At 37.9% G+C, this 244,134-nt stretch overlaps 1 protein-coding gene and 1 pseudogene across 11 annotated transcripts; one reads left to right on the plus strand and one right to left on the minus strand.

Moving 5' to 3' along the window:
- Nucleotides 1–16,751: 16,751 nt before the first annotated feature.
- LOC129739973 (RNA-binding protein Pasilla) lies at nucleotides 16,752–208,365 on the minus strand. Of its 11 annotated transcripts, none has more exons than XR_008736050.1 (8): nucleotides 206,629–208,365; nucleotides 145,052–146,323; nucleotides 136,014–136,061; nucleotides 37,446–37,652; nucleotides 35,997–36,637; nucleotides 35,046–35,559; nucleotides 32,143–33,309; nucleotides 26,943–27,084 (listed from the first exon to the last, which is right to left on the minus strand). XR_008736050.1 is itself a non-coding variant. In XM_055731543.1 (7 exons), exons 2-7 carry the CDS (start codon nucleotides 145,677–145,679, stop codon nucleotides 26,822–26,824), a joined length of 2,301 nt encoding a protein of 766 aa, XP_055587518.1. In that variant the 5' UTR covers nucleotides 145,680–146,323; nucleotides 206,629–208,362; the 3' UTR covers nucleotides 16,752–26,821. The 11 variants fall into 11 exon arrangements, 8 of the variants coding, with proteins under 8 accessions (XP_055587518.1, XP_055587519.1, XP_055587520.1 ...); XR_008736048.1 differs by having other exon boundaries at nucleotides 26,947–27,084; nucleotides 32,118–33,309; XR_008736049.1 differs by having other exon boundaries at nucleotides 26,947–27,084; nucleotides 32,114–33,309.
- Nucleotides 68,964–69,836, plus strand: LOC129739981 (signal peptidase complex subunit 3-like; annotated as a pseudogene).
- Nucleotides 208,366–244,134: the final 35,769 nt, after the last annotated feature.

The raw sequence follows: 244,134 nt of genomic DNA on the forward strand, positions 1-244,134 counted from the left end.
TTAACTTGTTGGAAAACCTTCCGGATGCCGCAAAATTTCGCCTGTTAAATTTATTTAATCAATTCTTGGAGCGCAACATTGTTCCCCAAGAGTGGAGACAAGTGAGAGTCATTGCTATCCAAAAGCCCGGAAAACCAGCGTCTGATTTCAATTCATACCGTCCAATAGCGATGTTGTCTTGTATACGCATATTAATGGAGAAAATGATCTTGTTTTGTTTGGATAAATGGGTTGAAAAAAATGGCCTCCTTTCAGATACTCAGTTTGGGTTCCGAAGGGGCAAAGGGACAAACGATTGTCTTGCTTTTCTGTCTTCAGAGATACAAATGGCGTACGCAAAACGTTAGCAAATGGCATCAGTGTTTCTAGACATAAAGAGAGCTTTAGATGCAGTCTCAATAGAGGTGTTGTCAGACAAGTTGCATTCCAGAGGTCTGCCTCCTCTATTGAACAACATCTTATACAGCTTGCTTTGTGAGAAACATTTGAACTTTGCTCACGGAGATATTGCAGCTAGAAGAATCTCTTACATGGGCCTTACGCAGGGTTCATGTTTGAGTCCACTTTTGTACAACTTTTACGTAAGTGACATCGACAGTTGTCTCTCTGAAGGCTGCACTCTAAGACAACTTGCAGATGACGGCGTGGTGTCTGTCACAGGATCTACTGAGTCTCATCTGCACAGACCTTTACAAGATATTTTAGACTATCCCTGGGCTTTGATGCTTGGGATTGAGTTTTCCCCTCAGAAAACAGAGATGGTTGTTTTCTCTAAGAAACATAGACCTGCTCAACCTAAGCTTCAACTCCTGGGCAGAACGATCACTCAATTGAGGTGTTTTAAGTATCTTGGGGTTTGGTTTGATTCCAAGTGCACCTAGCGAGCTCACATTGAGTATCTGAAAGGAAAATATCAGCAAAGAATTAATTTCCTCCGATCAATTACCGGCACCTGGTGGGGGACCCATCCAGAAGATCTTTTAAAATTGTATCGAACTACGATTCTCTCAGTGATGGAATATGGTAGCTTCTGTTTCCAGTCAGCTGCCAAAACTCACCTCATCAAACTCGAGCGTATCCAATACCGTTGTCTCCGCATCGCTTTGGGCTGTATGCCCTCAACGCATAACATGAATACTCCACTCCCACTAAAAGATCGATTCAATTTATTATCACTCCGGTTCCTCATCAGGTGTGAGGTCATGAACCCATTGGTGATTGTAAATTTTGAAAGGCTCCTTGAGCAAAATTTTAAACCAGATTTACGTCTATCTACCATGTCCTCATGTCAATGCAGGTAAACCCTTCTTCGTATTCTCCAGCTCGTGTTTGTAGCCCAGACTACGATAATTCTTCTGTCCAGTTTGATTTGTCTATGCAGCAGGAAATTCGTGGAATCCCGGATCCGCATCGTCCACTTCTGATTCCAAGAATTTTCGCAGCTAAATATAGACTCGTCGATGCTGATAAAATGTACTTTACTGATGGATCACTTATAGAGGAATCAACAGGATTTGGAGTGTTCAACGAAATATCTAGCGCCTCTTACAGTTGATCCTGAAAAGTTATTGGCAATTTTCTAAAACTTTATTAGACTGATTGAAATTTTTCCATGTTTCTTAAGTTTTTTTTCAATTCCGCTTCACTAAAAAGCGAATATCTTTCGTAATTTGAATCGTTTTTGGGTCTTCAACCAATTTTTTCGTGCTTAAAATGTGCTTAGTCGAACAAGGCAAAGAGCGTAATATTGACTTTAAAATAGTCATTTTTGATAACCTTCTTGGATTCAACAATAAAAATAAACGATATTTTTTATTTAAAATTAAAAATCAACACAGATGACCACTGTTATAGTCCACTACAGCAGGGGTGAGCAACGCGCGGCCCGCGGGCCGCATGTGGACCGCGAGACCCTTTTGTGCGGCCCGCGAAGCTTTTTTCAAATTTATATGCCTTAACTATTTCTACAATGGAATGTTTGGAAAATGTATATGACTCGATCAAATATACGCCACATCTACATTTCATTCGTTCAGATTGTTAACTTTTTCTGGAATTTTAAGCATTTATTATGTTCTGTTCAAGGCATATATGCAATAGTTTATTGGTATAACGTAATATTAGAGTTTTTTTATTCAGAGTACATTTTTCCTAATTATTTAACTCCTACCAATTTGAAAAGCAAAATCTTTTAAAGTGAGTCGGAATAATAGCAAAAAATCGGAATATACACATAATAAAAGGACTTCAAGTGTGAAGTCATTATTTTCGTTTCAAGCAAAAATAAAGTTGTATTATAAAAATATGGTAAGCAGATAATTTTTTAAAAATTATTCTATTCAATTTGGCAAAAATGCTTGTTTTGTTTGCATCCAAGTACTTGCAAAAAAATTTAAACCCAAAACCTTGTGAAATATTTTTTATTTCTGAATATTGATGAAAATTACGAAAGTTTATTAATAAAGCCTGGGAACGATTTTATATTTTTTTTTATCAACATGAACCAGCAGGCTTCAAAGTTGCCGAACATAAAAATTAGTTCTTGATAAAAACAATAGATATCAGAAATTTTGTGGTTCGACCCAAAAGGTCTTTGGCGATGTCTGTGATGCTTGTTTGAGAAATTTGATAGAAAATTATAACAAACATCGATAAGTTGAGCTATTTCGCTTATAATTCGAATTCCACGTTACCAAAGTCCAGTGTTCGGCATCGCTAACTGAAAAGTTAGCGGCGCTAATTAGATCGCTATCTCGGTCAAAGTTAGCGTTCGCTAATTAAAACCGCTAAATGTTGCGTTAAAGTTATCGATCTATAATAAAGCGCCAATCGCTAATCTGTAGTAAAAAGTTTTGAAAAAGATAAGCAAAACACAAATTTTGCAGTCATCTTTAATTATAATATTGACTAGAAAAGTTGTTAAATGATATAAATAGGGGCAGTTTTCGAACTTATTTTGTAATATTTCTGAGATGGACAGATGCGTCAGTCCACTTCTAGTTTTAGTTAGCGTATTTGGTGGAAAGAAAAAGGAAAAAAAAATTAATCAAATTTTTCAAAATACTCACCCATTTATTAATTTTTTTTTTCATCAGTTAATGCAAAGATTCTTTTTAGGTAGATGTTATGTTTTGTCCGATATATTTGTTCATCTTTTTTGACATTAATGCTCAAAAGATTGATGGATTTATTGACTTATTTTGTTCTGGAAATTTCTATTTTTCACAACTTTTTCATCTCTTTTATATTCAAAGAAGGCTTATGCTTAAACATAAATTCAAGTGAAGACAATTCAAAAAGACGCTTATTCCTATGATTCCAGTCAAAATCGAGATCGAATAGCTTCTGAAATCAATGTTTAACGAAAATTTAAATACCTGATCGGATTCAAAATTTTAAATCTGAATGATGCCGAATTTATAATCTATAAGTCTATGGCCAAATCAACACTTCAAAGAGGTAGCGTTCTTCAGTTAGCGGAACTAAAAATTAGCGGAACTTTCTTATCCGCTAGCTGAAGAAAAATATAGCGAGAAAATTAATTCGCTAACCGAAAGTTAGCGGACTAATTAGCGATTAGCGGATTAGCGTTTTTGTGCCGGACACTGCCAAAGTCATAACATAGCTTAAGAAATCCTATCCCAATGATATCTAAAGAAGATTTAAAATTATAAAAATCTGGAAAAAAATCTTGAAACAAGAATGTAATTTTGAAGATAATTGCTTTAAAATATGTGAAATTGAACATTTTTCTATGGTTTCGACAACCTTGCTCAATATCTCAATGCAATGATCTAATACAGAACTTCAATTGAAAAAAGGGGTTTTATCTTTTGTAGAAAAAAAATCTTGGCTTTGAGGACAAGTTTTGATTGTGGAAAAAACTACAGAATGTCAATTAGAAATTCAACGTCCAACGCTTAGAAGACGGTGATTTCTTTAAATACATATATTTTTTACACTCTTAGTTATCACTGTGGTAAGTAAGCTCCAAAAGATTTTCAAATGGAAGTGATGACGAACAGACGGTTTTAACAAGAAAAATGTAAAAATGAATGTTCGCCAAAAAAGTGCTATTATAAATTGAGAGAATTTAAAATTGACAAAGATTTAGTGATGAACCTTTTTAATATCGGGTATTTGCAAAGTCGTCGAGTATCTGTTTTTAAACATTTGAATTCGTTTTATCTTTCCGTTTTCAGATTTATTTTCTCCAATAATTTGGGGTTATTAAAAAATGACGGAAGCACTGCTGATTTCAAATTTAGTTTGGCCCGTTAGTTCAAAAGGTTGCTCACTCCTGCACTACAGCATTTAAGAGATGATCATAGTACAACTTCGATGTATCGGGGGTTCGATATCGTTTCCACGTTTCTGTAAAATCATGATGAACACTCTCCGAGGCTTGCTCTCCGAATACACCCAGCGATTTTCCGGTGTATTCGCAAAAATCTTTTACATGGAATCGTAGAATGTGGAATTTGGAAGAGTTTGGCAGTATAAGATTCTCCCACACTGTAGAAAACTCATCAATGAGTGATGTGTACTCTGAATCTAAGTTTTCCTTAAAGCATGCCTTGTAAATCTCCTGGAACAGCTAAATCTCCTGCAACATATCCATCGATGTCTTGCAACTGTATCGCGTTCCAAATTCTAGTAATATTCTCATATTTTTCTTCCAGTTTTGGGGCAAGAGCAAGAATCAAAAGCCTAATAGTTGAATAAATAATTTGACGTTATTATACTATAAGCCTAATGTTCATAACTATTTCTAAAACACCTTCGAACACCGCCATCCTTGAAACGTTCAGCTTTGAACTGCTGTCCCAGTGAAATCACCGACAAAGTAATTTTAAAAGAACCACCTCCACCGTCCATTCCAAATTTAAAAATTAGTTCTTCATCAGTCATATTTCGCGAGTCTCGAATCTTTTGAATAATTTCTTTTACATCGACGCAGTATACTACAGGTGCTTCTTTGATGCTTTCGTTTCCTCCCATATCACCCAACTTCGGTTATATGTACCTAACTTTTCTTTAAGATTAGGCTCAAAATTTATACCCATTTTACGGAAGTTTCGTGTAATACTAAGGGTTTTCCTCACGCTTAAATTTTTGTCAACTTTTATTTCGATCACATTCTGGGCAGATACAGGAGTAGTTGGTTTCAAAGAGCTGTGAGCTCGTATGATGACTATTACCCATAGTTTACTTTTACATACACATTTGTGCTGAAAATTCTATCCCAAACAACTTTATCGAAGACCCAAAAACGATTCAAACTACGTCTGGAAAGATATTCGCTTTTTAGTGAAGCGAAATTGAAAAAAAACTTAAGAAACATGGAAAAATTTCAATCAGTCTAATAAAGTTTTAGGAAATTGCCAATAACTTTTCAGGATCAACTCAAATCTTTTTCCAGTCTTGCACAAAGTTGTCGGGCACGAAATTTTCTATAAAGTCATTGAACTGGGTGATTGTCATAAAATATGTGTAGTCAGAAAAACCCATGGTCATAGAACATAAGGTCGAAAAAACCCATTGGAAATCTAATGCAAATTGACTTAAAATTTAAAATCGCTCTAATTTCAAAAAAGCCCGATGAAACATTTCCAAATTTTCAGGATAGATGCCTGAATACTATATCTTTCGAATGTCGAGTGCCGTTTTGGTGGTCATTTTTTATTTTTAATAACGTATTTTGGCACACCGTGACATCCAAGCCTTAAATCATGGTTTAATAGATTGAACCAGGACCAGGTAAGCCTTAAATCATGGTTTAATAGATTGGACCTGAGTCGAGATTTTATTCGTATATTTTCCCGTCTCATGTCCAATCATTATTCCTTAGACGCGGTACTCTATCGTTTTGATATTGCTGGCAGCAATTTGTGTAGTTGCGGCCAAGGTTACCACGACATCGAGCATATTGTTTGGTCGTGCGAGGTCCATCTTGCCGCTAGAACGAATTTGATAGACTCCCTTCGGGCCCGAGGAAAACCACCCTATGTTCCAGTGAGAGATGTACTGGCTGTGATAGACTTGGACTACATGTTCGAAATATACCTTTTTCTATAAGCTATTGATCTTCGTCTATAATTCTTTTAATTTTCATATTTCCCTATCTATCTTCTCTTTTCTTTAAAAGTGAACTAGTTTTAAGCACACAATTGTAATCAACCAAAACGTGTTTGGCTCCTTAAAGCCTAAAGGTATGAGCCGTTTCAAAAAAAGAATTTACAAAAAAAAAGAGGTGTCAATACACCCAACTGAAAAAATAAATTTATTGATTTGTTTGAATGGATCGATTTTCACAGGTTTCTGTCCATAAATTTAATTTGAAGTTGAATTGGATTGAATGGTTAAATTATTTATAAGTGTACATGAGATTTATATGATTGCTTGAACACTCCATTGGTCAAGCCGCTTAAGGAGTGCCTAAATCCTATATATCTATATCTAAACTTATTTTACTATATTCAAACAAAATTTCAATTTCGAACAAAACAAAAATTCTATATTACGTTACTTTAATTTGTCGGCCTTAGCGGTTAAAAGTGATGTCCTTTTTAGTAGGGACTGGCTGTGTGGTGGCGGCTTATAGAATACTACCACTGGGATACTGGTCCACGTCGTAAAAGGCGACTTATCCAGTACTTCCCATATGCGTTAGTCATTCTTCAAATGCGACTATCACATTGGGAGGGGGGAACCTTGGCTTGGTTCCAAGCCAAGTTTCTTCAGGGAGGATTCACCAATTGTGCTTATTGCTATTAATGCGCATGCACGAGTCGTATTCTCCTAAATTTTGTAAACACCCGCTTCAAGGTGGTTCTGTGCCTGCGGGCCCCAAAGTGGGGGTAGGAGGGTGTATAATAATCCTATCTTAAGCAGAACGTTGTTAAGGTCTGCACTATAGCCAGGCACTGGTGCAAAGGGCCGTATTTTTCCTGGCAACTCGTGGGATTCAGATTATACACACGATTTTAAAATTTTCATCCTGTATGGGATACCCCGCTTCATGCGTCGATATGAAGGTGCAGAGGTTCTTGTGTGTGATGGAAATATGTGTGGAATTCTTTGATAGAAATGCTTTCTATTAAGGTTGCACAGATAAATCTGCAGCACAAAAGAACCGCTACACTTAACTTATGTCGTTTAATCCTTAATGGAACTGCATCAATCGCCTTGGTCCAAGAACCCTATTTCCGAAATGGAACTTTTTACTTAGGGAATTTGCTCAAACCAAACTTTACTGTGTTCAGTGTAATTGGAATGACTAATGCCCGAATAATGCCTCGTGCATGTATATTGATAAACAATTCTTTAAATGCAACACTTATACCCAATCTAACAACAAGAGATATTTGCGTCGTTCAGGTTTCGCTGCCTGATAGAAAATACGTCTACTGTTCAGCATACTCACCATATGAACAATCATCCCCTACGGATGATTTAAAAAATGTCATTTCATTCTGTGAATCACAAAATATACCTCTTGTAATTGGCTGTGATGCCAATGCCCATCATTTTGTATGGGGTAGCTCAGATATCAATCTGAGAGGCTTAAATTTAATGGAATATTTAAGCAGCACTGATTTAGAAATTCTAAATGTAGGAAATAAACCAACTTTTGTTAGGTGTGACAGAGAAGAGGTGATTGACATCACACTTTGTTCTAGAACAATTTCTCAGGAAATTTCAAATTGGCATGTGCCTAACGAAGAATCGATTTCTGACCACAGGTTTATCTATTTTGAACACTCAGGTGAGTTTTTAGAAACAATTACATTCAGAAACCCAAGAACAACTAATTGGGACCTATATTTGGAGCATCTTGCTACTAAATTTCATGGATATACACCTGAAATTACTACTCCTTCTGAGTTGGATGAAGTGGTTGCAAAAACCACCGAAATTATTTTAAATTCTTATGAAGAAGCGTGTCCCTTACGAACGTTGAAATTCAACAAAAACAGTACACCATGGTGGAACTCAAATCTCAGTAAATTACGAAAAAACTGCAGACGCTCTTGGAACCGAAGGCGCACGGAAGGTTTTGATGCTTTCAAGTTGGCTCGCAGAGCTTACCGGAAAGCAACAAGAGCTGCCGAACGCTCAAGTTGGCAGAGCTACTGCACAAACATTTCAAGCTTGCACGAAGCAAGTAGGTTAAATAAAGTCTTAGCCAAATCAAAAGATTATCAGGTTTCATACCTTAAAACCCCTAGTGGTGATTATACATCAAACGACGAAGAAACATTAAGTTGTCTATTCAATACTCACTTTCCAGGATGTGTTGATCAAGATTCATCGATAGAGCCTGAGTTCTTTTCTGGAAGTCTAGATTCCTTGCATTTTGCTCGGAAAATAGTTACTACAGAATCGATCAAATGGGCAATCGATGGTTTTGCTCAATACAAATCTCCTGGAAGTGACGGTTTATTTCCAGTTTTGCTACAAAAAGGTTTCGATCATTTCAAACACATATTAAGAAAAATAATGATAAGCAGTTTTGCTCATGGATATATTCCTAAACTTTGGCGGCAGATAGCCGTGAAATTCATCCCTAAAGGGGGACGATCATCATACGACGAAGCCAAAAGCTTTCGTCCTATTAGTCTAAGTTCATTTCTATTAAAAGCACTTGAACGTTTAATTGATCATCATATCAGGCAAGAATGCCTTGTCCAACATCCGCTTAATGCGACACAACATGCATACCAAACAGGAAAATCAACATTAACTCTTCTGCACAACGTAGTACATAATATTGAAAATAGTTTTTCACAGAAAGAATCATGTCTAGGAGCATTTCTAGACATAGAAGGAGCATTTGATAATGTCTCATTTACATCAATAATGGATGCGGCACAACTTCATGGAGTGCCTTGTGTTATAACTAACTGGATTAGCGCAATGCTAAGTAACAGGAATCTTCATTCGTCTTTAAGACAGGCTTCAATAACAAAAGTTAGCACACGTGGTTGCCCACAGGGAGGTGTACTATCACCTCTTTTGTGGAACCTAGTTGCAGACGGCTTGTTGAGAAAACTCAATGACCGTGGAATACCAACCTATGGATTCGCAGATGATTATCTTCTGCTGGTAAGAGGTTTGTGCATAAGCACATTATTTGATATAATGCAACAAGCTCTGCGCTCTGTTGAACGATGGTGTTCTCATGTAGAACTTTCAGTTAATCCTCTAAAAACTAATATTGTTTTATTTACTAAAAAACGTATTACCCGCGGGGCGCGCCCTCTGCTGTTTTATGGTTCCGAAATCACCGTGTCTAATCAAGTTAAATATTTGGGTGTCATTCTTGACTCCAAATTAAACTGGTCTGATCACATCGAATTCAGAATCAAAAAAGCATGCATGGCCATCGGACAATGCCGACGTGCAATCGGGAAAAACTGGGGACTCAAACCCAAACATATTCAATGGATTTACTCCACAATAGTAAGACCAATTCTGGCCTATGGGTGTCTAGTGTGGTGGCAGAAAGGAGAAGTTGCAACAGTTCGGACTAAACTAAATCACCTTCAAAGAATGTGTCTTTTGGGGATGTCCGGATCGTTCACTACAACTCCTACTGCAGCACTAGAGGCTCTGTTTTCTATCAAACCTCTACACTTGTTCCTAAAACAGGAAGCCTTCTCATGTGCTTTTCGTCTACAGGCAGTTGGTCTCTGGCTGTCAGGAAATATCGAAAGATCATCGAGTCATACAAATGTGTGGCCTGAATTAGTTAGATTAAACAAGTTCAATCTAGCGCCAAACGATTTAACACTCTCGAGTAGTTTTCCCTACATGGGGTTTAAAGTCAAATTTCCTTCTCCTCAAGAATGGTTATCAGGTTTCGTAGAGGACCAAATGTCCTCTCATATTGTATTCTATACTGACGGTTCATTATCAAACGGCCGTGCAGGTGCAGGAATTTACTGTCACGAGTTGAACATAGAATATGCTCAACCTCTAGGAAAATATTGTACAGTCTTTCAGGCTGAGCTATATGCTATTATGTATGGAGTGCAAATTGCACTTCAAAGGAAGATTATGTTCAGAACAATTTATTTCTGTTCAGATAGCCAAGCAGCTATCAAATCACTCAGTGCTTCCAGTTCTAGATCAAAACTGGTAATCGCATGCCGGAAAGCAATCGAAGAACTTGCTGAAGGCAATGGATTAAACCTTCTATGGGTACCCGGACATAAGGGAATTTTTGGAAACGAATGCGCCGACGAACTCGCTAGAGCTGGGTCGGAAAAGGAATTTTACGGACCAGAGCCGGCTGTCCCAATATCACCATGTTGGTTCAGAAACCAAATTCAAACTTGGTCCTCTAACCAGCATGAACGATACTGGGAAGAGTTGGACACTTGTCGTCAAACTAAATTATTTTTAGAAAAACCATCTCCAATCATATCGAGTTACTTATTAACTTTAAATAAATCTCATTGCAGCATCTTGATCAGAGCACTCTCCGGTCATTGTAAACTCAACTATCACATGCACAACATTCAGCGTGCTGAATCTCCAGTATGTGGTAGTTGTGAATCAGATGTGGAAGATCCCTTCCATCTTATATGTAACTGTCCCTCATTTGCCAGACTACGTTTTCGTACTCTGGGATCTTACGCTTTAAGCGAATCTGAGTTTAAGAAATTAAACTTAAAAAACATTCTATCATTCCTTACCGAATGTAGAAAAGAGCTTTAATGTTAATAATCCCTAGTGGAAAGGCTTTATGCCATCTTAAATAGATTGAATTTATTTCTTCCTTTTATAGGTTTTTCAGGTTTCTCAGGTAAATGATGAAATCTTGGATAAAAAAAAAAGGCTAGGCACAATTTTCCCGTATGTTTGGATAACGTGCCGCTATTAAGCCTACCCCCATTCTGATACCTGATAAAAGTGATGTCCTTTTTAGTAGGGACATCTAAAGATTATGAAATTCCTAAGCTTTCAAATGAACCCTTTGGATCTGCAATACGATGTTAGGTGAGAAAGATATGAATGAGATAAATTTGCATGTTTTTAAAAGAATGATCTCAAACTTTTGGCCGATACACCATACTAAGGGGTGATCCCGAACTTTTGGACGATAACTCAAGTGTCTATTTTATTTATTAAAAGTACATTCTTAAATTTTTGCACAATTTTTTCTATTGTGTTTTGAGAAGTAATGAATAAGGATTCTAATGCAATTCAAATTTCGAAATTTGATCCACCCTATTTTGATATGATCGGCTTTTAATATTGAGTGCGATTTTTTGAAAATGTTGTGACTTTAGGTAAAGTTTAAGGCACAAAACCAAAACATTTTTTTCTGGGAAATATACCTCCGAAGTAGCTATTGCTTATTATCATTCAAATGAGATCAGAAGATTTGCAATATGTCCTAAGACGGCTGAGATATGAACGATCAAAATTTACATGTTTTTTAGCGAGTGATCCCAAACTTTTGGCCGGCAGTGTAGATGGATAGAAGGTTAGATGATATGAAAGATGGTGAAAAATGAGCGGGTAGAATTTATTTAGAAGCATTATCATTACATATCAAACTTTTGTTTCTCACGGGCCTACTACTATGGAGTGGTAGATACAGATAGAGTTGCATCTACCACCACACATTAGTAGGCCAAGCGTGGTCCGCCCCACAAGGGAAAACTTGCTGTGCGGACGAATTTTTGACATTTTTGAACGAGCAATGATGCAAAAGTATTTGTTTGTCACGTAAGTAACAAATGCTAATATCTGGCCTCGTTGCTTGAGCCAAATACGCCAGGCAACCAACAGTTGTACGGAACCTCCTTCACCTCCAGAATTTCGTCCCTCATGGTCGGGCACATCGTCTTGTCCAGCTTCGTACTTGGATCCATCGGAACCGAAACTGGGTGGCAGTTTCCCATGTTGAACCGCTGCAAGATGCTCTCCACGTACTGAGCCTGATTGATCCACAGTTTACCATCAGCTTGGTCACGGGGAATTCGCAATCCGAGACAAAGTTGAGCCTCTCCAAGATCCTTTATCTTAAACCGCTGGCATAGAAATTCCGGATCATGTTCCTCTGGTGTGATGTTATCCAAAGCTCTTGATGGACACCGGTTCATGATGTAGGCTGCTGTCAAAATCGCTGCAGCCCAAAACTGCTTCGTCAGTTTAGAATCGTTCAGCATCGCATGGGACTTTTCCAGAAGAGTGCGATTCATCCTCTCCGCCAACCCATTTTGTTGCGGAGTGTATGGGCAGATTTTCATGTGCTATACTCCGTCCTTCTCGAAACTTTTCCGCATTTCTTCGTTGACGTACTCGGTTCCGTTGTCAGTTCTCAACACCTTCAGTTTTCGTACAGTTTGCCGCTCGACCCTGGAACACCTACCTACTGGCGTCGTCTATGAAAGTAATGATATAACGACTTCCACCAAGCGACGGGACTTCGATCGGGCTACACAAGTCTGAGTGCACCAGATCCAGAAAACCCTCCGCCTTGGAACCACTTGAAGGAAACGGATTTCGAGCATGCTTCCCTTCGATGCATGCCACACATTCGGGTATCGTTCCGGACCATCTCAAACTGTCGACCATCGATTGCAGTTTCGTCATGTTCTGCTGACCGAGATGACCTAAGCGTTTGTGCCACATTTCTGCGTCAGCAAAGAACCATCCATCTTGCGATTGAGCCCTTCTTGATGAGTTCCAGAAGCTGTAATGTTGCCACTATTCTTGCGAAACTTACAGCCTTCTGCGTCGAACAAAACCGACAATCCTTTCTGGCATATTTTGCTCACCGACAGTAGATTTGCTGCCAGTTCAGGAATCTGCAAAACCTCTTGAATCTCGATAGGACCTTCGTTGACTTCCAGCTCAACGAAACCTTTGGACACAGACATCATTGAATCGTTGTTCGCTGTTCCGACCGGGTGAGAAAGAACTTTTTGCTTCACGAAACCGTCAGTTGAACGCGCCATGTGTGCTGTCGCTCCAGAGTCAAAGTACCACTCGGACTCAACAACGTTGCCAATCGAAAACACGCTGCACATTGGCTTGTTGTTCGTCGTCTTCTGGAGACATTTCACCGCATAGTGACCAGGTTTTCCGCAGATAAAACAACCGTCCTCCTTCTTGCCTTTATTCTTGCTGCCGCTTTGATTTTTGTGCACTGTAAAGCGCGCCATTAGCCCCACTCGACTTCGATACTGTTTGAATTTTAACTTCTTGCAGTATTTAGTCTTTACCGCATCCGCTTTTAGTGCTGCTCCCGAAGCCTCCAATCCCATGATCATCGGCTGGTAATTCGCAATTCCGGCGAGCTTATGGACAGTGGACATCAAACTATCGACATATGATTCCACGATCCGCTCCAGCCGTATCGATGTCAGTTTCCGCAGCAGACCGATTTTCCTCGTCAGACCGTCGTCCTGAAAAGCTCTTCGTAGCTTCTCCCAAGCTTCCTGTGCCGTTCGTGCGTCCTGAACTAGGCTGTAGTTCACCGACTCCAAACTCAGGCAAATTGTAGCGAGGGCCCTCAAGCTCACCTCCTCGTCGACATGTTGACCTTCTCCGGAACAAGCAGCGTACCAGGTGCCTTCTCGAATTAATATCATTTTTATGCCGAACGCCCACGTTGAGTAGTTCTCGCGACCTTTAAGTTTCTCCAGTGCCGGGAGACTGACTTGTCCGAGAACTCGAACGTTTCCGCCTGCATGCGCTTGTGAACCATTCGAACCATTGCCAAATCCGCTGTTGATTTGCCAAGCACGCCACGATTCGGTAACTATAAGTAATTTGATTAGATCCTCTTTAGACGTTAACTTATAAAGATTTAAAACAAGAATAACCTAGTCTTTCAAATCTATCCGGCATCTTATAATTCAGAAGTGGGATTCAAGTACAAAGCGTAAGCCCTGGAAGTTAATTTTTCTGAAATTTCGAATATTAAAAAAAACACCATGTGATCGCGCAAAATTTTGTCGGTGGCCAATCACGAGGCGCTCGGAAACTCGAGAGAAAAAGCCTGCAAATTTGCGAGCAAGTGAGAAAAAAATTACACTTATGGCAGGTGGGGTGATGCGAGAAACATTTCTGGCGGATGTCCGCTGTTGGATTTGTTGGTGCTGCTGTTGCCGCTGGTGGTGGTGATGGTGATACGATCAGTGACGGCTTTGCTTGTAGTCGCAATAGTGGCTTAAGAACTGGACAAATGATGTGATGATATTTCTTTCCACCATACATTGCTGCTACTGTTGGTGATGTGGTGGTGGTTGTTGTGGCTATACCTGCTGACATGCCTATGGGAAAACCTCTAAAGACCTTTCATTCGATAAGGCATGGTGGAACTTACCTCCATAGCTGCGTTTTCGCCTTTGGATTCCGATCATCAGCCGGTTTCCGCTTTAGCGCTGTTGCATTTTCGATCAGCAATGGCCTCCTCCTCGCACTGGCCTTTGATAATAAACGACCCCACCCAGGTTTCACTTTCACTGGATGTTCGAGAATCGTGTCCGGAGCAATCACACGAAAACGTACGGAATTCAAACACGGGATCCACCACCCTATGTTCATGTGGTGTGGTCGGAATCGTGACTGCGGAACTGTTTCAGCCCAGTTTTCACATCGTTTGTCACTGGAACTCTTCCGGTGATTGTCCGGTCGGTTAAGAGAGTTTTTGTTTCGCATCTACTGCGTACTTTCTCGAGCTGTACGAATGTTAAGAAAATTAAATTACTGCTAAACAAAACAGATTTTTTACTTTGTTGCGTGGCAACAAATGCTCCCGAAGCTTATTGGCAATATCGTTAGTAATTGAACCGTTTGAAGATCTAGATTTACTCAGTGAAAGCGACGCTTCTTGACCTAAGATCGAGAGTGCGTCCTTAAAGCGCAATAGCTAACTAAGGGATGGTCGACTACGGCCACCAAAAATGCTTAAACTACTCGTCTTTTTTGCATTGTCTGGGCCTGGTTTTGAGGAAAAACCTCAGAAGAAGGGTGGTGGAAAAAGTTTTCTGAAAACTGGCAAGACATAAGCCAGCTCTCTATTCCTGGAACCTTTTTATGAGACGGAGTTGGAAAACGTAGTCGTGGTTTGAAAATAGCTGTCGAAGTATCGGATGTATGATAAGCTTCGTGGTTGTATCGTATCGTCCGGCGAACTCCCCGACCACTCCGTACTCGAAATTAACCCTAAAAAAATCCCACACAAAAATTGGAACCTCTTTCCTTGGTAAGCCAATGTGAAGATCTGCTGTAAAACCACCAACCCAAACCAAAATTGGGACGTGTCCATAGTTCGAGGACATGCCGTAGAACAACTGACCATACTGACTGGACACTCGATTTCGTTTTCTGGATGATTTTTCCAACAGTACGCAATGTCGATTACAGAGTGCGCATCGATCGATTTGAAGAAATGCTATCCCAGTTAGGAAATGCCACCCAACTTTCAAAATAAAACACGCAATTTCTACGATAAAATCGGGCTAAACAGGACCATTTTTCCTACAGGGCATTTTTTGTTAAATTTTTCAGGTTCGCCACCTGCAGTCGGTATTGCGAACCTGCAAAATCTGACAACAAAAAATTAGACAGAAAATGGTTAAATTTCGTTCCAAGTGTCATGTCAGTGTGGTCAGTGGTAGAACTGTCGTCTTGTGGCCTTTAATACGTTTGCATAGGTTCGTGATATTTCTGGAAACCAAAATCAGCAGTCCTGTTTTTTCACGAACCGCTAAACGGCGATGAATTCATCGGAAGAAAACACGATATTGTCCAAATTCTTCATGCGCGGACCGCGTAAGCCGCGCCTTCGCCCTTTCTTGCTTCTGTTCAAACGTGAGGTCTTGAAATCTGAGGATCTTGTATAAGGCTCGGCCTAAAGATCGTCTTCCAAGATCCGACGGCGATTTTGATCCGGTTTATTAAAATCTATCGTCAATTTAGTGTTACTACGCCACGAAATTCTCTCAGGGTGCATCTTGATGATCTTCACCATGGTAGGTGTCGCCACTGTAGCTCGATGATCCCCACCATACTATACTTAGGTACTTCTGAACTCCAGGTATCTTCCAAGTGCGAGCCAAAATAAAAAAAAATACATACCCTCATTGGACAACTCACGAAATATGTCTTTCTACCGTTTCACAGCCTGGAACTATGCAATCAAAGTACTACGTTAAGGTTCGAGGACTATTTTTACAAAAAAACACTTGATTACAAAATCAACAAAAATATCCTCTGACATCTTAGACATAATGTTAACAAGGTGACAAGGTGTCATCTAACTCGGTTTTGTATACTTCGTAATAATCACTCCTAAAGTTTTGTAGTAGTTCAATTGCCGGACCCTGTAGTAGTTGAAAGTTTTGGTAACGTCGTAGTTCAAGTCAAGTCAGGTGTGCTGAGATTGATTATTTTATATATTAATAATTCTGGGTTCAGAGATAAGGATGGATAGTACATTTTAGGATTATGATTTTTGCTCTGAGGGGAGGATGTGGCACCCCTAAGTGCATAGATTCCAATGTGGGTTGAGCTCCTAAGATTTAGAGTGTATAAGGAGAGACAAAATGTGAAGGTGTGTTATGGCAAGTAAATAATAATTCGATGATTCATAATACTGTGTAATGCCGAATATCACAGTATGAGCATTCAGTCCGCCTCTCCCCTACTTACCATTTTCGTTTTCCTCTTCTCTCCTCTCTCATTGTTTTCCTAAAACAGAAAAATAATTATCTAAACAACTATTTCGAATGTTTTTATTTTTCAATACAATTTTTATTTTGATATTTAAATATTAAACATTATTTAACAAATGTTCACCATTCTTTCGCTCTCGTTTACCTATTGTTTATCTAGCCTCACGTCATAGCCTCTAGATCGTCTTTTCGCTTCAGACGACACGTTGCATTGCGCTTGACCGTTATTTGTTTGAAACTTATCGTTTCCCCTTCTCTAGCTGCGAAGCGCAGTTTGCTTGCTTGCTTTCGCACACCTTGACCGTTTGTTGTACGTTTTGTTACTTGTCTTCGACTCATCTGTTTCTGCTAGCTGTGAGTCTTTGCTCCTGCTTCAAATTAGTTAGTAATTGAACTATACATTTTAGAACTGCACTCGCTTTTTCTCGCTCTGGTTGACTGTTTTTCTTTCACTATCTTTTTTTCGTCTTTTATAGCTTCTGTTCTCGCGTATGGTTTATTTTAGTTGTTGTTTCGTTTAAACCGACACCACCGTTTGGCGACGCGACGAGGATGGAATGAAGAGCGGGCCCTGCTCTATTGTTTTATTTTTTGAATTTATGGAAACACTTCGGCTTCGTTTGCCCTACAGTTTGTTTAAAGATTGAAATGTCGATCGCTGCCTGCTTTGGTTTAATTTAATCTAGTATTCTCTGACTTTCGCAAGTCTCCCTGGCTAAGAACGCCTTTGCTTTGTTTTTTTGCCTTCTCTTTTTCTTTTGTTATTGAATATGTCAATGTAAGTTGTACAAATATGAATTTTTGTTGTATTAAACTTTTGACGGATAGAATTTCTGTTTTTACTCCCTTGTCTGCTTTGCTTTGTTTTTTTTTGTTTTAGACATAAATTTGTTTGTGTGCCTGCGATAAATTTCTGCGGGGCGTGTTTTCGGTTGTGTTTTGATGTTGAAAAAAGGTGTTGAGATTTGTAGCTGATTCTATCTTTCGAATGGGCTTGGGTATTGTGTTTTGAAACATCAGAATTATCTGTATAGGAATAACGGAAACTGCAAATAGTATGTTTGCAAATTGGTTGAGATGAGGGTATTCGATACGTGCCGGGCTGATGGATGTGGTGTTGCGATGATGTATCTGTTGGGGACAGGTTTCAATAGTGATGGTTTCGCTAGAGGGCTGGAACTTCATTTTTAATCGAATGATGCCGAGATGCTGAAAATGAAATAGGGTAAAATGATGCAAACACCAAGTTTTCTTGTCGACAGAAATTTTGGGCACAGATAGCATTTAAAAATGATCCACACATTCAGTTCTGTAGGTAGACTTTTTCGATTTCGGTTCTATATTGTGTCATTGTACTTTTTTTGTAACTTTAAGGCTTCAGAAAGCTTAAGATTGGACAAAGAAAAGCATTAATTATTTGCTGCAAGTTAATGGAAATCAAATGTTACTTTTGCTTTTCATCAAATCAAAGTAAGTAATCCAAAAAAGTGACCCTCGAATCAACTTGCCGTTGGAAGCGCTGCCGAGTCGGTTTTGCATGAGTGCGAGTGAGATGCAGCTAAAATAAAATCTAACTTTTGACAAATTTTGTGGGTTTTCTAAGGAGAGAAACTTGAATCGCCTATAATGTGTGCCCATTTCTAAGAAAAGTTGACGTATTAAAAAAAGAAAAAGTAATGAATTCTACAATTTAACAGCAATTTTCCAAAATCTGTGCCCGGTTGAATGTAACGGCTGGTGATGGGATGAGCTGAACGGATGAACGTGTCTATGGACGGCGCTAGGGGAGATGTGATGTGAAAAATGAAGCAAAACAAATGGTTTGGTGATTTTATTCTTATGTTACTGTTGTATTTGATAGTTTTTTTTTGTTTTCTTGTTGTTTTGTTTTGAACGGTAACTGTTTAAGGGGTTTGTTTTGTATGATTAAGGTTTATATATTTTGTTTACTCTTTTCTCCACTTAATACTACATTTCATGTTCTCTTTTTCCTCGAATGAATCAATTTCTTCTTCGGTTTTTGTCTATGATGTTGTCGTATGTTTAATATTTCATTTCATTTTTCATTCCATTGGTGTGTGTATGTTTTACTTTCAATTTTAAAAACTTTGTTTAGACTCTGATTTCTTTTACGTGTTCTCTCTTTCTGCTTGATTTCATTCAATAGAGATAAACGATAGTTCACTTTTCTTTCCTAAAAACATTTTCACTCTATCTATGTCGTTTTTTTTTTTAATTGTTTTGTTTTGTCCTGCTATTTTATAGTTAATGAGAGTAGTAAAACATCATGAAAGGGATGCAAGGAAGAGTCGCTATGTTTCTGCTTGTATGTAAACATTTGTTTGTTTGGTTTTGCAAATTCGATGCAGCATGCTTTATTTTTATTAGTTTGTAAGTTTACGTAGATGTGAAACAGTGTTTTGCTTAAACAGTTTGCTTTCAGATAGTGGAACTTTTTTGATACTTTCATAATTGTTCTTTTTTATTTCGTTTGCCTAAAAATCAGCAATGAGGACTATTTTGCATTGATGTTTTTACTTTTCCATAACGTGGTTTTCCTGATGCCGAAGCTCTACAAGTAGGTAGTAGGGAGAGAAATGTGGAGCGCAAAAACAGGAAGTAGTAATTACGTTTACGTTGTTGTAGTGGTTTGCGGGAGTGATTTGAAGGAGTATTGAAAAGCAGGTGAAATTGAAATGTGTGTGGAAAAAAGAACTTTGAATTTTTCGGCTATTGACGATCAATAATCAGATCGGACCAGATTTCGCTACTTAAAAGTTACATTTCTAAATGAACTAGTTTTTTGCATCTAAGTATTGTCTATTATTTTCTTTACAAACACTGCGAATATTAACAGATTGTGTGCCTATGCATGTATTAGAGAGGGGTTTCGGAACACATGGAAAATGATAAAACGTCACAATAGAGCTATAACATAACGAAGGTGTTGATGTTTGTTTTTTCCCCTTTTTTGTTCCGTTTAATTTGATTAGTATTGAAGTTTAATTTGTTGCTGCTGATGCATTACTTTAAAATAATTTTTAAATATTCGTAGTGGTTTTATTTTATTACGGCTTATAAATATAAATAGTTATAAGACTTTTCTTTTTTAAACTTTTTTTTTCTCATTTCGTAAAGAGGACTACAAAGATTCTGGAAAGTTGTATTTGAAATGATTTTTCATGTACGATTTTTTCTTATAGTTTGGTTTACTCTATAAAAATATTTTTTCCACATCCATTTGTGTCAATTTAGTTTGATTTTGCCCATTTGTCCGAACGCTTCCAGAGGTTGATATTTGTCTATGGATTTAGTTGTTTTTGTATTACACTGTGTATGGAAACATTCGGCCAATACCATGGTTGACGATAGAGTTGGGCTCTAGAATAACGTCTGTTTTTCGTCAATTGGATGGTAGAAGTATATCATGCTAGAAAAAAACATGAATGATGTAACTTTTTCTTTCACTATTAAATAATTATCTCTCTGATGATCAGAAGGGACATTTTTTTTTCTTTTCTCATTATTATGCTATTTTAGGTATTTTGATCGATTATGGGATAAAATTTAAAAATGACCTAATATGTTTCATGGTATAATCAGTAAATTTTTATGCATTATATTAATCCTAATTTTTTTCAATGAATGAATGTTTTTTGTTATGCTCTCTACACATATAGGTACTTATTTTCCATCAATTTTTTGCCCCCATCTTTTGCCTTAACACAAGTAACTATGTGATAATTTTTTCAGATGCCGAACGAAATGGAACTTTATCCAATTATTTATTTTAATATATAAGTATATACAAATGGAGAAAAATTAACGTCAATGTTAACGAACGCGGAGGAACTAACAGCTCTAAGGAAAGTACTCAACTGAACTATATGTGTATTTTACGATTTGAAACAGGTTAGTCGATGTTTATAAATTGAAAAACAAACAAGTCAACATTTTTTTACCTCTACAAGAATAAAGTTTAAACTCACTTAGATGAAACTTTTGTTTAAAAAAAAGATCTCTGCTATACTGCGTTCATTTTATATCCTTTACTTTCTCTTTCGTACTGTTTTTTAAGTTCTAGTGTAGTGTGTATTCTTACTCCAACAAATAACAGCAATAGAATTGTCTACCATCACAACTTTTTTTTCATTTGAATATAAACATGTTCTGTTGAGAGTTCTAGTATGATTTTTAAATTTTCTTTATTGAATGTGGGTGTGTACAATGTGAGAAATAGTCGGCTGTGCAATTTTTGTTCTAGTGTTTTAGTCGTTCTCTTTCAATATAGAATTTTTTTCAAACCCGATTATTTCTCCTTCGATGTGCCCAGATGGACATTGCAACTTACCCATGTGAGTGAAGGGTTTTGAAAATCTAGGTTTTAATAGGCTTCTTTTATTTTGTTTTTTTCTTTTCTATCGATTACAAGGTCGACATTTTCGGCTAGGTTGCGTTTGTGTTAGTACAAGAAATTTCTCTTGAAGCATAAAGAGATGAGAATTGATGCGATTGTATGCTCTACAGATGAACGTAAGTAAAAAATAATTAGTGATGAAACGTGTAAGTGATGGAAACTCGAGCGGACTCAATCCTGGGTGCAGCAATCTGTTGTTGTTGACAAGTTTTTTTTTATTAACATGTAATGTATGTAAATGTGTTGATTATATTGTACTATCTCTGTTGCGTCTATTGTAGGCTTCCGTCACGCGATTGCACGATCCACATTTTGGCAATATAATCTAATCCCATGTTTTCTGGCGGGGTCATTCCTCTAGGCAGAACTGAGTCGTTTAGCCGAGGGAATCCTCTACCCTTAAAATATCTATCATCTCTTCTCGCGTGTATTTGTTTTATAAATTCATTTGTGTGTGTGTGTGTTTGACTGTGTTTCTGACTATGTATACAACATGGCTAACGGGCTGTAACGATTCTTATTTCTGCACCCGCCGATCATTAGCGATAGAATTTGAAAACAAATTGGTGCAACAAAAACATATTATTTATGTTGTGTAGATGTAGGGGAGAATGAGGATACTTGATCCCTGGGGATACTTGATTCCTTAGCTATATCTCAAAACTGGAATGTCTTACAAAGATCAAATGTTCTAGAAAAATGTGACAAAATGAGCAAAGTAACAATGCTTGTAGTTTAAAATTTTTTAACAAAATAATTGTTTGAGTAATTGAACTTTGTTTGAAAAATTTCAAAAAATGTAACTTGAAGATCTTTTTTCATCACTTCCAAATGTTCCTTACATGGGAAAATTATGAAAAAAATATTTGTTCCAATGTATCAACCGTTCGAGCGTAAAATGAACTTCATAATGCCATATTTTCAAAGCAATGGAAAACTTTCAACTTTTTTCAGAAAAAGTTTTCTAAAATGTTGATTATGGGTACAATTGATCCCCAAGAGTTGGGTACAATTGATCCTCCTTCCAAACGGCATATTCTTCTTCTGAATTGATCGATATGATTGCTGATTACGAAATTACTAATATTTATCCAAAAACTAATATTTATCAAACCATTGTCTGAAGAAAAGAGCAAAAATAATTAATTTTCTCTTAATTATAACAAATAGCGCCTTTAAGTATGCAATGTTATTAGCGTTGAGACAAAGTTATAGAATTTTCTTCTTATGTCTGCTATAAATTGTGAAATGAGAAAAAACATGACCAAAATAGTCAATTAACATTCTATCTTGGGGTTTTGTTTGATTTTTATGCAAGGATTAGGGCTTCCTGAATAAAAGATCAAGTCTCCTTCAATAGGGGAACAAGTCTCCCCTAACTTCAAAAAAAATCGCAATTTTTTTACTCCCACGAAAATGCTTCTAGTTAATCAACGGGTTCAAGTATCGTTCTAATTTTTGGAGCATAGAAACTTGAAGTTACAAGCTGTCAGAAAATGTCAAAGACGGCGAGTTGCTAAATTTTTCCAAAAAGATATGGTGAAAATAAGAAAAGGGGATCAAGTATCCCCACTCTCCCCTATTTATAAATTCAATCTGTGGTAGTGGAGTGTACGAGAATAAGAAATTCATAATAAAACATGAATTAATGAATCTTAACTTTATCATTTACTAAACAAAATTGAGTTTCAGTTTGGATCGTATACTACTCAAATTCAGTTTAATTGTTTGAGCGTGTATGAACAGTCAACTGATTGGTGTTGGTATTGATGTTTGTGGACGGCTACCCGGCTACATCGCAGAGAAAATGAGAAATCTTCCCTCAGTCTATTAACGAATTTTACCGAGAACTGTCGCGCTGAAATTCGGACCGAAAAAAGAAAAGAGAGTCACCACAAAATCTAACAACATTATTCCACGAGATTAAATCGTTCTTTGTAGTCTCCGATCTTCCATGATGGCACATTCCATGTGGAATATCTTCCATGAGGCATTGCAGAACGATGACTTAAAAATCTTCAAAACATTTCAAACACAGATGAACTTCGAATGTAGATTGCACCATACTTACTTTAAATTGATCCTTAACAAAAGGTATGGGAAGCCAAATACTAGCTTCGTTCAACGGTTGGTAAAAATCGGTTTCAACTGGTTTCTATCAACTGGTAGATGTTCAACGAGCCAATGTTTTGGTCGAAACTAGTCAGGTCGTTGTTCAATGGAGCAAGTAGAAACTAGTCGAAACCAATCCAGCTCGGCAGCAGGATTTGTTTCGACCTGGTAGAAATCGGTCGAAGTCATTTGGAAAGAGACAGGTGATCAACTGTCAATCCATTTCTACTTGTTTCGACCCGTTTCGACTATACTTCATTGAACAGCCATACTGTCGAAAATAGTCTAAGGGTCACCTGAGTTGATGTTGACGACCTGATGAATTACCTTCAAAGCAACCTGGCATATCATTAGCTGACATCACTGTTCCTGTACAAAGGAAGGCAATCGAAAACGTAGAAACTAGGCGACGAAAAACTCATAGAAATCAGTCAAATGAAGACTGTGGCCGGTGACGCTTAGAGACGATATTAAAATGAAGAATGAAATGGTCGATTGGATGAATGCATGAAGATGTCCGAATGAAGAACTACAGACTAAAATAAGGCGCAGGCGCAGGTTTTGTTCGTTTTTTTCAACTCGCTTTATCCCGTATATTCTCCATTTTTGTTTCTAATAAAATATATTTAATATTAATATTTATATTAATAAAAGATTTTAATATTTTTAATTCTGAATTCATTGATCGCAGAATATCAAGTAAAATGTAAAACAAAATCATAATGAACTATTCGCATGCTAGAGCGTGTGTATGTATGCATTTGTTTGTGTGTGATTCGTGCCAGATAACAACTCTACACTAGAAGGTTTAACCTTCCGACTCGAAACTTGTGTGTGTTTTAGTTTTTCGTTTCCTTCAATTTTCCTCGTCCGTGTATGTTTAATACAGGGAAATGCAACGTTATACGATTACTCTATAAAACGTGTGACCAACATCTTTTTGCTGAGTGTTAGTGAATCTCTGTTCAAAGCTTTTTTGATCAGATTGAAACTTCTGAAAAGCTTAAATCTAATCTAAAAAACTTAAACGTGACCCCTAACGTGGCTTAAAAAGGCCTAAAATCCGAGAGATGTTGGTACACGGCTTGTATAACCTTGCATGCCCCTAGTTACATATCATTTTATTTTGTTATGTGTGTGTGTGTGTTTACTTTTAGTTCTTCCTTCGCTCAATAAACAACGGCTTCTTCCTATTAGCTACATACTTTTAAAGTTTATGGTTTAAAAGGGGAAAAATTGGCTATAAATAGTTTTTTTTTTTCGTTTCTTCTGCTTGTGTGGGGATGTGTGGTTTTGTTTTAAGAGGAGAGAAAAACTTTGAATCGAAAATGAACTGCTCTTCTTCTTCCTTCCTTCTGTTCGAAGTTGTCATCTGACAACCTCTGTTTGTGGCTCAGTGGCGAAGACTATATGGAAAAAATGACTTCTCGGACTGTTGTTACTTTGAACAGTTTCGATGGTCAGTATACTAATAGGCATAACTGTGTTACATGTTCTGTTTGGATGTTTTCAGCATTGTAATGGATGGTTTATTACGCAAATGTTTGTAACAGTGATGTGGTTGTTGTTCATAAATAACTGGTTCAATGGAAAACAGAAGTGGCGGGGAGAGTCGAATAAAACAAGAGCGCAGTGAAACAATAGTGTGTTGTGATGACTTTTCGTGATTGCGTTTGCTTTGCTTAAGTTAAAAATAAGACGCTCTGTTGTGTACCGTATGTTTTGTGAATGAATGTACTATTCCTCTGCTTGACTATCGCTATGGTATCCTTGTGAATGTATCTAGAACCTAATGTTTATTAGAATAATAAAGAAGAAAACGTCTTTTTGGTTTAACATTAACAGATTGCATTTCAACGAAAAATATATTTAGGGCTTTAACTTTGCACAAATTGCTAGCATTTTGTTCTCTCTCTTTTTTCTAGTAGTGGATTATTTGTTTATTGATAAAAATGTATATTTTGACTTGTTGACATAACATATAACTATTTCAATTAATCTTTGTTACAGCTGAAGGGATAAAAAATCAATGAAGAATTTTTAATTCTTTCGCTTAAGGGTAAATAAAATATGTTTTAATTTCAAATTTCTTCTTCTTACTACATAGACTGTATCGAAGCTAATCTAAACTTTAACCGACAACTAGTAAAAATTGTTGAATCTGTAACGCTCGAAACCGGTAACCTAGACGACAACATTTTTGTTTCGCTATGACTGTGGCTCAACTTCCGCATGGGTTTTGGCAGAATTGAAATCCCTATCCCTCACTATCTCTCTTCTCTCGTCTAAACATTAGAAAACCGGTCCGTCCAACTGAAACCTGAACCAGAATGTGTGCATCCCGAATGGCAAATTAGAGGCAATCGTAAATAAATCAATTTATTTATTAAAATCTTTTCACAATACAGCGTTTAGCAAAATGTCCCTCGTTTTTTATGGTATCATTTATAATAATTATAGTAATAACAACTGCGCATACAATTGGTACAGGTGCAATTTGTTTAGATTTTGCTACAACTGTGCAAGAGAAAGAGAGAAAGATTTGCGGTGCCGCGCCAGAAAATCATTCCTACCCGCAATATCCTTGGGACCTCCCTTGCTTGCTATCTTAAGAAAGAGACAAAAATCTTTAGGCCTGGCCTGTGTGTGGTACTGTTCCTCCGAATGGATGGAAACAAAAAAAAATGAATATGAATATAATATATGAATCTGTTTATGCCTATACGTGTAAAAACCTAAAACAAAAACAATGATTAAAATTAGACAAACAACGGAACCAAGATATACGTATTTAAAAAAAAAAGAAAACTTTCGCCACAATTTAAATGGAGATATGAAATTATTTAAAAAACAACAGCACGACGGCTGTGTTTCCCCTAAAGTTATGCGATATGAAAGTAAGACTTAATTAGCGAATCGAAACTAACTGATATTAGTACGCGCTCTGTAGCGATATGGTAAAATGGGTTTTCGTCTCAATACACCTGGCTGTGTGTGTCTGTGGTGTGTTTGTGTATGTCTGTGGTGTGTTTGCGTATAGTTGTTTGTTTCTTCCGGAGTTTTTTAATCGACCAATAACAAGTCTTCCCCTATAATTTGGAGCTAACTGCGTACCTTCCTCTTCTGTAATCTATCATATTTTTTTATTTGTGTATGTGTGTTTATTCTTGTTAATGTTTCTATGCGTGTAAGTGAAATCGATTCAATTATAATTTTACGCTGCTCCTGTTACACTATTTTTTGCCGTTTACAGATTCAGCACTAGTTTAAACTGAAGTTAAAATTTTCACATATTTTATATCTTTTTTCAACCTTTTGTTTTCGATTATCTACTAAAATAACAATTACTTTAATATGTATATTAATATTATTACATACGTTCGCTCTAGTGTTGTTTTTTTTTTGTTTTAGTGTTTGGCTCTACAAAACTCTTTCTCGCATCTCGCATATTTAGCTTGCTTGCCATTGTTTCTTTCTCTTGCTTTCCGTTCTCTTAATTGCACGTGTTTAGTGTTTGCGAAACATAATTTTCTCTCTCTCTGTTTATATGTGGTTGTTCTGTCTCGTGTTGCTGCCGCAATGATGTTATCTACTGAGTGACTGCAGCCACAGCTGCTGCGGTCGTTTTGGCTGCCGACGCTGCTGCTGCCGTTGTCGTCTGGCAGGCTCGCTTCTGCTCCTCCTCCTGGATTCTCTGTTCGATCAGGTAGTGGGCCACGTTGATGGCATTTAAGCTACCGGTGATGGTGACGATCCGGTTACGGGTGCCCGGTGCGAAGATTCCCTTCTTTGAGATCTGGATGCTGGCGCCCGACAGGTGCTGAATTTCGACCAAACTGCGACCGGCAGGTCCTTTAGAGGGTGGTTGTAATTTTGCGGGAGAAGAAAGAGAAAAAAATTGGCGTTAGACGAGTGATGACAAACGACGGAATTCTTATACATTATCCACCTGAACCAGTTAAGCCTAAGATTTTGATATTGGCATACCATAACCTGTTAGTAAAGCAGTTTGGAAAGGAACGATAGTTTCGATAGCATAACAATTTGTTACAGCTTTTTGTCGGTAATTTACCATTTTGTAGCATTCTCTCACACTTAAGTGAATTTGTAAACTGAAATAATCCAGTAAACAGATCCGTAAAAGTTTAATAATTTGGAACTCCCGAATGATGAGGCCAATTAACAAGACGAATACAGAAGGCTGCTTCTTGAAGAAAACTTAAAAAGAGCATTGAACCGCAACGCCAAAAGAACAGGATGACGATACGACTGTACTTGCACCGGAAGGCAGAAACATGGTTATTACTTTACCTTTTTGAAAAAGTAAACTAGTGGTCATATAAAATCGTGTTCACAACTCCTATCTCTACCTCCCCGTGGTGCCGGCTGGGATGCGAAAATCTGAGCGGTGATCGGATACCCAACCCCGGTGGATGCGTGATCGCATGCAGACTGTTCTCCATGTCAGGGGCGGCTCAAACAGCGTCTGTCTCGCAGCGAGCGGCTGAATTTATAAAATGCGGCTCGCGCCAGCTATAGGCTAACAACCTACTGTTGCCGATTTATTAAATTGTTACGGAATCTGAAAGAAATAACCGACCTGGAACTTTGGAGACGACTTTTAGCATGAAAACACGGACACGAATTGGAACTTGGAACATTTTAACCGTTGCCCAACAAGGCAAGCTGATTCAGCCTGCTAGACCTAATCGCCTTAAGCTTGAAGTTTTGGGAACTGAGCGAAGTCCGTGGCTTAACACTGGAGAACAGAAGACATAGTCCGAGCAAGTTCTGCTTTACTCTGCCATACGAGAAGAACACGCTATCCGGGAACGAGGAGTTGGTTTCCTGTTAAGCCCGCAGGCCCATGCGGCCCTCATTACATGGGAACCGATAAACGAAAGAATAATCGTAGCCAGATTTAGAACACGGGCTGGAAACTTTACAATGGTCAATAGTTATACGCCAACTAACGTCGCCGATTTGCAGGAGGAAGAGCAGTTTTACAGTCAATTGAACAGCGTGGTTGAGAAAATTCTGAAGGGTGACATTCAAATCCATTTGGGTGACTTCAACGCAAAGATAGGCTCCGGCAATCAGGACCCTGAGCGCTACATGGGCGCCATGGTCTAGGTCAGATGAGCGAAAACGAAGAGCGGTTAGTAGAATTTTGTGATAACAACAACATGGCGATCCACCTCTTCCCTATCGACCAGCACATAAGGTCACTTGGGTATCCCGAGGTGGCCGAACAGAAAATCAAATTGACCATATCTGCATCAGCCGAAAATGGAGAAGCAACCTTCTTGATGTCCGCAACAAACGAAGCGCAGACATTACATCTGACCATGACCTCGTCCTTGGCCAGATACGATTGAGAGATGCGCGTGTCCAACGGCGCGAGGAGAAAGTCGGGTGTCGATTCGACGTCCGCCCGTTGGATAATCCAAAGGTGAAAAGGGCATACATTGAACAGCTAGAATCCCGAGCCTCAGAATTTTCGACAGACGGAACAGTCGAAGAACAGTGGAGTAGAATCAAGAATGCCTTCATCACGACGAGCCATAGTACTCTCCGTAAAGTTTGTGGAAGAAGAAGTGAATGGCTGTCGGATTAAACTTGGAAGATGGTCGATAATCGGAGAAAGTCGAGAGTCGGAATTGAGCAGGCATGTCAGCCAAAGCAGCTGCCCGCTTACGCTAAGCGGAGCTAGAAAAGGCGATTAATGAGCTTGTAGACGAGACAAGAGAGCCTAGACATACTCCCTAGCCGAAGAGGGAGAAAAAGCCGCCGCCAATGGAGACATTCGATTTTTCTCGCCGCCTTAGTAGTGCAAGGACTAATGCAAGAATGCCGCTGAAAGACCGAGCAGGTCAGTTATTTACCGATCGAACAGATCAGCTCAAACGATGGACTGAGCACTTCGAACAACTCTTCCGAGTCACGAATAGCGATGGCCAACTGAACCCGTACCTCGAAGCGCCAACAGTAAGTCGCATTAATGGTGTCAACTCGGAAGCGCCCGCGCTGGCTGAAATAGAAGCGGCAATCAAAAACATGAAATCCAACAAAGCGCCTGAGATCGATTACATCCCTGCTGAAATGCTGAAAGCCCACCTTGCCTTTTCAGCACAAATGTTGCACCGTCTTTTCGCTGACATTTGGGATACTGCAACATTCCTGGCTAACTGGATGCAGGGTATCCTCGTAAAGGTCCCGAAGAAAGGAGACCTGACCAAGTGCGGTAACTGGCGAGGCATAACGTTGATCTGTACAACCCAAAAGGACTCTGTAAAATGATTCTGAACAGGATCCGGGAGAGAATCGACGCGTTACTCCGACGGCAGCAAACTTGTTTCCAATCCGAACGATCATGTGTGGACCACCTCACAGCGCTACGAATAATACTGGAACAAATCAACAAATTCCAGGACTCTCTTCTGCTGGTGAGCATTCGACTTACTGAACCATGAAAATATCTGGGCGGCTCTAAGGCGACGAGGAGTCCCAGAGAAACTAGTACATCTCATCGAAGCACAGTACAAGGCATTTTCGTGCAAGGTCCTGCACGACGGTGTCTTGTCTGACCCAATCTCGGTAACTACTGAAGTGAGACAAGGATGTATCTTATCACCGCTACTCTTTCTCATCGTAATGGATGGGATCTTGCCTGTAGACCAAACCGAGAATTGCCGTGGAATCCTTCGACAATGGAGCAGCTGAACGACCTTGACCTGGCAAACGATATTGTTTTGCTCGCCCAAAGACAACAAGGCATGCAGAGCAAATTCGACGACCTCACCGAAAGCTCCTAGGCAGCAGATCTCAAAGTCTATGTCAGTAAGACCAAGTCGATAGAAATCAACACAGAAAATTCTTCAAATTTCGTGGTAGCTAGGGTAAAAGTTGAGAAAGTGGAGTGCTTTCAGTATATTGGTAGCCACATAACACCTGATGGTGGTACCAAGACGTCGGAACACGGATCAGAAAAGCCAGATTTGCGTTTGCGAGTCTCCGAAACATCTGGCGATCACGCCAGATCTCTCCACGAAGGAAACACCGAATCTTCAACTCAAAGGTCAAATCCGTTTGTTGTACGGGTGTTAAACTTGGTGCACATATGCGGTGACGACGTGAAAACTGCAAGTATTTGCGAATCGCTGCCTGCGGAGTATCATTCGCGCTTGGTGGCCTGACAACTGAATCTTAAATGAGGAACTACATCGCCGGTGTCATCAAAGGGCGCTAGAAATCGAGATTCGGGAACGTAAGTGGAGATGGATTGGGCAAACGCTGCGAAAAGATGAGAACGAGATTTGCAGAAAGGCGCTTGAATGGAATCCAGAAGGACATCGAAGAACAGGCAGACCCAGAAACTCGTGGCGGCGAAGCCTAGCCGCAGACATCCGAACTGTCGCCGAGAATCTTGATTGGGAACAAGTGAAGACGCTAGTTCCGGATCGTCAACAGTGGAGGTCTTTTACCACGGCCCTATGCGCCGGAGAATCGACGCGGTTCCATTGAGTAAGTGTATAAGTAAGTAAGGCAGCTATAAAAACTTAAAAGTTGTATTTAAAAAATCACCTCATTTTGGAAAACCAAATCTCGGTCTACGAAATCTAACGCGGGTTACGATTTAATAACCAAGCAGCAAGGGAACCACAGGCTAGCATATTATTCCAATTAGTGGAATTCTTTGAATTCAATAACTAGGTAAATTGGAAGTAATGCAGATTTTCAATTTTTAACCGGCCATGGGTGCTTTGGGCAGTATCTGCACCGGTTCAAGCTTTTCGGTAGCTCAGCAGATACTGATGTCTTCGTGGTTTTTGAAAGAACAAATGCTCAACGGTAAGAGCACCTGTATCCGTGGTCTATTCTTGGGTCTAATTTATACAAAAATAGGCCCAATAAAATTGGATTCAATCCAGTGAAAAAACTGGCAACCCCACTCGTGTTTCATTAACAAGTTCGTCGCCATGGGACCCATATTCGGGTGACGGATGTATTTCATGGGAGGCCCTATCACATCAAAAACGTGTGACGCTCTCTTACTCTAGTAAGCTGTACTCATTTTAGCCACTTGTTGCAAATCTTGAAGTTCTCCCTCCTAACTTTTTTAGTTCGAGAATTTCTTTGGGCTAGCGCTAGGCTAGCGTGACGACGTACGTCAAACGACTTAGAACTGTTTCAAATTGGGTCCAAATTTCATCAGTTTAGGCATAGACTGCTGGCAAGGTAAAGAAGTCAATAGTTGGCGGAGGCTGTGAGTGTAGAGATTGATATTGAAACAAAGAGTTTCAAAAGTAGGTCTATTATACTTCACAAAACTTATCTATACTGTACTTTTAGTAGCTGTACTATAGATACTATTCAAAGCGTGTTTATTGTTTTTCAACTTTTGTTCAACTGCATAAGTAGCTTGGAAGTATATTATCACCGTATTGTAAACTTGCCCCTTGATCGATGTAATCCTTTTCTTTGAGATAAATAAAGTGTGTTGTTTTATGAACGACATGCAAAAATGTAGTCCGGCAGAACATGTAAGAAGAGGTAACCCCATTCCAAGCGCTTTTGTTAGTAGTAGCCTTGCCAACGCCAACGTACTATTGTTTACACCAAACACACACACCCACACACCCACACATACATACACACACATACATACACATACACACACCCACACACACACACACCCACACACAAACATACACACATGCACACACACACACACACACGCGCACAAATTATACACAGACAATGTTTGTATCGGGTATATCAAAAAGGAGGGAGAACATAACTCGCTGTTAGTAACACACACGTTAATGCATATATTAAGAGTTAATGTTATATTATCATATTGAAGCACAGAATTATTAACCTACATCAACAGCAAATGGGGATATATACTTGAGTCGATAACAAAAAGCAGCCGGAGTTCGGTCCTTCTCGATCTTTCGGTCTTTCTCTTGTTTCATCGTTTTGTTTTTTATTTGTATTTTTTCACTAATCTCTCGCTTCGCTTTCTCGCACTCTCGGCCTTCGCTCTTTCTCTTTCTTTCTCGAGAAAAAAATGTAGTAGTAGTAGTAGTTTTTGTAGTACTAGTTGGTTGCTGTAGTTGTAGTGGTTCATCTTCGTGTCTTTTCGATGGATTGTGTTGTGCGTGGGAGTGCGATTTTTATTATTTTTTTCGTTTAATTTGGTTACAAGGTAAAATATTTGGCTTTTGGTTTTGCGCAAAATGACGGAATATTTTTGTTTGGTTTCTGGAGTTCTTGCATCCAATTATATCGATCATATCTTTGTCCTGTCAGCATGATCGTTATTGCTTCACAACTGGCCATACATTTTCGTAACGTTGGCGTACCAAGCTCTTTTTCGTTTGTTTTTTTTGGTACCTGCCTCGCCCTTCCCATGATCGCATTTCATCATCACACTTGATAGGCTTCTTAAACTAACTATATGATGATGACAAGAATTTCTAGTTATGAAAATAAAACAATACAACATAAATGGCGTCCGCTCTTTGTACTATCTTGTTTTCGATGGCTATTCCGTTACACATTTCTTTGTCTTTCTAGCTATACTTGTTTTGTTTAGTGGAGTTATTTTCAAATAATTGTCTTTTTGAATTTGATTTCAACCATCAGAACTCACTTGATTTCCATTAGTGGAGTGATTAAAGTGTCTTTTTTTTTTTATTTTTAAGGGAGGAATTATGTTCGATTCTAATGGAAAACCTTTTCACCTAAAAATTTGGAATTGCCTATGCCAGTAAGTAAAATGTTTAACTATCAAAAAAAAAATGTTTCCTATTCCAAAATATGCATATATGTATGTATATGTTTATAAAAAAACTCTAGTTCTAATGCTATCACGACTGGCAAATTATCAATCACTAGAATCGTTGCGTGGGGTAACTAGCCAAATATAGTTGGAGAAGGTATCGGTAATTGCTTTCTATCAATAGTGATGATGAAGGTCGAGATGGTTTTCTACACCTGCATTTAGCGGAAATGCACACTGTAGAAAGGGCGCATATGCGGCGGCAGTGGCGGAGTGTAGGTAGGGATTACCTGTAAGTACAGCATATAGAACACGGATAGAAAAACAAGAGAGAGGGAGGGGGTGGGCGGGGCTTTTGTTTGTGTGTTTTTTAATGAGTGGTCTCGATGATTAACTACAAAACGATTCGGATGATCATCAGACTTCATCGGTTCGGTTAGCCTTGACTGTGAAGTGGCGCAGTATGGTTTCATGAACAATGGTTTAGGGTTACGAGGAACGAACGAGTTACGGCGCTTTAGATTATTGCCACAAAAGAAAACATATGAGAAAGGATGACAATATGGTATATACAAGAATGAAACTTTCAATTGTCACTAGTATTAAAAATCTATTCTTTTCACAAAATTACGTCTACTGAAATAAGTTTGCTCTTGATTTTTTTTAAAATCATGATCCAACCTAAATTTCCAACATAATATCTGCAACAGTCGTATACTGACGAAGAAGATATGCTGAGAAATCGTTTTATTGTATCCTTGACGCGCTGGAAAAAAACCGTATCATTTTTTGAACCGATCGACATGCGCATATATTTATGTTTGCTGCGTCCGACCATAATCTCGCGAAGAGAATTGATGCGAAGTTTATTTAGGATGCTGTACTTTTAAAAGCATTCGTTTGAACAAATTAAATCGGAGGTCGCCAACGCAAATGGGCAAACGATTCATAAACCCTAAGTCTGTAGAGAAAAAGAAGCTTATCTGCATATTAACACGGACGAAATGTTATCGAGAAACTATTATAAAAAAGGGCACGTTCTGATTATGGAGAGGATCCCAAACATTAGAAACTTTACATTGGTGTTAATATCTACACTTAGTGAAAAAAAAATAAAATAAATAAATGTAATCAAAAGTCCTCAGGTGATCTATATCGACATATGAAATTTTTCACCGTTCAAAAAGTTTTTTGAAATGCTCAGAAGAGTTTGTTCTGATAGTAAATACTAGTTATCTTCAAAGAAAATTGAAGCATAACCGTTTCTATCAACTTAATTAGTTGAGTTTTAGTTTTAAGAATATTTCCATACTTGACTCATTTTAAAGCCATTTCGATAGCGGATGGATCCAGGTTCAGGTGAGTTTAAATATTTATTTGCTTTGTGTGTTACCTGCCTTTTTTTCTTTCTCAGAAAGTTCTACCAACGATTAAATATATTTCTATATTATAAAATATCTATTTTTATCTATGTTTTATTTAATTTGAATCCCTTAAACATTTGAAAGGTGATGGTACTGCATAGTGGTGATTCTCGTATTTGGAACAAGATGATGAAAGAGAATTTAAGTAGAGTTGAGATGAGCGAGAGCGAAATACACGATTTATACGACGAAAGCGAGAGATTAATTTGAACGACGATGGGCGATCGTTTGCATGGTAGTAACCGGAAGTCGGAAGGAATCTTCGAAGACCCATCCGCCCATCCGCCAGTACCAGTCTTCGGTTAATGGGTGCTTGTTGTTGTTGTTTGGTTTTTGTTAATGGTTGATTGTTAGAAACTGTTGTGGGTGGGTTGGTGTGATTTGGTAGGAAAAACTAATCGAATTTCAGCTCGGTGTTAGTAAGAGTAGTAATTCAAGTGGATCTTGTCTAGTGTGACTGCCAAAACAACACGATCGGCTGAAGTTTAATGGGTTTTTATGTGGGGTGCTGAACTGAACGATTCGATCGAATGGAAGAATCTCTATTCAAGGGTACGTCGATCTTTACGCGAAGTCGATAGCTACCCAACTAATGGACTTACCCAGAATAGCACCGACGATCACTTCGGGGATCTCAACGTTCTTCTCCTTGCTGTTGGTGGCCTCCGCCGGAGTGGGGCTCTTGCTGAGCGATCCGATCGTCTGGGCTGCGGCAGCAGCATTCAACGCACTGGCACTGGTCAGTCCAAAGGCGTTGTTGTTTATCGAGATCGGTGTGGCGGCTTGTGTGCCGGGATGGCGGAACGGGTCGTAGCTAGGGTCGTACCGCTCGATTGAAGTCCGTGGTGTGGCTGTTCCGGCGGCTGCCTGATGCAGGTACGAGTCGAGGTTCAGCTGACCAACGGGACCATACCCGACGGTTGCGGCAGTGGCTGCGGCTGCTGCTGCCGTCGACTGTTGTAGTTCCGGTACGCCTAGGAAGCTCAACGGTGTTGTGTGTGTTCCATTCTGGAGGCCGACGCCGATCCCTAGCACCCCGTACTTAGCGAGGACGGCCAGAGCGGCATGAAGTTCTGTGGTTGCAGCATCGGAGTAACCGGACTGTCTCATGGCACCCTGTGAAAGATTTTAGTTGAAAAAAGACGAAGAATCGGAAGAGAGAAAAAAGGCATTGAAATTTAGTGTTGGTCGGTTCATTGATCATGCAATAGGTCAAATGTTTTAGCGAGATAGAGGTTGAGACGAGATTTTTAAGATTGTTGACTGAGGAGTGGGGTTCTGAGAAAAAAGAGGGGGTGGGGGATACATCGAACGATTTATCATAATGCTGGTTCTTTTGTGTTATATCTTGTGCTGTTGGTGGTTCGGGTTTGTAACAGAACTATGTAGTTGGAAATGCCATCTTGCAACACAAAAGAACGTTGTAGGTACCTTAGAATGTTCGGTGATGGAAGGGTGGAGATGTTGTAATGGATCTTGATATTGATGGAACGAGGGAGGAGGAAATCAAAATTTGGGTAAAGAATATAAAATTATCGAAATGAAATTTCTACCTTAATATGTTCAAGCAATTGTGTGGTAACTGTAGGATTAGTCTGTGGTGATGGTGCACCTAGATTTAATGACAGATTCAGTCCGGTGCCGTTGACCAGTAAACCGGCCGCGGAAGCCCCGGGTAGTGCGCCGCTCAGTGCGGAATTTAATGATGCGGTACTGGAGCTGAAAGTGGGATTCTGTGAGGCGGCAAATGGCGAACCAGTGGGGTTGAAATTAGCCACCGGTCCGTTGATGTCTGCGTATGATACGTTCAAGCATGAACCGGATGAGGGATCTTCGACGATCTTGGCCAGGATCATTTTGCATGCAATCTTGTTGTTTTCCTTCTCGCCGATTATTGTGATGCAACGCTCCTGGAGGGTAAGTTCTTTCGGCTTTTGCGAAATCTGTACGTACGAGCCAGAATCCTCTTTGATTTGTTTGATATAGGCGCCGGCTTTGCCGATGATCATACCGGCCGTGGAGTTGGGAACCAACACCTTAACCTGTTTATCCCGATCGGCCGCCTGTTTAGCGTCGGCATCCGTAAGTGCCTTGGCAATGTCCGGCTTCTCACGAATCTTATCAATGATAAAATCGAGCACAGTCAATATGCCATCGACTGTGCCACTAATGAGACATACTCGTTCGGATGTTCCTTGAGGATGAGAAGTAAAATGAGAGAGAAAAAAAGAGACTCGGTGAGCTGAGAATGTGAAACTTTTTACAGATGCTGATAGTTTAGGAGTAGTAGTAGTAGTAGTAGTAGTAGAAGTAATAGTAGTAGTAGTAGTAGTAATACAGAAGAATAGGAGAAAAATATAGGAAAAATGTTTTGAGCGATTGATTAAACGGATTATCGAACGAGTTTGATTCGTTGGCAGTGAATGATAACCGAAAAGGAAACAGAAAATAATAAAATTAACATACACACGTATAAACTGGACAGAGATACACTTTTCATTTGGCGATTGTGTGTGTTTTTTTGTTTGTTGTGAGGAAGGGTATTTGAATTACACAGAAAATATGATCTTGAAGGTGGAGAGATATGTATGATGCAATGATAGCTCATTCTGTTCAGATGCAATTGAGAGCATTGATTTTGATTTCTTATATTTTCAAAAGGAAAAATTAATTCTTTTTGAGTCAAGAACCTCAATGGATCGCGAGTGTGATTCAAAATTTTGAAGTGTCTTAACAATAAAGGGAAGTCAACAACATTCGGTTAACCAAATTTCAAATGAATTTAAACGGAGACTTTGGGAGGAATGTAAGTCAAAAAATGGTCTGCACACACATCTTGGAATCGGAAATACAAGGCCATTGATGTGAGGAATAATAGTGGTGGTGGTGGTGGTGGTGGTTCTGTAGAGAGTAACTAGTTGAGAGTTTTGCGGGCTTAATTGGATGCATTCGGATCTGGGACTCTGCCCCGCCGGAAGATCAACTACATCGAAGGTTCTTACCAGGATAGAAGTCGTGTGCCTTGGACATCTTTACTCGAGCGCCGGCATCCTTCTGCAGCGAGGCAATGGTTTCGCCACCCTTACCGATGATGGCTCCGGCTGCCACCGATGGAACCAACGTTTTGAAGTGATAATTATCCGTACCGACGACGCTGGCCACACTGCCGCCATTGGTTGTGGTCGTTGTCGTCGTTGTGGTGCCAGTTGCTGCAAAGAGAAATTTTGAAAGCATTTCGGTTATTATACGTTCAATTGAGAATTAGAGCTGAAATAATTTACTGATTGATCCACGCTAGTTTAGAGAGCAGTATTGTAGGAAATCACAAAATAGTTTTAACAGTAAACGGTCTGGTTAAATAGTCCCCAGTTAACAAACACATATATGGAGTTCTGAATATTATTATTTTCAATTAGATCAATCATCAAGTGTACAGAGGGTGAGTTCACAAAGTTTTATGATTTTATGATATACCGTCAAACGGGAAATCATGCAACAGAAGGATTTTTAATTTTTTTTATATAGGGCCTTATTACATAAGATGAGTCACGAGTCATTTTACTCGAGTGAGCCATTTTGGTATTACAGTAGTCGAGTCGAGTAGAACTTCAGAAGAGTAACGAGTAGCTCGACTGAGTCGACTGCTTGAAAGTTCGTGACTCAGCTGTCACGATTAACCGAGCCAAGTTTGTTTTGATCCGGTTTTGTTTACCATTTGTAAATTAGGCTTCTACAGGCCACTATAAAAACAGTAAACATTAACGAAATCTTTCAGAAATGACAGAAAAATCAGTGAAAAGCCTGATGTTTTGCATTAGGAAGCATTTTAAAGACGGTTTGAAAATTTTCAACATGACAGCCACCATACGAGCGCTCAAAATAATTCGATCAGTTTCACTCGACTTCCGTAACACGACATTTCGCTCGACTCGACAATGACTGGATTCGAGTTGAGTTACTCGACTCGTTTTATGTAATTGAGCCCATAATGTAATGAAGTTATCATTTATGATAACAAAATGATGGTGACATAGTTTCTCACATCGTGAAAAAAATGTAAAATTTGATTAGAACAAAACTGCGAATATTACTGCAATTGGTGCTTTATGCGTTATAACATATCAAACATATATCAAAAACTATAAATTTTCGAACGTGTTCATTTGATTTTACATTAAATTCAAAGTTTTTTGCAGCCTCTAGGGTGAAAATCGCGTGTTTTTGAAAATTTCAAAATAACTGGTGATATCAATATTTTTTTCTGACAAAGACAATTTGATGTCCTACCAACCTTGAAACTTTTGATGTACCAGCGGTGTGGTTATCTGTGAACATTTAGTTTTTAGAAGCCATTGAAGTTGAAAAGAGTTGCATGATGCCCCAGTTGACGGTATCTGAATACAAAAAAAAAATGTCGTTTTTTTTTACTTTATTCATTTATGCCAGTATTTCAACGATGTCATCTTTGGCATAATGCACGTTTCAGCACATTTATGGCACGAGGGGATTTTTTTTTATTATCTGACAATTTGCGCCGGGGGTCTTCAGATTTTTCCCAAAATTGAAAATTTGGTTCATTTTTGCGACTTAAAAACACATGTATTTTTTCAGATTTCTAACATTTTTATTTTTTGAGTTAGCTTCGGTTAGATTTTTTTGTAAATAAAAAATAACCATTTTTCAAAGCTACATAACTCTGTTGTTTCTTAACAGAAATTATAAAATAGCACATCAAAATGCATTGAAATTTTATCAGCTTTCCAAATAGAATAGTTGAAAAAAATTAAATAATGACCTTCAACATGAAAAGTTGTAAATAAACTTTAAATGGCGTCTAAAAGTACCGTCTGCACCACCGAATATTTTGCAAAAAATACCATTTTATAGCTCGATTTATGATGCAACTTTCATCTGAAGACACCAAAGTGGGCCATTAACACCTTGAAGAGTTATGAAAGAAATAATGACAATAAATCTCTTTTTTTGCATCGGAAACAAACAATGGTCGAACAACTGCACTCACATATGGAGATAGCAAGCACTTCTAACAACATGGAAACAAAAGAACTTACCAAAGCAGGTAAAAAACACTACTTTTTCGTGCTTTGTAGAGTGTTTGCAGCTAAACTGACATTAAATTTTAACCAAAATTCTGAGTATCGTATTGTTTATGTGATATAACTAATGATGGGAATGTTGCTTTTACAACCTGGTCATATACTATATTACTTATTAATTTTTCGATCAAAGATCATTGTGAAGCATAATCAATGCCAATAGTAGAAGGTTCAGTCCCTGTGTTTGGGATCACAAAAATGTGATTAAAGAAATGAAATATAGACGTGCTTTACATAGTTTTTATATCGGGAGCCAAAATCCTTTCCCATTGATCAAAAAAGTATGAGAAAGTGGCACAAATGTTGTAGAAATAATCAAAGAGCTCAGTATGGCCAGCCCAGGCTGTAAAATGAAGAAAATATGATACTTTTACCGTATTCGTTTTCTACATTCGCCCAGTTTTGAGGTTTACCATACTAGAACGAATATAATTCGTCGTCAGTGTTTTGCTACCTCGATCGCTCACACACGAATCTTCAGTGTTCCACCGTCCATTTTCAATGAAATCTGAGGAATTACGGATGCAAAACTTAGCGCATAAACTTCTAAAAATGACAGTAAAATGTTGTAAAAGCTTGTTGTGACCTGGTGCAAAACTGGGTATAAACGAATACGTTATTAGATTTTTGGATATAACATGAAATCAGTTAAGCTGCAACAATCTACCGCCCCTTCTTTTATAACAGTCCCATATACAAAAATAAGCAAGCAAGACAATCAGCTTTTTCTGTTTTGGAATATATTTTTAAATTGTGACCACCACTTTCAGCATAAACGAAAATCGTTTCTAGGTTGTCATTATAAATCGTTAGACCTGAAATTTTCGAAATTGGGTTATTGGTAAGGTCGAGAGCACCATTTTTATTCATTATGGGACTGTTAAACGACCATATTTGAAACCTTTTTCGAATCTACTAGCATAACAGTCCCATACAAAATATATTTTTCTCACCAAGCTACTTTCTAAGACTTAAATTTTATCATTTTTGAACTTCTAAATGCAATTGTCAGAAAAAGAAACATACTTTTGCAAAAAAAATATCATGAATTCCACATTGTAAGTTGAATCTTTTTACGATTCTTGATTGCATCCGATAGTTTTTCGCTCAGGAAGTCATTCCTAAGAAAGTCAGACGAAAACTAGTGTGCATCATTCGACATCAAGTGAGTTAAAAAAATGTTTAAATGATTCAAAGCAAACCAAAGACTACTTCGCCGAAAGAAACATTTCATATAGGACAGCCAAGAATTGATATTTTTTTTCGAAATTTCTAGAACAAAACCTCTTTTTTTAGTCTTTTATGTTAAAGCCTTATTTTGACCTAAAATGACGAAAATTCATATGGGACTGTTATGCGAGTAGGGGCTGTCTGAAAAGGACGAAAAAATAGTGTTTTTTACCAGCTTTGATAAGTTCTTTTGTTTCCATGTTGTTAGAAGTGCTTGCTATCTCCATATGTGAGTGCAGTTGTTCGACCATTGTTTGTTTCCGATGCAAAAAAAGAGATTTATTGTCATTATTTCTTTCATAACTCTTCAAGGTGTTAATGGCCCACTTTGGTGTCTTCAGATGAAAGTTGCATCATAAATCGAGCTATACAATGGTATTTTTTGCAAAATATTCGGTGGTGCAGACGGTACTTTTAGACGCCATTTAAAGTTTATTTACAACTTTTCATGTTGAAGGTCATTATTTAATTTTTTTCAACTATTCTATTTGGAAAGCTGATAAAATTTCAATGCATTTTGATGTGCTATTTTATAATTTCTGCTGAGAAACAACAGAGTTATGTAGCTTTGAAAAATGGTTATTTTTTATTTACAAAAAAATCTAACCGAAGCTAACTCAAAAAATAAAAATGTTAGAAATCTGAAAAAATACATGTGTTTTTAAGTCGTAAAAATGAACCAAATTTTCAATTTTGGGGAAAATCTGAAGACCCCGGGCGCAAACCTGTCAGATAATAAAAAAAAATCCCCACGAAGCTCCAATCGGCATTGAAATTTGTAACCTCTTCTTTGGGTGTAGATGAAAACAAAAGTCATTGACGTCACCTTACTACTCTACTGAATTTCGCCAACCTTTTGGAGTGGAAAAACTAATGAGAAATATCACTTTGCCACACCAATTTTTATTAGAAAACACCATCGACGAAGCCACTATTTCGCCACTCGACGGAGACAAAGTCACATGAAAGATGGAGGAAAACTTCTTTTGCCGGTAAATTGTGGAAAATGAAACACCATACCCATCATCCGTGACGACGCCTCCGCCGATGACGATGAGCGACGTTAAAAGCCGACACATCTCTCCTAAGGAGCTGAGACACCTTTTTCGTGACCGACCTATGTAGCTACACACCGGGTACACACCTGAGTGGGGTTGAGGCTGGGAATGAGAAGAGGTCCTACGGAAAAGGGAAGACGAGGAGAGGGGAAGGTTGCGTTTCGCATATTATAATATCCGGGGATCCGGTAAACCGTCGTCATTGCGCGTCGTCGTCTTCTTTTCTTTAGAGGAAAAGAAAAGAGCGGTTAAAAATACAATTTCCTCACGCCTTTCTGGTGTTGGCGTGCGCCTCGACACACCTTTCATTTTTCCTTGTCTTGTAACCAGAACGGTCTCGAAGAAACCCATCGGAAGATGAAGACGCTTCCTCTGGGTTTTTCATTCAAGCGTCGGGCTTGTGGTGGATGAGGCATGGGTACGGGGAGATGACGCTTAGACCAAGACATTTTTCACGAATTCACGCAGATCGTTGTTCGGTTAGTCGGTCGATTGATATGAAGTGATGGGAAAATAGGACGCAAATTTAGTTAGGTTGGTGCCGAAAATTTTGCTGGCCGGCCCTGGTGACCAGAAAAAATAACCTACTAAGATTCCTACGATCGGTCTCCGTCTCTGATCGATGAAGCTCAGGTTTTTATCGTCAGGTGTTTATAAACTTACACAAAGTGTAGGTTGGGTTTAAAGTTTCATCTTTAACTGCTGAACAATGTAAGAGATATTTTTTTTTTGAAAATTTTAACCTTTCTTATCAAGGGCAAAATCATACAAATTACTGTTAGAACACTTGTCTCACGATTTTCAAAGTGATCCCTACCGGCCCCTGGGGGGGAGGGGGGGGGGGGGGGGGATTTGAGAGCCTACAAGAGGGCCGATGAAAGTGCTCAGAATTGCCTATTTTTGTTTCATTTCTATACAAATTTGTTCGAAAATACTCTTAGGGAAGCGGTGAGCTCCAAAATATCGAAATAAGGGGGCGGTGAGTTAAAATAGTTTGAAAACCACTGTTCTAAATCTATATGTCAATAACATAATTTAATACAACTTTGTTGAAGACTTCAAAGTAATACAAATTGAGAGAAAAGAGCTGTAATGACTCAAACAAAGTGATTATTATTTCTATTGAAAAAGCTAATTAAATTTCTCATCACTGATTATACAAAGGCCAGCCGCATCCCGTGGCGTTGAGGATATCTTTCAAGTCTTCTAAGCGAATGGTCATGAGATCGGATCCCGAATGGAATGGTTATTTTTCAATTTTTAGACAATTCAATAAAATCATTTTAACTGGGGGATCTAAGTAGTCAACGCTACAAGAAGGACGTCTTTGACAGAGGCTCCGAAAATTTCAAGATATATCAGGAATAATCGTTATCAAGGTCTCCAATTTTCCATTCGTGATACCGAAAATGACTATTGCAGCAATAAGGAACTGGACGGAACTGGACGGTATTTTCAGCAAGGAAATGATGGAGGAATTTGGGGCTATCGAAACATGATTATTCCTGCCTGTTAGATTCCCGATCCCTGAATTGGACGATTTTCCTCAAGGAATGCTCTCCATTAGAAAAGCGGATAGCACAAAGCTAAGTACTTTTTGAATTTTTAGTCTTTTAAAGCGTTTTCGTATATTTTCCACTGACACGGAGGCAGTAGCAAATTTCATAAACAAACAAAATCGCCGCCCGGGAAGATGCATACGTTATATGCATCGTTCAGGGTGAAGATTTTGTTTGTTTATTAGGGAAAAGTGTGCCCCCGTGCCAAAAGAAATTAGACGAAAACGCTATAAGTTAGGTCAGAATTTGAAAGACACAGTTCACAATGAAACCATTTTAGCGTTTTAGTGGTAATGGAAAACTTTGACTTCCATTTTCGTCGTTTTGTTGAATTGAGTTGATCGTATAGTGTAGTTTGAGTTTCCGATTAACGGCCTAAGGCATCGTTACATTTTTTAATTGCCTTTAATTGCCATTTTTACATTATTGTAAAACTAGATACTTTTTTTCACAAAATTAGCCTTAAATAAACTAAACAATTAATCGATGTTATTTCAGGAATGAAAATCTCCAGAAAGTTGTAGTTTTCATAGGAATTCCAATTTTGGTAGGATCCTAAATCCTGGATTCTGATAATTAATTATTTTTGAAACATAATACTAATATTTACATAATGGAAAAGTTTTGACAAATTTTTTTCAAAGAATATCTGATACATATTTTATACTTGATGTTGAAATTTAATATGTAAATGGTTAAAGAAAAAAATACAGTCAAGATTGTTTAATTAACATATTTTTTTAAACCGATATCTTTTTTTTTTAAAATTGATTCTTCAATATTGGAAGTTAATAGTATAAGAACATGATGTATTTCCAAACTTTCGAGTGTCGTTAGGAAAAAAACAGGAGCGTAGCACAATGTATAGGATTTTGTTTTTCACATCATTACACTAGTCAAAAGTGTATCCTGCTCATATCCTTTTCTCTCAAACCTCCAACCTTAAATTATTTTGCTAGGATGCAGAGGTAACCTCGGTCCTAAAGCGTAAAATTGATCTTTCATCCCTTTCTTCTTTTTCCAATCTATCCATTGACTACTAGGACGTGGCCGGCGCCGTTATTGATGTTCAAAGAGAGAGCATCTGTTTTGTGCATTGAAGATGAGCTGCTAATCCCAAGCACCATTCTTTTGACCTTTGAACAAAACTGATGGCCTCGGTCAATCACGGAGTAGCAACCATTGGCGATGTGGAATTCGTTCTACTGAGCCACGCCTGCGACAATGGAGTTCGAAATGCTTTAAAAGTAATGTCTAAGCAATAATGGAATCACTTAATGATATATAAATATCCTCACTATTGAGGTAGAAACTTATGATAAAGTATTTCGGGTTCCATAGTTCAAGGTGGATGTGAGTAGTCAATCCAGCTAAGCTAAGCTAAGCTAATTCAATAAAATCATTTTAACTATTTATGACATCACAAAAGGTAGTTTTTTCAGTTTAATATTTGACTGAAGACTTTAATCTATTTAAGAACTTTGTTGAAGCATGAAATGCGTTAAAGATTCATTCTGGTTCAAAATTATTTCGAAATTCCCATAACGAGGAAAGATAACAAGAAAAAGTAATACTTCCATCACTTTTACGCAAAAGTCAATTTAATTTAATGATTAATGGCATTTCGGTGAAGTATACATGCTAACAGGAAGAATTTCAAATGGAAGTAATGAAAATTATAGACGGATAGATTAGATTAAGAAGCATGAAAGGTGTTGAAAATGAGCCAAGAGCGTGATTTGAGAAAACTTTCGATCCATCCAAGTATCATTGTATAGATCAATGCAAAGTCAGCCTATCGACTTTGCTTCTTCTAGACAATGATACGATGCGGGACAAATGGTCTTGTGCGGCTAGTACGCCAAACCAGTTTCAAATTTATACACCTCTGAAAAATGTGAATTTAGATATTTGTGTTATCATTGTGGATTTCCGAAAAATCATGATGATCGCAATAGTTAGAACTCGAATTTTGAAGTCTGTAGAACATTTTTTTTACACTTTACCCCGTAATATTTTATATTCGATTTCTTTTTGCAGTACCTGTATTTTTCGCGACCCTCCATTTTTTGTTTTATTTTTATTAATTAAATAAATTCGGATACAAACAAAGCTCATTTTCGTTTCAGAACGTGCCAAAATAAATGTAGTGAATAGAATTGAGCCAATAAATAAAATAAAAAGATTTACAAATAAGTGAGTATCGAAAAGGATAAAAATAGTACATTCCTTGCTTGCACCTTGTTTATCCACATTTAAGTTAAAAATTTATCAAATTTGAGAAAATAATTTATTTTTTGTCCAAAAATGATTGAAAAATCATTAGCGTGCAAGTGTGACACGAAACACAAACATGAAAAGGAAAAGGAAAAAAATAAAAAAATCATTCTGTTGATTAAATATGGGATGGAAGGACGTTAAGCCTAGTCCACACTAGAAGACGGTTCGTCTCGAGACGGTCTCAGCGTCTCCCATTTTCTTCGGAAGACACTGAGACCGTCTCAGGTTTCCAACAACAACAACAGACAACAAAGTTCGTCTCATAACAAATATCGCAGTTCATGTTGCCTAGTGTGGACTAGGCTTTAGGTTTTTTTATGTAATTGTTTTGTGTAAAGTTTGTGTTAGATTTAAGTGAATTTCCTCGAAATCGGCATCGAGGGTTACGACAATAAACATCTTAACAAATATAGGTACATTGTTTTTGTACATTTAAAAAACCTGTACACCCCTCATTTTGAAGGTGTGTGTTTAGAAAGTTACTCCTATTTTGATTTTGGAATTCACTCTTCAGTTGTCAATAGAGATGCCAATATGCCTGATTTTTCAGGGATTGCCTGATTTTTCGAGGCTCTGCCTGACAACCAGAAAAGCCATTGAATTTCCCTGGTTTTTCAAAAAATGCCTGATTTTGCCTGATTTTTGCGAATGTGATGAAAAATGGGTAGTAAGGAACTAAATTAGGTACCATTGCTGAAGTTAAAAAGCGAAAATGTGGCTTAATGAAACCAATCGAAAGATTCCCATTAATTCATATCTTAAAAAGGGAATGAAAAGGAATCTTTCGGCTTTGATTCAGTAGAATTGTGCAACCAAGTAGGCTCACAACACAGTAAAAATGTAGAGTGATGACCAAAAAAAAAAATGTCATCACTTTTAGAGGAATTTCCGTTACTGATTTTGCCTGATTTTTATTTCACCAGTTCCCTGATTTTTGAAAATATATGTTGGCAACCCTGGTTGTCAAAATGCTGTCAAAGGAAGAAGAGCAGCGTATCAAAATTTTGCTCATGCATCGCGAAAATCCGAGCTTCTCGTACGCAAAGCTGGCAAAATCGCTTAACGTTGCCAAATCAACCGTTACAAATGTAATTAAAGTGTTTGGGGAACGTTTGTCGACAGCCAGGAAGTCATGATCGGGAGGGAATCGAAAACCGGAAGCCGCTGAAACGACAAAGAGAGTTGCCGGTAGTTTCAAGCGAAACCCTAACCTCTCTCTCCGAGATGCCGCAAATAAGCTGGGTGTATCGTCTACAACCGTGCATCGAGCCAAAAAACGAGCCGGACTATCGACTTACAAGAAGGTAGTGACTCCAAATCGCGATGATAAACAAAATACGACGGCCGAAGCGCGATCCCGGAGGCTGTACACGACGATGCTGACGAAGTTTGACTGTGTGGTAATGGACGGCGAAACCTACGTCAAAGCCGACTACAAGCAGCTTCCGGGACAGGAGTTTTATACAGCAAAAGGAAGGGGAAAGGTTGCAGATATTTTCAAGCACATGAAACCGTTCAATTTTGCGAAGAAATATCTGGTTTGGCAATGTGGCTTGTAAAGCAGCATTTTCATAGCTTCTGGGACTGTCAACCAAGAAATTTACATGAAATAGTGTTTGAATAAACGTTTGCTGCCTTTCCTGATGAAACACGGTTGTTCCGTACTGTTTTGGCCGGATTTAGCATCTTGCCATTACGGTAAAAGGCCATGGAGTGGTACGCCGCCAACAACGTGCAGGTGGTTCCCAAGGACAAGAACCCTCCCAACACGCCAGAGCTCCGCCCAATTGAGAAATACTGGGTTATTGTCAAGCGGAACCTAAAGAAGACCAAAAAAGCTGCTAAGGACGATGAGCAGTTCAAGGCAAACTGGCTTTCTGCGGCGAAGAAGGTGGACAAGGTGGCTGTACAAAATCTGATGACAGGGGTTAAGCGTAAGGCCCGGCAATTCGGATTTGGAAAAACGGAAGCCTAACTGAATATTTTTCCTGAATTTTATACTAATTAAACTTGAAAAAGAAATTTGATTTGATTTGATTTTTTAAATAAACGATTTCACCGATTTACACGCGATTTCCCTTGACCAAATTTTGACCGCATCACCCTTTATCGTTTTCGTAACTAAAATTTCCTCGCAGGTTTGGTAATTTTCTCATACCTACCTACTTTTAGACACTTTGATTCCTTAGAAAAGCCGAGCATTCTTGAGGATAATTTTTAACAAATCTGGAAAATAGATTTAGCTGGGCATGCATATAACAATTAAAAATCAATAAATTAAAGTTCAAGGAAATTCACTTATTGAATCATTTGTTTAAAATTCAGCTGTTCAATGGGCCATAAGGATGCACACCAGGGACAGTTTTCTTCAATGTGTTAGTCAGAACACATTTTTTTTTCTTGAAAAAGCAATAACTATCAATTTCATAGTAATCATCACTTCAAAGCATTAGCAAGAACTAACCGCGATACTCGTGAAACTGACAAAAGTGAAACCAATCTTTGCGTCAAATGCCTCATTCATAAGAGCCTAATTCAAAAACATTTGCGTGTGGGTGAAACTTGTTCGGTCGATACAACCCATAAAACCACGCAAACAATGTCGTGTGTCGATCGATTTGCATAACTATACGCTATAAGTCGGTTACTTGCTCTAGAAAAACTTGTTTCTCTTTTTTAGTTATATATCCTATTTCCGAGTAGTTTTTTTTTGTGGTTGATAAACTTTGCTTCAATCTAGCTAATCCAACACAACCCTGACATTCAAATCACGAGCCAGTTCTGAAGTAAGGTTGAACTGGTCAGGGTTTTTTGCTCTTCATTTCTAAAAAAATAAAATAAAATGGCTTTGTATGACAATTTTCGACGATTCCTATATCTCATCTTCATAAAATATGTGGGCTATCGAAAGATGGTCCAACTGGAGATTAAAATTTCTGTAAACGGATTTTGGAATCTACTTGTTTGCTAAATCACCAAATAGGCAACGCAAAATAGGTGGGATAATGATTTCGGGAGAGGCGTCAATTTTATTATGTTTATTTTATTGACAGTTTAGACTTTCATGTAAAGCTATCCGAAAGTCGTGACATTTTGATAAATATCATAAAATACACACATAATCTGTTTGCTTAGATTGCTGCCTGTTTCTGGAATTGATTTCAGTGGGAAACATTTGAAAGTGAAAACGGATGAACAAAAATTGCTGTCATTTGATTCTCGTCCTTCTGATTAAAAAAAATTTCAGTTTCAGTTTCCTGATTTTAGACTTATTGTTCAAATTCTAAAAAAAAAATAAGTATTGATATCAAGAACCCACATTCAGAATCCAGTTCCAGTTTTTCCCAACACGAGTGAACTTGCTCTTAGAATTCAGAACTCAGATGGGATCGTTCAGAAAAGCTTCCTTTAATTCAGAGCGGATCCATCGATGGATTGCATGCTTTGTCCTGTTATGGGCCTGTTATCAATTATGGATTTGTTATGGATCATTGACGCACAATGACACATAACGTTACTCCCTGGTTTTACCTTAATGGGTCAAATTCCTATAAAAAGGAAAAAAAAAGTTACACTCTGGAGCCACTTTTCAATTCAAGGGTCCCAATACTTTTATTTAAGCATTAAAATGTCTTTCTTTCTTTAAGCGTTTCATTGCATATTGTAAAACGAATCATAAGAAAACTCACTGCCGGCTTTTGGCAGTTTCAATTTTGGATTTTTTTCCCCAAACTGTTATTTAAGCCTTTGAATATTTTTTGTTCTTTTAGCATTTTATTGCATATGATGATATTAAAATAACTGAAGTAAAAAAACGAATCATAAGTAAACTAATTGCCGGCTTTTTGCAGTTTCTATAGAATTTCAATTTGATTTTTTGTGAAATGAGGAGGGCCAGATTAAGCTTTCAAGGAGTCCGGGGCAGTTTTGCTAAGAGGCCCTCTCCATTTTTGAAAAATTTGATGTATGATGTGTTTGCACCACTTTGTTCAAAAATTGATCTTATTGTTTGATTTTTAATCGTGAAAACAAATTATATTTCTGCATAACACAGTTGTCTAATTGAAGCCATAATAAGGAAATTTTATTAAACGATATCATATAAATTGAAAGTCAGAAAATCAGAGAATCATTCAAATAATTGGATGATTTCATGAACATAGTTAAATAACAAAATGAAGATGAACATTTAAACTTCATCTGTAGACTACAATGGAAAACATTTTATGCAAGAAAATGTTATAAGGATCTCAATTCAAAATCGTACTAAATCTACAAATGATGCACAAAAATATAACGCAGGTAAATTTATAGTAAAACTGATGATCGCTTATTCATACTAATCAAATGTTCAGTCTCCCAGTAAAATTTCGTAAGCAAGAATTCTGCTTACGATATAGAAGTCAGAGTGAAAATATTTAAGGATTTTTTGCAGAACAAAATTATAAAAGGCAGAGGAATTCCACATTATAAATTCAAAATTTGACGAAATGAGAAAAAGTTTGAATAAACATTCGAAATCTAAAAAATTATCATAATTAGATGTCAGTTGTTTTTCAACAAAATTCAGAATAAGACTGTAAAATATAATTCAAGATTTGAAAGATAGATTTAAATTACAAATTCAAATTTCAATTTCAATTTCAAATTTCAAATTCATACTTAAGTTTTCGACTAAAAAAAAAGAAAACGAAATAAATATTAGAATAAAGAATATAAATTCTGAACAAAAAAATCGAATAAGAAATCGGTTGATGGATGAAATTTCCAGATTAAAATAAATATGTAAATTAAAAATTCCAAAATTATAAATTCACAATAAATATTTAGAGCTCGGAGTTCTGATCAGTCTTTCAGATAAGAATCCATAATTCATAATCAGGCAAATTGTCTGAGACAATTATAACTGAACTATTGTAAAAACAGAAATTTCAATCAAGATTTGAAAATTGAATGCTTTTTATTTATTAAAACGAAATTCCGCATTCATCGAGTCTCTTAAAAATCAAACAGAACTCATTAGTTTGTGTTAATAATTTAAAATAAGATTTTAAAACTTTTTAGAGGGCAACCTTGAAAGAAAGATGAAATGTTAAAAAATGAATGTTATGAAACTGAGACATTACAATTTTAAAACAACTTATCTAATAGAAATGAAAAAAAAAAATGGCAAAATAGTTCGAAAAAAAAATTCGAACGAAAAAAGCGTAACAGCTCTTATTGGAAGATTTCGATGAATACCCTAAAAGATATGATTTGTCAAAATATTTATTGTTTTGACGAACATTTTAGGGCATGAAAACGCTTATATTTTCTTTTTCAGCTTGAAAACTGGAATTGTCATAAAATTGTAATCAAATTAATACGTTAATTGTACAGCGTCGGAAACATATAAAAAATGTAGCGAATTTTTATCCCCAAAGTAGGTATTTATGTCTAAACATTTAATATTTTTGAACGTCTTAAATTTTTTGAATGTTTCTGCACCAAAGCTTCTGAAAAAAATGTGTTAAACATATCTGAAAGATATGTTTGATACATTCTTTTTATCTGATGCATCATATGGTGAGCCTTTTGAAGAAAATATTTTCTATTAGATAGGTACATTTGTCTTTTGGAATCGAATCATGTATCCTGCAGTATTTTTTTTTACCTCAAAACAACGGAAGAACGGAATGATTCGATCAAAGTCATTTAATTTGTGGTGTTTTTAAACATTGAAAGTCGAGTTCCAAGTAACAGACATTAGAGTGTCTCTGGAGCCACTATTTTATCACAATTTCGGCTCCTTACTCTCTGGAGCCACTTTTCTTTTGGGGGTTTGAAAACCATAACGTTTTACAAGAAAATTATATGAAAAAAAAAATCAACTACTGGATAAAAAGGGAAAATACAAAAAACATTTGATCTAACAATTTGGAACATGTACCTGCTATTTGCATACGCAGGGATCATGAACTTTTTCTGTGGAAAAAAAATGCTGCCGTTAGCGAGGAAGTCGACAATAGTCCTCGAAATCTCTTTGGCACGGCCCCTATGCGGTCGACAATGTTCTCGTTTCCGTGCTGGCTTGCTTGGAAAGTTTTAATTAGATTCCCTCTTCCAATTTCTCAGCTCAAACTTTCTTAAACTACAAATATCGGATTCGAACGAAATAATGTAATTAAAAGCATGAGCTCCCTATCGACTTTTACTTTGATACGTATCTGGTTCCATTATCACTGTCTTGGTCGGGAAGTTTTCCGGCAACGAATTTGAAACGTCCCAAGAAACAACGAGCAACGATTAATGATCTCTCTCGCTCTTTCTCGTTTCAATTATTGCCTAATTGTACACGCTTAGTGCAGGGGGCAATCATATAAGTTATTCGTAATACCGGAATTCTAGAACTTTAAACAATCCACTATCTGCATATTCAAGCAGTGCGACCCATTAGCATCTACTTAGATCTCTCTGCGGATTTCCCAGTTCCAAAATTACATTAACGATTGATGTGAAAACTGTTCCAGATCATCGCCATTCCAAAGTTCCTTGAGGCCACTTTGCGAGCACGTGGCCAACGTATTTCCATATGTGTGTGCTTGGTTATATAGGAACACGCTTCGAGCATTTGCGTATGTTTGTATTGGACTTTTGGTTGCCCGGTCCGGCTGGATTATATTTGTGTTCCGGAACCGGAACGGAAGTGTCCCAATAAAGTCATTCATCACAATTTGGGCAGTGAGCCAAACCACATCCGGAAGGCTATATACACTTACATGTGCGTTTGTGTGTGTCCCGGTAACAGATACACACTACCAGCCAAATGCCAAACACCTACACACAGTTCAAGTAACTAGGCCGTGTTCCATATTTTGAATTACTCCTTCTGAAGCCCTTTTGTTCGTGTATCTGCCTAGCCTGGCCCCAGTAAATTTGGCTTTCTTCAGCGCAAATGGTCTGGAAATGCTGCACCAAATTCCCCACTCACTGACTGAACCCTTTCATGAGTTGGGCTTTTCATGTGTCTCACCCATCCATTTAGAACTAGTTAGAGCAGCGTCCGTCGGAAGTGGTAATCTTATGATGAAATTTGGCGAAACGCATGAATTTACTGCAATGCCTTCGCAGATATCTGAAATTTGAACACAAAAATTCTTCCCAAAATTTTGCAATTGAATGTTCAACCCTGAAACGATTTCCTTCGATGACACAAGCAAAAGTGAAAATTGTGAACTGTTGATGGTGTGCCAGTCCAAATAACCATTCCAAAATATGCGGGCAATCGAAAATTTACCTACCTATTGAGAATTAACTTGTGGGTCAGCGTTTCGACAATGTTCAGAGCAATACTGAACACTCAGTACTCAATTAATCTTAATTTTGAATTCTGATTTCTCAATTCTGAATTCTGAATTCTGAATCTGAATTCTGAATCTGAACTCTGAATCTGAATTCTGAATCTGAATTCTGAATCTGAATTCTGAATCTGAATTCTGATTCTGAATTCTGATTCTGAATTCTGAATTCTGAATCTGAATTCTGAATCTGAATTCTGAATCTGAATTCTGAATCTGAATTCTGAATCTGAATTCTGAATCTGAATTCTGAATCTGAATTCTGAATCTGAATTCTGAATCTGAATTCTGAATCTGAATTCTGAATCTGAATTCTGAATCTGAATTCTGAATCTGAATTCTGAATCTGAATTCTGAATCTGAATTCTGAATCTGAATTCTGAATCTGAATTCTGAATCTGAATTCTGAATCTGAATTCTGAATCTGAATTCTGAATCTGAATTCTGAATCTGAATTCTGAATCTGAATTCTGAATTCTGAATCTGAATTCTGAATCTGAATTCTGAATCTGAATTCTGAATCTGAATTCTGAATCTGAATTCTGAATCTGAATTCTGAATCTGAATTCTGAATCTGAATTCTGAATCTGAATTCTGAATCTGAATTCTGAATCTGAATTCTGAATCTGAATTCTGAATCTGAATTCTGAATCTGAATTCTGAATCTGAATTCTGAATCTGAATTCTGAATCTGAATTCTGAATCTGAATTCTGAATCTGAATTCTGAATCTGAATTCTGAATCTGAATTCTGAATCTGAATTCTGAATCTGAATTCTGAATCTGAATTCTGAATCTGAATTCTGAATCTGAATTCTGAATCTGAATTCTGAATTCTGAATCTGAATTCTGAATCTGAATTCTGAATCTGAATTCTGAATCTGAATTCTGAATCTGAATTCTGAATCTGAATTCTGAATCTGAATTCTGAATCTGAATTCTGAATCTGAATTCTGAATCTGAATTCTGAATCTGAATTCTGAATCTGAATTCTGAATCTGAATTCTGAATCTGAATTCTGAATCTGAATTCTGAATCTGAATTCTGAATCAGAATTCTGAATCTGAATTCTGAATCTGAATTCTGAATCTGAATTCTGAATCTGAATTCTGAATCTGAATTCTGAATCTGAATTCTGAATCTGAATTCTGAATCTGAATTCTGAATCTGAATTCTGAATCTGAATTCTGAATCTGAATTCTGAATCTGAATTCTGAATCTGAATTCTGAATCTGAATTCTGAATCTGAATTCTGAATCTGAATTCTGAATCTGAATTCTGAATCTGAATTCTGAATCTGAATTCTGAATTATGAATCTGAATTCTGAATCTGAATTCTGAATCTGAATTCTGAATCTGAATTCTGAATCTGAATTCAGAATCTGAATTCTGAATCTGAATTCTGAATCTGAATTCTGAATCTGAATTCTGAATCTGAATTCTGAATCTGAATTCTGATTCTGAATTCTGATTCTGAATTCTGAATTCTGAATCTGAATTCTGAATCTGAATTCTGAATCTGAATTCTGAATCTGAATTCTGAATCTGAATTCTGAATCTGAATTCTTTTTTTTCGTACGTTTTATTTAACGAGGGATTAACCTGTTGTTTTTCATCCTCAAGAAAAGTGATAATTTAAATTACATGAAATAGATCACACTGTTGTAAAAAGCGAATCACTTGTTTTTCCTTTTTTCGGTCGTTCTGAATTCTGAATCTACATCAAGCTTGTGTGCCATCATAGTACTTTGAAATATACAGGTTTGGCTATTCCGTTCTCTTTAAACGTATTGGTAAGAGGCCCCAAAAAATAGCTATGGAAAAAACTTGCAAATGTATGAAATTTATCAGAAAATCAAGTTTTTATAAAAATTGACAAGCATGAAAATTATGAGAAAGATATGGACTGTTGCAACTTAATGCAACACGCAATATTTTGCTTTTCGACACAGCTAAAAGTAATATGAAATGGATTTTTATGTCAATTTATAAACAAAATTTGGTGATATTTTTGTCTTGTGTAACCTTCTTCCTTTGCAATTTGAATAAAAATTCTAAAAAGTTGTCTTTTCATCACAGAAATATGAACTTTATTAGATCATTTATCAAATTTTTAACATAGACAGAAGAAAATATTACATTGCTTGTTTTCAACAAAGAGTAACGGCGATGAAAACTTCTTTTGAATGGTCATTATTTATGGTTCAGATTCGAAAATCCAACGCAAAAAAAATAGTTCCCGCTGAGCCTAAAGAATCAATCTTAAATCTGAGACCCTTTTAAATGAATCGATTGGCTATCGATGGTGAAATTAATAATTTTGATTGCCATTCTATTTAAATCCGCCAAATTTTCATAACTATTTTTGTTAGTATGCAAGCATACTGTGTACATACACGGAGCTTTTAAGTGAGGTTAAGCGCAATGGCCTACCTGTTATTATCCATGTACTATGGTGTGCCATTACAAAACTAACAGAACTAAAGGGTGATACGGTCAACATTTGGTCAATATCAACTTGGCGTATTTCTTTCAATTTTGCATTTAAAAAACCTGAACACCCCTCATTTTGAAGGTGTGTGTGTGTGTGTGTGTGTGTGTAGAATGTTGCTCCTATTTTGATTTTGGAATTCACTCTTCAGTTGTCAAAATGCCGCCCAAGGAAGAAGAGCAGCGTATCAAAATTTTGCTCGCGCATCGCGAAAATCTGACCTACTCGCACGCAAAGCTGGCAAAATCGCTAAAAGTTGCCAAATCAACCGTTACAAATGTAATTAAAGTATTTGGGGAACGTTTGTCGACAGCCAGGAAGTGTGGATCGGGAGGAAATCGAAAACCGGAAGCCGCTGAGACGACAAAGAGAGTTGCCGGTAGTTTCAAGCGAAATCCTAACCTCTCTCTCCGAGATGCCGCAAATAAGCTGGGTGTATCGTCTACAACCGTGCATCGAGCCAAAAAACGAGCCGGACCATCGACTTACAAGAAAGTAATGGCTCCAAATCGCGATGATAAACTAAATACGACGGCAAAAACGCGATCCCGGAGGCTGTACACGACGATGCTGACGAAGTTTGACTGCGTGGTAATGGACGACGAAACCTACGTCAAAGCCGACTACAAGCAGCTTCCGGGACAGGAGTTTTATACGGCAAAAGGAAGGGGAAAGGTAGCAGATATTTTCAAGCACATGAAACTGTCAAAGTTCGCGAAGAAATATCTGGTTTGACAAGCCATCTGCACCTGTGGCTTGAAAAGCAGCATTTTCATAGCTTCCGGGACTGTCAACCAAGAAATTTAATTGAAAGAGTGTTTGAATAAACGTCTGCTGCCTTTCCTGAAGAAACACGGTTGTTCCGTACTGTTTTGGCCGGATTTGGCATCATGCCATTACGGTAAAAAGGCCATGGAGTGGTACACCGGCAACAACGTGCAGGTGGTTTCCAAGGACAAGAACCCTCCCAACACGCCAGAGCTCCGCCCATTTGAGAAATACTGGGTTATTGTCAAGCGGAACCTAAAGAAGACCAAAAAAACTGCTAAGGACGAGCAGCAGTTCAAGGCTTTCTGCGGCGAAGAAGGTGGACAAGGTGGCTGTACAAAATCTGATGGCAGGGGTTAAGCTGAATATTTTTCCCGCGTTTCCCTTGACCAAATTTTGACCGTATCACCCTTTACACAAGTTTCAGTGAACAGTGCATAGCAATTCATTGAGCTTGGGCATGCTAAAAAGAATAAAGCTTGCTCTTTGCTTTCACACAGATTTCCATAAGAATGACATTTAATCGGAGTGAAATTAGAGTGAAGGCTATGGCTTTCCTTGTTTGACACATGAGAAATCGTATAACGGGATTGCAAGCGTGCCCAATTGTACAACTACAAAATACAAAAACAATCTACTCTTTGCTCTAGCCACTGTATTGCAACCTTACTAAACCAGGCTAGGTACACATCGATGACGGTCGTAATTTGAAGTTCTTTTTTTGCGACTTTTGCAACCTTTTATCGTGCGGTGGTTGATTCCATTTGGAAGGATGTTCGGATCAAAAAGTGGTGAACTAAAAATCGCCGTATTTTTTTTTATCATTCATATAAAAACCTGCTCACCCCTTATTTTGTAGGTGTATGTGGAAAATGATGCTTCTATTTGGATTTGGACATTAGATCTTTAGATTTCAAAATGGCGTCCAAGAAAGAGGAGCTACGAATCAAAATTTGGTACATTTATGCGTCGTGAGAATCCCAACCAAGGTGTTTTGAAACACGAGTTTTCCCGACTTTCTCAGTAAGTAGGCAAGGAGTGAGCGGGGTTCTCAATGAGTTTGTTTACAAACATAAGATTATTTGCACAGCTTTTCTGTGGTTTGTTGTTAAATAAACTCCATGAGTTCCGCAGTTGCATAGCCTAAATAGCCAAAATGGCTGAATCGGGAATTTGATTTTCGGTAACACCTCCTATATATACACACCTTGATCCAAACTACACGCACGCAGAAATAGCAAAATCGTTGAATGTGACAAAGGCCCTTATTCTGCGCCGCGCGTGACGTGATGATTGTCACCTCACCTCGGAGTCACCGTGAGATTTGTCGCCTTATTCCCGGAGTCGATACGGGTAAAGTGACAGAGGTTCATTCTAGGTGAGTGACCGAATGAGCACATCTGTCAAAATGGTAGAATTTGTTCTGTATTGATTTTTTTTGGCTCGCAATTCGAATTTTCCGAGCTAATTTTCCAAGTTTTTTGTGATAATTCCGGTCTGTAACTAGTCACCAACGGGTCGTAAGGTGACAGCAAGCAACCAACAGAAAAAAACGGGCATTATTGTGCGCCCTAAGTGAAAACGCAGAATTCGGAATTCGCATTGAAAAGCACAACAAAAAAAGCACAACAATCGTAGCTGCTGCTTCAACCAGCCGGGTCACAAAAGGCGGATTTTATCGCGGGACATCGCGAAAGGCGTGGGATACTGCGAGTGAGGAAGAATTGTTTAGAGCAGGACTGCGAAGCCGAACCTTTAATTTGTCCGAAATCACCACTACTCGGTGCAAGTGAAATTTCCCCCCAGCGACGGGAATCGAATAAAATGGAGTGAAGTGCTATAGAAGTGTGTTTTTTTTATCATGTTGAATATTAACAGTTAAATAAAATTAACCTTCGCCCAATTTTATATGCTTGAACTTATTAATAACGTCGTTAAAAAAATTGTTTCGCTGTATGAATAAATTTAAAAATTCAAATATGAAAGTGAATTTTTCTTTATTGATTCTTAAACTATCATACTGTGGTAAAACTCAATATTTACAGCCTAACTTCTCCGTTTACAATGAAATTTCTATTAAATTTCTATTTCGTCACCACCTGAAAAGGTACCGACAATTGTCACCTAAAATCGTCACGCAAATGCGACGATTCTCACCCAGGGTGACTACGAGAATAAAGTAAGAACTCACAAAGTTCATCTGAGTGACGTTTCTCGGCTTAAGTGACAACTGGAATCAAGTGACTTGGGTGAGTCGACTATCATCACGTCACGCGCGGCGCAGAATAAGGGCCAAAATCAACCGTCATCAAAGTAATAAAAGTGTTCGAAGAACATTTAGATCTGGGCAATATCGAAACCCCGGAGCCGCAGTGACGAACAGAAGGGCGGCTAAGCCTTTTTGACAAAGTTTGATTACGTGGTGATGGACGACGAAACCTTAGCTGGAAGGGGAAAGGCGGCAGGCATTTCCAATCACATTAAACTATCAAAGTTTGCCAGGAAATATTTCGTTTGGCAAGCTATCTGTTATATGTAGCTTTAAATGCGACATTTTCGTTGCAACCGGTACCGTCAACCAGGAAGTTTACGGGAAAGAATTTATTCAAAAGAGTTCGCTGCCTTTCCTTAAGAAACATGACTTGTATGTGCTGTTTTGGTCGGATTAGGGATCCTGCCAGGTCATAGACTGGTATGCCACTAAAAACATTCAGGTTGTATTCAAGAATAAGAACCCACCAAACATAACAGAACTTTGCTCAATCGAAAAGTTTTGGGCGATAGTTGACCTCATGAAAACTCAAAAAACTGTTAGTAGTGAGAAGCAGTTAAAAGCATAAATACTTTAATTTTTTACAAACAAATACGTAATCGATTCACGCGCAATTTAGTTTGACCACTTTTTGATCCGAACACCCTTTGCTTATAGGTAAAGGCCGTAGAGGGTTTATTTTCTTTTGGTTTTCGTTCATTCATTTCGGTTTGTCGGTTCTGTTGTCTTCATTTGTCTGTGTGTCTTTCGAGGAGATCGCGGCGCACACGTCTCACATTGTTTTCAGGTCATTATTTTGCAGAGGCTTAACACTTGCTGCTGCGCCGATTCTACTCGAATTAACTGACTGGCTAGTGGTTAAATTGAGAGTGCAGCCGCCCTCCGTGAGAATGTACCAAACTAGTGCGCGCCCCAAATATAATTGTTACTGATGATGATGATGACGATGATGGTGTGCTGATGATATGACGAAGTACCCATAATTAGTTTATGGTGACACTTTGGGGGTGACCTCCGTTTGTTAATTCTTCTTCTGTGATTTCTTCGGTGTTGAACTTTGGTAAAAGATTTGCGGGTAATTGAATAATTAGCTCTGAGTTTATTCGAAAGGAAAAGTTTTTAACCGTCAGAACTTACCAGATACATATTAGTTAAGGATACCTATTAGCACCGAGACCCAAAAAATAATTTTTTGAAGGCAAATGACCACCAATGTTGAAATCCTCTTTGAAAAAGAGAAAATAAAATAGAACTAGGTTGGACTGAGTATCAGTCCAAGCGGTTGTCGAAAGCTACAGCTAAGAGAAGCTGAAAAACACGCGTAAACTGGAAATAAACCTAATTTTCTTAAAACGATCATTCTGGTAGCATAAAAAATTCTAGATTGATACATTTTTCGATTTGCCTAAAGGCGAGGTTGAAAAAAAAACGACAACAAACTGGGAATCGTGGGCCACATAATGTGCGGGGTATCTTGGGCCACCTTTATTTTGGTGTTTTTATACATGTTCACAGCTTAAAATACCATATCTGTAAAGTTTTCTCATGCCAAAGGAAGAGCTATGAAAAATATTCTGTCAATTTTTATCAATGCGATAGAGACGGACCTAAATCCTGTATAAGGAATTTTGATAAAACGTTCGCGAGCCATGTTTTTAAAATAATTTGATCATACACAGCTCTCTTTTTTTATTTCCTCACCTGAAATTACTTTCAAATAACAACATGAATTATTAATTATAGATTTGGGTCAACTCATAAACTTTGCATGTTATTTGATAAATTTGGATATGATGGTGCACGGTTCTCTACAATTTTCAAAATTAAAAAAAATACTTTTTTCAAACAGTTAGAACTCGGGGAAATAATTTACTAAAAAGTAAAAAAAAATTGCTTAATGATACGTAAGAAATGTAAAAAAACCATAGGGGAGAGTGGGGTATCGTGGGCCATGGGGCAACATGGGCCACTTTTAATATCTCAAATGTGTGTTGAGATAATAATCTCAAACCAACTGGCATCGTCGTCGCTTTGCGTGAGCATATATTTCTATATGTTGTTGGCTGAAATACGCATCATATGCTTCTTTTATTTATCAAGCTAAAAAAAGTTAGAAAAATTTACTTACATAATTAAAAAAACACCCATTCCAACCGTAAAGTTTGTACCGTGCAGTCGCATTGTTCTATCGCTCTTCTAAAACGAAACAATAGTGTGTGATTTTCGGTACGCGCATCGTGTTTCCAGCCCGATACAACTGGCCTTGAATGTGCCGTAAGGGAGTTCGAGGGATCCAATAGGTAACCCGCCATCCGGAGTAGGTGTGCCGTCGCCGGGGACCAGGAGCCTCAACACGATAGCCAGTCGACCACAAAAGAAGAAAGCGCTTTTTTCGACCAAGCCACGTGGTCATCAAGGTCATCAAATCAGCTGCCATATCGCAATCGAGCTGAGCGGAGGGTGGCTACAAAACAAAGCCGCACTGGACTCATTTGATGCAACAACAACAAAAAATTAAGATTTGTATTTGCTTTATTCATTTTCCCTTTTTTTTTAACCTAAACTAGTACTATCCCTAGCTACCTTTTCTCTTTGTTTTTTTTTCGGATTTTGTGAGTGTACTTCGTTCATATTTTAATTACGGAAGACATATTTGTCCCCGTAATAAAATATGAGCGAAGGCGGAGGGGAGGACCCCACAGTTCCTATGGATGATGGGAGCATCCTCTATGAAAATGTTGAGCACCTGGAGGACCCTAGCTTTTCCACTGAGAATAACATCTCAGTTGATGAAGCGGGTCCTTCAGGTGCTCATACATTTACAAAAGAAGATCTCTCGCCATCACCCACAGAAACTGCGACCCCCCGAATCAAGGTTTATTCGGCTAATTCGACTTTTGCTGGTCCGTGGGTGGTTTTTTTCCGGCCTAAACCTAACGGAAAACCACTCAACGTTATTCAAATTACGAAGACTCTGGCTAAGTGGTCCTCTGTAACCAGCGTTACAAAGGTAAGACCTAACAAATTGCGGGTTGTCGTGGCTAGCCTGAAAGCAGCCAACGAAATTGTTGCCAGCAATCATTTCAACTTGGAATATCGAGTGTTTGTTCCATCTCGAGAGGTGGAAATTGAGGGAGTGATATCCGAAATGAGTCTGACAGCAGAATATGTTAAAGCCCACGGTGTGGGCAGATTCAGGAGCCTCGACTCGACTGAGGTCAAAATCTTGGACTGCCGCCAACTCGTGACTGCCTCCGTCGTTGCTGGCGTTAAAAAATATTCGCCGTCAGCCTCATTTCGGGTAACATTTGAGGGTACAGCACTCCCTCATTATGTCCTCATTGATGACATGCTAAGGCTTCCAGTTAGGCTGTTCGTGCCTCGTCCCATGAATTGCGACAAATGCATCAAAATAGGACATACTGCCTCCCACTGTTGTAGTAAACCTCGTTGTTCTCGTTGTGGTGAAAATCATGGGGATGGAGCGTGCTCCGCAACAGTTCACAAATGTGTATATTGCGGAGGTTCTCCCCATGATTTATCTTCTTGTGACGCATTTAAAAACAGTTGGGTAAAACAGAGGCGTTCATTAATAGAAAGATCTAAACGCTCCTATGCCGCAGTTCTGAAAAGCACATCTCCTCCGGTAGAATCTCTCTCAAACAATGTTTTTTCTGTACTGCCGGTTGACGACGGTGCCACAGATACAACTGATGAAGAACAGCCATCATTCTTGTTAGGGAGCTCCCGGAAGCGTTCAAAGGTAACTTCTCCTAAAATTCCTAAAAAGGTCCCTCTAATCAGCTCATCAATCAGCAGTGGTAAGAAATCTTCAGTGGATAAGGAGAACCAAATCCCGCCTGGTTTTCGCGGGAAAACTACATCTTCCAATGATCCTGCAGTCGCAGGAACATCAAAACACCCAACACCTAACACTAGCTCTTCTGCGGTGACTGTCCAAATGGGACTTTTCAAGCTGTCCGATATTGTGAATGGACTGCTTTCGTTTTTTGATGCATCGGACTCCATAAGAAGCATTATTTCAGCAATGCTTCCTATTGTGAAGACATTTTTTGAGCAATTGATGCAAACTTGGCCCCTTCTTTCAGTGTTTATCTCTCTCGATGGCTAATTTACGCCGAGAGGTCGGAGATATCACTGTTATACAGTGGAACTGTCGTAGTCTCATTCCTAAACTGGATGTGGTCAACCATTTACTTCATAAAACGAACTGTGATATTTTTGCATTGTCCGAAACTTGGTTATCTTCTCAATCTAACATCTCATTCCACAATTTTAATATTATCCGCCTGGATCGTGACGATTCTTATGGAGGGGTACTTTTGGGGATCAATAAGTGCCACTCTTTTTATAGAATTCACCTTCCTTTATCGGGCGGAATTGAAGCTGTTGCTTGTCATACAACTATAAGAGGTAAGGACTTATGTGTTGTCAGTTTGTACTGGCCTCATAGAGTTGCAGTGGATCGAAGTCACCTAGAGGACCTGTGCTCAGTGCTCCCCGAGCCAAGGTTGATCCTGGGGGACTTCAATTCGCATGGAACTGTCTGGGGAGAACAAATTGACGATAGTCGTTCAACTCTTATCTATGACATTTGTGACAGTTTCAATTTAACAATTTTGAACACGGGTGAAAAAACACGGGTACCTAAACCTCCTGCAAGACAAAGCGCAATTGACCTCTCACTCTGCTCAAATTCCCTATCATTTGATTGCCAGTGGAAGGTGGTCCATGATCCTAATGGTAGTGATCACTTGCCTATCGAAATTACAATCACTAATGGGGTCAGCTCTTCAAACACAATAAATATGACATATGACCTTACAAGACACATCGACTGGAAAAAGTACTCGGACGAAATAATAACAGCCATCGATTCTATGCATGTTCTATCTCCGTTGGAGGAGTACCACTTTCTTTCACGTTTGATATATGAAAGTGCACTTTGTGCTCAAACGAAACCCATCCCAGATTCATCTGTTCCTAGAAGGCGCCCTAATCCTTGGTGGGACCAGCAGTGTTCCAAGCTTTATAAAGACAAATCGAAAGCATTCAAAGATTTTCGAAAACATGGAACTCTCGTCCTTTTTGAAACATATGTTTCCCTTGAAAAGCAGTTCAAAAACTTGATCAAGGGGAAGAAAAAGGCGTATTGGAGGAATTTTGTGGGTGGTTTATCACGGGAAACATCCTTGAGTACCTTGTGGAGAGTGGCACGAAGCATGCGTAACCGATCATCTACAAATGAAAGTGAAGAATATTCACATAGATGGATATTTAACTTCGCACGGAAAGTCTGTCCAGATTCTACACCTGTGCAAAAAATAATCCGGAATGTGCCTCCAGATAGGTGTGATCTAGATTCCAGTTTTTCAATGGTCGAATTCTCACTTGCTCTCCTATCTTGCAACAATTCAGCTCCGGGAATTGATAAAATAAAATTTAACTTGTTGAAAAACCTTCCGGATGCCGCCAAATTTCGCTTGTTAAATTTATTTAATCAATTCTTGGAGCACAACATTGTTCCCCAAGATTGGAGACAAGTAAGAGTCATTGCTATCCAAAAGCCCGGAAAACCAGCTTCTGATCCCAATTCGTACCGTCCAATAGCGATGTTGTCTTGTATACGCAAATTGATGGAGAAAATGATTTTGTTCCGATTGGATAAGTGGATGGAAACAAATGGCCTCCTTTCAGATACTCAATTTGGGTTTCGAAGGGGTAAAGGGACAAACGATTGTCTTGCTTTGCTGTCTTCAGAGATACAAATGGCGTATGCGAAACGTGAGCAAATGGCTTCAGTGTTTCTAGACATAAAGGGAGCTTTTGATGCTGTCTCAATAGAGGTTTTGTCAGACAAATTGCACTCCCGAGGTCTGCCTCCACTATTGAACAACATCTTATACAGCTTGCTTTGTGAGAAACATCTGAACTTTGCTCACGGAGATATTGCAATTAGAAGAACCTCTTACATGGGCCTCCCACAGGGTTCATGTTTGAGTCCACTTTTGTACAACTTTTACGTGAGCGACATCGACAGTTGTCTCTCTGAAGGCTGCACTCTAAGACAACTTGCAGATGATGGCGTGGTGTCTGTCACAGGATCTACTGAGTCTCATCTGCACAGACCTTTACAAGATACTTTAGACAGATTGTCAACCTGGGCTTTGGGACTTGGGATTGAGTTTTCTCCACAGAAAACGGAGATGGTTGTTTTCTCTAAGAAGCGTAGACCTGCTCAACCTAAGCTTCATCTCCTAGGCAGAACGATCACTCAATCGAGGTGTTTTAAGTATCTTGGGGTTTGGTTTGATTCCAAGTGTACCTGGAGAGCCCATATTGAGTATCTGAAAGGAAAATGCCAACAAAGAATCAATTTTCTCCGATCAATCACTGGCACCTGGTGGGGAGCCCATCCTGAAGATCTTATAAAACTGTACCGTACAACGATTCTCTCAGTGATGGAATATGGCAGTTTCTGTTTCCAATCAACTGCTAAAACGCACCTCATCAAACTCGAGCGTATTCAATATCGATGTCTACGAATAGCATTGGGTTGTATGCCCTCAACGCATACCATGAGTCTCGAAGTTTTGGCAGGTATACTTCCACTGAAAGATCGATTTTATTCACTATCTCTCCGGTTCCTCATCAGGTGTGAGGTCATGAACCCATTGGTGATTGCAAATTTCGAGAAGCTCCTTGAGCAAAATTTTCAAACAAGATATAGGGCTGTATATCATGAATTCATGTCTATGCAGGTTAATCCTTCATCGTATTCTTCCATCCGTGTTTTTCTCCCTGATTACGACATTTCCTCTGTCCAGTTTGATTTGTCCATGCAGCAGGAAATCCGCGGGATCCCTGAACAACACCGTCCCTTCGTTGTTCCAAGGATTTTTTATGCAAAGTATGGACACGTCAATGCTGAAAAAATGTACTTTACTGATGGATCTCTTATAAACGAGTGTACCGGGTTTGGAGTGTACAATCAAATATCCTGTGCATCTTATAGTCTGCAATCTCCATGCTCCGTGTATATCGCTGAATTAGCAGCCATTCATTGGTCACTGGATAACATAGCCACGCGAACCGTTGAACACTATTTCATTGTAACGGACAGTCTCAGCTCAGTTGAGGCTATTCGTTCAATAAAGCCCGGAAAGCACTCGCCGTACTTCCTTGAGAAGATACGGATAACGTTGAGTGCTTTATCAAGACGCTGCTTTAGCATCACCTTCGTCTGGGTTCCTTCACATTGCTCGATAGTGGGCAATGAGAAGGCAGACTCACTAGCGAAGGTGGGTGCAACTGAAGGCGATATTTATCAGCGTCAAATTGCCTTCAATGAGTTCTATTTTTTGATTCGTCGAAACGCTCTCGTCAACTGGCAGCGCAAATGGTACGAAGATGAGAAGGGCCGCTGGCTCCACTCGATTATTCCAAAGGTAAGCCTCAAACCCTGGTTTAATAGGTTGGACCTGAGTCGGGATTTTATTCGTATATTCTCCCGTCTCATGTCCAATCATTATTCCATGGATGCGGTACTCTATCGTTTAAATATTGCTGGCAGCAATTTGTGTGGCTGTGGCCAAGGTTACCACGACATCGAGCATATCGTTTGGTCATGTGAGGTCCATCTAGCCGCCAGAGCGGATTTATTGGACTCCCTTCGGGCCCGAGGGAAACCACCCTACACCCCAGTAAGAGATGTATTAGCTGCGATAGACCTTGATTACATGTTCGAAATCTACCTCTTCTTGAAAGCTATCAACCTCTGTCTTTAAACAATCCTTTACTATTTTCCCTATATCTATTCTAGTTCTTAACAATGAATTGTAAATACAAAAAAAAAACAGACTTTGGCTCCTTAAAACCTTCGGTATGAGCCGTTTCAAATAAACGATTTATAAAAAAAAAAAAAAAAAAAAACACCCGCTAATTTCATCGATGGGGAACCTAAAGTGCATAACAAAAATATGCTCATACGCTTATGATCTAAGTTTTTTCATGATCTTTCACGTGGAAAAGGAATTTTTGATGAAACATCAATAAGTCACACAAACGCAACCAATTTGCAAATCATTGCTTATGGAGAATCGTGGGCCACACATCTTGAACCACCTATATTTTTATGTTTTTATACACATTCAGAACTTAAAATACGTTGTTCCTATCTGTAAAGTTTTCTTTTGCCAAATGAAGAGTTATGAAAAATATTTGTTCCATCCTATATATAAAATTTTGCCAAAACGTTCGAGAGCCATGTTTTGAAATCTATGCGATCATACAGAGCTCTCGTTTTTATTCCATCGTCTAAAATTGCTTTGAAATAACAAAATGAATTAGGAAATCACAGTTTTGGGTCAACTCATGTACTTTGCATGTTATTTGGTCAATTTGGATTTGGTGGCCCACGATTCCCCACCATTTTTCAAAATCCAAAAAATATTGCTTTTTTTCAAATTTGGGGAAAATAACTTTTAAAAATTATATAAAAATACCTTATGATACCTTGAAAATGTAGAAAACCATACCATTTTTTATTTTCATTTTATCTTTTATAATAAAGAAGTTATGGAACAACGAAAAAAAGTGGCTCATGATTCCCCACTCTCCCATACCATTTTCTCATTTTATCTTTTGTAATATAGAAGTTGTGGATCATAGAAAAAAGTGGCCCATGAATCACCACTTTCCCCGAATATTGAAATCAATTCTTGCAAATCGGATTCTCATTCGATGTATAAAATTATAAAAAATAGCTCAGTTTGACAAAAAAAATTTAAACATTTTTCTGAAAAAGTTTATGATTTTGATAGTCGAAAACATTGCCAGGATCGTTAAAACAAAAAAAAAAAAACACGTTTCATTTCACTTCGTGATTTTGAAATCAAATATCGCAAAGGAAAAAGTAAAGTAAGTCTAAAAGTATCAAATTGGTAAAAGAAAATAGTTTTAGAAGTGTAAGTTCTCATGTGAAGTAGTCAATTAAAATGTAGTGACTTTCGGTTCTAAAACAAGCATTCATGAATTAAGACGAATCAAAGGGATACGACGGAGGCGGGCGACTTTTCCCTACATGTAGGTACATGAATCTTCAAAGCAGGAATGAAGTTTCTATCAATTTACAATATTCTTTTTGATAAATTTTGATTCGATTTTGAACCCAGAAAACATTGATTACAATGTTTTCCATACAAACATCTGTCCAAAAAAGAATGAAACCGTTTGTTGAGCGATGATGAACCTCATTTTTAAACCGGCACCATTTTTGATCGCGTGAATCTATTTTTATGAAATTTTACCTGGTAGAAGATTATACAAATTTCAAGATTTTTCAATGAAAATGTTAAAACATACAGAGAATTCAGCGATTTTCCTTTTATGGAAATCGCTCTATCTTTGTTTCAAATCATTGTAAAACTTCAATCTTTGTATAGTGTTAGTTGGATAGTTGAACTAAATTTTGTGGAAATTTCATGAAAAAATATCAACCAAGACTCAAGAGAGAAATGGCAGCTTGTCAAAGTTGGCAGGGAATGCACCGCTTCACGCGATTTCATTATTTTTTGAACGCAACTGTAAATATCAATAGATTTATGTCTGTCTGTCTGTCCTCAAAAAACAGTACAGGAATCCTTCCATGCTTTGTTTTCAGTTCAGAGACTGGTATTTCGTTTAGCAACTTAATATCTTCTTCTTCTCCTTTGAGCGTTTTCGATTGATCAATCGAAGATAGTAAGTTGCTATCGAAATACCGGTATCTAAAACGTGGATTAGTCAAAGGAATCTTTCGATTGCTTCGATTCAATAGAGTTCTTCAACCCAGTAGGCTCAAAACACACATCAAAGCATTCCAGATTTTTATATTGCCGATGTAGAAAATACTATTGGCGATTTGCAGCTGAAAACGACATACAGAGGGCTTTGCAATTAAACTGATGATGTTACGGGCGCAAATGTCAAAACGCTAAGTATTTTTTCAAAACATTCCATCAAATTTGAAAATTTTGGTGTAAAATATGATATTTGATCCGATTTGGCTGGGGGATTTGGTAAGAAAACGTGAATTACGTAACCCTTCATATTTTTCAAAAAAATTTAATAATAAACCTTCATAATTTCTAGTTTTCGAAAAAAAAATTGCTGTTCCATCTAATGCAGCCTGAAAAAAGATTTCTTCTGCTTCCTCAAAACTAAACGGCAACTGGCGAAATTAAAGGTTTTATCGATAACGATTGAGACACCAACTAACCTCATCTCGAGCTTGATGAACGTTCTTAAGGTAATTTTAAAATTCCATATTCCCTAAGCTGTGAAATAAACACCAAATTTCTCTCCGTAGAGTCAACTGGAAGGTAATTAAGTTCCGTCAGGTACTATCGGCTTCTGAGAAATTTTGGGGACAAAACACTAGCGCCAAAATAATATTGACGAATAAGGCTTTAACCATTAATTCGAAAATTTTAACAGCATGCTTTGGAGTTTTTGTTTACACCACATCGATGAAAGCTTCATGATTCATTTTTTCGTGTGGGAGTGATTCGATGAAATCTGTCAGCAACGTTCCGGACTTCAGCGCTTCTGGGGAAAAGAATTGTCTGGACTTCCTGATGTTCGATCTCAATAGATAGTTCAACTGGAGTGTGAAGCAGCTATTCTTGTATCTGACGGCCGAATACCAGACGGAACAGAACGAGGTCAATCAGGTCCTGTGGGACAAAATCATCCTGCGAGGCAAAAACGCTTTGCAGGACTTCAAGAACATGATCACCGAGAACTACTTCTGGGACGATGGCAATGGTTTGAAGTGAGTTTCGAACTTTTAAAAGATTTATGGTTTTCAATCTGAAAATTTGATTTTGTTTTTCAGGGGCCAACAGAACGAGACGACGACCCTTTCCGGGAACATCATTCTAAATGCAGGACTGCTTCCGAATGTTCATGCCGTCGCTGCTCTAAATAACCTCAAAAATGATAACAAAAGAGCTACAAGAACTTATCGGTGATTATAAAAAAGCTCAAAGAAAAACGAATCGATACTAAAATAAGCTACCAAAGGATTTGTTTTCCGCCGAACTGCAGCTTTCCCATTTATTCCATTCTAATAAATTTGATTTTTGTTTGCAAATTTGAGCTGCCTAGCTCAACATGATCAATCATCAATGAAAATCCATCTGCAGGAACATCTGCTTTAAATGATCCCTGGAACCGTATGCACTACTTCCTTAGTTCTTCAATTATGTATGTTCAGTTGAAACGAGAAAATTTTCGAAATAAAACGAAATTTGAAATTATTTGATTTTAATTTTCTCCAGAATCTGCCCTATTGACAAACTCAGTGTTCACCGATGCCTTGCTTGAACGGACAGCCGAAAGAAATCTATTCCATCCAACGAACCGGGCAAAAAGAGAAAAAACCTGAGCCAAAGTTTCTTTTCACAAAACTCTTGTTTGGGTAAAGTAACGTTTATTTTTTTTAAATGTTTAGGTACGTAGTTTTGTTGGTCGCATGAAAAACTTGCTCGTTTTTCAACTTGCATGCAAGTTTCAAGCTTGAAGACTTTTTCGCTGAGTGGCAGCACCGTAAACAAACGTATCGATGTCCCAGGCTACTTACTCGAAAATCTATGCAGCCGGGTATCTTGATAGAATATAATATCTTTGGTTCCGTGTAAGCTCGTTCATATGTTTAGAACCAACAGTACAGGAATAGAGAAAGCAACCGGAGAACTTTCTGTAAAATCATCACGAACTTGATTATTTGTTTCTATTTAAAATCAAAACATTTAACGTAAAATCCGAATAAGGAGTGTCAATTTCAAACATGAAGATCAAGATGAAAATTTATTCAAATAAATTCATTTCATATGATGGACAAATATTTCAGAAATAAATCAAGTAGCTGAAAATCTAAATCCGAAATCCAAAATGAAAATATTTGAAATCATTAAATATTTGTCATAATTTGAGAGCAATAGCTTTGGCTTGCTCCATTATATCATTTACGTGCATTTTATAAAAGCTCAATCTGAGGATTAACTGCGTTCGGATGTGCTTCTTTACATAGCATTTAAATTTCACTACTGCTACATTCATCAAAATCAACCTCTGTCAGCGTCGTTAATTTCTTAAGTATAGAAGTTTCAAAATTTCCAAATGAATTTAGCTAAAAACAACATAAAAACATCTATTTGCTAATGCCAAAAGCATTGAAATAAGTAAACTAAAGATTTTCTAACAAGAATAACTCGTTATAATTGTCTTGAATTTTACAGTTTTCATTAAATTCGCAATTTAAGAAACAATTTGTATTCCAACCGTGTTAAAAAACAGCTATCGTCACCTTTTTGTTAGTTCCATAAGTGAGAATCATTTGGCGCTGCATGTCAAAAAGTTTTGATGCAAATCGCCAATAAAGAGTGTATTGAGTCGATTTTGAGTCATTTTTAAATTTCTCAAATCCTGGGATCTAAAAAGCTTTGTTTTTGTTCAAAACTCATTCATGATTTTTTGCAGAATATTTAATTAACGTCTGCACGAGTAAATTTTAGCTATGTATGGGAAAATTGAAAATTTTGTGTTGCAAACTACATTTCTTTATTTTTCTTCTGTGACACCGAGTCTGCTAATGGTTTTTGTGCCAATTTATAAATTCTCTGAAGGAAATTTTCCTTTGAACAACTTTGTCGAAGACCATAACTTTGTATCTTATTAGGCAAAAGGTTATAAGGTGTTGAATGGGGTATGACTTTTGACTTTGATAGACAATACATTCAACTGGCAGCACTGCTGGGTGCCTAAATAGAAAGGTTTTGCATGATTACTTTCACTAGCAGTGTTGTCAATTGAATTTATTGTTTTTCAATGCCAAAACACATACCCCTGTTCAACAGCTAATAACTTTTCTGCCTTACAAGATACAAAGTTACGGTCTTCGACAAAGTTGTTTAGTGGAAAATTTCCTTTAAAGAATTTATAAATTGGCACAAAAACTATTATCAGGCTCGGTTCCACAGTCGAAACAAAAATGATGTTAATTTTTCAATACAAAATATTCAACTTTCCCATACAAACCAAAAAGATTAAATTTAGTCATGTAAACGTGAAAATCTTGCAAAAGGATGGGTTTTAAACCAAAATGAAGCTTTTTAGACCCCAGGGTTTGGGAAATTCAAAAATGACCCCAAATCTACTCAGTCTAGTGTAACAGTCTTGTAGTTGTTTTAGATTTTTTTCTTGGCTTTGTTGTTTATTAGTACAACATACATCTAAAGGTTTGATTCTCAGTAAGAGATCTAAACGAGTTATCTAATGAGGGATTAAAAAAAAACTAGATCATCTACCTAATGTGCATCAGCACCATTAGCCCTAATGAGCCGAGTGAGGATTGATGAATCGTAACCTTAGCACGATCGAAGCCAGAAGCAGAAGTTGACTATAACGACAAAGACGAACGATGAACCCACATCAATTTCACTATTCGCTGGCGCTACTAATACCAGTAGGTTCAAAGTACAATCGGTACATCGTAGATCACTGCTCACAATCAGAGCAAGAGCCAGGTCGTTTGTGTCGATCGCGATCGAAACCTGATGACCATGACATGGTAACCGCGAGTAGCTCCGATCGGTTTCGCTCGCTTTTCTTCCTCTCTTTCTTCTGCCGACTATGCTAGGGTTAGGGTAACGGACTTATTTTGAACCAGAGGACCAATTTTGAACCATCTTGTCTCTGTTATAAAAAAAATAGTCATGAAATTTTTTAGCAAATATTGTTGAAGCCCGCGCACTTAATGTAATGCACTATTTTTTCTCATAAATAGTTGCTTTTTTCATTTTCCAGGTTGCATACAATTCTTGACCATGTTGGTCTTAGAAGAAGAGGTACATTTCGTAGAATTTTACAAAAAGAAGAGTACACCCATTTCTCGATGAAAAAAAGAGTACGTATGGTATCCCTAGACTAAGCGCATCTAAGTGGCCATTGACTACAACAACACTAACGATGACGCTTGTGCATGTAAGGTGTCTACTTCTTTTTTCCGCCTGCCTCAAACCTTTTTTGTGTGGTTTTCTTTCCTTCCTCTAATTTAGCTACCCTACTGAACTTCTCTAGCCGACAACTTGAACCGAACCAATCGTTGAGTAGGTACAGCAGCAAAGTAGCTCGCGATGGGTGTCTGCCAGCTGCACCAGAGTGGGGGATTTCGTTGTTGTCATCGTCGAGATTCAATTGGGGGCCCATTGAATTGTATTTGCACTTTATTATACAGTACTCTATTTGTTTTAGCTCAATTACAAATCAGCGCTGCTCAAGGTTGTTTTACGAATCAGTCGGACAAACGGCGGTGGCCAACGATTTTTGTTGTTGTGTTGATAAAATGCAGTCGTTTTGGGCGATGCAAGTTTTTTACCAGTTGTAGTTTTCAGTTGAATCAACTGGTGCGATACTTTTGAAGACAAAGTTTTTTTTTTTTTAATTTTGAGATATAACGGTTAAAATATTAAAAATATTAAATAGTCTGACACAAATCTATTTCTATTCTATTCTATTTTGTTTATTTAGAGAGGATTTTAACCAACATGGTCATTCTTCCTCTTATAAAAAGAAACATTTTAAATTACATTCTTAGTTTTACAATTTGCTTAGTAAATTTGAACTTTTGAGAAATTTGATCAGGTTTTCTTCGTTCGCCGTGTTTAACGCTGCTGCGATGTCGTGGCCTATCCCACAGGTTCTCCTTTCCTTCTCGTACAGTCTACAATCTCCGATGACGTGGGCCACCGTCAGTGGCACATTGCAAGAAGGACATGTTTGGATGCCTTTTGTAAAAAATTCTCGATGTGTCAACATGGTGTGTCCAATTCTTAGCCTTGTAAGGGCGCGTTGCTCCAGGGGTTTTCCTCTATCGTTCCAGCGTGAGGTATTCCTTTTGATTTTCCTTAGAAACAGATGCCGATTTCCATCCCATTCTTCCTCCCATTTCGCTCTAACCTCTGATCTGACCCAGGTGATGATGTCACTAGCTGGAATCTGACACAAATCCTCAGATAATGCTTCCAATCTTAAGGACCAAAATGACTTTATTTCACGTACCTTTAGGATTCTACAGCTATTACAACCAAATTTGTCATGAAAGGGTTTTTGGGAACGAGGAATGCCTTTATGATTATGCGAGACCCTGTCTTTCCAGTGAAGAGATACGAAAGGGAAAGGGGCTCCTATACTATTTTTTTTTGCATAAAGGGCGAACACGGAATTATTGCGAAACATTCAAGAGGGCATAACTTTTTTACCATTGGCTAAAAACGAACCAAATTTTACACACTTTCTCATTGATGTGTATTGTTTTCGTGCTGTCAAACTCGAAGTCGTGTTTTTCGATTCAACGAAAATGAATTCCTGACCTGTCGTACCGGCAGTTGGGAAAAATGTTGACCATTTACCACTCAACCGTATCCAGATTGTTGAAGTGGTTGAAGTTGGACCACGGAAAAGGAGCTGGAAGAAAACCGGGACCAGATAATAAAAAGACGGAGGGAAAGGTGAAGCGGATGATTAAAGCAAATTTCAACGTCTCAAGCTGTGATTTGGCTTAAAAGATCGGCATGTCGCAGAGCTACGTCCAGAATGCAAACAAGAGAGCTGGACTACATACGTACAAGGTACAGAACTTCCCAAACCACGATGAGTGGCAGAAATCAACGGCATAAACTCGGGCACGGAAGTTGGTGATGGACGACGAAACGTATATAAAAGCCGATTTTAAGCAAATTCCGGGGTTGGCGTTGTCCAGCGGCAAGAGCAAGTGTGATCCATTTCCTCCATTTTTTGAATTAAAATAAAGAAGAAATTATTGAGAAGAGATTTGACAATAGTTGTTGCACATAAAGATTAATCTTAGAGGAAAAGTTTTATAGACTTTTCATCCGAAAACTCTCGGTGCTACTTTTAATTATGAATACCTACAATTTTCATGCATGCAACTGCTGTTTAATATCCCCTTCAGGGCTACCTTTAGCGTGGGTTCAAACAGATCAAGCTCTTATTTTTATTCGTTTGCAGCTGGATGATGGTTTGTTTAACCACACACCACGTTTGCCTTACCTGTAATCGAAACAGAGAAAGAAAAGAAGGAAAATTGTTAATTAAATTATACCCAACGGGAGCAAAGCAGAGCAGAGTGAGATGGGATTGCTAAAGTCGAATCAAGGGACAACGAATTGGAGAGCTGTTTCACGCAATCCTATCTACCTTCTTTCTAGAGGTGGATGGATAGCGCTTTTGGGAAGGTACATAATGATTAGAGCAAACACTGGGGCGTGGCAGCGCTGTTTGTTGATTTAATTTGAATGCTTTTCTCTGATTTATTTCCGAGCATTGGTTTAAGTCTCCAGTCTTGAAAGATTACAGCTTAAGAGTTAAACTTGCCGCAAACGGATAGCAGGTTACTGAGGTTTATTTTCTTCGATTGTAGAACTCGATGATAGAAAGATTGCTGTAATAAAAATCGTACCGGCTTTGATGAGAAAAGAGTCGATTGAAAAGTAGCAGTTGTGTCTATGATTCTGAATAAAATTACCAAACGATTTGTCATTTTTTATGTTTCTCGTAGCAAAGTATTCGATGACGGCGAATATTTATTCAAGAGAACAAAAAACAGTTTTTTTTCTGTACCTATGAAAACCCGAATTTTAGGTCATAGAACTCAAAAATCAGTTCATCTTTTTTTTTTATATTTGTTCCAAAACAATATTTTTGTCCAGTGAGCTAAAGAGGCGCAGCTTTGCATCAAAAGAGCCGTATGCGGCTCGCTTGCCTCAGGTTGCTTAGTAATGTTTTACTGTAAACTATGCTAAAGGGTGATACGGTCAAAATTTGGTCAATATCAACTTGACGTATTTCTTTCAATTTTGCATTTAAAAAACCTGAACACCCCTCATTTTGAAGGTGTGTGTGTGTGTGGAATGTTGCTCCTATTTTGATTTTGGAATTCACTCTTCAGTTGTCAAAATGCCGTCCAAGGAAGAAGAGCAGCGTATCAAAGTTTTGCTCACGCATCGCGAAAATCCGAGCTACTCGCACGCAAAGCTGGCAAAATCGATAAAAGTTGCCAAAACAACCGTTACAAATGTAATTGAAGTATTTGGGGAACGTTTGTCGACAGCCAGGAAGTCTGGATCGGGGGGAAATCGAAAACCGGAAGCCGCTGAGACGACAAAGAGAGTTGCCGGTAGCTTCAAGCGAAACCCTAACCTCTCTCTCCGAGATGCCGCAAATAAGCTGGGTGTATCGTCTACAACCGTGCATCGAGCCAAAAAACGAGCCGGACTATCGACTTACAAGAAGGCAGTGACTCCTAATCGCGATGTTAAACAAAATACGACGGCCAAAGCGCGATCCCGGAGGCTATACACGACGATGTTGACGAAGTTTGACTGCGTGGTAATGGACGACGATACCTACGTCAAATCCGACTACAAGCAGCTACCGGAACAGGAGTTTTATACGGCAAAAGGAAGGGGAAAGGTAGCAAGTAGCAGATATTTTTAAGCACATGAAATTGTCAAAGTTCGCGAAGAAATATCTGGTTTGGCAAGCCATCTGTACCTGTGGCTTGAAAAGCAGCATTTTCATAGCTTCCGGGACTGTCAACTTAGAAATTTACGTGAAAGAGTGTTTGAATAAACGTCTGCTGCCTTTCCTGAAGAAACACAGTTATTCCGTACTGTTTTGGCAGGATTTGGCATCTTGCCATTACGGTAAAAAGGCCATGGAGTGGTACACCGCCAACAACGTGCAGGTGGTTTCCAAGGACAAGAACCCTTCCAACACGCCAGAGCTCCACCCAATTGAGAAATACTGGGCTATTGTCAAGCGGAACCTAAAGAAGACCAAAAAAAAAACTGCTAAGAACGAGCAGCAGTTCAAGGCAAACTGGCTTTCTGCGGCGAAGAAGTTGGACAAGGTGGTTGTACAAAATCTGATGGCAGGGGTTAAGCGTAATGCCCGGCAAATCGGATTCGGAAGCGGAAGCCTAACTGAATATTTTTCCTGAATTTTATACTAATTAAACTTGAAAAAGAAATTTTATTTGATTTTTTAAATAAACGATTTCACCGATTTACACGTGTTTTCCCTTGACCAAATTTTTACCGTATCACCCTTTAGTAGATATAAGAATATATTAACCCATATTTTGTTTTATTACTGACTTACTTATTTTGTGTAAGATATTTTAAAAGACAGGCAAAAAAATATGAAAATAAAAACATTTGTTTTCGAAAGCTGTTTAAAAAACAACTGCTGATAATTCGCCAGTTGTAAAGATTTTAACCTTCTTTTGCGGTTAAAAAAAAGGACAATTAGCCGGTTAGGGTCATATGGACCCGAACCCGGTACTGCTATTAGTAAGGCATCTTTCAATGATTATTGTGTGTAATTTATGTTGCAACACACGAGACCCGATTTTATTGAAAATATATACTTATTCCAGAACAAAAAAGTATCTTACCAAACTTTTTCTAGCCCGAATGCTAAATATAGCTAAATTGTATTGGATTAAGGACAGAAAATGTGTAGATATCAAGTCTGTATAAACCCGTCCACACTTACCCCAGGTAGGGTTTGGAATCAAAATTTTTGTTTTTTTTTTGTAAATAAAATCTTTTTTTTTTTCATTTTTAACCGCCGTTTTTTATTCCTAACTGGTTTTTCGAATGTAAGAATTTTTTCAGTGTAGAGTTTTTTATTTGTCAAAGCCAACTAGTTTACGAGAAATTTGCAATTGAAAAAGATGCATACCAACTCGACATCGTAGTTGAAAACAGAAAATTCCCTAAAAGTCGCTGTAAACATTCGTTATTGTCGGAATCGTATTTTTTCACAGTTAAAGGGTATCCACGATGAAATTGCCACACTATGAAATTGCTCTAACTTTTTAACCGTTGGGTAGAATTTATTGAACATTTGGGTGAATTTAGTTCATAGTGCATTGTTTACATCCTGCGAGTTTTAAAGTCCTGTGATCAAAACTTGCGGAAATGGAGTCGAAAAAAGGGAGAAAAGCTTGCGCATTCAGTACGGGAACAAGGATCTCTCGCATTGTTCCATCGCTAAAACGTTGGGAATCGCGAATTCCACGGTGTCGCGAGTGATTAAGCGGTTCGAAGAACGATTGACCCACGATCGGAAGCCCAGAAGTGAAGGAAAAAGTATTCCTTACAACATGAAAAATCCAACCGCGTAGTTGGGGCCTTCGACCAAAACCCGAACGCCTCCGTTCGGGAGGTGGCTAAGAAGCTGCACCTAAGCCGAAGTTTTGTCCAGAAGGCCAAAACTCAGGCTGGGCTTCGAACGTTCAAGGTACAAAAGGCCCCTTATCGCGACGAGAAGCAGAACAAGTCCGCCAAAACCCGTGCCAGGAAGTAGTGTGTGAAAAAAATAGTGTTCAGTATTGTTTTAATAGACATCGTCCACACTTACCCAGGTGTACCTTACCCCTATTCAACAGCTAATAACTGTTTTGCCTAATAAGTTACGAAGTTCCGGTTTTGAACAAAGTTATTCAGCAGATAATTTCCTTCAAGAAAATTTTAAATTGGTACAAAACCCATTACCGAGCTCGATTCCACATAGGAAACGAAATGATGTTAATTTTTCATAACAAAATATTTTATTATTCCATACAAACATAAAAGTTCTTAAAAAATTCATGGATAAAGCTCTTAAGACCCCAGGGTTTGAGAAATTGAAAAGTTACCCCAAATCGACTATGTCCAATTGGCACTTAATTTTAAAGTACATAGAAGTTTTATAAGGTAGCATTTTAAACATTTTCCAAAATAATTTAAAGATTGTATTAATTGTCGGCAGCCTTTTCAATAATAGACTCTTAAGAGAAACTGTAAGAAACTTTTCCACTTTCATAATGGTGGCTAGTAAGGGGGCCATCTATAGATTCCAAGGGTCGTCATATTTATAGAAACTAATAGAACACCACCTTGCTCACCGGTAGCAGAATTTGACCCGTTTGGCACAGTACAAAGTCTAAAGTGGTCCTTTCGTGTGCGGTCCTAGCGATGATTTATTGTATCGAGATATGGCACATACAACTTGAAGAGAGGTTTGTTTTTTCCAGATAGCTTTTGGCGGACGGAAAAATCAACCTTAGGTATATCGAGGAGCCCCCACGTTGGTATTTGCGCTTCTATAAATACAATCCGTCGCCGCTCGCCGTACTTTCTGGTGGGAACATTCCCGGAAGACAAAACTGCTGAAACATGGAAAAACAGCTGAGCTAAGCTGTACGTGCCGAACGTGGCCGGAAAGGATAAAAATCCTTTCCACCCCGGAAGACGACCCGAGTCCAGCCAGTAGAAGCGGCACCTTTGCCTAACTAAAATGCCGGCCGATATTTCTTTTCACTTGAGTGTTAGCAGAAAAAAAACCGACCACGGGAATGAAGCCTCCCAAAACGGTGTCGCTTCAAGAGTCCTTGAGATATAAAACGCGCCACTTTTCAGTGCAGCAGCACAGCGCCGCTTGAATGAAATTTTCGGTGCATCAGGGGCTGACTGAATGCAGCAGCCAAGGAGCCAAGCAGAGGAAAAAAGTAGCTAACTTCGGCACAAACCATTTCAAAAGGAATAGAGTATAGAGGGTGCACAGTGCACACTTTCGAAGGCCGCCTATAAATATAGTAAGAAAAGTGAGGGAGGAGACAAAGTTCCGGAACGAACTGATGGAGCATTAAGGACATTGGCAGGAACATACGTTCGCCATATTAGTTGGCGCTCTTATGTCAAGCCAGCCAGCAGCACCTTCATCATCAAACTAAACTGAACCAGGGTTCTTGTTGTTGACTAGGGCCGTACATCATCATCATCAATAGACCCCATTCGTGACCTTAATCCGCAGATTGAGTGGAATCAACTTGCTTCTGCTAAATTGAACATTTTAATCTGAAGTGCCCAGTTATAATGAGTAAGTCTCGAGTGAGAGGCTGCAAGGCGGAAAACTAATAATGCATAGAAAATTAAGATATTAGTACGAAAAAGTTGTGAGTTTTAAATAAAACAATTGAGTATTAAAAAGTACTTCTGAAACTGAATTCGGAATCTCAATTCTGAATCTGGATTCTGAATCTGAATTCTGAATCTGAATTCTAAATACTGAATCTGAATTCTTAATCTGAACTTGGGATCTGAATTCTGATTCTGAGTTTGGAATTTGAATTTGGAACCTGAACTCGGAACCTGAATCTGAATTCTGAATCTGAAATTCTGAATCTGAATTCTGAGTTTGAATTCTAAAAAAAAAAATCTGAATCTGAATTCTGAATCTGAATTCTGAATTTGAATTCTGAATCTGAATTCTGAATCTGAATTCTGAATCTGAATTCTGAATCTGAATTCTGAATCTGAATTCTGAATCTGAATTCTGAATCTGAATTCTGAATCTGAATTCTGAATCTGAATTCTGAATCTGAATTCTGAATCTGAATTCTGAATCTGAATTCTGAATCTGAATTCTGAATCTGAGTTCTGAATCTGAGTTCTGAATGTGAATTCTGAATCTGAATTCTGAATCTGAATTCTGAATCTGAATTCTGAATCTGAATTCTGAATCTGAATTCTGAATCTGAATTCTGAATCTGAATTCTGAATCTGAATTCTGAATCTGAATTCTGAATCTGAATTCTGAATCTGAATTCTGAATCTGAATTCTGAATCTGAATTCTGAATCTGAATTCTGAATCTGAATTCTGAATCTGAATTCTGAATCTGAATTCTGAATCTGAATTCTGAATTTTTGAATCTGAAATCTGAATCTGAATTCTGAAACTTTTAAAGATAAATTCTGCATCTGAATTCTAAAACTTTCAAAGATGAATTCTGAAGTTTAAAATATTTCGTTCGCGATTTATGTCAAAAAGCTATGAGCTGTATCTTTCTGATAGCTTTTCGATTGCATATGTGTTGGGGTTTCTTGGAAACGGTAAGCAATTATTTATTCTGTTCCGTGCTTTAAGTTTTAGTTATTTTAGAAATTGAATTTTCAAACTTCAAAAGTCTCAATGCCCTCTACCATCAACTCATATGTCGCAAAATTGGCACAGATGCCTTCAAAATTAAATGAATTGAAATATTTTCTGCACAAAAAGTATTCCTGTTTATTGTGTGACATTCCTTTCGGTCCTTACTCTTTCTCGGTCTGTGGCACACAAAACTAAGGCCGAGATTTCCCGAAATGCAATAAAATAGGAAACGACATGCTCTGCAGCTTCCTGGTGCCAAGTTGGTATTGTTTCGACTTTGACTTCCTCGGAAAAACAACGGTAACGTGGCTTCTAACCAACGTGCTCTGCTGCTACACGCCATTAGTTAGTTTCTTCGCTGCTGGTGTTTCAATGAGTGGTGGAAAGGTAAAGTCTTTCCAACTCATAACAATCCGTGTCCCTGCCAAGAATTCAAAACCGAAAGCATATTCCGAATGTAGCCAGTCAATGTGTTTAAACACAATATGACACATTTCTCTAGCTTTCTGGATCTAAAACGACAAAAAATTACACCATAATATCAAGGGTAGTGGCTCTAGATTTGAAATTCAAATGATCATATAGGGCTCTGTTAAAATGGCTGAATGTATGTCCTCCCACCTTACCTAGTTTTATTTGAAAGAGACCGAGAAAAAGTAAGTTTCCTCGGGTTTGTGTCACCTCGCGCGTTCGGAGGATATTTGCTTCCAGCATCCTTCTCGCTTTTATTTGTTTCATATGTGGTCTGGTTTTGTTCTGTTTTCGTTCCTTTTTTCGACTAGATACTTTTTTTCCTGCGCCCAGGCATTCCCGGAAAACGGGTGGAAGAATATTGTGCCGGTTGCTTCCGACCTAGATTGTACCTTCCGAAGACCTGCTAGCCCTTTGGATGCAGAGATAAGTTTGTAGGGGGGAAAAGGTTTCTATGCCGTGCCTTCCGAAAAAAATTCATACGGGTTTCGTAGCACTTCAGTTAGAACATTTAATCAAAGGAAAAAAATAAGTTGAGACCTGCTGTCCAAGCGATTTTAATTGCACATCTGTAGTGATGCAAATGCGTCATTTAAACGATCCGGTTCGAAGGACCATAATCAGTGCAAAATGGAGCTCCATAGTTTTAAAGTATTAAAATACTGAAATAAGATCAGTTATCAGTTTTCCAAATAAGGGTAATCCGAACCCAGATTCAAAAATGTTGATTCATATTTAAAATTCAGATTGAATTTCAAAATTTAGATTCAAAATCTTGAAGTTCCGATTCAGGCTAGCTTCATCTAGTGTTGTTCTAATTCTAATTCCGTTGGGACCATTCGCTTGACCTACTTTCGATCCATTTCGTCACAACCGCTCAGTTTTCAGGAAATAAACAGCACCACGAACAAGATCAAACTGGAAAAAAATCCCCTCAAGTGCGCGCAAATTACAAATTACGCAACCGACAATTGAGCGCACACTTTATTAGTCGTTCATTGTGAGTGTGCTTAGCAGCTCGCATATTTTTTTTGTACCAAAGAAGAGTGGAGACGTACGACGACTCTCAGCAAGCCAAGCGCCACTTGTGTTATCATCGTCATCGTTGTCGTCTCAGTAGACTTCCCATTTTCGTATATTACTTATACAGTCACTTTTCAAGTCGGACTTATCAACAAGAAAAAAAAAGGAAAACGAATGGGAAGTCCGCAACGCGTCGGTTGAGAGTTTTTTTTTGTTGGTTCATTTCATTCTCAATTTCAACCTAACCACAAATTACTCTTTCCTTTTCTGCGGTTAAGAATTCATAATTTCCATTACCGCTTCCGCGCATATGTGCTGCTTTTATTTTGTTTCTTTCTCTTGTTCGGACTGTTTCTTTTTTTTTTTTGGGGGGGGGGCACTTGTTGTTTCAACAGCTTCCAAGTGCCCATCGACACGCCGTTTAATAGAGAAGCATAGCGAACCGATTTCGAATCAAGTTTCCGTTAGTGTACTGTAGAAACCAGTTAAATTCTGAAGCGTGAATCAAAAATCAAAAGATGAACTCAGAATTGGGTGTGGCGTCCAATGTCAGTTTTCCGCTTTTGGGCTCCTGCTGCTAGTAGTTGAATATAATCTAATTTTGTCTTTCTCAGTGGGGCTGTCAACACTTCCATTCCTGTCCTTCCCAAACGTGGTTCGTTCAAAAAAAGAGAAGCCCCCATTTACACAACCAAACGAATGTCAAAAAAAGTGCATAAAAAATCTAAATCAAATTTTGCAACCATATTTTCTCCGTATCCGGTGGACAATTACCTTGCTCCACTAACTATACAGTGGACGAAGTCTCTCAGCAAGGTTTCTCAATCTAGAATCGACCCAAATTCGAGGGGGTGGCCTAGTCATTTCCTTACCGAGGGACACAACTATCACCACCTAAATGTGTCGAATAGGACGACGACAGACCCAATCGAACGGAAGACGCCATCAGGCCTGGTTTGCCCTGCCGACGAGCTGGAATTATGGTTATCCAACTGTAAATCGGATGATTACAGCTCCCGGAAAAGTTCGTTTTGGGCCATTGATCATAGCCAACATTGAATAGAACGATCCAAATCCAAATAACAAGGATTTTTTGCACTTAGAAGGCTGTGCTCGATGTAGAGATGTGCGTTGCTAGGTACCTAAATGTTTTTCAAAACAAATATTGATTATAGATCAATTTTGAAAAAAAGTTGTAATTTTGTTTATGAAATTCCGCCAAAGTTGGTTGTTTTCGCAAGGTTCCGAAATTATCGTTTCTATTCGGTACATCCGTTTCAAAGAACATTCCGCTGGCTGACATATGTGGCATTCTTGTGACGGTTGTTTATAACCACGTGCTTTTGATAGAGTTTAGTCTGATTTCAGCATGGAGATTCTAAGTAGGTACCAGCTCAAAGAGGAAGGGAGTTCCGTGTCAAAGCAGCGATTCGAAAATCGACAAATCAAAAAAGATAACATTGGAGACGCAAGCTGATCGAGGTCTCACTGTTTAGAGATGAGGACCAAGCAGAGAATTATGACAATGGCACAGTCAAAACGGTTAGTATTTTTTTTTAACTAAAAAAAGAGTTATAGGTAACTGTAGTCGAGACAGTTCGATTGAATATTTTCTGTACTCGAGGCAGAAGAGTGTAGTTTTATCTAAGCTTGCCAAAATTTTTTAGCACGTATCTTGGACAAATCTGGTCAATTTTATATAATAATTCGGACATTTTGTTTCAAAATTGACGACCAAAAATCCGGGCAAATTTGGTCAAAACCCAGAAAGTAATCAACAAAAAACTTGAAACTGTTCCACAGATTTTAAATCGTATCTAAGGCTTCCAAAAAAACCTTTCAAGATTATTTTAAGAAAACTTTTACAACAAATTTCGTTTTGGAGGCATAGATATTAACAACACAATTTGTTTTTTTTAATGTTTGGTAAAAACTGTTTTTTTTTTTTTTTTGTAGTACCCCTTGGTGAAAAAAAAAAACTGTTTTTTAGATATGTATATAATTTAGTATTCAATAGCAAGCTCGGACGCATCCAAATTACAAAAAAAAAGAAGTTATCAAATCAATTTCAAATTGCAAACAACAAACTAAGTTTCGTGATTGCCCAATCTACCATTCGGCTAAAACGGATTAAAATCGAAATTTAACGTCTTTAATTTATTAAGTTTACTTGCCTGATTTTATTGATCGCATCTGCATGTGTGGCAGTTCAGGAGAAGTTTAAACCAAGTGACCAACTGTAGCCCAAGGGTCATCAAACGTAAACAGAATACAACTCTGCTCACATTCAGCAGCACTTCTACTAAATGCCACCACAAATGGTCAGATAATCAAGACGATATCCATCGTTGGCATCGGTCGTGCGGTGTTGACATTTAGTGATAATGGTTATTGTGGTGGCTCGATTCACTTCAGCACTGCCGCCTGGTGATGGTTACTTTCACTTCATAATATCAGAAGGTGAAGGATGTCGAAAGACCGTCCATCCAGTCCAGTTCTGGGCACCTGTATAAACTAATCGTACCCCAAGGAATGAACAAACACCCGAACAGCCTCTAACTATTTCAATATAATTCATTAGATGGGCCAGCACCATCATTGCTCGCTCGGTCCGTTCCGGGTCATCATTGGTGGTAATTACTTCAGAGAATGAAAGCGGTAGTTATTCATTCATGCCATCCATTCATTCATTAATAGCAACATAGCTCCGAGCTCCTAGTTTGTAGGTGGATAACGGTACGAAAGAATGCAAACGATTCGTTCGGAAGGGGTGAGTGAATCATAAGTGCTTCGTTAGATGCAATCAAATATACTGAAAAAGCTCAATCTGACCTCATAAAAATCAATTTTTGATGTTGTTAACACTCTCCTATGGAAACATAAAATTTTGCATTACTTTTCAAAATCAGAATTTGGAATCTGAACTCAGGATCAGAGTTTAGAATCCAAGTTAAGGATCAGTGTTTGGAACCAAATATTAAAATAACATTAAGAATTGAACTTAAATAAAAATACAGTGTCGGACGAAACCAACTTTCATAAAAATTAAATCAAGCTTCAATACTCACTCTAGGGTAAACAAAAACAACGGTATAAATGGTTAAAAAAAGTAATTGTATGAAAGTATTAATCACCGTAATTTATGATTATCTATTACCTAATTTTATCGGTAAAAAGTTATGTCCTTGTAAGTAAGAACATCTTAAGATTATGAAATTTTATAGACGGATAGAAAGTTGAAAGAAAAGAAACCTGGTGAAAATGAGCGGTAGAATTCATTTAGAAGCACCAGGCTGGAACAAATATCAATTTTTTCTTTTGTCACCCCTACCTTCGAAATTTCCAAAACACCCGAAGGGGAGAGTAAATAATGTTTGAAGAATTTTATGTAAATTTCGTTAAAAAATGCTGTTGAAACTTACGGCACAGCCACAAACTTTTGCTGCCACGAGCAGAACCAAAACATTGTTTTTTTGGTTCCTCTTGCTATGCCCAATTCACAATCGAGAACAATAGATCAATGCAAGGCGGGTAAAGCTTCAGGTGTGTTCTTATATCAATGCACGGAATCGTCCATCTTGTGACAGGCAATCGTTTGCCTACTTTTCCACAATATGCACCCACCCTACTGACCCACCCTGGATCAATGATTGCTGATGACAGGTGATGATGATAAACGCGGTACAAATTTGTATATCATCACACGGTTAGGCGAGAATACTCAAATTGGGTTTGTGGTAACACAACAGTGTGGCCAGATATTTTGGGTAAGGGTATCAAAGTACTCATTGAGAAATGAGTACTTTCCTGGTGAGAAAGTATGATAAGTGGAGAGTGACACAATAGCAATCGCTTATTAATATAGTTGTATTCTAATGATCTCACAGACAAAACTGAATTCCACCAGGGTAGCCTGCCTGTCTCCACGTTTCAAAGGACTGAGTAACCTTAACTACTCCAACCCCTGTTGTGTACAAGTTCATTCTTTACCAGCAAACACAGACCCCCAAAACCACTGAAACCTGCGTTTTCAACAGGTTACGGGAACAGATACATCTGAAAACGGAAATTTTGAGTATGTTCGAGAGGGGTACTATCAAGTTGCGGTTAGCAAGTGGAGCAGCCAGCAGCTGAACAAGAAGAGGGCCACCAGTCAGAAGGACCAGCCTGCGCCGAGACGACCCAGCCCAGAGAGACCAGCCAGAGAACCACCACCCCGGAAAGGTTCGCGGATCGAGAGGGTTAATCTCGATGCCGTCACGAGCCAAGCTGCGATTTGCATACGTGAGCCTACGTCTGACGGCCGGGAGCAATCTCTGGATCCGCAACCGGGCAGCGTGAAGGTCCGAAGGTCCACCGTTAGGAACATCCTGGAAGAGTTGGTGGGAGCTGCTAGCCGAGAGGGTTACTCTCGTGCTCTGGTTGTGCATTACTGTTAGCATGCTCGAGCACAGCTGGAAGCAGTTCATTGACCGTTGGCAGACGTGGTTTGGGCAACGGTTAGTCGCCAGCGACTCAAACCGCCCCATGTTGTCAAAACCTAGCCAATGCTCGAAGTAATCGAGAAAAGGTGTTGATGGCTAAAAGGGGTTGTTTTTCTTGGATTTCCAGAAAACAGTCTGCCAAAAATATTCACCACTCGCACGTTGAGGTTATCAGCTACCAGAAGCAACGCAAGGTTCGAGTTGGTTGATGTCAGAACTCTTGCAGAGCCTTACATCATCACTACCAGCAAAGACGGGCGAGTGTTTGAAAGCCAAGCGGATTGGAACAATGCATCTGAGCAGTTTAGTTGGGAAGTCTATTGTTCCAATTATACTGTTCAATGTACTTTTGATACAAGAGCTAGATGAAAATCTACACTTTCGGTCAGCAAGTGCACCGAGAACGGGAAAAGGTTTACTTTTCTCAGAAAACAAGTACAATTTGAGTTTTCAGGGGAGGTTTTCGCCCAAGGAAAGCTCCTGAACAACTTGTACTGCGTGGATTTATTGTGGAGCCCTAAACTCAGTCGGAAAGCCTTACTTGGAACAGCGGCATATGCGACTCGGACATCTTGGCTTTGGAGCGATACAGAAGATGGTCCGCGATAATATGGTTGAGGGTATCAGTCATATTCCAGCAAAAATGGAAAACCAAGCTGTGTGCGAGAGCTGTCTAGCAGGGAAGCAAGCGGCCAACAAACTTTCACAACGTTGAGCTTCCTCGGTCGGGTAGACCACTTGAGCTCGTGCATTCCGACGTGTGTGGGTATATGGACGTTCGATGGATTTCGGTATTTCGTCACCTTCATCGACGATTAAACCCACTTCATGGTCGTCTATCTAATGAAGCACTAGAGTGAGGTGTTCGAGCGCTTCAAGCAGTTCGAAGCTATGGCAACTGCACACTTCGGTCAGAAGTTGTGCAAGTTGCGATGCGACAATGGACGTGAATACATCACCAACGAATTTCAAAAACATTGTTCTGAGAAAGGAGTTCAGATGATATTTACACTGATGGAGAAGGCCAGAGCGATGATCCATGGTAGCGGATTGTTGCAGGCGATGTGGGACGAAGCTGTTTTGTGCGCTGCGTACCTCACAAACAGATCACCAACAAGACGTCTTGTGGTCAACAAGACTCCTTTCGAGATGTGGTACGGTCAGAGGCTAAAGCTAAGCAACCTGCGCATTTTCGGTTGTCCGACGCACGCACAGATTCCTAAGGAAAAGCGGCAGAAGCTTGATCCAAAATCGAAACGTCTGGTATTCTTGGGTTACGCTAATAACGGATATCGGCTTTGGAATGGTTCAAGCTGATCCATCGAGATTCACCGCAACGTGGTCTTCGATGAAACCAGTGTTTTGGAGCCAGTGCGTGGCGGTGCTGCGCCAGAGAAGGGCATCGAGAAGCCTTTCGAAGACCCATCAGATGCCATCACGTTAGAGCGGTAAGCCGATGTGTATGAGCCAGAGCAACAGCCAACATTCGCCTACGTAGCCGCTGTTGTTGATGAGGAGCTACCTCAGAACATCACCGAGCTGAAGCGCCGGGACGACTGGGATTCCTGGAATGTCGCCATCGACGAGGAGATGACAGTCCTGAAGGAGAACAAGACTTGGGAAGCGGTTAGCTTGCCCCCCTGGTCACAGGAATCCCATCCTGTCCAAGTGGGTGTTCACCGTGAAGGATGATGGTCGCTACAAGGCTCGATTGGTCGCGAAAGGATGTTCCCAAAGACCAGGATTGGACCTATGTGGTTTATCTATAGGTGGGGACAAGACTACCCTTGAACGAGTGTGAGAATCACTTTTTTCAATGTTTTGATTGCTACGTTACGAACGTTCATGAGCGTCTCGACGTTGAAGTCGCTTTTCATCAACGACATGTCGCGACATGCAACGTTTCATGTTATTCAAAAAATCACAATCAAAGCACCCTTTTATTTACGCTTTTACTTCCTGACGCCTAGTACGGCGACGTTATGAGTTCTAAATAATAAACAACTTAATTTGCGTCCCAAACATTCCTCCTAAAAAGTTTCTATGGCTACACTTGGACGCCTTATACTTGACTCCGTGATGGCGTCGCGTTACGTCACAATCGTTCATAAATAACTGTATGGATACGATGGATACAACGAACTAATACTAATATTTTTGGTTGTCCCCACCTATAGATAAACCACATAGGGATTGGACTACTGGGAAACATACGCTCCGGTCGCTAAGATGGAGAGCGTTCGGACCGTCTTGGCGTTGGCGAACGAATACGAAATGGTCGTTCATCAGATGGACGTCAAAACTGCATTCCTGAATGAAAATTTAGAAGAGGTTATCTTCATGCAGTTACCAAACGATGACGTCGGCAAATCGAAGGTCGATCGATTACAGAAAAGCCTGTACGGCTTGAAGCAAGCGGGTCATGCTTGGAACCAGCGATTCGACGACGAGATAAGAAAGCTTGGTTTCTATCCGTTGAAGAGTGACTGCTGCGTTTACCGATCCTGTAAGCGAGGACTCACCCTCATCCTGTACCCAGACTTGGAAGGCTATTCCAGATGAAGGATCTTTTGGAAGTCAAGATATTTTTGGGGATGACCATCAAGCGAGACTTCCCGAATAGCGTCATTGAAATTTCGCAATCAGGATACGTCGAGAAGGTTCTGCAACGATCCGGTATGGCTGATTGTAAACCCGTAAGCACACCGATTGACACAAACGTTCGCTGGACGAAGCTGAACGATGGTGAGGTTACCCTTTTTATAAAGAGAGAAACCTAAAATTACTGTTATATTATTACTAGTAAATTAATGAAGCCGAAACAGAAACATGATATTCCTGTATCGAACTTATTTCTTACAAAGTTGACACGAATTACATGTTAGAAATCGGAATTTTCTTAGATCGAACTAAAAAAAGACTACTAGGGCTCCGATGTCTAGAGGTTTAAAAAATCACTCTTAATAACAATCATTTACATGTAATACTTCAACAACATTCTAAAACAAAAAAGCATAAAAAGTTAGTAAAGATAAAACAAATCACATAATTCAACTTTGTGCAAGGAATGTGCTACTCTTATTGCTGTTAGACCAGAAAACATTCACGATCAAAAGAGGCACGAAAGAAACGAAATGATTAAGATAAAATAAACACTTCACTCGATTATGTGTGGCCAAAAATATTCCTCACTGATTTTAGCGCTCTCTTTGCGAACGATCGTAATCACCGTTTCGCAGAAAAGCGCATCTACTTACCAAACACCAAAGGTAGAGGTAACACAATCCCACTTTCGGCCATTAAACCATTCCGTTCGCCATAAATCAGCTTCAATTAATATCAACATTATTTTTGCCCCACTTTTCAACCCCTCAACTTGCAGGGGTCTACAATTTGGTAGCGCGTGTTCAGTAGATCAAAGTTCTGACCGACCCTTCATCAATTCCCGCTGCTAGTCGCTCAGGTTTTTACTGGTTCTCTTGCCCGTCCCTCAAAGATCTCCGGATGACGGAATACGTACGTAGGCACTGATTCTCAGACACTTAGCAATTTCAATTTTGTTTTGTCACCAACCACCATATGTATGTGCTGGGCTGCGATGGCTATCTGTGTCATTTAAGGGTAGACGAAAAAAAGGAAGGGGTGGGGCAAATTTCAATTCAGACACATCGAAGATGCAAATGCAGCTCGACTGAGGACTGATTGGGATGCATAACCACTTTGTGTTGACGTCTCGTTCAAAGACAAAGGCAAGAATCGACGACGACGACAACACTTTCCATCAATGATGATGATGGCTTGTATGGTGATGCCTAGGATATAAAGATCATTTCCATTGCCCTAGATGAGGTCTCCTCGCAGGGGAATTCATCAGGTTGCACCGATCACAGAGGAACGTGAAGTGTGCTGCACAGTCAGACCCCACCGTGTCGCATAGCGTCACAGTAACAGAAGCAACAGCAGAAATCTCTCCACGCTCTAGAAATGTTTATTTATGCCCTCGGACGATTACTGCCACTATGTGTGTATGTACATATGCCCGGTGCCAAATGCCTGTCGTGATTTGCGGATGGATTGGGGAATTCGGGATAGGTAGACACACTGAATATATTACACTTATATTCAAATTGTACTAACGAGAAAAAAGTAGGTTGGTCAATTCCGAGAAGAAGAATTTTCTGACTTTCAATCGTATTACTGTGGCTTTAGAACAACTTTAGGTTTATAGCTGGCATTTGTTATTTTTCCTGCAGATTTTTTTTTCTTGATTTTGCTGGAAAGGAAAGGAAAGGAGAATAAATTCTGAAGGAAACATTCCAAGTTTAGGACTGAGCTAGGATTAAAAATAAATAAATAAAAAATGACCAGTGGCTCCAGAGAGTTTTAAGAACCTTCAACAAGGGCTATTGGAATTTCTTTAAAAAAAAGTAATCATGAATCATAGTAATATTGCAAATTCTTGGCAAACGTTAAAAAAAGCCCTGAATGATTTTTATTTATTTTAAATTAATCAAAATTAATATAAAACGTAATATTAAGGCTATGATCATTTAGTATCCGGACACTTTGTTCCGGTGATAGCTACGTTACTAGAGCTCGGATATGCAAATCTTTAGCAGTGCTGTGTTGGTTATGAAAAGGATCTTTCCTATTTTTTTTTTCAAATTGATAAGTTCACGTCTGTTAGAGATATTCACGATGCAAAAAGACACGGTGAAAATAATGTAGCACAACTGCCTAGGAAATTCTTCATTATCGACTTCAAAACTCAAGAACTGTTGGTTTTTTCTGAATTTTTTTTCGTCCCAAATAGTTAAGAAGTATAGGGAGCCACTCTAGAATGTTCACGAAGTTCAAGCCAAGCATCGGAGTGGAACCCTTGATCTCAACTATGGTTAAAATTTTATGGTTATTGGAGATAACTGAATGCAGACCCCTTAACTATGCAGTAAATCCGATTTCGGCAGATAAAAAGTGTTGTCTAACTAGTAGACACCCTGTAAATAACTAAAAATAAGCAGTTCCTTGGATCGCAATCAGTGCAACCAGTTTTTACGTAATGTGACAGATGTGTTCTAATGGACAAAGAAATTTATGATTTATGAACCTAATTTAAGAGGTCACATTCTTCGAGGTGCCTACTCATGAAAAGGTTCCAACCAGATTCCAATTTTTCCAGGTGAATTTGTGTAAAATATCATTATTTTGCAAAGGTTTTGCTTCTGTGGTAAAAATCATAGATAAATACATGAATGAAAAAAGTGTGCAAAGATTAAAAAAAAGATTTTATGATAAAGTATCTATAAGTATTTCTTGAAATCAACAGTAAATAATTTTTATTTATTATTTTTACATTGAATATCATATTAACACCTTTATTGCCGTCATAGCAAGTTTTTCGATCAAATGAATAGTTTCTAAAATACATACGTTTTAACTGCCCGGATTCATAGCTTTAGCATTGAGAGCATTGGCTAAGTTATATTTGTTTTAAGCAGTAAAAAAAAAGTTCTTTTACCTCCTGCTTAAAACTAATAATATTGAAAAAATCTAATTAATTCAAGGTCAATATTCTGTTGTACCATAATTTTGACTTGTTTGATATAAATAATAAAAAGTAAAAAAGTGCCGAATAAAATTTCTTTGAACCCCAATTGCTCTAAACCAATTGCTCTAATTTTTTGCCTAGAGTGCCTCTTTTTTATTCTGATTTAAAATGCTAAATACGTGACTTGATTCTCACATCCCTAGTAACACAGATTAAGACAATTGGCTTTTTTATGTTTTAATATTGTTTTATGAAGACTTTTCCATGGCATCCAATTTTTAAAACGGTTTTATTGAAACATAGGAAATGCTTCATTTATCGTGTGTTTTAAAAGAGCCCTGAGAGATTTGCTTAAACTTGAATAAAACACTATCTTAAGAATGTTGTAAAAAAGTCGCAAAAGTATTTAAAAAGTTTCAATAGAACACATACTTTTCTGTTTTTATAAGGGCTTTGGTACCTGTTTTAATTAAGGCACTCAATGTGCTTTTGAAACTAGCGGTCAAGCCAAGTTGAAAAACTGTTTTATTGGGACATAGGACGTAGGCATGATAAAACTAATTGACAGATGATTTGAGAATCGAGAAGAACGCATACACGCTTTAACTTTTTTTCTACCTCTTTTTGAGATAGCATAACCTGTATTGAAAGGATTATCACTCAAAATTGAGAAAAACGGACTCTCCAATGATATAAATTCATCTGAAAAATAAAAACAACTGTATTGCATCCGCATTCAAATTTCAAAACAACCACAAGTCAGTCCACATCATTATTCGCTCAATTCTTAGGGTTTGAATGAAAGCACACTGTGATTAATCTTTTTTTTGTGATTCGATAAAAATAAATTAATTAGACAAATAATGTACAAGTACGCAGAATAAAGTACTTATTTTAAATATCCATCTCCGTCTTATTCTATATAATCTATATTTACGTCGTCCAATCCAGAGTTAACGAAATTCTTTCCGGATAAACCGCCCTTGATAATTTCTAGAAGACAGCAGCCACCGGCTTCTCCTCAGCAAAGACAGAGAAATTGAGCTTCATCACAAGCGAAAATGCTCATTCCAAGCTTTCATCAGCCTCAATAAGTTTCAGATGATATAGTCAGAATAAAGACCAGTAGCATTGGCCGACCATTGAAAATTACGATTTATTTAAAGCGCAACGCAGTTCTGATTATCGTAAGCAAAACATCCGAAGCACGTCTTATAGAATGGTTTCATCGCTTGCAATCGCAACAATAATCATTATAGTTCGATATGCAACATTATTTATAATAGCGTTTCCTAAACCGTTAGCATACTGTTGGCAGAATAATTTTCCCATACAACTGTTTAAACAGTTACATAACCTAATACCAAATTCAAATACTTACAATCATTTAGGAATTCACGATTCAGGCAATGTATTTCATAATTTTTATTATTGTTTGCTAAACGTTTTATTAGGCTTCATCAAATCGTCCTTTGACGATTTAGGAAATCGTTTGGTTATAATCCTCATTTATGCGGGTTATTATTTAGCTTTGAGGCCAGGCTTTCGATGACTGAAAATGATCTATTCCAAAACAGTCTGAGATTATTTGATAACAATACCTACTTGTTATTTAAAGATAATTGATCATCCCCTCCTCATAGTCAAAAGAAAACAAAACAAAAAGTTGCATGAATGCCTTTTGCCAAGCAACAAATCGAAATGTTCTCAAATTATTGCGATAAACTTTTCTTACTCAAAAAAGGATAAATCCTTCATCTGGGGGAGGAAGACTGAATAAATAAAGAAAAAAATCTTTCAAACGTCTAATTTCTCTAATCAATCTATTGACCAGTGCGAAGGTTCAAAATTTTTCTATCTTATTTAGAGATTTTCAATAAAACTTGTTTGATGCTAAAAAGCACTTGTGTTGCATTAAAGTATTCAATAAGGTTTTGTTTCACTCTGGCAAATTCTTGCTTCAAGCGTATTAAGTCGCTCAAATTGAAGTTTTTAAAGCTGATAAATAAAAATTGTTTGATCACAGGTTGTTTTTAAAAATAGCTTAAAAACAGATTTAGATTTTGGGAAGTTCCCATGGACCGAACAACATTTCTTTATAGTTTAAAGTTTTTATTTACGACAGAGTTGACAGACTGGTATTGGATAATCTAGCTGGTGTATTCGATTTCGATCTTTACTTTTGAATCTGCAGCAATAAACTCAGAAGACTTAAATGTAGCACCTAAACAACTGAGTTTCATGACTCGCTACACAAAACTGATTATCGAAAGATAAAATTTGAACGATTACAAATCTTTTCAACAATTGCTGGTTTTTTGCCGAACAGTAAAAAAAAAAAAACGATACAGAAACACGGAAAATAATAAAAAGGTAAAATTTACCGAGATAGCAAGGTGAATGCTCGTGAAAGCCAAAAAGGTTACTTCTACCTCTTCGAGGTGAAACTCACCTCACAGCGAGATAAAGTTTACCTGAAACGAGCTGGAAAATAGGTACAATTCACCAAGAAAAAGGTGAATTCATAAAAGGTAAATCTTACCTTACCTGAAGTTCACCTGAATTGAGCTGAATAAAAAGGTACAATTTACCCAGAAAAAAAGGTTAATCCAAAAAAGGTAAAACTTACCTCGTAGCGAGGTGAAGTTGACCTGGATTGAGCTAAACAAAACGGTACAATTCAACTCGAAAAATGGTACCAATTTGCCGAACCCGCTTATTGAGGTTAAGTTGTTTCGTCATTCAGGAACAAGTTTTGCTTCGTGCCCAATATGTGAAAATCGGAACTGAACGGTAAATGTTTTCATAGATTTCTTTAGTTGTGCTGGTTCTCGTCATTATATTTTTCTTTTGTTACAGATTCGCCGACAGAGCTCCCAAGAGTTTTCCACGTCATTCCGGAACATTCCCCAGATCATTTCGGGAAAGCAGGACCTGACCGGATTAATCGAAGGACATGAATAAGCTGAATTGCCACGAGCCTGGCAAAGAAAGTTAGCCTGGACTTGGCTCAACAATATTTTTTTATAAACACCGTGATGCATTCAAACATAACTTAATAGGTAAAGTCCCTATTTATCTTTGATAAATTTTAATTTTTGAACGAATTTTGATTTTGATTTTATTTTATTGAAGAAAACCAACCAAACCAGCTAACATATATCTTTTAAATCAGAGAATGGAGATAACAATATCATTTGCTATTTTGCTAGTTGAATTCGAAAAAGGTAAATTTTACCTTTTTGCTAGGTCAATTAAAAAAAGGTTAAATTTACCGAGAAAGCTGCTTGGAAAAAAATCACCGCGAAAAAAGGTAAATTTTACCTTTTTTTTTTATTTTCCGTGAAATCGATATAACGAATTTCAGTCTTCCTCCCCTAGTTCATCATGAGCGTGTATTCTATTTAGAGAAATGTCAAACGAAGCTGTGATTTAAGGACTGTTTAATCACTTCCATCTGTACCGTTGAGCCGTCAACACGTACGCCGGAGCATCGTATCGTTGCTGTGTACCTGCAGGAACATTTTTACATTATTTATTTTTTCCTTACCTGTTTTTCAATCAGCACTTTTCAGTGCTAAAATTATTTCTATTTTCTTTTATTCATATTTTTCTCTTTTCTTTCCAGCATGGGGAAGTCTTCGGCCGGCTCAAGGGCCGGAAGAAAACGGATTGCTGAACCTAATCCAGGGCCATCTGCCAAAAAAGTTGAAATTTCCAATTCATTCGATGTCCTTCATAACATTGGTGATGAGGAAATATTCATATTTAATTCTGATAAGAGTACTAAGAAACCTTCTTCTTCTTATACTCTTAAAAACGAAAAGGTTCCACCAATTACGGTCACGATTCCTGACTTCAATGCCTTTCGGAAAGAAATCGTCACTTCCGTCAAGGATGTGAAGATTTCTTTTCAGATCGGTCGAAGGGGAACTGCTCGTATTTTGGCGGAATCTTTTAATGATTTTCAAAAAATTTTAAATTATTTGAATAATAAAAAACATCAATTTTTTACGTACGACACTAGAAGTGATCGTCCATTTAAAGTTGTACTTCGTGGTCTCACCGGCGATCAGACACCGGATGAGATCACATCTGAATTAAATTCTTTGTTAGGTTTTTCTCCAATTCAAGTAATTCAAATGAGGAAAAGAACCAACACGAATAACATCAGTAGTGTTGGTTTTGCTCCTGAGCTTTATTTGATCCATTTTAAAAAGGATCAAGTTAATAATTTGCAAATTCTTGAAAAGGCTCGTCTTATGTTTCATTGTCGAGTCAAATTCGAACCTTTTCGAAAATCTTCAACCAATTTCCTTCAAAATATTACGCAATGTCGTCGTTGTCAAGCTTTTTGTCACGGCACTAAAAATTGTAGAATGAATGCCAGATGCATGTTTTGCGGCTCATTCGATCATGAAAAATCTAAATGCCTTTTTGGTGGTGATAAGCCAAAAACAGAATTTTTTAAGTGTGCGAATTGCGCAGGTAATCATTCCTCGAATTCTCTAGATTGTCCCGTTAGGGCAAAAATTGTTGCTTCTAGGAAAAACCCCAAAGTTTCCAGAAAAGTTTCTTCTCCTCCTTCCTCTTTTTCGTCTTCACACGTCGGGCCGGCAAACAACCTGCCTGTTCGCATTCAGCCTCGGTCTACATTGGAATCACGGCTGGGTAATACCCGAAGTGAATTTAATGTTACCTGTGCTGAATCTACGCCACAGACTCGTTGCTTATCGTTCTCAGAGGTGGTTGAAAATGGGTTGCCCTCTCCAGGCATAACTAATAAAAATGGGAAAAAACCAAGTCTCAACGTTCATGCGAAGGCTTGGGAAAATCCCCGAAATTCAAATACTTGTTCTTCTCTTTCATTTTCTGATCCTAACAATTTTGTTGATTTGGGTGAGATTACTGAGGAAAAATTAAAATTTTTGCATCAAAATTTAATGGAAATGATGCAACTTATGTTGAAAGCAAAATCAATGTTTGAAGCTTTCCAAACTTCTTTTAATTATGCTAACAAAATTATTATGACTTTACGATTCCCTCATGGATCCAAATAGATGTTTAAATATTATGAATTGGAATGCTAGATCTTTGCTGGCTAACCAAGATGAATTCTTTTTATTTTTGAAAACTCAAAACATACATATTGCTGCCATCACTGAAACTTTTTTAAAGCCAGACAATAACTTGAAAAGCAATGCTTTCTTTAAAATTTTGCGAAATGATCGACTTGATCGACAAGGTGGGGGTGTAGCTATTGTCATCAATAGTCGTCTCAAATTTAGACTTCTTCCTTCTTTCAATACAAAAGTCTTAGAAACAATTGGAATTGAATTAGAAACTTCTATGGGGAAAATTATAATTATTGCCGCATATTTGCCTTTTCAATGCAGCGGTGAACAGAAAAATTTTTTGAAGGGAGATTTACAAAAACTCACCAGAAATAAATCTAAATTTTTTGTTATTGGTGACTTTAATGCAAAACACCGATCTTGGAATAATATTTCATCAAATTCAAATGGGAATATTTTATTTAATGACTGCTCTTCAGGTTATTACACTGTTGAATATCCTAATGGGCATACTTGTTTCTCTTCGATTAGAAATCCTTCCACAATTGATTTGGTTCTAACGGATTTAGGCGAGCATTGTAGTCAATTAGTTACTCATGCGGACCTCGATTCAGACCACCTTCCAGTAACTTTTTCTTTATCCCAAAGTCCTATTGAAAACCCTTTAAAATCAACTTTTAACTTTCAAAAAGCTGACTGGGAGCGATATAGGAATTTTATTGAACGTAATTTAGATGTAAACGTTCCACTGAATTCAATTGAAGATATTGATTTGGCTGTAGAAAATTTGACAACTTCAATAGTCAATGCTAAAGCCGCTTCAATACCCAAAGTTAAACATAAATTTAATCAACCTTTAATTGATGATGATCTTCAGTTTTTGATACGACTGAAAAACATTCGTCGACGCCAATATCAACGTACTAGGGATCCTTATTTGAAATTTATTTATTGCGACCTTCAAAAAGAGATCAAACGTCGTTTAAATTTCATTCGTAATGAAAATTTTGCCAAAGCAGTAGAGGACATAAAACCCTACTCAAAGCCATTTTGGAAATTAACTAAAATTCTGAAAAAGCCCCAAAAGCCAATTCCTACTTTGAAAGACGGGGATAAACTTCTTTTAACGAATGCAGAAAAAGCTCAAAAATTGGCCCAACAATTTGAGTCTGCTCATGATTTTAATTTAAACGTTGTAAGTCCAATTGATGCTCAAATTTCCCTTGAATTTGATGATATTCTTTCTAAACAAAATGTATTTGAAAGTTCTTGTGAGACAAATATTGATGAACTTAAATTGATTTGCAAAAAATTTAAAAATATGAAAGCCCCAGGGGAAGATGGGATTTTCTATATTCTTATTAAAAAGTTGCCTGAAAGCACTTTAAATTTTTTAGTTAAAATCTTCAATAAATGTTTTCACTTGGCTTATTTTCCCAATAAATGGAAAAATGCCAAAGTAACTCCAATTTTAAAACCTGGAAAGAGTGCTTCAGAGCCTTCAAGTTATCGGCCAATTAGTTTGCTTCCATCTTTAAGTAAACTATTTGAGAGAGTTATTTTGAATAGAATGATGATTCACATTAATCAGAATTCTATTTTCCCTGATGAACAATTTGGTTTTCGTCATGGACATTCTACTACACATCAACTTTTGAGTGTAACTAATATGATTAACGCTAGCAAATCTGAGGGTTATTCAACTGGTGTTGCTCTTCTTGATATTGAAAAAGCTTTTGACAGTGTTTGGCACAAAGGTTTAGTAGCTAAATTAGCTCGATTTGATTTTCCTGTATATCTCACCAAAATTATTCAAAATTATTTGACTAGCCGAACCTTACAAGTAAGCTATCAAAATGCATGCTCTGAAAGGACACCCATTAGAGCTGGTGTCCCTCAGGGCAGTATACTTGGGCCAATCTTATACAATATTTTTACTTCTGATCTTCCTGATGTACCAGAAGGAAAAGGTAGAAGATTATTTGCTGATGATACTTTGCTTTCAGCAAAAGGTCGAAATTTACGGGTGGTACGCAGTAGATTGCAACAAAATTTAAATTCCTTTTTGAATTACTTGAAAATGTGGAAAATTTCTCCTAACGCTTCCAAAACTCAACTTATTTTATTTCCCCATAAGCCAAGAGCTCAATTTTTAAAACCTAATGAAAATCATTCCATAACTTTTAATGGGGTTTCATTAGAATGGTCTGATCACGTGAAGTACTTGGGACTTACACTTGATCGGAATCTTACTTTTAAAAATCACATTGAAGATATTCAATCTAAGTGTAATAAATATACTAAATCTCTTTATTCTCTCATCAACAGGAAATCCAAGTTGTGTCTGCGAAATAAGTTACTTATCTACAAACAAGTGTTTCGACCAGCGATAATGTATGCAGTTCCGATTTGGTCTAGCTGCTGCGCGACGAGGAAGAAAGCCATCCAGAGGATTCAGAACAAGGTTCTGAAAATGATTTTGCGGCTTCCACCTTGGCACAGCACCGAAGATCTTCATCGGATTGCGGGCATTGAATCGATCGAAGAGATGGCCAACAAAATCATCTCCAACTTCAGAGGCAAATCGATGCAGTCTTCCATCGCAGAGATTCGTTCTCTTTACAACTAGTTTAATTTTAGGATAGTGTTTAGTTTTAAGTTTAAAATATTTTTGCCATTACAGGATGTTCTCCTACATTAAATTCTTAATTGCGCTAAGCAAATTTAATTCTTACAAATAAATTTTTAATATCTAGTTAACTATAGGGCTCTGAACAGTTCATTATTGAGCTGAACACCTAATTTAATGAAAAAATGTAATATAAATGTAATGATGAATTGATACAAATAAAGACATATTAAAAAAAAAAAAAAAAAAGGACTGTTTAATGAAATTCTTTTATTACAAGATTTTTCTAACCGGCATAAAACAATTTTAAAACTGTTTAACAATTGCTTTTAGATATTCAATATTAACTTACTAAACGCCTTGTTGATTGTGAAATTCAATCGAAATTATTGACGCCATCTTACTGGAAATAATATTATAATACTAAAAACTAGACTAGATTTTCAACAAATTGGACAATGTTTGCGGTACTATTTGTTGTATAGGTAATGAATTTCAATGTTACTTAAATTATTATTTTTTAATTTAAAAAATGTTTAAAATGTGGTCAATCTTGATTTTCTTTGAGGTGTGCTTATGTTTTGATGCTATTTCGTATATATGTATTTCACCAGAAATTTGAGGTTGCAGGAAGTTTCATGCCAAGATATATTGAAATGAAAATATTTTTAAAATAATCTAAATGGAATCTTCACCAATCAGGGGAGAGTAAGTAATAACACGAGAAAAAAAAACACGGAACAGGAAGCTCCCAAGGTGAAATTCCTATCAGATTCCTATCAGATCAGGGCTGTGAATAGTATTAAATAAGAGAGCTCTAAAGGGTTTCTTAAAGCTATGTTTATAAGGTCAAATAAAACTATTCTGTTGGATGTTTTATTATAGCTTATAGAATTAGCTTTAAAGGCATTAACAAAGCAGGTCTAACTAGTCCATATGTTAGCTTTAAACTAGTTGTGCTAAAGCATAGAATGCGCTTTGGCTTATAAAGTAGCTTTAGGAAATAGCCCTCAGCGAGCTGTGAAGGTTGGTATAAAACTTAAATTGTTACTTTGGTTTTTATTGTATCTTAATTTGATATGAAAATAACCACAGACTTTTTTCAATAAAAATTGAGAAAAACATCTGGGCTTTTGTTGTGAAGACTTCAGATAATATTGCATCATATTGATGTTGATGAACATTGCTAATTTCGTTATATATTTGCATTCGGATTACAAAACTTGTGTTTATAAAAAGCAGTTCAAATTCGCTATTTTACATCAGATTATTGATTTTATCTTTGATGAAAATTCGTAATTTGATACACTTTCAATATTATAAGCAGATAAGCGTTTTAAAGACAATTGAAACGGAACTTATAAATTGTCAAATTCTACTTTTGAAAAACATAATCAATCTCTGGATCGCAGAAAAAAAAAATTATCTTGTGAAAAAATCTTAAAAAAATCTTAATTTACAAATCGCCTTTAAATTAAGAATACTTCAAAAGTTTTATATTTTTTTCTATAAATTTTGCATCACTGTACTTTTTTTTTTAATTTTGAACTTTCAGCTAAGTATGAAACGTCAACAATGAAACACTGAGGTAATCAAAAAGTACTCAAACAGCTTTCGATTTGTCGACATTAATGTCAGAAAGATTGATGTTACCCAATTTATTCTAGCTCGGACACATTTTGCGATCAATATATATTATCGATAAAAAAAATATTACCTCCATGGAATCGTCTCACACAAACACCCAGTTCAGCTTGATGGGGACAGTGTATCTCCAAGTCATTTCCAAACCTTCGCTCAAATCAGACTGGCGAAAGGGAAGCAATATATATATGTACATACATATGTCGGTAGGTAAGTGACGTTTTCGACCGAGGGACATCAACCCTAGAAAAGTCGACACATGTCCCCGCAGAGAGTAGTAAAACCAAAACAATATATGGGAATTGAAAAGGGAATTTGGGTCACAAACGCCCGGAATAGTGTTCCTACACCTGGGCTGACTGGCTGGCTGAATTTTGATCCTCCCTTCCTTTCGCCTTGGCCACAAACATTTCCAGCCGGAGTACTGATAAAACGATGATGAAACTACCCTCGCGTCTGACTAGTTCTACCAGAAATGGGAGAAAAAGGGAGCCGGTTGGCAGTTTTCAATTAAAATGTCACTTGGCAGAATCTCAGTTCTGGGCCGTTACGTTGTTGTGTCCTGTTTTTAAGGACATTTCAAATGTGGGGCTCACACATATGTGGGACTGAAGCCAAACACTGTCCGTTCCCAGAATCGGTCGCATTTCCTTGCCAGTTATGGATCAACAGCATGCCAGATGAAACAGAATATGGCATATGGGATCGATACTGGCCCATCAAAATTGTTGTGTTTTCTGTCAGCGAATCGCTCAATCAATGGGGGTCCTGGGGTGATCGATTTAGTTTGATGGTTCTTCTGAATTAGAATAGATTTCTGACGGAAGTTGAAAAGGGGGCTCCAGAGAGCATTATTTTTTTAAAATTACGATGGCGATAAATTTGATTGAATATGAATGAAAGTCTGCAAAATCACATCCCAATTGCCGATGCCCTGCAAAGGTATCCTCAAAAGAGATGTTCACTAAATTATGCAACGTTAAGAGACATCCTAATCACCTTTCCTTCTACCAAGCAACTGAGAAAATGCCTTTTTGGTGCTTTTGTGCTGTTTAGAGTCTATTTCCACATTTAAAATAATTGTAATGAAAAAAGCGAAAAAGTATAAAACCTTGGAATGGTCCATTTTTACTGATGCTATCAAAGATAATGAAAAAAAAAAACGCAATGAAGGCATCGTGATGGTTCTTGTTCAGATACGGACAAGGATCCAGAGAATTTTGATCCAGGATCAGGTTTTAGATTTAGAATCCCGAATTAAGAACCGGAATCAGAATCCAGGATCTTGAGGAGAATTTAGAAACCAGGATTAGGATCGGGGTTCCAGGATACAAAATAAAGGTCGAGATCAAAACCTAGAATCATGGTCTAGTGGCAGAATCAAGTTTTAAGATTGGCATTACGATCAAGAATCGGGATCAAGAATCAGGATCAGGACAAAAGATCGAGACTCAGAACAGGATTAAAGATTCAGGATCAGAATCCAGGATCCGGATTCATGACCCAGTTTTTTTTAATGAACACAAAAAATAGGATCTTAGTCAAACTTCATGTTTCTTTGAAGAGATCTTCTTTCCTAAACACTAAGTGTACATTTTTCGAATTTATGCTGACAAGCATCTTACAAATGCTGAAATCACCAAACCCCACGAACCTTGGCGAAGATGACTTGAACTCTAACCAATACGCTAAAGGCGCTGGCAAGATCAGAATCAGATTTGAAATTAGGATCATAAAGGGTGATACGGTCAAAATTTGGTCAAGGGAAAACGCGGTTCTTGTCCTTGGGAACCACCTGCACGTTGTTAGCGGCGTACCACTCCATGGCCTTTTTACCGTAATGGCAAGATGCCAAATCCGGCCAAAACAGCACGGAACAACCGTATTTCTTCAGGAAAAGCAGCAGACGTTTATCCAAACACTCTATCATGTAAATTTCTTGGTTGACAGTTCCGGAAGCTATGAAAATGCTGCTTTTCAAGCCACAGGTACAGATGGCTTGCCAGACCATATATTTCTTCGCGAACTTTGATAGTTTCATGTGCTTGAAAATATCTGCTACCTTTCGCCTTCCTTTTGCCGTATAAAACTCCTGTCCCGGAAGCTGCTTGTAGCCGGCTTTGACGTAGGTTTCGTCGTCCATTACCACGCAGTCAAACTTTGTCGGCATCGTCGTGTACAGCCCCCGGGAACGCGCTTTGGCCGTCGTATTTTGTTTGGCATCGCGATTTGGAGTCACTACCTTCTTGTAAGTCGTTAGTCCGCGCGTTTTTTGGCTCGATGCACGGTTGTAGACGATACACCCAGCTTATTTGCGGCATCTCGGAGAGAGAGGTTAGGGTTTCGCTTGAAACTACCGGCAACTCTCTTTGTCGTCTCAGCGGCTTCCGGTTTTCGATTTCCCCCCGATCCAGACTTGCTGGCTGTCGACAAACGTTCTCCAAACACTTTAATTACATTTGTAACGGTTGATTTGGCAACTTTTAGCGATTTTGCCAGCTTTGCGTGCGAGTAGCTCGGATTTTCGCGATGCGCGAGCAAAATTTTGATACGCTGCTCTTTTTCCTTTGACGGCATTTTGACAACTGAAGAGTGAATTTCAAAATCAACATTCTTCACACACACATCTACAAAATGAGGGGTGTTCAGGTTTTTTAAATGCAAAATTGAAAGAAATACGTCAAGTTGATATTGACCAAATTTTAACCGTATCACCCTTTATATAGTTTGCAATTTTGTTGCATACAAGCTTTCTTGTAATTTGAAGAAGAAAAAGAAGGAATTGAAATTTGTTCCGGCCTTATGCAAAATTAATGATTTTATGGTGTCAAATTGACACTCAGAAATTAAAACGATTTTTTTTTTCATGAATTTTCATCCCATGGAATGATTCATCCCACATGGTGAAAAGAAATACTGTACGGACAATGTTTGTATTCACAGTACACACATAGATTTTGTTATCTAAATTTAATTGTGGAACTGGTGAAAGTCATCGATCAATTTTACCACGCCTCCAATGTAAAGACAAGCATATTTTGGCAAATGTTGAATTTCTCACAGAACTTACTAGAAGTTGGATTGAAGCTGCCCACGATGCTCCGGGCCATTTGAAACTTACCTGAAATAAGAAAGAAAAGCAAAAAAAGGGATGAGGTTGATTGTATACCAACTATAAACATATCACGTTAATTAGATGAGTTCTATGTAAACACTGCAGGCAATTTTGGGATGAATAAAGCGAAGAATGAGATACATTCACAGAAAGGTGGGCCAAGGAATGATGTAATTATGACGGCAGGTCTTGTGTTTGTCCACCTGTTTCAATCCTCGCAACGTTGAACGGGGAAAGAGAGCACGGGTAGGAAGATGACTGCGGTACGCAAGATGAAGATGTTTCGCCAATAAAAAGAATCCGATTTGGCGTAAATGAAGATGTTTTCGGCTGCAATCAATCTAGGCGGGAGAACACGAACCCATCACCATCTGTTTCTGCAGCGCGCCGTTACACAAAAAGGTGAAGGCAAATTCATCCAGTTCGACCGTATGTTTGGATCCAGTTTTCAAATCCCACCCCACATCCACCTTTTGAATTCCACCAACATATGAATGTTCGAGCTGATTAGGTTCTTCTCTGTGTGTATGTACTACGTAAGTATGTTTAGACGTCACTTCCAGTTTGCGTGGAATATTCCGGCGGAAGCCAAAGAAGAAGCAAGAATAATAGGCCTCAATAGACCGAATTCGTTCGAAGTGTTTCTTCCCTCTCGGAAATTGCTCTCGGGGTGAAGATCAGACTGGAAGAAAAGTGAAATGGAGCCGCCGAAAATGATGATGCAGGGCGGGCGAGTGAGACGGATCAAGAGAAGAGAAGAGCCGTGTTGAGTGGGTGGGTGGAAGAAGGCTTACAAATGCGTCTAGCTACTAGCTAGCTAGAGCAGGATCAGCGCCTGGTCTGGCCAATCAATCTTGGGTCCCGGGAATGCATGGGCGGCATGCGGGAATAGAAGCAACGCAAAACATTAACAACCACTTCGGAAAAGCCGTAGCGAGAAGAAGCAAGAAACGAAAAAAAACCCGAACGGATGAGCATCAATCAATAAATAAGCAAATTTACATAATTTGAACAGCAGTTGGTTGAACTGCCGGTTGAATTTATGTATATGAGAGCAAGAAGAACGATGTAGAATTGATTGTCGTGTTGATTTTTCATGTTTAGGCTCTTCCATCCTGGATATCATCGGTCACAGATTGAGACGAGATAGGCGGCTCATTGGATGTGAATTTGCTACTAATGCGGGTCAACCCTTTTTTCTTGGCCCGATTGATAAAGATGTCTTACTCCGAGTGCTCCAAAGATGAAAAAACGGCGACTTCAACTGAAATTAGGTTATCAAATGGTCGGATAAACTATTCCATGAAAATCAGAAGATTTTTACTATTTTTTTTTATTTTATCAGAAAATTTCAATGTTCAGGCAATGGAAATGGCAAAAATGCGTTGCGCCAAAGTGAATGAGACCCAGCGAACATTTTTGTAGGAATATTTTTCAACAACTTTGTAATTCGTTTCATATTCAATATAGAATGATCGTATAAAACTCGAAAAAACTATACATTTTTTACCGACTTTGAGTAACCATTTTTACGATCGTCTAGTTATTTGGTAGGAATTGCGATTCGCATTAACATTATTAATGACTTAATCTAGAGTAACGGACATATTTTGGATTAGGGTACCTATTTTTGACCACCATATCTAGCTGCGTTTTTCTAATGCGGTTTTATATCCTTCTAATGCGGTTTTATGTTTACTGGGGAGCCACCTCAAAAGGAAAGATGAAAAGCAAGTTTTGGCCATGTATACTGTTTTTGTGCTAAATAATTTTATTTGTGTTGGATCTTCGGCTTGCTAAGAACTAATATCTGATAAATTAATTGACAGAAAACTCTCCCGTGGCTAAAAAAATATGTTGCGGATTGTTAGCATTTGTTAACATCTCGTTCATCCAGACTGAACCGAATCCCTTGAACTTTATTTTCCAATTTACTCAAGAGCATGGTTGTCCATTTCTCCCCGAGCGGCTTGAAAAATGCAACTCAGTGAACTTTTCGTTCTGAAACCTTTGGCCTGCTCTGTAAAGACGCCGGGCGTACACCCAATCAAAGAGCAGAGAAGGCTTCGCCAGGGTGAGAGCAAGAGAAAAAATCATCATATCACATCAGTAGGTTTGGTTCTTTCCCAAGAAGAAAAGGAAGAAGAAGAAGAAGCAATATCGTTTCATGCTGTAGGAAGAGAAGGAAAAAATTGTACTTCAGTTGTGTGTTTCGGGATTTCTCCTTCTCACACAGTAGTGATGCTATTGGGGCACCGGTTTCGCTCGGCACTCGGCTTCGGCTGTACTCGGAAACGAGTGTAGAGATTTCGAAAGGAAGTGTGGTGCTCTACAAATCGTAGAAGATAACGGTGCGACTTACACAGCGCACTGTCGGATTTGAGAAGTGCGCACCAACAGAATGTTAGGATTTTTAGCATTTATCGATAAAAGATGCTTTGTTTTATTGCTTACTATAGTTTGGAACGCAAACGGCGAGTAAGATTATTTTTTATTTACATGGTTTCACTCGGGTCATGACAACCGTTCTCCAACTTCTCGGGCATCCCACATTCGCCAGATCACGCTCCACTTGATCTAACCACCTCGCTCGTTGCGCCCCTGCTCGTTCCTACAGCCAGCGAACACCTGTTTTGCAGGACAGTTCGCAGGTTTTCTCGCAACATGTCATGCCCAGCGTATCCGTCCAGCCTTTGCCACCTTCTGGATACTGGGTTCGCCGTAGATTCGCGCGAGCTCATGGTTCATCCTCCGCCTCCACATTCCGTTCTCCTGATATTATGGAGAGCTTTGTTTAAACTAAATATAAGGGTGATTCATTGTTTGCTGTTGATTATTTTCAGGTACGAAATGTACCAATACAGAATCATCAGATTTGATTTTAACGCATATTTTATATGCTTGAAAATTGCTTTCAAATATGCTTTTAAAACTGCTCAACAGTTGATTTGGAAATCGAAATAATGGGGCTTATTCTGCGAGTCTTTGATTGGGTCTATTGACACAAAATCTTATCCACTATTAAAGAATGGGGAATCCTCGGCAGAATGGGACTCCTCATACAAAGCTTCTTATCTGAACGGAAAGCCAGAGTCATCATTGATGGCAAATTATTCTCGTCCAGAGTCATCGGAAACGGCGAACTACAGGGGCCAGTCATTGCCCCAATACTGTTCCTGAATGGAATGCAATCGCTTTTTGAAAATGTCCCAGAAAACAACAAAATCGTGATTTATGCCGACGACATCACAATCTTTTCTATCTCTCCATATTCTCTGCTTACTAGAAAACGTCTTGAAACCACTGTGCCCCTACTATGTGTTTTAACTTTGCCCCCGACAAGTCTAACCTAATGCACTTTAGCCACAAGAAGAGAAGACTGAACAGACTGCCTCGGCCTCGTGATGGACAGCAAGACCATTTCCCTTGTCCACGGAGCTCGCATCTTGGGCGTCTGGGTGGACGATCGTCTTAGATTCGCACGTCACTGTAACAGAGTCCGTCAAGCATCCTTTCCTAAACTTAACATTCCCAGAAAGGTGTGCAGTGCCAGTGGCGCTGGATCCCGCGCGTTGTTGTTTCAATTTCTCCACGGATGGCTTTTGCCAACAATGCTTCACGGTTTCGACATGTTCAGTGTGGGAGGTGATCATATTGTCTTGAAAGTCTTGAATCAGTATACAACCAAGCTTTCGTATAATGAGAAGTACTTTCAGAGGTAGTCTTATCCTGTCCTTCAGGGCCGAAAGTGGACAGATTCGAATATATCCTCTGAAAAAACTTATCTACCAAAGCTATCCGTTGGTTGTCCTATGGTCGGGACCCTGATGACCCCGCCCTGAACCCAGATCCCGCAAATTTAACTCCCCGATCCCGCAGGTTGACTTAAGCCTTCATTCCAAAATACGCCGGAGGTAGCTCCGCAGTTGCCCGGTCATTTTTCTATCATCGAGAAAGTATAAACATCTTCCTAAATTTTACACCGACGGTCCAAAAACCACTGATGGTCGTGTGAAATGTGGTGTCTTCAGTAACAACGTTAGCGTAGCACTTGCCTTACCGCCTTAAGAGCTCTGTATTCAGCTCACAGGCTTTTGCCATCTTGAGAGCTGCACAAGACCTTTGCCCCTCTAAGATCTGTCATTTATTTCCGATTCGGCCAGTGCATTGAAGGCTGCTCTGGCTGGAAATTTAAAACATCCATGGATAAGCGACCTATATCCCATATGATAAAGAACTGAGAGAGATAAAGAAATGGACCGCAACTTGGACCAACCCAAAGCCTTTCCTCGAATGAAGGTTGAGCCGTTAGACTGAGCCTTAAAAGTTTCGCGTTGGTCCAAAACTCATCCATGATTTTTTGCAGAATTTTTAAGTTACGTTTACATGAGTAAATTTGAACTTTTAAGTTTGTATGGGAAAATTGAATATTTTGTACTGAAAAATCAACATCATTTTGGTTTCTTCTGTGGAACCAAGTCAGCTGATACTTTTTAAGCCAATTTTTAAATTCTGGAAAGGAAATTTTCCGCTGAACAACTTTGTCGAAGGCGGTATCTTCGTACCTTATTAGACAAAAAAAGTTATTAGCTTTTCGCATTGATAAACAATAAATTCAATTGACATCACTGCTGAAGCCTCGCGAGGTATTGCATAACTACTTTTCATGCAATACTTCGCGAGGCTCCAGCAGTGATGTCAATTGAATTTATTGTTTATCAATGCCAAAAGACATACCTCAGTTAAACAGCTAATAACTTTTTTGCCTAATTAGATACGAAGCTACGGTCTTCGACAAAGTTGTTCAGCGCAAAATTTCCTTTCCAGAATTTATAAATTGGCTCAAAAAGCATCAGCAAGCTCGGTTCCACAGAAGAAACAAAAGTGATATTGATTTTTCAATACAAAATATTCAATTTTTCCATACAAACTTAAAGTTAAAATTTACTCATGTAAACGTTACTTAAAAATTCTTCAAAAAATCATGCTTTTAAGACCCCAGGGTTTGAGAAAATCTAAAATGACCCCAAATCGATTCAGTCTATTGACCCATGGTCATCTGATGGGTAAAGAGGATCCTCCAGTTTGCCATGCCTGCAATGTACCAATAACCGTTAAGCACATATTAGTGCAGTGCCAAATCTACCAACAAGCACGAACAGACAGTGATCTCTCCAACAGTCTTCGGGAATTTCTTTCGAATGACCCAGACGAAGAGGGAAAAGTCATAAGTTTTCTCCGAAAAAGCAACCTTTTTGCTGAAATTTGAAATCTATTCTGTCCTATCTTCTTTCCTATCTATCTATTACTTATTATTTTACTTTCCTGAAACTTTTAAAAAAAAATACAAAATACAAAAAAAATATTACAAAAAAATAGTACAAATCACAATATACAAAAAAAAACACAAAAAAAAAAAACAAAAACCCAAACTACAAACCACGGAAGGAAAAGGGATGAAAAATGTACGTCTCGGTGGTCGAGTGGTTAGCGTGGTAAGACGGTAATCGCTGGTCTACTGATGACATGGGTTCGATTCCCATCTCGGTACTGGGTGTTAAATGTTAATCTTAAGTTGTCCGCGTCATTTATTCAGTCTGTGAGCCTAAATCGGCTAAGACGGTGTATGTCTTTTAAAAAAATCTCGAAAAAAAATCAATGTTATGCTTGATTTTAACTCCATCAACATGAATCAGTGCTTAGGGTTTCGTAAAACTGCAAATAGTCATTAATTCAGGGGTTAATTTTAAGGATTTCGGTGAAATTGAAAGATTTTCAATGTTAACTCTCCCTTTACTTGTAGTAACCAATAGACTAAGTCGTTTTGTGGTCATTCCTGGATTTTTTAAACCCTGAGGTCTAAAAAGCTTCGCTTTGGCTCAAAACTCATCCATGATTTTTTGCAGAATTTTAAAGTAAACTTCAACCTGTGCTTCAACAATCCAGACAACAAGAATTCAAATTTCAAGTTGAAATTCGCAAACCATATTGCAGAATTTAGAGTACAGAGTCTTCAATGTAGAATTCAAAGCCCATATAAATAATAATCGAGAATTTGCACTGAATTTTTTAGATTTGGCAGATAAAGATGAATGTTTAGAATATAATGGAATAAAATTTAAAAGAGAATGCGAGTTCGGATAATTCTAAATCCAATTTAATCCAATTTTTCTATCTGTTCGGATACTAGAACAATTGGGTGCGATTCCAACATTCCTAACAGTTTAGTTTTGTGACCGTCAATTTATTTTTTTATGAAATAAGAAACCCAAAAAAACGGATCCACCAGAACGGCAGCCTCAACCAATCTTCGGAAAGACTGATGGAAAACGATTTGTCTTGTTGGATCGGAAACACGCATCATCAACTACTCCTACTGGATGGAATTGACGGCTGTCCATTTTGGTTGGTCGGTTCATGGTTTTTTTTTCGGTTGTTAGGATACTGCTTCTAACCACGAAACGGAACGCCATCGATTCGGTAACACTTATTAAATATTTCATCAACATTTATTCCGCTACTACCTAGACTTCGATTATGGCAAAAGCAGCTCGGAAGATGAGTTACTTCCGAGCGCTGAAGCTTGACCGTAGCATCATGGACACACTGGACATCGTCGTACGTGTTCAGGTGAACTGAAACCTAGCGTAATCGACACAGGAGAGGGCGAAAAGAGATTGCCGAAGAGGTTACGCAAACGCCTACACATCGGGGGAGTTAAGTGCTTTAAGATTGGGTCCATACACGAAATGTGAAAAGTGAGAAGTGCTGCTGCTGATCAAAGATCGCTGCGTTGCGGCGAGAGCAGGTATAAATAGTAACTTCACGGAAGAGCTGCGTGACGTGCCGCCCGGTGTGGCCTCGAGAACACACCTGAGATGAATTTCGGAATAGCTGCGCTAAAAAGAGTGCGATGGTGCCAGTTGGAAAAGGAGAAGTAAAAAAAAAAAATCTTTTCGATTCAAGCGACGACGACAACGCGACGCCGATATCCCGAAACGTGTGAAACAAATTTTATTTGCAAAAGACACTCGTTTGTGTCTTTTGCAAATAAAATTTGTTTCTCTCGCTGCCAATGGTAGGCACATCATATTATTGTACATGCACTAAAAATTTAGAAGACAAAAACCCGTATACTCTGTCCATACTTTTCCTAATTTCGATTGCCCAATTTTTTCAGGATTTCTCGAAAAAAAAAATTGTTGGAACAGAGTATACCACAAGCTACGAAAAGTTCCTTCCCCTTTTTTGCGTTAGGGGAGAAGCTGGCTATATATAAAATACTGACTTTATCAAATATTACATCGAATATGTGTATAAAAGCTATAAATATTCACATGAGCAAGCATCTGTTTTCTATACATTGGAGTAATTTTTTTGTTGAAATCTCCTTCAGTTTTCGACGAAACTATTTTATTATAACTGGTGTCTAAATTGCACCACAAACCGTGCGGGCTTAAATGCGCCTATCAATGTTTTAGGCTACATTACCTTATAGCGCATTTAGCCCGCCTCTTCTCTACAGGTATCTTGTGTCAAAATTTGCAGCGGTCTTCTGTGGCATATTTGACTTCCAGATGTGGGATGAGAGTATCCAATGTATCGTCGATAAGATCTGACAATACAGTCAAAAATAATTTGTTTCCAAAGCGTTTATTTAAATTTCGAAAAATTTAGCTTGTTCCTTTACCACAGAAATAGGCAATTATTTAAATAACCAGCTCGTTGTTTTAGAGCCACAAACAGAAGAGGTCGATCGATATCACATGAGATACAATAAACTATACTATGTCAGTGTCAAACCTATTTGCTTGATGATTGCTTCATGAAAACACGAGCTTATCTATAGTAGAGTATCAATTCAATAAACATTGGAATATATAACTAACCATCCAACCATTTCGCCTATGCCGTGCAATTCCGAATTCTCAGAACTCATCGCGGGGTCATCGAATTTCAAAGCTTCTGCTGCTCGGCAAGAAAACAACACAGACAATTCTCAGAGGGTACAATACTGTCCAGGGTTAAACACGCCATAACATCTAGGGTTCCGACTTTTCCCACGCCCTTTATCGCTGCCCTAACTAATCGAAGTTTTTTGTTAAATCAGCGGAAATGCTGTCGATTTCGCTAGGAATGCCACCGCCTTAGTCTGCCTCAGTATCGAACAACAACAAAACCCCTCTAACAAGGCCAAGCACTCATCAACAATGCTCGAACAAATTGGAAAACATAAACACGAGACGATCGATCGACGAGTACTGGCTTGATGCGCGCTCACGTCAAATACCTAGGTATCTACTTGGCTAAGCCTTTGCCTTCGAATGCCGCGCGAATCGATGGATGGATTTTTCGGTTGGAGGTGAAGATGGCGCCCTTACACTTGACTCACTCTACAGTTCTACTTAAGCGCGTGTCTGTCTGCCGATAATCTTCTGGCTGCGTGTCGGATGAGTGGGTCGTTGGGACGGTTTCTAAAATAATGGTTGTTTTCTATTTGGACTTTCGCACCAATGCAAAACGAAAATACACCACACTTGAAGCGGCACGGTGACGGCCCTAGATGGCGTTTTGGGTGCGATGGACCAAATGATGGAAATTTCCTCAAAGAGGACTGAGTGCACGGAAAAGTAAACAAACAACGCTGCATGAGTGCTTGCGTCAAAAGAAAAACATAGAAGGTGAAAAAAAGAATGAAATTTTGCATTGGAGAATCAAACAAAATATCTGTTAGAATGACTGAAACAAGTAGGCTGGATAGGCGAAAGTGTAGGCAAAACAACCCAATGCATGAGCCGACAGTCGCGAAGCGCAGTGGAAAACGCAGTGTCAGTAAGCATATTGGGTATACTTTTCCGCTTGGTTGACAACTAAATACGGAATTTGTGTATGAGCGCGCGTTATGATTCGTTAGGGGGAAGTGTTCCTAAATGCTCCTATTGGGTAATATGCCCACCGCTGCAAAAAATAACTTTTTGCTCCCATATATTTTTTCGATGCATTTTGGGTCACTAAGCCCTGGTGTAAAACTTGAGATGATTTGGTTGATTCCTGAGTTAGCGCAACGTATCTCGATTTGACAAGTGTATTGGGAAAGCTTTCTCAATACAAGATGAATACGAATTTGATTGTTCTATAATCAGTGCACCATTTTAAGTAATAATTTTGCTAAAACAGTTGTTCTTCTGAGAGATTTGTCAGTACCAAACCGGTTCGAGTTATGAATTCTACTAGCAAACTGTAAATTTTCTAGTTTTTCACTATCAGTGTACATAAATACAGAGCACGTTGCCAATAAAAATATATATTTGGATTTGGTTTAATTTTCATAAATATACCTTTTTCTGTTAAACTTTTGCAAAAAATAACAAATTGGGAAAAATTTCAAAGCAAATTTTCGATGTTTCACATAGTTTGCAAAAGTTATTAAATCTTTGGATGAACGAAGTTGTTGAAATCGAATTCGCGTTAGGAATGTTTGAAATTATTGTAAAAGAATAATTTTAATTACGATTTTCAAATACATATGTATAAAAACTGTGCAATTTTACGTATGTAATTGTAATTGTTTTTTATTCAGTGACGGTAACCTTTTTTGTTTTTGAGGTCCTCGGAGCCAAAGGGGTAGAGTGAAAAATTGGTCGATAACCATGAAATATGGCATCCCTGGCTATTTATAATGCAAAAGAACTTGTGTTAAAATATCACCAAAATTTCAGCTTTGACGTATGTTTAACATCAGTTTCTACCATTTCTAATTAAATTATTAGAAAACATCGCATGTGGAACTGAGATATAGTTAAAAACATTAATTTGCGCATTTAGCCCACCCGGCTTTGAAAATCGGCTTTTTCAACTACTTTTATTATGAAATCATTTTCACAAAAACTCTAAGAGAATTTGACAGAAAAATTGCTCTACCGTGTTTAAAAAAGATGTCGACTATTGTCCGTATAGTTTTCAGACTCCTATCTATTGGAATTGGAGAAAATGAGTATTCTCCTTAGTATGCGCATTTAGCCAGCCTCTCCCCTAATTGCCATCGAACCGTCCACTTGAATCGCACTAAACAAATCGTCCCTACTAACCAGTCACAAGTAGCAGCAGAAGGTAGGCCTACATCGAATGTAGGGCACTTGGCGGTTGAAACAGCTGGTGACGTTTTCGCATTATTTAAATGTTTTTTTGCGCGACTGCGTTTTCGCGTCACTAGGTCATCAGGCTGACTAAGTTTTGTTATTTTCTAAAGAATAACTTAAGAATGATTGTGGATATCAGAGGCATGAAAGAGAAGAAAATTTCCGAACCGACGTTTTGGTACCGATACCGAACTCAAAGCAAATCTTGTACATGGGATTTGACGGATGCTTCAGGTTAAAAAAAAAATGTTTTTTTTTAGTTTTGAGGATTCAGAGATTTTCGGAAATACCGACAACATTTAAAAAGTTTAATTCTACGATTTTTAAAAGCTTCAATGTATAGATTCATGTTAAACCATTCAAGAAAGCTTTTCAGTTTTTAAATATTGAAAATATTCGAAGAACTCATTTTACAACGTTGTTGAATACAAAGACTCAGGGCCGGATTTATTATTTATTAAGTCAAACTTTGTATACTACAATACATAAAAATTAAGCGTGACAAAAGAAGAAATTGATATTTTTTCCAGCCTTATCCCATTAATTATTGTGAACAGGGATCAATGTAAAGATTAATAGAATTGGATGGTGGAATTGAACACATTGATGACCAATAACAGCTCAAAAGTTATAGATTGGCCAATGAAATTGAATTGTATAAAACTGAAAACCTCATATTTAATTATCTAATCAATTTTCTAATTCCCCGTTTGATTTCCCCGACGCTTATCAAAGCCTTGAAATCGCAGCCTTATAACTCTGAATCAAAATAGGTAACTTCTCTTTTTCTATGGAAATTCCAAGAATATGAAAATGATTGGTTCTTCAAAGCTGGAATTATGAAAATCGGTTGATTAGTTTTCAGAACTCAGTCCAAATAGTTATTCAGTTAAAAATAAAAATTCACTGTTCACTATATATTATTGAAGACTCTCAAAGACCCCCCCCCCTCTCCCCCACAAAAGACGGTTGGGAGCTCTTTGAAAAGTACTACAATTCTAGCACAAATATTACTTAAAGGCTAGTTGTATTTTCCAATCCAAAATGTAGGCTCATTATTGCATCCAAATACCAGTACCACGTGCTCTGAATAGAAGAAGGAATAAAAACATTCGCCAAAATTTCGCTTTTCAAATTTTTAATTCTCGGCAAGCTTTGATTTGTTGGCCAGTGCACGTGAACTCTGCTAGATGGTCGTATCTAATCAATGTGGTACAAAGAAGGTGATGAACAAACACGCACACTATTACAGAACTCGGTATTCAAAAAGTAAAAAGGTAAACAAAGCCTACGTCACTTGCCAGGATGTTTATGTTTCCTAGGCGGGAATCGTAAACAGCAGTTGGCAATTATTTTTTTCTCTAGTTTTCGCTGGTTAACAGCGATGATGGTTGTTTGGGTGAATATGCAACTGACTTCACGAATTGTCTTGGTTACAATGTTTACAAAAAAAAACTTTTACTAACACTTAGCAAGGGATTTCCAATGCCACCTGCGATATGTATACAGGTTGGTATCTAATGCCTGGCCCACTATCCGCAGTAGTAATAGGAGGATACTGGTAAGTGTGACCACGTCAATCTTTCGGTACGGAGCAGCGGCCTGGAGACAGGCCCTGGAAAGACACTGTAACCTGCAACCACTAAGCAGTATTCAGCGGCTGATGAACCTGCGGGTTATCAGCGGATACCGCACCATGTCGTACGAAGCAGCCTGTGTAGTGGCGGGCATCATGCCCATCTCGGTTTTGCTAGAGGAGGATGTCTATTGCTACGACAACAAAGACACGCCCAACGTACTAGATCTCGCCAATGAGGACTCGATGTCCAACTATCAGCAGCTGTGGGACAGCTCAGCGAGAGCAAGGTGAACCCATCGTCTGGTTCCGCACATCGGGAACTTGATCGGAAGAAGACACGGTGAAGTGGACTTCCATATGATGCAATTCCTGACTGGTCATGGATGCTTCATGAAGTACCACTACCGGTTTGGACATGTGGTTTCGCCATATTACCCGGATTGTGGGGACCTAGAGGAAAAACCCGAGCATGTGGTGTTTGTCAGTCCGAGGTTTGCGGCGGTACGTAGCTCCGTATTTGCCGCCTGCGGGACCGACACGACAGCAGACAACGTGGTACAGAGGATGTGTGCGGATTCCAACACTTGGCATTTGGTCAGCGATGGGTTCACCCGGATCATGACTGCCCTGCAGAGGAGCTGGAACCAACGGCAGTCCGCGAACGGTGTAAGATGACTACATCGACGAGGAGCATCTGAGTAGTGTGCGTCCGATCCCTTTATCGAAGCTACAAAGATAAGACATCATCTTCTGCATAACGGAGGTCAGGGGTGCGCCGCGAACGTGTGTAGGATACTCCAATGTCGGAGGGGTATCCGAGTAGTGCCGCTTCCTAAGGGGGAAACTGCGGGGATAAGACTATAACTTCCTCGTAGCGGACCTCGAAGGAAGAGGGTTAAACACTGTCGGGGGATACCCACGGATAGAGAGGCTCTCGATGCCAGGCGAACCTCTCGAGCCGGTGTAGGATGTCGTCACCGTCGGGAAACATCCGAGTCGTAGCGTTCAAAGTCCCGAATGTGTGCCGTGGTAGGCGCGAGTTCAGGATAAGCTGCTCTCGATCTGGCACACGACGGGCAGAAAAATCCGCGGTCCGAAAATCCTAGAGTTTCCGGCCAAAGGGGATAAAGGAGACCGGACAACGGTCGAAGTAAACTGACGCCATCGACGGGGGGCTGTCGAGTAGTGTGCGTCCGACCCCGCGGTTTGAAGTTACAAAGATAAGACAATACCTTCTGCGTAGCGGATGCCGTGGGTGCGCCGCGTTCGTGCGTAGGATGCTCCACCTTCGGGGAGTATCCGAGTAGAGCGGTTCTCAACGACAGAAGCTGCGGGGATAAGACTTGACCTTCTTCGCAGTGGAAATCGTTGGGAAAGGGTTATTCCACGTTCGGGGAATACCCACGGGTAGAGTGGCTCTCGACGCCGGGTGAGCCATTCAAGACGGAGTAGGATGACGTCTTCGTCGGGAATCATCCGAGTCGTTGCGTTAAGTCCCGCGTGTGTGCCGTGACAGGCGCGAGTCTAGGATAAGCTGCTCTCGATCTGGCACACGACGGGCAAGGTGGCAAACCTCGAACCCTGAAGATAAGAGGTTTGGCTTCGAGTCGTTAGAGGAGAGGTCAGGTCTCAAACCTTCAGGCGGAGAGGTTTGTGTGGCAACCCCGAGTCTTTATGATAAGGGGTCGGGTCTCGAGTCGTAAGAGGAGGGATCAGGCCCCTTTCCAACAAGAGGAGGGGTATAAGTGGTCACCTCGAGTCATTACGAGGAGAGGTCAGATTTCGAGTCGTTAGAGGAGAGATCGGGCCTTGAATCGTGCAGAGGAGAGGTAAACCTCGAGTCGATGCGAGGAGGGGTCGGATCTCAAGTCGTTAGAGGAGAGATCAGGCCTCAAGTCGCGAAGAGGAGAGGTTTGTGTGGGAATCTCGAGTCATTGCGAGGAGATGTCGGTTCTCAAGTCGTTAGAGGAGAGTTCTGGCGTCCCATTATTGAAGTATAGTCACAGAGAACAGACGTACAAGCTCGAACCAAAAATCTTTCAAAAAGTTTGTGAAATTTCAAATGCTGACATCCAAAAGAAAATGTTGAAAATTGACTTGAAACAGTGCCATCTATTGCGCCGTTCCAAAGTTACAAATCAAATTTTCAGTTTTTGAAAAGGCGTAATCGTATATGAACTCATGAATATTAAACTAATGCCGCTCTAAAATAGACGAGTTCAATTTATTGCTTGATAAATGCAATAAGAGTTACCTTTGGCTGGATTTCACCTCCTTTATTTTTGCGCTACTGAGACAGTCAAAATAACTAAAAATTTTGCAATAAGTTTTTGCACATCTTGCACGGTTATCGTCGGAGGACGAATCGGCTGTATCCAGTCAACTAGGAACATTCTTAACGACCAGTCTTACCCATCAGAACTGATTCTAGACATCTCAAAGCGGGTTACTTTCGAGTTTAGCTTTTGCATCCCATTGATCAAATTTTAGTAGGGGAGATGAGGGCATAACGAGCACCCGAGGCATAATGAGAAGTCCATATTTCTACATAAGTACGTATTTTCTTAAACAAATTTTCATGAGGACTTGTTTCGTACTACCTATAGTATTAATTTTTCACCAAAAAAGAAATATCTTTTTCATATTTACAGAAATATTAAATAATAAACAGCTAGGTTCTCAAGTGACGAAAATATTATAATTTTTGAGCACCACCAAATAAGCTTTTATGACCTTTAAATCATCTTGATCTGAAATGTATGCACTGCAACATGATCTACACATTGTTTCTAAATTTTCAGCATCATAAAATTTTTGATTTTTCACTTTAATCAATTGTAAAACGCGTTTTTACTTTAATTTGTTCACTAGAGGCGAACAGAGCACTTTCAATGAAGGCATATTGAGCATTTTTTACCGGAGAATCTAGCAGCGAATTCAATTCGATGAAGTCAACTGAATAATAGAGCTACAGCTTAACTTGTATCGTCTGACGATTTGGCCTATTGGTTAGATGTCGGAGAGGTAATCAGTAGACTCGAGTTCGATTCCTGTCCGAGGGGATTTTTTTTGCACATACCATTCATGATTGATTTTTTTTATTGTTACATTATACGGCTAATAGCATCAAAGCATCATCCTTCAAACAAAACACCAGAAACATAATGTATGAACATGTGTTAATTCTTTGAATTCTACAAACAGACCTAGATTATTTTGTTTTTGCTTTGTTTGAGGAATCTAAGCCTCACCGTTTAGTGCAATCATGATCATAAATGATAAATGAAGAAAAAAAAAAATCACCTCCACCAGGAATCGAACTCGAGCCTACTGATTACCTCTCCGACATCTAACCAATAGGCCAAATCGTCAGACGATACAAGTTGAGCTGTAGCTCTATTACTCAATTGACTTCATCGAGTCGAATTCGCTGCTAGATTCCCCGGCAGAAAATGCTCATTATGCCTTCATTAATGGTGCTCATACTGCCTCGGGGGGTTTCTCATTATGCCTCTACAGTGACTGGTTTTCAGCTTTCGGCAAAATTTTTTAAAATGCATTTTTAAACGTTTTTATCTACTTTTTCAAGTTTCATCCAATTAGACAATAGACTATTTGAGTGTCGGAACACGAAACAATGATGTAATGGTTAAATAAGCATTTTCCTTAAGGTGCCCATTATGCCCTCATCTCCCCTACTTCTAGTTCGAAGGAAATAGCGATAAGCTTTTAAGATATTTTTCCATTATGCAACGTGACTAAAGTGTCACGAAACTTCAACATCGTTTTTCTTGAAACACGCCAAATAGTTCATACGGCCAGTTCAAAACTGACCGAAATTTTATGTTTTTCTTAGTTTGCTTTTGACAGTTGTCTTTGGTGTGTTTGGAGACATCTGGTGGCCCAGCAAAAAAAAAAACAAAAATTGGTTCAAAACAATCGTTGGAAACTGGGTTAACAACTAATAAAAAAAATGCCTGCTCATTATGATGGTGAAAACAAACCCGCCGAAAGAATCGAAAATCAGTTGGCAAAATGGGTGCCATGACTTTTGGTTCTTGTGAACCGAAAGTTATATGGGAGGGTCCTTTTTATTAGGTGGGAATCAAAACCATTACTAAAACCTTACCATGGTCCATGGTTGATTTGTATAAGGTGCATACAAAAAAAACAAACAAACAAACATATATAGTCCAACTCATCCCAGATTATCTCCGACTGTTTTTAAATCCCTCAATGTTCTTGCCGAAATTTGAAGCCTTCGATGTCATATGGATTTTCTCTATGAAATTTAATTCTATTTTGGATTCTTGTAGAAAACCGTGTTATGCGGAAATATAACTTTTTATCACAATAAATAAATAAAAAAGATCTGTTTTTAAACGAAATAAAAAATCAGGAGCCCCCTTTACAAAGTTGCCCCAGGTTTCCGACGGCCTAATCCGGCTCTGATAATAACTTTAGATGATACCTTTAGCATAATTTTAAAATGAATTTTCAAGCAATGCAATCGGGAAGAAAGCTAACATTATGCAATACGTCACCAGATTCCTGAACGATCGATATTTTCGTCTGTGGTTTGACTTACCTGAAATAAGAAAGAAAAAATAATATTTATTAGATGAATTCTAGTTAATTGTCTTTTTTGAAGCAAGGTAATGTTGGCTAGAAAAAAATCGTATGCGATGCAATGAAGGAAGTGAATGCGGAATCATTTTTTTTTTAAATAAAGCATGTATTTGGAAGAAAAATTGTAGACTGAAATACAACATAATTTAAAAAAGATGTTTTAGAAATTTACCCTCTTAGTGCACCTAAGAGTCACTAGTTTAAGAATTTTAAGTGAAAAATGTCGTTTCCGAAGTTTTGTCTCATCAACCGCATTCCACCCGAATTACTAGTAGTAGGAACATACTTTCATTTCTACAACTCTCAAGATGGTTTCCATTTCTAACCTAAACGCCCCACTTTGCGACGGAGCAGCAGCGGAAGCTTTTCCTTGAAGAAGAAAGCGTCCGTTTCTGCAAAAGATTCACATCGTTGATTTCCGCCGGGCGCGCTCTAGAATGTGCGGGCTTCATTTTTCTTTCTGTCTCAACTTAACCGCCATCTAACGTCCGGATCGGGAGCTACGCATGTGTTGGCGATCAGGTTTTGCTCTCTGTTTGGCATAATTATTCATTTGCCGCCCCATACTCACTACTGTCGTTAGTTTACGGGTTCTGCAGATGGTTTTTAACTTTTTTTTTGTTTTAGTTGAGCTGTTGAAGTGCCACGTCGACTACAAAAACAACAAACGCAGGGCAGTAACAAAAGATTAGATGTGATTTTTTCCGTTTCATGTCTCCACCATTGGCCTGGCCGTTGCTGAGTCTTACTTCGTGTGGCACTCACTTGACTTTTGCTTTCGAAAGAAAAAGGCGTAACGCCCTTCTCCGCCCTCCATTTGGTATTATTATTTTTTTCGCTTTGTTATTATTGTTGTTGTTGTTGTTTGGTTCGACATTCTTCCGCATTTTGTTTTTGGTCGCATTAGAGCGCAGCTTTTGTTGTTTGCTCAACTTTGTGTGAAAAATGCGTTCGCTTAAATATGGGCCAGAGTAATTTGCCACTTTAAACGCCTTTTGTTTTCTTCTCCTCCGTATTTAATCTTCCGCACAAAGTAATGGACCTTGTCCGATTCATAACGAAATTTTGTCCTTGAGAATATTTTAGGAAATCTTAAAAAAAAAAGTTTTCTAAAATGTAACCTTCTAAAATGGTCCCTTGCTTTCAAAAGGACTTCTTCTTCACCGTCATTGTTTCGCTTGAAATAACTTAAATTTATCCAATAAGGCTGGAACAAATATCAATTTCTTCTTTTGTAACTCCCTCCCCCCTCCGCGAAATTTCCAAAATAATCCAAAGGGGGAAATAAATAAAGTTTGAAGTATTTTCTGTGAATTTCGAAAAAAAATCAAACATCCGAAAGATTACAACACCAAAAAAACAAATATTGGAATATGGGAGTTGTTTCACCTGTATTATTCTTGATTTTATTGAATTTTACGATGAAAAATTACATGAATTGTAGGTTTTGTGCAATGATATAGTATGCAATTTTGTTGCATACAAGCTTTCGTGCAAATTTATTCCAATTTATTTGTTGTTTTTGCAATGTTTTTTATTATCCCCCCTGGCGATGTTCCAACTCCAAGTGACAAAAAAAAAATTTGAAATTTGTTCCGGCCTAACTTATGTTCATCTAAAGATGGCCTTGGTGAAACAGACTTGAAAGATTGATTTTTTTCTAAATTGTATTAATTTTTGCCTCTAAAAATACAATGACGAATTTTAATAGTTCTCTTTATCTAAGTCTTATAAACTGAGACATAAAAAGTAATACTGCAGTTTTTGGAGCTCAAAAACTTGAAATCACATACTTCCAGAATCTGTGTAATCGCTTAATTTTATTGTAAAACTAGCTGACCCGGTAAACTTCGTTTTACCTGTTACTTAATAAATCGTTAGAAAATGATTACTTCATCTACACATCTGTAACTTCTTCGTGCTCGTGAATCAGTTTTCATGAAAATCGTCTTCATATTGTTCGAGTTGTGTCCCATTTTCAGTTGATTTTGTATGAGAGCCCCCCTCCATCAAAAGTAAGATTCTCGAAAGTATTGTACAAACCATCTCTGACCCAAAAAACCCTCGGATACCAAATTTCACTTCTTTCCAACCGTCGGTTTATGCGTGATGGTGTTACAAAGAAAACGCCTCCATTTTTAGATATAAGATTTTTACTTATAATTTGTTTATGTTTTTTTTTCTCATTCACAATTCTTTTTTTTACATCTAGTAAATAGCACACTCAGCATGCCTCGCCTAAAAAAACGCAAAATGGTACCTATAGTTTTTTTTGTGCAGTCCATAATTCACAAGCATCTTAAATTCTGTATTCTCATCGGCAGCGAATTTGTACATCTAGATAAAATACGCATATTTTGAACAAAGTTTTATGAACTTCATCTATTGGTTCACTCCTAGGATTTAATTTTCTAAACTTCAGAAATTTTCAGATTTTTTTGTAAAACTTCCGAAGAATGAAGTACTCTTTCAATGAGATAGAAAAAAATCCTTAAAGGGTCTATTAGTTTCCATGTGTACCTACTTCAAAACAAATGAAGTTAATTGGTTTCCAATTTTAGTGTTGCGAAAAAAAAATTAAAAATTTATAAACGCGGTTTTGTCTTGTTCAAACAAAAATGAGCACTACGTATTTATCCATGAAAATCGGGGGAAATTTCCAATACAAAATCACGAAGTCTTAATTTAATCAATCAAGATGTAATCTCCCGAAAGCTGGGCTGGGCTCGGATAAATCATCCTCTCAAACAAATTTCAAGACAGCCAAAGCGTGGAGTTTTCCTCCTCTGCCTGTCCATGGTTCCGATATCTTCCTAATTTGGGCGCACACAAAACTTATCCTCCACCGCCGATATCAATTTGAGTGGCTCAGCTTCCGCGGAAGAAAAACTGGAAAAACCTAGAGCAATCGATATAAAAGTGACAAACCCTGAAGCAACAGAGCAGTTTTTCGGCAGCCTTGGTGCTCAAATTGGGGCAGAAAAGTTGTATCAATTACACACGTACGCACCGTGTGGTGGCTTGAGCGCGAGGATAACCTCAATTCAACGGAAAAAAAATTCCCCAAAGAAGCCCCGAAGCTTCCTTCCGAAACTCGAGAAGCCAACACTCAATTCATAAAGTTTTCTTGCCAGGCCCCACATTCCGCCGGGAGACTTTCCTCGTCTCATGTGTCGTTCTGGTTATTTCGACTGGAGTCATCATTTCGATCAACGATTGAGAACACAAGTAAAAAAAAAGATGATTTTATCTTGATACTGATTAGGAAATTTTAATCCGAAAAGTTTTAAGCCGAAAAAAATCGTATGTGATCATACTCAAAATGATCAAACTTGTCAAAATAATATATTTCAATTTAGCTGTATTCTGAATCTAAATCTAAATTCAGAATCAGAATCTGAATTTTGAAATTAAATTCTGCATCGGAATATGAATTCTGAATCGCAATATGAATTCTGAATCTGAATTCCGAAACTGAATTCTGAATCTGAATTCTGAATCTGAATTCTGAATATGAATTCTGAATCTGAATTCTGAATCTGAATTCTGAATTCTGAATTCTGAATTCTGAATTCTGAATCTGAATTCTGAATCTGAATTCTGAATCTGAATTCTGAATCTGAATTCTGAATCTGAATTCTGAATCTGAATTCTGAATCTGAATTCTGAATCTGAATTCTGAATCTGAATTCTGAATCTGAATTCTGAATCTGAATTCTGAATCTGAATTCTGAATCTGAATTCTGAATCTGAATTCTGAATCTGAATTCTGAATCTGAATTCTGAATCTGAATTCTGAATCTGAATTCTGAATCTGAATTCTGAATCTGAATTCTGAATCTGAATTCTGAATCTGAATTCTGAATCTGAATTCTGAATCTGAATTCTGAATCTGAATTCTGAATCTGAATTCTGAATCTGAATTCTGAATCTGAATTCTGAATCTGAATTCTGAATCTGAATTCTGAATCTGAATTCTGAATCTGAATTCTGAATCTGAATTCTGAATCTGAATTCTGAATCTGAATTCTGAATCTGAATTCTGAATCTGAATTCTGAATCTGAATTCTGAATCTGAATTCTGAATCTGAATTCTGAATCTGAATTCTGAATCTGAATTCTGAATCTGAATTCTGAATCTGAATTCTGAATCTGAATTCTGAATCTGAATTCTGAATCTGAATTCTGAATCTGAATTCTGAATCTGAATTCTGAATCTGAATTCTGAATCTGAATTCTGAATCTGAATTCTGAATCTAAATTCTGAATCTGAATTCTGAATCTGAATTCTGAATCTGAATTCTGAATCTGAATTCTGAATCTGAATTCTGAATCTGAATTCTGAATCTGAATTCTGAATCTGAATTCTGAATCTGAATTCTGAATCTGAATTCTGAATCTGAATTCTGAATCTGAATTCTGAATCTGAATTCTGAATCTGAATTCTGAATCTGAATTCTGAATCTGAATTCTGAATCTGAATTCTGAATCTGAATTCTGAATCTGAATTCTGAATCTGAATTCTGAATCTGAATTCTGAATCTGAATTCTGAATCTGAATTCTGAATCTGAGTTCTGAATCTGAAATTCTGTTTTCTCAAAGATCCGGTTGATTGTCTTAAACATGAAATTTTTATCAGTGTATCTTTTCCCCAATAGATTTTATCAGGAGAAACTTGTTATGCTTTTCGTCTGTTTTCTCTCGGTTTTAGTCTCGAACTTCATCGTTTTCCAGAAAACTTTTCTCGAAACGTAGCTCAAATGTTGCGTTATTTTATCACTTGCTGTTTCGATAGCGTTTTTTTTTTCTTTTGGTTTCCAAGAGTAAATATATCTACTTGGGTAAATTTTTTACTTCTTTCATTCATCAGTCAACAGTCAACAAATCATTAGTCAGCTCTGCTGAAACAAGCAGAAATATCGCTGGAAATATGTTGACTTCCATTTCTGTATCCTCTTTTCTTCATCATTTTGTGATTTATAAGAGTCAGAGTTTTTGGCTGTGCTTGGGTATCATTAATCATTTAAGAAAAGAGTTGTTAATTGCACTGTCATATTTTTCATCTAAATTTTTGAGTTTTCAATGAAGATCATATGTATAAAGACTTCCGAAATTTTCATCTTTTTTATACGAACTCGATTCCATTTGAAAAATGCTTTTCGTACTTTAACCACTCTACTTTGCTGGATTTCATCAAGCGTCAGGTTCATTCGAGGCTCAAACCGCAGATTAGACACGGCCATAATCTGCATTATTAGAATTTTTCTCTTCCGGCTTTCCGGCTGCACGTTTTTCCCCTTTCATCTAATCTTCTTATCAACGACGACAACAACGAAGACGAAGACACTCCAAAAGGCCTTGCAGAACACCCCTCGAAAGAAAAGAGCTGCTGCTGCTTGAGTAATTAAACGAATTCATAAATCATCAAGGGCTAGGCAGACATTTTGCTTTCTGGTGCTTTATGACATCGCAAATGTCACCACGCACCGCCTTTAATCCTGGGAATTTGGAAGAACCACAATATTTTCTATCCCATTCTATCCCAAAAATGATGAATTGTGGCTCCATAGAGTTAAAGAAGACACAAAAAAAATGCTGACTTTTGCAACGTTTGTACTAAAGTTAATGGTTTTAAATCATTTTTTTAACCCTCTGATGCATTTTTTTACATGAGAATATCATGTATCTATTCAGTGAAATAACATATATCATTTTATTTCGAACTAGCCGACCCGATGTGCTTTGCAACACCTTGCAAAAATAAATGGAATTTTATTAGATTATTTTAACATAATCTTGGAACCATTATTTTGAATCAAATTTTATCAAAATCAAGAAGCAACCGCTTAAAAATGAAGACTGCAACTTGAGTTTCGAATTGCACTAGAAAGATGAATTAAAGATTTTCAATTTTTGCTCTGTTTTTAAAAGCTTCATTGATTCTTTAATTATATAAAAATGTATGTATTGCTCGCACTTTTTCTTCTTCAGCGCGGGAAGGGTTAACGAATTACTATTAATACGTTTATAGCATCTAAATAACGTCAAATTATTCTCCATCCATCCAATAAAGATAAAGGGGTTAAAAGGAGATAAAAGATAGTGTCTCAAACTTTTCGAACTCAAATAAAAAACCTCGTTTATATAATATGGTCTCTATTGCTTGATAAGTTATATGGTTGATATGGAACCCCCTTCTTTCTTCCCGTCTCTACACTGTAAAGCGTAAGAGTCTATGTATAACAATCGTAGAAAGATATCTCATAACCAAAAACCTTTCCATGCCATATTTGTTTCCATTTGTTGGCTTCGTTAGCATAAATTGAGAACTTATGCTAACAAAATTGTATTGAGCATTACACCCTCTTCCTATGTACCTTATCACTGGAAGGAGGATGATGTGTCAAATAATCATAGAAATGATTTTCCATGATAACTTTTGATGCCGAATTGCTCGATTAATACTCGAGTTATGCAAAATTCTTTTTGGAAGCCCCCCTTTCTCCCGTTATAGCTTTCCGGTGAAGAAAGGTGGGGCTTCAATTTATCATTGAAACTTTTCTCGTGTCCAAATACCCTTACATGCCAAATATGGTACCATTTGCTCGATCAGCTCTCCAGTTAAATATAAAATCGTAATGACCCCGTCCCCAATTTCATCCACCTCTTTGAAGGAGTGAGGGATACCAAATATTTAGAGAAGCACTTCTCGTACCAAAATATAGTTTCATACTAAATTTGGTTCCATTTGCAGTTTTAGTTCTAGAGTTATGCAGTAAACATTGTATGAAACTACCCTCTCTCTTTCCTTTCTCCCCGCTGGAAGAAGGAAGGAGTCTCACATAATCATTAGAACATTTCTCGTTCCGAAATATCCTTCCATGCCAAATTTGGTTCCATTTGCTTAATTAGTTTGCCAGTTATTTAAAAACTTATAAAAGCGGCTTCCTCACCCCTTTATATCTTGTAGCATTATAATTAAGTTTGTCTCGCTATTTTGTTCTGAGCGTGTAGTGATTGAGTCAAAAATATACCAAAGAATGAGTGTTTAGAATTTAGAGTGTAAATGTCAAACGCACACGTGGGATGAAACACGAAAACAAGAATCAACAACACAACATCAACGTAGGAAAACAATCGACGGAAGAAAACGTTTAGGCGGTAAGATTCGCCATCGCGCGTTAAATCAACAGTGCCCGCAATCGTTTGATGTCCCAGAGCTGTAGTCATCGAATAAGGAGGATATTCCGGAGCTATTTGATGAAAAGCTCCCAGGCGACGGGTTGAGTGAGACGAGGCAACAACCGACCGAGCCAGCTCCTACAGGTGCCAACCTTAGCGGAAACAACGGTTGAGGTTAGCGTTGCGCTTGGAGAAAGAAATCGAACACGAAAGAACAATCGTAAACAGCGCAAATCAGGTAGAAGGAGCATAAGCCGCTGCCCTCTATTCGTCCGACGGTGGAAATTAGAAGTTGGATAACGGAAACGACCCCAAGCGGGTCGTTTTTGGGAGCTGAGCCAATCGCATTTCGGGACTCGATTTTCGCCATCTTGGTTTTGCGAGTCCCGTTTTTGCGAAAGTAAGCTGTGGACGTGGAGAGAGCCAACTGGATCGAGCCGGATGTCGTTGGACGTGCTCCGGGCAGCTGCCCGTCGAAGCAGTGAAGCCTGGCAGGGTAGCCAGTTCACCGGATACGACTGCAATACTGAAAATTGAAGCTGTGATACACCTGTGCCGTCCAAGCAGCTGTGATGTGATTGTTATGCGTTTGATGTTTGAGTAGGAAAAACGGGCCCGTGAGTAGACTATGTAAGCTAGCTTAAGTTTTTAAAATGTCGTGTGTAAGTAATTAATTATAATTGCTACATATTTTGGGTTTTAAGTGTTTGTGTTTTGGGTTATAGTTAGCCGTGCAGCACACACTGAGAGTTAGTGGTGCTCAATTTGTTTCAATCTTTCTATTGGAAAGAAGGAGGGGTTTCAAATAATCATAGAAATATTTTTTAAAACCAAATACCCTCCCATGCCAAATTTGGTTTCATTTGTTTTCAAATGTGAATTCTTTCAGCTCAAATCCATTTTAATCACCAGAGCTTGAACAAATCAAACACATCCTTCTAGTGAAACTCAGTCTTGGAGAACTGCGCTATTGTTGGGTACTGGCGACCATTCTGAATCTCAACTTAAAATAAATCTTAACACAATTGTCTAAATTCAATTGAAACGGTCCCACACGCTTAGCTAGACTGGGAAAGGAAAGGTCGATTATGTTTTCTTCGATTTTAGGGGCATGCGATCTCTAAGATCGTAAAAGTAAAATTGCCAATAGAATAATTCAGGACAAGATAGTAATTTTTGAAAAAAAAAATCATTGTTCCATATTTTACACTTTGTTTTGAACAGATCATGTATTACATCAAGAATGAAAAAAAAAAAAACAGACTCAGAATAAATGTGTTTTAAGGATATTATAAAAAAAAATGTACGAGAAGTATTGAAAACTTTACATCAAATAATTGAGCATGTGAATGCCAATCCGTCTACTTTGATCAACTGTATGAGCCAAATTTTGCTACACACAAAACACTACACAGAAAAAAGTTTCCACGTTCTTCTTGGAAACATTCTCACACATCTTCCCATCGAAGGAGGTTGTAGGTTTGTTTTCAACTTCAACAGCAGCAACGCCAAAGTGGATTATACCTTTGACCTTAATTTTCCGCTTCCAACCGGAACACAATTCCTTCGGCTTTGGCAAAACAAATTTCCGATTAGGATAAGTTGAATGGCGGGTGAAAACCCCTGTACCCATCCACCCATTCCACCCTCTATCCTCAGAACGCACGGTGGAACGTGGAGAGTGGGTCAGTTTGCTGAAATCCTGCCAACACCGACGCATCGCACAAATTCAAGAAGATTTTAAATGGACTGCGGGGGTGGTGGCTCAAGACGTAATAAATCTGAGGATGAACTTTTACTACTGTTCCGGGTAAAGACGTGGTGGATGGCGTGCTAAACAAAATCCGAATTTGGGGAAAAAACGTTAGCAGTTTTGACTTTGTTATTTTTGGACATTTTTTTCGGACGGTTTTTTTCCGACCGTATTGTGTGGTTCCGCTTTGTAATGAACATAAAGGAGCGGGTCCATTTTTTATGACAGCAACATAAAAGAAGAAGGCTTCAATGGAGGGTTGCTGATTGAAATAATTATTTTCGGGAGGATTTATTTTTCATTATGACAAGAGTCTTGAATTAGTTTGACAAAAGTCAAAATGTAAAACTTACTCCTACTAGGCTCGGGGTTTGAGCGCTGAAGTTTAATTTTGTATGCTTATTTTAACGTGATGATACAGAATTCAGATTTAAGAAAAAATGAAAGCCAAAAGTGAAAAGTTTTAAAGTGACTCTCAGTCGTTCGTTCCCAGCAAACAGTAAGTAAAACTAATTTAAAACTCTGCTTCTAGACGAGCTCTTAGTTCACTGGGCGAGCAAGCGAATAAAGAGGGGAAAAAAATCCCTATTTTTGCTCCCAGGTGATCACTATCACCCAGATGATCACTATCATCTTTGTTACTGGTATGTTACTGGTTACTGGTACTTAAGTATTGAGAAATCGTAATTTGCTACGGTGTTGTCAGTTACTTTAACGGCTATTTCTACCTAATTTCGTTGCAAATTTTTATATTTTTGTCAAAATATTTAGTTAAAGTCAAAGCCGTCAGACAGCAAATTTCAGTCGACTTTGATACTATTTTGCATGTCTATGTCACGCGATACTAAATTTTGCTCAGAGACATTAAGATTGCAATGTCACGACCAAGTTAAATGATCAAAACCTTGGTTGGTGCGATTTTTTCTTCTCGCAGTTAAGGATTACATTTTGGGCAACAATAATGTAAAATCCCTCCAAAACACAACCATAAAACTAAAGGGTGTCCACGATGAAATTTCCACACTATGAAATTACTCTAACTTTTTAACAGTTGGGTAGAATTTAATGAAAATTTGGGTGGGTTTAGTTCATAGTGCATTGTTTACATCCTGCAAGTTTAAAGTCCTGTGATCAAAACTCGCGAAAATGGAGTCGAAAGAGCAGCTCGTGCGTGATAAAATCTTGCGCACGAGAACAAGGATCTCTCGCATCATTCCATCGCTAAAACGTTGGGAATCGCGAAACACACGGTGTCGCGAGTGATTAAGCGGTTCTAGGAACGCCGAATATTGATAAGCAAGCCTGAATTTGAAATTTGAGTAAGTATAACATTTCGAAACTAGTATTTAGCGTATGGAATAATGCCTGCTCGAAAAATTTACGGGTACAGCGCTTACAATGATCGTCATAGGAAACAAAAAAAAACAACAATATTATTCGAACAGCGGGAATTCACTAACTTGCTGCAGACCATCCAAAGCCTACCTAGTTACCCCCTCCCGACTGGTTTACACGTGTGTGGTTATGTTTGTTGACTGTGTCAGTCAATGCGGGCTGGAAATGTTTCCATAATCACGTGTCAAATTCCGGACGTTATGTTGCCCTCGTCCGTCGTCCGAAATGAGGAAGTGTGCGAGTGTAGGCGTCTTGTTGCCAACTCCGTTACATCGCAACCATTCTGTCTACATATACATACACCATCAAAGCAGGCTGATGCCGGATTGGGAAAAACTAGGCCACGAGTTCGAAGGGCACATGTTTTCTCCCGGCGAAGACGGCACCCTAGTTTTCCCGAGACCGAATTTCGCGACTGTATGGGTGATTCTTAGTCGCGTGTCACTGTTTGACATTTTCGTCGGCTGCCCGTGGTCACTCATTTTCTTTGGCAAGGCAAGCCAAAGTTTCCCTTCGAGCGATCCCCTTGCCCTGGTGAGTGGTCGTTTGTATGTGTAGTGTAGGCACACAGGGAACAGAGTATGAGGGCGCATGTGCTTTTACTTGGCTGCGTTGGTTTTGCGAGTTTGACAGCTGGTTGAGTGTCGTCACTCAGGGAGCGAAAATCCGCACCGCACAATCAGCTGCAATGTGAGTGCTTCAATGGGCAGAGAGAAAAACAACCCAGATAAAATTTCCACTCCCTGCCGGCAGCAGCCCCGAGAATATTTTCCTCGTCACTGTTTTCCTTTGGTTTTTGGAATAGCTTTCCGGGCCCTGTGCTGCTGCTGTTGGCTGCAAGCAAGGGTTGAATGTTTTATGTAACCTTGTTCTGTGTTTGCGGAATCCACCAGTTTTCGAACGTAGTGTGTAAGTTTTGGTAAGAGAACACGCTCACAGCACCAGAGCACAAGAATGTGGTCACTGACGAGGACGGTCTTGTCAAAACAATACTACTGGGGGCCGAAAGAGCTTCAGGGATCAGCAGACCCAACGACGCCCCCGTCCGCCAGCTATGTATACTTAGCTGAATTGGGGCACACTAGCTCTGCTGGTGGGTCTGCAGGACCCACCGAGGTCGGTGATGCAGTAGAGAACATCAAGAGCAGCAGAACACTGATGGCTGGCGGAAACTGTCAAAAATGAAAGAAGCCCAAAAATTGTGCAAACCCGTATACTATGTACCTAGGTAGCAGCAGCAGCGATTGAAGGAAGCTCGCTCGGGAAAGGTTTTCGTTTCGTTTACTCTGAGTGTGGTGGAAAAGTTTTATGAAGTTTATTCCACTTTGAACCTGTGTTGGCACTCTCTAGCGGATGGAACGAGCGGCGAAGGTTTAAATGATTCCAGGAGCCAAACCAACTGCAGCGGATCGAATGTGCATATTCAATGCACCATTATGTAAGCACACAGGGTCGTATCAACAAGTTTTTAAGTTACAAATAAACGGAACAAATATTGGTCCAAAAGATGACTTAAAATTAAAATAAAAATATTACTAAGCCTAATTACAGGGTTCTCAACACACTTGAAACTTTTCTACGGAAAACATCTCTCGAAACGTTGAAGTCGAAGTGCTCAGGAAAACGGTTGAATGTTTTCATAACAACGATGATAGCGCTAAATATTAGCTCCGAAACTGATCAATCGAATGGGAACATACAGTCGAAGATCCTGGTTGCTAAGCCCACGAGGTCGCATACTTAGAGGAATGGCTCCCAGCAGCATGGGCAGTTGATTCGCGCTGTCAAGTGATCGGCGACGAAGGAGGCTCTTGCTGCGTTTCTGCGGAATGAAGAGTGTCATTGTCAATGAGACGGCATCTATGTTCATAGCTTGGCAAGTGAAACGGGTCTTGCCAAGGCCTGTGTCTAAGAAAAGGGATGCAATATCAATCACTACTGGTACCGTGACGATTGGAGAAGTTTTGACCAGATTTGTTATGATGACTTCCACGTTTTCGACGGTCTGATGACACCTCGTCACAACACTCGAACAAAACTCGATCCAGTAAAATCACATTCACCTTTGACTCCACCTTCGATCACCTTTGACTCTAAATGGGCAACGGATATTCGGAAGTCTGGATAATAAAGTCTGTTTCACATAGAATCTGGTGGCATCTTTTCATTTACTGCAGCGCCCCTAGTTGTCACATTGCGAATCTATTGACAGTATTTTGATCCGAATGGTTTGTTTACTTAGTGGTGAAAATTTCATCAAGATTGAAGCAGTCAGTCAAAAGTCGACTGTAAATTCGGTGCTGCAACGTTACCGGGAGACCCTTACGGTGGATCGAGCTAAACAAACCAGGCGTAAAAGTGGAACATATGACCGGAAGCTGCGAGCAAAGGTAATTCGACCAGTTTACAATAATCCTAGAATCTCTTTGCGTGATTTGGCGAAAAAGTTCAAGACGAACCACAGTACAGCTCGACGAATTTGCGGTTTGAGAAGGCTTGCGGTCGTATCATGCAAGCAAACACCCCAACAGGACGCTGAAACAAAACCTGGTTGCCAAAACAAGGGCAAGGAAGTTGTACGAGAAAGTGTTGACCAAGTACAACGGATGCATTTTGATGGACGACGAAACTTACGTCAAAATGGATTTTTGGACAAATACCCGGTAACAAATTTTACCTTGCGAAGCGTAAAGGGAATGTTACGGGTAGATTCAAGTTTGTTTTCGCAAATAAATTTGCTCGTAAGTTGATGATTTGGTAAGGGATCTGTAGTTGTGGGAAGAAGACTAAGATTTTCATCACTGGGGACACAATGAATGTAAATGTTTACAAAGAAGAATGTCTCCAGAAGAGGGTTTTGCCATTTATTCGGTCCCACAAAGGCCCGGTGAAGTTCTGGCCGGACCTGGCAAGCTGCCACTACAGCCGGGATCTCTTTAAGTGGTATAAGGAGAACAAGATCGATTTTGTTGAAAACTGTATCAATCCACCAAACTGTCCGGATTTTCTTCCCATCGAGAAATATTGGGCAATAGTTAAGGGCACACTGAAAAAATGTGGCAAAACCATGAAAAAACCCGCCTCAATGGAAAAGTGGTGGAACAAGATGGCGAATGAGGTTACCAGCAGTACTGTGCAGAAAATGATGGGTGGTATCACAAAAAAAGTTCAAAAATTCATCCGAAAAGCTGATGAATGATTTTTATGTATTTTTTTCCTTGAAGTGCAATAAAAACCCTACAAAATGACATTTTCACTTTTGTTGTACGTTATTTCTTTGCGGAGAAATGATCTATTTTATTCGACCTGATTGATTGATGTGAAACAGACTTTGATGCAACCCATAGCAATCGAAAAAAATAGCATTCGATGTAACCGTGTATCCATAAAAATAACAGGCCTAAGAGAAACATGAAAGCTTGAAAATGTTATGAAATATTAAAAAGTCGACAAACGGCAAGAAGTATTCGATAGCTCTAGAGGGCAAGAGGCATTCGATAGCTTACGAGGAAAAAAGAGCCTTGCGATATCACAGAATGGGCAAGAGGTATTCGAAAACTCAAAAGGACAAGAGGTTTACAAATTCCTGAAGACTGCGAATACCTATTCGATTTGATACCAATGGGGTCAATTGCGAGTCAGGAGTTCAATGTTGCCACATCAAGGACGGGTAAACATTTTCAGGGAAGTTTTGGAGACAAAACAGGTACACAATTTTAGACGTGCATTAGCTAGACTTCCCTTGAAAATACCACCGGAACGGCCGAAACGTCGTAAATTCAGTGAAAAAAAACTTGCTAACATACTAAGTTATGCAAACAGTGTGCTCGACGGTATTATTTCACTCCAAAATCCGTTGAACAAAAAAATAAAAAGTATACATTCCATCGACCAAAATTCATCTGAATTTCTATCCGTGTTTTATTTTAAGCTTTACAACAATAAGTAAAAAAAAAGTGTATATAAAAAACATTAATGTTTATGACATCGAGGGTAAGTTAAATTGGTCCTACCATACATGAGACGATGATAAATACAATTTGAGAGAACGATAAATACAAAAAAATAGAAATGGCGAGAAAATAAAGAATTTGGAGAAGTTATTGAAAGAATACTGTTTAAGATTCAAAAAGTACTAAAATAAATCTACAACAATCAATTAACTAAGGATAGTAAGCAGCTAATGATAACGAACTTTTTTCAGAAATGTTTTTTTTATGGATTTTTTATGGAAAGGAAAAAGCCAGATGTAGACGAGGGAAACACGGAGTACGAATAAAGCAATGCAGAATTGATGATGACTGAATTATGGTTCAAGGGATGAGAAATAATAATAATAATATGAGAACCCTGTTCAAGTTTCGACTAAGGGCCAGTAAAGATGATACACACATATTCCAATAGTAGTAGATCCTTGTATAAATTTTTTTGGACACGATTGTTTCAACTGTTACGATTCCGTTACAATTTTGAATGTTTTTGCAATTGCTTTGATTTAACTGAATGTACTCAAATGAGAAAATAATTTAGACACAAATGAGTTTTCCAGTCAATTTTTTTTAGATAACTAGACTGTTTTTGTTTAAATTTTGAATCGCTTTTCAGGTAGTAATTCAAACAAGTATCAGCTTCTCGACAGGTTAACTTCTCGTAAACATTTTCGGAGCATTCAAAAGCATATATGTATCAGTACGTATACGGGATGAATACAATCAATGCAAATTACCTGCTATACTATGATATACTTGAAGGCTTAAAAAATTGTTATGTAAATCTGAAAGAAAGAACGGAAAGAAGAAATTGATTGATGTTTAGAACGGTTTTTTTCCGAACGACAATTGTACATATTTGTGGGCAGCATTTTTCGGAATCGTAGAAGAGAAAGAAAGATAGAGAGAGCGAGCGAGATTAAAAAAGTAAGATAGTTGTTGGGGGCCGAAAAATCGATTTTTATGCATTTAAGTGGTGGGGTGGGAGGAAGGAAGTAAACAAAGAAAAACATTGGTGTGTTGTTTAGTTTTGCTTCCCTTTGCCAGTTGTATGTTTTTTCTTCTTTTGAATGTTAGTCGTAAGACTGGGTTTATCCTCACTTCCAGAACACGAGGGAACATTCTAAATTTTGCTAGCTGTGACGATACAAACAGTTTCTAAGTTAATGGCATCGAAAATAATAAGTATAGTGTATATCTTTATTTATATTTTCTTCAAATTCTTTATCTGTGATTATCTCATTAATCGCAGCCGTATTTGGACTTATAGTCTTGCTCACTGAGATATTCATCAGAAGCAGCTTCAACAAATAAAAGAACGAATATCAATACGAACGAATCTTTGAACAGTACTATTTTATGTACTTTTTTGGCGCAAGGATGGGGGAGGATTGGGTTAATGATAAATACGTTTAAGACGAAGTATGTGCTGTAATAACAAAGTCTGTAAGTCTAATAATAACTAAGTTACGAACGCCGGCTGGAGAAAGTCGAAGACTTTGCCTATCTCGGCTCACTTGTGACCGCAGACAATGTCACCAGCCGTGAGATTTGGCGGCGAATGATCAACGGAAGTTATGCCTAAATACTATGGACTCCACAAGCAACTGCGATCGAGAAAACTTAGCCTTCGCACGAAATGTAACCTGTACATGACGCTCATTAGACCGGTTGTTCTCTACGGGCACAAGATGTGGATATTGCTCGAGGAGGACCTGCGTACACTCGGTGTATTCGAACGACGAGTGTTAAGTGTTAATCTACGGCAAACCCAGTATCCAGAAATTTTTACTTATAATCCATATGTTTTGAATCTTTTTTAAATCTTATAGATATTATGCGGATATTACGCAGATATTATGAAAGCGGCTTTTGGTGCTAAGGAACTTTCAGAAGAAATCCTAAATTTCATCGTTAACATTTCTTAGAAAATTATGTTAATTGTCCGATTGTCATGTCAAAAACTCCTGAGTAGATTGACAATTGTATAGTCTCCATTATTATGAAGACGACAATGGCTTAAGAATAATGGTTGTTTATTGTTGTTCGTTTGTTTTTTTTTTACATAGGGGAGACAAAGTCTTCCGTAACAAACGATTTTCTCCTGAAAACGGACGTGTGTGCGTGGTGCCCGCCGCCCTATCCCTTCTGAATTCGTCACAAATTTTCTGCTTCCCAGCCATCATCAACGAAGACGACGCAATCGTGCGGAGGCATCCCCAAAGAAAGATGGCATTCCCATGCGACCCAATTAGTCGGGTGGCTGCACTTCTACACATCTTCCCGTCTTCGTCGGTTGTTTGGACTTTTTGGTGTAGGACGTTTGGATCCTTTCGCAAATGCCACAAGGGAGTGTGGGATGAGTAACTAAATGTTAACGCACTCCAACTGCTATGGAGTGTTTTGTGTCTAAAATACCTACATAAGTATTTTACCCAATTCGTCGAAAGCGAATCGAAACCCACTTCTACTGCCCAACTTCGCTTAACAACAGTAACAGCGATGGAATTGATTCATCAAAGATGGCGGTTGTCATGTTTGCTGTTTCTGATTTTAGCCAGAACGCAGCTTGCAGTCCCATTGACAGGAAAAGCAATGACGTTTGCATATTTTCGTTGGGAGCCTAAATTCAAAGCCTTCTCCGATTTCGTCGCAGGACGTTTGGAAATCTTCGGTCAACTGGAGACAAACACGATGTCTGTCCACCTAGCTGTAGCAGGGAAAGGACCAGCAGGAGACGGACAGTCGGTCATTCTTCATGGCACAAGGGGGAGCGGGATAGGAAGTCAAATATTTTTGATGTCTCGACTAAGGGAGCGCGATCGATAAACATTTGGGACAAGCACGTTAGAGACTCGGTCAAAGCAGCTGCAGGAGAGTGAAGGTGGAGAAGAAGATGTCATAAATTACAATCATAGTTAATAGGCTAAGAAAACATCACTACCGTCAGTTGGTCACCTTCTAACCGAACGTTGGGTACTGACTTCGTCCTGAAGTGGACAGCTTTAGAGTTCCCGGTTAGCACAACAAACAATCGCATTGGTCTGTGCTGGGTTTTTAGATTCGAAATATAGCCTTAGGGTGGCAATAAAATATAGATTGATTTCAATTGATTTGCCAACGTGGCGTGGGGTCTACGTCAGCTAAGTGATAACGAAAATGTTATGACTTCAATGTTATTAATGATAGTTCGCAGTTTTATGAGAGCTTTTGTTGATATCACGAGAAAACGATCAATCAATTGATTGCTTTTTTCAATTTTAAAAAAAGAATATATCACTGTGCCATTTTGAAGGAAACGAGATGAGCAGTGTTTACAAGCAACACATTGTTCGACTTAAAAGAAAATGTTTAAAAATATGTTCGTTTCAATTAATTTTTGTCCAATTGAAGCGGGAATTCAAATTTAATTATCGGGATAACTATAAAACATTTCAATTTCGTTCACCAACAAAAAAGCCCTTCGACTGAGTGAGTGTCAATCTGCGATAACGAAACGATTAAGAAGTCCATATGCCAATATACCAAAAACAAAAAGACAAAGGTCCATAAAAGTGCCAGCCTCAGAGCCACATCTAGCTCATAATACAGCCTCTTCGAAGTCGAGCATGGAAGAAATGCAGTAGCCAAGCCAAAACCAAGTTGGGACCGGAGGGTCATAAAATTAGGGAGTCCATCGTATTTTTTTCGGACCGATAATTCTGTTGCTAAGTTAAATATAGAGTTTCTATGCTAGTCTGGGCTCAAGGATCGAAAAGGCAAATAAATAAAGCATTCCTCTCTGGTTTCCCTGTTTTCGTTTTAAGAGTTTAATTTAAAGCAGTCGGAAAACAAAATTCATGTAGTTTATAAAATCAATCATCTAATTTAGAAATCAGACTTAGAATAAAAAATTCAGAATCAAAATTTAGAATGGAGATTCACAACTTAAATCCACAATTTAAAACCCAGACTCAGAATTCTGATTCAGATATAAAAACTCAGAACTCAAACTCAAGATTCAGATTCCGAATTATACTACGAAATTCAGATTCAGGTTCAGCATTCTGATTTTGAATTCAGAATTCAGATTCCGAATTAGAATACGAAATTCAGATTCAGGTTCAGCATTCTGATTCTGAATTCTGATTTCAGATTCAGAATTGTGATTCAGAATTCAGATTAAGAATTCAGATTCAGAATTCAGCTTCAAAATTCAGATTCAGAATTCGGAATTCAGGTTCAGAATTCAGATTCAGAATTCAGATTCAGAATTCAGATTCAGAATTCAGATTCAGAATTCAGATTCAGAATTCAGATTCAGAATTCAGATTCAGAATTCAGATTCAGAATTCAGATTCAGAATTCAGATTCAGAATTCAGATTCAGAATTCAGATTCAGAATTCAGATTCAGAATTCAGATTCAGAATTCAGATTCAGAATTCAGATTCAGAATTCAGATTCAGAATTCAGATTCAGAATTCAGATTCAGAATTCAGATTCAGAATTCAGATTCAGAATTCAGATTCAGAATTCAGAATTCAGAATTCAGATTCAGAATTCAGATTCAGAATTCAGATTCAGAATTCAGATTCAGAATTCAAATTCAGAATTCAGATTCAGAATTCAGATTCAGAATTCACATTCAGAATTCAGATTCAGAATTCAGATTCAGAATTCAGATTTAGAATTCAGATTCAGAATTCAGATTCAGAATTCAGATTCAGAATTCAGATTCAGAATTCAGATTCAGAATTCAGATTCAGAATTCAGATTCAGAATTCAGATTCAGAATTCAGATTCAGAATTCAGATTCAGAATTCAGATTCAGAATTCAGATTCAGAATTCAGATTCAGAATTCAGATTCAGAATTCAGATTCAGAATTCAGATTCAGAATTCAGATTCAGAATTCAGATTCAGAATTCAGATTCAGAATTCAGATTCAGAATTCAGATTCAGAATTCAGATTCAGAATTCAGATTCAGAATTCAGATTCAGAATTCAGATTCAGAATTCAGATTCAGAATTCAGATTCAGAATTCAGATTCAGAATTCAGATTCAGAATTCAGATCCAGAATTCAGATTCAGAATTCAGATTCAGAATTCAGATTCAGAATTCAGATTCAGAATTCAGATTCAGAATTCAGATTCAGAATTCAGATTCAGAATTCAGATTCAGGATTCAGATTCAGAATTCAGAATTCAGATTCAGAATTCAGATTCAGAATTCAGAATTCAGATTCAGAATTCAGATTCAGAATTCAGATTCAGAATTCAGATTCAGAATTCAGATTATGAATTCATATTCAGAATTCAGATTCAGAATTCATATTCAGAACTCAGATTCAGAATTCAGATTCAGAATTCAGATTCAGAATTCAGATTCAGAATTCAGATTCAGAATTCAGATTCAGAATTCAGATTCAGAATTCAGATTCAGAATTCAGATTCAGAATTCAGATTCAGAATTCAGATTCAGAATTCAGATTCAGAATTCAGATTCAGAATTCAGATTCAGAATTCAGATTCAGAATTCAGATTCAGAATTCAGATTCAGAATTCAGATTCAGAATTCAGATTCAGATTCAGAATTCAGATTCAGAATTCAGATTCAGAATTCAGATGTAGAATTCAGATTCAGAATTCAGATTCAGAAGTCAGATTCAGAATTCAGATTCAGAATTCAGATTCAGAATTCAGATTCAGAATTCAGATTCAGAATTCAGATTCAGAATTCAGATTCAGAATTCAGATTCAGAATTCAGATTCAGAATTCAGATTCAGAATTCAGATTCAGAATTCAGATTCAGAATTCAGATTCAGAATTCAGATTCAGAATTCAGATTCAGAATTCAGATTCAGAATTCAGATTCAGAATTCAGATTCAGAATTCAGATTCAGAATTCAGATTCAGAATTCAGATTCAGAATTCAGATTCAGAATTCAGATTCAGAATTCAGATTCAGAATTCAGATTCAGAATTCAGATTCAGAATTCAGATTCAGAATTCAGATTCAGAATTCAGATTCAGAATTCAGATTCAGAATTCAGATTCAGAATTCAGATTCAGAATTCAGATTCAGAATTCAGATTCAGAATTCAGATTCAGAATTCAGATTCAGAATTCAGATTCTGAATTCAGATTCAGAATTCAGATTCAGAATTCAGATTCAGAATTCAGATTCAGAATTCAGATTCAGAATTCAGATTCAGAATTCAGATTCAGAATTCAGATTCAGAATTCAGATTCAGAATTCAGATTCAGAATTCAGATTCAGAATTCAGATTCAGAATTCAGATTCAGAATTCAGATTCAGAATTCAGATTCAGAATTCAGATTCAGAATTCAGATTCAGAATTCAGATTCAGAATTCAGATTCAGAATTCAGATTCAGAATTCAGATTCAGAATTCAGATTCAGAATTCAGATTCAGAATTCAGATTCAGAATTCAGATTCAGAATTCAGATTCAGAATTCAGATTCAGAATTCAGATTCAGAATTCAGATTCAGAATTCAGATTCAGAATTCAGATTCAGAATTCAGATTCAGAATTCAGATTCAGAATTCAGATTCAGAATTCAGATTCAGAATTCAGATTCAGAATTCAGATTCAGAATTCAGATTCAGAATTCAGATTCAGAATTCAGATTCAGAATTCAGATTCAGAATTCAGATTCAGAATTCAGATTTAGAATTCAGATTCAGAATTCAGATTCAGAAGTCAGATTCAGAATTCAGATTCAGAATTCAGATTCAGAATTCAGATGCAGAATTCAGATTCAGAATTCAGATTCAGAATTCAGAATTCAGATTCAGAATTCAGATTCAGAATTCAGATTCAGAATTCAGATTCAGAATTCAGATTCAGAATTCAGATTCAGAATTCAGATTCAGAATTCAGATTCAGAATTCAGATTCAGAATTCAGATCCAGAATTCAGATTCAGAATTCAGATTCAGAATTCAGATTCAGAATTCAGATTCAGAATTCAGATGCAGAATTCAGATTCAGAATTCAGATTCAGAATTCAGAATTCAGAATTCAGATTCAGAATTCAGATTCAGAATTCAGATTCAGAATTCAGATTCAGAATTCAGATTCAGAATTCAGATTCAGAATTCAGATTCAGATTCAGAATTCAGATTCAGAATTCAGATTCAGAATTCAGATTTAGAATTCAGATTCAGAATTCAGATTCAGAAGTCAGATTCAGAATTCAGATTCAGAATTCAGATTCAGAATTCAGATTCAGAATTCAGATTCAGAATTCAGATTCAGAATTCAGATTCAGAATTCAGATTCAGAATTCAGATTCAGAATTCAGATTCAGAATTCAGATTCAGAATTCAGATTCAGAATTCAGATTCAGAATTCAGATTCAGAATTCAGATTCAGAATTCAGATTCAGAATTCAGATTCAGAATTCAGATTCAGAATTCAGATTCAGAATTCAGATTCAGAATTCAGATTCAGAATTCAGATTCAGAATTCAGATTCAGAATTCAGATTCAGAATTCAGATTCAGAATTCAGATTCAGAATTCAGATTCAGAATTCAGATTCAGAATTCAGATTCAGAATTCAGATTCAGAATTCAGATTCAGAATTCAGATTCAGAATTCAGATTCAGAATTCAGATTCAGAATTCAGATTCAGAATTCAGATTCAGAATTCAGATTCAGAATTCAGATTCAGAATTCAGATTCAGAATTCAGATTCAGAATTCAGATTCAGAATTCAGATTCAGAATTCAGATTCAGAATTCAGATTCAGAATTCAGATTCAGAATTCAGATTCAGAATTCAGATTCAGAATTCAGATTCAGAATTCAGATTCAGAATTCAGATTCAGAATTCAGATTCAGAATTCAGATTCAGAATTCAGATTCAGAATTCAGATTCAGAATTCAGATTCAGAATTCAGATTCAGAATTCAGATTCAGAATTCAGATTCAGAATTCAGATTCAGAATTCAGATTCAGAATTCAGATTCAGAATTCAGATTCAGAATTCAGATTCAGAATTCAGATTCAGAATTCAGATTCAGAATTCAGATTCAGAATTCAGATTCAGAATTCAGATTCAGAATTCAGATTCAGAATTCAGATTCAGAATTCAGATTCAGAATTCAGATTCAGAATTCAGATTCAGAATTCAGATTCAGAATTCAGATTCAGAATTCAGATTCAGAATTCAGATTCAGAATTCAGATTCAGAATTCAGATTCAGAATTCAGATTCAGAATTCAGATTCAGAATTCAGATTCAGATTCAGAATTCAGATTCAGAATTCAGATTCAGAATTCAGATTCAGAATTCAGATTCAGAATTCAGATTCAGATTCAGAATTCAGATTCAGAATTCAGATTCAGAATTCAGATTCAGAATTCAGATTCAGAATTCAGATTCAGAATTCAGATTCAGAATTCAGATTCAGAATTCAGATTCAGAATTCAGATTCAGAATTCAGATTCAGAATTCAGATTCAGAATTCAGATTCAGAATTCAGATTCAGAATTCAGATTCAGAATTCAGATTCAGAATTCAGATTCAGAATTCAGATTCAGAATTCAGAATTCAGAATTCAGATTCAGAATTCAGAATCAGATTTTTTTTCGATCTCTGATGAAGATCCTTCATAGATGATCATATAAGTATCGAATCGTGGGGTAGGTATGTAAAAACAAGGTCGTTTTTATTAAAACATATGACTGAAAGCCGAGCAAAAGAAAGACAAATTCATAATCTGAATATTCCATACTGGATCAGAATTAGAATTTATGTGTAGAAGGTAGAATCTTACTTGATAATAATAATTTCCAAACATTATCTCAGAATTAAAAAACCGAAATCATTGGAAATGAAGCGCCGAAAGATCAGATGTCATAAACAGATCTCGGAACAAAACTTCTATTTGATGATATGACATCGAATGATATTTAGGAACCCATAATGGTTCGACAGGATTATTTTAAACTAAGGAGCCACTGAAAACAGCTCTGGAAAGTATGTATTACTTTAAATAAAGGCAGTCGTCCAACAGTTGGCTCTTGGAATACGAAATGAACAAAACTACTTCATGAGTAGTTTCAAAACAGATCATAAGTGACTGTGAAATTTAGTTTTTTAAAGGAAAGTTTTTTTATTCTATGTGCCTATATAAAGATGAACGAAAGCGTGAGGTTGATCGAGATAGAGAATGAGGAGATGTCATCATAGCGACAAGTAAGTTGATTGTAGGGCAGGAAACTGCTTTTCGTGGTTGAGCGTGTTTCGTTTTTTCAATGCTGGTGAGTATTGCTTTCGCTTTTTTTCGAGTAGTTTAAAAAAAGTAGATTGAAATAACAATGTTTTTTTTTGTAAACTCAAAACGGCGAGAAAATAATAAAAACTGACTTGCTTGATACACAAATGGTGACAGTGGTGGTAGTGGCTAAATGATGATTTGATTTGTTTCTCTTGATGGAACTGATTATCTTTTTTTTTTTCGAAATCGTAATGAAATGAGTGGTGGTGAGTTTGGCGAATGTCCAGCGATGGGATGCTGCAATGAGCGACGAGATCGGCGTTTTTGTTATTTGTTGACGATACTTGGCAGTTGTAATCGTTGAAGATGATAGGTGGTGAACAGGTTGAAGCTGATCAACAAGATATTGTACGGATGTTTTTTAGCGGGTGCACGCAATGAACACAAACTGGTACTTGAACAAAGCATGCTGTGTGTTGTCTTGGAAAGAAGTATCGTAATCGTATTGATTTTTGTTGTGTTTTTTTTGAGAGAGTGACAACTCACCGAAACAAGACTTCTGCTGGAGAGACGACGCTTGCTGAGATTGCTGGAGCAGTGTTGCGGTTTGCGATTGACCATATGCTCCGAACTGTGAAAATGAAGTCTGTTGACTCTGGAATGCTTGATTGGCAACATTGTTGAGTGTGCTAGAGCCACTATTGCTGGAACCGACAGTGTTGCCATAGGAATATCGTTGACTGAAAGGAGACTTTTGCTGCGCAAGGGCGGACATAATTTGGTGGTGCTGTTGCTGCGACATGACTCCTCCTGTTCCACTAGATGAGGAAACGGAGGAAATGGAAGTTTGCGACGATGCTCCACCGGTTGTTGACGACGGTGAGGATAGGCCAGTGCCTGCGCTAGCTCCGTGATGTGTACTGTTGATCTGATTGATCTTGGCAATGATACTTTCATTATTGCCCACCACCGATAGGACTAGATTTTGCGAGCTGGTTTTGGGAGTCGAATTATTGTTTCTTTCGGCTGCCAGAGCCGAACTCAGTTCGTCGAATATGAAATAGCTATGGCTACTGCTGCCGGTCTGATCCGGTGATCGATTGCTTGGTGTATGGTGGAGTTGCTGTTGCTGGTGCTGTGAGGCTGCCGGTGACTGATGTTGGCTATTCAACATTGGGTATCCTTTACACGGATGTACCGTTGTGTGTTTCGAGAAAAGAGACGATTTGTTCTAAGATAAACAACTCCGCTGATTTTTTTTTATAAAACACTATAATTGCACTTTTTATTTTTCTTGTGATTTGAATTATTAAGGATATCGATAATCGAATAACCGAATCGAACACGAAAATGCAGCCGTTATATAGTTGGTGTAGTGTTGGCAAACGTACGCATATGGATTTCTCGAATGATGTCGGTGATCAGACTAGAACGCATCCGATTACGCTCGTTTTGCAAATGTATCCACGATGGTTATTTACATTGAGTAGTGATCAGTTAACTCTTGGCAGTCGGTCTCTAGTCGTTTGGATGTGTAAATTGCAGCCGCCCGCGATGACGCAGCTCTGGCTAGGCGTTCTCGATGATGTTTACGTAACAGGAGTATTTGTGATAGTAGTTGGTAGTAGAAGTAGTAGAAGTAATAAAAAATTGACACACTCACACACTGTCACCATTTGCTTCCTAATTTAGGCTTCGTGTAACAACATTTCGGAATGATTTGAACTTTATTTTGGGCTTTTGCGCTCAATTGGATTTGCTAAAACTTCATTTTGGTTTTCGTACAAGGGCTCAAAATTGATTCTTACATTTCTTATCCTAGAATCATTCGAGAAAGAAGGAAAGGGAGAAAAAAGTTGATATAAAAAAATCATTAATCAAAAGGTTTCCGGATGGCGAATAAGGTTCTTAATTTTTGGGTTTGTTTTGAGGCGGAAAGTGGTCGTGACAGATGCGTGAGTGTCACAGCTTGACGCGTAATGGCAACACTGGCGCGTGACGGATTAGAAATGTTATCTCCGCTCTACAAGACGAAGTCGATTGCCAGGGCAAACGAGTGTTGTAGTTTGATTTAATTTTTTTAAACTCAGTTAGGCTTAGTGTGTTGAATTATTTCCTCTAGTATGTATTTGTTGTTATATGAGATAAGCAGTGTTCATCGAGCGAGCAAAAAAAAAAAATATTCAACCGTAGCACAAGCGAAACAGATCCAAACATAAATGGCAGAAAAAAGTCTAACAACGATCTTTTCAACTCAAAAACCAGATGACAAATGCTTGGTGGTGTCGGAAAGTAAAAACACTGGCATTCGAGGTTCCTCGAGATGGTGAACATGGACAAACATACATATTGAAAGGAAAAAAAGAACGCGAATAAAGACAAAACAAGAACCGCACACGCATGCGGAATTGCAAAATAAGCAGAGTGCGCGGAGGAATTGTTAAGCTGAACGTGTCTATTAACTAGCAATTGTTGGCTGGCTTGCAGCTAACATTGGTTGTTGTTGTGTTCTTGATGTTGACAAGGCAATAGGGCAAGAAATAACCAAATAAGACCGACTCCAGGAATGTGTAAAGATGATTTAGAAAAGTTGAACCTAGATTTTATATTGCAGTTGTTCAAATATTTATAGCACTGCTGCCATGAGAAACTGGGTCAAATGAAAACAAATTCTGGGACAATCTCCGGTATATCGTTGAATCCATTGACACGAATAATAATGTTTGTCGTCCCAGCACTGCTGAATAATGACCAAATGGAATCAAATGATTCTGAGGTCCTAATCCTAATATCTATCAAATAACACGTGTAAATTCCTCGATTGAATCTTGCATTATTCATTTCGGTAAAGCTCCGCACTCATTAACTAACTTTTGCTGTCAATCTATCAACCTGTCAATTAGCGAAGCTCCAGATAATGAAGTTCTGTTCTTTTAATGTGTACCGCACCTCGTAGCCTAATACATTTCGATGGGCCTTTAGAATTCAGTTGTGAAAGTTAGCTACCTACATCTGAATCAACACCAACCAATCACGGTAATTGATTCAAAACAAGATCGGTCCATCAACGAGAGAAGAAGATCATCGTCGTCATCAAATGCAAGGTTATGAATATGTTATTGGGTCAACCAGCAGCATCAAACAACGCACATTGGGCTTATGCGAGCTCAAAAGTGAACAAAATATCCATAGTTGAAAAAGATGTCTTGAAAACGTGTTGTGAATTTATTGTAAAATTTTTTAGGCTGTACAGGCCAGTGAAAAAGACTATTTGCTCTAAATCTCTTCAACGTTTTCGACAAATCGGCTCAAAATGAGACTGTAGTGTACACAAGTGTTTCGTTTCATCGACACAAAGAAATTTTAGCTCCTTTTCACGAATGTGCGACTTTTAGGCCCGGGGTTCTGGGCACAGCTTGAAAGTGCACTGGCTAGCAGGCTGGCTGGCAGGGAGTTGTTTAGTTCCCTCTGCTTCTGCTGTTGCTGCTACTGCTAGGTCATGTTTAATTTATTACAAAATTAATCTCGGTCCCATGTACCTATGTATGACCAATTGGTCATCGTTATCGGACGCGTTTTACGACCAGCCGGAGAATTTCAACATTTACCAGATTTATATACCAAAGTGTCCCCGTTTAGCAGTTTTGATTATTTTTTGTGTTGGTATTCGAATCGCCTCATCGCCTTTTTTTTAGCTATGGTGCGTTCACTTATAGATGGTATGAGGATCGAACCCGATCGAGCTTAGAAAGGCAACCGAAAAAAAAACTAAAGCGCGGCGCGACCACCGACTAAAGGCTGCTGCTGCTGTTGATGAGATTACGGAACAGAGAGTCTTTGGCGCGGTTGACTTTTGGAAGAAGATACCGTGTGTTATGTGCTGAGGGATGCGCCGCACAACACTGGTTTTCGATTTGGTCATCGAAGCTCATTTGAATATTCAAATAACGCGCATTATTATTATTGGTGGTGTGCGTGAGCGTTTAGTTATTTTTTGTGGAAAAGGAATTTCAATCTGTCCAGTAGGCTGAGCTTTTTCCGGGGGTGGCACAGAAATGTTTCTGCTGAGGCAGCAGCAAAATTTGACAAAACACTAAACTCAGCACATACGATCGTAAATATCAGCAGCTATATAGCTTAGGTCAAAAGGCACTAGGCGGAGATAGAGAGAAATAGCAAAAGAGGCGTTTTAGGAGGGTTATGGAAAATCGCAGCTAATGGTAATTAATGGAACCAGTTTTCTGAGAGCCAAGAACGGGAACGATAGATGGTGCCAAGCATTAAGCGATTTCGGAAACATGGACGAGTGATGGCGAAATCGGAACAATTGAGCATTCTTCATAGTCCAATAAGTGGCCAGTGCTGGTTATGATTTGAAATTTCTAAATTGCATTCAAGAGCGAACCGGAAGTCATTATCGCGTTCAAAGCGAGGAAAATAATCTATCTAAAACGCTGTTCTGCTCCCGATAGCAGCGCGATTAGCTACTGTAATTATTGGATGATTTTTTTTCAGTTCATCTGTCAATGGGGTCGCCACGGACTGCCAGTTTTGTGATAAACAAGTGTCTCATCTAGTAACATGTGTGTGAACACAAATGTTGAAAAATGACGACTGGAGTAGTGCTCTGCGTTGTGAACACAAATCGTTGCTAAATCGTTACCGTTCATCAACTTCAAATCTGTCGCATATCCTTGCTTGTTTCACTTTTATTAACGAGGTAGCATTGGTCGAATAGCTGTGCCCTTATCCGGAATGACGTAATTGTAACATTATGCGACTCACATCTGAGAAAGAGTTCCAGCAGCTGAGAATCCATTCCCTCGTTTCGTTTTGGAAAAGCGGGCGGTTTCCAGCTTAGAGTGACAACGTGTCAAAAGCACAATTGCCGGAGCGCCTAATGTAAACAATACGAAACGTCACGCAATATGATCGATCCGAATCTTTGAGTGTCCTGTTTCGAACAAGTCTGGGACCAGATCCTGCTAAAGGACACGATATCACACCTGAACTAACTCCGCCAATCGATTCACCTTTAAGCGGATGACGACGTGACTGATTCTGGATTTCCGAATCCCTAATGTCAATAGCAAACAATCGCGTCGCGCGCGCCCGTTTTTGTCTATTTCTATTCACGACCGATATTGGACTGAAACTGACACTCTCTTGAGTTGACTGCCAGCAAACCAGTCAACCAGCCAGCCAGCCAGTCAGAAAAGTCGCGAGCCAGCAAACCATATAGCTGCTAGTCAGCTTTAGTTTGTGTCCCATACTCGCACACATTTTTTTTCCGTTTCATATAGTCTACAACGTAGTCATCGGCGCTATCGGCGTGTATGGAGCAACTGCTGGACTAAGCTGTCAAACTGGTGGTGGCGGCAGCAATCGGCAGCACTGCCGACTAGAAAGATTCTACATCGCTCGGCTCGATTTGAAGTAAATCTGACGCAGCAAAACAAGCCGAGGCTAGTACAAACTATGTGCGTCCATCAACTAAGCACCTTCCACCTACGTGACCCCCTCCTTCTTTCTGAAGGAATCGACTTACTAGTGTCATTTTATGACACTTTTCGAAAAGAATCTTGCAATAAATCGATAACCGATTGTTAGACTGCATCGTCATGCGACTTGCTAGGATTTATGCACGTGACTTTTCCTCAATGCAAATGTAAGTTGCCACTCAAAATGTGTGGTGGAAATTCTAAAAATTATCCCGGTAAAAAAAAATGCAAAACAGTAGGTAATCTGCGAGTGCTTATCAGGCGATGGCAATCTGAGCGCAAAAAGTGATTAGGGTTGTTTGTAGTTCATACTAAGCGCTAGTCTGGCAGTCGAAATGCTTTAAGTTTTTGCTCATTTATGTTCGCTGCTAACCGCCCAATTAAGGGACTACAGCTGCTGCTGCTGGTTCATATTTATGCTTGAACGAGTCGAATATTTGCACTTGTACCAGCAGCAGTGTGAAACCCCAGTCGATTAGGAAGATAATGTGCACACTTTTTAGTATTTCCGCCCCCGCTCAGTGACGTGAGACACTGCTGTTGTTCAGCGTGCAGACTTTTATGCGGGATAACTAACCAAATTCGAAACATGAGTGTCAATAACAGCTAAATAAACCATAGCAACCCAATTTTGTTATGTATACCCGTAAGAAACGTATCCTAACGGATAACCGCATATGGACGACCATGTAAATGATTGATCAAGTAGGTGTCTGTCAATACTTTCCTAATTTGAAGTGTTCAAATACAATAAATTTTAAAAATAAATTTGATTCCAGAAAAATTCAAAGACCTTCTTGAAACAGCTTACAAGAGTTCTGATCAGCGGTGCACTATACTACACAGAAAAAAAATCTGAATCCTTAACGGCACTGAAATTGAAAACCTTTATTATTACATGACATGGAACGCGATTTATTGATGTAAATTTACAAAACAAAAACTGTTGAATCCTTAACAGCACTGAATTCTAATGACACAAATATTACTTGACACGGAACGCGATTATTTGATGTAAATATACATCACATATGATGTAAATAAAAAGAAGCATCACATACGACGGAATTTTCAGTGCGAATTAAATATTACACGTCTTAATATTTTACATGTCTTTCAAATTTTACACGTCTGTTGAAGATTGCAGACGTGTAATATTCAACTCACACTGAAAATTCCATCATATGTGATGCTTCTTTTTCGTTACATCTTATATGATGTAATTTTACAATTTTTTTTTGGTCACACGAATATCTCAACAACACTGAATTGGAAAATTCTCAAAATTACACGACATGAAATATTACAATACATTGAACGTGATAATGTCATGTAAAATTATAAACTGTGAAGAACAAGACCAGACAAATGTGACAAAAACTGTTAAGTCAAGTCGTGCGCCAAAGTATTTTCTCGCGCGCGAGTAAGTTAATCGGTGTTGATGGTTCCCGGAGATATCCGAAAAGCAAGGATGCGGTTCTGGAAGCGGATCCACGGTGTTCAACATTGGATCCGATACTTCGCGGAAAAAATAAAAGAAATATAATATAATGTGTGTTAAAAAATTTTTTGCCGCTTAATAAAATGAATCATATTAATTATAGATGAGTTTTATTTTTATTAAGAGACGTGAAAACTCCAGCATTGAATCATATTAACAGTAAATAAAACAAAACAAATTCCAATTGGAAAGTTTTTCTTTCAACATTCAGTGATTTTATAATTTACATCATTTTTGTTTTACACGTTGCTAAATTTTACATCATTTTTTATTTTACACGTTGCAAAATTTTACTGGCGTGTAATTTCCAACTAGCACTGAATATTCCGTCATATATGATGCTTCTTTTTATTTACATCATATGTGATGTAATTTTACAGATTTTTTTGGTAGTGTGTAGGTAAGAAACTTCTGAATCCGACTTAAATTCAGATTTCAGATGCAGATTTCCAAAAACGGTAACAGAAGAGAACTGCAGAGGTAATTTAAATTTAATTAAAATTGCATGTTCCGAATTGTTGAAAACATGTTACTGTTGATTGAAATTTCTGGTGGGGCATCCACTGTTTTTCGAAAGGGGAAGGGTGTTGATTGTCTTATCACGCATGTTTTTTTTGTTAGCCTTCCTGTAAATGTGTGATTGAAGTCACACCGAAAAACCCCGCGGTTGTTCAGTGTTATCACCGCGCTTTTCTCTCGCTCGGTTCGGACGAGATTTGGAGTAAAAAGAAACGAAATTGGGAAATAACGATGGTCATGTGCCGAAAATAACCAAATCAAACTCGACATTAATGACTGGCTCTTATCATCAAGCAAGCGAGCTCAACCAAACGGTTGGGAAGGTCCGGTCCCAGTGACGTGCTTCCTAGGTGGGGATCTAGCGGGAAATGCCGCAATCTAGGACACGCACTGCGATGACCTTTCACTATCCTTGCCAGCCCTGGCCTGATAAATCTGAAACCTCTGCCTGTGGACAAACTAGCTAGTGCTGAGGGATACCTGATTTTCGAATGGAGCTTGTTTTCCCTCTGGAAAAAGAGAGCGGAGGCGAAAGTAGCAGAGCGAGACCGGAGGAGAGCGCTAAGGAAAGAAAACCTGTCAAAAAACAGCTGATTTCTTCTGCAGTAGTCCTTAGCAGGGTTGCGGGCGTTGCTGAACTGGGGGACACGTGTAATTCTGCCAGCGCTGGAAGTGACGGCAGCAGCCTGGGCACGTGTTTCGAACAGTGAGTGGGCCACTGTACCACACCTCAACATTCCCGAAACGTGACAAACTGAGATCATTTTGATGAGTTCTTCGGTAGGAGTATTTGTGCACCTGCGACACGTTGGCAGAGATACTTGCGTTCCGATAGCTGCTGCTGCGGACTTGTGGAAGGCGTAACAAAACACCCACATCGACAGTACCAATCTGAGTTAGTTTTGGCAGGATTCTGCGCTGAGTTCCTGACGAACGGCAAGGTCTTCTCTCTGTGAGTGCAGGTGGACAGATTTCAACCTTGCAGGAGAGTGAGCGAACTCTGGAAATGTAATGACGTTTTCTGGTCTGTCCTTACTGCGCTCGGGAAAATAGAAGCAATGTGTGTGCCCAATAAATGCCGCAATCAATGAATTATAAAAACATGGTTTAGATTCACATTACGATAAGGCCCATATTTCTGGGGTCATTCGGCAAAAACAATCAAAGGTAAATTCGAGCTCTGATTACCCCTTATCAAGTTACTCGTACTTTCCGGGATAACGTCATTCCGAATTTCGGGGAACACAAACTGCACACGTAAACAGATTTCTGGCTCAACTAACGAGTCACCCCTCGCTCCGTGAATCTACACACTGCGACAAGCCTGATTGAATTTCATAATCCGGGAGTTACGCTTCTGTTCCTCTAGAAGTTGAGGGACGTTAATGACAAAATTTTGCAAGTGAGCTGATACGCATAGAGCAACACTTAATGACGGTTCAGTGAGGATGTAATTATGACTAGCTAATAACAAATAATACACACTAGAGAGCTAAACACAAAACACACACGGCCTGCACCGGGAAGAGCTTAGAGGTTCAACATACAATTCAAATGTTTCTTTGAGGATCACTATCTAACCGAACTCTACAGTCGGATGAACTGATGTACTTTAGTTAGACTGGAACTGAATCCCGGACGTGAACACGACACGGGTAACGAACAACCCTAGCCACCGCAAATGCTCCAGTTCTTCCATTCGGTTGGTTTGTCGGTCGGTGGGTGACATTGCGCTATTGTCCTCATGCTCTCGCACTCTCTTAGCGACTCTTTCGTAACAGAGGCACTCAATCTCTTCCCTAAAGGATCTCACCATCAGCTGCTGGAATGCAAACACCGCACTTGCACTAAAACTGAGATATTTACGGTGAGTGCCACCCCACTGATGAGTGACACTTGTTTATGTGTATCAGTGTACTGTCCTTGGTGCTTGCTCAGGTGGCTCTCACTGGGGTACAGATCGAGTTGTCATAACCTGGTCATTTTTCTTCTGTATTGTTACACAACACCTTTTCACCCTCTTCCAATCCAACCCATCTCTCGGCCAGTCAGCTCGTTCGTTGTCTCAAAAGCAGCAGTAGCAGAGTATTATTTTCCTCGCTCTATGCACGAAACCCAGGAATTCCAATACCTACAACCAGCTGGAGATGTTTGCCCCTTGCAAGTAAATCGCCAGTCGCGAAGAGGTAAACATTCCCGTCGTCGTCTCCATTAACCCGAATCTACAAAAGCACTGCAGTGAGCGCGGAGGATGGGCGGCGACGACGGAGGAGGCCGGGCAGCAGTTTTCGGTGTCCACCATAGAGAAAAAACGAACGAGTGAGCGATCGAGCAAAAGATACTCATTTGCATACTCATTCCAAACAGTGTTAATAAAAATAAATATCAAAACTTTTTTGGAACCTTTCCTGGTCGTGGTTGTCCGTCTTTAGGCGCATAAGCAGAGATACTTCTTCGTTCTCAAGGACTACCACCCGCGATTTTCGACACGCCAAAGAACAAGTTTTTCGAATTTAGACCCCCTCTAGCCCCTGCTTACTCTTTTCTACCAACCTACTTCTCAACACTCGCTAATCGCTATGCAAAGCTCTCTTGGTGGGCTTAAATTTTGCAGCACGGCTTACGCAGAAACTTATTCGTCTTGGCGTCGCACCCAGGTGGACGTGAAGACAATTTCGTTGAGAGATTCTGATGGTCATTACCCAATCTAGTCTTTCTTGTCCTCTGCTAGCTGCTGGGTAGTTTTGCTAATTAGAAACGACGCTACTTTACAGAGCCCAAAGGGTTTTTGTTCCCATCTTCGACAGAGTCTTTCTGAAGCGCCTCCAAGGCATCGCGAGCTGCCACGTCGCTCATATCTGCTGAGTGTTAAGCGCGTAATACAGATCGCTGTAGGGTTTTTGCTTACACTGTCTGTATGACTGTGTGACGTCACTGGTAATCACATATTGTTGTCGCTCAAACTTCCATTTGTTTTGAGTAGATTGACAACATGACATTTTTCCCCTTGAACTTCTCAAAGTACTTCTTCTTTTATTTATTTTGTCTCATTCGTGAAACACTTATTTCAAATATGAAAGTTTATTGTTATAGAAAATTAAACAATAAACACGGCGTTAAGACTTTGTTATAAATAGAATGCTGAGGTCTATAAGATCGGTTTGTTATTTTGATTTCATTATGGGTGCATTAATGGCTAGAAGAACAGATGTTTTAGCTTTTAGCCTATAAGAATCTCAATTCTGAAATTGGAATCTGAATTCGTCAATTTAATTCTGTTGAAGTAAGAGTCATAGTAATCAGTTAATTAGATATTTCTAGTATGTTCAACATAACAACGACTTGGAACTGCCTTATCGACTAGCTCCTATAATGGTCCAGTTACAGAGACTATATGACCAACGTTTCCGTTTGTACTCCGCGTAATTTACAATCTTTTATAGGTACTCCGTGAATATATCTTTCACTTATACTCAGTTGCGTTTACAGTTCTATTTTTGTTTCTTCGTGTGTTAACGTTTTCATTGTGTGAGTGTTTCATTTTAACTTACAAACGTGGATTTACAATTTTTTCTTAACCTAGTTGGAGGCGGCGGGATTCGATTCCCGATCGTCTGATCACAAACCAGACATGCTAGCCATTAGGCTAAACGACCGCCCCATACGGTAAACAGGGTCTTGCCTATAAATAACAAATAACAAAGTAACAAACAAACAACAACAATTTATTAGTTAGTTCATAAAAAATCCGCTATCCTGAAAACATCAAAACATTTTAAATTTTTAGTCTGAATTTGATTTCTGAATTGCGAGATCTGGATACGGAAACCAAATTCGGAATTTTAATTTTGAGTTTGTGTTGGGAATTTTAATTCTGAATCTACTTTTGTAATCTGATCTATATTAAATTCACTGGTGTTGGAAAAAGTGGTAGAAATTTTGACATTTTGAAAATTTTACCATGCAAAAATGTTTTCAAGATCCTTAGGCGTTGTATTTTTTTTAAGCAATGTTTCTATTTCAGCCGTATGTAATAGAAATATTGCTATTTTGGCATCACAGCAAGCAAAACTACAACACGTGTTGTTAAAAAACTTAAATATTACAGATCTTGAAAATGTTTTTTCATGGCAAAATTTTCAAAATGTGCCAAAAGTGACAAAATTTCTACCACTTTTCCCAACACCAGTGAACTTGCTCTAAGAGTCTGGATTTTGCATTTTAACCCTCATTTTGTATTTTGAATCTGAATTCCGATGTTTTCACCTTTTAAGTTCCATTATTACTGAGTAAAGATTTGAAATAGAATCAGTTTTGAATGCAGGTACTTCAAATGCCTAATTCTGAAATTTGCGAATGGCTTTTCAATTTTGTAAATTGTAATTTATGAACTTTAATGTGGCCTGTCGGTTGCAATGAACACAGGTTGAGCCATTTTTTTTCGAAATTTTGTCTCAAATAACAGCCGGTCTTTGGGTTCTTAAATAAGGTTTCGAAGTTTTACAGTAATGGCAGGTTTGTCTGCCAGAGGAATAATTATCGTGTAAATAATAAGCCATCCTACAATAGACAAATTAAATCAGCACCGAAAGGATGCGACAGTAAAACCAGACCTCGAAACAACAACAAACAAAGAAAGGTGCGGAATCATTGCTTTATGGTTGTTGGCGATTCTAGCTGCTGGCTGGTGTTACCTAACGATTTGGCACTGGCGAATGGCCAAGTTCTTCCGGTTAGCCCAAAAGGGGTTTCCTGACTTTCTCAGCTTTGGAAAGGCTTTTCCGAAGGGTTTTTTTTTGCGTTTTGTATCACTCTCTTGCTACTTTCTTGTTTGATGCATTGAAAACACAAAGAATGATTGGCGCAGTCGAAGGATTTAGTTGCGTCACACTGCCGGTGCCGGCCAGCAAAAGGGAAGGAGGCACCAGAAGACATTACAATATACAGGGCCAAAGACTTTGTCACGTTGACAGGCGCCGCCCGTCGTCTTAGGGATTTATTTTATGACTTAGGGTCGATTGGCCGGCTGTTTGGCTTGTTGGTGATAATCAGAAAAGGTGATTAGTTTTAGAGCCAGTCAAATTTTCGAAAAATTGTCACCAAATTTTTACTGTGTCATTAACGAATTTTCGTCTAAAAAATTGTCAACATCGCTGAAGTCGGATGGAATCGGTGGAACTTTGCAACACCTCATCGAGCACATCAACCTTTCGGAACAAACGGACTTACGTCATCGAATCTGTAACCGTGCGGCGTGTCGTCGCCGAAGTTTCTAGCCATCAGACTTCTTGTTGGGAGTTGAAGATGGCGAAAAGAAGAACTCGCGAGAAGCGACAAATTCTGCTTTGAAATTGACAACTGGAAAAAAAAAACAAACCAAACGTGGGTCGTCGAAAGACAAGCCCATACACCAACTAAAAGTAGGGGGTGACTGCTCCAAACAAAAAAGGGAAGTTCTGCTCTCGCTTTCATTCGATTGAAACTCGCGAACTACACTTGGGCTCGGGGGCTGACTTCCCCAAACACGGCCTGCTTTTCCAATTTGCAAAACTGGAACGCGAGCAAGCGAGGGTTTTTACAACCCCCTAAACGCCAAACGCCACCAACGAACGTCGTCGTCAGTCGAGCGTCGCGTATCTTTTAGTTTGGTAGCTACCTGGGACGGTATTTGTGCTGCGGGGGTTCAAGGTATGGCCTGGTTATCGTCATTCTTTTCAGTTTCAAAACTAATGTAGTCGCTAAACAACTATAATGGCTGCCTACACCCGCTTGAGTTTTGTTTTTCCCACTGTTGCTGCTGGTTCTGGTGGTGGTAAATTTGCAAGGAGCTCTGAGCCGAGAACACTCGATACTTACGGGGTACGGGGGAGATTTGGCCTTCGATGAGCTGTACCTGCCTCAGAAAGAGGTGACGGGGGCGGCTGAGCAAAATGACGTGTGCTCCCTTATAAGGAACATCGCATTGACATTGAGGTAGATCGGTTATCGGCGGCTTTTTTTTTTTTTTGAAATTTCCATATTCGACTTCGACTTCAATTGGGTCGTTTTGCTGCCGTTGTAGGTACACGTGACTCGGATGGATCAATTTGTTCTACTGTTGTTTCTCCTTTAACATCTGATACGAAGGCCAAGGAATGCAGCAGGGCTTCAATTTTTTTATTTTGATTTTGAGTTCTTTTTCACAGTATTCAGGTAAAGAACCTGATAGAATTTGGGAAAAACTTATTTCTTATAATCAAATCATTTTTATGCAACCCTCATGCAACAAATATTTTTGGTTTTGTTTCGATTATACCTAGTCGTTTTAATATTTTTATGTCATTCGCAACTTGTATCAACGATGCAGTTGGCGGATAGTCAATAAAAAACTTATCCGGTACAACTGTGATCGATGTTTACCCTTGGGCTTGAACTCACGGATATCGGCTCAGGAAGCTGAATTGCCAACTGAGCTATAAGACAAGCCCACAACAAATAATTCAATTTTTTGAGACACTTGCTCCAAATATTTTCATCCAGAGACAAATTCTTTGATGTCTATGAACTAGGATCGATAGTTTATAATCCAAGAAATTCATTTGAGTCTATCATATTCGCTCATTCGATCTCTGGAATATAACTTACACGAGGTTCAATATCTGTTGTTTCTAAACTTTCTCATGGCGCTCAGTTTGCCCTAGTCGAAGCGCGGTCAAATAACGTGCTGACTCGCAAAACGGCGCAAAATCAATTCGCGTAAAAGAAACCTTAATAAATGCAATCTTGAAAGTATCAATCAGAAAAGGCATTGGCTCAATAGCGGCATTATCTGTTATCCATCTTACAGAGAAGCTATACATCTTTTCGATGAATTTAAAAATATATATTTTGGCCTTAAATTTTAATAAAGACCATGAAACACTAGACAGGTGTTACAAAATTGACAGCACTGTACCTACAAGTTTATATTTGGAATGACGTGAAAAGTAAAAAAGTAGGGAAAATAGCACAAACTAAATGAAATCAAGCATCGAATATGACCACCGTTTAGTATTCACAAGCAGAGCTCGAAGAAATCATATTCGTTGACTGCAGTAGGGCCGTAGGGCATGAATGAGAGAAAATGAATTTCATCTCCACGTGTTTCGAAAGACGATGAAATAAAATCATATTAGCATAGACGAACTTCGTAATGACAGCGAGTACATTTTTTTCACAGTCATTCAATCCACAAAGTCGTGACAGTTAACAAAACAAATATTCAATCATGTTAATTGGATTTTTTATGATTGGATGTACTTTCTATACTACCAGACAACTAAAAAAATTTTCTTCCGGACTCTTAGCAATGCCGTCTGGACGTTTGAGAAATCAATTTAACGTTATTACCCTTCCTCAGCACGGTTAGGCGTGTCCGAATAATAAAATGCCTCTATAAACGATGATTTTAATTGGTCGGCTTAATACTTTCTTAATAGACTACGACTAACGATCTTATGGTAAACAAAGAGACGAAATGTCTCGATTGGAATTTTCGATTTTCTGTCAGTGTCATTCCAATCGAGCAAAACCAAGGCAGCCCTACAGCAGGGTTGCAAGCCTATTATTTCAAAAGGGATCAGACTGCGCCTCTTTGTATGTAGTCTCTTCAACTACGACCTGGAAGAAAAATAATGGAGATCCCCGTCATGCAATGTTTGTAGATGATAAAAACGCCCAGGCGTTAAAATCCCACAAAAAATTATGCGTTGTTTGCAATTTCAACTCTATCATGATCTCCGAATTCAGATGACTGAGTTTTTCAAAAGTTCACATTCACGAGTAAGAAATTGGAGTGACTTTTTTTCGAAAGTCGGTCACAGATTGCTATTTTGACTGATTGGGCGCAATGATGGAAACGTGAAACCTGGAGGAGAAAGACTGAATAAAAAAGAAAAAAAAATTCAAACGTCAAATTTCTCTCATCAATCTACCGACCAGTGCGAAGGTTCAAAATTTTACTTTCTTATTTAGTAATTTTTAATAAAACTTTTTTCATGCTGAAAAGCACTTGTTTTGCATAAAACAATGATTTAATTAGGTTTTGTTTTGCTCTGGCAAATTCCTGCATGATCCAGCGTATTATGTCGCTCAAATTTCGTCAAAGTTTTTAAGCTCCCAGCGTGAAACGTAGACATTGAAAGTCAACAATTTTGAGCACTGTTCACAAGTGCATGTAATCGTTGTAGAAACGATTGAATGAGGTTTCTTGATACTGTGTACACAGTAAAAATGATCCCTTTTTCGGGCCAATATTATACATTATTTTGAACAGCGTGGGTGCGCTTCAAGGCAGGTGGCTAGCTTGTAAAATTTCAACTGTTCTATGAGAAAAGTAAGCTAGTTTAAAAAATTTCTTCTTTTGTCACCCTTCCCCCTCACTCTTCGAAGTTTTTAAAAAACATGAAGGGGGGGGGGGGGGATAGATAAAGTTTGAAGTATTTTATAGAAATTTCAAAAACTTATCAAATGTCCGATAGATTACAAGAGCAAAAAAAAACAAATTGTAAAAGGTGGGATTTTTATCACCCTTTTTATCCTTGATTTCAGTGTTTTTTTTCGATAGAAATTTACTTGACTTATAGATTTTGTGCAATGATATAGTATGCAATTTTGTTGCATGCAAACTTCCGTGCAGTTTAATCAAATTTATTGGTTTTTTTGCATTATATTTTCTTTCGAATCTATAAATGCCGCTATTCTTTACCTTTAGCATGCAAAAAAGTTTATTTTGGATGAAAGGCAGTGAAACCGTGCACCCATGGTAAATTTCTCTACTTATAGAAAAAAAGAAGAGAAATCAAGTTACCGTCAACTGGGGCAACATGCAACAATTTTCAACTTCAATGGCTTCTAAAATCTTAATGCTTACAGATAATCATACCTCTTATACATCAAAAGTTTTAAGGTTGATGGGACACCAAACTGACGTAGTCAGAAAAATTATTGGTTTTACCAGTTCTTTTTTAATTTACAAAAACATGCGATTTTCACCCCATTAAGAAAATGGGGTAAGTTGCAACAAACTCTGTAATTAATGAAAAATCAAATGAAAACGTTTGAAAATTTATAGTTTTTGATACATTTGTGATGTCATAACGCATAAAGCACCAATTGCAGTAATTTTTGGTTTTATTCAAATTATATTTCAATTTTTTTTTGTCAAAAATGTTTTTAAGAAAAAAGTGTTAATCTGCTGCATACATTCAGGGGTAAAAAATACTACAAAATATTCTATTAGCTAAAACCTTGCAAATAAATCTTAGGATGGATGAAATTTTAATGTTAACAAACGCATGATGCAAAACAATCATATTGCAGAATATAGAAACGCAATTTATGAGATTTAGTTCTGATTTGCATTTTGTTGCATTTTGCCCCAGACATTTAACTGATATTTAAAAATATTTATTTAAAAAAACTTGGTGATTGTCCGAAAAAATTTTATACACCAACAGTGTTGGTATAGGATAATGAAAGCAATATAAAATTTGTAGGTGATATCATTAAGCCAATTCCTCATACTAGGTAAAGTTTTTTTATGGCATTGAAAAATGTAAAAATTTGTACATATATTACTCGATTTTTTTAATTTTTTATGACAATCAAAAACTTTAAAAAACTCTTTCACGATGTTAAAAACTATGTCATCATCAATTTGTGATCATTCAATGATAACTTTATTACAGTAGATTGAAATAAAAATTGAATGAGTGTTGTGGTGTACAAATGTTGCATCTAACCCTGCTTTTGCATGATGCCCCGTTTGACGGTATATCGTGAGACGGGATGCTATGAAAATAAAATAAAAAGTATATTATACTCTAAACCCTATCTCAACATGATTTTGAAATCAACAATTTTTATTTGTAGATCCGTTTTATTCATTTCTGGAAAAAAAAGTTTGAATCATATCTTAAATTTATATATTTACTTATTTATTACCTATTATAGTATAGGTATTTCCAATCGTATATTTATCTGATAAGATGGTAATTGAATTAACATCAAAGAAATTGAATAACGGTTGCTATTGACCGAGTGAATTTTAGGTATTATGTGCATCAACTTATGTCGTGCGACGGAAAACTGTGAAAACGAAAATAATGAATCAACATTGTCAAATTCATATATTGATTTGTTTTTCCTTTAAAGTTTTTCAATTGGTAAATATTGCATTCCAAAAACCTATCATATGTATCTGATTTGTAAGAACAGATTCAGGACTGAACGAGAACCCCTGGTTATAATCATTCACCACAAAGTATACAAACAAAACATTTCTTCAGCATTCTTAAAACATTTTTTTTTTGGGTACTGTTTATTTCCGTGTATATCATGTGATATTAAAACTGATTTATAAATTCGCGTTTCCCAACATCTCACTCAAAAATATTTTGTATTCAAAAGCAAATTGAGAACTATTTCACTCTACATAATTTACTACGGCGAATTCGCAACCATTACGTGTACCCATGTTGAAATATCATTTAAATTATTCAGTTTCATAATTAGTGTCTTCAAATATGAATTAATGAATACAAAATTCATAACTATTTCACTCATATTAGTTTAGTATAAAAGATATTTATAACGAAAAATTACTCAAATTACTCGAAGGGCATGTATTAAATCTAACATAACTTTCACAAAATTCGAAGAAATTTCTCCAAAAGTTTGATTATAGTTGAGAAACAAAACAGACCAAAAAATTGGGAGTCAAGTGCTTCAAGCGCCACACGAATGACACACTTCTGCCCACCATAAATCAACTAAGGATCACTGTTTTAAATTGAGTCCAGTCATTTTGACTGGTCACGGTCCGAGTGTCCATGGTGAAATATATTTCGCTTATTAAGAGAGCTAGTGAAATAAAAATTCACAGGTTTGTAGAGAATCAAAATTCATGAAAAGTCATATTTTTTGCGAATTTTTAAAAGGAAGTATTTAAAAGATATTCAGCAAACAAAGTGTCAAACCAGTCATTTTGACTGATGCGGCCCTTCTAGTGTTAAATAAGGACAGAAATCGGATTCTTAAGTTGGCTTTTGAAGTTTGACTATGGAAGTTGAATTTGAAATCGGATTCGAAAATTGTTTCCCGATGTTGAACTCTGAATTCGAGCTCCGAAGTCGAGAATCGATTGCATTTGAATGTAGGAGTTGGATAGGAAAGTCGGGTTCTTAAGTTATGTAGACTCTGAATATTGGATTCCGAACTTGGAATCGGAAGTCGGATTCAAAAGCCGATTTTGAGGTTGGATTATTTAGTCAGATTCCTAGTTAAAACTTCAAAATCGAACTCTGAAGTCGATTTTTTACGTTCGACTTTGAAGTTGCAGTAAAGTATTTGGACGTTGGATTCTGAAGTCAAATTCTGAAGTGGGACTGATGCTGAATTGCAAAGCCGGATTATAGATCAAATTCTTGAGTCTGATTCTAAAGTAGGATTCTTAAAGTAAGATTCTGGAATCTGAATTTAAATGACAAATTCTTGTTTACTAACGTATGTTCCCAAACACAAAAAAAATGGAATGAAAATGTTGTTTATTAGCTTAGCTGACTAAACTTGAAATTCTAAACCGATTTAAAAATAAAAATGTTGAAATTAAAACGTAATTAAGACAATTGTGTTTCAATTTCAACATTTTTATTTATAAATCGTTCTAAAATGTCAAGTTTAGCTAGCTCAGTTAATAAACAAAATTTTCATTACATTTCTTTTAATTTTTTGAAAAAATCGTTCGTAAACAATTTTAACACAGCAATATTTAGTGAATTACTTGATCTGTAATCGACTTTTAGAGGGAGAGAAAAAAAAAGCTAAGCTATATCATTTAACGTCTCAACTTTGAGTGTTTCAACCAACGCGATAAGATGTATTGCGTTGTTGATACCACACACAAGCAGACAGACTGACAGACACTGAGGCTGTCAGGCAAAGCACTTCGATTAGGTAACGGCCAGACAACCAGAACCACCATCCACAGATCGGCCATCATCGCGGCCACGCCGTTTTCAGTCAAACTAGTCAACCGAAGCAGTAAGTAACCGCCAAGGCATGGTGACAGTTGGTTTCTAGGAAATGTGTGTCGTTTGAGGACAGCAAATAACGAACACTTATGGGATGACACAATCACTGAACTACAACACACCAATCGGTCGTCGGTCGGACTGTTTTCTTTTTCTTTCTTCGCCGATCATCGACGACGGTCGACGGCTATTAAAAGATCTGGTCATCTGCTGCTCTCCACTGAAACATAACCTCAACTACCTACAACATCTCCCTTCCCTACGGCAGCAGTTTGCTAGTAGTGATAGATAAACAAAGGCTTTGTTTTGATCGCTGAGTGTGACCTTTTCGGGGGTGATAATTTGTCACTTACGATGAGCGTAGCGGTTGGGGAAATCATTTGGCGATCTCGTTTGTCAATTAGACAAACGATAAGTTTCGTTCGACGGCGAAATAAAAATTATTACCCTTCGTGATTCGTAGAACGCGCTTCAAGGTTAAGCGAACAAACGTTTTATGGCGTTTTCGTTTAAACACTGGCGAACTTTTTCTTCATAAACAAAGAAATCGTCACCCGGGATGATGCAAATATATGATTGCTACACTCACCCTCATGCTCACCCCCAACACTGACAACTTCTTCGGATTGCAACCGCCTACTTGTGGTTAAAAACTCGGGCAAAACTGGTGGACTTCTGAATGGATAAACGAACAAATGACAGAGAGTTTAGTTTCAGTCAAATTTGTTTCCAATCCAGGGGGTCAGTTGGTCTCTGACTGGATAAAGAAGAACTTTTTTTTTTTCTCAGGTGCATAAAGATGTCACTGTCAGTGACCCATCAGTGACTAATTTGATCGACATAAGCTAATAAGAAGTTTTTCTTTTGGATCTTCCATTCCCTTATGTAACAACCATCTTCAAACCTAAATGTTGGCCCACTTTCGAGCCAAAAGCCGTATTAATTTTTATTTCCCCGAGTAGACCTCTCGGGAATGCCAATTCGGCCAAATAGGATGCCTGCAATGTCCAACAGCAAAGAGTTCTCCCGTCATGGGCACAATACCGTTGATTGTTTGAAGCATTTATAGTCGCCCTCAAAACATTGCAACCTAGGTAGGTGTGTATGTATCTACATGTAAACGTATGTCTATTCTTTTTTATGTGCCTCGACAAAAAGTGACATATCTATGTATGTACCTACACCTAGATAGCGCTGTAGCAGCAATGCGACAATAGCACCGAATCCTTGTCGCTCCTTGACCGCATTGGCAGTGAGCCCACCTTGATTTTTTTTCGTTCTTCTTCAAATAAACAACTAACACGAGTCTTCGTTGAGCGTGGAAAGAGTGTTCAGGCATTGGTTCTTTGGGAATTTTGTACTATTAGATCAATCTCTGAAGGCCATTTCTAATTAGCATTTCATGACACATCGAACAAACCTTTAACTAAATGACAAGGAAAAAAATGTCCTTATCTCCAAACTGAGAAAGACATCTAGAACAAAATCAGAATCGTCGAAAGTTCCTAATAAAGCGACTGTCAACTAAATTTTGTTCCAAGAAATCAGTTTATTCCAAAAATAAATCTCTCGTTTATGTCCCACTAACCTTCATAGAAAATACCAGTTGCGGGATTCCATAAAATAGTTTAATATGGATTTCAGCTCATAAAATTCCACAGACTTCCGAGCCCCCCTCACATTGACCCGATTTGACTTGAACTTGATCCGGAATTGAAGGAATGCATTCCGTTCTGTCATTCCGATATACAAACGATACAAACGATAAATGGCCCAATGTCACATTCCAGTGACCTTAGCGGCTAATTAATGCCGATTTCGACACCGATAACGGTGGTCCCCGATATTTTGGTCAAGAAAAACTTCTGATCGTCTCCAAGTAAGGGTTAGGAAAGTGGATTGATTCCGTGGAAATAAGGAAGCAACAGAAGCTAAAAAAACTGTAACAAAACGGAAGCCGAGAGTCCGCCAGCGGTTCATGCAAATGTGTATCCTTTTTATTCTTTTTTTTTTGGTTTAGTCGGCTGAGACACGGAGTGCTAAAGGGTATTTCAGATTGGTGATTGATAAGCGCTTTTGTTAGTCGTTGAGCTGGCAGGCAAAAGGAAGCGAATAAAAATGTGGGTGGTTTCAGTTCCCCCACAACACAACAACAGCGTTCCTCACTTTTTATGTCAGTTGCTGCTTAATGGGTTTTGTTTAGTGCTGCAACCTAATTTATATACGCTTGGAAGGAAAACAAGTAAAAAAACAATCAACAGAATTTGTCTATGAATTTGATTTTGTGAGCTCAAGATTAAAAATCTTCAAATTAATTAGTTTTTAGTCAAAATTTCAACTAGGTAAATATTCAAATTTTCTAAAATAAAATCCTAATTCAGATTTACATTCGCCAGATTTTACATTTTAGCTATCATACTCTATCACTTATTTCATCACTAGCACGACTTAAAATGATGAAATATAGTATCTGAATTGAATTTTATTCCGGAAAAGAGGCTGCCATTCCAAAGTTTCGATTTTTTGAATCTCTTTTTGTCAAGTTTCAAGTCGTAGATGGCGGCAAGGTGTATATATATATATATATATATATATATATATATATATATATATATATATATATATATATATATATATATATATATATATATATATATATATATATATATATATATATATATATATATATATATATATATATATATATATATATATATATATATATATATATATATATATATATATATATATATATATATATATATAATATATATATATATATATATATATATATATATATATATATATATATATATATATATATATATATATATATATATATATATATATATATATATATATATATATATGATATATATATATATATATATATATATATATATATATATATATATATATATATATATATATATATATATATATATATATATATATATATATACTAGCAGACCCGGTAAACTTCGTCTTACCATGTTTAACTGGCGTCTCACTTTCGTGAACATGTCCTAGGTTTTTTTTTACATATCCTTCTTTTCCTTTTACTCGGTCACGCTTCATTCTATTGGAATCAAACCTAAAAAAATTAACTCAATTCTACGGGTCTTTACATAGATTATCAAAACATTATCTTCAATCAATCTTACATGCATCTTACAGGAAAACTTGTCATCTAATTTTCTTTGATTCGGATGCTTTAAATATTGCCGAATGGTGTCAGGTATCAGCTTCCCGTTGAAAATTTGAGTTTTTCAGCACTAAACGTGACGATCAAACTTGGCAAGCCTCATGCAGCATGCTTAAAAAATCCATTCTTTGTAGCTTGTTCCATAAATAACTTTATGTTGATAATATCTATGTTTCATTTATTGCATACCATTTAGTTGATTTACTCCGCTTTGCTCGAGTTCACATTAAGGTTAAAATCGGAATCAAAAGTTTCTCATTAATTAGAATTTATTGCTTATGAAACTTTATGGAAAAAAGAATTTTGGGGACCATTTTAGGAGTATTTGCTCAATATTCTGCGTAAACGCAGTACATTCAGCTCCCGAGTTTCTTCGGATGGTATATTTTTTAGAACTGAAGAAATAAAAAAAAACATTGAAGATTTTTTTACTAACCATTTTCAAGCAGCTTTTGTTCACTATTTTCACCCTTGGAAGCAGTGGTGATTAAATAATATCCATATTTTCATCAAAACCATGTCAAAAAACAGTTCACCGTTTTATTATTTTTTCAGCAAAAAAATGCTAATTAGATTCTTTTGAACATTTACCCAATAAATAAAAAAAAACGATCGGTTTTGAAAGGAGGAATATATATATTAAGATTTGTTTATATTCAACCGAATTACAGCAATATCATTTGCATTTTTATTCTAATGGACATATCTGCCAATTTAAACCACTGTTTTTTGTAAGATTCTAACTGAAGCATTGAGGTTTTTATAAATTAAATAAATCGAAAAGAGCTAATCTGTTAAGGCTACAATGATTCCATGAGTTCATTCGTTTTTTCTGGAAGTTTTCATGTAAATATACCTCGAAACCTTTAAAAACATATAATTGTCTTTCGGCTATCATCACAGTTCAACTTTCATATTCTTTCAAAAAGAAATATCTAAGTAAAGGTACATTTGTCCCATTTACCGATGCAAGGGAATACACATTGCTCTTTTTCAGATGCGTCAGTGAAAAGACTTTAAAATAAATTTAATACTTTTTCCTGTTTGTCTTTTTTATCAACTTTCATTGATATACCTGCAGTTTTTCCAGAAAAAAAAATGCTTGGTACTTCAATTTTACTGAACTCTGAATAACCATAAGACTTTCATTTACAAAGACATTTAATAATTTTGGGCGCGTTGCCAGTTGTTTCACCGTGTGAAATGTCAGGAGTTAATATCATTTTCGGCACTTTCAGGTCATAATAAAAACTTATCAAAAAAATTCTGCTTCTGCTATCAAAAAAAATAATGCTTCTGGAATATCAATCACAGAAAAACTTTTCAACAAAAAAGCGGATCTCAAGTCTCTTCTATGTAGCCAAAATATGTTAAACATAAACACACTTTCATGTTAAGTACGTACTTGAATTCTGTGTAAACAAACAGTGAACCTGTAAGCAGTTTTTCGGTGAATGATTTAGAAAAAAAAAGTTGAGTTTATTTAGTCAGATTTTTTAATTGGGCTTAACGATTTATAGATGAAGAAATAATGTGAATATGTATACATGAATAATGTATGCATTTTTTGTAAATGTTCAATGTTTGCACTTGCTCTAGTGTATCTTTTAACTGAAAATTCTTTCATTTTTATTGATAACTTTCACTTATGCTTGCAAAAAATCGAAAAGTTCTTTGCATTAGGCCTTAAAATTAACATCAATCCTATATAATCCTTTTAAAAGGACAGGCTCTTGTTCAGTTCATGTGTCTGTTCATCTTCAATGGATTTTGTTGTTGTTCTGAAAATTTAAAGGCACCCGAAACATCTTCAGTCATGCACATTTGTACATGTTCGAAAAATGTTTCTAGGGGAATTGGATTATAAAATTGTATGTTAATCTCCCACTTTCTTTATTTCAAATGTCAGCAAAAAGTCATACCATAATTTTATATGCATCAGTACTAATTTAATATTTTTCAGACAACAATTTCAACAAAACAGTTTTATTTTTTTTAAATCGTTTAAATGATATTGATTTGATCGGCAAAATATCAATCTAAGTGTCATTCATTACTGTGTGCTGTACAAATGATCTAGGAATCAAAAAGAAAAAAACACATCTGGGATTCATATCGCTACCACATGCATTGATATTATGCTTGGTTTAGAAATGCGCGCCCAAATATTTCAACTAATCAGTATGCTATGCCCTGGTTACCATCATCCCTCGACGTTTGCTTACGACGCCTTGGACGACCATAGAGACGAAAAACAAACTGCCCGGCGCCCAAAGGAAAAAAAATCTTGAGAAAATTGAAGGCCATGACTTTAATTTCATTCAAAAAACTACAAATTTAATTATTACGGACAATTGATGCGACTTTCTGTTATTTTTATTCGATATAAACCGATTCGCATGCCTACAGAATATTCTAAAAATAATTTCATTTGAATCGTTTGGGTCATTTCGGAGGAGTAGTACTACAAACACCGTTACAAGAGAATTTTATATAATAGATTCAGGAGGTGTTGCCGAATATCGAATTCCCGATTCAGCCATTTTGGCTATGTAGGCTATGCAACTATGCGGAACTCATGAAGTTTGTTTACCAACAAACCACCGAAAAGCTGAGCAAAAAATAAATAAACTCATTGAGAGCCCCGCTCACTCCCCGCCTACTTACTGTGAAAGTCCGAGAACCTAGTGTATCAAAAGACCTTGGATGGCGGCATTTTGTTGCTGTCAAACGGAATTTAGACCCATCTTCAACCATTCGAGTTCAATATGGCATTTCCTCACTCATCAAATGAACATCTGATTTCTCATGCTTACATTTTCTCGGCATATCGTGGTAGGGTAAACATAACAACAACATTATGCATTTTCAATTACCAGATAGTAACGAAATAAAATTGGCAATGCAATTGTAGTGGTTTTGCAAGCGCAGCTTGGTGAGGAGAATATAAATTCTTTATTTAATTAATAGTAAATTCATAACAAGTTAAGACATGCAGGTATGTTGATACTTTCAATTAAGGAAGTTTAAAAAAGAAAGCATTGAACAGTGCTTATCATCAAAGATCAAAATGGCGACCAGTTGGTGTTTACATTTTTCAAAACAAAAACCAAAAGTTACCCTACCACAATCTGTCTCAGGAAATACTCTATTTGCTTTTACTGCAAGTTAGTGTTGCCATCTTAAACTTGAAGATGTTTTCTAATGATGTTGTAATCCCTCAGATAACAGACGTACAAGCTTGAACAAAAATCTCCAAAAAAGTAAGTAAAATTTCAAATGTTGACATCCAGAAAATACCAAGATGTGTATATATAGGAGGTGTTACCATATATTAAACTCCCGATTCAGGCATTTTGGCTGTTTAGGCTATGCTACTGCGTAACTCAGAGTTTCCCAAGTAACATTCAAAGTTTTATAGCAGGCTACTAGTTGAAATTTTTGTTTTATAAGAGGCTTGAGAGGTCTAACAAAACTAACTTTATTTTTTGCCAGGAATTTACCACTAGGTGGCATTCTTCCCTACCCTAATAAAGCTAACGGACTTACTTGGGTTGTTTACCAACAAATCACAGAAAAGCTGAGCAAATAATCTTATGTTTGTCAACAAACTCATTGAGAGCCCTGCTCACTCCTTGCCTACTTACAGTCAAAGTCGGAGAACCTCGTGTTTCAAAAAACCTTGGAAAACATGTTGAAAATAGACTTGAAACAATGCCATCTATTGCGCCGTTTAAAAGTTATAAAACAAATTTTCAAGTGCCCAGTTTTCGAAAAGGCGTAATCGTATATCAACTCATAAATAATTCAACTAATGCCACTCTTAAAAAAAGGATTCAATTTATTGCTAGATAAATGCAATGAGAGTTAATTTTGATTGGACAGAATTTAACTTCCTTTATTTTATACGGTTTTTACTTATTGACTTTTATCGGTGAGTGAAAATTTTTTTTTTTAAAAATTTACGTAACGTTTTGGGTTATTTTTCATCACCCATCATTAGATGTCCACCAGAGTAACCCAAAACGTTATTTAAGTTGAGAAACAAAAAAAAATTTTCACTCACCGAAAAAAAGTCAATAAGTAAAACCCGTTGTTTTTGTTTTTCTGGGATTACTTAAAAACCGTATAAAAAGTACCGGTGATAAACTTTTATTTATTCCTTTATTTTTCCTCTCCTGAGGCAGTCAAAATAACTAACAGTTTTACAATATGTTATTGCACTTCTTGAACGGTTACGTCAGAGGACGAATTGGCTACATCCAGCAAATTATGAACATTTTGACGATCAGTCTTACCCATCAGAACAGATTCTAGACATCGCAAAGCGGGTTACTGTCAAGTATCACTTTTGCATCCCATTATTCAAAATTTAGCACTTCTAGCTTTAAGTAAATAGAGATTAACTTAAGATATGTTACAAAAATGCAACGAAATTTTAACATCAATTTTATTTTAAACATGCCAAACCAGGCCCGTGCGAAGGACCCGTCCATGGTGGGGGTTTTCGAAATTCGAATGTAGCTAAAATAATAACATTACCAAGAAAACAACAATAAAGAAAGGGACACCGTTTTTCACTCATCATGATTACCACATAATTAAAACAAAAAATGACTGATAAAAAAAAACAAAATTTTCAAAACATATCACACTGAAAGATTCAAATTTTCGATAAGTCATAAATATTTTTTTTCAAAATGATGATCTTTATTTTGAACAAGAAATTTGTTTAAAAAATATTTCTAAGCAAATTTAAAATAAACGTTTCCAAAACACAATTTTTGAAACAAATGTGATTTTTAAAATAGATATGTGTCCAGTTAGGTACAAAACTTACCATGATTAGTTGTAAGGAGAATGATACCTAATAATTGTTAAATTTTGTTCATTTTAATTTGAAATTCTTTCTTAATTTTCAACTTAAAGGTTGATTGAAAAATTCCGCTGTAGTATTTTGAATTTGAACAAATGTTTAATTTAATGTAATTGTGATTTGAAATGTCAATTTTCGATTACTGGAAAAAAATCCATTTTGAACTTTTGATAAATTATTCAATGATTGATGGTTTAATTTAATTTGATTATATCAAAAGTGCCAGTTATAAAAGTCAGAGATAAAACCTTTTATAAAAAAAATCCTCCAGTTATCAAAGTTAAAAATTATAACCTCACGTTTAATTATAATGACAAGGAAATTTTGGGAAATGGGTAACTTCGTGAATGATCAATAAAAACTGATTAAAAAAAAATAAAAATAAGGAGTTCCAAGTTTTGTTGAAATTATTGAAAGCACAAAGCAAATCAAAGTCAGTTAACATTGCTCATTAAAATTTAGTTTTAAAGTAGCTACTTCGAATAATTTTTCAAACTTTTCTGATTAACTTGAAAATTATGATCGATTCAGAAACATTATTTTAAATGAAAAAAATAATAAACAGTTTTTTAATTTAAAATCGCTGGTTTTAAAGTTTAAAATTACAAACTCTGTGTATATTGTCACTTTCAATTGAAATATTTGGTCGTGGAAAGAACAAAAGCTCGAAACTATGTTTTAATTATTAAAATTTTAGATTTAAAGGCTTATGTTTCAAGGACACAAAAATTTTGTATTAAAACAGAGACAAGTTTGATAAAAATATTTCTGAAACATTTGCCAAATTTTATTGGGCACATTTAGTTTTGGTGATCATGAGTTTTAAAATATATCATTTTTAAACTAATTAACTGATTAACTAACAAACAATTTATAAAAAATATTATCTTGATTCTGCTTATCATAATTCCAGCGTAATATTATGATGCATGATCTCAAAAAGTTATATTCAACAGTTAAAAAAAATGGAAGGATATTATTATCAGTATTTTTGACATTACTGCAAAAAGTGTAAAAAAACTTAATATTTGCCAACATATTTGTTGAAATCTGCAAAAAAAATCATTTCAATCACAAAAGCTGATAGAAATATTGCATATTTAGATTCGGGCACCTGAATAAGTCAAAATTACCTTTTAAATTCATGGCACCTCATAAAAATGTAAATTTTGTGGCCTTGTGTAAATCATTCAAACCTATTTGGTTGAGCATTTGAAATAACAAAAAACACGAAATTCTGGAGACGAGATAGGATTTTTGTATGTCAAGTTTTGAGTTCCAATACAAAAGGTTGAAATTGAATTGCACAATAAAAGAAAGTTTCAATTCGCGAACGTCAAATGGTGTCGGATATCGGAATGTTTCAAGCCAAGGGTGATTGAAAGCAAAATTCCGCCGGAGGCGAGAAAAATTTCTGACTTGTTTGAAAACAATTATTTTCAAATACATTTTGAGATCAAGTAATTTTCCGTTACTGCGGTGAAAATTTTACTTTGAAAAAATTTTCATGGGGGGGGTTAAACCCCTAAACCCCCCGCCCCCCCCGTTCGCACGGCCTTGTGCCAAACAGTTCATACGACCAGTTCAAAACTGACCAAAATTTCTTTTTGTTTTCTCAGTTTGGTTTTGACAGTTCTCTTTGGTGTGTTTGGAGACATCTGGTGGCCCAGTCAAAAACCAAAATTTGGTTCAAAACGATCGTTGAAAATTTTACGCAAGTTTCGTGGGCTAGCTTGTACGTCTGTTCTCTGTATTAATGCTACCCAAATATTTTTCCACTAATATTTAACATGTAAAAAATACAAATAATTTTAAAACTTACAAGACATTTTAGAACCAAAATAATTTAAAACAGCCCAAAAATTCCACGGAACTTTCATACAGCTCTATGTGAACTAAAGAATTCGTTCCTTAAGAGCAAGTGGAAGAAATTTTGACACTTATATGAAAACTTTACCATGCAAAAACAGTTTAAAGATCTGCAGCCTTCGAGTTTTTTTTACAACACGTGTTCTATTTTCTCATCCAATGATGCAAAATTAGCTCAATTTGTATGACACACTGCTGAAATAGAAACAGTGTTATCAAAAAAAAAATCAACGTTCAAAGATCTTGAAAACATTTTTGCATGGTAAACTTTTCAAAATTAGCTATTTACAAGTGTCAAAATTTCTACCACCTTTTCCATCAAAAAAAAGGAATCAATTTGTCACATCTACTGATTGGTTTTGAGAAAAATTCGAACGAACATTTATTCGATTACAATCTAGAGAAATTTCATCGAAACATGCGTAAAAATGTCTGAATTATTAAGTCATCTATTTATTTAAAAATCAAAAGAAAGATATCGTTTCTCATGCAACCAAAAGATTGTATAACATTCCTCCATCAGGTTTGATCATATCAATTTTGTTTTATAATACAAATTCTTTTCAGCTCATTTTTTAAGTTCAGAAGGACTCATAAAAAATGCAAAAGTCTGCCATCAAGGTCCAAAAACACTTTTCTTGATGAGTAAGTCGGGTAAGTCGGGTAAGACGGACACCCTAAGGTAGAATCGCAATAGAAAATCAAATATTGCTTTTTTCATCGCAGTTTTTGTGCAGATGGGCAGTTTAGGTTGTTTGCTGTCGCATTAACCATTAAAATTTCTTCATCAAGACTGTTTTTATAGCAATCTAAAACATGCTTGCAAATAACACTTTTTTGAAATGTTCGGGTAAAACGGACACTGCTTAGAAAAGGTACATTTTGTCGGAAAAATTGCTGTAAAAGTACTTTTGTGAGTTAAGTATTTAAGAACGTTTTTAAACCAAAATGAAACCAACTGGTTTGAATCCGGAAGCGATACAGTGGTGTTTTCGGAATTTCGTATTTTATAGGCGCTTTTTTCACCGGGGATTCTGTTTTTCCGGTTTTCATGGCCTGTTTGCGATGCTGAGGGCTTTTCGACCGACAATTGTTCATGCCAGGGCCTGTTGAAGATATATGGTGGATCAAATCGATGAAAAATTTGAAAAACCTGGAGCAACTGAAGTATTTATTTTACCCGACCTTTAGGTGTCCTTCATACCCGTCTTAGCAACTTTTTTTTTGAACGTCTGTTTCTCAAGACCTTCAACCAAATTTCGCTAATTTTCCTCCAGATGGTTAAAAAGAAGCCTAATAAACACTCAAACTTTGAAAACGCTTACATTTTTGAAAATGTTGTGAGTTTTGAACTATTATCTGGGGAGAGAAAATGACATCAAAGAACGGATCAACAACATTCGCTCGTATCAAAGATTCGAGTGGATTCAAATTCCGGAATGCTCTGAGACCAAAGATACTTTGGTTGAATTTTCATATTCTCCTCCAGCCAGGTTAGAATGAAAATAAAAATATAAATTTCGTCACAAAACAAAACCTTTGGGAAAAATTTCACCGAAGCAAACAAATATCCAAACTTTTCAAAACTCATAATTCGTATTTTAGGACTCAAAAATATCTACTGTTAGCAACTTGTTGAATGAACGCAACTTTTCTAATAACATAACTCAAATCAGCCTAATCGAACAAAACGTGTTAATGATAAAAATAATCTATAAATAGTATCTATTAAATACACGTATCAATAACTGGATGATAGGAAGCTTCTAAAATTTCAGAACAACGAGCAGTAGATGCCTTGCACCTTCAACATGGGGAGATGGCAAACCGCCTCAAAATTGCAAATTCATCCGTTAAATTTTGCAAGCGTTAATTTGTGGAACCATTGTTGCTAAGTGGCAACCTGGGAGCGAGCGCGGTTCCTGGTTCCGGTGACACTCTACGGCTACTCCATCGGGGAATCGAACCCGGCACCCGGATCGATTAACCGTGTTAGCCCACATTTGCCTCCCTCGTCGCAACTAAATTATGGATAAGATAAGTTCATCTCGTTGGAAGAGTGCCGCTTCAAACGAAATATGTTTGGTAGGCCTATCTCTAAAAAGGCTTTTCCACCCCGCGACTACAATTAGGCTCCGAATCTTGACAGGTTTTAAAAAGGATCAAGTGGTGGTGACAAACCGGATGGATGGCGCGAGAGAGGCGGAGGTAATCCAATAAATTGGTTGGTGTAATTAAAACAGCATAACCCACGAGGAGGAAGGCGGCTCCATTTGCCCCGGCTTTTGACGAAATGTAGGGCATCATTTTGCTTACCGGGGGCCGGATAGGTATCACAACACATCACCGTGCCCTGCCCTGCCTGGACTCCTCGGGTTGTTGTGGAACATAGCGCGGTGTGGTTATGCTTCTTCCCTGCAGGTGCCTACACACCACCTGTATACATATCTATACACTGTACCCGGGTTTTGGTATGGTTCATTCCAGCCCAGGTTCTGATGTGAGTGGGTTCTTCTGTTTTTGTTTCGCTTTTCTGACGTGTATTACATCCTGTGGCGTAACACCTGCCGGCGCTGGGCGTTTGTTGATGACTTCTGTTGCCCCCTCACGTTGATGGTAGGTATTTCTCTGTTCTAATCTGCTTGCGCCCCCTCCTCCCTACTTCACTTGGGTTCTCCTACCCCAGATCCCATCCAGGTAGGTGTTCCGATGCTCAAAGTTTCTTTATATTTAGTAGGTTCAGGTTGCCAACTAACTAGTAGCGAGCGACGATGATAAGCTACTAGTAACCTACTCACCTCATAGCAGCTAATTGACGGAAAAATGCTACGTTCTCGTTACAGCTTGGAAAGTTTTTCATTTGGAAAGTGAAAAGCACTTAGGCTGAAACAATCTTTAAATAGCAACGACTTTTGGCCAGCAAACGTCTTAGAAACGTAGGAAGAAATTTGGAAATTACTAATGAAAAAAAAACAAGCCTAAACGTCTAAAATACAATATCCAAAATTTGTACAGTAGTTTTTCTATTTTATAACAAGCCTTTTTTATCATTACTCGCCAATTTTATGCCCGATTTCATTACGGTTATGTTTCGATTTTATCACGCTTTTCTTAAAAAAAAGTTGATCAGCTTGAAAGATCCTCTAGCGTATTGAAATGTATTCAAAGGTATAAAGGGTGTTTGTGAATGTTTTTTTTATAGTTCTTTAGTTCATTGATTATTCAAAAATAGATGATTAGGTTTTTCCAGATCTGGCTCACTTGTGTCTGAAATGATCAATCGAATATGAAATTCGTTTGAATCTATTGACAGCTTAAACGGTGATGCGGTCAAAATTTGGTCAATATCAACTTGACGTATTTCTTTCAATTTTGCATTTAAAAAATCTGAACACCCCCATTTTGAAGGTGTGTGTGTGTGTAAAATGTTGCTCCTACACTGAAAATCGAAAATACCCAAACTTGAGAACTGCCACCCGCCAAACCTAAGTTCAAGATTGACAACTTAAGTTTGTGAAAAAATCACAGCTTGCCAATGAGCCAAACTTGTCCTTCGGGCGAAGAACTGTTTTTTTGGGGAGTTTTTGTTGTAAGCGCATCTCATTCTGTTACCTCCATCGTGGCAGATTTAGGTTTGGGGGGTAAGTTCAAAGCGAAGAACTCAGCACCAACATGAGAAAAGGGTCTATGTTCATTTATGACGTTTCGAGAAAAACGCGTTTGAAATATTTGCAATTTTTTTTTAAATCGCTAATTAAAATTCACGAGGAATCTCCCAAGTCTTCGTGGTAAAAACGGTGCGTTGGATCATTCTAAATAAGTTTTTATCGATCCGACGGTTTTATCATGTAAAAATAGCTCGCAAATGTTTATAGACCCTAGCTGGAGTATGAAATTCGTCTGAATGTTTTATACACCCTTCGCTTTGTACTGTATGTCTCATATGTGTGAGTGAGATGGAGATAAAATTTCCCCTATTTTTTGACAAAGGCTTAGGGTTCTCGCAATGGGAGTGAGTGAATAGCTTTCCGCTTTCTTCCCCTTTTAATGTTCTGCATCTAGACCGTTTGCTTTGTTGTGGAGTAAAGGGTGTATAAAACAATCTGTGTGAGGATAATGTCATTTTATGGCTCTAAATTTTATAGATCCTTTACTCAAACTGCTATATAAATCTTGCGAAAACTGAAAAACTAAAAACGGTTTTTGTGTTAAGTAGAGCTTATATTGGGCTATTTGAATCCACTGAAAACCGGTTTTGTTTACTTTGTCTTTTATACCCTTTTCACATGTTGCTGCTGAACTGTTTTTTTTTGGGGGATAACTTTTATTCCCGCTTCATTCGCAGAAAGTCTCAAATATACGATGATGTAGCTGCCTCTCTCAACAACTCTCCGGTGGTCGAGCGGTTAGCATCCTGAGATGGCAATAGCAAAGACATTGCAAGTATGGGTGTGATTCCTGTACCTGGCGATATTTTTTTTATTCTGATTTCCATTTTATTGTGGTATCAGATTTTGGGGGATGAGTTCTCCTTTAAGAGCTTAACTTTGAGCAATGCCACAAAACTGGTCAGTCTCTAAGAGCCTTGGCTCAAAGACAAATAAAGATACAAATACAATACAATACAATACAATAGCCAAACCTGTAGGGAGGGAGTTTCATTCGGGTTGGCGGGGAAAGTTATCAAGTTTGGGTATTTTCGAGGTTCAGTGTATTTTGATTTTGGAATTCACTCTTCAGTTGTCAAAATGCCGTCCAAGGAAGAACAGCAGCGTATCCAAATCCGAGCTACTCGCACGCAAAGCTGGCAAAATCGCTAAAAGTTGCCAAATCCATTACAAATGTAATTAAAGTGTTTGGGGAACGTTTGTCGACAGCCAGGAAGTCTAGATCAGGAAGAAATCGAAAACCGGAAGCCGCTGAGAGTGTTGCCGGTAGTTTCAAGCGAAACCCTAACCTCTTTCTCCGAGATGCCGTAAATAAGCTGGGTGTATCGTCTACAACCGTGCATTGAGCCAAAAAACGAGCCGGACTATCGACTAACAAGAAGGTAGTGACTCCAAATCGGGATGATAAACAAAATACGACGGCCAAAGCGCGATCCCGGAGGATCCCCCCCCCCCCCCACGACGATGCTGACAAAGTTTGACTGCGTGGTAATGGACGACGAAACCTACGTCAAAGCCGACTACAAGCAGCTTTCGAGACAGGAGTTTTATACGGCAAAAGAAAGGTGAAAGGTAGCAGATATTTTCAAGCACATGAAACTGTCAAAGTTCGTGAAGAAATATCTGGTTTGGCAAGCCATCCGTATCTGTGGCTTGAAAAGCAGCATTTTCATAGCTTCCGGGACTGTCAACCAAAAAATTTACGTGGAAGAGTGTTTGAATAAACGTCTGCTGCCTTTCCTGAAGAAACACGGTTGTTCCGTACTGTTTTGGCCGGATTTGGCATCTTGCCATTACGGTAAAAAGGCCATGGAGTGGTACGCCGCCAACAACGTGCAGGTGGTTTCCAAGGACAAGAACCCTCCCAACACGCCAGAGCTCTGCCCAATTGAGAAATACTGGGCTATTGTCAAGCGGAACCTAAAGAAGACCAAAAAAACTGCTAAGGATGAGCAGCAGTTCAAGGCAAACTGGCTTTCTGCGGCGAAGAAGGTGGACAAGGTGGCTGTACAAAATCTGATGGCAGAGGTTAAGCGTAAGGCCCGGCAATGCGGATTTGGAAAAGCGGAAGCCTAACTGAATCCTGAATTTTATACTAATTAAACATGAAAAAAAAATTTAATTTGATTTTTTAAATAAACGATTTCACCGATTTACACGCGTTTTCCCTTGACCAAATTTTGACCGTATCACCCTTTAAGCGCAATGTCCTACCTGTTATATTTCAAGCTACTATGCTTCATTATCTTGAAGTGACGTCATCTTTGACAGCAGTTACAAAACACTACGAGCAGTGCTGTGTTATCACTAGGGTGAGGTCGCCTATGAAAATTATTGGAGGATTTTCCAGGGTGACTAGCGATTTTTCGTTTTTAAATTTCCAAGTTTTCTCGGTTTTCCGGATAAAAATTATGATTTTTTCCGGTTTTATTATAATGGTTCTTCTTTTTCTTCTAATTTTACTGGCCGATGCTATTTTTAGCACGACTCGGAACTGCCTTTTCGACTAGCTCATATTGTGGTGCAGTTACAGAGACTATATGACCAACGTATCCGTTTATACTCCGTAGAGTTTACAATTTCTGTTCCATTGTTACATTTCGTGGTATTTGTGCTCATTTTACGTCCGAATACATACAAAAATTCGATCCATGGACCTCTGGCTTATAAGCCAAAGACGTTCGCCATTCGCATCGTAACTGATGATTTGTAAAATCGTGAAGGAAACACGACTTAAAATTTAACCTTTTGAACAAACTAAAAACAACAAGCAAGATCATTTTTTTGTTTACACATTAGGAATGTTCAGCAAAGGAACTACTAAGATTAAAATTTATTTAAAAATATTTTAATTTTTTTATTCTGCGATGCAGGTTTGAAAAATTTTATTGAAAAATTATGCACTACATTATCAGTTTTATTAATTTTGACCAGCTTCAATGAAAAAAAAATCAAATTGCATTTCCAAAGTTGTCAAATGATCATGAATTTGAGTCAAAACATGAAGTTAAAAACTATCATCAGGTTAATTTTATTTAAAAAAAAAGGTAATAATGTGAAAAATTTAAAAAATATTATCCGTGATAGGGAAACTTTGACGAAGTTTGCTCAAGATTCTGTAAATCTTCAGATTTTTCAGCTATTTAGGCAACCACGATGTTCGTCCAAAAATTTAATGCAGCTATGAAGCTAAATGAATCTGAACCATCCTAATCTGCCAGATTGAGCCTTGTTGTAGTATTCCTTGCACACATGTGTCCCAATCACAGTAAGTGCGCTCAGCGGACACAAATTTCTGGACCACCGCGCTGCCGCGCCGTGATTTAGTCGAACTTTTTGACCTTCTCTCGCGTTTGTGCGCTCTCCCTGCCCCGGCAATCGTTGTTTGTGTGATTTGCGTTCCAGTACACTTTATCACCTCGAAAATTTCCCCTCGTGTCAGCTAACTATTCCAAGAGCAACAACCAGCGATGCCTATGCGCTGATAGTCCCGTGGCCGGCCGTAATGGAATCAATTGGAAACAATTGGACGCAAAGTGGTCTCCGCCATCATCGGTCCCCGTCGTCGTCGTCATTTTACGCTACTTTATTTTATTTCATTTTATTTTTTCATCACTGCTTGCTGCTCACACAAAATCGAGCGGTAGGAAGTTAGTATGCTTCGCGTTATCAATTCAACTGGGTGGTTCACCAACCTAGAATTTTTGGGGAGGGAAACCGGGAGCCCGGGAGCCCGGGAGATTTTCAACTGTCGTCCATGGGCAGGAAGCTCACCACACACTGTTACACTTCATTACCATTAAGTTAACCCGTATGTGGTTCATAATGTTGCTTGACTGATGATGGCAGAGATAATGGAACAGAAAGATCCGAACTTTGAAACACGTAAATGCTCATTTTTTTTTTTAATTTTCGAAGCAAATTTGAATCGAATTTCTCGAAAAGGAAAGTCATGACTAAATTATTTCAAACGATTTTTGGTAAACGAGATTGCTTCCATATTGTCGTTTTGTTCTTCGTTTTACTATCTTAACATTAGACCTTCTTCCTTAGCCGACAGTCGTTATCAGCAATGAGTTTGAATGAACCAACACGTTGATTGAGTGGAAACTTTCTGAATGGAAGTCGACATTAATTTATTTTAACGATGGTCTCTGTAAAAGTGAAACATTCAGTTCATCGATATTATAACGGAACCTGATTTTAAAATGTTTTAAGATCCGAAATACAGAAAAATTTACCCCACTGATATAGGTGAAAAATTGGAAAGTGGAGAATCGCAACAATAGGCTTGTTTTTAACGATTTGTGTGTGTGTAATAGCTTTACCTTTCATCTGTCAATTGACAAACATCTATCAATCCGGAGGCTGGCTAATGATGAGAATATCTCGAATTTTTTCATGTAATGATTGGTCAAAAATGACTTAAATGCATCATAAAGCGATTGCAGTCTAACCTGAAGAAAAAGAAGCTGATCGTCGTTTGTTCAGACAAGAAATTTTTGCAATTGTTCCAGTGTTCAATTCCCTAACGGATCGGTACATTTACTCCTAAAAGCTGGAAAGGATGTTCGAGAGAATGTAAATCTCAAGTTTACTTCCAAGCATTTCACCGGAGTAATTGTACTTGGAGCGGTTGCTTCAAATAGATTGAAGATGCCTCCTGTTTTCATAAAAAGGTAGAGTACAAGTTAATACTGAAGTCTACGTGGAAATTTTGAAGAGTCAGGAGCTTCCGTGGTTTCGGGCAAACTTTTTTTTCACAATTTCTTTATTTGAAACGGCTCATACCTTTACACTGTAAATTTTTGCCTCGATTTCCAGAAAAAAAAAATGCTGGAAACGTTCAGCAATCCAAATTTTTGTTGGAAATCAGCAATCGGTTTTCGAATTGCTGGATTTTTCAGCATTCGTTTGTGTTCTTGTCATTTTTGCTGAAAAATCAGCAATAGGTTTTCAAATTGCTGGACTTTCCAGCAATTGATCTAGTTTGCTGGAAAATCAGCAATGGAGTTGTCAATTTGGAGTTTGTTTTTGCTTCGTACGCTGAAGCAAGGTGAGATTCTATTTTACGATTTTTGGTTAAATTTATATAATTATTTTATTTTCCTCTATATTCTAGCAACCAGATAACAAGTCAAGGTGAGTTTTTCTTGGACAGATATATACTCTCTAAAATATTCTAATCAAAGCTATTTTTACAGGTGGCAGATGATCAACACTTTGGCACAAAGCTGCCAGCCCCGGTGTTACAGTATATTGAAAAAAAAATCGGTTTCTGGAAATAAATATATCCCTTTATTGAAAAAAGTTAGGAAATAATTGTTTTATTGCTTATTATATGCACAGCCAAATCTAAATTTAATTTCGAATTAAAATATAAATCTGATACTAAATACAGCCGGATGTGTTGACAGAAATAGCTGGTTTCCAGCAATATGGATTGCTGATTTTCCAGCAATTTGAATTGCTGGAAACCAGCATTCAAAATTGCTGTTTTTCCAGCAATTTAAATTGCTGGAAAGTCAGCGGGACAAAAACCAGCTGGTTTCCAGCAAAAAAAATTGCTGTGTAGGTTATTAGGAGCTAACATCGGTTTTGGTTGTTTACAATGCTTAACTTAACACTTTGTGAGAGAAGAAAGTAAGATAGAAAGGGAAATATGAAAATGATCAAGAATTATAGACGAAGATCTATAGCTTTCAGAAAAAGATAGTTTTCGAACATGTAGTCCAAATCTAGCACAGCTAGTACATCTCTCACTGGAACATTAGGTGGTTTTCCTCGGGCCCGAAGGGAGTCTATTAAATTCCTTCTGCCGACAAGGTGGACCTCACACGACCAAACAATATGCTCGATGTCATGGTAACCTTGGTCGCAACTACACAAATTGCTGCCAGCAATGTCAAAACGATAGAGTACCGCGTCTAAGGAATAATGATTGGACATGAGACGGGAAAATATAATTTCCGCAAGTATAATCACCCCGTACTGTTTTGGCCAAATTTAGCATCAGTTCACTAAAGGGTGTCTACGATGAAAAAGCCACACTATGAAATTGCTCTAATTTTTTTCACCGTTGGGTAGAATTTAATGACAATTTGGGTGGAGTTAGTTCATAGTGCATTGTTTACATACTGCAAGTTTTAAAGTCCTGTGATCAAAACTCGCGGAAATGGAGTCGAAAGAACGTGCGTGATAAAATCTTGTGCATTCATCACGAGAACAAGGATCTCTTGCATCGTTCCATCGCTAAAACGTTGGGAATCGTGAATTCCACGGTGTCGCGAATGATTAAGCGGTTCGTGGAACGATTGACCACCGATCGGAAGCTCAGGAGTGAAGGAAAAAGTATTCCGTACATCACCAAAAATCACAACCGCGTAGTTGGGGCCTTCAACCGACGATAAGCAGAACAAATCCGCCAAAACCCGTGCCAGGAAGTTGTACCTCAACATACTGACGAAAATTGAATGCTGCATCATGGACGACGTAACATATGTGAAGGCCGACTTCTAACAGATCCCCGGCAACCTGTTTTTCAGGGTCAAGGATAAGTTCAGCGTTTCGGAGCATGTTCGCACACAGAAGATGTCCAAATTTGCGAAGAAATTCCTGGTTTGGCCAGCCATCTGCCCGTGCGGTAAGCGGAGTGCACCTTTCGTGACCCAGGTCACGATAAACGGACAGGTGTACATGAAAGAGTGCCTCCAGAAGCGGCTGCTTCCTCTCCTGAAGGCCCTCAACGTCCCAACAATGTTCTGGCCGGATTTGGCCTCATGCCACTACACCAAGGACGTGCTGAAGTGGTATGCGGACAATAAGCTCAATTTCGTGCCGAAAATGTTCAACCCTCCCAACACTCCGAAGCTTCGCCTCATCGAGAACTATTGGGCGATTTTGGAGCAGCACCTTCTTAAGCGACCTAAGGTAGTGAAGACTGTCGAAGAACTGAGGAAACTATGGGTTTACATGCAAAAACAGTTGATTCACAGGTTGTGCAAAATCTTATGGTCGGGGTTAAGGCCAAGGTGCGGGAATTTGCGTATAGACTGTAAATAAAATTCGAGTAAAATGTTAAAATGAAGTTTGATAGTTATTTTTGAATCCCTTGAAAATTTGAGGGCAATCGGATAAAAATTCGTATTTTGCGAATCAATTTTATGTGTGGAAATTTCATCGTGGACACCCTTTACTCTAAGGTCACGAAGGCTTGGTTAAAGCTCGATTAATCTCTTGAATTTGAAGACTAATTTGGAAAAAAAATCGAAAATCGATTCCCTTGAATTTCAAATTTCACTTCCTTTGGGAGTGATTGTTAGAAAAATTAAGCCGATCTCGTTCGACTCCGAAACCTTATTTAGAAATAGAATTGAGCCTGGGCCATTAATACGAGTAAGGGTAATTGGAAACCACAACACAGTTGTCAATAAAGACGCTGCTTATCATTTTGTTGTAAAGCAGAAAAAAAAAACAAAAAAACTACAATAGCAACGGTATCATTAGAAACGGATTACCTTACTCGTCACAGGTATGTAGCTAGATGCACAAGTCGCCAATCGTGGGATGACAAACAGTGTGGGGGGATGTGCAGTACACCTTTGTATGAAGGTTTTTGATTACCGTGATGGTGCACCGTGTGTGTGTACGAAAATAACCTCGTTGTGTTTCGATGATACGCCACATGTCCCGGCCATTTCGCTATTATTAGACACGATCCACTGTCACTGCGTTTTTTTTTGTTTTTTTTGTGTTATTGTGTCTTTGTCAGTTGATGAGAAGCTCGTGGTGCTCTTCTCACCTGACTACAACACCTCTCCGCGTCCCGGATCTATTTGTGTACACACGAATCGCCAAGAAAAACCTAGCATTTCTATCAGAGTAACCTGTGTGTGCAATTGCACTGCAGTTGCATCTCTCGACATCCCCCAGAATTAACCAAACACTAAAAAACGACAACACTATCAAATGGCAAGTTTTTTTTTTGTATTTTTTGCTTGTTTATGGTTTTGGGGTTTCCTCGTTCCTCAACTCGCGAAAACCAACTTCAATGGAATCGAATTTGTTTTATCGATTGACCTTGCTCGCCCAAAAAGTGGTGAAGCGAGTTTCTTTTTTCTGACAGAGTCTTCTTTTTTTTTCGTTTGTTCGTTGCTGTTGTTGATCTTCTCTCACTCACGGTTCTGGTAGGTGGTTGTGCAATTGCAGTTGCTCGAAGCGATTCGAGCGAGAGAAAGGAAAAAAAAGTCTATGGGAAGAGACTGAATTGACAATACAGTAGGTATTCAGACGAAAAAATGGGACAATGTTGAAATTCGGCGACAACACTTGTGTCGAAATTTCGTCGGTTCTTGGTAGGGTTGGTAAGTTTGATGGTTGTGGGAAATTCGATTTTTAGAATATTTTCATTCAAACCTTTATGAAAGAAAAAAACGTAAATACAAACAATTATAAAAAAAATCTCATTAGTAGACTGATTCGATTAAGGGTCATTTTCGATTTTCTCAAACCATGGTGTCTTAAAAGCTTCGTTTTGGTTCAAAACTCATGCTCGATTTTTTGCAGAATTTTGAAGTAACGTTTACATGAGTAAATTTGAACTTTTAGGTTTGTATGGGAAAATCGCATATTTTGTACTGAAAAATCAACATTATTTTTGTTTCTTCTGTGGATCCAAGCCTGCGAATAGTTTTTGTGCCAATTTATAAATTCACCAAAAAAAATTTCCGCTGAAAAACTTTGTCGAAGACCGTAACTTCGTATCTTATTAGACAAAAAATTGCAATCAGTGGTGTCAATTGATTAATTTATTACCTGTTAAACAGCTAATAACTTTTTTGTCGAATAAGATACGAAGAAGTTATAGTCTTCGACAAAGTTGTTAGGCGGAAAATTTCCTTCGGAAAATTTATAAATTGGCACAAAAACCAAACCTAGAAGTTCAAATTTACTCATTTAAACGTAACTTAAAAAATTTGAAAAAAAATCATGGATGAGTTTTGTACCAAAACGAAGCTTTTAAGACCCCAGGGTTTGAGAAATTCAAAAATCATCCCAAATCGCTTTAGGGTAACATTTCTGTTAACCGAGTCAAAAAGACTGTCTTAAAAAACTTGGATCGATTTGATTTGAAAAAAAAAAAAAAAAACACTCTTTTGAAATAACGTTCATTTTGATTATTTCACAATAATTCAATTTTATGGCATGAAATATTTTTCCCATTGTGTCACTTCATAAGAGAATATTAATGGAGGACATCAAAGTTCTTTTCTGAGTGTAGGACATTAACATGCACGACTATTAGAATATGTTGTCCAGACTACAAATATTCGAAATGGAAAATTGTTGTGACATGTTTCTACCAGTTTTTGTAATTTTTTGTCATAAGGCATTTCCCCACTCATCAAACGAACAGCTGATTTCTCATGTTTACATTTTTCGGCATATCGTGGTAGGGTAAACATAACAACATTACGCATGTTCGATGCAAAGATAGTAACGAAATGAAATTAGCAATGCAATTGTAGTGGTTTTGCAAGCGCGCCTTGCTGTGGAGAATATATTTTTTTTATTTAATTAATTGTAAATTCATAACAAGTTAAGACATGAAGTTATATGGTAATGATTTTAATTAAGAAAGTTTTTGAAAAAAAGCATTGAATAGTTCTTATCATCAAAGATCAAAATGGTGACCAGTTGGTGTTTACATTATCCAAAACAAAAACAAAAAGTTACCCTACCATAATCTGTCTCAGGAAATACTTTATAAAACTACTTATTTACATTTGGTTTCATACGACGTAATGAAAGCTCACGCGAGAAAAGTCAAAATCCAGCCTTCTGGCGTCTAAACGTTTCCGAATTCACTCACCAAAAGGTCAAAGGAAGGCCATCACTCAGACCCAAGAACCTCACGGCTTCTGCCCAGGAGGAAGTTTTCGTTCAAGTTTGGCCACTGCACTGTGACCGAAACTTTGAGAGGCTAATGAATGCAAAACTTCATTAGACTGAGTCGATTTGGGGTCATTTTTAAATTTCTTAAACTCTGGGATATAAAAAGCTTCGCTTTGGTTTAAAACTCATTCATGTTTTTTTTGGAGAAGTTTTAAATAACGTAATAAATTTTAAATTGTGCTTCTTAACATTTTCTTCTTACAACCAAAATCATGATGGTGCCTAGCGAGGTATTGCATAATAAAGCCCTAAAATAAAAGTGCGGCAGACTGTCACCGCGGAGTTCCAATCGAACTGTCAAAATTCATTCCAATCGAGCATAACCATTTTTACCATTTCAAATTCGTGGGAGGTTGTAGCATTATAATTAAGTTTGTGTAGCTATTTTATTTTGAGCGTGTAGTCCTACCATGTGAGTGAAAAACATACCAAAGAATGAGTGTATACAAATAAGAGTGTAGACGTCAAACGCGCACGTGGAGAAAACAACATAAACAAAGAGCAACGATCAACAACAATCATCAGCAAACAACCAGAACAAGAAAACGGTTAAGCGGTTAGATTCGCCACCGCGGTGAATAAAAAGTGCCTGTAATCATTGGTGTACCGGAACCGAAGCCATCGATCAAGGACGATATCCTGGATTTGCTCAGTGAAAAGGTGAGACAGCACGACCACTTTTATCGGATCAGATGAACCAATTTAGATTCCTCCAGCTCCCAGACAACTGATTGTGGGTAACACGTCGCAGCATCGACAAGATTCAACCTGTGCGGAAGCAACGGTTGATGTTAGCGTTGTGCTGAGAGAAGGAAGTAGAGCGCGAAAGAATATTTGAAGCAGCGCAAACCAGGTAGTAGGAGCACACACTGAACTGCTGCCCTGGGATTCACCCATCCGACGTTGGGAATTGAAGGTGCCGGAAGAAAGCGACTCCTAGCGGGTGAGTAGCCAAATTACTGTGCTGAAAAGGAGTTTATGTGAAGCTAAAATTGACAATCGGCAGGTCGTTTTATGGGAGCTGAGCCAATCGCTTTTCGGGACTCGATTTTCGCAATCTTGGTTTTGCGAGTCCCGTTTTTGCGAAAGTAAGCTGCGGACATGAGTAGAGCCAGCCGGATCGAGCCGGAAGTGCTCCGGGCAGCTGCGGTATGCCCGTCGAAGCAGTGAAGCCTGGCAGGGTTGCCAGTTCACCGGATACGACTGCAATACTGAAAATTATGCTGTGATACACCTGTGCCGTCCAAGCAGCTGTGATATGATTGTTGTGCGTTTGATGTTAGAGTAGGAAAACGGGCCCGTGAGTAGATAATGTAAGCTAGCTTAAGTTTTTAATATGTCGTATAAGTGAAATATTATAATTGCTACAAGTTTTGGGTTTTGAGTGTTTGTGTTTTGGGATTTAGTTAGCCGTGAAGCACACACTGAGAGTCAGTGGTGCTCAACTTGTTTCAAGGTAATGTAATCTGTGTGACTGTGACTTTCAATTTTTTAATTGAAATTAATGAAGAATGCAGAGAAAATTCGTTGGAGCAAAACGGAAACAAGCAATTCATTTTTATTTTAACAATTAACACAACGGAGAACAAATTAAATAATATTCACAGGACGAAAATCAACTTCACAATCTGCGACATGCGTCATCATGCGAATGTTTACGTTATTGGCAGTGTTGAAAGATTACAGAAGCTTTTTCAGTGCTGCCAAAGCGGCGAGAAACTCAGTCTGCCGCACTTTTACTGTAAAGCTTGATTGCATAACTTCTTTTCAACCAGTCGATGGTTTGCTAGGTTCAAACAGTGATGCCAGTTGAATTGATTATTTTTTAATGCCAAAAGCATACCCTTATTCAAAAGCCTATAACTTTTTTGCCTAATACGATATTAAGTTACGGTCTTTCATAAAGTTGTTTAGCGGAAAATTTACTTTGGAGAATTTATAAATTGGCACAAAAATCTGCTCTGTAGCACATAACATACAAAAATGATGATGATTTATCAGAACAAAATATTCAATTTCCCTATGCAAACCTAAAAGTAAAAATTCACTCATGTAAACGTTTCTGAAAAATTCTCCAAAAAATCATGACTTTTTTTAGATTCCAGGGTTATAAGAAATTCAAAAATGACCCTAAGTCGACTCAGTTTTAACATACACCGTACTCAGTAAATCAGGAGCACCATATATTTCCTTTGCAGTCGTTCTTCCCGGTTCAAATTCCACCGTAAAGAAGGAAAAAAAAGAGGCAAGGCACTTTCTGCCGAATAAAAAAAAGCCACTTCCGAAAATATTTCCGATCCAGCGTGGAGAATGAAAATCGGAAGAAGCAACAGAAATAAAAGCTAGCGTGAATTGCTTCCAAGAAAAATAAGGGAAGTCCGACGAGAGAGTGGCCGGAAAACTGGATAAATCGAAAATGAATAAATTATGAAGCGAATGGACAGAGAGGTCACTTTTTTCCTCTAAAGCTTAACACGTTCTCGTAGCCTAGATCTTCGTCGAACTTTTTTTTTGTTTGTTTATGGGGACATGTGTCCACCTGGTGGATGGTGGTTCTGCTGGACTATGGAATGCTTTATTTAAGGATATCGGATCCGGAACGAGAATTATTGTGCCACCAGCAGAAAGAATATAGAGGCCGAAATTACTAAACGTCATTGCGTCACCTATTGTAGAAAATCTGCCATACGAATCGAATTGCGCATTCATTTAAACCTTTAAAAAATACCCTAGTCTGATTGATGCGAAAATAGCGTCCACCGTTCCGAAATTCAATTGATATCGATCCGATTATCGGACGATAAGATCGACATATCGATCTGAACATCAGACCGATTTTGGTCAAACATACCGAAACGATAACGTCTCATCGACAATCGTTGATTCTATCTATTGTCGAAAAGAATTTTTATAGTGATATGTTGTTACCAACAACGATAATGACCAGGTCCGATCTCAACGGTGCTACGGCGTGAACGATGAGGTCTCGAAAACTTCGACAGGCCTCAACAAAGCAGGTAAGGAGTTCCTGACGAGGCGCCATCTATTGACCGGTAGTCGAATACCACCAGCCGCCAGCAAATAACCGTGTACATCGCCACTTGACAAGACCGCATTTTTTACGCCTAAATCGCTGCTAAACACGCGATTGGACCCTAGGGAGAATTGTTAGTGTGTCAGGCAGTCAGTTTGTGTGTCTCTCGAGAGAAAGAAGCGGCACTTTAGTTAAACCTTCGTAATGGATTCGATGAAATATGGACGACCACTGGCCAGGGCCAATAGGTACTTCTGGTCTGTGTACTTGTGTGTGCGATTATTTGTGACCCTTGAGGGAGGAAATGGAACTTTGGGGGGACACGCGGGTACCTTCTGCTTGCTGCCCGGCGAGTTATGTAGGTGTGCATGTTTTTTTAGGAGCAAACTGGCCACACCGGGACAAGGTTAGTGTGCCACAACAGTTAGAGCGGTTGTTAGGACAATGTCTCACTTTTAGTTCAACCCCAAGGCGGATGAATCTCAACCGGTCATGAATTATGCATTGAAAGGACACCTCCGTCGAAAGTTAATGGAAACATAAATTTTTCTTATTTCTTGAAGCAGTGGTGGTGTGAAAATCATAAAAAAAAATGTCGTAACATCACATTGAAAATCCTGAAAGTTCTTAAGCAACTATAAGTTCTAAAACCTAAAAAACCTATAGAGAAATTATAATCAGCACACAGTATTCCAGATCAGAATTCAGTTCCACAACTTAGTACCCCAATTTGGATAGAAATGTCCCTTCTACTTAGATGGCAATCGTTGCGGCTTCAATTGCACAATCCATTTCAAAGTGTAAACTTCTTCGGCATAAACAAAGTTGCGATTGTTCCCGATTGTCACGTGGATAGTTTCGAAAGGATTAATTGCAAAAATTTGGCAGTCGAGGATGAGTGCTGTGCAAGTAGAAGGGGAAACTTAAAATCTCCACTGCAGCGACAGTTACAGCAGCCTCGAAAACTATTGAAGCGAAAAGCAGTAAATTCAATCCACTCTCTCTCTCTCTCACTGCCGTATCTACCTCCAAATTTGGTGCTGCTCTGATCTTTTCATCCCAAGATTGGCAGATGTTGCAATGGATACAGCCGTTTTTTTTGCAGTGACCGACAAAAAAAGTACAATCAAAGTATGGCATAATTTATAAGGCGTTGTTAGATTTTGTTGTGTTCACAACAATGGTCGATTTTGTAGACATTTTTTTGTGTATTTGGCCATTAATTGTGCCAATCGTTAAATACCACTTATCGATTTGAATCTTCCACAGATCGTCAGCAAAAAAATAGTACTAGATACACTTAAAAAAAATTCTGCTCGTTCTTCTCTTGAAAATTCAGGTGGAGCTTGTCAATGAAAAATTTCTGACAGGAGATCCGCTAGGTGCCCGCTAGAAAGTTCTATCGATTTCCCTTACGAAATTTTTCAAAATTTCCCCCCCTTCTAAAGAGTTTATCACTTTGCGCACCATTTCACCATCACTGTAAGATCCTCTAGGACTTCTAGAACGATTTACCACATGAATTATGGTCGCATAGTTGATTTCCAGTAGCTTTGGGGTCTCTCAATGAGACTTTCCAAGAATTTTCTCGATTTTGCCCGAAATTTTGGTCAAAAAATTTATTCATTAGACGTCACAAAATTTTGCACATGTAGACATTATATAACTAGGTAATATCACTGAAATTTCATCAATTTTCATTCATCCGTCCAAAAGTTATTCACAAATGAAAGTGCTGCATTTTTTTTAATACAGTCCTTATGTCAAAGTGTTTCCAATTGATCATCGGGATCTAATATGGTCAGATTGATGATAAGTTATTATTTATTTGTTTTTTTTTTCAAGTAAAATCACAAAGTGGATTTTTGCACCTACTAGGAGTAGTTGAAAGACGAACTTTGCAAGTAAGCTATCAAAATTCATGCTCTGAAAGGACACCCATTAGAGCTGATGTCCCTCAGGGCAGTATACTTGGGCCAATTTTATTCAACATTTTTACTTCTGATCTTCCTGATGTATTAGGAGGAAAAGGCAGAAGATTATTAGCTGGCGACACTTTGCTCTCAGCCAAAGGTCGAAATGTACGGGTGGTACGCAGTAGATTGCAACAAAATTTAAATTCCTTTTTGAAGTACTTGTGGAATGTGGAAATTTTTTTCGTAACGCTTCTTTAACTCAACTTATTTTGTTTCCCCATAAGCCGAGAGCTCAATTTTTTAAACCTAATGAAAATCATTCCATAACTTTTAATGGATTTCCATTAGAATGGTCTGATCACGTGAAGTACTCAGGGAATCCGAAAATCGTTATCCTCCGATAGAATTTGCCGATCTAAACACCCGTGAGAGAGATTTTCATCAACAAGAACACTATACTAGCGCTTATAAACTTCAATTTTGCTCTCGATAAGTTGTGCATTCCGATTCAAATTTATCGTCTTTTGTATCGTCAAGGATAAGTTCTCACTCCCAGACAAGAGACAATTTCTCACAAATTTCTTATTTCTCGGAGAGTCAGAATAGACGTAAATAGCTAAAAAAGCACTATCTGTGCGTTTGTTCTCTTGATCGATTTCAGTTTTGGCGGAGAATATTCTCAGAACTGACTGAGAGAAAATAATTTTGGACGAGTTATCTTGATCGTCATTGGAAACGGATAAAAAGTCATCGCGTTCTCATATTTATCGCTAACTGTTAACACGTTCGTCGCCTCGCTCATTTTGGTAGTTTTACTAGCCGGACCCAAAGAAATTTTCAGAGAGAGAAAGCAAAGAGGGAGAACTCCCATATTTGAAACGTGTGGCGAAGCTGAGCGGTAAACTCAAGTAAGAGAGCGTCACACGCTTTTTGATGTGACAGCCCCCCCCCCCCCCCCTGGAAATACATCCGTCACCCGAATAAGAGTGCCGTGGCGACGAACGTGTTAAACAAAAGATAAACCAGTTATCATTCTCAGATCTGCTCTATTTGCTTCCCGGAAATACTTTGGACTCACACTTGATCGGAATCTTATACTTTTAAAAATCACATTGAGGATGTTTAATCAAAATGTAATAATGTGCCTGAGAAATAAAATGTATGCAATATATGCAGTTCCGATTTTGTCTAGCTGCTGCGCGACGAGGAAGAAAACCATCAAGAATAATTCAGAACAAGGTTCTGAAAATGATATTGCGGTTTCCACCTTAGCACAGCACCGAAGATCTTCATCGGATTGCGGGCATTGAATCTATCGAAGAGATGGCCAACAAAATCAAACTTCAGATGCAAATCGATGCAGTCGTCCATCGCAGAGATTCGTTTTCTTTATGATTAGTTTAATTTAAGGATAGATTTTAGTTGAAGTTTAAGTTCAAAATATTTTTGACACTACAGGATGTTCTACTACATTAAAATACTTGATTGCGCTCAGCAAATTTAAGTCTAATGAATAACTTTTTAGTATCTAGATAAATATAGGGCTCTGAACACCAAATTTCATGTAATAATGTAATATAAATGTAATGATGAATTGGTACAAATAAAGACATATATAAAAAAAAGGTTTGATAAAATTTTCAATGTAGTATGCGCTGCAGGCATCTAGTGACCAGTGTTAAATAATAAAATTATGTGACAAATAACTTTAGTTTTTACTAATGTCAACAAAAGAAGAAGAAGATTGTGTTAAAAATTCGATTTCGGGGTGGTCGTTTAGTCTAATGATAACGTGTTTGGCTTAAAAGCCAGACACCCAGAGATCGAATCCCGCCACCCTAAAATCTAGGTTAAGGAAATTTTTTAAGTCTTCAGACGTAAAACTGAATTTAAAAAAATGAAAACGGAAATGCTACGAAGTATAGCAATGAACCGAAAAGTTGTTAATTCTACGGCGAATAAAAGATATCTCTACGGAGTATAAAAGATTGTAAACTCTACGGTGTACATATAAACGGATACGCCGGTCATATAGTCAAAAGTCTCTGTATCTGAACTATAACAGGATCTAGCCGATAAAGCAGTTCTGATTCGTGCATAAAATACACTGAACCCAAATTCATTCTTAAAATATACATGATTTTTCACTTAAAAACAAGGATTCAGTGATTTTCTTCCTTTCAAGTGCGACATATACATTTCACTTGGCAGTCACTTAAATTTCAAGTGAATTCATCCACATTCACTTCAGTCGTCACTTGAATTTGAAGTGAGAAAAAATTCACTTCCCCATCACTTGAATTTCAAGTGAATGTCGGGTTGTAATTGTGTTTATTTTCAGAGTTCAAAATGACAAATTCTAAAGAGCAGCGTTTAAAGCTTGTGCTGGATTTGGATTTTCCCAATTCTTTAATAGGCGATTTTGGCGGTAGTTTGTGTTAAACGTGATGTGAGAAAAAGTTATTTAAAGGTGTTATCATGTTTCAGCTTGTGGGTTGAACTGGACAGATTTTCTGGTTTGCAGCAGGGAAGATTTAGAAGTCGCACTATCCGCAGTAACCGATCTGCCTTGGGATTACGATGGAATTTTCCAACCAATAAATTTATGGCGAAAGCGTTATGTAAGTATTTGAAATCGAAGTGCTGTTCTATAAATGTTTTTTTATTTAAAAACGCGAGAGATAATTAACTAGAAACTTACTTAGAAATTCAGATAAATTTCACTCGAATGTCATAGTGTAATTCACTTGACCGGTCACTTAAGTGAATTCACTTGACCCATCACTTAAAATTCAAATGAAATTACGTATGGCGAGAATTTACTACAGATGTCACTTATTTTTTAAGTGAAAATTATTTTGGGTGTATCCTTGGAAAGTAGAAATAGAAGAAGACAATGTGACTTGATAAATTTATTTATTTTTATGTTGATTTTTTTTTAATGTTGATTGTTACAACATGCTGCAGTAACAGTAACCATTTTTCTATTACATTTCCTTACTTTAAACTTTCCGTTTCTTGCATGTTATTTATTGCAGCTCGGATTTCGACGTAGGCAAAACAGCTAAAATGCTGCTGTTCCTTGGCCCGAAAATTCACGAACTGCAAGGCCCACCGATCGACAGCTGCGCATTAAAAGCGACCTTGTAACCACGGGCTGGCAACTTGGATGGCGGAAGGACCAGCCAGAAGGGATAGGAAACTTCAAGCGGCTCTACCACAGTTATATTCTGCACTTTCCAAGGAGCAAACATAAAAACTAAATACCTCAACAAACAAGCAAAGCAGAACCGAATAAAGCGTTTCCGTACACAGGAGGTAAGTATAATTTATGTGTAGCCAAATATCACTGCCTTGTTCGCTTGGTAAGAAAAATTTCTACGACCTTCCAAGTGCTAGCGATGACTCCGTAGTAGAACTTTAACTAACCTCCTGTCGGAAAAACAGCTGAAACTGGCCCACAGCCGAATTCGCGACACGTTCTATGCAACTATAGCCTACTACAGCTGAATCAAAAGCAAGGGAAGAAATGAAAAAAAATCCATCGCAATTGTCGGACCTGTCAAACAGGCAGAAGGGAAAAAAGACCTACTGCACTCCAGAGCAAACATTAAAAGTTAGTAGCTAGGCCTAGGGACTGCGGAACGTGTGGCACGCGCCTGGCCAAAAGGTCGAACGGAACCCAGAACAAGCGGGCAAGAGAGGAATTAGGTAGTAGGATCACAAGAGAGTGGACGAGGTCTTGAAAGTTGTGGAGCCAATGATGTAGAAACTGGGCGGCTGAGCGTTACGCCTAGCCAAGCCAGCTGTGAAGTTAGAATCGGCCAAGTTAGGACAAATAAAAGAGACCTACACTCAGTCGTGCCAACTCAAGTTGAAACAATCGAACGACTGACTAAAATGTTTCAAACTTTAAACTCAGTCGAAAGTCGTGGGTGGAATGTTGAACATTGTTGTATGTTTGAAGAATCTTTGAATCCTTTTGCCTTGGTATGAAATTTACAGTATAGTCTCTGCACAGTTATGGGTCACTTAGCGAATCTTTTTTACCACAAATTAACTTTTAATGAGCTTTTTGGTAAAATTTTATCTGTATTTTTTCTAATGACAAAAAATTTTGCAACCACGCTTATCAAGGTTTTCAAAGCATCATCAAATATGTAGGTCGAAAATAAATTTATTGGTCATATAGATCAAGAGATTGAAAAGTCATCGTCATGAATGTTGAAAATTGCATCGAATTTTGGTAAAATAACGAAACTCTGAACACATTAATTAATTAGACTGGGAACAAGGAACTGGGACTGGGAACACATTAACTAATTAGAGCAAGTTCACTGGTGTTGAGAAAAGGTGGAAGAAGTTTTGACGCTTACGGCACATTTTGAAAATTTTGCCATGCAAAACCATTTTCAAGATATGTGGCCTTCTAGTTTTTTTACAACACGTGTTGTATTTTCGCATGCTGTGGTGCAAAAATAGCAATATTTCTATCACATAAGGCTTAAATAGAAACAGTGTTGCAAAAAAAATACAACGCCCCAAGATCTTGAAAACATTTTTACATGGTAAAATTTTCAAAATGTCAAAATTTCTACCACTTTTTCCCAACACCAGTGAACTTGCTCTTATACCGTATTCGTTTTGGTTCAATTTTGCACTACCAGTGTAGTGCATCTTTTGCTGTCTTGTGTTCGTTTATGCACTGAGTTTTACATCGGTAGTGAACTGAGCGCGGACGGTGGTAATCTCTTAGCGTGCTTTTTCCGATTCTCAGTTTGCTTCTGATTTCGTTTGAATTTATAAAAAAACGATTTTCGTTTTTCGGTTTATTCCATACGTTGGTGTGCGTGAAAACGAGCGCAATGTTTACATGCAGCTGTCATTTTGTTTTCCCTTCTGGATTTTCTTCACTCGATTCTTTACATCCGGATTGTCTTTTTTCGTGTTCAGATTGCACTTGCCAGCAGATAGTAGGATTTTGCTTGGCTGAGAGATTCAAAATCGCGGTATTTTGCTTTCAGCCACAAACAGCTGTTCGTTGTTTTGACAAATTGATAACAGTATTGGTGAGCTTTCTACGAAACTGACTATCTTCTCAGGGCGACTCCGTCCGTTTTTCGTGCGAAACTAGTTTGCCACTAGAGCAATAAATGAGCACGATGACAGCAGTTAGTGCGCAACGAGGTTGCAACTGGTTTGCCACTTGGTGAAAAAAAAACACGCTACCTGAAAACATTCAGTGTAACTTGTGCCCTCACCAATACTATCGTGAACAGGTTGTGCTTCCCGATGCAATCAAATTGTATGGAAGCGAAAACAAATATTGTGAATTTAAATAAAATTTTTAGAAACGTCGTTGGTGGACTGGCAAGAAAACACAGACTTCTGACAATATAGTACTTCAATTTTCTTGGTCGGAAGTCTTTCGGAAGTCGGAAGTCCTGACTTCCGAAGTAAAATTTAGTGCTGGCGCTATTATATTAGCTGGTGATGGATTGTCTGTCACAGCCAGGGTTGCTAACACTTTTTTCCAAAATTCGGACAACCTTGAATATAAAAAAAAACAGGATAAACTAGGCTTCAATAAAAAACCAAACTGGTGATTTTGTTTTGCCTTTCTTACAAAAATGTTTAGTTATCGATCAAAATGATATAATAAATTATGGGCTTTAGAACACTTTTTATAGGTATCTATCGATTCAGCTTCACGGTTTACTAAACTTCAAGTGAATTTTCCAAACATTTTCCCTATTGAGAAAAATATTCAATTATATACCCTATTTGTTGTGAGTAACAATCTCATCATGGCTCCAAAAAAATGATAAAAAAGTATAAAAAGAAGTTAGAATACCAATTCTCATACGATAGAATCTGTGACAACAAATGGATTGATGAACCTGAACCTAAAAAAGGCCCCCTTTAAAAAACGTTATTCATTAATAGACTGAGTCGATTTGAGGTCATTTTCGATTTTCTCAAACCGTGGGGTCTTAAAAGTTTCGTTTTAGTTCCAAACTCATCCGTGATTTCATTTCAGAATTTTTAAGTAACGTTTACATGAAGTTTGTATGGGAAAATTGCATGTTTTGTACTGAAAAATCTACATCAATTCTGTCTCTTCTGTGGAACCAAGCCTGCGAATAGTTTTTGTGCCAATTTATATCCAAAGGAATTAATATCCAAAGGAAATTTTCTGCTGAACATCTTTATCGAACCGTAACTTCGTATCTTATTAGACAAAAAAGGCAAATCCTGACAAATCAGGCACATTGGCAACCCTGCTCACAGCTTGGTGTTTAAAGTTGGCATTATCGATTTCACGCACACAGCGCCTACAACGAATTCTACTTTTTGGACCGGAGAAACGCTATTGTCATCTGGCAGCGCAAATGGAACGAAGATGAGTTGGGTCGATGGCTTCACTCGATTATCCCAAAGGTAAGCCTTAAACCCTGGTTCAATAGATTGGACCTGAGTCGGGATTTTATAAAAACATTTTCCCGTCTCATGTCCAATCATTGTTCCTTGAACGCGTTACTCTTTCGTGTTAATCTCGCTAGCAGCAATTTGTGTGGTTGTGGCCAGGGTTACCATGATGTCGAGCATCTTGTTTGGTCTTGTGAGGACCACCTTATCGCCAGAGCAAACTTAATAGATTTCGGGCCCGAGGAAAACCACCTAACGTTCCAGTGAGGGATGTGTTGGCTGCGGTGGACCTAGATTTTTTTTTTTTTTTTTGTAGCGGCCCACCACAGATTACATGTTCGAATTATACCTTTTCTTTAAATCTATTGATCTTCGTGTTTAATTACGTTTCCCCTTTTTCTTTATTCTTTTTTCCTCATCTATACAATGTATGAATTGTAAACACAAAAACAAGGGTTTGGCTCTTTAAAACCTTCGGTATGAGCCGTTTCAAATAAACACAATTAAAAAAAAAAAAAAATTCACGCACACCAGGTGAGGGAAAAACTCGATTTATGTTCGTTTTTGGCCATGACCAGGGTTGCCAACATTTTTTTTTTTCCAGAAATCAGGGAACTGGTGAAATAAAAATCAGACTAAACTAGGGTTGCCATCCGTCCCGCAAAAGCGGGACATGTCCCGCATTCCCGCTTTATCCTCAAAATGTCCCGCTTTTTTTTCTTGGAAAATTTTAAGTTCACTGACTTACACTTGTAAAAATTTAACTTTTGCCTCAATTTAAATCCATTGGTTCAACACAGAAAATAGATACGTCTTTTTCCTCAAAATAAGCAGCATATTCAAAAGTTTTCTCGAGACAATACTAAACAACTCTTATGTTCTTATTTTGCATGACTGTGAGATTCTGATTCAGTTAAGCGTTTTTAGAGCATGTTCAACAAATGCAATGTAAATAACTTTCACAGAGCGTCACATGTTTTTGATGTGACGGGGCCTCCCAAGAAAAACACTCGTCACACGAATATGGGTGCTATGGCGACGAATGTGTTAAATGTTCTTATTTCATACACCACCTTTTTAGACTAAATTGTCCAATGGATACTATGATGGAAGTTTTCTTGAGTTTTCAATTTTTTTTAATCAAATTTGAAGTTTTGTACACAAAGGTTTTAAACGCGATATCCAATCCGCCAATTACATGTAAGAAATAACTTCTCCTAAATAACGTGTAAGTTCGCGAGAACCTTGGAAAATAAACTTGATTATGGCAAAAAAACGTGAAAATAGAAGTCATCCAAGAAAAACTGAGCAAAATCCATCCGCGTAGCAAAAGCTTAGTAGGCTCTTTTAAAACAACTTTGGTTGATGGTTTACGAATAAGTTTGGTATTAAAATTAAGGTTTTTTGAAGGTATTTCTCAAATGTCCCGCTTTTTTCGGCTGTGTCCCGCTTTTTTTTTGAGAAATGTCCTCTTTTTTCTGAAAGTATCTGGCAAGCCTAGACTAAACGGAAATTTCGCTCAAAGTGACCTTTATTCGGTCATCGCTCCTCATTTTCACTCTCTTATGTGTTATGAGCCTACCTGCTTGAATAATTTTACAGAATTAAAATAATCGTAAGATTCCCTTTAAATCCCTTTTTTAAATAAGAATTAAAGGGACTCTTTCGATTGTTTTGATTCAGCCTCATTTTCACTTTTCACTTAGGAATTGTACCTAATCCAGTTCCTTACTGCTCGTTTTTAATCACATTCGTAAAAATTAGGCAAAATCAGCAATATTTTAAAATATTAGGGAAATTCAATGGCTCATCAGGTTGTCAGGCTGAGCCTTGAAAAATCTGGCAAATCCTGAAAAATCAGGCACATTGGCATCTCTGGCCATGACGACGGTGCAACACTCAGCGAGTGAAGAATTATTAGTAGATAATTGTATCGTCATATTTTCTCGCACTAAATGATATATTATTGTGGTCTAAGCAATACTAGTGAGCATGAGTAAAATTATGCTCGCGTTTAGTTTTTTAATACATTTTGCTGTCAGACATGCTGAGAACAAAGCGTCCGTTACCAAGGGGGTCAATTGAGCCTTCTGGTGTGGGGGAAAATGGTGGTCAGCTACTAAATTCATTTGTTATAAACTGTTCTTAATCTGGTCATAACATTTTTAAGATATACTCTTGACTACCGTTCAAAATGTGAAAGGTGAATCGAATCCCAAATTCAACATAAAACATTTTGTCTGGATTTTTTATTAACAAAAAATACTAAGAATGATGGATTAATTTGAATAGACTTTCAAACGATCAGTTATTTAAAAACTTCCTACGAAATAGAGATCAAATTTGTGTGTTTCAATTAAAGTTCACATGTTTCATTACATAAACAAACTTTTTTTATGCGATAAGTGGAAAATAACGACACGAACAATCTAAATCACACGGTATAGCAAAACAAGGGCCACATACAGTGTAAGGAACTCTTACTCCATTCGGAACTGTTCAATGGTGTCATTCTTAGAACAAATTCTCATAAACTAATTTGAAAATTTCTTCAAAAACATAATGGCACTAAGTAGATTAAAAAGAACGTGATTTACAAATTCTTATAGAAATTTTGAAAATGAAAAATTATGATAGAAAATAACTGTAGGAAATAAGGTTAATCTAATGACAAAATACAAGAGACAAAAATTGAGCGCTATAGTTAAGCTTGAATGTTTATAATAAATAGTTAAAAAGTTTAAAAAATAACATTTAGCAAATGAGTTGTTAAGATATATTTGAAATTTGTTTAAAACGAAAATATAGTAACATTTAGGGATTTAATTTTCTCAGAAAAAAGAGTACATTTACGTTAGCGTGCAGATCGGCTTACAAAAAGAGATGTAACGAATACAAATGTGAAGCGAGAAAAAACCGTCATTCTGTTGGATAAATTTGGAAGGGAAAGTCGCGGGTGTAATTGAGTTAACGTTCTTGAAAATTTCAAAAGTTTGTATTAGTGTAAAGTTTCTACGAAATATTTATTATGGGTGACGACAATAACCATACAAATTTTGACTCCACAATGCAGAGCTTACTATTTTAAGAGCTTTGTTACGTCAGAGGTATGTTTTTGAAGGAAGGAATCAATTTCAAGTTCAATAATTGGTTTTTGTACCTTCTTCAAGGTTTATTTGAAATTCGATCATCGGTTCATTCAGTCTGTAAAATCAAAGTCAGGTAAGACGGCGTGGTGTACACTTATGGACAAAAGTATGCGACATATGCTAACTAATCGCATTTATTTCAATTTACAGTAACTCAAAATATTTTGTAGACCTTTGCATATTTTTTAGGAGAATAGGAAATGTTCTCTATATACGGGCATGACATTTCCTATACTCAGCTCTTCTTCTATAGAAAAGAGAGAATATATTTAAACAACGCAAATTTCAACAGAACAGTCAAAGTGTCGAAGACCTGAATGTAAAACAAAGGGTATTTAAATAGAAAAAAATGTGTCGAATACTTATGTCGATCAGTGTATGTCTTTGATACAGTTTTGATTTTAACTTTTGCTATCACTAACTCAAAAGATTGCTCCAGAAATGCCATCGACTTCAAAACTATGCTAAAACCCTGAAAAATCTTATAATTTCTCATCAAATTAAAAAAAAAATTCTAAACAGTTAAAAAAATGCACATGGAAGAATGTAAGGCACTGATATTTGAAAAATATACATTGATAAAATAAACATGGTTGATTTTGTTAGGTTATTACAGGTGATTCACAAAAAAGTAAGTAAATGAGAGAGTAATAATTTTTTTTTTAAGAAAAATGAATAAAAATGCGTTTTTTAAATAGGATGTTAAACAGTTGTTGAAGAAATACTTTCAAACATTGTTACATTCCCATGATAAAAAGGTAAAGTGACAAGCAAAATGTCCCACTAAGTCAATAGAATTTTGTAATGCCACTACCGCCAGTCAAAATTATTGACATCGAACCAGACATAACGATAGTATTCATTTCGTGCCCCAAAAGTTGCTGAGGATGACCAATCTCCATTCACTTTCTCTCTCGCTGAGAAGCGCGAAACATTAATCCCACTAGATATCCGACTAAAGCGATGCGGTACGATGACATAGTTTGTTTTGATCATCGGTGCCGTCACTCGTTCTGTCTGGTCTAATGAATTCATTCATCAGCCATTTCGACAGAAATGTTCCCAGGAGTGGGATTATTGCCATTTCACGCAGTAGAGTAGAACCATATAAATAAGTAAGTAGGCAAGAATAAACAAATACAACATTTTTCCGGCGACGATAAACAACGAATTTTTAATGTGTCCAGTCAGACACGAGCTATGTAGTTGTTGTTTATCTCCCTCTTTGCGTATCGCCAAATTACCCGCATGATTCGGGTGAGTACTATTTAAAGAATAACAGTATTGGGAAAACTTATTCGAGAGCACTGCGCTACTTAACGTAGCCTCCCCCTCTATTTGTAAACCTTAGGTTTTCGGATGTGTCATCGAGAGATAACAGGCTGACACAAAAAAAGAGCACGCGTTGAACGCAGACAGAGTTCGGAAATAGCGATTTACGGATTGACAGCATATTCAAGGTGAGTGTTTTTTAACCGAAATGCTGGGGTAGCTTATCTCAATTTTGAAATGACAATAATGTAGAGTTCGACTTTTTTTCAAAAAAAAAACTCCCCGTTTTCGTTACTGTTTGAGTAAGATTGCTATCCAGCTGTCAAGCTTCAGCTTAAGCAGATAAGTTATTCGATCAAACACGTACTAGCTCAAAGCTAAAGAATAACTGATATTGCACTAACGGAATCAACCGATTAAACCATTGACTGAAACGTAAAACCATACAATACTGTGCGTGAGAAATATGTTTGTTTCGATATTCGAATATCCCAGATGAGATTTTTCCTAAGGTAACTTCGATCCGAATCTGTATATTCAGTAATGGTAAATGTGTGAAAAAGTCAACCATTTAATGAATAGAATGAACCATTCAAACGTCGCCAAGTTTGTTTTGTTGCTTCCATACTTGAGTATTAAGTCTTTCAGATTATACTATTCAGTCTTCGATGATTTTATTTCATCGTTCTCTACATGCAACTTCCAAAAAGTAAGTTAAACATGTTTCAGTTCCACGAACGTTAGAGAGTAAAGTTACAATTCCAATAGCGGAGCTCCGCTCCAGCCAGACTCTTACTGTTAGTGTAAAATTTAACAACTAATGGCACCGCCGCAACGCAACCCTAAATCATACCGTATATGCGGTTGAGTGGCCTTCGGCTCACATAAAGTTTCAATTCGTGTATTTGCCTAGGAAGGTATCTATTCTCCTGCTGCATTGGAGCACAGTAGAGCGCGTTTCGTGGCGTAATTTTTACACATCCACTTTGTAGTTGAACGTTGTGGATTCGGTCGGTCGGTATATAACTACATCTCTCTTTCGGCAGCAGCAGCAGCAACCGACTACTCACCATCACAGCCTTTTATTGCTATTAGATGTTGCGTTATTTTGCGAACAAATTATCTCGCTCGAGTACTATTTATTTTTTGTCAGCTTCTGGTTGGCTGATGTGTTTTCATTCGAAGTCAATACAGTTTCAGACTCCAGATTGCGTACTAAAGTTTTGTTTTGCTCTTCTTCGTCTCTCTGTCTCCCTCTGACGCCATTTGTTATATTTTCACATGAGTACACCATAATGAATTTCGGTTCTCTGTAAGATTCTATAAAAGTAGTTTTTTTCTTAGATTAATTCCTATAGACACTTCAACACTTTCACGCCATTCGTGTCTTAATATATAAATGTAGTATTTTATAGCTTATGGTTAAATACATGGTTGCACTGTATATCTAAGTCACAAGGAATCATTTGAGTATGGATAAAAAATCCAGAATTTTGTTTGCTGATAATTGAAACTAGTAGTCACGGATTGGTGAGCATTTAATGCAAAAAGGTGATGTCAAAGCACTTAATATATATTTTTGACCGAACTTCAGGATGTCTGACTGTAGCTTTGAAGCACAGCGTCTTTTTTCAGACATTCGAAATTAAAAACAATTGGCATCGCTGGAAATTCGTCACATTTATTAAGCGGAAAACTTTCCTCTATTCAATTTTAGAAGTTTTTCCATTCAAACTCCTTTTAACAATAATCAGAAAAATGGCTCCACAGACCCTTCAAAAGGAATCTACATAACTGATTTTCAAAACATTTAAAAACCATTTTGGACTGGTAAAATATCGACTTCAGCGATGCTGCTTCTGTGTTCGAAATTCACCTTGAACCAATCAACAATGCCTTCGATGTAGGGTAGATCGTTCAAAACCCTGTGCCCTGGCCAGGGAAGTTCATCCATCAATCATTGTTTGTTTGTATCGTCCTACAAGTACACCGTCCGTTTTTCCTCAAGATAAGGATAACACACTCAGTGTGGTCTTTACGTAATACCCAATTCAATACTAGCACCACAAATGCCTACCAATAATAATAATAATAATAATAATAATAATAATAATAATATTAAAGCAACTATAACGCCTGTAGTGACAGAATGAGGACAAATGAATTTACAGCAAGTCATGCAACATTTGTATGGTTTTCGGCTAGGCCCACTATTTGTTTGGCAGTGGTGCAGTATGAGGATGAGAGTTGATTTTTATGGTGTCGGGTATGACCTAGAGAGGGTTTTTAGCCTTTTCGGTGGAATATTCTACAGAAATTAGTGCGTACGTATGAGTTTCGGAGTGGCCGCTTCGAAGGCCGTGTTCCGGAAAGCTGGCGGTGAAAATGCGCCCTTTGCCATTAGCATCCGTTTGTAACCTTCAGTGAAGTTCCCCGGGTTTGGATCCACTGCATCTCGACATCCACTGGGGCCAATCGTCAGGCTGTGGTGGTTGTGCATCGTTATAAATGTTGACTGTTGTCGGATGGGTGGATGGATGGAATATGGTGGTCGATGATCGGCTACGGCGATTGTAAACTCCGGCGACGTGGTGTCAAAGGTGCGATAAGGTGTGTGACTTATACGGATGAACGGTTAGCTTTCGCCGAACGAGGCGCAACGTGGAGCTGCCGCGCCATGTCCACGCGTTTGCCGACCGGGCTGTGATTTTATGAACACGATTGTGACGGTTCTATGGACGTTCGGTTGTGTGTTATAGTGTTATTTAACATTTTTTATGACTGGGTATGTGTGAATGGGGCGACTGATAACCAAAAATTAATACTGACTGCGAGAGCAATAACACACCATCCGTTGTAGAGGGTATTCATAAGAATGGCTTGGGGAGAAGATGGAGTTGCAGACTAAGGGGGGAAGGCGTTGATGGTGTGGAGTAACATGAATGGGATTTCAGGGGGATGGGAAAGCGTTAACAATTAGGACCATTTGATTGATTGATTTTAGACAGGCTCTGGATGTTTTTTTTTTGCGAGTTTCAGAGTTCGGCTAGTGGTGAATGATTGGCTGAAGGATGAAAAATAAAGAGGTTGGCCCGGATGGGTAGAATGGGTCTCTGCATGGCGAATGGGTTAGGGTTACAGGAATGTCGCTTCAAAAAATCAGAGATTCGTGACACTTACCGTTGGTGCTGAAGTGAGACCTTTTGGAAGTTCCGTCGTCGGTCCCATCATCCAGGGGTCGTTTGCGGGAATCCCCTAATTCGGGACTTGGGCAGGTAGTATCCATTGCGGCATCTGCGGCCATATTAATAACACTATCAGCGTTGGAATACACTTTGACGGATTGACTGTGGTTCGGTTGAGAATCGGAAATTGCGATAAAATTCTTTACGGTATGTTTGGAATTTGTTTCCACGAGTTTTGATTTATTTTTCCTGTCCACACACAAGACACACTAGGACTTTCTCCCTCCTACCGATTGGCTACTGGCGCTGTTGGTCTAGAAACACAATCTGTGAGCCCAGAGGCCAAACTCGGAACACGATTGAACAAGCTGGTCACTCTCTCTGCAATCACACTCATGCACAGCCACACACCGATTTGTGCGAACCACGAGCTGGCTGAGCTTGTATTGGATTGTGTATATCTTCTGCGTGCGCGCTCTCCCTGGTGGAGGATCTGGTAAACTCACTAGTGCTGCTCTTGCTCAAGCGCGTCACCAGCCTATTCTACGACGTGCCAGAGACTCTCACTTTTTGACGTTTTGGGAGCTGTGGGGATAATTCCCGTGCAGAGCAGAAATTGATTTCACAAATTTTTTCGCACAACTTTTCGAAAAGCATCGAAGATCTTTACGCACTGTGGTTCACCTTTACCCGTAACTATCGAATTTCAATCTACCCGTAACTAAAGCGTTACCTAAGCGTTTCACAAAACTGGTTTTATCACACTTTTTTCATCTGTTGGAAATGTTCACAGCAGCCAACGCACGGGGGGATTCAGAATTCTTCCACTGTCAGCTACGAATTCACAAATATCTACTTTCTGCCACTTCTGCTGTGCTACAAAGACTCTCTGAACGATTTCCCTGTCGAGACTTCACTTCAAATTTTATCACATATGCGAGCATGAGACGCGACAACTATTGCGCAAGTGCAGTACCAGAGCCTCAACATTCACACAATCACAAAAGCGTGAGAGATACAGGAAAGTTAAATAAAAACGAGGGGACACGACAGGCGCGAGTTATATTCGGCGGAGATTTTTCTGTCACTGTGTGTACGAATGACCAATATTTTTCTTTCCACCTATGCTTTGCTGCTGCTGCTTTTGTTGCTTTTTCTCGTTATGCTCTTCGGGTTTATTGGAGTCGATTGGTTTGATTCGTCATTCCACCACATGAAATGTACGTACTGTTCCGGAAGCTTAACGACGTATGTTGTGCACCAAGCTACTGCGTTGTGAGCACTGACTGGCTAGGCTTCGTGAAAGGGACTGAGAACCAACCACCGACCAAATCAGCGGATTAATCGGTCACTCATAAACTCGCTCAGTTTTTCCGAGCACGTTTTCCTCGATGATCACCACCTACTGGTAAACCACTCACTCGCCTATGCGTGATTGAGCAATAATTTATACTACTTGTATTCTCTCACCAACACCGATTAAATCACTGAACGAATCTTCTTAATCTACTGCAGTGGTCAGTCCTATTCAATGAATCAACATTCCTTGCTCACAGTCAATCATTGAAAAATGTTCACTTGTACTCTTTATTTGATTTGGAAAACACTGTCAAAAGAAATGCTTACCTTTAACTCTATTTTTTACTGCTGGACAACTTACTTGCTAAGGTTTTGCGTGACTTTTCAAAAAGAATGTGATGTTTACTGTTACAAGTGCAGCAACGACAATGATAGGATAATTAATGAACCCAGAAAAATAAATAACATGCTTAAACACACACACTGGGTAAATCTGAACCAAACCACTCACCAGCCAGTCAATGCACACATTGAAACAGTTTTCTAAATTCAATTCCAACTTTTGGTTTCGTTTTTCGTTTGTTTATCAAACATACTGCTGAGATGTTGCACAGGGTTAGAAACGGGCACACGGAACGGTGAGATACCAAATTGGCTGGGAACTTCTCTCTCACAGAGAGCCGACCAGCAGAGATGCCAATATGCCTGATTTTTCAGGGATTGCCTGATTTTTCGAGGCTCTGCCTGACAACCTGAAAAGCCATTGAATTTCCCTGATTTTTCAAAAAATGCCTGATTTTGCCTGATTTTTGCGAATGTGATGGAAAATGGGTAGTAAGGAACTAAATTAGGTACCATTGCTGAAGTTAAAAAACGAAAATGTGGCTGAATGAAACCAATCGAAAGATTCCCATTAATTCATATCTTAAAAAGGGAATGAAAAGGAATCTTTCGGCTTTGATTCAAGTAGGCCCACAACACAGTAAAAATGTAGAGTGATGACCAAAAAAAAAAAGGTCATAACTTTTAGAGGAATTTCCGTTACTTATGTAGCCTGATTTTGCCTGATTTTTATTTCACCAATTCCCTGATTTTTGAAAATATATGTTGGCAACCCTGCCGACCAGCATACTGCGATGGAATGTAAATTCTGTGTTTATTATAACGAACAGAGCCCTGCCATCCCCGTCCGTGCAGATAATTTGGAACGACACGAGGGGCACTCATTTGTTGTTGTTATTGTAGGTATTATGTTGTGTTGAGTTCTTCCCATTCATACAGTTGGTTGAGCTGGGTGGTTACTGCTGCCGTCGATGAAACTGGTTTTCTTTCGCCGTTGTTGTTGGCCTGGTGTGGGTGAGATTGCGGCAATACCGACGGCATAGCGGAACACAGTGGGTCTATGAGGGCAGAAATAGGATTTAATAATCCTAATTATTATCGGGGCGTTGTACCTATTGGGTTTAAATTGCATATTTCCGGTCGGTTTCATAATCTGGCGGGAAGATAAATCATTTCTGTTTGAAATCGTATGCTTGGTAAAAATGTACAATACGGACTTAAAATCATCCACGTAGGAATACTTTTGTTTTTTTTTGTTTCGATTTTAGTCGTTTTAACATTTTTATGTCATTCGCGACTTATATCAACGATGCAGTTGGCGGACAGTCATTAAAAAACTTATCCGGTACATCTGTGATCGTTGTTTACTCTTGGGCTCGAACTCACGGACATCGGCTCAGGAAGCAACTGACTTGCCAAATAAGCAATATCACAAGCTCCAAGAATACTTTTGTGAAGTTTATAGCTTAGTATTGTTGCATACTATATTTCCTACAAGACACACGTAGAATTAATGTGATGGAACAAAAGGAACAAAAGCTGAGTCTTCGTAAAAATCCCGTTTAATTAATTTCCAGATAATTTAGAGCGTAAGATGGTTAAGTTTCAAGTAAAACATCAAATCTCCGTTATGTTGGTTTCTTTTTTTTTTACTTCCGTTTGTTTGAGTAGGTATACAAATTTTAAAGCAAAATACAGCACGATAAATCTGGAAGTAGATCTCCAATACTTGAGACTTTAAGATCATTTATCTAAACGCATTGCGGTCTTCATTAAACTTGCTAAATAAGTTAAAATCTTAAATATTAAAAATTCTGTAAATGTTTTCCAGTGATGCCCGAAATAAATGTGAGCTATAGTTTTTTTTTATTTTTGGATCGTCATATTATCTTAGCCAAATCTGAAAAGTGATTCAAATTAAGAACAATGATGATGATTTAAAATAAATTTTTGGCTTTGAGGTTTCTAAAATATTGCTTTTTATCCTTCCACCGGAGTATCATTTAAAACAAAGAATATAGATCAAATCTTCTTATTCTGGACGTTAAATTCCTTTTGAATCAGATTTTGTTATAAAGGAACGAATTACCCATACTTAGAGCAAGTTTACTGGTGTTGGGAAAAAGTGGTAGAAATTTTGACACTTCGGCCTTCAGTGCTTTTTTACAACACGTGTTCTATATTCGCATGCTGTGATGCAAAAATAGCTCGATTTCTATCACATACGGCTGAAAGAGAAAAAGTGTTATAAAAATACAACGCTCAAAGATCTTGAAATCATTTTTGCATGGTAAAATTTTCAAAATGTGCTACAAGTGTCAAAATTTCTACCACTTATTCCCAAAACCAGTAAACTTGTTTTGGGAAAAAGCGGTAGGAAAAAAATGTAGAAATTTTGTCATTTTGAAAATTTTACCATTCGAAAATGTTTTCAAGATCTTTGGGCGTTGTATTTTTATAACACTGTTTCTCTTTCAGCCGTATGAAAATGTTTTTTCATGGTAATCAAAATGTGCTAAAAGTGACAAAATTTCTACCATTTTTTCCCAACACCAGTGAACTTGCTCTTAGAGCAAGTTCATTGGTTTTGGGAAAAAGTGGTAGAAATTTTGACATTTTGAAAATTTTACCATGCAAATATATTTTCAACATCTTTGGGCGTTGATTCTTTACAGAACTCTTTCTATTTCAACCGTATGTGGTAGAAATATTGCTAGTTTTGCATCACAGCATGCGAAACTACAACACGTGTTGCTAAAAAACTAGTACGCCCCAGATCTTGAAAATGTTTCTAATGTTTCTGCATGGTAAAATTTTCAAAATGTGCTAAAAGTGACGAAATTTCTACCACTTTTTCCCAACACCAGTGAACTTGCTATAAGTGTATAAAATGCAGTTTTTTGCCAAAACTTTTGATAAAAAGGAGGGGACTTGGTAGGCCATGGCCGTCGTTGACGCGTGTGTTTTTTTTCACCGAAAGCAAGCAAGAGCTCTCAAACCCAAAAACTAAGCTGAAAAATAGATCTATAACTTGAAGAAATGGCCGTTGGATCTATTGAGAAGCCGGAAAAGATCTCATTGGGGAAAGTGGAAATTATCTTCAGAGCCGGAGCTAACAGGAGCATCAGCCGATAAGAAAGAGGAAATTCTACATAAATTGCCGAAAGTGTCCAGTTCCTACAAACTATTACAACTCGCATCCTTTACAAATTGGTTTTGATTGTTTATTTAGCAGCGTGCGTTTTGTTTTTTCATAGAATTGCTTTTCTCACTACTAATTTTTCTACTTGGGGGATGAAACTGGTATTTAAAAAAAATAAAATTTACTATGTGCAAAAGTTTTTTTTTATTGATGAACCATGCACTGTTTTCAATCAAACATATAGTAAATTGACTATTTATTGTTTATTGTTTATTGTTTATAAAAAACCATCTGACGTAAATGTCTTAATGGTTTACTTAATCTAGGTCTATCTTGACATACATTCAAAGTTTTCTTATTAGTTAGTTCTTAATTGGTCACTTATGCTGGATTCGATCACAAACAGTGATTGGCTAATATCATGGCGATTCGACAGCGTATGGAGGCCAAGCAAAGCGCAGCGTTGTGCATAAGGCGGCAGATTTCGAGGATTATCCCACGGTAGATCACGCAGAGCATAACGTACGAATTTTCGTTGAACCGCTTCAAAACGCGCCACCCATGTAGTTTCAAATGGCCACCACACCAGATTTGCAGATTCTAATATTGAACGAACCAGGCAGCAATACAGAGCTCGTAGACAAACAGCATCTGTAAATTCTTTACTCAGACGTATGACAAACCCCAGCATTCGATTGGACTTTTCAAGTGTAGCAGAGTAGTGTTCCTTGAATGTCATATGACTATCCAAAACAACGCCAAGGTCCTTTATTTGATTAATACGATGTAGAAGTTCGCTCTGGATATAAAAGTCGTACAAAAATGGAAGTTTCTTGCGTCCAAATGTTATGATACAGCACTTAGAGACGCTTAAGGCCAGTAGGTTGACAGCACACCAGTTCACTACTGTATCGAGGAATTGCTGTAGTATCTGACAATCTGCCAAACTGTTAACGTTCAGAAAAATTTTCAAATCATCCGCGTACATAAGTACTCCGCACCCAAAAAGCAGCATATTAATATCATTGCAGAACAGGGTGAACAATAAAGGGCCCAAATTACTTCCTCGTGGTACTCCTGAAGTCGGAATGAAATCTGTAGATTCAGATGTTCCGATTTTAACAGCAAGACGACGATTTGTTAAATAGCTTCTAATCCACGCACAGAATCTCTCAGATAATCCCAGGCGTTCTAGCTTTAAAAGTAAAATTAAGTGATTGACTGAGTCAAACGCCGCAGTGATGTCCGTGTAAATTGCGTCGACTTGTTTGCCACAATCCATATTAGATATGCAAAATGATGTGAACACTGCCAGATTAGATGTTAGCGAACGTTTCGGAAAAAAACCGTGTTGATTGTCCGAAATCCAGCTCCTGCAGACTGTAAACATAACATCGTTGACAATCCTCTCTAGGACCTTCGAGCAGGCAGCTAGTGATGTAACACCACGATAATTGCGAACCTCTTGCTTATCACCCTTTTTGAAGACTGGGCTCATGAAAGATCTTTTCCAGGTGGCAGGGAACCGATGTTGTTGTAAGGACTGATTAAAAATATAAGTCAGGGGCTTAACAAGTATAGTGCAACACTTTTTCAACACGCACGCAGGTATTCCATCCTGCCCGGCTGAGGTAGAGTACTTTAAGTTTTTGATAGCCTCGAAAACCATATCCTCTCTAACAGCAAACACGTCGAGATTCAACACATCGGTAGGTAATCGTGTCACGGCTGCGATAATTTGTTCTTCTGTTGGCGATTGAATTGAAAATATACTGGAGAAATGCTTTAAAGCAACAATTGTTACATTTGTCAGCAGATGATTTTGCAATTCTTTTATCTAAATGTACCTCCGCAGGTAGGCCAGATTCCTTCCTTTTGGATTTAACAAAATTCCAAAACTTTTTTTTATTATTTTTTCATTAAAGTGCAATACAAAATTTACATTTTGAGTACAAAACATTTTTATTTCGTTTACATATCTCCGAGATATCCTTTTCAATGGGTCCAGATTTAACGTGATCCATGCTTTAGATTGACAACCCATAGTTCTTAGTTTTTTCCTTTACGAACGACACACACTGCTGGACAAAAGTCCCCCCCCCCAAATTTTCAGAGAAGTAACAGAAAATTACTTGATGTTAAAATGTATTTGAAAATAAGTCAGAATTTTTTCTCGGAATTTAGTCTTTAAAAACCCTTGGCTTGAGACATTTTTTTTTTGTCTTTATTATAGAGATTTTCAACTTTTGTTGGTTCGTCTCTTCAAAAAATGATGACATTATTTTACAATTCGTTAAACAAATAACTCTCTTTCAGGAAACATAAAATTTTTTCTTCTTCGACAGGATCCTTTGATAGAGCATTTCTTAATGATGTGTCAATTTGGTAGGTGTCTCTGGGTCCTTGAAACTCGGGACATTCGATGATTATATGTTCTACCGTGAGTCTTACATGGCATACGTCGCATATCCTTGCTGATCTACCCGATATGTAATGTTGATGAGTGCTTCTGGTGTGCCCCACCCGAAGTCTTGATAACAACACCTGCTCTCTTCTGTTCTCCCTGTCGTTCCATTTTCTGGGATCACCTTTAATTTTGGCCAAATTCAGGTTCCTATTGGACCTCCATTCGGTCATCCATGAGTCCCAAACTTTTGATTTCATCCAGTGATAAAGATCTTCCTTCGGTGATCTTTATCACTGGGTGAGGCATTTTGATTTACGATACTATTCGACGTTTACAAATTGAAACTAACTAATTCAATTAATCTTTTATATAGCAATTCAAAACTTGACATACAAAAACCCTACCTCGTCTTCAGAATTGGTTTTTATTAAGAAGTGTAAATGAATAAGAAAAGAGTTTTAAACGAACCATTTTTTTAAATGGTTTGACTCTAAAAGAAGTAAAACAGTATTTGAGAAATTCTGCATTATTTATACAAAAACTCAAATCAAAAACCTATCATTCAAAAAAAAAGGTTTAAATGAATTATCAACTTTCCTCAGGAATTCAAGTATTTTTGAGTTCTGCGAAAAAAGTTATAGAAGTTTTATGTTGTTTTTTACTATTTTTCATTAAGGAGGGGGTAGGGTCTAACACTTTAAAAAAATCGATTTTTTTATTTTTTTATTTTCTTATTGTAAAACATTTTAAGAATGTTGTGTCAAATTTTCAAGTCAATTGAAGCAGAACTGTAGAAATTATAGGCCTTTATCTCCTCCTATCTAATACTGCAAGAAAGCAAGAGCAGAAACTTCAAACGCGTTTTTCTCGAAAGCACATTTTTAAAGTCCGTGAACATCGTCATTTGAAAACAACTTATCCGATTCTTTTCAAATTTGGAACATGTTTTCTACATATAAAATACCAGACCCCAACGTTTTTCTTTTTTTATTTTTTTACTTTGGGGAGATTTTACAGATAAAAAATGGTGGATTTTTTCGTGGAAAATCGTAGTTTTTACTTCAAACAGCCACAAAAATTTCATAAAAAATGTTTTAAGTAAAATAAAAACGTTGGGGTCCAGAAAAACATCTATTAAAAATATTTTGCTCTGAATTTTTGATTTCAGATGATTCTGTGCTGAGATACAGTGTCCACCGCAAATCCTGTTTTCTGAAAGGCATCCTCGAAAATCCTCCGTCACCGGCTCATTTTTCAATATTTTTCTACGAAAAAATTACTAAATGTTCTTTTAACAATGCTTTGTATAATGCAAAAAATTTGAATACATTTGTTTGAACGATAGCTCTAGAAAAAAATCGTGATAATGGTGTTTTTTTTACCCGTTAGACCCTACACCCCCCCCCCCTTAAGCAAATTTTTAAGAAGTTTTTAATTAAACTGAATTTTAGATATTTTTAAGAAAACATGTAATCTTTTTACAGGTTTCAACAAATGTGTTAAATGAGATCAAGTTTTTTTTACACTTTCTACAGTTATGTCAAAAATACTTGTAATGATATTTCTCCATTTTTTTTAATTGTTGAATTTTACATTTTTTAGATCATGCATAATTTTCATAATAATATCCCTTAATTGGATGAAGAATCAAATTTTTTATTATATGTAGGCTTGTTAGTTAATCAGTTTTCAATGTTTGATTTTACTCAAAACTGATAAACATTAAAACTCCTTATCACCAACACTCAAAGTGTTCGACCAAATTTGATAAAAGATTCAAGTTAATAACGCTTAAATATATCAAATCAATCGTTAAAAAAAGCACCAAAATGCTGTTGCCTTGAGTCATCAATTAAATTATGTAAATTCTTATAGTGAAACGTGTTTATCAAAATAAACCTCCTGAAATGTTAAAAAAAAATTATCTTTTTCATTTTCATATTTTGTTTAAATTTTCAAATAAATTAACGGGATTTAAAAGTACAGGTTTTTTCCAATTCTTCCATTAACTTGCGAATTTTTTAGCCAAAATAATTAAATTTTTGAAATAAATTTACCAAAATTGGTTTTTTTTAATTAAGAATTTTTGTGTAATTGACACATAAGCCCTTAAGTCTTAATTTTCAATAAGGAGAACAAAGTTTCAACCTTCTGTTCTTTCCAGGGCCCCATATTTCAATCGAAAGTGCCAAATTCTCAAGCTTGTAATTTTAAACTTTAAAACTTGTGATTGAAAATTTAAAAAAATTTCATCAATTTTTTATAAATAAAATCGTTATTTATGAATCAATCATGATTTTTAAATTAATTTTTAAAAGTTTGAAACATGATTTGAAATAGGTAGCAACATTAAACTTAATTTTAATGCGAAATGTTAACTAACTTTGTATTTGCTTTGTTCTTACAATATTTGTTGTAACTTGGAACTCCTTATCAATTTTTATCAGTTTTCATTGAGTATTCATGAAATTATTCATTTCCTAACATTTCCTTGTAAGTATTATTGAACATGAAGTTATTATTTTGAACATAAAAAATGAACTATATAAGCCATTTATTTTTGTATAAATAAGTTTTTTCTCTCACTTCTTTCAGTGGCACTTTTCAAATAATAATAAATATATCTATTCTTCTTTTTATCAAATTAAACTAAACCATCAATCATTGAATAAATTCTCCAATGTGCAAATTGGTTTTTTCAGTTTTTAAAAATTCACATTCTTAGATCGCGATTTTTTGTTAAAATTTAAAACACTACAGCGAAATTTTTCATCACCTTTCAGTTGAAAATAAAGAAAAGAATTTGAATTAAGATGAATAAAATAAACAGTTATTATCATTTATTTAAAACTTTCTTTCTGATATGATTTGAAAATTTTGTTTTTTTTATCAGTCCAATTTATTTTTAGTTTTGTGTGATAATCATGAGTGAAAAACGGTGTTAGAAATTTCTTTCATTTTTGTATTGTTAATTTTCGACATTGCTATTATTTTTAGCTAAATTTGAAATTCGAAACCCCCCCCCCCCCATGGACGGGTCCTTCGCACGGGCCTGTTACAGAACATACTCATTTCCCTGCCTAAATCGATTTAAAAGCACATTTTATGGATGAAACTAAGTCGTTTAATCAACTTTTGTGTTATATTGAGAAAAATCGGATGTTTTTGTACTTTTGGAATTTTTTAGTATTGAAATGGGCAGGTTCCAATATTTAAGTTATTCATACTATTTAAGTTATTTAAAGATATTCAGAATATGAAAGACAGTTTCTAAAATTGTTTAGGGTGTTGTTTAGCCAAGAACAAATGAAACAAATATAAAGGGCGACCACGAAATTATTGCGACACATTCAACAGGGCATAACTTTTTTACCACTGGGTGAAAATCAACCAAATTTTGCACACTTTCTCATTGTTGTGTATTACTTACATGCTGTCAACAAAAATGGAGGTGAACTTGGTAAACCAATGCGAGTCGAAAAAACAAATTCTTTCCAAACACCTGGAATTTCCTGACCTGTCGCACCGACAGTTGGGAAAATGCTGAACATTCACTATTCGAGGCTGGGTCATTCGGCTGATGGAATTCGGCCGAATAGGTTATGCGACCGACGATTATCAAGCCGAAGGCTGTTAGGCCGAAAGGAAGTTGGCCGAATGGCCATTAGGTCGAATGGTCATGAAGACGAATGGTCGTTAAGCCGAATGGTCATTTGGTCAAATCGTCATTTGGCCGAATGGTCATTTGGCCGAATAATCATTAGGTCGAATGGTGACTAGGCCGAATGGTCGCAAGGTCGAATAATCGTAAGGCCGAATGATCGTAGAGCCGAATGGTCATCGTAAGGCCGAATGGATGCTAGGCCGAAAGGTCACTAGGCCGTATGGTCGTAAGGCCTAATCGTCGTAAGGCCGAATGATCGTTAGGCTGAATGTATGCCAGGCCGATAAGACATATTAACGCTTGTTTGCATGTTGGGGTTGAATGGCAGTTAGGTCGAATGGTCGTTAGGTGGAATGGTCATAAGGCTGAATGATCGTAATAAATGGTTGCTAGTTCCATTAGAAATATTTTACACTTGTCTGCATGTTAGGCCGAATGGTAATCAGGCCTAATGGTCAATGGTTGTTAGGCCGCATGGCTGTTAGGCCGAATGGACGATATGCCGAATGCACATGGTCGCAAAGCCAAATGGTCACACAGCCGAATGGTCGAATCCGGCCTTGTATCCATTCGGCCTGATAATTATCAATAATTTTTTGCAACGGTATACAGTCCCTGTGACGAGCATCTCTCAGATGTAGGCTTTTTTGGTCAGATTAAAGCTTTTCAGATGTTTTTAAGCTTTCATGGCGAAAAAAATGTAAAAACCTAATAAAAACCATAAAAACGAGATTCACTAACACTTAGCATATATATGTTGGTCATTAGACTGCCCCAAATTTGTATGGGAAATTTCAAACTTATGAAATGTTATGCGCTGCAGGCTGAAATTGATTCTGGGCCTAGTACAAGATCTCATGCGAAATTTGAGCCAGATCGTTAACGGGAAGGGGTCGCTCAACGAGCCTGAAGCTTGTATGCGATTTTGAGACATTTTGTACGGGAGGAACATGAAAATCCAGTTTTTCATCAACAACTTTGGTCATGGACATGGTGTCGCTAGTGTTTGCTTAATAACTCCCATAGTGCCTCATGAGTTGGGTGTGCGGGTAGTAAGAGCAGCACATGGTAAATTTGTTGCTATGCAAAATAGTTATTCTTATACAACCTCGCGCAATACGTTAAAAGAAATGGCTTAGAGCAGGGCTTATTCGTATCCAGCTTGGAGCAAAAACCTTAAAAATACTTACTATACTAAAACCCGTGTAAAAGAAAAATATCAATAACGATGTGCTTGGAATGATTTTATATTTTTCTAATCGAACTTGTAAATGAAACGATGAAGTTCATGCCCGTTCCGCGCGGTTTTCCGACGAATTAGAACTTGTTAACCAGCTATCGAGACATCAGAGGTTTTTTTTATTGGTATGCAAAAATCTGGCCTCCAGTTTACCCTGACTGGCTGAGCTAACCTTGAACACCTCTAGAATATGCGAGCTCATGATTTGCATGCACTTCCGTCCGTCCGTTCTATCTGTTCCCTTCTATTCGTCTGATGCTACTCCTATACATGCTTTCAAGTTTATGACTGTTCAGTGTTGGAGGCAGGGTCGGCTCGCTTTCATGGAACTTAATAAAGTTGGATCAACGGAGCGCGATCGGGGAGGTCCACGTGTGATCGAATCACCCTACACAGTGATAAACAAAAACCACAATCCTATACATCACTCCAACATTTCCCGCATCCCTCCCTCGTATTTCTTAAACCAACACACAAACACGTTCGTGCTTCTTCCGCACGATCTGCCAGTCGGTTGTTAGAACTCTTGATTTAGAGATGAAGCTTACAAAATATTCGTTATTGGGAGACTGCAAAGAAGTTACCGTTCATTAAGTACCTCCGAGGACTTTCCCAATATGACGTAAGTTATTCAGTTTTTATGACAAAAACAAAAATCAAACTCTGTAGGTGACCTTCAACAATTTATTTGATCTTTAAAAAAAATGATCAAGTAACAACACATCATGATCCGAGCGTGATCAATGGACGATCACTCTCGTTAATACAAACTTATCTGTCTCGCTAGTTCAACCGCAAAGGCAAGATACCTATTTACATATGTACGGGCATTGAATGTGAGTGAAGGCGAAGGTTGGCGCGGTGCATCAAAATTAGCCAGCAGCCAGCTGGAGTACCTAAACTTATAAACTTAAACTGCAACAAACTATTTTGCCGGCGAAAAATGATGACGGGCCCCACTCAAACGATTGCATCTATCAACTCCAGCAGCTGCGCTACGCCACCCCGTCCTACTGTTGTTGTTGTGTTTGATGTGTCGTACCTAGTTGTTGATGATGAAGAATATCACGATGATGATGGTGGTGATTACTTAAGTTTATTTCAATTATCTACCTGAAACGAAGATGCTTGCGGTCGAAAATGACAACATCAAGTAGTAGATTTGTTGTCCTATACGTTGTATGTGAAGAAGATCATATCAATAAACAGAGAACAGTATCTGAAAGCATTCAAACAGGAAAATCAATAACAATGAATCGCATAAATATTCTATTCAGAACGAAAAGACTTAGCCGATATTTGAGCCCGATATAATGAGATTATTTTTTAATTATTCTGTAGGCATGAAAATCCTTTTTTTCAAAAGTCACATCAATTGCCCGTAATAATTTAATTTCAAGTTATATGAATCATATAAAAGTCATGACTTCTATTTTTTCGAAATTTTCTTTCCTTTGGGTGTTTGTTTTTCGTCTTCATGATCAAGGTGTCGCGAGCAAACGTTGCGAGAGGATAGTAACCATGGCATAGCATTCTGATTATTGGGAAGATTTGGGCGCGTATTTCTCAACCAAGCATATTTTCCAGTGTTCGGCACAAAAACGCTAATCCGCTAATCGCTAGTTAGTTCGATAACTTTTTGTTAGCGGTTTAGTTTTGCCGCTAAATTTTGATCCAGCTAGCGAATTAAAAAGTTCCGCTATTTTTTGGTTCCGCTAAATGAAGACCGCTAACTTCCATTTACTTGTTTCAAATTCACGAATTATTACTGATAGAAGAAAATTTTTTGTCGTTTGACAAGTTAAGGAGACATCGGGTATCATTCTTACACCAATATGCGCTTCAAGTGAAAGTGGTCACTTCGAATGGTCTCAGGGCAGGAATTCCTCATACAGATTTACTTTCATTTTCTCTATTAGTACTTCTTTTCTCAACATTCTTAGAAAAAGAATTCAAGAAATATAGTTAAACAGTATTAAACTATTTTAAACATGCTTTATGTAATTCATAGCTAAAAGGTCAACTTTTCGATACTGTTTTTTTGCCTGCAAAAGTACAGTCCACGGCCTACTTGATCAATATTTTACGTAACTTTAGCATGGTCGTCCACATGTGATGATTTGTTGAAATGTGCTTTTTAGGTTGAACGATGAAATTTCAAAGGTTTTTCCAAATTTCCAAGTTTTTTTTAATTTTAGATTTCAACGTTACTATCCCACCCGGCAAGTCTCGTTTAATACATGTACAAATCGTGCTGGAAAAATCCACTTTCTACAACTTGTTTGAAGTGGATGAGATATTTACTTTTCACAATACAGTTTTTCACTGGTATTTCAAATCAGGTAAAATAAACTTACTTACTTAATGATCCCGCGCCGATCCTCCGGTGCATAGGGCCGTGGTAAAAGACCTCCACTGTTGACGATCCGGAGCCAGCGTCTTCACCTGGTCCCAGTCAAGATTCTCGTCGACAGTTCGGATTTCAGCGGCTAGGCTTCGCCGCCACGAGTTTCTGGGCCTGCCTCTTCTTCGATGACCTTCTGGATTCCAGTCAAGCGCCTCTCTGCAAATCTCGTTTTCATCTTTTCGCAGCGTGTGCCCAATCCATCTCCACTTTCGTTCCCGAATCTCGATTTCTAGCGCCCTTTGATGACACCGGCGATGTAGTTCCTCATTCGAGATCCAGTTGCCAGGCCACCAAGCGCGGATGATGTTCCGCAGGCAGCGGTTTACAAATACTTGCAGTTTTCGCGTCGTCACCGCATATGTGCACCAAGTTTCGCACCCGTACAGCAATACGGATTTGACGTTTGAGTTGAAGATTCGGATTTTCGTTCGTAGAGAGATCTGGCGTGACCGCCAGATGTTTCGGAGACTCGCAAACGCAAATCGGGCCTTTCTGATCCGGGTTTCGATGTCTTTCCTGGTACCACCATCAGGCGTTATCTGGCTACCAAGATACTGGAAGCACTCCACTTTCTCAACTTGTTGCCCAGCTACCATGAAACTGGAGGGATTTCCTGTGTTGATCTCCATCGACTTGGTCTTTCCGACATTGACTTTGAGACCTGCTGCCTTGGAGCTTTCGATGAGGTTGTCGAGTTTGCTCTGCATGTCCGGTTGTGTTTGGGCGAGCAAAACAATATCGTCAGCCAGGTCAAGGTCGTTCAGTTGCTCCATTGTTAAAGGATTCCACGGCAATCCTCGGTTCGGTGCACAGTCGATCGATCCAGTCAGAATCTCATCCATTACGATGAGGAAAAGTAGCGGTGATAAGATACATCCTTGTCTCACTCCAGCAGTTACCGGGATTGGTTCGGACAAGACACCATCGTGCAAGACCTTGCACGAAAATGCCTCGTATTGTGCTTCGATGAGATGGACTAGTTTCTCTGGGACCCCTCGTCGCCTTAGAGCCGCCCAGATGTTTTCATGATTAAGTCGGTCGAATGCTTTTTCGAAATCAACGAACACCAGCAGAAGAGAGTCCTGGAATTCGTTGATTTGTTCCAGTATGATTCGTAGCGTTGTGATGTGGTCCACACATGATCGTCCGGATCGGAATCCAGCTTGTTGCCGTCGGAGTGTAGCGTCGATTTTCTCCTGGATCCTGTTCAGGATCACTTTGCAGAGTACTTTGAGGGTTGTACAGATCAACGTTATGCCTCGCCAGTTACCGCACTCTGTCAGGTCTCCTTTCTTCGGGACCTTAACGAGGATACCCTGCATCCAGTCGGCCGGGAATGTTGCAGTATCCCAGATGTCAGCGAAAAGACGGTGCAACATTTGTGCTGAAAGGGCAGGGTCGGCTTTCAGCATTTCAGCAGGGATGCAATCGATCCCAGGTGCTTTGTTGGATTTCATGTTTTTGATTGCCGCTTCTATTTCAGCCAGCGAGGGCGCTTCCGAGTTGACGCCATTTATGCGACTTACTGTTGGCGCTTCAAGCTGCGGGTTCTGTTGACCATCGCTATTCGTGACTCGGAAGAGTTGTTCGAAGTGCTCAGTCCATCGTTTGAGCTGATCTGTTCGATCGGTCAATAACTGACCTGCTCGGTCTTTCAGCGGCATTCTTGCATTAGTCCTTGCACCACTGAGGCGGCGAGAAATGTCATAAAGTAATCGGATATCTCCATTGGCGGCGGCTCTTTCCCCCTCTTCGGCTAGGGAGTTTGTCCAGGCTCTCTTGTCTCGTCTACAAGCTCGTTTAACTGCCTTTTCCAGCTCCGCATATCGTAAGCGGGCGGCTGCTTTGGCTGACCCGGTACATGCCTGCTCAATTCCGACTTTCGCCTTTCTCCGATCATCGACCATCCTCCAAGTTTCATCCGACATCCATTCACTTCTTCTTCCACAAACTTTACCGAGAGTACCATGGCTCGTCGTGATAAAGGCATTCTTGATTCCACACCACTGTTCTTCGACTGTTCCGTCTGTCGGCAGCTCCGAGGCCCGGGATTCTAGCTGTTCAACGTATGCCCTTTTCACCTCTGGATTCTCCAACCGGCGGACGTCGTATCGACACCCGACTTTCTCCTCGCGCCGTTGGACACGCGCAACTCTCAGTCGTATCTCGCCAAGGACGAGGTGATGGTCAGATGCAATGTCTGCGCTTCGCTTGTTGCGAACATCAAGAAGACTCCTTCTCCATTTTCGGCTGATGCAGATGTGGTCAATTTGATTTTCTGTTCGGCCATCTCGGGATACCCAAGTGACCTTATGTGCTGGTCGATGGGGGAAGAGCGATCCACCGATCACCATGTTGTTATTGCCACAAAATTCTACAAACAGCTCTCCGTTTTCGCTCATCTGTCCTAGGCCATGGCGCCCCATGATGCGCTCAAGGTCTTGATTGTCGGAGCCAATCTTTGCGTTGAAGTCGCCCAAATGGATTTGAATGTCACCCTTCGGAATTCTCTCTACCACGCTGTTCAGTTGACTGTAAAATTGCTCTTTCTCCTGCAAATCGGCAACGTCAGTTGGCGCATAACACTGGACCATTGTAAGGTTTCTAACCCGTGTTCTAAATCTGGCTACGATTATTCTTTCGTTTATCGGTTCCCATCTAATGAGGGCCGCGTAGGCCTGCGGGCTTAACAGGAAACCAACTCCTCGTTCCCGAGTAGCATGTTCTCCTCGTATGCCAGAGTAAAGCAGGACTTGCCCGGATTGTGTCTTGTGTTCTCCAGTATTAGGCCAACGGACTTCGCTCAGTCCCAGAATTTCAAGCTTGAGGCGGCTAGCCTCTCTAGCAAGTTGTTCCAGTTTGCCTTGTTGGGCAAGGGTTAAAACATTCCAAGTTCCAATTCGTGTCCGTGTTTTCATGCTAAAAGTCGTCGCCAAAGTTCCAGATCGGTCATTTCTTTCGGATTCCGTAACAAGTTATGAATCGGGAGCAGTAGGTTGTTAGCCTAAAGTCCCTATCCCGCGATGGGGCTGCCATCTTGGACTTAGCTGGCGGGAGCCGCATTTCATAAATTCAGCCGCTTGCTGCAAGACAGACGCTGTTTGAGCCGCCCCTGACCTGGAGAACAGACGCTCGGTTGTTGTTGCACGCCGCCCCTGACCTGGGGAACAGACGCGTGCGGCCACCTTCTCAGTCTGCATGCGACCAAAGCATCCACCGGGGTTGGGTACCCGATCTCCGCTTAGGTTACTCGCACCCCAGCCGGCACCGCGGGGAGGTAGAGATAGGAGTTGTGAATAAGAGGTGATATGACCACTATGGGGTCTCGTGTTGCACATTATCCACCGTTTACCAGCCAAATAAAGATAAGATAAAATAAAGATAAGTAAAATAAAGATAAGATAAAATCGAAAGAATGAATTTGGATTTTCATTTCATTTAGTTTTTATAGATCCACGTTTGGCAATGCTCCTATTATAAGAATTTTGCATTCCTATTTTGAAAGTTTGAAAAAAGTGAAACCTGGTGAAAAAAAATTTCATTAGACTGGGCACAATAAATAATCCACCATATTTGTAAGGTTTTTGAGCAAACGAATTGAGATGCAACAATAATCCATCCTCTGGCCATGCTGTTTACGTTATTGTTAGTCAACAGTTAGCGATTAGCGATTAGCGCTTTAAACTTGATGCGATAACTTTTTCAGTTGATTTAGCGGTTTTAATTAGCGATCGCTAAATTTGAATGAGTTAGCGATTTAATTAGCGCCGCTAATTATTCAATTAGCGATGCCGAACACTGATATTTTCAATGCACGTGGTGCAATATGAAGCCTATCCCTCATACAAGAGGTTGATGATGATATATAAATATTGTGCGATCTGGTCCAGAGCTCGGAGGCACCGGTGTGCCAGCCACTCGACCTAAACCGCCGGGGGAACCACGCACTACCGCTCGACTCGTTCACTCACGCTCGCTGGGTGCTGACTGACTGGGCGTCGTACACGCTCGTGACGAATGACCGAGTGTCGGTTAAATCCATTCACACAAATATGAAAAAGCACTACTGACATAAGAACTCGAGCTCTCAACCAGAATAATGCATGACCACTACATTCAAGCGAACCTAGAAAAACATTTTATTAGACTTTCATACCATTGGAATATTCATCCCAGAAACAAGAAAATAGATAAAAAAAAGCAGTGCCGCTGGGAAGTGAGAATCGAACTCACATCACCATTGATATCGTCTTGCCAATCCGACATCTTAACCAGTGTTCTACTTGATATTTGTGATAGGATATTTGTCATAGACTTTCTACCACCGATCAATCACAAAAAACGCACAACGGTGGCTTCCTGCCGTTTGGCCGCCTTTCAAGGTAGTCCTGTGTCTTGTGAAGGAAACGGGAGTGAAGGATATGGGAAATTGATTGTATCCCATTTACCCGAAAACCATTGCCCAGAATGAATTTTTCCCAGAATGACAAATACCCGAAATCAAACCCCAGAATGCACCATTTCCCAGAAAAAAATTCCCCAGAATGCACCATTTACCAGAATTTTTTTTCCCAGAATGGACCATTTCCCAGAATTTTTTTCCCCAGAATGGAACATTTACCGGAATGGTACAAATCCCAGATTTTTTCCCCTAGTATTTTTATTTTATTTTTCTAATGAATTCTTGAATATTTCATATGATTCGAAATTAATTTTTTCAAAATGTTTTTTTAAATGAAACTACGACTTTGAAATTTTCCAACTAAATTTATTTTAGAATCAATATTGTGCTTTGTTTATGGTTTGGGTACTTTAATTGATTCAATGCTTACCATGGTCCTTTAAAAAACCGTTTTGGTATCCGACTCCTCACGCTGCGCGTTCGAACTTGAAAGACGTTATGTCCTTCACGCTGTCGCGTGGCGGACGGGGCTAAGGTATCACCCCTAGCTTTCACGCAGACCTAGGAAGCCCCGGCAGACCTAGACCAATGTCTTAGGGCCGCCGCTTCCGACGGCGGGTCGGCGGCCTCCTCGGATTTGGGAGCTTCGGCGGCTTTGTGCCGCCTCAGCCCCTTCATCCTCGTTGGTTGCGGCCTTGCCGCAAAAGAATAAAGTTATGAAACCCCTTTTTTTTGTAACAATTCCTTTTTTTAAATAATTTCTAGTAAGGATAAATGTTTTCAATTTCCTGGGAAATGGTCCTTCTGGCGAAAAAATTTCTGGTACATGGTTCATTCTGGTGAAAAAATTCTGGGAAATGGTACATTCTGGCGAAAATTTTTCTGGGGAATGGTTCGTCTGGGGAAAAAAATTCTGGGGAATGGTTCTTTCTGGCGATTGGAATTCTGGGGATTTTTCATTCTGGGCAATGGTTTTCGGGTAAATGGAGTACAACCGGGAAATCTATTAAATGAGAACTGTGTTTTGCTTACTGCCTGCCTTACATAAATACGCTACATATAAACAGCTGATCGGATAAAAACCATATAAATGATTTTAAAAATTAAAACCATTTCGATTTCATGTTAAAGGGTGATACGGTCAAAATTTGGTCAATATCAACTTAACGTATTTCTTTCAATTTTGCATTTAAAAAACCTGAACACCCCTTATTTTGAAGGTGTGTGTGTGTAGAATGTTGCTCCTGATTTTGGAATTCACTCTTCAGTTGTCAAAATGCCGTCCAAGGAAGAAGAGCAGCGTATCAAAATTATGCTCGCGCATCGCGAAAATCCGATATTTTCAAGCGAAACGCTAACCTCTCTCTCCGAGATGCCGCAAATAAGCTGGGTGTATCGTCTACAACCGTGCATCGAGTCAAAAAACGAGCCGGACTATCGTCATACAAGATGGAGGTGACTCCAAATCGCGATGATAAACAAAATACGACGGCCAAAGCGCGATCCCGGAGGCTGTACACGACGATGCTGGCGAAATTTGACTGCGTGGTAAAGGACGACGAAACCTACGTCAAAGCCGACTACAAGCAGCTTCTGGGACAGGAGTTTTATACGGCAAAAGGAAGGGGAAAGGTAGCAAATATTTTCAAGCACATGAAACTGTCAAAGTTCGCTAAGAAATATCTGGTTTGGCAAGCCATCTGTACCTGTGGCTTGAAAAGCAGCATTTTCATAGCTTCCGGGACTGTCAACCAAGAAATTTACGTGAAAGAGTGTTTGAATAAACGTCTGCTGCCTTTCCTGAAGAAACACGGTTGTTCCGTACTGTTTTGGCCGGATTTGGCATCTTGCCATTACGGTCAAAAGGCCATGGAGTGGTACGCCGCCAACAACGTGCAGGTGGTTCCCAAGGACAAGAACTCTCTCAACACGCCAGAGCTCCGACCAATTGAGAAATACTGGGCTATTGTCAAGCGGAACCTAAAGAAGACCAAAAAAATGCTAAGGATGAGCAGCAGTTCAAGGCAAACTGGCTTTCTGCGGCGAAGAAGGTGGACAAGGTGGCTGTACAAAATCTGATAGCAGGGGTTAAGCGTAAGGCCCGGCAATTCGGATTTGGAAAAGCGGAATCCTAACTGAATATTTTTCCTGAATTTTATACTAATTAAACTTGAAAAAGAAATTTAATTTGATTTTTTAAATAAACGATTTCACTGATTTACACGCATTTTCCCTTGACCAAATTTTGACCGTACCACCCTTTAACTAAAGCAGCAACTGTTGTCTAAAAACATGAATTGAAAACTGATTCATATGAAATAATCTTTTTGCCGACGTTTGAAAAAAGATAGAAAGTGGGAACATACTATTGTATAATCCGTTACGCTTAGAAGGTAAGTTTTGATTTATAACGAAAACAGAAAAATTAATAAGATTTTTTCAACAGGAAGGGAAAGAAAACATTTTTTGAACATGTACTTAACCGAATACGTATGAAGTGCCTTTAAAATTTTTAGAACAACAACGAAATCCGTTGAAAATGAACAGACACATGAACTGAACAAGAGCCTTTTTCTTTAAAATTGAGGATGGATGTATTTAGAGGCTGAATGCAGAAAACGTTTTGATTTATTGCAAACATAAGTGAAAGTTATTAACTAACCCACTTTTTCATAACAAAAAGTGAGTACCGTAAAACGGGGTAATATTGATCACCGGGGAAAATTTTCCAACAATAAATATTCCACATTATCATAAATAACTCAGTCTATTGCATGATGGAATCTAGATATGGTGGTCTCACTTTGGCAAAAAGTAAACGAGGGTTGGATGCGGAGCAGGGAGAGAAACGCAGCCGAAATTTGACAGCTGGCTGGCTGGCTGGGATGCCAGGTGCTCTGATTTTTTGTAAAACACGAAGTTTTGCCAATCATCAAGATATTTCTTAGACAAAGATTTCGCCTTGATTTTTGCAAATATAATGCATAGAATCGAAACAAAATCTTCCGGCTGAGCTCCGGGCTGGTAAGCAAAGCTGGAAGAGGTTGGACCTATAAACGACGGTGCCAGCTTTGTCGGTAGCGGTGAGTAACATTAATTTTGCATTACTTGTGACAAATTTATGCTTATTCAACACTTTTTTCTTTCAAGAGCTATCCAGAAGCAGCAGAAAGTCATCCAATCGGATGATAACATGGCCAGGCGTTACATTCCATCGTCCGAGAAGCGGCTGGCCCTCCTGCAGGAACATCCGATCTTCATCGAGATGAAGAAGCTGCTTCAGGAGGACCCCCGTCTGTTGCCATCGCTGCTCCAGAAGATCCAATCGAGTAATCCGGATCTGATGGGTAGCATTTGGGAAAAACCAGATGAAGTTTTTGACACTTTTGAACGAGGGAACCGATGAGCTGAAATAGGAAAATAGGCACAACGTTAGGCGCCTGAGCAGCATGACGATAAGTCCGATGAGTGGGTAAGGGAATCAGTTCGATCCACTGCCGACTGTTAATTGTCCGGAATGAATTGAGCCCCTGAAGGATTGCTGCAGGTGATGCTGTCCAATTGCTAGTCATCCTCGAGTGCAGCAAAGCTCCAGCTCAGCGCTGCTCGTGGTGAAGGTAGATTAACTGATTATGTTAATATTAAGAAAGGCTTAAGCAGTATTTACATGGTGCAACAGTTATTTGAAAATAAAATTTCGAATCATAAAATCGTTTATCATTTATAATCATGAAAATTATCAATAGCAGAATTGATAGCATTCTTTTAGCAGATCCGATTTATTTTTACTTTCATCGAACACTTTTCGATTGGAGGGAAAGTAAATAGCTCTTTGGATAAGGTAACAAGAATAAAGAGCAAGCAACATCCGGTTTAGGGTTTTGGTTGTTTGTTCCACCCTTTAAGATCCTTTCTATCATAACGGTCAATGAAAAATTTTTCTTTTTCGGAACATACGGAAAGACGGTAATTTTATTAAAAAAAAGTGTTTAGAATAAAAATTAATTCATTACATATACTCATATCATTGCTTTATTTCCGAAAATTCAATTTAAATATAATAAAATAAACTAAACCCCAATACGGTTTTAAATCTTTTGATCTTTCGTTTACGATTAGTTTGTGCACATACACACACTTTTTTACCATCTGATTTTTTTTATCTCTAACACCTAGCATCCCTGGACCCCTTTTTTCGCTGTCAAAACTTTTTTCAATAAGGCTGAATGACGATTTGGCATATGAGATCACCATCCTAGATGCATCATGGTCTATAGTTTGAATTTTCGAAAACTGGTTTCTACGTTTGAAAGTCTATAAATTGAGTGTCAAATAGGCCAAATTAGCTTTGTATTTGGATTTTTTTCTGCAAGTAAAAATTTAATTTCAAAGTTTATTAATATCTATTTTTTCCAAGGCTCGTAAACAAACAGCTCTCCTGATGGCACCAGCACCAGCACAAGTAAACCCGTTGTTTAATGTGAAAGAACAACTTTTTTTTCCTTTTTATATGAACAGTTTTAGTGCTATTTTTATTTCTTATTTGTTTATTTTCATCAACAGATCACATATTGATCCAAATGATAGGTTAAAAATTAAAGACAAACTACAATTACACGGAATTTACCCTATACCAGGGGTGAGCAACCCGCGGCCCGCGGGCCGCATTCGGCCCTCGAGACATGTTTGTGCGGCCCGCGAAGCTTATGTCAAATTAAACTTATTTCACATGTTTTTTCTACGATAGTTTGTTAATTATCATAAAATAGTAGTTCCTACTAAACAAAGGAAGGTACGATTAAAGCTTTTTATTGAGTTCTGTTTATTTATTGGAAAAACGTAATAGATATAGGAGTTAGTTAAGTCTTTATTTTTCGTTTCAGGCAAAGTTGAAATTGTATGATGAAGTGAAATATTTTTGTTCTTCATTAATGATATGAATAAGGAAAGTCTCATAATAAAACTAGGCTAACGATTAGAGATTTCTTAACCCTTTCCTTCCCACGAGGTTTTTCAGGTTTTAAAAATAGAAATATTGATTTACAGCTGAAGTTCTTGAACAAAAGATGCATAATTTAAGCCTACTTTAATGATCCATTTGATAAATTTGGGGTCTGAAGTGGATCATATGTGCTCCATTGGGAAAATAACAACACATAGGGTGCAAATGAAAAAAATGCAAAAAACAAGGAATTTCATCACTTCATTGATCACAAACTAAAACGATCCTATTTGATAAAAAACTTCTTTGGTATACGCATCCATCGAAAGTTTATTGAAATACACCTAGGTTTTTTTTTACACGGTTTTTTTTTACGCGGTTTTTTTTACACGGCTTTTTTTACACGGTTTTCGGGAATTAACACGGTTTTTTTTTACACGGTTTTCGCGAATTAACACGGTTTTTGAGAGAAAATATTCTAAGTCCTTTTCAAAGGAAAACACTTAGAATCTTTTTGAAGTTGAGAAAATCTTATCTCTTAGACTAAGAACATGATACATGAGACCAAAGACCTGGGACCTGAGACCTGAAACCTGAGACTTGAGACCTGAGACCTGAGACCTGAGACCTGAGACCTGAGACCTGAGACATGAGACATGAGACATGAGACCTGAGACATGAAACATTAGAAATTAGACATGAGACCTGAGACCTGGAAGCTGAAACAAGGGATATTAGACTTGAGACCTCAGCATGAGACATGAGACCTGAGACCTGAGACCTGAGGCATGAGACAAGAGCCATGAAACATGAGACTTTAGACCTGAGACATGGGACATGAGACATGAGGCATGAGACATAAGACATGAGACCTGAGGCAAGAGACAAGGGCCATGAAACATGAGACCTGAGACCTGAGACATGAGACTTTGGACCTGAGACCAGAGACAAGCTACTAGAATTAGTACCGCGAGAAACAAGTTTAGCTCCGATTTCTACATGCGACCCCTCTAATGAAAGGTTTTGACTTGTAGATGACGAAAAATAGTGTCGCGACTTTGCTAGTACAAGCTACTAGGATTAGTACCGCGAGAAATTAGTTAAGCTCCGATTTAGACTTGCGACCCCTCTAATGAAAGGTTTTGACTTGTAGATGACGAAAAACAATGCCGCGACTTCGCTAGTACAAGCTACTAGTGTTAGTACCGCGAGAAATTAGTTTAGCTCCGATTTCAACTTTCGACCGGTCAAATGAAAGGGTTTGACTTGAAGTTGACGAAAAATAGTGTCGTGACTTCGCTAGTACAAGCTACTAGGATTAGTACCGCGAGAAATTAGTTAAGCTCCGATTTCAACTTGCGACCCCTCTAGTAGAAGGGTTTGACTCGTAGGTGATGAAAAATAGTGTCGCGACTTCGCTAGTACAAGCTACTAGTGTTAGTACCGCGAAAAATTAGTTTAGCTCCGATTTCAACTTTCGACCCCTCTAGTGAAATGGTTTGACTTGTAGGTGACGAAAAATAGTGTCGCGACTTCGCTAGTACAAGCTACTAGTGTTAGTACCGCGAGAAATTAGTTAAGCTCCGATTTAGACTTGCGACCCCTCTAATGAAAGGGTTTGACTTGTAGATGACGAAAAATAGTGTCGCGACTACGCTAGTCCAAGCTACTAGTGTTAGTACCGCGAGAAATTAGTTTAGCTCCGATTTCAACTTTCGACCGGTCAAATGAAAGGGTTTGACTTGAAGTTGACGAAAAATAGTGTCGCGACTTCGCTAGTACAAGCTACTAGGATTAGAACCGCGAGAAATTAGTTAAGCTCCGATTTCAACTTGCGACCCCTCTAGTAAAAGGGTTTGACTTGTAAATGACAAAAAATAGTGTCGTGACTTCGCTAGTACAAGCTACTAGTGTTAGTACCACGAGAAATTAGTTTAGCTCCGATTTCAACTTTCGACCGGTCAAATGAAAGGGTATGACATTTAGGTGATGAAAAATAGTGTCGCGAGTTCGCTAGTACAAGCTACTAGTGATATTACCGGTAGAAAGAAGTTTCATTTCCGATTTCAATCTGCGACCAATCAAGTTAAAGTGTTTGAAGCAAACAGAACTCAAGGTTAGTTGTGAGATACGTCTCGCTGGTCGAGTGGTTAGCGTGGTAAGACGGTAATCGCTGGTCCACTGATGGCATGGGTTCGATTCCCATCTCGGTATTGGAGTTAAATGTTAATCTTAAAATTTCAACCTAATTAATTCAGTCTACAAAGCCTAAATCGGCGTAGACGACGTATGTCTTTTAAACAGAGATACCGTCTGGTACATCTGGTGCATCATGCAGCAGTTTTCAACTTCAATGGCCTTTAAAAACATTATTTTCGCAGATAATCATACCGTTTGTACAAAAAAGTTTTAAAGTTGATTGTACATAAAATTGAGGTAGTCTGAAAAATTATTGGTTCCACCAGTTGTGATGTATTTGTAATGTCGTAATGCATGAAGCACCAATTGCAGTAGTTTTTGGCTTTGTTTGAATTAAATTTTATATTTTTTGAACCATAAATGTTTTTATAGAAAAAGCATGAGGGTTCAACAAACATTTAGGGGTGAAAAACACTGTAACAAATTCTACTAGCTGAAATCATATAAATTCATGATTGGATGGATACAAATTTTGAAGTTATATTTTCATTAACTGCAAATTTTTCAAAGAATGCGATGTTTGATAAAAATTTTCGAAAATTTGTAGCATCTTGTTCAAGTTTTCAAACAATCAAAAAACGCAAGGGCTCAGAGATCTCAGAGCTCTCTAGAATGATGATTTTACTCAATTTTCAGCTGGGTGCTGCAGCTTCTGCTTGCGCGTTTTGATTTATTTTGCCAGTTATTAAAACAAAACGTGATACAAAATATAAAAAATACACTTTAAATACTATTCAATTCCCCGGATTCTCAAGATTACCCCCTGTAATCAATATCACCAAGAAGTCAATCCCTTTCACTTGACGGGTCGAAAGTTGAAATCGAAGCTTAACTAATTTCTCGCGGTACTAACACTAGTAGCTTGTACTAGCGAACTCGCAACTCTATTTTTCATCATCTACAAGTCAAACCCTTTCACTAGAGGGGTCGCAAGTCTAAATCGGAGCTTAACTAATTTCTCGCGGTACTAATCCTAGTAGCTTGTACTAGCTAACTCGCGACACTATTTTTCGTTACCTACAAGTCAAACCCTTTCACTTGACTGGTCGAAAGTTGAAATCGGAGCTAAACTAATTTTTCGCGGTACTAACACTAGTAGCTTGTACTAGCGATTTCGCGACACTGTTTTTCGTCACCTACAAGTCAAACCCTTTTACTAGAGGGATCGCAAGTCTAAATCGGAGCTTAACTAATTTCTCGCGGTACTAACACTAGTAGCTTGTACTAGCGAAGTCGCGACACTATTTTTCGTCAACTTCAAGTCAAACCCTTCCACTTGACCGGTCGAAAGTTGAAATCGGAGCTAAACTAATTTTTCGCGGTACTAACACTAGTAGCTTGGACTAGCAATTTCGCGACACTGTTTTTCGTCACCTACAAGTCAAACCCTTTCACTAGAGGGATCGCAAGTCTAAATCGGAGCTAAACTAATTTCTCGCGGTACTAACACTAGTAGCTTGTACTAGCGAAGTCGCGACACTATTTTTCGTCAACTACAAGTCAAACCCTTTCACTTGACCGGTCGAAAGTTGAAATCGGAGCTAAACTGATTTTTCGCGGTACTAACACTAGTAGCTTGTACTAGCAATTTCGCGACACTGTTTTTCGTCACCTACAAGTCAAACCCTTTTACTAGAGGGATCGCAAGTCTAAATCGGAGCTTAACTAATTTCTCGCGGTACTAACACTAGTAGCTTGTACTAGCGAAGACGCGACACTATTTTTCGTCAACTACAAGTCAAACCCTTTCACTTGACTGGTCAAAAGTTGAAATCGGAGCTAAACTAATTTTTCGCGGTACTAACACTAGTAGCTTGGACTAGCGATTTCGCGACACTGTTTTTCGTCACCTACATGTCAAACCCTTTCACTAGAGGGGTCGCAAGTTGTAATCGAAGCTATAATTTTTCGCGGTTATAACACTAGTAGCTTGTCTCAGGTCTAAAGTCTCATGTCTCAGGTCTAATCTTTCATGGCTCTTGTCTCATACCTCATGTCTTATGTCTCATGTCTCATGTCTCAGGTCTCAGGTCTCATATCTCATGTCTCATGCCTCTTGTCTCATGTCTCATGTCTCAGGTCTCAGGTCTCAGGTGTCATGTCTTAAGTCTCAAGTCTCATGTCTCAGGTCTCATGTCCCATGTCTCAGGTCTCAGGTCTCGTGTTTTATGTCTTAGGTTTCTAGTCTCAGGTCTCAGGTCTAATGTCCCATGTCTTTGGTCTCATTCTTCAAGTCTCAGGTTTCATGTCTCAGATCTCAGGTCCCTGGACTTAGGTCTCAGGTGTCATGTCTAAAGTCTCAGGTCTCATGTCTCAAGTCTACATTTTCAAGTCCAGTTCTTATGTCTCAAGTCTCAGGTCTCAGGTCTTAAGTGTCAGAACTTCAAAGCTGCAAAATTCGAATGGTCTTTTTTTACACGGTTTTCGGGAATTAGCACGGTTTTTTTTTACACGGTTTTCGGGAATTAGCACGGTTTTTTTTTACACGGTTTTCGGGAATTAACACGGTTTTTTTTACACGGTTTTTTTTTACGCGGTACGTATATCAGTGTAAAAAAAAACCTTACTGTATTTGAAATTTTCATTTTTGCCTTGAACAATGGCCGCCATGACACTTTGCGCAAGGAAACAAAACATGCCGTTTTTCGAGAAAATCACGAGCTTTTACAAATATTTCGAAACATGTGGTCATTAAGGCAAATGAAATAACTATCCTGAAGCGATTTTTTTCATTGACGAAATGATTTTCATGAGTATTGATAAGAAGCTTCACTAGAAGAAAAGTACGTTTGTTCCCAGTGTATCACCAGTGATCCACTTTACTTACTCAAAAATTTATATGTTTTAGTTGAAATCTAAGTAAACCATCATTTGATTCTGCTTGCATAAGCAACCTTCTGCACGTCAGTATTTTTATTTGAAGGAAATTATAAAAACTTGTCAAGTTATTGAACAACAAATGACGACTTGATTTAAACTCGAAAAAATTCGGACTTTTTTGCAGCTTTTGATCTGCCAAGCAAAACCTAGCGAACCGATTTTTTTCAAATTTCGTGCAATGTTTCTTCACTCATATCTACACATTCGGTGAAAAAATGGTGTTGATTCAAAGCGCCCAGTTCAAATGCGAGCTGTGCAAATTTGTGGATCGCCTGTGCTACCATGGGAAGGAAAGGGTTAAAGACAGAACTCAGCGAAATTCTGATTTTTCGACAAAAACCATATCCGTTATTCTGTGATTCAAACAAAAAGTTGGTAACGATTTAACAGCGGAACAGCATTTTAATGCCTATATTTCAACTGATTTTGTTAAGAGTTTGGCGTCCTAAATTCAAAACATTTCAGAGATTTTGTCTATCACTTCTAGTTTGGTGATACGGCGTGTGGAAATTTTAAAATTGATAAGTTTTGGGTAAAATCAATCTTTCACGTCTCAGTGGCCGACTAATTAGAGTGGTGACTGGTGGTAATTGCATGGACCACCTGAGGCATGGGTTCGATTCCCATCCGGTACAGAGTATTAAATGTTAATCGTAAGTTGTCCATCATGTTTATTCAACCTCTAAGCCTAACTCGGCTAAGATTGTGTCTGTCTTCTCATAACTGATAAGATTAACCAATAAACCTACATAAAATGAAAAGCTGGGTTTCAATCTGTTTTTACTACTCTTCATTCAATCGTGGATCCAAATATTGCCAAAATATTCTTGTATCAGAAAAACAACGCTTTCAAAAAATTGAATTCTACAATTTATAGAAATTCCAAAAAATAGCATTACAACTGCTTCTGACATCATTGAAGAAAGTTATTGAATATTGGATACCAAAGTTTTTAATTCATTCGACAATTTTGTTGTAGACTGCGAAAGATTCAATTTAGTATTTTTCCTTAATTTTTTTTTTAAATTCCCTTTTTGCCGGTTTGGAAAAAAGAAAATTTCCATTACTTTTATCCTGAGAGTTCAAAATAACTAGCGCTCTTTGATCATTGAGTCAATAAGTATTTGTACTTTACAGTTTTTTGAAAAAAGTTATTAAATTGAATAGCTTATTTTGTTACCTATTTTTAATAGTCATCTCGAAAACTAAAGCTGACAAAAAAACTAGTTGATTATTTGGATTCAGCGCCCCTGAATAAGTCAAAATCAGTTCTGAGATTCCTGGTACCTCGGAAAAATGTGAATTTTGGTGTCTTGTGATCAGAGGTATCGAAATTAAACTAATAGAATTTATGAAATTTGTTAAAATTTTCTAGAATCGAAAATGTAAACTGCAACATTGACAAATATGTTTAAAATCCGTGAAATTATAATCTTTTCATGATTTTGAAACCTTTCACAACATCTCAATGCAATGATGTCATACGTAGCTTCAAATTTAAAAAAAAAAATCTCCGTTTAAAGAAAAAAATGAGGCTTCATGGTCAAATTTTTGAATAAATTGTGAAAAAACTTTTCGAAAATGGGCACAGAAAAAAATCTCTATTATTAAGCTCCATTGAACTCTTAATGGGAAGTGATGATGAAAAATTCGATCGCATTGCTTCGAATGAAAAGGGTTTTTCTCAAAAACTGGTTCAAATCTTTCCACGAACCACAAAAAGACTTTCACAATTTTTAGTTTTTGATAAATTAAAAGCAAGCAAACGATGTTTCCTGTGTTCCAAATTAATTAAAACATTTCAGATATTGAAAAATGATCATGATTTAGTAATGAACCTATTCAATTTAATCACCTTTAATTAAGAATAATGTTTATGCAAGTACACGAATTCGTTTCTTTTATCCATTTTCAGTATTTTGTTGTCAAAAATGTGTCGTTATAAAAAGTTACGTAAAGCTCTGCCTCCTACTATTACCTAAATTTTGTTTTCATGCGGCCCGCCGAAAGAATTTTAAATTATAAGCGGCCCGTGACTTCAAAAGGTTGCTCACCCCTGCCCTATACTATACTTAAAGCACTAAGGATTCTTATTCGGAATAATTCCCTCGAAACGTCAAAATCAAAATGATCGGAGAAGCGGTTAAACGTCCTTATTGCACCAATAAGCGCTGTATAAGCTCCGTAATTATTCTGTCGGAGAGGACCAAAGAGCTGAAGATTACGATTCCTCAAGCCACGGGATCGCACGCTGAGTTGGAGTGCATCTAGCAGTGCAGGGCAGTCAGTTCTAGACGAAAGCAGATCGGCAACAATAGAGGCCCGCGTTGCGGTCCGGCAGGCCTGCAACGTGTCGATGCCGATAAGGCGGCAGCTGCTTTCGTAGCTGGGAAGTCGGAACGGGTCTTGCCAGTTCAGGTTCCGGAGAGCGAAGCGCAAAAAACGCCTCTGGATGGCCTCGATACGCTCCGAGCCATTTTGGTAGTAGGGGCACCATACAGCCGAGGCATATTCGAGGAACGATCGAACCAAGCTGCATTAAAGACTCATGTGGAATAAAAGACCCAGGCATCTGGAAGCTTTATCGACGATGTAGTTTGTGTGGATCTTGAAATCCAGCCGTTTGTCCAGGATCACACCAAGGTCTTTCACATGCTCAACTCGTGCAATTGCTTCATGTCCTAGAAAATAATCAGCCGATAGCGGTAGCCGCTTGCGTGAAAACCAAATAACCGTACATTTGTAGCGATTCAAGGGAAGGCAATTGACATCACACCAGGCGGCGAAGATGTTAAACTGGCTCTGCAAGACGTTGACATCTTCGGGGCTGTTGATGGATTGAAACAATTTCAAGTCGTCGGCATACGCCAGTTTTGGGCCATCGAGAAGCAGCAGCACGTCGTTGAAGTAGATCAGGAATATGATAGGTCCTAGGTGGCTCCCTTGCGGTACTCCAGAAAAGGCAGGGAATTGATTGGAAAATGATTCACCTGATCGTACAATAAGTTTCCGTCCTACCAGGTAGCTATGGAACCATTCCAGTAAAGAGCCCCAAATACCGATACGATCTAGTTTGGCTATGGCTATTTTGTGGTTTACCTTGTCGAAAGCTGCGGTCAGGTCGGTGTAGATTACGTCGGTTTGAGATCCCATGGCAAAACTGTCTTGCACGGAAGATGTGAACATCAACAGGTTTGCTGTCGTAGAGCGTTTGGGCATGAATCCGTGTTGTTCGTTAGAGACATAAAAATTGCAATACGAGAAAAATGGATCTAATACAACCAGCTCAAACAGTTTGGCGATCGCACATAGGGCAGAAATACCGCGATAATTGTTAACGTTCCTCCTGTCACCTTTTTTGTAGACCGGAAACATGTTAGCCTCTTTCCAAATGGAACGGAACGTGGATTCCGTGAGCGATGATTGGAAGATTCGTTTTATAGGAGTCAGCATATGTGATATATAGCGTTTTAGAAAAGTCGCTGAAATGCCAATGGATAAATGGAACCTTATCAAATCGTTAACTTTGAAGAAAAAATGAAAATGGAAATAGTGAGAGGGCCTAGGGGAATGAGAGATGGTAAAATTTCATTTGTATTTTAAAGCTCAAATTTAGCAATTATTATAATTTTTGCCCCTAAATGTAGGCAGCATCATAGTTCTTTTTTCGATTATAAATATTTTTAGAATAAAACGTCAAAAATCAAGGTTAAATTGATAAACTAGCAATGACAGCCAAAAATTCAAAAACAAATTATAAAGTACTCAAAAATAACAAAACGTATGATTCATATTATTAAAAAATCCTAAAAACTAAAAACTAAACTAAAACAAAATAACAAAAAAATAATGGAAAGAAAAATAACAACGAAAATAAAACATTATAAACAATATTAAAAAATGTCTAAATGCTTTTAATGCATGACAAGAAAAAATAAAAAAATGTGTACAAATGGTAAAAAATTGAAAAAAGTTATGTTAATGATAGTAATAAAAGTTTTTTTTTGTAATAAAAAATGGAAAAAAGTTGAGTAAAAACCACGCGGTTCAGGCAACGTTCGATTTTGGCAACACAAAATGTTCGGGTGTGTTGCCAAAATCGAACGGAGTCTGTATTGCATTACGAAAAAGATTACTTCTTGAATCGTGTAAAAAAGGGAGTGTTCAAAGATGATGAGTGGGCGAGTCATTCTCAAAATTTCAAGATTTGAATAGTAGACCATAGCAAGTCTATCAGCCAAGTTAGGCGAATTTTGGATAGGTTTTGTTTTACCCTTGGAAATTGTTGGTGAATTAGGGATTTTGATTCGGGATCCTCTATTTCAACTATATGCGAATAACTTTTATCTAAGAGAACGTAAATCTATTGTAACCTTTGTTAACAATAAACAAAAACAGTTGGTTAAAGATTTACGGAATTTCAAAATCTTAATTCCAAAAACTTTGACAAATCATAATTAAACAGCAAATTTTAAAGGAAATATAAGAACACGTATCTACGGTTTTCCTTATTCGACATGTTCAATCATCCAAATGAGTGCGAAGCGGATATGCAAAATTGAGAGCATCCGTATCTATCATACCTGTATCCAATTGGGGAATGCAATCGAGTGCCAATCGGTTTGCAATTCTAGAACAAATAAACGCGTCCTTGAGCATGCGGCATCAAGCAAATCTTGGAAGCCATGTGCGCCATTTCGTTGCATTTTGCATAAACACTAATGGGCAATCAATTAGCCGTGGGCCAAACATGCTTCCGGCAGCCTGCCTTTCAAATCCACCGATCCACCCACGAAAAATATAGCACACGCCAATGACGAGGTGGCTTCCGCCGAGGATGTTCGAATTTGGGGAAACCGAACCAACCCGAAAAAATAACATAACATAAGCAAAACAAATTGACGCCTTGATAGGTGAGGTGAGATACATCCATCGGGCATATCGAGAGAAAGCCTTCTCATGCTGGAAATAAAATTGAGCCTTATTATCGGCAGTCACGCGATTGATAATTTCGAATTCATGGTTGCCCTAGAAAATACAAATGATGAAAAAAAAACCAGGAATCCATCGAATGGTCGAATTTTGGCTGTTCCGAGAGGGTTTTTTATTTATCTAACAGCGTTCGGTAGAAGATTGTTGACAAATAAAAAAACAACTCGCCCACTCAATTGATTTTCCATCACAACTCTCGCATCCTACACACCTTTTTGGCTCAGCTGCTGTTGATTGCTGCTCTATTCACCAAAAACAAAAATCGTGCCTTCGAATCGTCCAGTTTTTCTTGTTGTAGTCTATTCAAATTATGTTCGATAATGTGGAAGCAGGAGCAGGTGGTGATGTGTTTAATATTCGAAGGTCAAACCACCCAATTAATGCAACAAGGAAGCGATATCACAATCAAAACGCACCAGATGTTTTGTTGAGGCTCAACATTCAAACAAGAGTGTCTATTCCGGAAATATAATAACATCATATTCATTGTAAACATATCATAAGTAGTATAAATTCTCTAAAGCCCAACGAGGACAGGAACGTATAAACGGGTAGATCGGCATGGTTGACGTATATTCCCCATCTAAGTGAAAAAGTAACTAAAATTTTACGAAAATACGACATTATCGTTAAAACCGGTCAACAAAATGAAAAAAAAACAGCATTTTGACAAAACTCAAACATGAATCTTCTCAAGCAATTAAAAACGAATTAAAAATCACATATCTCGCGTGAGCTTTCATTACGTCGCTTGAAACAAAATGTAAACAAAGAGATTTATAACGAAAAAAATTAAAAACTGACATAAACATTCTTTTCTTTCCATTTAGAATACCGCGTACGAGCCCAAATTTGTCCTCGATGATTTTTCCACATTTTTCAGCATAATTTAAAGATTATCAAAACAGATAGTTTTTATATTTCTTGTCTAAAACCACACCCAAAGGTATCCAACGTACCTGGGGTGAGGGGAGGTAAAATATTGTTGATAGATTGAATTGTAACTTGTAACTTTCATCACCCAACTCAAAATTCTGTCAAAATTACTGATCAAAACAAGACAGTTAAAAGCCTTTACTACTTCTTTTCGTTTGATTCAGTTAGGTTCAGACCAAAAAATATACCATTTTAAGCTGGAGCTGAATTGGACAGAGACATTACGAAAAAGACCAAAAATTGTCCCGATTAAGCCCATTTTACGGTTTTGTATTTTTTATAAAGGTGAATAAGATCTTTACCTTTAAAAGAACACATAAAAATTAACAATCTATTGTTGTAAATATTAATTTTTTTTTTCGAAATGTACACGGCATATTTTTCTTAAATTTTGCTGCTTTTTGTTCCGCTGTCTTTTTAGCAAATTGGTTTATTGGAAAAATCAGCTAACTCAATTTCTGGTAAACCAGCAACTTTCGAAAAGGGATTTCACAATCCTACAAATAGTCGGAATAAATTATTCGGAAATTCGGAATACATTTTTCAGTTTTGTAATAAGTTTCCTTCCCTCTCACCCCATTTGCCAAAGTGAAGAACTTCTGAAAACTTTTGTGTTAGGTATAGAATTCATTTTATTCGCACCTAACAAAGTTCTGTTCGCCCTGAATATAGATCTATAAAACATGAAAATATTTGGTAGTTTTCTGTGTTTTCAATAACTAACGTACCGAACACAGGCGTTCCATGCATAAAGTCGGTCGAGATGTAATATTTGAATATTAGAAGCAATAAACCCATCGTACATAGGAAAGTATGAAAGTTTTGTCGCGTGTTGATATTTGGACAATTTAAGGATGCATATATTTTTGAACACTGATATCAGATAAGCATGCCCCAATTGAGGGTTTTATAAAAAAAATTACACCATGGTTATTGATTTTATCTACAAACTCTAGTTTTTCATTATTTAAAAATAGTTGAGGAGGTACAAGAGCATATTTGAGACGAGAAATAAATAGAGCTTGAATTTGTGAAGTATTTATCGCCTATCGGTAAACTATTTGTATTCGACCAGCGATGCATTTTGGCTAAATTATTGTTAATTCTACTTGCAACTTCGACAGGGTCATAGTTGCCATAGCTGTAAAATATAGTTGAACATCGTCAGCGAAAAGATGAGGAGTACAATATTTCAAAATCTTTGGTAAATTATTTGCATGCGACACTTGGTGGAAAGCTTTAGCAAAATCAATTAAAAGTAAAACTGCAACTCCCTTTCTATCAATCCATTTATTTAGCTACGTCGTCGTGTAATTTAATCAGAGCTGTTTCTGTTCTGTGGTTTTTACGAAAACCAGATTGAAATTTGTGCAATAAATTATTATTGTTATATAATTCGATATATGATCATTTATTAATTTCTCGAAAACTTTCGAAAGGGAACACAAAATACTAATAGGTCCTAAATTAGAGATTGCGTTCGACTTAGCTTTTTTAGATAAAGGAACGATATTCGATATTTTCCAATCAGCAGGAAATTTGGAAGAAAAAATAATAGTATCGAATAGATGGGTTTTTTGTTCTTTATTTTAAGAGAATTTCAGTCTTTGACTGGTTCGTCTCTGGAAATAGATGGTTTAATCTTGGTAAAATTTGAGGAAATACAATTTGGATAAGCTTTAAGGAATATTGTCGAGATCTAATGCGTTGGATTTTATTGAAAAAAAAACAGAGTTAACAACCCTTAAAATTCTGAAACTGGCTCGGACCTCCTTGCGTTGAGGGTTTACTTTCCCACGCTGCTGGAGGTTTCAAAAATGCAAAAATTACTGTTATGGTAAAGTAACCGTAACTTCTTCAACTACAAATCCAGCAGTGAATAACGACTAGTATGAAAACCGTGGGTTCAGATCCTTCACGTCCGAGCGATAACAATTGTAAACAATCACGAAACCGTTGAACGGTTGAAGTCCTTTTTAGTAAACCTGCGTTGAAATCACCAATAAAAAAGAATCATTATAATTAAGAGCAAATGTTTCATAATGATCGATGATCAAGGAATTGGGAAGGATTAATTGGGAAGGGAGTGAATAAATTGTTAGGAAAGGGTTATAAAGTCTGTTTCACATAGAATCTGGTCGGATAAAATAGATCATTTCTCCGCAAATAAATAACGTACAACAAAAGTAAAAATGTCATTTTGTAGAGTTTTTATTGCACTTTAAGGAAAAAAATACATAAAAATCATTCGTCAGCTTTTCGGATGAATTTTCGAACTTTTTTGGGATACAACCCATCATTTTCTGCACAGTACTGCTGGTAACCTCATTCGCCATCTTGTTCCACCACTTTTCCATTTGAGCGGGTTTTTTCATGGTTCTGCTACATTTTTTCAGTTTGCCCTTAACTATTGCCCAAAATTTCTCGATGGGACGAAAATCTGGACAGTTTGGTGGATTGATACTTTTTTCAACAAAATCGATCTTGTTCTCCTTATACCACTTAACGTCATCCCGGCTGTAGTGGCAGCTTGCCAGGTCCGGCCAGAACTTCACCGGGCCTTTGTGGGACCGAATGAATGGCAAAACCCTCTTCTGGAGACATTCTTCTTTGTGAACATTTCCATTCATTGTGTCCCCAGTGATGAAA

Source organism: Uranotaenia lowii, chromosome 1 (assembly GCF_029784155.1).
Source record: "Uranotaenia lowii strain MFRU-FL chromosome 1, ASM2978415v1, whole genome shotgun sequence".
Taxonomy (NCBI): Eukaryota; Metazoa; Arthropoda; class Insecta; order Diptera; family Culicidae; genus Uranotaenia; species Uranotaenia lowii.

What these genes read in the sequence shown, in the direction of transcription:
- LOC129739973 (XM_055731543.1), bottom strand. Translation starts at nt 145,679, where the DNA reads ATGTTGAATAGCCAACATCAGTCACCGGCAGCCTCACAGCACCAGCAA. An exon ending in CCAGCAGAAGTCTTGTTTCG is followed by an intron (nt 136,062 to 145,051) that starts GTGAGTTGTCAC and finishes TCTTTCTTTCAG; the next exon opens with ATTTACATAACAATTTTTTA. An exon ending in AGTATATCATAGTATAGCAG is followed by an intron (nt 37,653 to 136,013) that starts GTAATTTGCATT and finishes TTCTCTTTGCAG; the next exon opens with CAACTGGCACCACAACGACG.